Source organism: Moschus berezovskii, chromosome 5, assembly GCF_049115385.1.
Source record: "Moschus berezovskii isolate FMDL1 chromosome 5, NW_MosBer_1.0, whole genome shotgun sequence".
Taxonomy (NCBI): Eukaryota; Metazoa; Chordata; class Mammalia; order Artiodactyla; family Moschidae; genus Moschus; species Moschus berezovskii.
The window spans coordinates 105,220,435-105,508,792 of NC_142464.1; the positions used below are offsets into that span (position 1 = coordinate 105,220,435).

The following is a 288,358-nucleotide window of genomic DNA, read 5'->3' on the forward strand; positions in this document are numbered from 1 at the left end:
TTGTGCTAGGCACAGTTCACTACACTGGGGGATGCCAGAAAAGGAATTATACAGTACTAATGGTGAAACTGGGCTTCCCAGGTAAAGAATCTGCAGGCCAATGCAGGAGACACAGGTTCGATCCCTGAGTTGGGAAGATTCCCTGGAGAAGGAAATGGCAACCCTGACTGGAGAACTCTTCAGGAACTCTTGGCTGGAGAATTCCATGGACAGAGGAGCCTGTTGGGCTACAGTCCATGGGGTCACAGAAGAGTCTGACATGACTCAGAGACTCAACAGCAACAGTAATGAAATACAAGACAACATAGTATTGGGAGTACTTCCAGGGTAGACTGTAAAGCTCCCTTTGGCTGTGGAGAGTCTTCATGAAAAAAGTAAAATCTGAACTCTCAAGGGTTGAACAAGTATTTGCCACATGTACCCACTGTGGATGACATTCCTACTAGGAAGAATTGACTAGGAATCAGAAAACTAAAACTATTGTATTGACATTTAAATGTTATATTTTGAAACCAGTCTCATAAGTTTAAAACTTAGAAGATTTCCTTTCAGGAGAAACATATATTTTCTTTTGAGCAGAGGTTCATAGAATGTAAAGAAATTATCCTCTTTGAGAGGAATTAAGGAATTTTAAGATCAATCCTGGATGTTCATTGGAGGGACTGATGCTAAAGCTGAAACTGCAATACTTTGGCCACCTCATGCGACGAGTTGACTCACTGGAAAAGACTCTGATGCTGGGAAAGGTTGAGGGCAGGAGGAGAAGGGGACGACGGAGAATGAGATGGCTGGATGGCATCACCGACTCTGTGCACATGAGTTTGAGTGTACTCCGGGAGTTGGTGGTGGACAGGGAGGCCTGGTGTGCTGTGATTCATGGGGTCGCGGAGAGTCGGACACGACTGAGAGACTGAACTGAACTGAACTGAAAGTCTCAAAAACAGTTGAGCAAGATTAATATTCCCATATTATCTGACAAAGATAAAAATGTTTTAAAATAGTAACATTTATTCAATATGTTTACAACATTCGTGAGTTCTTACAGATATTTCTCTGTTTCACTTTTCTTTGTTCTATTGAAAAGAACTTAATGACCTTAGTAACAACAACAACAAAAAACATCCCACCAAGGATTCTGTTCAATTGTATAAGCATTTATAGAAGCTTCCTGATTTTTTAATCAATGTTTAATATTTATGACTAAGAAAATTGAGGCAATACGAATTTGTGTTTTGAAACAGTTATTCCATAATTCCCATGTATCCACACATGAAGAATCACAGTAGGTCTAACAGGAAACACTTTTTGCTTCTAACTGTAACATTCCAAAAATGTTTTCCCTTGTGTCTTTGAGATGTAGGTTATAATATGTATTTTTAAAGGTAATTTTTATAAATGATGCATTGGACAAACATAGCAACATTTTCATTAAATAATCTAGAATGAAGTGATATAGGATTTTGAAAGGGAAAAAAAATAATCTAGCTATAATTTACTGAGTTTCTACTTTGTGCCAACCACATTACATTCCCTTATTGTGCTCAGTCACTTCAGTCATGTCTGACTCTTTGCAACCTCATGGAACCCACCAGGCTCCTCTGTTCATGGGGATTCTCCAGGCAAGAATACTAGAGTGGGTTGCCATGCCTTCCTCCAGGGGATCGTCCCAACCCAGGGATCAAGTCTGCCTACATTGTCAGGCTGGCTCTTTACCTCTAGCACCACCTGGAAAGCCCACATTATCATAATCAATCCATATAACACCCTTGAGAAATAGAGTTAAGTCTTGTTATTCACAGTAGCAACTTCTACAAAGTCACCACGAACACTGCATTAATGGCTATGAAACCATTGTTCCTGGAGAAATAGCGGGTTATATTCCTGGGAGCCTCTGGTCATAATATTTTCATCAACAAATCAATACATAGCTTCTTTTTATGTGTATTTCTGTTTAAAGACAACTTATCTAATATATATTGTTGATTTATGAACACTGAACTCATGGCCAGCATTTAGCCATAACTCCTGCCTGAGTGAAGTTTATATAACTCACAGATTTTTCCCATAAAGCACATCACAGCCTTATGCTAAAGAACACTAGACACACTTGAACACTCTGCTTGGGGCCATACTGGAGGCAAAATCACCAACAAAAAGAACAAAAATGTGAGAAACATGGCGTCAGCTAGACTGTAAACAGGAGACCTTTTTAGTATGAGAGCTGAAATACGATGGTGGCATGTTGCCTTGTTCAGCTTCAGCTGGGCATGTGCGTAGTGGGCAGTTCACCTTTTTCACCGCCCTGCATATGTTCATGAATGCCTGCGAAAGTGCCAAACATTGATTTTGAGAATACAAATAAATATTAGCGAGTAGGTGAACTTGCAATGACAGAATCTGCAAATAATGAAGACTGACTGTAATTACTATTACTCCTAGGTAATAGAGAACTAAAAATTTAGAGAGCTTAAATAATTTGACCGAGGACATCCAGAAATAACTGACTATAAAAAATTACTCAAACAGTCTCATGTAGGGACTTCAATTTTTTCAAATAGTCAATGTGACAGAAAGTTTAGGAACATAGGTCCTGAAACTGAGTGGCTGGGTTCAAATCCTAGTTCCACCATTTACTATGCGTTTGGCCTTGGCAAATTGGAACCCCTCCAAGCCTGATTACTTCACTGGTAAAATGGGGATGATACTGATCAGTACAGAGTCAGGTGACTGTGAGGATTAAACAAAGAATTCCTGGGAAATAACCAGCATAGCTCTTAGCTTCTGAAAGTGCTCAGCAACTGTTAACGGCTTCAGTTCACTTCAGTTCAGTTCAGTCGCTCAGTTGTGTCCCACCCTTTGCAACCCCATGGACTGCAGCACGCCAGGCCTCCCTGTCCATCACCAACTCCCAGAGTTTACCCAAACTCATGTCCATTGAGTTGGTGATGCCATCCAACCATCTCATCCTCTGTCGTCCCCTTCTCCTCCCACCTTCAATCTTTCCTAGCATCAGGGTCTTTTCCAGTGAGTCAGTTCTTCTCATCAGGTGGCCAAAGTATTAGAGTTTCAGCTTCAGCATCAGTCCTTCCAATGAATATTTAGGACTGATTTCCTTTAGGATGGACTGGTTGGATCTCCTTGCTGTCCAAGGGACTTTCAAGAGTCTTCTCCAACACCACAGTTCAAAAGCATCAATTCTTCGGTGATCAGCGTTTTTCATAGTCCAACTCTCACATCCATACATGACTACTGGAAAACCCATAAGCACTGTATTACTCTTTCTATTGCTGCCATATACTGACCATCAACAGAGTCAAACACTGAAATAGGAACATAGTATTTGTGTACTCTTTCCAACAAACTTATGAAAAATTTTTTCAAGTCCCCTAAAAGTCATTAGTAGAGAAACCAAGATTTGATTTCAACTCTTTGACTCCAGCCGATGTACTCTTAACACATCCTCCCACTGCCTCTCGGTCCATCACTGCAGGATCTGTATTTGAAGAACAATTATTTCCTTGGTATGACATGCACCATAAAATAATGTACTATCCTCTTCCATCTGCTCTGTGCTTCTAGATACTATTTCAGATAAATTGGAAATTCTTTAATTGAAAATGAACCTATTTCAGCACCCTGAAATATTCTTTACAATTTTTAAAACGCTCATCTTTATGTTTTGTGTCCTATTAGTTGCTCAGTCAACACTCTGCTACCCCATGGACTATAATCTGCCAGGCTCCTCTGTCCATAGGGATTCTCTAGGCAAGAATACTAGAGTGGGTTGCCATGCTCTCCTCCAGGGGATCTTTCTAACCCAGGGATCTAACCCAGGCCTCCCGCATTGCAGGCAGATTCTTTACCATCTGAGCCACCAGGGAAGCCCAAGAATATTGGAGTGGGTAGCCTATTCCATACAGTCAATAGCCATATTTTTTCCTAGACTTCTTTTTTCATTTATTTATTTTAATTGGAGGATAATTACTTTACAATATTGTGATGGTTTTTGCCATACATCAACATGAATTGGCCACAGGTATACATGTGTCCTCCCCTTCTTGAACCCCACCCCCACCTCCCTCCCCACCCCATCCCTCTGGGTTGTCTCAGAGCACCAGTTTTGGGTGTCCTGCTTCATGCATCAAACTTGCACTGGTCATCTATTTTACATATAGTAATGTACATGTTGGAGAAGGCAATGGCAAGCCACTCCAGTACTCTTGCCTAGAAAATCCCATGGATGGAGGAACCTGGTAGGCTGCAGTCCATGGGGTCACACAGAGTCGGACACGACTGAAGTGACTTAGCAGCAGCAGCAGCAGCAGCAGCAGCAATGTACATGTTTCAGTGCTATTCTCTCAATCATCCTACTCTGGCCTTTTTCCACTGAGTCCAAAAGTCTGTTCGTTGTGTCTGTAATTCCTTTGCTGCCATGTATGTAGGATCATTGCTTTTGAAATATTTTAAAACCCATTGGTTTGAAATATTTCATTGCTTCCTCAACACCATAGTATTGTAGACATCAGATTTTTCAAGAGGCATTTAAAGTAATATGACGGCAATGACTGTTTGTATCCATTTGGCTAGGCTATGGTACCTGTTTCATCAAAGACTAGTCTAGATATGGCTGTGAAGATATTTGTGGATGTGATCAACATTTACAATCAGTTGAACTTAAGATTGTTTTCCAGAGTGGGGTGGGCTCATCCAATTATTTGAAGGTCCTATAAAGAAATGTATTTATTTGGCTATGCTGGGTCTTAGTTTTGGCATGTGGGTCCTTTTAGTTGTGGCATGTGGGATCTTTAGTTGTGGCATGTTGGATCTAGTTCCCTGATCAAAGATTAAGCATGGACCCCTTGCACTGGGAACATGGAGTCTTAGCCACTGGACCACCAGGAAAGTCCTCAATTGAAAGTCTTGAGAGCAGAAGAACCCTGAGTAATCCATTGACCAACTGCTTTTGTTTGCCCAGGATAGATTAAGTGGGACATGGACTTTTCCATCCTATGCCAGGACAGATTTGGACAAACCAAGACAAGTTGGTCACGCTACCTTAAAGTTTATCTTCCCTGCAGCAAATCACAGGATGAAAAGAAATATTAGTGTTACACAGATTTGCAGGATCTTTCCAATTATTGTTGACACAAGTTATCTAGCCAATCACAAGTCAGACTGTATTAACACTGCACTAACTTGCGTGGGTGTATGGCAAAGTACACATAACACAAAATTTACCTTGTAAACCATTATAAAGGTACACACCAATGTGCAATCATCACCACTAAGCTACTTGCAGAATTTTTGCATCACCCCAAACAGAATCTCATATCCATTAAACAGTCACTCTCCTCAACTCCTGGCAACTACCAATCTGTTTTGTCCCTCTATGGATTTGCTTACTCTGGCAAATATATCACAGTGAATTAAAATGCTGCCTGAAGGAACTCAACAACATGGATTATGAGAAAGAATGAGGACAAGTGTATTGAGCTTTAAATTATTTATTCATGCATTCGACAACTGTTTATGAAACAGCTACTATGAACCAGATGCTTTTCACGATAATGAGGCTCTAACTGTCCTCAGAGTCATGGGGTTGACACAGAATATCAGTCACTAGTGGCAAAATGATTGGATGTACTGAGTTTATGGGAAAATGAAAATGAAGCCACTGTAAGTCAGAGCCTTGTTTTTTCTTGTCCTGTTTCTATGTGGACAGAGATAGGTGACATCAGGAAGCAATTTTTCTCAACTGGCATGAAGACAAGGGTGGCCACAATGGAAGAGCAGGAGAATAAGACTCGACTATAGTCATGGAAAATAAAAACTTCTGCTTTTTCGTGGCATTAAAAAAAAATCTATCCAAACTGCTTTGAATGGTGCTTAGCTATGCATTCGGATATCACTCTCTGATAAATACTATAAAACACCTGTGTCAAGTAATAAAAGTCAACAACATCCCTTTCCTATCAGGACTTCATCTTTATTCATTAGTGGTTCGTAGGACTTCTACCACGGCCTGGCAGAGAGATCCAAACAGGTCCACCTCTCTACTGAGCTAGAGATAAGTACTTCCACAAAATCTTACCATTATGATGCTACATAGATCATGTTTACAGTCCTGTAATAAAGCCACTAATAACACTTTGTACTTAGGAACTGCCTCCCACTGAAAATCTCAAATGTTTTATAGACCATAAATTCTCCCAACACCCTTCATAAGATAAAGAATAATTACGCTCCCCTAATAACATAAATCTGAAACTGCAATACTTTGGCCATCTCATGCGACGAGTTGACTCACTGGAAAAGACTCTGATGCTGGGAAAGGTTGGGGGCGGGAGGAGAAGGGGACGACAGAGAATGAGATGGCTGGATGGCATCACCGACTCTGTGGACATGAGTTTGAGTGAACTCCGGGAGTTGGTGATGGACAGGGAGGCCTGGCGTGCTGTGATTCATGGGGTCGCGGAGAGTCGGACACGACTGAGCGACTGAACTGAACTGAATAACATAAAACCAGAAACTAGCTTAGCTGAATGACTTGCCCAAGGCCACTTATGCAAGACAGAAATCCTCTTGTTCTGGAGATTAAGTGGGGCCCATTTTGGACCAAAGGGTTGATACTTGATCCCAGAGACTGTTTCTATTTCCCCTTTCTTTTTCTACCAATTTCTGGCAACTCTCCTAAGTTTCCCTCAAGGTGTTAACTGATACCAGTTGATAATGCTGAAGGTGTTAGCCTTCCCAAGGATATCTACCTTTTATTAGGGAGCTCTTGAAGCCTGGCTGGATTTCAAGAACTAAGGAAAGGAGCTCTTTGAACCGCTGAAGGAAAGTTTGTTCCCTTCTCCACCCACCTACACTGTTGGTGGGAATGTAACTTGGTACAGCCACTATGAAGAATAGTATGGAGTTTCCTTAAAAAACCTCAAAATAGAGCTACCACTCCTGGGCATATATCCAGAGAAAAACATGATCCAAAAGGATCATGCACCCCGATGATCATTGCAGCACTGTTTACAATATCAACCTAAGTGGAAGCAGCCTAAATGTCCATCAACAGAGGAATGGATAAAGAGGATGTGGTACATATATACAATGGAATACTACTCAATCATGAAAAATGAAATAATGCCATTTGCAATACCATGGATGGACCTAGAGAGTGTCATACTGAGTGAAGTAAGTCAGATGGAGAAGAAATATCATATGACATCCCTTATATGTGGAATTTAAAAAGATGATACAAATGAACTTTCTTACAAAATAGAAACAGACTCACAGACTTGAACAAGCTTATGGTTGCCGGAGGGAAGGATGGGGGGAGGGGATAGTTAGGGTGGTTGGGATCAACATGTACACTCGGCTATATTTTAAATGAATAATCAACAAGGACCTACTGTACAGCACATGGAACTCTGCTCAGTGTAGTATGGCAACCTGGATGGGAGGGGCTTGGGGGAGAATGCAGACATGTATACATATGGCTGAGTCCTTTTGCTGTTCACCTGAAACTATCACAACATTGTTTGGTAATCAACTATATCTCAATACAAAATTAAAAGTTTGAAAAGCAAAAAAAGGAAGTTTGTTCCCTTCTCATCACTCACACAGTGTACAGCCCAGGGGACCATTCACCCCCACCACCCTGGAGACTATCTCCAGAGAGAAAGCTCTTATCCTACTACATCAGCCAGTGTACCTCCAGGTTGTGCTCTGGCTTAACCACAGAAATGGAAACAAAAGAATTATCTTTGTGGCAAGAACTTTCTGACATCAGGACCCATCTGGTTGTATTAGGCAGCAGGATCCCTGAGAATACTTTATCGCTCCATTCTTTATGCCCAAATATTGTTAGTGAGTGAATTCTTTCTTGACATGGGCTGGGAATACAATCCAAACACTGCCACCAGGTGGGATCTCTTTCAACTAGCAGGACAGACATTTCCCACAGAATTTCCAAGATCAACAGCATTTAAGATCTCCTTCTACCTAAATGGGAGGAAATTGAACAGTTTGAAACCACTAGAAAAATACTTGGTTGTCCATTGCCCTTTGTTGTTTAATTGCTAAGTTGTGTCTGACTCTTGCGACCCCGTGGACTGTAGCCTGCCATCGCCCCTTTGTTGAAACTTATATCTGATTCCCTAAAGTAATTTCGAATGGTCTGTTACACATTATTCAAAAGGAAAGTGAAACTTTAAGTTTAATAGGGACTAGGGGCTGAGGTTTACTGTATGATCATTGACACATCTTTTATGATACGCATCATTTAAAAGTATTGGAGAAGGCAGTTACACTTATATTATGTACAAGTACTGAACACACAGAGAAAAATATAGGGGGGAAAAAAAACATTTTTCTCCCCACCTTTTTAATCACTGGACGAGAAGTAGTACTGCTTTTCTTTAAAAAGGAAATTCTTTTCTGCTATCAACCTGAGTCTTGAGAGATAACACACTATCCCAAGTTGAAAAGCAGAAAGCTTCTCTTTTTCAGCTTCATGTCATCTTAGGTGGCAGAATTAGTATATCACTATTTGTGCCTCAGTGTTAGGGGCTTCCCTGGTGGCTCAGAGGTAAAGAATCTGCCCATAACGAAGGAAACCCAGGTTCGATCCCTGGGTTGGGAAGATCCCCTGGAGAATGAAATGGCAACCAGAATTCTTTCCTTGGAAATCCCAAGGACAGAGGAGCCTGGCAGGCTATAGTCCATGAGGTCTCAAAGAATCAGACCTGATTGAGCGATTGAGCAGGCATTCATGTTCTTATTTTAACTGCTTTTCTAAAGGGTATTTATGGATGCAAAGCCCTCACCCATGATTCTTGACCTCAGGAACTGCATTCTAAATAGAAAATGTATGGCAAAACCAACCAATATAATATTGTAAAATACTTAGCCTCCAATAAAAATAAATAAATAAATAGAAAGGCAAATGTACACAAATGAGCATTTTATATGGTCAGTTAGCTTCTCATATGCTTGTATATTAGACATAATAATGGCCTGGAGTCATCCAGACTTTATGGAAAAAAAAAATCAGAACTGTGCTGACCTGGAGAGGATTCACTTCTTGGTTTGTATTGGATTTCACAGTAGGAGGAAATTTGCACCAGAGTTTTAAAGCAAGAAAAGCTGCCACAGCAGCATGGATAGGAGAGGAGTTGGGGGTAGAATGGATAATATTCGGGGCTTCCGTAGTGTCTCAGTGGTAAAGAAACTGCCTTGTAATGCAGGAGCTGCAGGAGACAGGTTCAATCCCTGGGTTGGGAAGATCCCCTAGCAGAGGGCATGGCAATCCACTAAAGTGTTCTTGCCTAGAGAATCCCATGGACAGAGGAGCCTGGTGGACCACATCCATAGGTCGAAGAGAATCAGATGCAATCGAAACAACTTAGCATGCACGCACACATATACACAGATACATATATACGTATGGTTGAGTCCCTTTTTTGTTCACTTGAAACTATCACAGAATTGTTAATTGGCTATACTCCAATATGTGTGTGTGTGTTAGTCACTCAGTTGTGTCTAACTCTTTGTGACCCCATGGATTATAGCCTGCCAGACTCCACTGCCCATGGAATTCACCAGGGAAGAATACTGGAGTGGGTAGCCATTTCCTTTCTCCAAGGGATCTTCCCTACCCAGGGATCAAAACCAGGTCTCCTGCATTGCAGATAGATTCTTTACCATCTGAGCCACCAGGGAAGCCTATACTACAATATAAAGAAATTCATTTTTTAAAAATTACAGCTGCCACAGAACAGCATCAGATTGCTTGAGGGCATTCCTTGTCAACTCCTTAGAATTCAAAAATTTATGCTGAACTAGCTACAAAGATAATCATGAACCCCTTTTTAATTATTTACCCTCCCTTCAAAACATGGGTTTCAATAAAAAAAATGTGTTTTGTACTTAGTATAGATGGAGGATAATCAAAATGGAAAAAAAGCAGGCTTTGGTCTTGCTGAGCTCAGGATCTGTCAGTTTCCATTCAATGTTAATTCCAGCTCAGCCAAATCCTACTCAGCTTGCCCAGCGCTAGCCAGACACTCCTGCTCTGTTTACAGCTCAGCAATAGTTACCAGGATTGAGGACATGGATACCTGAAGTATTTATACAGCGTTTGTGCAATCACTCTTCATTGCCTAGTAAAAGACGGGTTTGCAGAGGCTGGCTCCTTGCCAGAGTTATCTAGATCTTCATTTTATAAGGTAAGAATTTACCCCAGAGTTCAAAAATTGAAAAACAGGGTGGAGGAGTTGGTGGTGGTAATCACTTGTGGTCAAAGAAAGCTGTTTGCTTTTCTGTGGGCAGATATCCAGGGGCAGTTTGAAATGACTTCCCTCAAGGAAGAAATGACAGAAAAACACCTGGAAATCCTGAAGTGAAAGTAGAGAATAAAATTAGTTCCCAGTGGTGATATTTATCACATCTACACACTCTATCTGTCTCTATTTTTCAAGGATTCTTCACCATAACTAAGGGGCTTCCCTGGTGGCTCAGCAGTAAAGAATCTCCCTGCAATGTAGGAGACACAGGTTCTATCCCTGGGTTGGGAAGATTCCCTGGAGAAAGGAATGGCAACCCACTCCAGTATTCTTGCCTGGGAATTCCCATGGGCAGTGAAGCCTGGCATGCTATAGTCCGTGGGGTCACAAGAGTTGGACACAACTTAGTGACTAAACCACCATCACCACACCATACCTAAGCAACTTTAATTGATCCTGTTAAGGTTTTTACATGGGTCATCTGAGCAGTTACACCTAGAAATTTATGTGCAGGGTGAAAAGGCAGATGGTTGCAGCCATGCCAATGATGTATCCCTGGGTTGCTGAAGTGAAAAATGAGATCACCTCCCTCCAGGGACTGGAGGGTCAGAAACCTCTTTAATTCACAGTCTTATTGCCAGCCATCTCATGGACTGCATGCAGGTAGGACCAATGGGAAAGAGGAAAGACAAAAGGAGGTAAAGTTAAGAGAGTGAGAGGATTTCCCTGATGATTCAGGTGTTAAGAACATACTTGCCAATGCAAGGAACACGAGTTTGATCTCTGGTCCAAGAAGATCCCACACACTGCAAGGCAACTAAGCCCATGCCCCACAGCTATTGAGACCATGCTCAAAAGCCCATGCTCCGCGAAAAGAGAAGCCACCATAATGAGAAGTCCACTCTGCACAACTAGAGAAAGCCCACATGCAGCAATGAAGACCCAGTGCAGACACAAATAAATAAAATAAAATAAGAAGGGGGTGGGAAGAGGTAGAGAGAGAGGAGCGGTGGTGAGCCTGAAGGCAGAAGAGGAATGAGGCAGCCACTTGTATTTCTGCATTGCCAGCTAATCCTCACTGTTGGGGGCTTAGAACCATAATTCCCTGGGAGAGTACTATGAAAATATGAATGGAAATGTTCACTGAATTGCATATGGAACCACTTCCAGGGCACAAAACACTTTAAGTATTATGCTTTTGGAAACTCAGTTTAAGAACCAGTCTCCAAAAGGATGAGTGAGAATCAAGAGATGAATTCTAGGAAGAGGAGATTGTTCATTTGTTTTAATGTAACAGCTTTTCCCCAAAGAATAAAACGAGCAAACTGCCATGTACAGGAACAGCTAAGTCCAAGAGACAGATATATGAAGTAAAAAGGTCTTTAAGAGACTGTAAAGATTGAAACACAAATTACAGCAGAAGGATGCCACCTGAACTGCCTGCAGGAAGAAACTGATCAGGATGGTGGAAAGAGTTCCACAAGCAAATCCCATAGACAACATGTAGAAAACAACGGGCTAGGCACCTGAGGAGACACTCCAACTGCCAAACCACAAAAGACTAAATGAACAGCCAGGGGAAGGAGGGCTTCAAGACGGGCTTGCAAAGTTTCTCATGCTGTCACTCAAGCATGACACTAAGCATTCTACCAAGGGGAGAATAGCCACTGTTACAAGTAAAATTCTTAAAAAGAACAAAATAAAGAAAGAAAAAAAAATACAAATTTTTTTTTTATTTTAAAAAATAGAGAAAATTATTTTCTTTTTCTTGGGGGAGGGGGCATATTTCTCAAAGCATCATTATCAGTTGAAATTATCAGTATAGGTGGAATTGAAAATACAAGAGAAATATGACCAGGCATGTCAATCAGTTATGAAACTTCAGTGAGCATGTTGTTCTGATATGTTCCTTACGAAGCAGAATCAACATAGTTAAGCATTAAAAAAGGATGCAATCCCCTCAGCGTATAATTTCTCTAATTTTTTATTAAGCAGAAAAAAGTCAAAATACTGTATGATTCTAAAGATACAATTAACACAGAGATATATTCTATGCCCTAGGCATAGAAAAAGGAAAATTTGAGAAGTTATACCCCAAGATTCTAATTTTGGTTTTGTTTGGGTCCTATGATGATGGGTGATGTGAAAATATATAAAATACTGTTTCTGCCCTCAAGGATCTGACTAATTCATTTTCCTTATTATATTGATTTAGTCATCTTTAATTTTCATATCATTCAAATTTTAAGGACTGTCTTAGTTGAAAAGCAGTTGAAATGAATTCAGGGGAAAAAAGGAAATAATCAAAAGCTAAAATCAAATTATTTTGTATTATAGGAAGAAAAACATCTTTTATTCTATATAGTTAGACAAGAAAACAAATGTGTTTGGGTGAAGATATCTGGTGTAACACCCTTTCAGCTTATCACTATTCAACTGGATTCTGTTCCACAAATATTATATTAAGCATGTAATGAAATGTAAGGAAATTGGAGGAAGGCAGTGGAGCTAAACGATGAACGACTCTCCCTGCCTTCAAGGCCTTTGTATCTAACAAGATGTCAGGTCACTGTAATGTCACTTCCATCTCTCTCCAACCCCAAGCCTATGCCTGGATTCTTACCTGATTTTCTTAGTTAGGACAGAAAATAGGACTGAGCCTTTGGGAGAAATCCTCTGAGTGACTGAATAGTCTCAACGTGGATCATTAAGAAAGTGTTAGATCCTCAGTCTCTGGAAAGCCCTCAGCAGATCCTCCTTCAATCGTTATGAATCAATTTCCCCTCACTCAGGTCTCAGTTCAAATGCTGGGTCCTCAGAGAGATGTCTCCTGACCACCTTACCATTCTGGAATGCCCCAACATCCCCATCACTTCCTTCCACATATACACACTATTCTGGAGCTTATTGCATTGTTTTATTATCTTCATGATGCTTCTATGAAATTGTTAAATCTTTGATTTTATTGTCCATTTCTCTTGAAATATAAACCCTGTGAAGATAGGATTTCAAAGGTCTTTTGTATGGCTATATCCTCAACTTTTAGAACAGCATATGACTCATAATGTATGCTCAATAAATATTTATGAACAAATGAGGAAGCACCTGCCTGTGTCTTTCTGGGTCTTGCTATCTTGACCCTAAATTAAAAAAAAAAGTAAGCAATCAGTTTATTCCCACTGCATCTGCAGCATTTAGAGGGATTTCTGATACATGGTGGGTGTTCAGTTAAATGTTGCTGTTGTTCAGTCACTAAGTCATATCCGACTCTTTGCAACCCCATGGATTGAAGCATGCCAGGCTTCCCTGTCCTTCACTATCTCCTGAAGTTGTTCAAATTCATGTCCATTGAGTTGGTGATGCTATCTAAGCACCTCATCCTCTGCTGCCCCCTTCTCCTTTTGCCTTCAGTCTTTCCCAGCATCAGGGTCTTTTCCATTGAGTCGGCTCTTTGCATCAGGTGGCCAAAGTACTGGAACTTCAGCTTCAGCATTGGTCCTTCCAATGAATGTGCAAGGTTGCTTTTCTTTAGGATTTATCTCCCTGCTGTCCAAGGGACTCTCAAGAATCTTCTCCAGCACCATAATTCTAAAGCATCAATTCTTTATCACTCAGCCATCTTTATGGCCCAACTCCCACATTCGTACATGGCTACTGGAAAACCTTAGCTTTGACTATATGGAACTTCATTGGCAAAGTGATGTCTCTGCCTTTTAATACACTGTCTAGGTTTGTCATAGCTTTTCTTTCAAGGAGCAAGGTCTTTTAATTTCATGGCTTCAGTTAAACAATTGTTAGCTAAAATGATGGTAGGACTGTAGCCAGGAAGAAAAAGATCCCCAAAACAGAAAATCAAAATGTAGTGTAAGTCAGATTATGGAGTTGTATATTGATCTCTGTGTGTTTATTTCCATGATCCTTTAGTCAATTGTTGTCTGCAAGTTCCAGGCTTGTTTCAATTGTGTGTCAAAAATCAAAATTAAATTAGTTGTGTGTTCAAGCTTAGCCAGAACGTGGCAGAAAGGTGTATCAGAATCCCTTAGTGCAGCACAGGAGTAAAAATAGGAATCAGTCAGAGAAAGATGGGGCAGATGGAAAATCTCTGGGAATGACGAGTCAGATGAGAGGTCCAGCCACTTCTTCCCCAGGTGGATATTCTCCCATTGCTGCCAACCGTGAGGGAGCTGGTTTTTATTAGAGAAGCAGCTATTCCTTTATAAAAGTAAACAAAAGCAGCATATGACAGACTCTCTTAAGTGTTATGAGAGGTACTAAATGCTATGAAGATTTAAAGGATTAAGAGCTTACAAGCCATTGGACTGATTAGGAATCACTGCACAGAAAAGGTAGAATCTTCAGATGGGTCCTGGGGAGCACAAACCAGGCAAAGGAAGGCTGCAAGTGAACAAACTGGAAAAGAACCATCTATTATGGCTGGAGCACAGGGTCTATGTGGGAGAGAACAGAGACATACCAGAAAATTAGGTTGAGGACAAATTGTGGAAAGCTTATGAGTACCAAACTGAGGATTTGTTTTGTTTGCATTTAGTTCGTAATGGGCAACTACTTATAGATTTTTGAGAAAGTTTATACTGTTACTGATGGGCTTCTCAGGTAGATTAGTGGTAAAGAATCTTCCTGTCAATACAGCAGATGCAGGAGATATGTGGGTTCAATCCCTGGGCTGGAAAGATCCCCTGGAGAAGGAAATGGCAACCCACTCCAGTATTCTTGCCTGGGAAATCCCAGGGAGAGAGAAGCCTGGTGGGTTACAGTCTATGGGATTACAAAGAGTCGAATAGGACTGAGCATACAAACATGCAATATTGTTACCGAACTAAGTTGTAGAAGGATAAATCTAGTAGCAGTGTTTAGATGGTTACGATAGTAAGCAGGATTCTAAACTGATTCCCAGTCATTTGTATAATTTCCATTGTCAGTTTAAGAGAAAGCTATGGATATGATGGGATATCACTTTGGTGATTTGCTTATGCTATATGGCAAAATTGAGTTTACGAAAAGGAGGTTATCTCTGGTGGGTCTGACCTCAGCAAGTCCTTTAAAAGGATAAGGACTCTTTCTGGAGAGATTAGAAGGTGTTTAACATGCAGGAAGTTCTCCTTTATTGGTTTGAAGATGGAGAGGACCACATGGCAGAAATGGCAGACGGCTTCTGGGAGCTGATAACAAAATCTGGTAATAGCCAACGAGATTAGACTCCTGTAAGGAACTAGATTCTGTCAACACATGAGTGAGCCTGGAAGAAGATTCTTACTCAGAACTTTCAGATAAGAACACCACACATTCAGTACTTTCAATCTGAGACCCTGAGCAGAAACCCAGATGTGCCCACCTGGATCTGACCTACAGAACTGTAACATAATAAATGGGTGCTGTCGCATGCCTCTGAGTTTGTATTTCTCATGCAGTAATAGAAATCAAATACAGTTGGAATAAAGAGGAAATCAAATACAGTTGGGAGGCTATGACTCTTCTAGATCAGAATAACTTAGCAACTAAATGAAAGAGATGGCAATAAAAATAAAAAGGACGGATGACAGAGGTATCAAAAAGATAGCTTCATGTGACTTAGCAATGATTAGATATGGTGGTCAGAAAGAGAGAGAGGCAAATGTGACTCTAAGACTTGGGACCTAAATGACTAGAAGGATAAGGATGCCATTCACGGGAGAATGTGGAAATCAACAAAAAGTAGGTGGGTTGGGGGTTCAGTTTCAATACAGAGGCACAGAATTTACGATGTCAGCAAAACTTATAAAAGATGGAGTCTTAAATTCTATAGGGAAGTTTAGGGTAGGAAAGTCATTTTGGGGACTTTCTGGTAAGTAAATAAAAGTACATAGCTAAAGTGAGTTAACTGAGGAAATAATTGGACAAAGGCTTCTCTTACCTCTGTGTTCTTGTTACTTCCTCTGCCTGGAAAATCCTATGTAAACTGGTCCTGGACAACCACCTATTTAACCTTCAAACCCCAACTGAAGTATCATCTCCTCTATGTAGCACTTGCTGCTGTATTCAGCCATTCAAAATTATTTTAAGGTTTCTTAAGTGATAGTATTCCTGCCTCCCCAGCAGACTAGGTTTCCAGAAGACAGGGCCCATTCCATTTCATCTCTGTATTATCAGTACCAAACGAACAACAGGAACACCGGGGACACCAAGCATCTGCTGAAAGAATGAGGCAAAGATATGTGCAATCAAAGCGATAGGAAGAAACCAGAATCGATAAGATAAAAAAGCAAGAGAGCTTCCAGGAGAGGGTGGTAAATCGTGTCAAACCCTTAAAGATAAATGAGAATGAAGCTTGAAGGGGCAGGGGGGTGGGGGGTGGGGAGGTAGGGATGGTGGCCATTGGATTGCTGATAGAAGTTTAGTGTCTAATACAAGGACAGTTTCAGTAGAGCACAAAGATCCTATTCCAGATGGTAAGAAATAAAATGAAGCGGTGTGATTATAGGTAATGAAAAAGTGAGATATTAGGTATAGACTGCTTTTTAAATAAGTTCAGAGATTAAAGAAAGGAATAGGATGATAGTTTCTGAAATAGATAAGAAAAAGAGTTTTGATGTTTGTTTTTCTTTTTTTCTCTTAGGTGTATTTTATTATGGGTTACAATAGAACCGTCCATAAATTTTCAAAGTCAAAAAATAAGAAAAAGTTCCCCTTAAAATCTTCTTGGAACTTAGCTTTAGAATTAGACAATGGTTTGTTTTTTTTTTTTTTTTTTCAGCTTCTGCTTCCCTCACTTTATTTTTTTTTTTATTTTACAATATTTTGTTTTTAGAATGTAGAAAAACTAAACAAGTTTACAGAAAGAGTAGAAAATAATAAATGGATTGAAGATTCATAGACTCTCAACATTGGGAGGGTCCTTATAACATTCCTTGTCAGTTACTTTACATTTTCCATTGTCCCTTCTTCCTTGATAACTGAATTCAGATCCACTTTAAAGTGGCAGTGTTCTCAGGCCAGACAAGATACTTAAATTCTCCAGTGCCCCTCATTCAGATATGGGCTTCCCTGGTGGCTCAGATGGTAGAGAGTCTGCCTGCAGTGTGGGAGACCCGGGTTCCATCCCTGGGTTGGGAAGATCCCCTGGAGAGGAAAATGGCAACCCATTCCAGTATTCTTGCCTGGAAAATCCCATGATTGGAGGAGCCTGGCAGGCTATAGTCCCTGAAGTCATAAAGAGTCAGACACAACTGAGTGACTTCACTTTCACTTTCACTTATTCAGATAATCTTGAATGCTAACAGGCAAGGAGTCCCTTAGAAGAAATGGAGTAGCCATCATGGTCAACAAAAGAGTCCGAAATGCAGTACTTGGATGCGATCTTAAAAACGACAGAATGATTTCTGTTCGTTTCCAAGGCAAACCATTCAATATTACAGTAATCCAGGCCTATGCCCCAACCAGTAATGCTGTAGAAGCCGAAGTTAATCGGTTCTATGAAGACCTACAAGACCTTTTAGAACTAACACCCAAAAAAGATGTCCTTTTCATTATAGGGGATTGGAATGCAAAAGTAGCAAGTCAAGAAACACCTGGAGTAACAGGCAAATTTGGCCTTGGAGCACGGAATGAAGCAGGGCAAAGGCTCATAGAGTTTCGTCAAGAGAATGCAGTGGTCATAGCAAACACCCTCTTCCAACAACACAAGAGAACACTCTACACATGGACATCACCAGATGGTCAACACCAAAATCAGATTGATTATATTCTTTGCAACCAAAGATGGAGAAGCTGTATACAGTTAGCGAAAACAAGACCAGGAGCTGACTGTGGCTCAGATCATGAACTCCTTATTGCCAAATTCAGACTGAAATTGAAGAAAGTAGGGAAAACCACTAGACCATTCAGATATGACCTAAATCAAATCCCTGATGATTATACAGTGGAAGTGAGAAATAGATTTAAGGGACTAGATCTGATTGATAGAGTGCCTGATGAACTCTGGACGGAGGTTCGTGACATTGTACAGGAGACAGGGACCAAGACCATCCCCATGGAAAAGAAATGCAAAAGAGCGAAATGGCTGTCTGAGGAGGCCTTACAAATAGCTGTGAAAAGACGAGAAGCAAAAAGCAAAGGAGAAAAGGAAAGATATAAGCATCTGAATGCAGAGTTCCAAAGAATATCAAGGAGAGATAAGAAAGACTTCCTCAGTGATCAATGCAAAGAAATAGAGGAAAACAACAGAATAGGAAAAACAAGAGACCTCTTCAAGAAAATTAGAGATTCCAAGGGAACATTTCATGCAAAGATGGGCTCGATAAAGGACAGAAATGGTATGGACCGAACAGAAGCAGAAGATATTAAGAAGAGGTGGCAGGAATACACAGAAGAACTGTACAAAAAAGATCTTCACGACCAAGATAGTCACAATAACGTGATCACTGACCTAGAGCCAGACATCTTGGAATGTGAAGTCAAGTGGGCCTTAGAAAGCATCACTACGAACAAAGCTAGTGGAGGTGATGGAATTCCAGTTGAGCTATTTCAAGTCTTGAAAGATGATGCTGTGAAAGTGTTGCACTCAATATGCCAGCAGATTTGGAAAACTCAGCAGTGGCCACAGGACTGGAAGAGGTCAGTCTTCATTCCAATCCCAAAGAAAGGCAATGCCAAAGAATGCTCAAATTACCGCACAATTGCACTCATCTCACACGCTAGTAAAGTCATGCTCAAAATTCTCCAAGCCAGACTTCAGCAGTATGTAAACCGTGAACTCCCAGATGTTCAAGCAGGTTTTAGAAAAGGCAGAGGCACCAGAGATCAAATTGCTAACATCCGCTGGATCATGGAGAAAGCAAGAGAGTTTCAGAAAAACATCTATTTCTGCTTCATTGACTATGCCAAAGCCTTTGACTGTGTGGATCACAATAAACTGTGGAACATTCTGAAAGAGATGGGAATCCCAGACCACCTGACCTGCCTCTTGAGAAACCTGTATGCAGGTCAGGAAGCAACAGTTAGAACTGGACATTGAACAACAGACTGGTTCCAAATAGGAAAAGGTGTACGTCAAGGTTGTATATTGTCACCTTGCTTATTTAACTTATATGCAGAGTACGTCATGAGGAACGCTGGGCTGGAAGAAGCACAAGCTGGAATCAAGATTGCCGGGAGAAATATCAATAACCTCAGATATGCAGATGACACTACCCTTATGGCAGAAAGTGAAGAGGAACTCAAAAGCCTCTTGATGAAAGTGAAAGAGGAGAGTGAAAATGTTGGCTTGAAGCTCAACATTCAGAAAACAAAGATCATGGCATCTGGTCCCATCACTTCATGGGAAATAGATGGAAAAACAGTGGAAACAGTGTCAGACTTTATTTTTGGGGGCTCCAAAATCACTGCAGATGCTGATTGTAGCCATGAAATTAAAAGACGCTTGCTCCTTGGAAGGAAAGTTATGACCAACCTTGATAGTATATTAAAAAGCAGAGACATTACTTTGCCAACCAAGGTCCGTCTAGTCAAGGCAATGGTTTTTCCCGTGGTCATGTATGGATGTGATTGTTGGACTGTGAAGAAAGCTGATCGCCGAAGAATCGATGCTTTTGAACTGTGGTGTTGGAGAAGACTCTTGAGAGTCCCTTATACTGCAAGGAGATCCAACCAGTCCATTCTAGAGGAGATCAATCCTGGATGTTCATTGGAGGGACTGATGCTAAAGCTGAAACTGCAATACTTTGGCCACCTCATGCGAAGAGTTGACTCACTGGAAAAGACTCTGATGCTGGGAAAGGTTGGGGGCGGGAGGAGAAGGGGACGACCGAGAATGAGATGGCTGGATGGCATCACCGACTCTGTGGACATGAGCTTTAGTGTACTCCGGGAGTTGGTGATAGACAGGGAGTCCTGGCATGCTGTGATTTGGGGTCGCGGAGAGTCGGACACGACTGAGCAACTGAACTGAACTGAACTGAACAGGCAAGGATGGCCATTAAAAATTGTTTAGACCAGTGAGATTTAATAGATAACAGTCAGAACTCTGAGAGAGATTTTGCCTCTCTTGATGAAACAGAAAAAGATATGAGTGGTGCTTTCCTTTCCTCCTCCTTTCTTCATTGAGCAAGGGTTCAGTGGCTGGAGTTGCAGGAGCCATGTGGTGACCCTGAGGAAGCAAGAAAGAGAGAAAAGATGAGTCTCAAAAACATTAGTAATGACATTGTCGAGTCACTGAACAAATACCAACAGCTCCTTAACTGCAGACTTCTTCAACAGGAGGAAAAATAAACCCCTATGTTTAAGCCACTGTGAATCAAGCCCATATATATGTATCCTTGCAGCCAAGTAAGTTTGCAATTAATAAGGCTTTAAATATCTTTAATCAATCTTTCAGCATTTGAGTTAGTTCTAAAATCTCTCCAAGTTGTTTACCTACTTCCAGAGGCAGGAGACTGATTAGTTATTAAAACTTTCCAGACCACTTTAGAGAGTTTGGACCATTAGAGAGTTAGACCATTGGCTTGCTCTTCTCAGAAACATTCTATAGTTCCCTACTTTCTCCTTGATCTGGCATTCAAGGTCCTCCATAAACTCATTCTAGCCTACAATCCATTTCTATTTCCTGTATTCTCCAGCATATACGCTCTCTTCAAATCAGATCAACCTTTGTCCCAACAGACACAGCCTTACTAACATGGCAAACTCATTCTTACTTTTTGCAACTTATCTGTTACAGATATTCTTTTCTAAATTGCAAGTCCTTTATGTTTGACTTGTCTAAGGTCCTACTCATTTTTCAAGGCTAAATAAAGCCTCTTCTTTTCCAGGAAATCTTCTCTGGCTACTCCATTTCCCGTTGATTTCCTCCTTTTGACTGACACAGCAAATTGTGACTTAAGTCTATGGTTGAACACTACTTCTCCCATTATTTGTTGATTGTCTCATGTGGGTTTTCTTGATTCACTTACTAGAAGGTTAAAATGCTCCAAGCCTAAGACACATTCTTCTTACATATTTTTCCCACAACTGCTACTGCAGCCTTCTGTAAGCATTCAATGATAAGTGCCAATGGGACATTTTAAGAAAATAAATGTACATATTGCTTCAGTTCAGTTCAGTTCAGTCGCTCAGTCGTGTCCGACTCTTTGCGACCCCATGAATCACAGCACACCAGGCCTGTCCATCACCAACTCCCGGAGTTCACTCAAACTCATGTCCTTCAAGTCGGTGATGCCATCCAGCCATCTCATTCTCGGTCGTCCCCTTCTCCTCCCGCCCCCCAATCCCTCCCAGCATCAGGGTCTTTTCCAGTGAGTCAACTGTTCGCATGAGGTGGCCAAAGTATTGGAGTTTCAGCTTTAGCATCAGTCCTTCCAATGAACACCCAGGATTGATCTCCTTTAGAATGGACTGGTTGGATCTCCTTGCAGTCCAAGGGACTCTCAAGAGTCTTCTCCAGCACCACAGTTCAAAAGCATCAATTCTTCGGCGATCAGCTTTCTTCCCAGTCCAACTCTCACATCCATACATGACCATGGGAAAAACCATTGCCTTGACTAGACGGACCTTTGTTAAGAGGGCTAATAAGAGAACATGTATACATGCATATGTATAGGCTTCCCTGCTGGCTTGGGCAGTAAAGAATCTGCCTGCAATGTGGGAGACCTGTGTTTGGTCCTTGGGTTGGGATCACTCACTCGCTCCCTCACTCATATATATACATACACATATACATATACATTTACACACAGACTTGATTTTGTGGTCAAAAGTAGAATTGAACTCAACAGAAGCCATTAAAATTCCAAATTTGTGTTTGCTGTTATTTTAAATTATAGAAATGTCTCTTCAACTCTCCTTGTATTTAGAAAAAGAGCCCGATAAGTGTCCTCTGTCTGATTCAGTGGTTGACTATAACAGTTACTCTTTAAGATAAAAATAGGAAACTCCTATTATTAAAATTTAAGACAAATTTTAACCAACCAGACCCAATAAGAAACCCAACCATGTACCACCACTGTATTCACCTCAGAAGTTCCTTGTTTGCATAGCTGCAAATCTTTCATACATCAAATAAACCAGAAGCTCAGCCAGAATCATGAATCCTATTATTTGTCTCATTTTGGGAGAAGGCATCTCAAGATGCCAGCACTCTGTGATAACTTCATCCATCCAGATCTGTGAACTTTGATAAAAGAAACATTGGCCTATAGTCTTAAAGTATCATAAGATGGCATCTCAAGGTATTCTGATGCTGTGCTGTGCCGCTCAGCAGTGTCCGATTCTTTGCGACCCCATGGACTCTGCCAGGCTCCTCTGGGATTCTGCAGGCAACAATACTGAAGGGGGTTGGCATGCCCTCTTCCAGGGGATCTTTTCAACCCAGGGATCGAACCCAGGTCTCCTGCATTGCAGGAAGATTCTTTACCATCTGAACCACCAGGGATAAGATGGTATCTCATGGTATTGTGATGGGGGAACTACTACTCCTAATTCAATTTGACTTTTTTAAATAAATGGATTGTATTTATTATGTGTGTGTGTGTGTGTGTTTTTGGCCACTTCACAAAGCACGTGAGATCTAGTTCCCTGACCAGGGATCGAACCTGTGCCCCCTACATTGGAAGTTCAGAGTCTTAACCACTAGACCACTAGGGAAGTCCCTCAGTTTGCTTTTAATTCAGTTCCCCAGGAAGTCACTCAGAGTGTCTGACATGTGTCGGTTTTTGTCATTGATGAACATGATGCTACTGACTTCATCTGTTTCATCCCTTGCTCCATCTTCTGGGGAGTAGTTTAGTTGCAAATGAGCCACTTTTGGCTCAGAATCTGGCTGCTACAAGTGTTCTTCAGCTTGCTAGATTCCATTCACATTTTTTCTCTTATCAACTCTTGTAATTACAGGTGAGAGTCCAGCTAGGGATCATTCTACCCGCTTAACATCATATCATCTCATTTACTCTGAATGTAATGGCTGGTCAACAAAATATAAAGATAGGTATGGCCTGACCTCTGTGTTAAACAAAAACACACAAGCAGTTCTCTTAGCTCATAGCTGACTCTTTTAAAACATTTGTTATATGCTAGGCACTGCACTTTCCTGGTGGCTCAGACGATAAAGTGTCTGCTTACAATTCAGGCAAGAAATTGCAACCCACTCCAGTATTCTTACCTGGAAAATCCCATGGACAGAGAAGCCTGGTAGGCTACAGTTCATGGGGTCACAAAGAGTCAGACACAACTGAGCAACTTCACTTTCTTCACTTTCAAGCACTGTACTAACTCTTGACATGGACTGTCACATGATTTTTTCTTATTTACAACAACCCTGTTGACAGGAACTATTAATTTATACTTATGACTCTAATAAGAAAATGGAAGCATGAAGAAGAGAAAGTACATCTAGGAAGAAGTAAGGATAGGCATTGAAGACATGTGGTCAACCCTAGCAGTCATAGCACAGCTTCGACGAATGAAAAATTGTGTCAAGCATAAAGCAGCAGAAGTAGCAATGGAGATATGCAGACTCCTTACCATCTGAGCCACCAGAGAAGTCCTATGGAGCTATGCACCAGAGCTAAAAGAAGGGAAGTCTTGGGGATGGTTTCAAAAGGCTGGAAGGTGAAATTTCAGCAATGCAGACTGGGGCTGCGAGAGACCCAGAACTATGTATTCAAAGCTCAGAGGAGATCACCAAAGCAGAAGATTTTTGGCTTCATTAGGTATCCTCCATGGGTAGGTTATAAAGATGTGAGAAACACTGAAGGCAGGCCAAGAAAGAGGAGACAGCTCACAGAACTGGGACAGCGCAAAACGCAGAGGGAAAGAACCAAAGATTCACAGGGAAAAACCAAAACGGGAGAGAATTTCCAGGGCCTATTGAATTTTGCAATTGGGCCTTCATTATTAATCACAAAGCTATTATGTTCTTGATGCCAGGCAAAGATCACACACATGATCTCACTTAATCCTCACAACCACCCTGAAAGTATGTGTTATTATCTGCAGAACAGTTCCAGGGGTGGCCAAGGGCAAAATCCAAACCGCAGTGGGTTGAGAAGTGACTGAATAGGGAGAATGTCGTCTGCATTTGGGATGAATTTGGGATAAAAAGAGATTGAGTCTCCACTGAAAGCTAGCCAGGGTGCCAGTCACTTTAACCCTGTCTTCTATTGTTATCCAAGCAAAACTCTAAAGGGGACGTGTCCTTATTCACCTTCAAAGAAGAAATGGAGATTTGGAAGCCCACTGTGATACTACAGCCTATATTCTTTTTCATAAACTCCACTCCGCTCCCATCGAGGGAACAGATAAGTTGCAACTGACATTTACTGAAGTCTTTACTGCACCAGGCCAGGCACTGTGCTAAAAATGTGCCAGCCTATTAAGTCGCTTCAATCAAGTACGATTCTCTGCAAGCCCATGGACTGTAGCCTGCCAGGCTCCATGGGATTCTCCATGGCATTCTCCAAACAAGAATACTGGAGTGGGTTTCCATCTCCTCTTCCAGAGGATCTTCCAGATTCCAGGGATTAAACCCAAGTCGTTTATGTCTCCTGCATTGGCAGCGGGTTCTCTTCAGCTAGCACCACCTGGGAAGCCTCTGCTAAGAATATTTACATAAATTGTCACACTGAAGCTTCACTTTAAATGCTAGCTTCATTACTGATAATGAGATGATTAAAGGCTTGAGCTCAGGAATCAGATTCCCTGAGTTAGGATCTCAGCTCTGCCATCTAGGAGAGTCTCTGCCTCAGTTTCCTCATCTGTAAAATGGGCTTTATTGTGAAAGTTGTTTCAAGATAGCACACTTGATATCAAAAGAACAGTGAGTAGCTAAGGCCTGATTAGCAACTCTGAAAGTCCGCTCTGGATTTCAGCCTCTCCCAGAAATCCTTCTGTTTCACCACTACCCACAACCCTGCAGAGAATCCTCTTGAGGGGGAATGTGGGGGTGGGTGGGTGTTTGCAGGTTGTTTGCTTGTTTATTTGTTTTAAGACGGGACTGGGTCGATTTGGCTCATATTTATTTCCTAGGAGCCGGGGGACTGGGTGGAGAGTGGAGGAGATGCAAAGGGAAGATGCAGAAGAGAAGGAGTTTTGAGGGGTAAGCTCTCGGGGAGACTGGGGAAGCAGGCATCCCGGCACAGGTGCAGGTGCGTGGTCCGCCACCTGATCCCCAGAGGCCCAGGAAGGGAACTGAGGTTGGTGCTCGCTGTTCACGTCTTGATTTTCATTGGAGTCAGAGGAGAAAGAATCCAGGAAGAAGTTTATTTTTCCTCTCCCTTCCTGCTGGCCAGGACATAGCCAATGTTCCTGAAGAGATTAAATAATAATAATACCCCGTGCCTCCCACCCTTTCTTTCTCCCTGGACCTTCTCCTTCCCCCGCTTACTCGCCTCTACCACCCCCACCTCTACTTCCTCCTCTCGCCCTCCCCCTGCTGGCTAGCTGGTTGCTTCCCCCTTCCCTTCTCTCGGGGGTAGAGCGCGGTCCCTGCTGCCTTCCAGGGCGAGGGAGAGAGGAGATTGGCCGCGGACAGTACAGATCGGCCAGGGAACCGAGTCAGTCTCTCTCCCCCTCTCTCTCTTTCCCCCTCTTCCCCCCGCCTTCTGTTGCACACCACACACACGCACACGCGCACACGTACACACACACACACACGCAAACACTCAAAACTCGGACCGGCCGCACCGCGGCTGCTCCAATCCTTGCAAAAGGCGAGCGAGCGCCCTCCGGTCCGCGCTCGGCTCACCCGGCTCCGGCTCCGCGCCCGACGCCGCGCTGAGCCCCGGCGCCCCGCGCGCCCGCCTCGGCCCGGTGTCCCCGAGAATAAAGCGGGGAGGGAGGGTCCAGACAGATCAGAAAACACGCCAGCCACACACGCCGCGCCTTCAGCTCTGGCTGGGAGTCCGAGGGGGGACGGCGCCGGCAGCGCCCTGCGCGGGTGAGGTCCGCGCGACCGCCGGGCAAGAGCCCACCTGCCGGGCCGCCGTCGGCCGGCGCCCAGAGTGGGGCCCATCGCGGTCCTGCTCGGGCAGCGTCCGGGCTCCGGGCGCCCTCGCCCCAGCTAGCTGCGAGTTTCTACCCTCGGCTCCGCCGCCGGAGGGACCTCGGAGGCACCCGGTCCGCGCCTCGGAGGGACCTCCCCCGCTCCTCCCAGGACGCAGCAGCGGAGCGGACCTCGCGATGGCCGGGGCGCGCGGGCTGCTCCGCCTGTGGCTGAGCTGCCTGTGTGTGAGCCTGGCGCAGGGACAGAGACCCAGGCAGCCCTTCCCGGAGCTCCGCCTGGCTGTGCCGGCAGGCCGCGCGGCAGGTGGCGGCCCCGAATCCCGGCTGCAGCCGCTCGACCAGCTGTCGGAGCACATGCTGCGGCTCTACGACAGGTACCGCGGCGGCCGAGCGGAGGAGGCGCGGACGCCCGGCAACTCGGCGCGGAGCTCGCCGTCTTTGCGCCCCCAGCCGCTGCGCGAGGGCAACACGGTTCGCAGCTTTCGAGCCAGAGCCGCAGGTGAGTGCCCGGGGCGCCCCCTTTCCGCGATCCCGTCCCACGGGTCTCCCGGGACACCCCCCACGGCTTCCTCGTCTGCCCCCCGCGTGACCTAGAGACCCTCCCTCGCCCTGCAGCTCACCCTCCCCGCAGCCCCTCGGTGCCGTCTCACCCCGCATTCCACCCGTGACCTAAGAATCAGCCCAATTCCAGAGTCCGAACGGAGAGGGAGAAGTAGGGGAGAAGGGCGCCGAGACCTGAACCGGGGCGGCTGGAAGAAGGAAGTGCAGAAAACAGGGAAAGGGGCTGCCCCCCACCCTATCCAGCGGGGTCCTCTGGCCCTGGGTGTCTGGAGCTCCCCTGGGGAGCAACCTGTGCCGATGTTTCTTAAGTCGGTCAGCGGAAATTCCCTTGGACAGGGCTATAGCCGTGTTTACCTAGAGGCAGATGTTCTTTTATGCCAACCCCGGGGCACCAGAGAGAAAAATCACACTTGAACTAGACGCCTTCCCCTTAGTCCTTTAGACAGGCGCTTCTCCAGACCTTCCACCTTCTCTTAACTGGCGTCCTGTGTGTTTAGATTTGACACTTTCTACTTGATGGCAAACAACGCAGACTAAACCAGGTGCTCGGGTGTTTCGATTATTTAAAACCCATCTGGGCAAACAGGGGACTGTACCACCCACCCTGGGAGGAGTTGGGACGGAGGGGAGCAGCCGGTGGATGTAAACACCTCTTGGAATCTGCCGATGAAAATTTGCTCATCCCATTTTTCAACACACAGATCACTGTGGACTGAAATTCATGGCTTAACAAGGTTTCTCCTGGCCCCTGTGGTGAAGCGAATAACTTATGCTAACAGCCTGCCTCCCCTGTGCTAACAGCTTGAGGGAAAGTTTCCTGGACGCTAACTTGGTTTATGTGCTTTGAGGATGCACCCGGCTTTTTGTTCACTGCACTCACGATGAAGGGAAACGTTAACTGCAAAGCCTGTCCTCAGTGAACCGTTGAAAAATAGCCAAGAATCTCCAAGTTAGGAGGCCATGCCTCATGCTCTATCAATTCTGTCAGAATCACTAGAAAGACATCTCCCAAAGCTTTGCTATGTAGGACTCCTGGAAAAGAGGAACACCACGAAAGCATCCATCAAGGAAAGCCCTAGGCTGACAGTGTAAATACACTCTAGAGCACCTAGGCTTGATGACATTTACAATAAATGTGAATTATGCTTTCTAATGCAGAAGTCTTTAGCTGGAGCCTGAGCTGAATCAGATTTCGCTTTCTTCTGAAAACCACGAGCATGATCTATAAGGAGGTGGCCTCTGCTAAGGCAGGAGAAGCCTGTTCTTGTTCATCCACAGTGTGTCCGCCACTTGAGAAGGCTGTCCTGACAGCTGAGCACACCAGGGACTGGCCTGTTTAGTGCAACTCCAAGGGCAGAGCTTCATGAAAAAGCAGTGTGGAAGAAACCAGAGAAGCTGGGTGGGCAAGGCAGGTGACAATAGTGAAGATAATCTAATCATTCTTACCTCTATATGCATTTTCTTGGTAATATTCCTAGGGAATCTCCAAGGCACCCAAGAGATGAATAGTATTTTTGGAATCACAAATTTTTAGTATGAATCACAAGGTTTGGAGGTGGCATGTATAGTCGTTTTGTATGTTTGTTTCAGACTGAGGGAACCATGAGTGAGAGATGGATAAGGATTTGAATATCTCAGGCCCCGTTTACTCTTTGGCTTCAGCTCACTCTCTGCATTATAATTTCAGAGTGTCCCTTATCAGCCTCTCTGTAGTCTTAGACCATCAAATGATAAACTCTGATACAGAGGCCAGAAGTTCCCTTGAAATGATGAATTGCAGCTGAAAGCATATATACAAGGCTGTGCGCCCTGATAAGAAAAGTAATTCCTTTAGCATCCTAGAGACTGTCTTAATGACTTATTTATCAAATGTAGACACTGGTTTTTGTGGAAGCTAAAGTGTCCTGTTACTACACTGGAGACTCCTGGAGAGGTGGCTCATGTTGGACTCCTTCCAAGAGTGTTTAGTTACTAACACACTAAAAAGACCTTATTAAAAGCAGTTCTGGCTTTAATAAGGCAGAACTCCAGGAAGGTGCTAAGGCTTTCATGTGTCTCCTTTATCTGTATCAGCATTTCCCTAACACCCTTCATCTTGTGACATGTGTTCTGATGTAGGTGAAAGATGCTGTCTGCTTTAATAAATTAGGTATGTTTCCAGTCCAGTGTTGAGGTTTCACAAACATATGGGCTTCTCTGGACCAACGATGTTACAGATTTTAATGGAAGGTCAGGTGTGTGCTGCTGTCTATGGAGTGGCTGCTGATTCGGCAGACTTTCCCCGTGCTTATTCAGGCTGAGTTATAGCCTTAGAGCCCTCTTTGCTCCTTGGAACATACCTGATTAAAATTATTTATTGTTCTAAACCTAGAATATCTTTGGTTGAAATTTAGCTGCTGTGGTCTCCCTCTGATTACCTTCTACTTAAACCATTACTTGATGGTGGGTGGCATTCATCCTAAATACACTTTCTGCTAACCCCTTTCTCCTCCCTCAATGCTATGCAGTTGGTGTGCCAAAACCGTAAGTTTGGAGCACTCATACGTCTTTTTGTGGTGTGTAAGTGTTTATATAAAGATAGGTTTTATCTTTCCCTTTGTAAAAGGTAATTTACAAAATTATTGATGACAAAGAAGTTCGGCTTTAGAAAAACACACCATCTCGAAGGAAGACAAGAGGGACATGAAATCAGCTTTTATTTTCGTCTTAGTTTAAGTTGTCCTTGGCTTCTATGTAATGAAAGAAGAATATTTTGCATGAGGTTTTCTCCTGGCTTGATCCTTGAAGATACATACTTTGTGTTCATTAGTTTCTCATCATTTCCATAGTCACTTAATCTTATTTTTCTTAATCATAAATTTAACCTCTTTAGGGAAAGCGATTAACGCACAGATGTTCTTATTAGGAAACTATCATTATTTTAAATGGCAACCCACTCCAGTGTTCTTGCCTGGAGAATCCCAAGGACGGGGGAGCCTGGTGGGCTTCCGTCTGTGGGGTCACACAGAGTCGGACACGACTGAAGTGACTTAGCAGCAGCAGCAACATATAACTACAAAAGATTGCATTTCAGTGGATTTATGTCACCTTTAAAGAAAAATGACACAGACTTTATAGACAGAAAGTTGAGAAAAGTCAGACCCTGAAGTGAGTATTTTCCTTCAGTGAGAAAGAGGAGAGTCTTTCCTACTGTAACCAAAAATCTTTAAAAATGAAGAATTATAATATGACATGTTTCTGAAGTGCAAGGCTAAAATATAAGGCTTTAGAAAGGATGTAATGAAGGACTGAACAATCATTCTAATAGGAGCCAGTTTTGTAAATAGCATGGGCTGGATGGTAGGAGCATCATTTTTGATGGGTTTGATGGCAAGGGGCTATAACAATATTATTAAAACGGAGTTACCTAGAAATTTCTGGCACCTAGAAAGTAAAGAATACATAGATTATCTGATGTTTTTATTCAGAGGACAATAGTACATCTGGAGAGGCTGTGCAGCTGCTTTGAATTACACTCTACTTTGAATACATGATAGCCCCTAATGAAGTTTTTATTGTAACAATCAAGACAGCTTTACAATCTCTGACATTTAAAAATCCATAATGCCATGAATTCTAGATTATCTATGCTAATGGAAAAGAAAAAGACTGTTACATTAAAAATAATTTAAATTTACCTCTTTAGTATGGTTAGACACAATCAGACCAGGAGAACATGAGGGTCAATGAAAAAAGTCCCCTAAGTAGATAATTCACTCAGGGAATATTTGTACATTAAAACTATATACATAATTGAGAATATATTAAAAGGGTTACAGACATTTTATCTAAGCGATGGAAGTTTATAAGCATTTGATTGACCCAGTTCGGGTTTTTCTAAAAATTAGCTAGAGACATGAATATCAGACCTGATTTTAAACATTCTGGAATTACACAATTTCATGTTTGGAAGAGGCTGTAAAGAAAGCAAGCCTGACCCTTTATTTAAATGCAAGAAGAAATGGACATCATGACATATTTGCCAGACAAGTTTTCAAACATACTGAGCTCATCTCAAAATTTCAAATGATCTTACCTGATTTTCTAGGAGAAGATTTTGTAAAAGAGGTATTTAAAAGTTGTTAAAAGATGTTACATAAAATTGCATTCCATGATCAAGTAAGTTTGGGAAAAGTTATCAGTTTACTTTGGGACCTTTCAGGGCCTTTAAATGCTCATGAACCCTCTTAGGAGTGGATCACTTTCTTCTCGGGAGATCACTTGAGAGAACTGTGGTTCTGAGACATCTATCTGGGGAAACATTGGTTCAGATTCTTCCTAACTTCTTAAGAAAGAAGATAGGCAAAGTTCAAGTGACTATTATGACTGAACACTGTCTCATTTCTCATTTGTTAACTCAGGATATTTACGAACACTGTTAGTTTTGGGACTTGAGTCCAGCTGGCATTGTACAGTTAGCCCTCCACATCCCTGAGTACCACGAATCCAACTACAGATGAAAAATATTCACAGGGAAAAATTTCAGAAATTTCCCCAAAGCAGAATTTGCTTTTGCTGAATAATAAATACACTAGAGATGACTTAAAGTATACAGGAGCATGTATGTAGATTATATGCAGATACAATGCCATTTAATTTTAGGGACTTAAACTTCTGTGGATTTTGGTATCAGCATGGGTCCTGCAACCAGTTCTCTGAGAATACCAAGGGCCAACTGGACCATCTTCCTGATTTCATGTTTTAAATTTCTCTGAATGTAATTTTAGAGCCTCTGTCATTAAATTTTATTTGCCTGTTTTTATGAATTCTCCTTCATTATTTTCTTCTATAGGATTAGTATTATTATTTTACATCAATCCAGTATTATTCTTTTAAAAGAAAGCCTTCTTTATTTGTGGAAAAATTCACTAGAGATAATACTCTTCACTTTGTTAATGTTTTATCATCATCAATCCCTTGGTTATAGATACCTGTCAAAGCCCTTATATAATCCCATTGTTTGCTGTATTTATTAGATATAATAAAACTCATACCTATCAAAAAGACTAATGAAAATTATTGAGCAATTTCATATATGCTATTCAGGATTTTTCTGCCCCAACATCAGAACTTTTCTCCTAAAATTTTGATGGTTCTCCCATCCATTAAATTTGTATATCCTTGGCTTCCCAGATGGCACTAGTGGTAAAGAAAGAAAAGAAAAGAAGAAAGTGAAGTCGCTCAGTCGTGTCTGACTCTTTGTGACCACATGGATTATAGCCTACCAGGCTCCTCAGTCCATGGGATTTTCCAGGCAAGAATACTGGAGTGGGTTGCCATTTCCTTCTCCAGGGGATCCACCCAACCCAGGGATCGAACCTGGGTCTCCCACATTGTAGGCAGATGCTTTACCGTCTGAGCTACCAGAGAAGCCACCTGCCAAATAGGAGACATGAGAGCCACAGGTTCAATCCTTGGGTCTGAAAGATCCCCTGGAGAAAGGCATGGCAACCCACTCCAGTATTGTTACCTGGAGAATCCCATGGGCACAGGAGCCTGTCAGGCTACAGTCCATGGGGTCACACAAAGTCTCGGACACGACTGAAGCAATTTAGCACAGCACAGCACAGTAATCAGTATCTTGATAACTTTATTTCATTGGTATGATGGAAAGAAGTTTGGCTTCATAAATAGTTTCTATTTGAACTTTCCTATGCCAAGTTTCAATTCAGAGTGAATTTTTATGATTATGTTCCTAACCCATGAAAATAGAGTTTTGTAATGGAAACAGTGACATAGTATTAATCAAGTGAGAAAAGTTTACCAAGGTAATATCTACTTTGGACCACAGTAAACCATGGCATTGTGACCGAAGAGCCCTCACCTACGGAATATACTTAGAAATCCATAAAGCTGCTAGTCTAGTAATATGTTAGTAGTGGTTGTGTCCTAAAATATTGGTACCTAAAGTACTCTTGGTAACACACATTTTCAGGGATGATATTATTAAAGACATGGATGTCTCTTTATTTGTCTAAAACGTCCACATGTAAGTCATAAAGCCAATTGACCGTGGTGTTTTATTGAATCCTTCAGTGATCTACCTTCCTTTACGATCTATTGTTTCTTGGCAGTAGAACCACAGTAATCTGATGCCCTGATTTTGCTTGGGCATTATGAATAAAGTGTTTGGGCAAACTGATCCTACTATATTTCCAACTTCAGTATGCTCTTACTTTCCTGAGGGAGTAAATATTAAATTTGACTTCAAATATTATAGTGAGTAAATTATGACTTTAAATATTATAGTGAGTAAATGTTAAATGTTCCTTTTATAATTGTATCCAGTAGCTTTGGTAATGAGAGAATCTCTGCCCAGTCCTCTGATTTAAAGTTAAAACTACTGAGGCCCGACATGATCATATTTGCTTTTTCTGTCAAGAAAATTTTAATTTAATTGCATGGAATTAATCTAAAGACTGAATGGAGTATAATTGCTGCTCTTAGGTGTGGGTTACGATAAATGGTTTTCAAGAAGAGAAGAGATTCCTAGAGAATCTAAGATTAAGAGCATTAAGAGATCTAAATGGTAATCTTGGCTGCATTGCTAATTAATAAAGTCATCTAATATTTCCAGGCCTAATTTCATCATCTATCAAATGGGTTAAGTCATACCTACTCTTGAGAGTCCCTTGGACTGCAAGGAGATCCAACCAGTCCATTCTAAAGGAGATCAATCCTGGGTGTTCATTGGAAGGACTGATGCTAAAGCTGAAACTCCAATACTTTGGCCACCTCATGCGATGCGTTGACTCACTGGAAAAAGAGTCTGATGCTGGGAGGGATTGGGGGTGGGAGGAGACGGGGACGATAGAGAATGAGATGGCTGGATGGCATCACCAACTCGATGGAGGTGAGTTTGAGTGAACTCTGGGAGTTGGTGATGGACAGGGAGGCCTGGTGTGCTGTGATTCATGGGGTCGCAAAGAGTTGGACACGAGTGAGCGACTGAACTGAACTGAACTATGCTAATCTCACAGAAAGATGGTGAAATGTAGTTGAAAAAATTGAATGCGAAAATGCATTTGAAAGTCCCATGTAAATGAGAGTCTTAATACTTTGAGATACTGTCTTTCTCTCGCTCCCCACAAAACCTTAAACATACCTAACGCAGTAATACCATGCAGTTGTTTGTGACACAAAGGCTGTATCTGGATGGCAGTGTAAGCATGAAGAAGTCGTAGTCCTCTTTTAATACAATCTATGCCAAATTTCCATTCAAGAAAGTACTGTTTCTGTCCTTACCTCGGTGGCTTCATGGAGCAGAGTTGTACCTCTCCATAATGATTTCTTGAAGTTAGTTTTTCTCAAAGTATGGTCCCTGAGTTAGCAGCATCAGGGAACTTGTTAGAAATCCTCCAGCCCACCCAAACCATCTGAATCACACTCTGAGGGTGGGCACAGAAAACTCGGTTTTTTTACAAGCTAGAAAGGTGATTCTGACACATGTCTGAGACACTGCTCTAAACTCAACATCCCTGGAGTTTTGAGTATCTGATAACCGGCGTCTGAAATTCAGGATTGATTAACCTCCTAGTTCTGGTCTCATCTGGCCGTTTTAGTGGGTCTTTCCCTGGACAAATGGTTTATTAATTTATATAAGGGTAAGTTTCTTTCACTTTGGATGGTATATTAATGTTTTTATGACAGCTTTACCCTGGGGAGGAGTTCAAAAGTAAGTTAAAAAAGACTTCTAACCCTTCTTTCCCAGCTGCAGAGTTTGGGGCCTAATAAGTTTGCTAGAAAATGGGTGATGGGGCAAGGATCAAGTTTCTGGAGGGAAAATAGCATATTTCATTTCAAGCTTGTATTTTGAGGGCCTGGCATAGGTGGCCATACAGTCGGTATTCGGGAAATAATTCAGTTGAGCTGAATTAGGTGTTCAGGGGACTAGGTAAGAGAAGATAGTAGAAAAACTATCAGCCAGGTAACATGCTTTAAAAATCATTGAAAGAAATTTCAGTTTAAGAGTTTACCATAAGACATTTTACCATGAGGATGTGGGACAAAGCCATTCTACTTTATACCCTGTTCTAGTAATGTTTTTCTCCTGATGAAATGAAATGCCATAGGATACTTATCCCCCAGAAGGCCTTTTGCTTTGGGAGCTTAAATATTTTTTCCCTTTGTTGTGAAGTAGGAAACACTCAAGAATCTGGCAAGTTTGCACAGTGGCTCATTCATTGTTAAATATTTTAAAATATTTTTCAGGATATCAATGTTCCAGACCACGCAAAGTGCTAGGAGTTCAAAGATTTATCTGGACATGGGTCTACCCTCTGAGAGCTCACAGTCTAGGAATGCCCTTGGGTGGAGGCTGAGAGTAGATAAACTTGATTAGTGAACATTTTGCTGTTCTAGAAAAACATACATTATATCATCTTTGGCCGTGTTGTACTCTGGACATAGAGGATGGTTGTTTTGAGATCCCATAAAACTCAGTCATTTGACTGGAACTCTGCAAGAAAAACAACATTCAGACTGTGTTCTATTTAGAATCTCTCCATCTCTTGATGCTGGGAAACTGAAGGTGGCATAGAGGAACTGTAGCCTTGGCGCCATAATCAGCAGAGAGTATTCAGCCCGTGACTATAAGCATATACGGCCCTGTCCTAGGCACCCCGGCATCTCTAGCAGCTGTGCTTTGTTTGGAGAAAGGGATGGAAAAAAAAGAGTTGTTCTTAGTTACATATTTTCTGTATGACTAAAATGTTTTTGCTGCTTCCTGGGGATTTAACTAATCATCAAGATTTCATTTAGTCTATTTGTTTTAAAATCAGACTTTACATAGAAAGCTTTCCATTGTACGTTCTATTTCCCTTTGAAAACGTTCTGTGTGGGCCAGCACGAAGGTGACCTCCCACTCCCCACTCCCCGGGCACCGCCTCGACTCCTCCCTGAGAGGAACTGAACTGTCACAATAGTACAGCTGGTCCCAGGTCTTAGTTTCTTTGCAGAGTCCTGGGTTTCTTGAGGAGCAGGTGCTTTCTTTTCAGATGAAAACAAATAGATGTTCTGCCTTTATCTGATAACCAGACACCCCCCCAAAAAATTTTTATATAGGTAATAGAAGACCTGGGTTCCTCTCCAAAATCAATGCTCACTGGCTGGCTGACTTTTATGGTCCTTCATTTTCATACTTCTACAATGAATGTGTATGCGTGCATGCTAAGTAGCTTCAGTTGTGTCCGACTCTGCGACCCTATGGATTGTAGCCCACCAGGCTCCTCTGTCCATGAGATTCTCCAGGCAAGAATACTGGAGTGGGTTTACTATACCCTCCTCCAGGAGATCCTCTCCATACAGGGATTGAACCCGAGTCTCCTGCATCTCCTACACTGCAGGCAGGTTCTTTACTGCTGAGCCTCGTGGGAAACCCTCTGCAATGAATGCTGCTGCTACTGCTGTCGCTTCAGTTATATCTGACTCTGTGCGACCCCATAGACGGCAGCCCACAAGGCTCTGCTGTCCCTGGGATTCTCCGAATAGGTTGGACTAAATCTGTTTATTCATATAAGAAGTATTTACTGAGCACTACTTAAAAGTTGGACAGAGGAGCCTGGTGGGCTGCATTCCATGGGGTCTCAAAGAGTCGGGCACAACTGAGCGACTAACACTTGAGTTAAGCCCCGTGCTTGGGGCTGAAGAGTCTGATGTAATTACTACAGAGCTTTGTCTTTAAGGAACTTAGGGTCTTAGGAACGAATAACAATATGATGAAAATAGTAATAGGGACAGGGTCTAAATGAAAGGAGTGGGTTGTAAAAAGCTTGCCTCTGCTTTGCCTTAAAAATGTAATCTGGATCATTAAGGAGAACTAGGCTGGATGAAGGCATTTCAGGGAGAAATGGCAAAGTCCTAACAGGTGTCCAAAAAAATGTATGGCTGCTTCCAAAACTCACCTGACTTCTAAGCCCCTTTCCAATTCACAGGTATGATGACTCTAGAAAATTCAGAAAATCATAATGCCAGTGGCACATCCTAAGCAGACCATGGGAGAAGTATGTTCAGCAAGGAAAAGCCAACCTCATGCTAGTACTTAGCAAACAGTAAGAAAACAGCACCACCTATTGGTAGTTACATTTTGACATCTAAAAACATTACCTTGAAAAGCGCTGAAATTAAAGCCTATTGTAGTTCTTGCAGGGGATCTGAGAGGTTATCTAGCTCACCTTTCACACCTTCCCTATAAAGGAAGATCCTATAAAGAGATCCTTCCCTATAAAGAGATCCTTCCCTATAAAGAGATCCTTCAGGAAGTCTTGAATTATGGTCGTCTCTCTTCTGTCTGCCTAGCCCCATAGAAGGGTCTCACCATCAGGCTACACACTTAGACAGTCATTATTTACCTTGGCCTGGATTCTGCCTCCATTCAGCTATCACCTTTAGACCTAATTCTCATCTTTGACACGGACAAGAAAAACCCTGATCTCTCTACAGCCCCTCAAGTATTTGTAAACAATTATTAAGTCATTGGTTAACGTTTTTTGGTGTTTTTTTTTCTTTCCTCCAGAGCAGGTATTCTGTAACTCAAATGTGTAAGAAATAACTTTAAGACCAACATCTAGGTTACTTTCCTAGCTACTTTCTTTTATTTTAATAAACTAGTTAAAGTTAGAGCACCTAGAATAAGCATGCAATTGTAGATATTATTGAGTTGTGTGGCACACAGTTAATGTTCTCTAGTACTTGAAGAGGGCTTCCCTGGTGCCTCAGACGGTAAAGAGTCTGCCTACAATGCGGGAGACCCGGGTTCGATCCCTGGGTCGGGATTATTTCCTGGAGAAGGAAATGGCAACCCACTCTAGCACTCATGCCTGGAAAATCCCATGGACGGAGGAGCCTATTAGGCTACAGCCCATGGGGTAGCAAAGAGTTGGACAAGACTGATCAACTTCACTTCACTTCAGCACCTGAAGACTACAAAGTGCATCCTGAAAATACATAAACCATTGTTTTGTAACCTGATAACATTTGCCATTGGTTTTAATAATATTATTATTATACTTTGCTCTTATTAATCAGAAAGTATGCCTCCATTTTCGGATTCATTGATTCCAAATAGGTGAATATCAGAATATTTCAGAAGAATGGAAAAAGTAAACAGGAAAGCATTTTCCATTCACTGATATGCCAACATAGATAGCTTTTTCACAGACAAATCTGTGCTTTGCACAGTGAAGAGACAGAAAGCTATTGAAAAACTCCTGCTCTTAAGTAGAGGAAAAGATACTTTTTTGAACAGTTAATATAAAATCAAAAAAGGCATGAGAGTAATAGAACAGATATTATTAGCATATATTTCAACCTGCAGGAAAGTATTTGTTGACTTGTTTTGGGGAAGAGAGCATTGACTTGTATGGAAATGAAATGCTTTAAATTCAGGGAAGACAAAAATAAAGTATGGGTTAAAGAAATCAACGAATGATTTATGAAATGGTAGAGACATTGTTTTAAAAAAGGTGGGGAGGAGGGAAATCTAGGACAGGGAGAGGTAATGTATTCCTTCACCTGGGTGGGAATGGCAAAGGCTTTGAGTGCCAGGGGTCATATAATGCTGTTAGGAGCTAAATGTCAATTGGCCATTCCTTTTCTTTTTTAAAAACATTTTTTTTTATTATTTTTAAATTTTTTTCTAGCTGTTCTGAGTCTTCGTTATGGCACACGGACTTTCTGTAACTGCACTGGAGGTCTCTAGCGGTGTGAAGCTTTAGTTGCCCTGCAGCATGTGGTAGTGCCCCTGCTGCTGCTAAGTCACTTCAGTCATGACCGACTCTGTGCAACCCCATAGACGGCAGCCCACCAGGCTCCCCCATCCCCGGGATTCTCCAGGCAAGAACACTGGATTGGGTTGCCATTTCCTTCTCCAATGGATGCATGTAGGCATGCTAAGTCACTTCAGTCATGTCTGACTCTGTGCCCCTACCAGGGATCAAACCCACGTCCCCTGCATTGAAAGGCAGAGTCTTCTTCTTTTTTTTTTTTTAAAGGAAAGCAAATTCTTAACCATTGGACCACCAGGGATGTCCCTGTCTATTCCTTTTCTGAATTTAGGCCGTTGAGATGTCTGTAAGCACTTCGAATGACTAGGGTAATTTGGGACTTTTTTTTTTTATAAATCTCCATTTAAGATATTGGAAATATTGTTTATGCAAAAGCATCCAGATATCCAGCACCACTGAGGACTACACTGTGCTCCTCTTATCGCCTCCCCAACAATCCCTTTTACCCTCATTTTTCCTTTTTCACTGAAGTATAGTTGATTTGGGCTTCCCTGTGCCTTAGCCGGAGAAGGCAATGGCAACCCACTCTTGCCTGGAAAATCCCATGGACGGAGGAGCCTGGTAGGCTGCAGTCCATGGGGTCGCAAAGAGTCAAACACAACTGAGAGACTTCACTTTCCCTTTTCACTTTCATACATTGGAGAAGGAAATGGCAACCCACTCCAGTGTTGTTACCTGGAGAATCCCAGGGACGGGGGAGCCTGGTGGGCTGTCGTCTATGGGGTCGCACAGAGTCGGACACGACTGAAGCAATTTAGCAGCAGCAGCAGCATGCCTTAGTGGTAAAGAATCCACCTGCCAACGCAAGAGAGGCAGTTTGATCTCTGGGTCAGGGAGATCCCTGGAGAAGAAAATGGCAACCCACCCCAGTGTTCTTGCCTGGAAATTCCCATAGACAGAGGAGCCTGCCAGGCTGCAGTCCATGGGGTCACAAAGAATGGGACAAGACTGAGCGACTAAGCACAGAAATATGTCCTTAATAAAGGAAGATGTGTTGCTTTCCAAGAAAATAATCTCTTGCCCAACTTACATTTTGGTTTGCATGTTCATGTTTAGCAAATTTCTAATTCTTCCCTGGGTTTGGAAAAAAAAAATGCCTTTTTTCTTTCCTTTTGGACTACATGACCACAAAAATGGTGGTCATTCCACTGTCCAGGAGAAAGTTACTTTGAACCACAAACGTGAGCCACGTATGCAATTTAAAAATTTTAGTTCAGTTCAGTTCAGTTCAGTCGCTCAGTCGTGTCCAACTCTTTGTGACCCCATGAATCACAGCACACCAGGCCTCCCTGTCCATCACCAACTCCCGGAGTTCGCTCAAATTCATGTCCATCGAGTCAGTGATGCCATCCAGCCATCTCATTCTCTGTCGTCCCCATCTCCTCCCGCCCCCAATCCTTCCCAGCATCAGAGTCTTTTCCAGTGAGTCAACTCGTTGCATGAGGTGGCCAAAGTATTGGAGTTTCCACTTTAGCATCAGTCTTTCCAAAGAACACCCAGGATCGATCTCCTTTAGAATGGACTGGTTGGATCAAAAATATGAAAAGCAAAGGGTGAGATTAATTTTAATAATGTATTTTAAATGTTCTGCACCCACACCAGCAAGCAATACTCAAACACCAATAGGGTGTCTGAGAATTCAACCAAATTCTGACACAAATATCTACCTAAATATCTAATATCTACCAAATGTCTACCTAAAGAGAGCATCCACATTCCATAGATAAAGGGCTCAGTTCTACAAGACTGTCCTCCACTTCAGACACCAGTCCCAAACCCAGATTGTTTCCTGTGCTTATGACCTACCTGTGCTTATGACCTACCTGTGCTTATGGCTACAGATTGAAGGTTCCCACAACCTCTTCCTTGGATTTGATTAATTTGCTGGAGTGGTTCACATAACTCAGGAAATGCAGTTACTCACTACATTCCTGCTTTAGGATACAACTCAGGAACAGCCAGGTGAAAGATGCATAGGGCGAGGTAGGGGAAGGGCTTGGGGATTCCATGCTGTCACCAGGAGCGTCACTTTCCCCAGTCTCCACATATTCACCAACCCTCAAGCTCTCCAAACCTTGTGTTGTTTTTTTTTAATTTGTATGGAGGCCTCATTATGTAGTCATGGCTGATTAAATCATTGGCCATTGGTGACTAATTTAATTTCCAGCTCCTCTCCCCACCCAGACATCTGGGCTTAAGGGTGAGACTGAAATGCCAAACCCCTAATCACAGGGTTAAGTTCCCAGGCAACCAGCTCCCATTCTCTGTGGGTGCTCAGTTGCTCAGTTGTATCTGATTCTTTGAGACCCCATGGACTGCAGCCCACCGGGCCTCTGTTCATGGGATTTCCCAGGCAAGAATACAAAGTGGGTTGCCATTTCCTTCTCCAGGGGATCGTCCCAACCCAGGAATCCCTGTCACCTGCATTGGCAAGCAGATTCTTTACCACTGAGTTACCTGGGAAGCCAAGGTTATTTGGCCTCCAAAATCACCCAATTAGAATAGAAAGGACATTTTATGGCTATCATCACTTAGACAATTCCAAAGGTTTTAGGAATTCTGACCCTGAAACAGAGATAAAGACCAAATATATATTTCTTGGTATAAATCACAATAATCATAATATTTAGCCCAGTGTTTTCAAATGGTATGATTTCAGCACATAATCAATATAAAATATTCATTTGATATTTTATACTCATTTTTGTGCTAAGGCTTCGAAACTGTGTGTTTTACACTTACAGCACATCTGAATTCAAACTTAAGTGCCTGCTTGGACACTGCTGTTCTAGTTCATTCATTGAATTTTGTCCTATGTGCTGTGTACATTACCTGCATTCTTTCAATTAATTCTCGGAGCAACTCTGCTGATACTATTGGGCTCATTTTACGGGTAAGTAAACTAAGACTTGAAGAGTTTAGATGATTTGCCTGAGAACAGCTATTGGGCATGGTGGTACTGGTGGTGGACTAATCACTAAGTCATGTCTAACTCTTATGACCCCATGAACTGTAACCCACCAGGCTCCTCTGTCCATGGGATTTTTCAGGCAAAAATACTGGAGTGGGTTGCCATTTCCTTCTCCCAAGAGATCTTCCCGATCCGGGGATCAAACCCTGGTCTCCTTCCTTGGCAGGCAGATTCTTTACCTACTGAACCACTGTGGTAGAGCTGAGCCTGAGCCATAGGGCTTTGACTTCAAAGGAAGACAATCAATTAAAATTAAAGCCATCAGAAGAGGTATATGGTAGATTATGAGACACTCATGAGATTATATCAAAGGTTAGACCCAAGGTGGAGACTGGTTAACAGCAGGATACAAAGTGTTTGTAAGAAGGAAATAGTTGGAAGCCAAATGTAGAGGAAAGAAGCAGGACTGGTTTCCCCAGTAAGACACCACCACCCACATCCCTCGGAGTTCATTTCCTCACTCCAGTGTGTTCCCTTGGCAACCATCCGATTGCCACATACTTTTCCTTCCATTTTAACTTCCATTTGGGCAAAAGTATATTCTCTGGTATCTGAACAAGGCTGATACTGTGGTTTTCTAATAAAAGTCTATAAAATATTATCCTGGTGTCACTGAAGAAGGAAATGGCAACCCTCTCCAATATTCTTGCCTGGAAAATCCCATGGACGGAGGAGCCTCGTAGGCTACAATCCATGGGGTCCCAAAGAGTCAGACACAACTGAACGACTTCACTTTCAACTTTCAACTTTTTCATGGATTATACAAACCTTCACAAATGGCAGTTCCCCCTTTTCCTTCACACAGTGTTAGAAAGGAGTAAGATATGTATCCCAAATGAACTTCCCCTGTACTTGGGGACTCAGTGAACTCATTTTAAGTTTCCCATCTTGCTAAAATGTTTTGTTTTTACTGAAATATGTTTCTGATCAATAACATAATTTCAAAATTGCATGTATGTTTCCAGAACAAATCTATATATGAAACAAGTATGTGGAAGAGGGTTCAAGCTCTGGTGCCCCATCCCAGGACTGGGGATTCTTGAGTGTAACTTCAGCCTTACTATTAGCTCATGAGATCATCTCAAGAGTAGGAACCAGCTTCTGCCCCTGCTAATCAGTCACCCATTCTGTTACTCCTCATTTCTGCATTTGAAAAATGGGAAATACAGTTGCCTAGCTTCATTGAGCTCTGCTGCTGCTGCTGCTAAGTCACTTCAGTCGTGTCCAACTCTGTGTGACCCCATAGACGGAAGCCCACTGGGCTCCCCCGTCCCTGGGATTCTCCAGGCAAGAACACTGGAGTGGGTTGCCATTTCCTTCTCCAATGTGTGAAAGTGAAAAGTGAAAGTGAAGTTGCTCAGTCGTGTCCGATCCTTAGCGACCCCACGGATTGCAGCCCACCGGGCTCCTCCATCCATGGGATTCTCCAGGCAAGAGTACTGGAGTGGCTTGCCATTGCCTTCTCTAGAGAAGCAAGTCCCCTCTTAAATTCAAGTGATGTCATAAGCTTTATTTTTTTATTGTATTAAAATTTATTTATGTATTTGGCTGCATCAGGTCTTAGTTGAGCTCGAAGGATCTTCATTGTATCATGTAGGATCTTTCCTTGCAGCACTAGGGCTCCAGAGCACAGGCTGCTCAGTAAACAGAGTGCAGGCTTAGTTGCTCCATGGCATGTGGGATCTTAGTTCCCTGACAAAGAATCAAACCCACCTCCCCTGCATTGCAAGGTGGATTCTTAACCACTGGACCACCAGGGAAGCCCCTAATCCCATCAACTTTAGATAAGCTCCACAAACAGCATTATCTTCATGACACTTTCAAATGCATGACTCAGTTTTTTTCAGATACATTATCTGAAGATAGAGCTGTATGGTCTTGCTTACCCACCCTCATCCTATACCCTTAATTTTGTAAGACAGATAGAAAGTATAATCCCCAGTTTATGGTTAATATCAGCACTTATAATAATAATAATTTATACTTAAGAAACAATTACTGGACCCTTTGCGATTTGATTTACACACATCTCACTTAATTCTGATTGAGTGCGTGCCAAGTTGATTCAGTTGCATGTGACTCTTTCGCAACCCTATGGACTGTAGCCCACCAGACTTCTCTGTCCAAGGAATTCTCCAGGCAAGGATATTAGAATGGGTTGCCATGCCCTCTTCCAGGGTATCTTCCCAACCCAGGTATTGAACCTACGTCTCTTATGTCTCCTGCTTTGGCAGGTGGGTTCTTTACCAGTCCTGCCACCTGGGAAGCCCTTAATTCTGATGACAGGATTGTTATTCCATTTGATGAATGAGAACACTAACTTTTCCAGTTACATAGTTAATAAGTGACTGAGCCGGAACTTGAATCAATGTGAATTTACTTCCACTGATGCTTGTGGAAGTGTCTACCAGGAGGCTAGACACTGCTTCAGATAAGACACGGCTTTTATGACACGGTACCAAATTTATAGGAATAGTTTTTGGTAGTCTCATTAAGAAAGGTCAGAGCTCTCAGCTCTCATACCACTACGTTTATGATTTGCATTTCAGTAAAGGAAAGAGAATATTAGTAAATATGGCTGATCCTTGCTTTCATCTTTATCCAGTTTGTAAAATTACTCCTGTTATCTTTTGTTTAGCTGAAGTGGAAATTACATAATTGAAACATAGCTCTTTTTAAGTAAACAGCTCAGGAACATTTGGTAGTTTCACAATGTTAGGCAATCACCAAGTTTATCTAGTTCTAAAATATTTCTATTATCCCAAAGAAAACCCCCCGACCCATCAAGCACCTTCTCCACATTACTGCCTCCCCTCAGCCCCTGGCAAACACCAGTCTGCATTCTGCCTCAGTGGACTCACCTTTTGGGGATATTTCACATAAATGGACTCATACAGCATGAGACCTTTATGTCTGACTTCTTTCATTTAGCACAAGGTTAATATTTTCAAGGTTCATCCACACTGTATGATCTATCAACCTCTTATTCCTCTTTATGGCTTAATAATATTCCATTATATGACTATATCACAATTCAGTTCAGTTTTTCAGTGGTGTCCAACTCTTTGCAACCCCATGGACTGCAACATACCAGGCCTGCCTGTCCATCACCAACTCCTGGAGTTTACTCAAATTCACACCCATTGAGTCGGTGATGCCATCCAACCATCTCATCCTCTGTCGTCCTCTTCTCCTCCTGCCTTCAATCGTTCCCAGCATCAGGGTTTTTTCAAATGAGTCGGCTCTTCACATCAGGAGGCCAAGTTATTGGAGTTTCAGTTTCAACATCAGTCCTTCCAATGAATATTCAGGACTGATTTCCTTTAGGATGGACTGGTTGGATCTCCTTGCAGATAATATCACATTTATTTATCCATTAATCCATTGATGGACATTGATTTTTTTCTGCCCTTTGGGCTATTATGGAGAGTAGTGCTATTATAAACATGTGTGTACATGTACTTATTTGAATACCTGTTTTCAATTCTTTGGGGTTTATACCTGGAGTACTGTGGGGTCATGTGCCATTTCTATGTTGAACTTTTTGAGGAATTGTCAAACTGTTTCCCACAACAGCTGAACCATTTTGCATTCCAACCAGCAATGTAAAAGTGTTCCAATTTCTCCACATCCTAACACTTGCTATTTTGTTGTTTATTATTATAAATGTCAAATGTGTGTCAAATGGTACCTCATGGAGGTTTTGATTTACATTTTTCTGATGACTAATGATATTGAGCATGTTTTCCTGTGCTTGTTGGCTGTTTGTATGTCTTCTTTGGAGAAATGTCTGTTTGAATCCTTTGGTCATTTTTTTATTCGTTTGTCTATTTGTTGTTGAGTTGTAAGAGTTATTTTTATATTCTGGATCCTGTGCTATGCTGTGCTTAGTTGCTCAGTCACATCCGACTCTGCAGCCCCATGGACTGTAGCCTGCCAGGTTTCTCTGTCCATAAGGATTCTCCAGGCAAGAATACAGGAGTGGGTTGCATGCCCTCCTCCAGGGGATCTTCCCAACCCAGGGATTAAACCCAGGTCTCCTGCATTACAGGCAGATTCTTTACCATCTGAGCCACCAGGGAAGCCCAAGAATACTGGAGTGGGTAGCCTAGTCCTTCTCCAGGGGATCTTCCCAACCCAGGAATCGAACTGGGGTCTCCTGCATTGCAGGCAGATTCTTTACCAGCTGACCTATCAGAAAACCCCATCCTGGATCCTAGGTTTTATTATATATTATATATGATTTGAAAATATTTTCTCCATTCTGAAGGTTGTACAGACTTTCTTGATAACATCTTTTGATGCACATAATTTGAGATTTTGATGAATTTTATCCAGTTTATCTATTTTATCAATTTATCTATTTTTTATTTCTCTTATTTTTTTACTTGAACTTGGAGTGTCATACGTAAGAACCAACTATCAAATCCAAAGCCATGAAGATTTTACTCCTATGTTTTCTTCTAAGAATTTTATGATTTTAGTGCTTATATTTAGGTCATTCATTCATTTTGAGTTAATCTTCGTATATGATGTGAAGTAGAGAGTCCGGTTTACTCCTGTTTACTTCCTTTTTTTTTTTTCTTCCTAGGAACGCTTGAAAACAAGGAACTGCATATTTTTAACCTGACTTCTCTAACTAAGTCAGAAAACATTTTATCTGCCACACTGTATTTCTATATCAGAGAGCTGATAAATATCAGCCTGAGTTGTCCTGTGTCCCAGGAATGCTCACATCATGCCCAGAGGAAACACATTCAGATTGACCTCTCTGCATGGATCCTCAAATCCAGTGGAAACCAAAGTCAACTCCTGGGTCATCTTTCGGTAGATGGAGGGAAACCTCATCGAGACTTTGTGTCCTGGCTGTCAAAAGACATCACCCAACTTTTGAGGAAAGCCAAGGAAAATGAGGAGTTTCTCATAGGATTTAACATTACTACCAAAGGACACCAGCTGCCAAAGAAGATGACACCCAGTCCTGAGCCTTATATCTTGGTGTATGCCAATGATGCTGCCATTTCTGAGCCAGAGAGTGTGGTGTCAAGCTTACAAGGACACAGGAATTTCCCCACTGGAGCTGTGCCCAAACTGGACAGCCACAGTAGGGCTGCCCTTCCTATTGAACGGAGGAGGAGGAAGCGCTCTACGGGGGTCCTTCTGCCTCTGCAGAACAATGAGCTTCCTGGGGCAGAATATCAGTACAAGGAGGATGGGGTATGGGAGGAGAGGAAGCCTTACAAGACTCTTCAGACTCAGCCCCCTGACAAGAGTAAGAACAAAAAGAAACAGAGGAAGGGACCTCAACAGAAGAGCCAGACGCTCCAGTTTGATGAACAGACCCTGAAGAAGGCAAGAAGAAAGCAATGGATTGAACCCCGGAATTGTGCCAGACGGTACCTTAAAGTGGACTTTGCAGATATTGGCTGGAGCGAATGGATTATCTCCCCTAAGTCCTTCGATGCCTATTACTGCTCTGGAGCATGCCAGTTCCCCATGCCAAAGGTAGCCATTGTTTTTCATCCTGTCCTTCCCATTTCCATAGTGTGGAAAGACCCAAATTGAATGTGTGTTTTCATTTACAAAATCCATATGGACCTTTATTGATTGCATTCTAAAGTGTAATAGGTAATATGGTTATGTTTGATTTTCCTTTACTGGTTGTTAAAGTAATATGAAGTCAATATTGGTATGAAGAAGGATATGAGAAAACAATGTATGCATAAAACATGGTTTTTGCACTGCTTCCAAACACAGTGCGTATTCAGCTACATAATCACATGTGAATTTATGCCTGTCTACAACAAGGAAGCCCCCAGTGGTAGGAGGCTGACCTTTGAGGGGGTATTTAGGGAATGAGTGAATGTCATGAGAGCAAAAGGAAGGACTAATTGGATTGATGCCCTGATACAGAACATTTCTGATGGTCTCTTGTGAAATGAATTGTCGTCATGGGTGTTAGGATCAGGGTTGGGCTAGGAAAACTTGCCTCGTGAAATCCACCAGATGCTTATTTCATTTGCTTCCCTGATAAATATCAAAATTGGAGTCAGAATAGGACACAATGACTCTGTCGACTTCTAAGACTCATTTTAACTGCTTAGAGCTGATCCATGTCTCTTCTAAAATCAACAGGGACTGAACCTTTAGCTTATCAGTACTCAGTATCCTGACAAATATATTCTCAGAAGCCTCCCCAACCCTACCTGTCGTGCACAGCAAGTGCAAGTGACTGTACTCCAAATTTAGAATTAATAAAACATATTGGTGCCCCCCTGGCCTTCATTTAAGCTTATTGCTGCACTTCCATTCTTAGCCCATAACAATTTGAGTCTGTTATACAGTGAAAAGTGATCCTGGCAATAGAATTCAGAGGATAAATAGGAGTGGGGTTTTTTTGTTTTGTTTTGTTTTTGTTTTTTGCAAAACTTGACATGGATCAACTTCTACTATTGTATGTTAATGGAGAAAAACGCTTTGCCTCGAAAAGTGACCAACTTCTGCTTATAGGTCTTTAAAGGAGCATGTTCATGTTACAGGCCTGTGATCATTGGAATGCTAAAGGTAGCACACACATAAAGCAAAAGGTCGACTAAGCAAGGCCAAATCAGCCTCAGGGCCAAGAACTTGATTGAAATCCCATTTTCCCGTTAGGATGTCTCAGAAGAATAAGCTTGCTACATTTTCTAGACCTTGTGGATTCCAGGTTTTGTCAACCCAAATACAAAGTAGGTATTGTAGACATTATAATGATATAAACAGCCTTATCTTGTCTAAAGATTATAAAGGACATTTTATTGATCAATAGAAACTTGATCAAACTGGGATAGCATTCAAAACACACAACAAAGATGCCAAGTATAACAGGCAGTAATGAATCTTTATTCTACAGTGTGGCTTGCTTTGTGGCACTGAGAGGCAGAAATGGATTCAAAATATCTCTAAACCTGTGAAGACTGATTTTAAGTGGATCTCTGAGTTTTCCAAATAATTCCCCTCTCTCTCCTAGACTGTTATTTTTTTTCTAGGTTGCCTGAGGAAGTTTTCCTCTTTCCTCTTGACTGCAGATTTTAGGACCTAGAAAGCTGTGATCACATGGAGATATTCAGTCAGTTAGCTGACCTGGGTTGGTCTCCATAATTGCCCCAATTTGCCTCTCCCATCCGTAATGGCTCTGCTTGTTTTTCCTGTTCAAAAACCTTGCTGTTGTTTCCATAGATCTTCATCATAGTCCTCAGTGATCTAAAGAATAACAATTAAAAACCACGTAAGAGGTAAGTTTAGAAGAGATAAATTTAAGGAAAGAAGTATGCTAGTGTAACAGGATGATTAAAGGGTACATGCTTGATCATAACTGGGTTTCTTAACCTTAAGGTACCTGCAAATTGCCTGCTGCTGCTGCTAAGTCACTTCAGACGTGTCCGACTCTGTGTGACCCCATAGATGGCAGCCCACCAGGCTCCTCCGTCCCTGGGATTCTCCAGGCAAGAACACTGGAGTGGGTTGCCATTTCCTTCTCCAATGCGTGAAAGTGAAAATTGAAGTCACTCAGTCGTGTCCGACCCTCAGTGACCCCATGGACTGCATCCTTCCAGGCTCCTCTGTCCATGGGATTTTCCAGGCAAGAGTACTGGAGTGGGGTGCCATTGCCTTCTTCGCAAATTGCCTGGGGATCTTCTTAATCTGTAGGTTCTGATCCAGTGGTTTCAGGGGCAAAGCCCAAGTTTCAGTGTATCTAACAAGCCTCTAGATGTTACTGATGCTGTTGGTCTGCAAACCATTCTTTGAGTCCTTGAATCCTTTTGGCTTAAAACTTGGCTCCACTTCTTACCCTCTGTGGTTTTGAGATGGGGAAGTTCCTCTAACTTTCTATGTTAGTTTTCTCATCTTTGAAACAGGTACTAAGGTAAATAAAAATATCACAGTATAAAATATCACATTATAAAAACGGTGGGGACGTGAGATAATCAAGCACCTTGTGCTGAGTAGGCACTCAATGAATTTTTGCCATTATTAATGGCCGTGGCTGCGACTGAGGAGAATAGAAAATCCAATGTGGAGAACTGGAAAAAAAACACAGGAGTAGGGATCAAAAGAATAAAAATTGTGGGACTTCCCTGGTGATCCAGTGGTTAAGACTCTGTGTTTCCAATGCAGGGGGCATGGGTTCAGTTCCTCCTCGGGGAACTAAGATCCCACATGCTATGCAGCATGATCAAGTAAATAACATGAAATAAAATTTTAAGAAAGAATAATAGATGTAAGACAAAGATAAGTTTCATAAATGTTTCTTATCCCTTTTTAAATGCCACAGGGCTTTAAATAGGATTCTCCCTTCAGCCCAATAGTTCATAAGCTCTTTGGTGGGTAATAGAATCAAGAGAGCATCTATTATAGCAACTGAACACATGCTGTGTTTAATCACTCTGTCGTGTCTGACTCTTTATGTGACCCCATGAACTGTAGCCCACCAGGCTGCTCTGTCCATGGGATTCTCCAGGCAAGAATACTGGAGTTGCCCTGCCCTCCTCCAGGAGATCTTCCCAACCCAGGGATCGAACCCAGGTCTCCCACATTGCAGGCAGATTCTTTACCATCTGAGCCACCAGGGAAGCCCATGATAGTGTTTGTCAAACCTTGGAATGGCATCCAAACTACAGGGAGATGTCATGTAATAGGGATAAGGGTAGAGTCTTCTCTCCAAGTGGAGATTTCCTTTTGCCGAGTTTTGTGTGGAAGTCTGGCTGTGACATGGACATCTCCATCTTTCATCACCTTGTGTGTACCTGCTTGACTTCTGAAGCTTTCCACTAATTCCCTGTAAGTTCTCCAGGCTTTGTGTCTTTCAAGTGGTACAGTCACCAAAATGATGAGAAGCTTGAAGTGGTATGAAGCCGTGACATCAGGGGTAATTAATCACTGTCGCTGTTATCAGCCCAGTGTCCAGCATGGTAACCAGAGTCAACTATTTAAACAAAAATATAGTTTTTGAACCACAGAGGAAAATAAGGCCTCTGAGCAGATCAGTACAAATGCATGTGAAATAAGTGAGGTGCCAAAGACCTTTCAGACTGTAGGTATACATTCTGCCCCAGAGAAAAGTTCTCCCAGGCCAGACTCCTCGGCAGGCCCTCCTTCCTTCTGGCCTCCCCAGTGAGAGCCTGCTCTCTAGAGCTGGGCTCTTCATCTGCAAAAGTCGACAACCTGTCTGTAATTCAGAACAGCTGTGTTCTGCCTTTCCCAAATTCCAGGCTTTGCCCTTTCCCTGATTCCAATTAGATAGTTTCTGGGCTATCACACCCATGTGGGTTGGACTGGGAGTGCATGGAGCAAAGCCCCGTGGCCTGAGTCAGGAATGAAGGCTCAGAGATGATGACATTTTCTCCCCTACTAATGCACTTGTAATCGAATTCAACTCGAGGACATCACCCGCAGCTTGGCAGGTGAGGGCCTGAGCACGGCAGATTTCATTCACAGACACGGCAACTTGGATTTTTCTGATTTCTAGCCCTTACAGCCAATCTGTTCCCCCAGGGAGAGACCCCTGGCATTCTGCCATGAGAAGAAAAATACCCATATAGCTGTAGCCAAGTCTTAGGCCTTGGCCTCCCCTCACCACCAAAGCAGAGATAGAAAACAGAGATTTCAAATGAAAATGATTGAGCCATTGTTGCTGACAAGAGGTCCAAGGGAACCAATCAAGGATTGGAGGAGTGAAGGTATTTTTGCATGGAGTGGTGCAAAGGTTGGGAACAGAAAAGACAAAGAATTATGGAGCAAAGAAGCTAAACACTTTGAACCAATCATCCTCTCTAAACAAGAAATTCACATGGAATGAGTTCAAAATGATGCAACCTCAATTAATGTCCTGAGGTTTCTAATTTCAATCTCTGATCATGAAGATGAACTCTAAAAATCCTAAATCTTGATGTATTGAGTTACCTAAGCAAAAAAAAAAAAAAAGACCTAAATAGATACTGATGTCCTGTTTCACCCACATTAAAAGGTGAGACTGGGGAGAAAGGGCTTCCCAGGTGGCTCAGTGGTAAAGAATCTGCCTGCTAATGCAAGAGACAGGGGAGACGTAGGTTCAGTCCCTCCGGTCAGGAGGATCCCCTGAAGGAGGAAATGGCAACCCACTCCAGTATTTTTGCCTGGAAAATCACATGGACAGAGCGGCCTGATGGACTACAGTTCATGGGTTGCAAAGAGTCGGACATGACTGAGCAACTGAGCGTGCACTGAGAATAAAAAAACACAGGTTTGCATTCGTCATCACTAGGTTTCTTAAGCCCCTGTGAAGAGAGACCCAAGAAAGGTAATCGGAACACAAAAACAAATGAAAATGATAGACTGGCAAGTGTTCCACACTGGCAAATGATCACATGGACCTTTTGTGTGTGGCTTAATTTATTCCTGGTCATGGCAGCTGGATTTCACAGTGAGAAAGAAAGGGGTAAACTCCCTAGAAAACTGAGAGGTTCCTGATAAAACACACGACAATCAAGGGCTTGCTGGATTCCAGTGAACCCACCAGAAACTGCTCATTTGTGAGTTAGAGCTTTTAAAAAGGACAGGAATTTTCCTAGGGAACACCCATGAATATTTTCCATATCTGTGCTGGGTCATTAGCTCAGAACCTTTTATTTTTGTTGATGGGAATTATTTCCACAGAAATAGGTGCAATGGAGGGTATGTTATTATTTATAAGTATTTCATCCATTTGGCAAGTATTTATTCAGTGCCTAGAGAGCCTGCTCTGCTCCAAGCACCGAGGACAAGCAGTGCACAGCCGGATTTATGGATCAAGTCCTTGTCTGCTTAAATATATGAAAATTAAATTGTATAGGAGTCAGTAAAACATTAACAGTAACAAAATATTGTCAGAAAATCTATGGCTTTTAAAAAATCCTCTGGGGTGTTATCATATGCTGTTTGAAAGATTGAATTTAAAAATAAATCGACAGAGAAAAGTGGATGGCTGCAAAAGTTTTCTTAAGAAATCACTTGATATTGATGAAATGGCAAACAGTGGCCATAGTACAATTGCAGTTTGTCAATTACATGCGTAGTGTTGATGCCACAGGACACAGGAGATGCAGAATAGAACAATAGAGACTTCTTATCCTTAAGGGGAGAAAATACCTTTCTTTGCAAAGTTAATTAATTGTAGGTTAACTACTCTTCCAGGAAAAAAGAGTAGATAAAGGAGCTGGCCATCATCAATACTAACTTTAAGGTAATTTGTACCTGTTAGGAATCATGTTGAAATCTAATGCATAGATAATTTTTTTTCACTAAAATTGAAAGATGAGATGAGACAAATCGGATTTGCTCTTTTCCTGCCCCCCCACAAATCCTATTATTTTTTAACAATGTGCCAACTTTCTACTTATTTGCTTCTCCTTTGGCTTATGTGTTCTCAACCTTTCAATATGTTTCAGTTTCCCATACTGGGAGTTTTAGGTGTAAAAAGTTAGAATACCGGTTCACTGGGGGCTGAGGGGCCTCTGAAACATGGCTCAAATTCTTGACATTAAAAAGCCAGCGTTTTGGCTTAAATTCCACTCCTGAATTGACATGTGATCTCTGGCAAGTTACCAAAGACCTGTTTCTGAATTCTTTCTAATGGATTTCATCTGCTTAAAAGAGACATCGGGGAGAACTGATGTTGAAAAGTGTGGCATTGCTCAGGAAGAAGGTCTTACCACTCTGGCAATACCTAAACATTCTGGGCTTGGAAAAGTGACTGTCAATGCTGAGTCGAGCTGGATAGGGCTCTCTAAATAAAACCAAACATCTCCCATGTATGGTAATGGTCCCTTTTGGCATTGCTTGGGAACAGATTTTACTCAGGCTTCTTTGGTCAAACTTCTGACAGCCATAAGATAACCTCAGGCCCCCTGGATTATTCCTAGAGGATATGCCCCAGGTTTAGAAGACTAAAATGCTACAGCATTGTCTGTACCCATGGAGCAACAGTGACCCCCAGTGGCCAACAGTGTGGTCCTCTTAATCAGAATCCATTCATCCAGGTGGTAACTATTAAATAAATCAATGCTTCTTGACATTGGGGACTTCCCAAGTGGTGCTAGTGGTAAAGAACCTGCATACCAATGCAGGAGACATAAAGAGAGATGGGTTTGGTCCCTGGGTGAGGAAGATCTTGCATGAAGAATCCCTTGGACAGAGGAGCCTGACGAGCTATAGTCCATAGGGTCGCAAAGAGCTGGACAAGACTGAAGTGACTTAGCATGCACTTGACATGTTATTTTCAAAACAAAGTATAAATGTCACTAAAGCAGTGGCAAAAATCAATGTTAAGTTGGTGCTTGTTAAGTGTTCTTTGTGACTAACTCACAATCAAATTGTTTCTTTTGCAATCCTATTATCAAAAACACCCTTCATTCAGTCACCCAGTCATGTCTGACTCTTTGCGACCCCATGAACTGCAGCATGCCAGGCTTCCCTGTCCATTACCAACTCCTGGAGCCTGTTCAAACTCATGTCCATTGAGTCGGTGGTGCCATCCACCTATCTCATCCTCTGTCGTTCCCTTCTCCTGCCTTCAATCTTTCCCAGCATCAGAGTCTCTTACAGTGAGTCAGTTCTTCACATCAGGTGGCCAAAGTATTGGAGCTTCAGCATCAGTCCTTCCAATGAATATTCAGGACTGATTTTATTTAGGTTTGACTGGTCTGAAAACACCCTGCTGCTGCTGCTGCTAAGTCGCACCAGTCATGTCCGACTCTGTGCGACCCCATATACAGCAGCCCACCAGGCTCCCCCGTCCCTGGGATTCTCCAAGCAAGAACACCGGAGTGGGTTGCCATTTCCTTCTCCAATGCATGAAAGTGAAAAGTGAAAGTGAAGTCGCTCAGTTATGTCCGACTCTTCGCGACCCCATGGACTGCAGCCTACCAGACTCCTCTGTCCATGGGATTTTCCAGGCAAGAGTACTGGAGTGGGGTGCCATTGCCTTCTCCAGAAAATACCCTGCTGCTGCTACTGCTGCTAAGTCAATTCAGTCTTGTCCGACTCTGTGCGACCCCATAGACGGCAGCCCACCAGGCTCCCCCGTCCCTGGGATTCTCCAGGCAAGAACACCGGAGTGGGTTCCCATTTCCTTCTCCAATGCATGAAAGTAAAAAGGGAAAGTGAAGTCGCTCAGCCGTGTCCGACTCTTAGTGACCACATGGACTGCAGCCTACCAGGCTCCTCCGTCCATGAAATTTTCCAGGCAAGAGTACTGGAGTGGGTTGCCATTTCCTTCTCTGGAGAAAATACCCTAGGATGTACTAATTCCCTGTTTGAGGACTAAATCATTTTTAATTAAATGATTCCTGCCTAGAAAACCGGATTCGAGTTCTCACTCTCCATGTCTGTATGACTTCAAATGTGTCATTTAAGCTTTTTGAGTCTATTTCTCTATCTATAAAATGTAAGAAATGGTGGTTATGTGGTAAGGATTAGAAATACTACACAGAACATGCCTTGCACCTGAAAAAAAGTGGAAGTGTTAGTCACTCAGTCCTGTCTGACTCTCTGCGACCCCATGAACTGTAGCCCACCATGCTCCTCTGTCCATGGAATTCTCCAGGCAAGAATACTGCAGTGGTTTGCCGTTCCCTTCTCCAGAGGATCTTCCCGACCTAGAGATTGAGCTCAGGTCTCCTGCATCACAGGCGAATTCTTTGCCAATCAATCTGAGTAGGCACTTAGTCAGTGACAACCGTTTTGGTGATGGCAATATTGGAGATTGGGCTGAATGTGTGATGATGCCAGGGCTTTATTAATTTGTTGAACCAAATCCATCATATCTATTTTTTAGTGGGAGCTGGAGAGGGGAAAAGCCATTCTACCTAACCGGTGTTCTCCCTTTTCTTTCCTAGTCTTTGAAGCCATCAAATCATGCTACCATCCAGAGTATAGTGAGAGCCGTGGGGGTTGTTCCTGGAATTCCCGAGCCTTGCTGTGTGCCAGAAAAGATGTCCTCACTCAGTATCTTATTCTTTGATGAAAATAAGAATGTGGTACTTAAAGTATATCCAAACATGACTGTAGAGTCTTGTGCTTGCAGATAACCTGGTGAAGAACTCATCTGGATGCTTAACTCAATCATTAGTTTATTTTTATGGACTGTTTCTGCACTGCCAATGCATTTCATTTCAAAAGTTTTTCAGTAGTCAAAGGCGAATGAGCAAATAGACTGATGATTTCCACCAAGGAGAACTGGACTGTATTTGTTTCTGAATGTGACTCAAAGCAAGATTTTAGTAAATATGGACATCTTTTTCTTGAAAAAAAATAATAATTACACAAGAAAAACAATCACTCAAACTGTTTTTAGAACTGTTAGAGAACACACTGATTTATTTTTGTAATGGGCTTTGAAAATAGATTGGAAACAAACAATAGCTTATCATTGATATCTGCTCACAGAAATAGAATAATTTCATATTTTAAAGCAGGCTTCTTGCCTTAGATTCCTGAGCAACTTAGCAAGTGCTAAATAATTCAATCAGCTTTGATGTTTATCTTAAATTTGTGGAGACTATTGTTTACCTGTGTTTTTCTTTACAGATCCTTGCTGAGTGGAGGATGTGTGCTGAGTGTCAGTGTGTATGGATGTGAACACATTCCCAGGGACGTGTGCCCTCTTTTGGAAGATTGGCTTAACATGATTTTATAATTCGGTCTGCATGGGATTCTTGTTTTTTTCATTTCATGTTCTGACAAGCGTCATTCAATTATGAGAAGTTTACCAAAATGGATAGAGTAACCCAAGAGGGTATGCAAGAGTTTCCACTTTCCTCAGCCATTTATTTGGAAATACTGATGTTTTCGTTTCATGGGCCTCACAAGAAAGGCAACCAGCAACCCAATTTTCAAAAACCCAGATCTAATTATTCTTCTGTATCTCTCTTCCACAAGTGCTTTCATTTGTTCTTTTAAATTGAACTTAAACATGCAATTAAGTGTTTAATTCTCTTGATATACCTTTGCTTCCTACAGAGTAATCAGTAGATACCGAGGCTCAGTGGATGGACTGTTGGAGATTTCTTTAAGTGACCAATCTAATCACAATCACAAAAACAAGAACCACATCCTTGTTCACCTACTATGTCCACGTCCAGACACTTTTTCACGTTGATCACGGATTTTGGTTGAGACAGGGAATCTATTCTTTAGCAAAGCTTACTATAAATTATCCAGCAAGAAAGAGAATTGAATCTATCCACTTATTGTTTTTTTTTTCTATTCCCATTTGTCATAAATATCTCCTCTCACACTTTTGCCCTTGAGAAATTGTTTCAAAAATCTTTTCCTCACTCTGTTTATGTGTGTGACAGAAATGTTTTCAGACCATGGATTGTTGTTGATGTTCTCTCTGTGGTTGATTCTTATCTAAGTTCAGTCTGACCTGATTAGAGTCAACTAAGCCATTTTAGAGGCTGTGAAGTTATCAGAAGGCACAGAAGACATGGAATTCTGCTCTGTCTCTGACTATAGTTATCTGTGGTAGTTCATAATGTAATGTTAACTGAGCAAGTACTTTGTAAAAGACATGTGTTAAGTGTCTTCACTGGTAAAAATAAAGAGGCAGACTAGTTAAGCTAGAAGGTCCTTCTGCCACCAAAAGTTTGGGTTTATAGTAGTTGTTATGTCACACATATCTTCCTTGAATGGATGGTAATGATAGAGCTAAAGACCTGCAAGTATGGCTGTTCATAAACCAAAGGCAGAAACATCCTGTTCTTCCGTGTTTGCCAATATGGCATTCCCTGCCATTTAAATAGTATTTCTGTCTTATTGGAAGCCCATTAAAAAGAGTACCATGAAAAGATGCTCTTTGACACTTTTGGAATGTGTGTGGACTCCATGAATGAGAAACACCTGTTCTAAATGATGAATGAAGTTCTGGTACCTGAGTTGCTATGGTTTCTTCTAGTTCATTTTTTGTTCTGGTAGCATTCAGATTCAAAATGAGATAAGGGATGAAATTATTTTCTACTAAATTTTATCAAAAATTTGAAACACAGTTATATAATAGAAGTGACCCCGTGTGTGGCTGCTCTATCCTGGTCATGATCTTTCGGTAAATATAACTTTTATTTCATTGGTAGATTGGGTGAAATTCTTAATTTAGTTTTTTCTAGAGATGTATCTACCAAAATCTGAACAATTCCCAGTTTTCTTTCTCAGCCTTCTTCTCTCCAGATGTCCGTCAGTTACCTTTAATTTAAATTTAAATTGATGCTCACTTGTTTTAAATTAAATTCTATAATGGCAAAAAAAAAAAAAACCCTCTAAATAATAACTATTTCCAATTTTGAAACAATTGATATGACAAAATTGGAACATAATGAAAGTCATTGGATTGACTCTTAGCAATCAAAATAGCTTTTGACTAGTAGTTATTTTTCAGCAAGCTTGTAACCATTGTTAATTATCTCCTGCATTGAAGCCATATTATGGTATAAATGGGAAGAGTTTAGCTCCACGTAATAAAGGAAAGTTACTTTTTAGGGGGTTGAAATGGAGTTTGAAGTAAATGAGTTAATATTTTAAGTAATAAAATTTTATATGAAATAGTTGGAAAACTAAGTCACTGTCACAATTTGTTAGGTACTAATGTCTGTATAATTACTATATAAACTTTTCATAAACCTCCTGTTTTAAAATGATATTAACGAGAAGAGAAATTGCATTTATGTTAATAATGCCATTTTCTAAATCATGCATCTTTCTTTTCTTCTCTCTTTCTCTTGCAACCACCCTACCACCCCCATTCCTACATATGAGACACATACACAGTTAGTTGAAAATAAAACTTTTTTTTTCAATAACTGTTCTGTTGAATTCAAATTCAGGGGCTGCTGATATAGTATTATCAAAGTATTTTGTTGTAACCTGTGTAAATAATACACCATTTACAGGATTTGGGGTTGTAGAATTTAAACTGGAAGATTGGACTCCCTAGATCTCAGGACTATAATATTCCCAATCTATTCTGACACTCACCTAGCTATATATTAACTGATGATCATTTATTCTTTAAGCTAGGATTTTTTTTACCTTAACATTTCAGAAAGAAAAATCCTTTTTGCCCATTTATTATTTTCATAGGCAATCGTATGTGTATAATGCTATTATCAATCTGGCTTACAAAGATTTTTTTATATATATAATTACATTATTCACTTTAGTCTTACTTTTTTCTGTGCTAACAAGTAAGTAATGTCTGGATATTGACTTGGTTGAATCAAGGTTGGGTCAAAAAAATAGTTCTGCACACCTTATTGTAAGATTGAATATGAGATTAAATAAGATATCTTGGATAAGTCTGAATTCTCTGTATATCTTTTTTTTTTCCCTTGGGAATTGTATTTTAATGTAGTTATAGTGCTTAAATGATCCTCTTTTCCCAAAATCCAAGCCTTTCCTTCAGCTTTCCACAACAGTGTCTGTAAATGTTCTAGTTGAGAACTGAATGCTTGTACAGTTGATGGCAATTTAAAAAATATATATTATATATGTATATGGAAAAACTTTAAAGATGCTTTTAATTTATTTAATGACTGTTGCCTTCCTATCTATAATGGTAATAATTTTCATATTTAGATGGTAAGAAAAAGTTCTTTTTACTATAGTTACTACAGGCAGAATGACAGCTGGTTCTCTAGTGCAGTTACTAAAGGAGCGTACTGCAGTGAAACTGTGAAGGACGCTTCACTACTGATGTGTGAGCTTTGCTGACTTTGTGTCACTTTCCTCCAGTAATGGAGAGCTTTTCTCTATACAGTATGGAAATAAAATTGCTGAATTGAACACTTCCCTGTTCTCTTCTACTTATCATTGGGAAAGACTGCATTTTCACAACTTGAGAAAGTTGAAAAATGGCTGCATCTGAAAAGAGATAACAAAACTTGGGCACAGAGTCGAACATTTTCAAACAGTATCATGAATGGAGCATCATAACCTATTAACAACATAACATGAAATATAACACTGTGAAACAATATATATACCTGTATATATACATGTGTATATACACACCCATATGGGGAATATCAGAAATTCATCTTGAATCGTTTCATTTTTTTTTCTCTCTCTCTCTCCCTCCCTCTCAGGCATTTCTTGTTTAACCACACACTCCACTTACAGATTCTTTGTGTGAATGCCCATATCACTGTTTTGACAGTAACTTTATCTGTCATTGTTAACATGTTCATGTACACATTTTAGGATGATAAGCACCTATTTAACTCTTCTGATCATTGAGATGTATTTCACCATTTTTGTTTAGGCTATACCTTTCTCTCTAAAAGAAAAATGACCTCAGGTTAAGAAATAAAATACGCTTTCTTATTATTCTCCCTCATTTACTCAATCTATTCAGACTGTGTCTATTTAAAAACCATAGCATTTTGGAACTACCAGGCCCTTTAAAGATCATGTTGAACAAATTCCTTAACCTCTCTGTGCTTCACTTATCTCATCTATGAAATGGGGCAATAAAGTTCTTGCCTCATAGGATTGTACAAGGTTTAATGAGACATACACATAAATGTTGGGCTTCCCTGATAACTCGGTAAGAATCTGCCTGCAATGCAGGAGATCCTGGCTTGATTCCTGGGTCAGGAAGATCCTCTAGAGAAGGGATTGGCTACCCACTCCAGTATTCTTGGGCTTCCCTTGTGGCTCAGCTGGTAAAGAATCTGTTTGCAATGTGGGAGACCTGGGTTCGATCCCTGGGTTGGGAAGATCCCCTGGAGAAGGGAAAGGCTACCCACTCCAGTATTCTGGCCTGGAAAATTCCATGGACTGTATAGACTATGGGGTCACAAACGGACTTGACTGAGCAACTTTTGCTTTTCACTTTCACACATTAACGACATTGCCAAGCACCTGGAACAGAATGAAGACTCAGTTATTATCAACTGCTATTATTATCTAAGCCAGTCTCCCCATTTTCCAAATGAGGAGCTGCAGACATGCTGTGGTTTGCATCTGTTTGGATGTCTACTTGGCATGCCATCCTCTGAAAACCAGCTTCTACCAACAGCGAGAGGTTCCTTGACACTAACAAAGACGAGTCCCTGACAGTTCAGGCTCAGGGTTATATCTTACCTCTTGCAAAGTAAGCAGATTAGTTGCCCTGTTCCTCAAGATATTCCAGTTTCTGCTCCTGTCTGAGAGGCACTGCACTTCCTGTCCTTGAATGACATAAGATTTCCCTGCAAACTCAATAATGTGCTCACTCTTCCTTAAGCACTGTTTAAGCACATGTCTGTAAATGGCGACCGAAAGAATTTTGACTCTGACATACTGAGTTATCGAGTGTGCCTGGCGCCATATGAGGGACTACTGAAAAAACGGATATTAGAATCTCTCATAACATCATGGAGACAGCAACGTCTTTGAGATTAAAGAGCCGTGTGTTAGAATCCCAGCACTGCCTGTTACCACCAGGATGACATGTGCCCTTGACGAGTCACAGCTGGGTCTTCATTCCATCAATGTGGTCAGTTCTGCCACTCTTCAGTCAGTTCAGTCGCTCAGTCGTGTCCGACTCTTTGCGACCCCATGGACTGCAGTGCACCAGGCCTCCCTGTCCATCACCAACTCCCGGAGTTCACTCAAACTTATGCCCATTGAGTCAGTGATGCCCTCCAACCATCTCATCCTCTGTCGTCCCGTCTCCTCCTGCCTTCAATCTTTCCCAGCATCCGGGTCTTTTCAAATGACTCAGCTCTTCACATCAGGTAGACAAAATATTGGAGTTTCAGCTTCAGCATCAGTCCTTCCAATGAATTTTCAGGACTGGTGTCCTTTAGGATGGACTGATTTGATCTCCTTGCAGTCCAAGGGACTCTCAAGAGTCTTCTCCAACACCACAGTTCAAAAGCATCAATTCTTCGGTGCTCAACTTTCCTTATAGTCCAACTCTCACGTCCATACGTGACTACTGGAAAAACCATAGCCTTCACTAGACGGACCTTTGTTGGCAAAGTAACATCTCTGCTTTTTAATATGCTATCTAGGTTGATCATAACTTTTCTCCCAAGAAGTAAACATCTTTTAATTTCATGGCTGCAGTCACCATCTTCAGTGATTTTGGAGCCTCCCCCCCAAAAATAAACTCAGCCATTGTTTCCACTGTTTCCCCTATTTGCCATGAAGTGATGGGACCAGATGCCATGATCTTAGTTTTCTGAATGTTGAGCTTTAAGCCAACTTTTTCACTGTCCTCTTTCACTTTCATCAAATCTGTGACTCTTGAGGACTTCCCAAACTGTTGCTGTTCTGGTTCATTGATTCAGTTCTCCTGTAAGAGGAATAGCCTTGAAAGATCTCTTAGGATAGGACTTCATAGCTATCAGAAAATATAATAGAGGTTAAGGTTGAGAAGAACAACTCAGGACAAATCCAAATAATCCTGTAAATCAGTTAGAACAGGCACACCTTGGAGATGTCATGGGGCTGTTTCCAGACCACCACAATAAAGCAAATATTGCAATAAAGTGAGTCACATAGTTTTTGGTTTTCAAGACTGTTTGAAAATTATGTTTACACTGTATCATAATCTATTAATACTCTTAAGAGTCCCTTGGACTTGGAGAGCAAACCAAGTCAATCCTAAAGGAAATCAACCCTGAATTTTCACTGAAAGGACTGTTAGATAGCAACACTGACTCAATGGACATAAATTTGAGCAAACTCAGGGAGATAATGAAGGACAGGGAAACCTGTACACTGCAGTCTATGGAGTCTCAGAGTCTGAAGAAATTAAGTGTGCACTACCATTATTATTTCTCACTGGAAAAGACTCTGATGCTGGGAAGGGTTGGGGCTGGGAGGAGAAGGGGACGACCGAGGATGAGATGGTTGGATGGCATCACCGACTCTGTGGACTTGAGTCTGAGAGAACTCTGGGAGTTGGTGATGGACAGGGAGGCCTGGCATGCTGTGATTCATGGGGTCACGGAGAGTCGGACACGACTGAGCGACTGAACTGAACTGAACTGAACCATTATTTCTAAAAAAAATACATATCTTAATTAAAGATACTTTATTGCTAAAAAATGCTAACCATCATCTGAGCCTTCAGTTAAGTGTGATCTTTTTGCAATAAAAATATCAAACTTGACTGATCACAGATCATCACAACAAATACAATAATAATGAAAAAATTTTAAATATTGTGAGAATTACTAAAATGTGACACTGAGACACAGAGTAAACAGATGCTGTTGGAAAACTGGTGCCAACAGTCTTTCTTGACACAGTTGTCACAAAATTTCAATTTGTAAAAATATAGTATCTATGAAGTGTGAAAACAAGGGATGCTTGTACTCAAGATACTTTGGCCACCTCATGCGACGAGTTGACTCACTGGAAAAGACTCTGATGCTGGGAAGGATTAGGGGAGGGAGGAGAAGGGGACGACAGAGAATGAGATGGCTGGATGGCATCACCAACTCAATGGACATGAATTTGAGTGAACTCCGGGAGTTGGTGATGGACAGGGAGGCCTGGCGTGCTGTGATTCATGGGGTCTCAAAGAGTCGGACACGACTGAGCGACTGAACTGAACTGAACTGAAGACCCTATCTTAGTTAGTGAAAATGTACTTGATGATTCAGAACATCAATATCTAAGTTTTCCACAGTCTCAGAATTGGACTAGGTATATGTAACTAATATGAAAAGGATGTGTATGTGCTAAATCACTTCAGTGTCCAACTCTATGTCACCCTGTGGACTGCAGCCCCTTGGGCTCCTCTGTCCATGGGATTATCCAGGCAAGAATATTGGAGTAGGTTGCCATGTCCTCCTCCAAGGGATCTTCCCCACCCAGGGATCGAACCCACATCTCTTATGTCTCCTGCATTGGCAAGCAGGTTATTTACCACTAGGGCCAACTGGGTAGCCCATTATAAAATGTATATCAGCAAGTAATACTAAAACATTATCACTGTGGGTGAAACCACAGTGGGAAACCACTGTGGGGAACCACAAGGCCCCAGTGCCCCAGGGTTGTATCTTTAGATCCACAACACACAAAATGTAAGAATCCACAAGTCTTTTCTTCATACACTTATGTTCACACACATACACACACACAAAAGGATGTTCTCGTGGTATGGGTTTTTTAATTTAATTTTAGTTATAACATTCATGAATTTGAGCAAACTCTGGGAGACAGTGAAGGACAGGAAAGCCTGGTGTGCTGCAGTCCATGGGGTCACAAAGAGTCAGATACAACTTAGCAACTGAACAATAGCAACAGTTCATTGTTTCAGCTGTATTTGATATTGTCTAGCCCTGGCATTGCTAAGCTCTGAGCTTGTGTGCTTTGCTATATGTTCCTTCAGCTCCTGGTGCCCTCAGTTTTCTCTTTCAATGATCTTTAACATCCTTTCCTTCTCAACTGTACCAGATTCTATGATCCAAACGTTCTCACTAAACCACAACTCATAGGTGTTTTTTGTCCTGTTCATGTCTTGGGGAGAAGCAACAAAAGTACTGATGAAAGGGAGCGTGAGCAGCAGGTGAGAAAGGACAAGGAGAATGGCTCAATCGACCCTCACCTTAGATGATCTGAGAGTCTCACTTCCCTCCTGTGATGGTGTTTTTGAGAATCCTCCACCTTTCATGCCTGTCACCTTTCCAGGTGACCCAGTGATAAAGAATCCACTTGCCAATGCAGGAAACACAGGCAGGTTCAATCCTGGGGTGGGAAGACGCCCTGAAGGAGGAAATGGCAATCCACTCCAGTATTCCTGCCTGGAAAATTCCATGGAAGGGGAGCCTGGCAGACTATAGTCCATGGGGTCACAAAAGTCCAACACAATTGAGCACACACACATTCATTGTCTCATTTTAACAGGAAAATAATTCTTTAAAACTAGATTCATCTGTCATTAATTAGGGAGCATAGAAAGGGAGTTAGAGGCTCAGACTTGGAGCCAGACTAGAATTAGAATCCCAACTCTGTCTCTTGTTAGCTGTGTGACCTGGGGCAAGTTATTAACCCTCTCTGAGGTTCCACGTCCTCATGTGTAAGACAAGAGTGAAATGCAGAGTCTATCTTACAGACTTTTGAGGATTATTTGCAACATTTAGAATTGTCTATAGCACAAAATAAATGTTCTAGAATGTCAGCATTTTGATGTATTAAGTGCATTTTATACATTTCCATGAATGAGTCTTCACTTGGTCCTGAGAGGGAGGGTCTCAGGGATTATCCTCATTTTACTGATCAGGGAGAATCACTGGTTTAAGTGAGGTTAGAGCCAAGATCCCCTGGAGAAGGGAAAGGCTACCCACTCCAGTATTCTGGCCTGGAGAATTCCATGGACTGTCTAGTCCTTGGGGTCACAAAGAGTCGGACACGACTGAGTGACTTTCACTTTCAGAGCCATGTTAGTTTCAGAACTGAGATTCAAGTCATGGGAGACTCACCCTAATTGTCCTTTTCTTTTCTACTCTGCTTCAGATGTCTGGAAAAGGTCGGTTTTCATTCCAATCCCAAAGAAAGGCAATGCCAAAGATGGCTCAAACTACCACACAATTGCACTCATCTCACACACTAGCAAAGTAATGCTCAAAATTCACCAAGCCAGGTTTCCACACTACATGAACAGTGAACTTCCAGATGTTCAAGCTGGATTTAGAAAAGGCAGAGGAACCAGAGATCAAATTGCCAACATCCGATGGATCATCAAAAACGCAAGAGAGTTCCAGAAAAACATCTATTTCTGCTTTACTGACTATGCCAAAGCCTTTGACTATGTGGATCATAATAAACTGTGGAAAATTCTGAAAAAGATGGGAAAACCAGACCACCTGACCTGTCTCTAGAGAAACCTGTATGCAGGTCAGGAAGCAACAGTTAGAACTAGACGTGGAACAACAGACTGGTTCCAAATAGGAAAAGGTGTACGTCAAGGTTGTATATTGTCACCTTGCTTATTTAACTTATATGCAGAGTATATCGTGAGAAACACTGGGCAGCATGAAGCACAAGCTGGAATCAAGATTGCCGGGAGAAGTATCAATAACCTCAGATATGCAGATGACACCACCCTTATGGTAGAAAGTAAAGAAGAACTAATGAGCCTCTTGATGAAAGTGAAAGAGGAGAGTGAAAAAGTTGATTTGAGCTCAACATTCAGAAAACAAAGATCATGGCATCTGGTCCCATCACTTCATGGCAAATAGATGGAGAAACAGTGGAAACAGTGGCTGAGTTTATTTTAGGGGGCTCCAAAATCACTGCAGATGGTGACTGCAGCCATTAAATTAAAAGACACTTATTCCTTGGGAGAAAAGTTATGAGCAACCTAGACAGCATTTTAAAAAGCAGAGCCATTGAAGGCTATGGTTTTTCCAGTAGTCATGTATGGATGTGAGAGTTGGACTATAAAGAAAGCTGAGCACCGAAGAATTGATGCCTTTGGACTGTAGCATTGGTGAAGATTCTTGAGAGTCCCTTGGACTGCAAGGAGATCCAAACAGTCCATCCTAAAGGAGATCAGTCCTGGGTGTTCACTGGAAGGACTGATGTTGAAACTGAAACTCCAATAGTTTGGCCACTTGATATGAAGAGTTGGCTTATCTGAAAAGACCCTGATGCTGATAAAGATAGAGGGCAGGAGGAGAAGGGGACAACAGAGGATGATATGGTTGGATGGCATCACTGACTCAACGGACATGATTTTGGGTAAACTCTAGAAGTTGGTGATGGACAGGGAGGCCTGTGTGCTACAGTCCATGGGGTCGCAAAAAGTCGGACACAACTGAGTGACTAAACTGAACTTAGAGAAAGCCATCAGAGATATGTAGTCTCTCAGAGTTCTGAAAAATTTGGAGGAGATAAACAAAGGCACCGCTTGATCAGTGTTTGGATCTTCAGCCTTTTCCCTGGAGCTGAACTTCCCTACCCAACTCCACATGGTGTAGAGACTGTCTTATGAGCTAAGGTCCTACAAGATGGCAAAATGGGTGTTTTGAATAGATAATTCTGAAAAGGGGAACGTCAGAGAGGGGCTGAATTTTGCCCTTTCAGTTTCCACTGATGCCTAAGAATTGATGTCTTTTGAACTGTGGTGCTGGAGAAGACTCTTGAGCATCTGTTGGAGAGCAAAGAGATCAAACCAGTCAATCCTAAAGGAAATCAACCCTGAATTCAAATCATTGGAAGGACTGATGCTGAAGCTATGATACTTTGGCCACCTGATATGAAGACCTGACTTATTGGAAAAGACTCTGATGCTGGGAAAGATTGAGGGCAGAAGGAGAAGGGGGCAACAGAGGATGAGATGGTTGGATGGCATCACTGACTCAGTGGACATGAGTCTGAGCAAACTCAGAGAGATAGTGAAGGACAGGGAAGCCTGGTGTGCTGTAGTCCATGGGGTTGCAAAGAGTCGGACACAACTGAGCAACTGGACAACACACATCATCAATCAGATCAGTTGCTCCCTTTAAAAAGAAAAGATGGAGACAGGAAATAAATACATTGCTCCCACACTGTTCCTTCATAGAGAAGACAAAGGACTGGTTGCTCCCTGTGTGGGAGACGTGAATTAGGGTGTAACTCAGAGACCCCTCCAATCCCTGCAATGCTGTCATGTGGGAAAATGAGGCACACATTCACTACCTCCCATTCAGCTCAGAAAAACAAAGAGAACAAGAGCACAAGTGACTGTAATCTTCAATCTTAACATGTCCCCACTGAGCACTAGGGAGCAATTGGTGAATGGCTGGTTCTGACTCTGTCACCACCGGGATCTTTGCTCCTCTTCCGCTGGCAAGGCCACTCCTCCCCCAGGACTTGTCTTCCATCATGTTCCCTTGTGGACTAAAAACAGATGCACAATGCAAGAGTTGCAAGTTGTTTCATTTGGGGACAAAAGGAGAACTGCAGCCTGGGAGACAGAACCTCAGATGGCTCTGAGACACTGCTCCAAAGAGGTAGTGGTGGTGGTGGTTGTTCAGTTGCTAAGTCACATCCAACACTTTGTGACCCCATGAACTGCAAGACATGCCAGGCTTCCCTGCCCTTCACTATCTCCTTGAGTTTTCTCAAACTCATGCCCATTGAGTCAGTGATGCCATCCAACCATCTCATCCTCTGTCACCCCACTCTCCCCCTGCCCTCAATCTTTCCCAGAATCAGGGTCTTTTCCAATGAGTCAGCTGTTCGCATCTGGTAGCCAAAGTACTGGAGCTTCAGTTTCCGGTCCAGTCTTTCCAATGAATATTCAGGGCTGATTTCCTTTAGGATTGACTGGTTCAATCTCCTTGCTGACCAAGGGACTCTCAAGAGTTTTCTTCAGCACCGCAGTTTGAAAGCATCAATGTGTCAGCACTCAACCTTCTCTATGGTCCAACTCTCAGATCCATACATGACTACCAGAAAAACCATAGCTTTGACTCTGTGGACCTAGAGGTAGTGGGGGAAGGTCAATATATGTGATTTTGGTGAAGGGGGAATGAAACGAAATCAAGCACTTATTTTACAAAAAAAAAATTTTTTTCTGCTAGTCTCGAGGAACAGATGTTACCACGAAGGGATTTAGTACTTTTCTAGATATGAGGAGATGCAAGTATCGGGATCATGAAATCAGTTCCTAAAAATATCTAACTATATAAAGACCTGTTCCACCAGTGTCTCTGGAGCACAGAGTGCCTCACTCTCCACCCTGAACTCCCTTCTGGCCATGTGGAAGGTCAACAGCTGCAGCAACACAGGATTCAATCTTCGCAGAGGCAGATGGCAGATCCCCTTGGCAAGTGCCAATCTGTAGCTGACACCCTTTTGGCAAATGGGGTAGCAGTAGAGCCCCATTCAAGAAAGGTGAGGAATAGGGTAAAGTGACTTCTGCAACATGAATTTTGATCTGAACTGCCTTCTATCACTTTTGAAATCATAGATAGCATTTATTATCAATCTAAAAGGGACAATACTTTGATACTTTGGCCACCTCATGCAACAAGTTGACTCACTGGAAAAGACTCTGATGCTGGGAGTGATTGGGGGAGGGAGGAAACGGGGACGACAGAGAATGAGATGGCTGGATGGCATCACCGACTCGATGGACATGAGTTTGAGTGAACTCCGGGAGTTGGTGATGGACAGGGAGGCCTGGTGTGCTGTGATTCATGGGGTCACAAAGAGTTGGACACGACTGAGCGACTGAACTGAACTGAACTGAACTGAAAAGGGACAAACACAATATGCAGTAATCATGGCAGGTAGCTGCTGGGATTTGCTTTGAAGAGTTCCCCTGCCCTGTTTACTATACCTATTTTGTCCAGACCCTGTGGACGATGTGGGGAGAAAAAATCATGTTGATTTGCCTCAAGGTAGTCTGGGTATTTGAGCAGGAGCCTGTAGGAAGGGTGGAGAAGGCAATGGCAAGCCACTCCAGTACTCTTGCCTAGAAAATCCCATGGACGGCGGAGCCTGGTAGGCTGCAGTCCATGGGGTCGCTATGAGTCAGACATGACTGAGCGACTTCACTTTCACTTTTCACTTTCACACATTGGAGGAGGAAATGGCAACCCACTCCAGTGTTCTTGCCTGGAGAATCCCAGGGACGGGGGAGCCTGGTAAGCTGCCGTCTATGGGGTCACACAGAGTCAGACATGACTGAAGTGACTTAGCAGCAGCAGCTGTAGGAAGGGAGCGTCCATCCCATGAAAAAATTGGAGGCTGCTGATAATTAACAAGGTTAGAATAGGAAGCTTACTTTTGGGTACTAATTTTGACTTGTGACAATTTGTTTTTGGCAACTTTGGTATTCATTTTATTTGCTTTTTTATCTGGGGCACCGAAACACTGCTGTGAGGGCAGTAAGAAATCCAGTCCTAAAGAAAGTTAGACTGCAGAGTAGCAGGTGTTTCCCCTCCCCCACCTTTCCTTCATTCCAGCTCCATACCCAATATCTCTTGTGTTCTCCCTGTTTCACACACACACACAGATGCTAGGTCCACTGCAGTGTCACTGAAGCAGGGAGGGAGTTATATGGCTATATTTCAACTTCTTGACTCAAAATATTAGCCAACTGCATTTTCAGATTCAAAACACAGGCAAACTGCCATCAGGTTCCAGTCAAAACCAACCCCCAGCTCACGGGGACTCAGGCCAGATGTGAGTGCAACAGTTCAGAGGTGAGGCAATTATGTGCAAGAACCATGTGACAGAGCTTTTCCCAAAATGGACTTATTTAAGAGAAACATTTTGGTGTTTATAGGACTTCAGCTCTGCTTTCTGGAGATTTTCCATCACTATAAACACTGACATACATACATATGAACAAGCACGGACTTTTAAAATTGGGTCCAGCATATGTAATTTCATTAAGTCATCTTATTTGTTAGAAATGGGAGAAATTAATGACACAATATCGAAATGTTGGCAGTCGAAGCAGTCACATTGACAAACACTCTATGGAAACTGGAGCCCATACTCTAGTGTCAATAACATAAGTTGGGGAAACTTGGAGCTGTTGGTCATGTTTGGGTAATTTTATAATGTAGAGGTGGATGGCCTGCCTGGCAGGGGAAGATGCCCCAAGAGATATCTGAGCCCTTTGGGGCTGTGCTATTTCCTTTGATCTGAAGCTCACTTTGTAACACTTCCAAGGGACAGCAACATATCACAAAGAGAAGATTAAGGGTGGATGGGTTAGGCTGAGAACACTTAGAAGTTGCCCGTTGCCTCTCAAGTCATCAGTAGTTATTTCCTCTAGCAGAGTGGTATAGGAGTTTTGGGGTTTTGTTTTGTTTTTATTAAAATATAGTTGATTTATTGGGTTGGCTAAAAAAACTTCGTTTGGTTTTTTCCATAAGATGTAACAGAAAAAGCCGCATGAAGTTTTTTTGCTAACCCAAAACAGTGTTGTGTTAATTTCTGCTGCACAGCAAAATGTATCAGTTGTACACATATATACATTCTTTTTTATATCCTTTCTATTATGGTTTATCACAAGATATTAAATATAGTTCCCTGTGCCACACAGTGCCTGAGTGCTCAGTTGTGTTCAACTCTTTGTGGACTACAGCCCGCCAGGCTCCACTGTTCATGAGATTTCTCTGACAAGAATGCTGGAGTGGGTTGCCATTTCCTCCTCCAGGGCTTCTTCCTGGCCCACAGATTGAACCTGCCTGTCCTGAATTGGCAGGTGGATTCTTTTACCACTGAGCCACCTGGGAAGCCCTGTGCTATACAGTAAGACCTTGCTTATCCACTCTATACTGGGAGTTTTGGATTAGCAGATGCAAACTATTATGTATAGGATTTATTTCCAAATTCTATTCCACTCCAACTAGTTACAGAATTAAGATCTAGAACTCATCATAAAGATGAGATATTTCTGTCTTGTAGAAGGCAGACTCCTCTACTGCATTCTGCCTTGAACTACTTATTAGAGACATAAGAAAATGACCCATGGTGTGAGAACAAGGGTCAAATCACCCAAACATGAGTTTGTTGATTTAAATTAAAATGTTATATTTTATTTATATTTTTAAAAATCTTAAAGAATATTGGAGTCTATTATTTTTTCTTAGATCTCTTTCAGCTTTCTGGAATAAATCTGAGTCTGTGAGAAGCCCAAGAATTGCTATCAAGCCCATATAGATGATGGTCTACAAACGTTAATTAGGATACAAAGAAAAAAATAAGTGTAAAATGGAATGACTGAAGTGAAGGGACCCTAAATAAGAGGCTCCTCAGTAGTTTGAATGACAGGCAACTTAAGTTTGAGTTTTGGCCCAAGTTTTAAAGGTCTAGCATCTGATACTAAACCATCAGAAAAATTCCCTCAGAGGCTCTTTCTCTGGACCAGATATCAAACCCTCATCTCCTGCATTGACAGGCAGATTCTTTACCTCTAAGTAACCAGGAAAGCTCTCTGAAGGACTTGTGTCCTTTTAAAACCCTTTTTAAAAATTGTTTTTAACTTTCCAGAGTACACACGCCTGTGTCAACTGACTGGAGGTGCTAATGTCTCTAAGAACGAGGTCGTGTGTGTGAAATATAGTCTCAGTTGTGTATTTGAAATGTGTAGGTAGCTCTAGGATTTTTTTATGCAGTATCCCATCTACACAGATGAATGGATAAATGAAAATGAGCACTTAAAACAATTATTTAAAAATAATTATGTCAGAAAAGCAGCTATTTCCAATGCTAAAACAGAAAGTTGTGGATGTTTTTTCATTCTTGCTTACAAGTCAGTTTAGAGAAGTTTATAACTGAAGTAAGATTTTTGAAGCACAAACTGAGCAATGATAAGTAATCAAGATGATAACGTGGACACATCCAGTGTTAAGGCTGAGAAGTGTTCATAAATTCTGATTGAGAAATCCATAAATCCGTAGACTTGTTTACTTAGAAAGCTTGTAGATTTAAACAAGAAACATATAAAGACTGGAGAGTGAAGAGCTGCAAGCACTTGGTTTGGAATCCTTCCGTGGCTCAGAACAAATGGTTATGCTTCTCCTCATCACAGTTTTACTCTCACTGGAAGCAGAAGAACTCTGTCCGTGCTGTTCTCTTTCTCATGTGTGGTGAATAGATAGAGATGCCTATGTGTCCATGCACACAGACACACCCACACAGACACAGTTTACGCAAAGTGCTTTTCCAAATACTCTCCCCCACCAAACAAATCTGCATTAAACTCCCTCCCGTCTCTGATGCACCTGCAATCTGGTTTTCTGGCTAGGAAAGAGAGAGTGGAAACTTTGGAAACTGTCAAACGCCTCTTAAATCAGCCAGGTAAATGAGTTACACATGGCTTTTAGTGTTCATGGGAACTCCCCAAAAATATTGTAAGGAATAAATGCAATCCACAGTAATGCATAGAAACCTACTGACAGCCCATAGTTAATTCCAGCATTGTGAATCTTCTTCTTGTGGAAATATTTTGTACACTGTAAAATACTATACACCTTTTACTTATTAATGCTATTGGTTTCTATGCATTGTATCTATCAATTCATTCTCAATTCCCAGTAATCCAAACCTAATAAATCTTCATGGCTTTCTAATTGTGAATAAGAATGTTAATGATAGTCTTATTTTACAGGTATTAAGTAGATAATAGAAACAAAAGTCATAAAATTCCAAGATCTTCAATATGAGTAATAATGCTAAAAATATATTTTATTTGCTAAGCAATGGACAATACTAATTTCTTTTTACAACAATTAGTTTAATCTTAACAACAGCAGAACCCAAGACTTGGAAAAGTTAAGTAAATGTTAAAGATCTAAAAGTTAATAAAAGGTAGATAGACTCCATCTGAATTCTAATTCAGATCTGAATTAGAACAGCATAACCATTATGACTGACAGATTCACTCTATAAATGGTGTTTACAACTTATGACAACTGACAAAAAGGATGCCATTCTGTGAGATTTTATTATTCCAATTCTATGAATATTGAAAATGAGACCCAAAGATGATAAGTATATTTTCTAAATTTAGATAGCAAATTAAAATATTCTTTCATTTTTTGATTCTTTTATTCCATAATTATTTCATTAGTGCTATTTTTATGTATCCATTCCACAATTACTTACGCAGCATTGTGCCAGGCATTCTCTCAAAGCTGGAAGTACAAGCTTAAACAAGATCATTTTGGCGCTTGCTCTCAAAGTGCTCACCGTCTTGTGGGCAGGTGATTCAGCAGTCAAGGTGAAGGGACAGACCAAGATGCCAAGAAGACCAGGTGGTGTCCTACCCTCTCAAAAAGTCCCAGCACATCATACAGAGAGTAGCAGTCAGCAACCTCTATTCTGGACCCAACAGGCAATAGAATTGATTGTTGCTGCCTCGGGCTGACCATCACAGTACAATTATCCAACTGCTAGAAAGCTGGGCTTACAGCCAGGAACCACCCAGAAAATGCAAGAGCCATTTCCTGGCAGCTGAGACTAATTGTTCCAAGGCATCTGGTCATAAATTCTATAATCATTTACTGAGCACGTACAATATGCTAGGCACCAAGGATGTAAAGCCACACAGCGCACGGAGGGGAAACTGATGTGTAAGCCGATGATCAGAATGCAGCATAGACTTGTCCTCAGGGCAACATCGCATTCTCCCAACCCACGTCCCATAAGGAAACCATCTAGATTCCGTGCTGATAATAAAACGCCAGCCATTGTGAATGCTGTACAGTTCGAGGAAATCAGATTAAGAAATTTATAACCAGAATGACCATCCATCTTAACTTGCCCTGGCCAGTTCCCAAATTAATCTTGCAAATTAATGAAGTACCTCCTTGTACCCTCAAAATCAATCTCATTTGTTTGATAAGTGATATGGTCACCCAGCTTCTAATGGAGGTTAATACTTGCTTCCCTTTAATATACAGTACATAGTTTAATTTCCATTTCTGGAACACATGACTCATGCAAGCTTAGGGCGAGGTGCTGTCACCACCACACCCTTCGTGAGAATTAGAGGCAGTGATATTACTCCTGCTCTTCAGATGAGGGAAATGAAATTTTAGGGAATTCAGTTACTTGCCCAAGCATCACATAGATATTAAACGGTAATGCTAGGATTTGGGATCTTCACAGCATCTAGTGGAGTACGTCTGACAACAATATTAAGGATTAAAGAAGACTATCCCTAGAGAAGTTCAAGGCTTCCCTGGTAACTCAGACAGTAAAGAATCTGCCTGCAGTGCGAGAGACCTGGGTTTGATCCCTGGGTCAAGAAGATCCCCTGGAAGAGGGCATGGCAACCAACTCCAGTATTCTTGCCTGGAGAATCCCCATGGATAGAGGAGCCTGGCAGGTTACACTCCGTGGGGTCGCAAAGAGTCGAACAAGGCTGAACTACTACGTACAGCACAGAGAAACAGGTGGGAGACAATCAGGGCCTGATCCATAAACGTAGACACGAAGCTCACCACTGTGGTCACCCTGAGCCCAGGAAAAGACTGTATCCTCAGCCATCCCTACCAACCCCTTGTCTACGCTCAGCTCTCACTGGCCATTTCTTCAGCTCTGACACCTGATTTGACCACAGCACACACACTACCACACGGCGGTTCTGGCTGCAGGTCAAGGGGATGTGCCCAGACCATGCAAACTCTGTTACCCAGTGCTCTTCAGAGACCTCCTTTGCATCTCTACAAGTTTCCTTTTTATCCCCTTGCATATTACCATGCCTAAGGGATATGAGAAGAGAATATTTTTTTACAGTGAAGTGGAATTTTTATGGTCTGTGAAAGATACATCTCTTTTGTTAGTTCCTTTATTTACCTCTATAGTGCAATAAACCGAAGCAGCAAATTACACGTTCAGATTAGGAAACATTGCGGAAGATGTAGTTAGGGATCTTTGTGGAAATTTGCCCCAGTTGCTCCAACTTTATTCCCATCTTCAATAAATGTTGCTTAATTGGCTTATCTGATAATAAAAGCAATTTATCATGATTGTGGGAAATACAGACAACCAAGAAAGATATAAAAACAAAGTGAAAATTGTAATTTCATCACCAAGAAACTACAGTAATTTACCTTTCTGGATATGTTTCCATGGTAATGAAATGAGATGAAATGTTAATCACTCAGTCATGTCCAACTCTTTGCAACCCCATGGACTAGGGCTCGCCAGGACCCTCTGTCCTTGGAATTCTCTTGGCAAGAGTACAGGAGTGGGTTGCCATTTCCTTCTCCAGGGGATCTTACCAACCCAGGGGTCGAACCGCGCTCTCCTGCATTGCAGGCAGACTCTTTACCATTTGAGCCACTGTAGAAGCTCTCATTAAACTTTCGTTAAAATACAGTTTTAATTTATATCTTTCTGGATATTTTTCTGTGGTAATTCATATGCATATACTATTCATAGTATTATTAAAAATAAAATTGTGACATGCTATATTATTTTCTAAGCTCAATTTCCTTAATGAACTGTAAATATTTTAGGTTATACATGTAAATCTAAAAAATTTTTTCGTTGTAGTATAATATTAGCCTAATATGTGGCTCTATCCCAATTACTTAACCATTCCTAAATAGTAAAATATTTAGAGTTGGTAGCCTATTGTTGGTTATTTGCTATTTCCTTTGCTACTGTACAAAATGCTACAACAAAGATTATCACAAATACATTTCTGTGTAGCTGTCCATCCAGTTGTTTATTTTAGATAGACTAAAAGTTGAATCTTTTCCATTTTGATTCATATGCTGCTGCTGCTGCTAAGTCACTTCAGTCGTGTCCGACTCTGTGCGACCCCATAGACGGCAGCCTACCAGGCTCCCCCGTCCCTGGGATTCTCCAGGCAAGAACACTGGAGTGGGTTGCCATTTCCTTCTCCAATGTGTGAAAGTGAAAAGCGAAGTGAAGTCGCTCAGTCATGTCCGACTCATAGCAATCCCATGGACTGCAGCCCACCAGGATCCATGGGATTTTCCAGGCAAGAGTGCTGGAGTGGCTTGCCATTGCCTTCTCCGTTTGATTCATATCGTCAGGCTTTATTTAGATAGGTCAGCCAATACACACTCCCATCACTTCTGTATGGAAGGACACCACAGTGCACTCAGTATTAATGCTTACTTTGCTCCTCTGACAAGAATTTTAAAATTTACTGTTACTAACAATTGACTTTAGATAGTTGCTTAAATAGTAATTAAAACTAATTTCTTAATTTAACATATCTCTTCGCTAGTAAGCTTAAATATGTGTTTAACAGACTCTTGATTCTCTGTAATTCTTTTCTGAGAATGACCTGTTTATGTCCTTTGCTCATTTTATCTCTAAGGAATCTTTTTTTTAATTATTCATTTGTAAGAATTCTTGATACATTAAAGATATAAAATTTTTATCTGTTACTCATGTTCCCAAGGTTTTCCCTGAGTGGTCATCTGTCTTTTGCGGATTGTGAATTTTTTAAATTGATTATGAGGTATGTGTGTATATAGTTATATGTATATATTTACATAAGTGTTCATACAGAAAGAATAGATGTGGAGAAAAATACAGCCATGGACAGTCACAGACATAGGGACAGTTTAATATTCTTGTCACCTCCTCATTCCTACACCTATGAGTAATTATCTAACCCTCAGATATCTCCAAGGAACTCTTGTGATGTTCGGGTGTGAAATTAGTAACTTTCAGAAAGTATTTTAGGTATTTACCCTTTAAACTTTCCTCTCTTTCTTGAACTTTAACATCCTTGAGTTTCACAAAGCACTCGACAGAGGACCTGGCAGTATTAAATAGACAAGTGGTGAAAACCTTTGCGTCTCACCTTCTCATCTTAGACACGCCGACTCGCTCCCTCAGAGGTTTAGCCCCAGGACCTGCCAGAAGTCACACAGCAGAGATGATGCTCCTGAGACCACTCAGTACTGCGCCCACCATCCTCTCTTGCTTCACGTGATAATAAAACACATCACACAAACCATCCCAGTGAGAAAAGTACCGTAGGACCAACAGGGTCTCAGCCACATAGGCTCCTACTTGCAAAAGGAGGGTAGCAGAGTGCCTGAGATTCTGTGTTTTGTTGTTGCTGTTGTTTTATTTGGTCCTTTCAGCCCCCTCTGACCCACAGCAGCAAGCTGAATCTCACAAATAGGACTGGTTGATTTGCTTTGGTGTGAGGTCTCTTTCTGGAAGCAGCTAGAGCCCAGTGTGTTATTATGACCACTAGATGGAGTCCAGTTATTAGTCTGAAGCACCAACACTGCTTGTTGAAGGGCATCCCAGCTTCCACGGTTACCCAGAGTGTGACTGGCCATTGTGCACAAGTTCTCAGACAGCCCTTGCTTCCAAAGGGGACAATTCTAAACAGCCTTGGAGACCAAAGGGTTTTGTCTTTCTCTTTGTTGTGAGCAAAGTATCCTTTTGTGAGGCTCTTCAGCGGAATTTCAAAGAGGCTGCATTTTAATGTTCCTAGACTCCTACTTCCTGTCCTCCTAACTGGGAATCCCAGTGCTCATCCCAGTGCGGAGTGGTAAAGAATCTGTCTGCCAGTGTAGGAGATGCTGGAGACAGGGGTTTGATCCCTGGGTTGGGATGATCCCCTGGAGGAGGAGGAAATGGCAACGCATTGCAGTATTCTTGCCTGGGAAATCTCATAGACAGAGGAGCCTGGCGGGCCACAATCCATGGGGTCACAAAAGAGTTAGACGCAACTGAGCACAGACAGACTCCTACTTTCTCTGCCTCTCTTACTTCCTCTCTCCTTTACCTTTATTGTTTTTAAAGAGAAAGAGTGTTCTGTGCATCCCTCAGTCAGATATCTGTTCTCAGTTAGATATTTCTGCCCCCAAAGCGTTCTGAGTTTCCATTCAGGTCACCACAGTGCATTAAGTAGAGCCCCCTGTATTAGATAGTCTGTTCTTATTTTTTAAGCTATTTTATTTCTAGTACCAACAGCATATATGTCTCAATCCCAGTCTCCCAATTCCTCCCATCCCCTCTTTCCCCTTAGTATCCATGCATTTGTTTTCTGTGTCTATGTTTCTATTTCACTTTGCTTTGTAAAGCAAATCTACACCAATAAAAATTAATCGCTAAAAAGTATTATGAGTTATTAGATTTGCCTGGTGAGAGAATATTGCTACACTGAAATAATAACAAAAAATCAAGAAATAGTTTCACCTCTTTATTTAAATGCCAGATGGATCTACAATGGAATTCCTCTTGATCACACATATTCAATTAAAACTTTTTCAGGAAATGATATTCAGGAGTGCCTTTTGTCACATTATTATCTGATCAGTTTTCACAGAGAATGTGGCAAATTTTGCAAATGCCATCTTTTTCTATGCTTTGAATACTTATTAAATTTGCGCAATTTTTAACTGTCATTACCATTATTTCCCTGACCTATCAAATACAGACACAAATCAGATGCATCTGAAAGTAGGGCAAACAAAACCCAGAATGGCAGTTCTTACTCTAAGCACTAATTTTTTAAAATTCAAAATCATTCCACTTCACTTGTATAAAAACAAATTGCCCCAGCTTCCCTGGGGACTAACCATCAGTTGAATTAACTTAATCCTTGGTTAAAAATACAGAAAATAGCATCTTATATATGTTAATATGCCTAATACTGTTCACCTCTAAATAGCTCAAGTTGGTAACAAATATGACAGAGTTCCCCTGAATCCACATTCACATTACTTAGCTTGAGAATGATGGAAACATTTAAAGGAGGCTTAGGAAAATAATCAACCATTTAACCAGATGGTAGTAGAGTCATACTATAAGTATGACTTACAAGACAGAGGAAGATTTTTAGGTCAAAACAAAATCTTTCTGATATATACATAGCTTCCCAGGTGGTGCAGTGGTAAAGAATCCACCTCCTGACGCAGGAGATGCCAGAGATACAGGTTCAATCCCTGGTCTGGGAAGATCCCCTGGAGAAGGAAATGGCAACCCACTCCAATATTCTTGCCTGGATAATTCCATGGATAGAGGAGTCTGGTAGGCTACAGTCTATGGCATCACAAAGAGTTGGACACAACTGAGCATAACTGTGTCTCTTGTATCCCCTGCATTGACAGGTAGATTCTTTACCACTGAGCTACCTGGCAAGCTCAATTGGAGTTAACTTATGTTAAATTCTTACAGTGTTTTAGCAAGCTCATATAAGAATAACCATTTTCCTCTGAGTACTATTTAACTATATCCAACAGGTTTTTGAAATATATTGTTCATTTTTTAAAATTAATTTCTACCTTGAAACTTAATGTTTTAAAGTCATCTTTAAAACTCAGAGTCATTTGGAAAAAAATGTAATTTCCTACTGAATAGTTGCTTGGTTCTATTATTGGTTCTAGTTTTATTGCAATCCGTACTTGCTTATTTTTTCCAATCTACATTTTAGTGAACTAAGTACCTCTTGATAAATCTAAAAACCCTTTCTCCAAAATTTAATTTAACATACAACAATTTTAATTTGGATGAAGTGCTTTTAAGCAAAATGAATTTGACAAGTTTCTGTCATTAAATTTGCGTTTTGGAAAAAAAAAAAGCTAACAGAAGTACAAGTGGTAATTGATAGAGATGTAGAGTGGAAACAGGGAGAACAATTCTAAAGAGCTCAAATAAACCCAACGAGAGATGATGCTATCCTGAACAGAGACAAGAGATGCAGAAGGAGGAGTTATGTTTTGAACTGAGTTTGTGGTCACTAGAAAATTTAGGTGGATGCAATCAGAAACCTGTTGGCCTGCAGCTTAACAGTAAGGTCTGGTATGGAGATAAGAACTTGGAGTTACAGTTACACAGGTAATATTAAAAAATAATAAGTATGAAGGAGGTGGAGTCATTTGTAAGGAGTGATGGGCCAAAGGAATTGAGAAAACTGGTGAAAGTTTGATTTGATAGAGAGCAGTTGTGAAGAATGAAGACACAGTGAATACCAGAGTCCTAAATAGAGGATTAAATCCAAAGTGTTGAACGGATAGTTGTATCTTTGTATAGGTTAGTTGGCCTGTTACGCCATGGAGGCCAAGTTTGGCACTCTTTGACCTTCTTGCTAGAGAACTGGTGAGAAGAGCAGGATTTGGGGGATGAAAGATGAGGAGTTGTCTTTCAGACATGCTTGCAACAAGTGCAAAAAATCTAACATAGTAGAAGTTGAAAATATAAAAGCCCAGAGTTTGAATAAGAGTAGAAGTAGCTGTGAGCTCTAATTCATGTAATAAAACAAATTAAAAGATGAATGCAATCTGGCAAGTGGAAGAGGAAGGTGTGAGTAGAATGATGACCCAGTATTTAGCAAGCAAGAATTTTACTCCAGGCCTGAAACCATTTACTTGGGTGGCTACACACTCCAAAAATATTGGCATTCCCCTAGTTTGGGTGGCACTAGTGGTAAAAAAAACCCACCTGCCAATGCAGGACGTCAGAGACACTGGTTTAATCCCTGTGTCGGGAAGATCCCCTAGAGTAGGAAATGGCAACCCACTCCAGTATTCTTGCTTGGAAAATCCCATGGACAGTGGAGCCTGGTGGGCTACAATCCATGGGGTTGCAAATAGTCAGACACGACTGAAAGGACTTAGCACGCACACAAGCACTAGTTTATAAGAAAGTACATTTTTTTCTCTTGATAGCAACACATTATTTTGAGCCCAAACAGTATTGCTTATCGTTTTTATTAGTCTATATTTTCACACTTGTCTTGAATGGATTTCTGATGTGTTTCCATATATCCTTAGGTTACCCTGTCCATCTAGAGAGAAGTTGGAGTAAAGGATAAATTGGTTCATAACATGATTCTATAGGTAACTTCCCTGAGTAGGCAACAACCTTTTGAATATATACTTCTTCCCACTAAAAATAACCTTGTTCACTTATCTTCATATTTGCATACTTGAAAGTATGCATTCATGTGCATGAATGCAAGTCATAGAAGCAAAAATAAACCAGTAAGACTTCTGTGAAAACCATAAGATAAATTTGATGGCACAACCCTGCTAGGAATAAGCAGAATTCAGTTTGAGTTGGGAAAAGAGTAAAGCAAACTAACCACAGAGGGCTAGGAAAGCTTCCCTGGGGTCTGTAGATTGGGTCTATTCCATAGAAGAAGGGAATGGAGAGTCTTGCAAAGGAAAGATGTGATATATCTAGGAAGTGAAGACGATTTTTAGAGCAGATGGTAACCCAACTCTGCTTCATTCCAAAAAAAAAAAAAAAAAGCCAAAACAGTAGCAGAAATTGAACTCAGCATGAAGAAGGATTAAAGCTGAAACACTCCACCATCTAAAACCACTACAACATTACTTTTATATGATGTACATATTTTGACTGACGCCTGGAGCAACATATGCTTGAGGATATTTTTGAGCGCTACTGTTATGTCTGGTTTAAATCAGTTCATGAAAGTCACGGTCTTTTAACTAGTTTTGGACCCAGAAAATACACCATACAATCTGTAGGATTTAGAACTGTTTTTTCCAGTTTTTTTAAATCCATGCTGACCTTCAACTATGAATATAATACACACCAAAAGTCCTTTAAAAATGTTGGCTGAATACATGTTTGAGTGTGTTATTTTCTTTTCCCTCCAGGGTAAATTTTCCTCATCTATTAAGTAATAAAATTGAGGCATAAAGTTCAACTGAGATAACAATGATTTTTTATTTGCTTTTTTATAATTTTATTTATCAATTTTCGGCTTTGCTGGGCCTTCATTACTGCTCAGGCTTTTCTCTAGTTGTGGCGAGCAGGGGCTACCCGCTAGCTGTGGTGCCTGGGCTTCTCAGCGTGGTAACTTCCCTTGTTGTGGAGCTCAGGCTCTAGAGCACAGGCTCAATAGTTGTGGCACCTGGGCTTAGCTGCTCCGCAGCATGTGGGATCTTCCCAGACCAGGGATAGAACCTGTGTCTCCTGCCTTAGCAGGCAGATTCTTTACCACTGAGCCACCAAAGAAGCCTTTAGATGACATTAATAATGTACTTAGCACACTGCCTGTCAGTAAATGCTTACGATGTTAATCCTTTTCCTTTTTTTTAATCTTGAACAATGTAATCACCAGTATCTGGCAATCTCATCTGAAAAATTACTGAGACCACATGCTGTTCTTAGAAGAGGAATATTTTAAAATTATATGTGTTAATACACACATATATATATACTTACAGGTACATATGTACACAACTATACATATACCTATATACATCTATTTACTCACCTAGAACCTTAAAAAATCTCAAGAATTGTTCTTATTTCTTCTTCTCTTTATCTCATTCTTCCCATCCAAGCCTGTCACCTGTTACTTTCCAAACACAGCCTCAATCTACCCATCACTCCTTTCATGTGACCCATCTGACATTCTAGTCTGAACCAGTTCCCATTAGTTTTCCCTTGAATTAAATAATTCAACATCCTGCTAACTGGTCTGTCTGCTTCCTTCACTCGCTATCTATGCTCCTTCAGAGCACAGTCACCAGTATGATCTTTTGAAAACATAAATCAGCTCAAGTCACTCTTCTGTTCTAAAGGAAAAAAAAAATCAAGTGGCTTCATATTTCTTTGGGGATAAACCCAAGCACTTTATGTGGTATAGGAAGTTTTCCTAATCTGGTCCTGCCTACCTCTCTGAGATCTCATTATTCTAGAAATTTACAAGACTTCTTCCTGTTTCCCCAATATGCCAAATTCATTAATACTCCCAACAGTTTTTGCTTTTCTGTGGCATGGAACACTTCTTCCTAGACTGTATCAAGGCTGTTTCCCTTTCAGCATTCATCTCATCTCAAATGTCACTTACTCAGGAAAGCATTTCCTTACCAGTTATTCAAAGCCATTCTCACCCCTCCTCAGGCTCAGTCTGTCACATTTAACTATATTAATATATATATTAATATATATTTATTATTTTATTTATATTATATATATTATATATAATATATATTACATATAATTAATATATATTTAACTATATTAATAGAGTTTATCACTGTGATGAAAAACAGTTTAGTTGTTTATTTTCACAGAGTAAATAATTCTTCTTTTGAATTACTAACATGACCTTGTTTTTGCCTTCCTGAGAATAAATCTTGGTTCTTTTCTAGAAGCATCCACCTGCCTATTAGGATGAGTTCCAGTAGAGTAGCAGAGGAAGTCTCAGCTGACGTTAAGCTTCTGGAAGTCAAAAGCCAAGCTTTGATCCTGAGAAAGTGAAGTGAAGTCACTCAGTCGTGTCTGACTCTTTGCGACCCCATGGACTGTAGCCCACCAGGCTCCTCCGTCCATGGGATTCTCCAGGCAAGAATACTGGAGTGGGTTGCCATTTCCTTCTCCAGGGGATCTTCCTGACCCAGGGATCGAACCTAGGTCTCCTGCATTGCAGGCAGACACTATAACCTCTGAGCCACCAGGAAAGCCTAAATTCCTCTATCTCCTTTAGCTTATAAAGGATCAGGCCTTGTTAAGAGACCAGAGAATTTTGTGTACGTAAGGAAAGTCCAGGGAGAAAAGAAAGAGGGAAAAGCCTACCCTTTTCTAGCCAGAGGGAACTGTGAAAGGAAGGAAGGAGGAGAGGATGCCCTTCCTCCCATGTTTGGGACTCAAGACAAGCTGCTCTATAATAAATGTCAGCATAGTAACTTTGGGGACACAGCGTGGCCTGCAGTACAAGTGCGTGTGTGCTCAGTTGTGTCTGACACTTTGCGAACCCATTGACTGTAGCTTGCCAGGCTCCTCTGTCCATGGGATTTCCAGGCAAAAACACTGGGAGTGGCATGCCATTTCCTACTCTAGGGGATCTTCCCAACCCAGGGATAGCAGCCGTGTCTCCTGAATTGGCAGGCAAATTCTTCACCACTCAGACACCTGGGAAGCCAAGACTCTGAGCTAGTTCGTCCTAGGTCCATATGGTTTCTGCATTGTGAAAACAAAACCTGTAATTCTGAAGGTCTGCTAGGTTGCTCCTCAGAGAGCGTCACCTTGGTAGGTGGCTTTGTAGTGAGCAAGTCAAGTAAAGCTGGAAGGGACCACAGTCAATCCCTAAAGGTCTTCAGTGCCAGCAGTAACCACAAGGAAGCGGAGTCATTGAGGGAGGGCTCGGGCCTTGTCTCAGCCTAGAGAGAACGAATGATGGGCTTCTCCAGCCACAGCAACCATGTAGGTACCTGAACTTAGAGCCTTGTCTCATTCTCCATCTTGGCCAGGGAAAAAATTAGAAGAGAGGCTAAATGAGAGTCTGAGCAATTTTGTCTAAGAGAGACTGAATGTTTTCTCAAACTCTGTGATTTATCCGAATTTCTTTGTTGTGTTGTGCTTAGTCACTGTGTCCAGCTCTTTACAACCCTTTGGACTGTAGCCCGCCAGGCTCCTCTGTCTATGGGATTTTTCAGGCAAGAATACTGGAGTGGGTTGCCATTTCCTACTCCAGGGGGTCTCCCCATCCCACGGATCAAACTCGTGTCTCCTGCATTGCAGGAAGATTCTTTACCCGCTGAGCCACAGGGAAGCCCCTAGAGCCTCCTGCTTGTCCACTGTGTCTGACTCTCTGCAACTCCATGGACTGAAGCCCCAACAAACTCTTCTGTCCATGGAATTCTCCAGGCAAGAGTACTGGACTGGATAGCCATTCCCTTCTCCACAGAATCTTCCCAACCCAGGGATTGAACCTAGGTCTCCTGCATTGCAGGTGGACTCTTCACTATCTGAGCCACCAGGGAAACCTCCTGGGGAACTAATAAATCCCACAGAGGCCCAGGCTCCTTCAAGTGGAATGGGGGCTAGGCCTTGATACTTGTATTAGTCCCCATCAAACGTTGATATCAATCAAAATTTGAGAACCATTGCCCTAAAATGACTGTTTAAATTATTTCATTGGATTAACTTTAAGCTAGATGAGACTTTTCATGTTTTCTCACTAATCAATATGTGGTAGCCCAAAGGGTATAAGCTACAGATATAGTTTTTTAATTTATATTTTTTCTATGAATACCCAGATTTTATGTTGAATTACATTTTGTAACGCCTTCCATCTGTTTAACAATTTACAGTCATCCTCTTACAATTAGAATATATGCTTCACGATGGAAGGAGTCTGGTCTATGTTGGTCACTGGTAATCCCCAGGTCTGGTACAGAGAAGACAGGCAAATATGTGTTGAGAGGATCCTTCAATCAGTTGGTTCATTAACTAGTTAAGTTATTTATGCATATGTAGTTAGTGGAGAGAATTTGGTGTCAGAAGACACTCTGCATGAGGATGATGGAGAAGGTTGGGGGGACAAGACTCAGAAAGTCTGGCAGACGCATGACTGGATATTATCTAAAAACAGCTAAAAACACCCAGTAAAGTAAATCACCTGCTGCTAACAAGCAAAAGCCTTAACTTGCATCTTTAAAAGCTTGAGGCAAACATTTAAGTAAAAGCTTAGTGCTGGACAAGCCTAATAGGGTATGTCAGTCACCTGCCTTTACAGTGATTTGATGGAGTAGACTTTGTATTTGATGTTCCCCAGTCCTTTCTTGTTTTCAGTGATTTTTCTAGTATCTAGCCTAGCTCTCCATTTCAAGTGTATGTTTCAAAGTAAACGTTATTGATCATAAAATAGAAGTTCAGTGTGTAAAATGTAGCAGTAGATAAAAATATCCATGATCACACTGCCTTGAGATCATCACTGTTCACCGACCAGGTCATCCAATAAATATGAATATAGATTAGGACTGTGAATTTGGTCCTTCTGCTGTATCCCCAGTGCCTAGTAGAGTACCTGGAACAGTGCTTAATTAATGTGTTGAATGAATCAATTAAGAAACACATTAAATATTTTTCTTCACATTCACTATGCCTGAGTATAAAAGGGTTCCTCTTAATCACTTTGATCAAGAAAATATATATATATATATTTATTTATTAGCCTTTCTTTACTTTCTTTGGCTTTGATTCATGGATCAAATTTTTAAGTATTTCTAGTTATAATATTTTCACTTTTCTTACCCTGTTCAGTCTACTTGGTTTCCAGGATTGATACATTGCCAATGTCTTCCTTGAGCTCATCATATTTTCTTCTGCTTCTTATTTTCTTTTCCTTTTCTTTTTTAAAATAAGTTCATTTATTTATTTCTGGCTGAACTGGGTCTTTGTTGCTGCACACAGGCTTTCTCTAGTTACTGTGAGTGGGGTCTACCCTCTAGTTGTGGTGTAAGGGCTTCTCATTTTGGTAGCTTCTCTTGTTGCAGGGCACAGGCTCTAGGCATGGTCTTCAGTAGTTTTGGCATGCAGGCCTAGTCATCCTGTGGCATGTGGAATCTTCCCAGACCAGGGATCAAACTCATGTCCCCTGCATTGGCAGGCGGATTCTTAACCACTGGACCACCAGGGAAGTCCTGCTTCTTATTTTCTTAATGCATGTCCTCCTGGTTTTTTCCTGAGGAAGTTAATATCAAAAACAAATTTCTTGTAATTTTTATTATACCATTTTAAATTCATAACAAACAATTAAATAAACAAAAATGTTTTGGTTTTATGCTTTCCAAAACTGAAAATGCTCCAGGTTGAACTCAGTGTAGAGCTTGTCTGTAAACCGCCTGAGACAAATTGCTCTTGCTGGTTTCAGGTGAGTCACGTGGCCTGTGCTCTGCATACACTGATAAGTGAAAATGGGTAGAAAGACAGGAAGCAAGTCTCATTAGTTAAAGATTCTAAATACGTTACATAAGAATAATGATATATATAGGTTTGAAATGGAGTGACTTTGTACTGTGTTGACTTAGCTAAGCCAGAAATATATTCCCCAGATTTCCCTTCTCTAAGCAATTCTGAGTCTGGCTTTGCCACAAGCGACATCTGCCTGTATCTGTGAGACACCTCAAATGTAGGTGAGTAGCAACCATATTTATATTCTAGAGGTCGGTGCAAGACCAAGCACAGTTGCATCTCGTGCACATTTCTGTTGATATACTGGCTTGCATTGGTGGTGAAGGGCAGTAGCCAGGCTTGTGGTTCCTCCAACTCCAGCCAGATTGCTCCTTTGGCATCTGCCAATGCTGAGCCAGGTCAGTGAATCTGCTTTCATAAAAGTGTCAGCTTATCCTACAAGCCACCCGTATGGCCAAAGTTGGCAACCTTGAAAGACAGACATTGATCCTCACTGGTCTTTATGGGTTCTGGTTTGCCAGTTTGTTTTCTCATGTTCATTTTATTCTTGTTTCTCCTACTTGATGTCTGTCTTTCCTTCCCAATCTAGTGGTTTAATTCCACACACACATTTTTTATCTCACCTTTTCTACAGTTCCCAAATCTGGGAATTGCTTATCTGGCTCCTTTGGCTCATGGACTCTCACTAGGCTTTGACCAAGTACTGGCTAAGGTTATATTTTCATCTGGAGGCTAAACCAAAGGAGGATCTACTTGCAGTTGTTGGCAGGATTCAGTTCATCACAGGTTGTGGGACTGGGGGCCTCATTTCCTCATTGGTTGTTGGCCAGTGGTTTCCTTAATTATTTGCCACGTGAGCTCCTCCATAGAGAAGTTTACATCATGGCAGCTGGCTTCCATCGGAGCAAGCAAATGAGAAAGCGAAGGCAGGCAAGACAGAAGCAGATTCACTTTGCAACATAATCTCAGAAGCAACTTCCCATCACTTTTATTCTATTTGTAGAAGGACGTAACTAGATTCAGTCAACACTCAAGGGAAGGTGATTATAAACCTTCCATATGGTGTTGCAGCATGAACACCATAAGCTGGACTCATTGAAAGGCATCTTTCTTTTCTATTGTTGTTTTAAAATATTTACTTATCCATTTGTGTCTTAGTTGTGGCACACAAGATATGTAATCTTCCCTATGATGTGTGATATCTGTTAGTTGCAGATGCGGGATCTAGTTCCCTGACCAGATATCAAACCTGGGAACATATCAAAACCGCCAGCATTGGGAGCACAGAGTCTCAGCCACTGGATCACCAGGAGGTTCCTGGAAAGCATCTTTGAGGCTGACTACCAAGCCTTTGGACTGTGTAGTCCATGGGGTCGCAAAGATTCGGATACAACTGAGCGACTTTCACTTCACTTCACCAAGCCTTTCAAATAGGCAAAAGGCTTTCTCAATATCTTAAGCGTGTGCTATACACATCTTCTATTTTTTAAAAAACAGAACTTCCAAGCATCGTTTTTCCCATAACGTCTTCACAGAAAAGATTTGTGCATGTAGCTTTTGCCTAATGGAGTTGATCATGAATTCATACATAGGAAACTCACCAAGTTTTTAAAGAAAATATATCAGCTTGGAGTAAAGAAAGAGAGACAAATTGAAAAAAGCATCCCTACCATCAAACATGTACAGTCAGGAAACAGGCTAAGAAGTCTGCTCAGTGGCAAATACTAGCCCTATCTTACAGAAAAAAGAAAGGGGGGTGGGTAACTCAGAGGCAAAACCAAGATTCGACAAGGTGGAGCCAAGAGCTATGGCGAACAGCTCACAGGGAGTGGGACTGAGCCCTAAGCAGTGAAATGGTAACATGCATCACACTAAATTTCAGAATTCTATGGACGGCTTTGTGCCTCTAATTTTCTCGCTCTTGGAATGCAAGAATCCCTTGTGGTTTTCCTCTGGTTGTTTCACCATTCAGTGCTGTGACTGTGAGAATAGATGTCTTGTTAACTTAGGTCACAGGTGTTTTGACCTAAAAGAATATATCCAAGGAATCACATCTGAGGTGTCTTCATCCACACCTGAGGTGTCTTCATCCACACCTGAATGGAACTTAGATGACAAGATCCTAGACCTTGAGTTTGAGTCTGATATCATGAGATTATCTTTTTACAGAGGCTCTTGAGAGGGAATGAATTTATTTTGCACAAGGTAGTAATATAAGTAGCCTGTGGCCAGACAGTAGGTTGTGGTGGTTTTAAAACTTTCTTGCAAATTCTCTGAAACTCTCATTAAGAAATGGAGCCTCTGTTCCCTCCCCACAAATCAGGTGGGCTTGGGCTTCCACCCGTAGAATATGGCAGAAGTGATGAGATGTGACTCCAATGCTGGTTCATAAAGTTTAGCGTTGCTTCTCCTTGTTGACTGGAACTCTTGCTCTCAAAGGCACACAAAAGGAGTCTGACTACTCTAATGACGTCATAATGTGAGGAATTCAAACCATGTTGAGGATGTGTGTAGGCATGCTGGACACCAATCCTAAGTCTTTGAGTAGTCCCATCCTGGGCTCCAGATACATGAGTGAACAAGGATTCAGGTGATTATAACTCTCAGCCACTGAGTCACCCCAGTCTTTGAATCTTCCCATCTGATGTCCCAGATACTGTGGTGCAGACAAGCCATCTTTGTCATGTGCTGTCCAAATTCCTGACCCACAGAATCTAGAAGAAGAATCTAGGCAACTAAGAGGTGAGTAAGTGGAAGTCACTCAGTCATGTCCAACTCTTTGAGGCTCCATAGACTGTAGCCTTCCAGTCTCCTCTGTCCATGGAATTCTCCAGACCAGAATTCTGGAGTGGGTGGCCATTCCCTTCTCCAGGGGATCTTCCCAACCCAGGGACTGAACACAGGTCTCCCACATTCCAGGTGGATTCTTTACTGTCTGAGCCACCAGGGAAGCTCAACTAAGAAGTTGTGGGTGAATTTGTTATATTGTTATAGCAACTAGAACTAAGCCATGAAAAACCATCACAGCTAAATTGAAAATGAAAGGCATATTTGAGGCCAATATTTAGCTTTCAAGGCAGTTAATAATCAGTGTTTGTATAATTATTTTATAATCTTGTGTGAATGAAATAATGATGTAAGTACTCCTAGTATAATACTTGGCAATAAAAAACAAGAGTTTATTATTATACCAAAAGATATATATGTATATATTTATTTCCAAATGATTATTATCAATGACCTACAAGTAATAATATTCTGGCCCAATGTTCCAAAACTTAACATGTACCACCTCTAAGTTATAGATGAATAAACATGTGGTTTGTTATTCAAGGTCACACATATCTAGGAAAAGCAGGAATTCAAACCCATAGTATTTTACTCAAAATCTTTTCCTTTTCATCACAACATTCTCCTCACCCCAGACATTTTAATATTTAGAAAAAATAGGAAATTACCATTGTGAAAAGCTGACCCCACAGAGAAGAGGCTCAAGAATGAAAAATCAATTTTGTACCCAGAAAAGACAGATTAGGAATGATTTAATGATTAGGAATATGAAGGATCTGTATAAAGGGGAATGATTTTCTGTATTTTCTAAGAATACCTATATATCTAAATTATAAAAAGTTAAAATTTAGAAACTTAGGTGAGCAGTGAGCTCTTAATAAGCACTTCATTTTGGTGAGGATTAACTCTTCATATGCAGTAAAGCTTAACTATCTTCATGATTTAAAAGAAAAAGAAAAGATTGACATTGTATTTAATTGATACGGTTGTGCATACAGATACCAATGATACACAAAGTATTAAGTATTATTAAGGCCCCTTTAAATCTAACAGCGATAGTAACAGTACTTTTCATCTATGCAGCATTGGTTATCTCATTGACATTGGTAAAGGATGCTCTATCTATCAACTTACTCCCCAAAACAGGCCCCTAAAGTAGGTATTATTTTACTGTGCCCTTTTCTACAGGTGAGAAAGCTAGTACTCAAAAAAGTGAAGTCATTTTCCCAAGGTCATCCAGCTACAAAATAGAATTGGGATTGTATTAAGGTTATGTCTCTCGTTTCTTCATCTTTATAAAGTACTCTAAAGGAAACCCAATAAAATCACATGTGGAGATTATATAATGACATGGCCAGTCATAGCCAAAGTAAACTCATAGTACTCTAAGTTGGTTTTTATTTGTATATATGTAAGTTGTTTTTGAATTACAACTACTGATCACCTTTGAGAATACCATTGCTAGTATAACTGTACAGTTCTAATATTAACCTAATACATAAATTTCCTACATTTATAGGTGGGTAATTGAAAAATATATACATGGAAAAACATACAGTGCTTACAAACCAAATGCAAATAAAACTCTTAAAAAATCTTAGAAATTCATCAAGCGGGTTACATAGATCCTATTAAAAATGCTTCATCTATGTACAATACAACTTTAAAAATACTACGCCAGGAAACAAAAATTCTTTGGTTCAGCAAAAAGATTCTAAATGTGGAAATATAATTTGTTAAGGATGCACCTTCTTGGTTGGTGCCTCACTCATCTGTTTTAACACTTCAGAAAGCAGATAACTGATTCTCCGAATGCTGAAAATACGGGTGGAGTGTGGGTAGAGGTTGCTTCACCTATAGAACATCAGCATATGGAAATATAACCAGGAGCTTGAACAATGCAGAAGCTTCATTAATGGAAATTTTTAATGCAGAAGAAACATTATTTTAACTCTGCTAGATCAGAAAGGTGGAAAGTTGGCTTCTTATCCATTTGGAAAGGAGGGTGAGAGAATAATCATAATTGATACATAAAAACACTCTACTAGCAAAGTTCTTAGGCACTGGCATCCAACGCTATTGAAACAAATCTACCCATCATTTGGAAGACTACAGAGGAGAGAGGAGGGGACTTGATGTCAGGTGTCCTTGTTATTGGGCCTGACTTCTCGAGCGGCTGGCCTGCCTTAAATATCTAAAATTATAAATTGTCCCATGACTCACACATCTTTATAAAAAAATTATTAATGCAGCAGTGATTTTGGTTTGCATCAATATTTGCCAATGGGATTTTCATTAAAAATTAACTGTGTTTATTCTATACTCTTGATTTATTAATAGCAACAGTCACAGAACTGGCCAAAGTATCTGAGAGTCTCAAAGAGTCAACATTTTGACCTTTTGGAAGTTTTTCTCCTCCACAGGTAAGGGAAAGGAAAAGCCTTCACAATATAGTTTCTGCATATTTTCTAAGTTGATTGTGAAAATATTTAATATGTAAGATAAAACTTTTCCAAAGGCCCCTCAATTAACCACATGTTATAACCACCTTTCACAAGACTTTTGCAAAGTCTCTGAGGTACCACAGCTGGTCACAGGAAAATAAAAAATATTTTTTGCTTTATTTTTTCTAAGTTTTCCAATACAATATAATTACCTGGAAGGAAGAATTAATTCATTTATGTTAGGAAGTGGTACCAAGGATTAATATTCAAATTTGCCTTTCCCCAGACTACTTTCAGAAGCATATTAATTTATTTCTAGGTTGAATGCAGGTGAAAATCAAGAATTTCTATTGAATTTCTATTTCTACCAAGTTTCCTGCAAACTGCAATTTCAAGATACCGTGATGCTTATGTGAGATTCTTGGGAAAGGGAAATTTTCCAAAATTAACCCTTGTTCTTCCTTCTATTTGAATGACTTAGTTGCTCAAGGACAAGACATTTTTTAAACCCTTCTAGGAGAGATGGGGGAGCCTGGTGGGCTTCCATCTATGGGGTCACACAGAGTCGGACACGACTGAAGTGACTTAGCAGCAGCAGCAGGACTTAAACGAGACAAGAATGGTAAGGACTGAGCAATAGATTTCAGAGAAGATAATGTCCCTTTAACAAAAATGGTTCTGACTTCGAAGAGGGGACTAAGACAGCCTTCAACATTTGAGAAAAGCAAAGAATGGAACACATGAATAATTCACAGCATCTAAATGACACGCTATAATTCAGAACCACCTCTGCACCCACTCTCTCCTACCCCCAGATTATGGGCAGGGATTTCGTTTCTCTAATGGTCTTCCAAAAGATAGTGTCAAACTCCAAAGAGAAATGATCAGTGTTGGATTGCTGGGACTTCTAGTCCTCTTGATTCTGTAGGCAGTGATCGTCTTTTCTTCTCTCAGAAGTCTTTATCCCAGCCTGACAGCTCATCTGGAGGCACCCCCCTTTCAGGAGGATACTTGTCAAAGTAGCTGTGATCTGTGGGTCCACTGAGCTAGTAGAAAAAAGATGAAACCAAAGGTGAGGATAATGTTGACAAAGCATGCTAGAACATATGGGAATGCTCCCTCTATCTGAACACTGATTTTATGCTGCAGCCACTTGTAAGGTACGCATAAGGAAAAGATGACCAGTTATCAGTTTTGAATCACACTCTCAACCTCATGAGATCTCCCCCTTTAGAACAAATGGATCGGATTCCAGAATTACCTTTGATAGGCGCTACCTGGCCTAAGTTATTTCTGAACGAAAAGGTGAAAAAAATGATATCTTTATTTTTCAAACTGGAAAACATTTTAAAAGGAAACATTTTTTTTCTTTAAAAATGGGTCAGAATCCTTCTTCTACTTTGTATGCTTCTCATCAATCGAAATGTTATATGGTTAAGTGACCCATATAAAGTCTCCAGACGTTCAAACAGTGGGAAAATTAAAAATGTTTGTTTTGAATTATTTTGTTGAAAGAATGAAATGACTCTGGTGTTCAATAACTCTGTAAATCAAGTGCTTTCCAATTTTTAGTCTTCAAACAATTTTCATTAGTATCTAACTGAATTATCAGCTGGTAGATAACTGAAAATACTATTTATAATCCATCATAATGAGTTTCGGGAGAGACAAGGAGACTACTCAGGTGTTTAAAGTGACATTTTTATTACAAAACCCTCCACTCTCATTTACTTATTTACGTGAACACAACTCTTAGCACGTTCATCTACTGGACTGGCCTAAAAGTTCGTTTGGGTTTTTCTGGAAGATGGCATGGAAAAACCTGAACAAACTTTTTGATCAACCCAACATATAAAAATAATTTTTAAGAGAAATAGAAGTGATGTGGAATCTGGTTCCACTTTTTAATAAACAATATTTATCCTCAAGTACATTAAATAATTTCTTTCCAAAGCATTTTGTTTAAAATTACTTTAAAATTTATAATGTATTTATGTTGTTTGATACTGCATCTTACAAAAATGTAATTATAACTGAATCCAGAAGAAATATCTGTGTTGCCAGCAAAATCTTTACTCTCACAAAAATTTTAAATTGAAAAAAAAATTAAAAGGATGAGCAATAGAAGGCTTTCCAGCATAAAAATCTTTTACATTAGGATAAAATTTTATAGGGAAAACCTAATGGAAATATGGAGATAGGCATTCAGAGAGAAAAAGGAATGATATAATATTTCTGCCTGTATTTTAAAATTATTTAAAAAATAATTATTTCTGTCCAAAAAGCAACACTTGGGGACTGAGCCCTGGAAATGTAGCTAGTCAGAATTAAGATGTGATGAGAAGTGAAAAATCCACTTGCAATTTTTGAAAATTTAGAAAGATCTCATTAATATTTTGTGTTGGTTACAATTTGAAATGTAACATGTTAGGGCGTCCCCGGTGCTACCAAGGGCTTCCCTGGTGGCTCAGCTGGTAAAGAATCTGTCTGCAATGTGGGAGACCTGGGTTCAATCCCTGAGTTGGGAAGATCCCCTGGATATGGGAATGGCTACCCACTCCAGTATTCTAGCCTGGAGAATTCCATGGACTGTATAGTCCATGGGGTCACAGAGAGTCAGACACTGAGAGATTTTCACTTTCATTTTCAAATGCTGAAATAATAATCCTTAATGTAGTACAATAATTAAAATTAATTTCACCTATTTCTTTTAACCCTTTTAAATATGGCAACTGCAAGATTTTAAATTGCATATAGGTTCGTATTACATTTCTAGAACCATCTTTCAACCTGAACGACACTGATGACCTTGGGACTTAGAAATCAAAGTGTCAGTCACTCAGTCATGTCCAACTCTTTTTGACTCCATGGACTATACAGCCCACCAGCCTCCTCTGTTCATGGGATTCTCCAGGCAAGAATATTAGAGTGAGTAGCCATTCCCTTCTCCAGGAGATCTTCCTGACCCAGGGATCCAACCTGGTCTCCTTAATTACTTAGATTCACATGTAATGCATTCCTAAGAGTTGAGCTAAGGTCCACTGGACAGGTAATAGAATCATATTTGCATAGAATCACAATTGCAATGACATTTTTACTTAAATTTAAAAACTTAAAAATTTTAAGATTATACACACACTCGAGTGTGCACATATGATCACACACTTAAAATCTGTTTACAAAAACACCTAGAAAAAAATCAAGAGAGTAATATCAGCTACCATACCTCTCTTTGTAAAGGTGATGGAAGATTTCGTGCTTTCAGTCCCTCCCAATTAAAACCATTTAACCACCTGAGAAATGAGAAAAGCACAGAGGAATATTACTGATCCGATACACTATTAGCAGGTCACGTTATCTGTCAACCCATTCTGTTGCCTGCTTCCTGCCTGCAACGGTGTAGCTGCAAGTGATCAGAAAGAAATACTCACTGTGCCCACACACACACACACACACACGTGTGTGTCTCACATTAAATCCATGCCCACTACCTTCCGGGGAGGGGGGCTTTAATGTCTCCAGCAGTCAGTCTAGACCTCCCTGTTTTCCCACTCATTGCCAACCCTCTTAGACTCATAGTTCATTCTCTGTCCTCTCTCCTCAAGCTTCCAGAACCTCCTCTCCATCCTCACTCCCAAATGATAGCCTGGCTTCCTATTTCACAAAGAAAATTGGAGCAGAAAAGGGAACTCCTACAATTTTTCACCAGCATAATGCTACATGCAAGTTCAGGAGCTAAGTTATGTCTGACTCTTTGCAACCCCAAGGACTGTAGCCTGCCAGGCTTCCTCTGTCCATGAGATGCTTCAGGCAAGAATACTGGAGTGGGTTGTCATTTCTGTCTCCTATGTACCTGCCTATGTACCCACATCTGTGTGTTTCCCTTCTCTCCTGTGCCATGAATGCATTGCCTTTGCTTCCAGTTTAGGTCAGCTCCTCTACTGTGTACTTGATCCTTAGACATTCTCTATTCAAATATGCTCCTTAAAATCTCAACTTTCCTGAATTCTCTGCTGGTGCATTCAGATCAGTGTGGAGACAATGAAATTCTTGCAACCACAAAGCACTCTCCCTTCACCTGAACTTTTCTCCAACTCTCACTCCAGTTCTCTCTTATTGGAAGAAAACTTGAAACAGTAACCTAATCACTGTATCGACTGCAGACAAAAAAAATGCTTCCTGCTAAGGCCAAAGAAAAATATCAATAACCTCAGATATGCAGATGACACCACCCTTATGGCAGAAAGTGAAGAGGAACTCAAAAGCCTCTTGATGAAAGTGAAAGAGGAGAGTGAAAAGGTTGGCTTGAAGCTCAACATTCAGAAAACAAAGATCATGGCATCTGGTCCCATCACTTCATGGGAAATAGATGGAAAAACAGTGGAAACAGTGTCAGACTTTATTTTTTTGGGCTCCAAGATCACTGCAGATGCTGATTGCAGCCATGAAATTAAAAGATGCTTACTCCTTGGAAGGAAAGTTATGACAAACCTATATAGCATATTAAAAAGCAGAGACATTACTTTGCCAACAAAGGTCTGTCTAGTCAAGGCTATGGTTTTTCCCGTGGTCACGTATGGATGTGAGAGTTGGACTGTGAAGAAAGCTGATCGCCGAAGAATTGATGCTTTTGAATTGTGGTGCTGGAGAAGACTCTTGAGAGTCCCTTGGACTGCAAGGAGATCCAACGAGTCCATTCTAAAGGAGATCAATCCTGGGTGTTCACTGGAAGGACTGATGCTAAAGCTGAAACTGCAATACTTTGGCCACCTCATGCGACGAGTTGACTCACTGGAAAAGAGTCTGATGCTGGGAAAGGTTGGGGGCGGGAGGAGAAGGGGACGACAGAGAATGAGATGGCTGGATGGCATCACCGAGTCTGTGGACATGAGTTTGAGTGAACTCCGGGAGTTGGTGATGGACAGGGAGGCCTGGCGTGCTATGATTCATGGGGTTGCAGAGAGTCGGACATGACTGAACGACTGAACTGAACTGAAGGCCAAAGAATGTTCAAACTACCGCACAATTGCACTCATCTCACATGCTAGTAATGCTCAAAATTCTCCAAGCCAGGCTTCAGCAATACATGAACCGTGAACTTCCGGATGTTCAAGCTGGTTTTAGAAAAGGCAGAGGAACCAGAGATCAAATTGCCAACATCCGCTGGATCATGGAGAAAGCAAGAGAGTTCCAGAAAAACATCTATTTCTGCTTTATTGACTATGCCAAAGCCTTTGACTGTGTGGATCACAATAAACTGTGGACAATTCTGAAAAAGATGGGAATACCAGACCACCTGACCTGCCTCTTGAGAAACATGTATGCAGATCAGGAAGCAACAGTTAGAACTGTACATGGAACACCAGACTGGTTCCAAATAGGAAAAGGAGTACGTCAAGGCTGTATATTGTCACCCTAATTATTTAACGCATATGCAGAGTACATCATGAGAAATACTGGGCAGGAAGAAGCACAGGCTGGAATCCAGATTTCCAGGAGAAATATCAATAACCTCAGATATGCAGATGACACCACCCTTATAGCAGAAAGTGAAGAACTAAAGAGCCTCTTGATGAAAGTGAGAGGAGAGTGAAAAAGTTAACTTAAAGCTCAACATTCAGGAAACTAAGATCATGGCATCCGGTCCCATCACTTCATGGGAAATAGATGGAGAAACAGTGGGAACAGTGACTGACTTTATTTTGGGGGGCTCCAAAATCACTGCAGATGGTGATTGCAGCCATGAAATTAAAAGACGCTTACTCCTTGGAAGGAAAGTTATGACCAACCTAGGTAGCATATTAAAAAGCAGAGACATTACTTTGCCAACAAAGGTCCGTCTAGTCAAGGCTATGGTTTTTCCAGTAGTCATGTATGGATGTGAGAGTTGGACTATAAAGAAAGCTGATTGTCAAAGAATTAATGCTTTTGAACTGTGGTGTTGGAGAAGACTCTTGAGAGTCCCTTGGACTGCAAGGAGATCCAACCAGTCCATCCTAAAGGAGATCAGTCCTGGGTGTTCATTGGAAGGACTGATGCTGAAGCTGAAACTCCAGTAATTTGGCCACCTGATGTGAAGAGCTGACTCAATTGAAAAGACCCTGTTGCTTGAAAAGATTGAGGGCTGGAGGAGAAGGGGACGACAGAAGATGAGATGGTTGCATGGCATCACCGACTTAATGGACATGGGTTTGGGTGGACTCCGGGAGTTGGTTTTGGACAGGGAGGCCTGGCATGCTGTGGTTCATGGGGTCTCAAAGAGTCAGACACGACTGAGCAACTGAATTGAACTGAACTGATTCCAGTAAACATTGAATGTTGCCTGCACTGAAGCCATCAGGTACTGAAGCCACTTGGCAAGGAATTTAGGGTGGAGGAAAACATAATAGTGGCACTAGATAGTTAAGATATATACCAAAATAATAATTTCAATAAGATGCGCAGACTCTTGCATCTTCTCATATATAGAAAAGCAGTAAAATTGTTGACTTGTGATGTCTTTTATTTGTGATTAGCAGGAAATGTTTTTTTTCTCTTTTTTAAATTGAAGTATAGTTGCTGTACAGTATTATATGTTACAGATGTACAAGACAGTGATTGACAATTTTGAAAAGTTAGACTTGGCAAGAGTGGAAAGCAGAAGAGAAGCCCAAGGCATTTACCCCCTTCTCTTTTGGCAGCATTGGGGGAGGAACAAGATGGTGGAGGAATAGGACGGCGAGACCACTCTCTCCCCCACAAATTCATCAAAAGAACATTTGAACGTGGAGTAAAGTCCACAAAACAACTTCTGAATGCTGGCAGAAGACATCAGGTACCCAGAAAAGCAGCCCATTGTCTTCAAAAGGAGGTAGGAAAAAACATAAAAGATAAAAAGAGAGACAAAAGAGGTAAGGACGGAGCTCCGTCCAGGGAAGGGAGGCTTTAAAAAGAGAGAAGTTTCCAAACACCAGGAAACACTCTCACTGATGAATCTGTGACAAGCCTTGGAACCTCAGAGGGCCACATAACCGGGAGGATTAAAAAAAGAAAGAAACAATTAAAACCCACAGATTACCAGCCAAATGGTAACTCCCAGCGGAGAAGCAGCACAGACGCCTGCATACGCCATTAGCAAGCGGGGGCTGGGCAGGGAGGAGCCGGCTGAACTGCTTAGAGAGAGGACTGGGCTTGAATGCCGCGAGAACTGGGGATAGCAAAGCAGACTGTGGGATAGCTTCCCCGCGAAAAGGTGGAAAGTTCTAACCCAAGACTCCACCAGCCCCGCTCACAGAACAAAGGGCTGAGCAGAGCAAGCCGGCTGCGGTCGGCCCATCTCCCATCCCCCGCCGAGACAGGCAGGGAGGTCAGCCAGAGCCGGAGGGGCAACCGCGGCCCCAGAAAGGCATCCGATACAAATTGCAGGCAGGCTTGTTGCCAATCAAGACTTCTTGGGCTCTGGTAGGTTGATATCTGCCCGAGAAGGTGCGCCGGTTGTACACCCAGAAAACCGAGTGGCAGGGACTGGGGAGGCGATAAGTCGCAGCAACCACGCTTGCCAAACACCTGGCCACCTGAGCTGCTTGGACTGGGGAAGGCACAAAACGCAGGCCCAACCAAGTCTGCGCCTTTGTGGAGTACCCGAGAAACTGAACTTGAGACTCTCAGACCTGGGAAGTGCATACAACCCAGCGCCGGCCTCGGACAGTTCCCGGCAGAGCAACCTACAGCCTGTGCAGTGTAGCCTGGGACAGCACACGCACTGTGAGTGGGGGCAAACCCAGTGTGGACGAGACGCTATAAGCACTCCCCACAGATGCCAGAGATATTTGTCTGCAGCGTTCCTCCCTTCCCAGAACAGGACTGAACAACTGAGCCTTAAAAAGTGTCCACCCACCCCCTAGCATCAGGGTGGAAATTAGACACTGAAGAGACCAGCAAACAGAAGCTAAAACAGAGGGAACCACCTTGGAAATGACAGATAGAGAAGTCTAGAGACTACTCGAAGAATAAGACCAAAAACCAGAGGCAAGAGGCTTAAGCCTGAATCCTGAGAACACCAGAGAACTCCTGACTCCAGGGAACATCAATCAATAGGAGCTCATCAAATGCCTCCATACCTACACTAAAACCAAGCACCACCCAAGGGTCAACAAGTTCCAGAGCAAGACATACCATGCAAATTCTCCAGCAACACAGGAAAATAGCCCTAAGCTTCAATATACAGGCTGCCCAAAGTCACTCCAAACCCACTGACATCTCATAACTCATTACTGGACACTTCATTGCACTCCAGAGAGAAGAAATCCAGCTCCACCCACCAGAACACCGACACAAGCTTCCCTAACCAGGGAACCTTGACAAGTCACCCGTCCAGTGCTAAGGGGGAAGTTCATAGCAATATAGGCACACCTCAAGAAACAAGAAAAAAAGTCAACTAAATAACCTAACTCTACATCTAAAGAAACTAGAAAAGGAAGAAATGAAGAACCCCAGGGTTAGTATAAGGAAAGAAATCGCAAAAATTAGGGCAGAGATAAATTCAAAAGAAACGAAAGAGACCATAGCAAAAATCAACAAAGCCAAAAGCTGGTTCTTTGAGAAGGTAAATAATATTGACAAACCACTAGCCAGACTCATCAAGAAACAAAGGGAGAAGAACCAAATCAATAAAATTAGAAATGAAAATGGACAGATCACAACTGACAACACAGAAATACAAAGGATTATTAGAGAATACTATCAGCAATTATATGGCAATAAAATGAATAACCTGGAAGAAATGGACAAATTCCTAGAAAAGTACAACTTTCCAAAACTGAACCAGGAAGAAATAGAAAATCTGAACAGACCCATCACAAGCACAGAACTAGAGGCTGAAATCAGAAATCTTCCAGGTCCAGATGGCTTCACAGTTGAATTCTACCAAAAATTTAGAGAAGAGCTAACACCTATTCTACTCAAACTCTTCCAGAAGATTGCTGAGGAAGGGAAACTTCCAAACTCATTCTATGAGGCCATCATCACCCTAATCCCAAAACCTGGTAAAGATCCCACAAAAAAAGAAAACTATAGGCCAATATCACTGACGAACATAGATGCAGAAATCCTTAACAAAATTCTAGCAATCAGAATCCAACAACACATTAAGAAGATCATACATCGTGACCAAGTGGGCTTTATCCCAGGAATGCAAGGATTCTTCAATATCCGCAAATCAATCAACGTAATACACCACATTAACAAACTGAAAAATAAAAATCATATGATTATCTCAATAGATGCAGAGAAAGCCTTCGACAAAATTCAGCATCCATTTATGATAAAAACCCTCCAGAAAGTGGGAATAGAAGGGACACATCTCAACATAATGAAAGCTATGTATGACAAACCCACAGCAAACATTATCCTCAACGGTGAAAAACTGAAAGCATTTCCCGTAAAGTCAGGAACAAGACAAGGGTGCCCACTCTCACCACTACTATTCAGCATAGTTCTGGATGTTTTGGCTACAGCAATCAGAGCAGAAAAAGACATAAAAGGAAAACAAATTGGAAAAGAAGAAGTAAAACTTTCACCATCCGCTGATGACATGATCCTCTACATAGAAAACCCTAGAGACTCTACCAGAAAACTACTAGAGCTAATCAACGATTACAGTAAAGTTGCAGGATATAAAATCAACACACAGAAATCCCTTGCATTCCTATACACTAATAATGAGAAAATAGAAAGAGAAATTAAGGAAACTATTCCATTCACTGTTGCAATGAAAAGAATTAAATACTTAGGAATATATCTACCTAAGGAAACAAAAGATTTGTACATAGAAAACTATAAAACACTAGTGAAAGATACCGTGTTCGTGGATTGGAAGAATAAATATTGTAAAAAATGAGTATACTACCCAAAGTAATTTATGCATTCAATGCAATCCTTATCAAGCTACCAACGATATTTTTCACAGAACTAGAACAAATAATCTCACAATTTGTATGGAAATACAAAAAACCTCGAATAACCAAAGCAATCTTGAGGAAGAAAAATGGAACTGGGGGAATCAACCTGCCGGACTTCAAGCTCTACTACAAAGACACAGTCATCAAGACAGTATGGTACTGGCATAAAGACAGAGATATAGATCAATGGAACAAAATAGAAAGCCCAGAGATAAATCCATGCACCAATAGACACCTTATCTTTGACAAAGGAGGCAAGAATATAAAATGGAGAAAAGACAGTCTCTTTAAAAACTGGTCAACCACTTGTAAAAGAATGAAACTAGAACACTTCCTAACACCATATACAAAAATAAACTCAAAATGGATTAGAGAGCTAAATGTAAGACCAGAAACTATAAAACTCCTAGAGGAGAACATAGGCAAAACACTCTACGACATAAATCACAGCAGGATCCTCCAAGATCCACCTCCTAGAATATTGGAAATAAAAGCAAAAATAAACAAATGGGACCTAATTGAAATCAAAAGCTTCTGCACAGCAAAGGAAACTATAAGCAAGGTGAAAAGACAGCCTTCAGAATGGGAGAAAATAATAGCAAATGAAGCAACTGATAAAGAATTAATCTCCAAAATATACAAGCAGCTCCTGCAGCTCAATTCCAGAAAAATAAATGACCCAATCAAAAAATGGGCCAAAGAACTAAATAGACATTTCTCCAAAGAAGACATAAAGATGGCTAACAAACACATGAAAAAATGCTCAACATCCCTCATTATCAGAGAAATGCAAATCAAAATCATAATGAGATACCATTTCACACCAGTCAGAATGGCTGCTATCCAAAAGTCTACATGCAATAAATGCTGGAGAGGGTGTGGAGAGAAGGGAACCCTCTTACACTGTTGGTGGGAATGCAAACTAGTACAGCCACTATGGAGAACAGTGTGGAAATTCCTCAAAAAACTGGAAATAGAACTGCCATATGATTCAGCAATTGCACTCCTGGGCATACACACCAAGGAAACCAGAATTGAAAGAGACACATGTACTCCAGTGTTCATTGGAGCACTGTTTATAATAGCCAGGACATGGAAGCAACCTAGATGTCCATCTGCAGACGAATGGATAAGAAAGCTTTGGTACATATACACAATGGAATGCATTTGAACCAGTTCTAATGAGGTGGATGAAACTAGAGCCTGTTATACAGAGTGAAGTAAGCCAGAAAGAAAAACACCAATACAATATACTAACGCATATATATGGAATTTAGAAAGATGCAAATGATAACCCTGTATACGAGACAGCAAAAGAGACACAGATGTATAGAACAGTCTTTGGGACTCTGCGGGAGATGGCGAGGGTGGGATGGTTTGGGAGAATGACATTGAAACATGTATATTATCATATGTGAAACGAATCGCCAGTTCAGGGTCGATGCATATTACAGGATGCTCGGGGCTGGTATGCAGGGATGACCCAGAGGGAGGATAAGGGGAGGAGGGAGGTGGGAGGGGGGTTCGGGAGGGGGAACTCATGGACACCCAGGGCGGATTCATGTCAATGTATGGCAAAACCAACCAATATAATATTGTAAAATAATAAGCCTCCAATAAAAATAAAAATTAAAAAAATAAAAAATAAAATAAAAATTTTGAAAGGTTATACTCCATTTATAGTTATTACAAAATTGGCTATATTTCCTGTGTTGTACAGTATATCTTTGTAGCTTGCTCTTTACCTAATACCTAATAGTTTGTAGGTGAACTCTTACTCCTCTACCCCTAGATTGCCCCCACCCTGTTTCAGCCGTAATCTTCTGATATCCTACTACATGCTTTTTTCTTAAGCAAAAACTCTTATGTATCCCAGCTCCCCCCTTACCTCTCTGGAGCAGTTTCTCAGAGATAGCTGAGCGGCTACCTCCCAGGCTATCGTCCTCAATAAGGTCTCTGAATAAAACCTAACTTGCAACTTTTAGTTTGTGTGTTTTGCTTCAGTCAATACTACCCATTTTTGCCTGGGCATACTTCAGTCAGATTTCACCCTTTCCACTCCATGAAATGGCCTCGATTCTCAGTTTTGACCACACTGCCAGCAGCATTCGCCACAGCTCATCACTCAAACTTACCCATCACTCACGATTATCCAAACACTTCCTTTGCTTGGCTCCAGAGACATACTCTGGTTCTGGCTTTCTTCCTACCTTCCTGAGTACTTTGTCTCATTTTCCCCTGCTCTTTCCATATGAAGCTGGTGTGCTCTGGAGCTCAGTCATTGGACCTGTTCATTTTTCAACTACCCTCACTTTGTAGGTAATCTCATTCAGTCTTATGGCTTTAAATAGCATGTATGAACTGATTACTCTCAAATTTCTATTTCCATTCAAGATCCCCCCACCCCATTGCTTTATAGGCTGATATCCATTGCCATTCACTATCACCCCAAAGAATGTCTAATGGGTATCTAGCAACAGTCTGGTCCACATTGACACTCCAAATTTTCCTCAATACATTTGTCTCAACTCTTCCACTTGTTCAAAGCAAAGACTTTGGAGTTTCCTTTGTCTCTCATCCTCTCTCAGTTCATGAGCAAATTTAGTCAGCATTACCTTTAAAATACATCAGTATTCAGAACCCTACAAATACTCAATACCTTTCGACCAGCATGCAACAAACCATTGGTATTTCTTGCCTGTATTATTACAATAATCTCCTAACAGGTCCTCTGGGCTTCCCAGGTCACTCAGGGGTAAAAGAATCCCCCTGCCAATGCAGGAGACTCAAGAGATGTGGGTTCAACCCCTGGATGAGGAAGATCCCCTGGAATAGGAAATGGTAATCCCCTCCAGTATTCTTGCCTGGAGAATCCCATGGACAGAGGAGCCTGGAGGGCTATAGTCCATGGGGTTACAAAGAGTTGGGCACAACTCAACGCACACATGCATGCAAACAGGTCCTTCTACTTTTGTCCATGGGAAACAACCCAGCAGAAAAGGCCATCGCTGAAAATGTAAGTCAGGTCACATCATGCCTTTGTTCAAAGCTGTCCAATGCTTTCAATTTCACTCACCGTAAAAGGCAAAGTCTTCACCATGTCTTTATTATAACCCATAGACTTACAAAATCATTCTTTCAACCACCACCCTTCCCCTACCTTACCACTGTCCTGCTTTTCTCTTTCTTTCTGTTTTGCTCCTTTGTCTCCTGAACGTTCTTCCAACAAGCGAGGGATGTTCCCAATTCAAGGCCTTTGCATGTAAGCCCCTGGAAGTGAATGAGTCTTTCCCCAGATTTCCACATGATTTGCTCCCTCAACAGTATCAGGTATTTTCTCAAAGGTCATTTCTTAGAGAGGCCTTCTTTGGAAGACCCGGGTTCAATCCCTGGGTTGGGAAGATCCCCTGGAGAAGGAAATGGCAATCCACTCCAGTACTCATGCCTGGAAAATTCCATGAATGGAGAAGCCTGGTGGGCTACAGTCCATGGGGTTGCAAAGAGTCAGACACTACTGAGCAACTTCACTTTCTTTCACTTTCTTTGGCCATCCAGTCTAATGTGGCAAACCTTCCCCATTCCCCACACCCCCCAACCCCCACCGCACATTACATCCCATCCTTTCTCTATTTTCTCTCCTTAGTACTTAACGCTGTCTAATATCTCTACTATACACTTTATGTAGTTATAATATCTTCTTTATCTTCTTTCTCCCCAACTAGAATGCAAGCTCCATGATGGCAGGGATGTAAGCTCATTTCCAAAGAAGTGTCACTAACACTTGGAACAGTGCATGCTAAGTTGCTTCAGTTGTGTCTGACTTTTTTTGCGACCCTGTGGATGACAGCCTGCCAGGCTCCTCTGTCCATGGGATTCTTCAGGCAAGAAAACTGGAGTGGATTGCCATTTCCTTCTCCAGGGGATCTTTCCAACCAAGGGATCAAACCTGAATCTCTTATGTCTCCTGCACTGGCATGTGGGTTCTTTACCACTAGGGCCACCTGGGAAGCCCACTTGGAACAAAACAGGTGCTCAAATAAATGTCTGTTGAATAACTTAATGAGTCTACAACAAGAGGACACGTTTCCACAGGATCTCTAACTATCATGTCTTACAACATCACATTGCCATACTGTGATGCTCTTGATGAAATGTATCTAAAAAGCTCCAAGAGAAAAAGTATCTTACAATTATCTGTAATGGGATGAGGCTGAAGGCCAGATGAAGTTCTTTCATTTATTGCTTCCAAATCATTAATCTAAAAGGACTGATACGGTCTTTAGGATACATATCAGGCTTGGTGAGCTGGAGATTCAACACCAGAAATGAGGAGACCTTGCTTCTCTGACTGAAAAAATGTACTCTGTCTCTTAGAATCTTATGAAGCACATGGAGTAACACTGTTTTATATAATACTGATCTTTTCTGTTGGGACACTGAAGTCACTTCAGTCAGTCAAGAAGAATGTACACCCTGCTATATACTTATTAATAAAATGGATAACCAACAAGGACCTACTGTATAGCACAGGGAACTCTGCTCAATGTTATGTGGCAGCCTGGATGGGAGGGGGTTTGGGGGGAGAATGGACACATGAATATGTATGGCTGAGTCCCTTCCCTGTCCACTGAAACTATCACATCATTGTTCATCGGCTATACCCCCAATACAAAATAAAAACTTCATAAAAAAGAAGAAAGAAAAGAAAAAGCACCAATTCAGGGCTTAAAAATAAAAGTTCAGTTCAGTTCAGTCGCTCAGTTGTGTCCGACTCTCTGCGACCCCATGAATTACAGCACGCCAGGCCTCCCCGTCCATCACCAACTCCCGGAGTACACTCAAACTCATGTCCACAGAGTCGGTGATGCCATCCAGCCATCTCATTCTCCATCGTCCCCTTCTCCTCCCGCCCCCAACCTTTCCCAGCATCAGACTCTTTTCCAGTGAGTCAACTCGTCGCATGAGGTGGCCAAAGTATTGCAGTTTCAGCTTTAGCAGAAAGTCAATTTGGCCCCAGGAGTCAAAAACAACAAAGACCCTGCTTTTTAAGATATTTTTATTTTGGTAGGAGGTGACAAGTAAACAAACAAGTAAGTACTACAAATACTTACAATAGTTTCACATACTAATAAGTAATAGAGAATAAAGAGAAGACATAAGAGAATAAAATGGTGGAAGTTGGCTGGGATGGGGATGAGTTGGGAGGTACTGCTTTTTAGCCAGAGTGATACCTGAAGAAGTGGTATCTGAATTAAAGCCATAATGAAGAGAATGGAGAAGCCATGGATAGATTTGTGTCAACAGCTTTCTAAATGGAAGAAAGTGATGAAAGGAGCAGAAGTGTAGTGAATGGAGGGAAAACTAGAAAAACATCTCATGTCTGAGAACGAGTCAGAGGCCAGATCCTGTAGGGTCTTATAGAACACAGAAAGGAATTAAGATTTTATGCTGAGGGGAAAACCAGTAGAAAGTTAGAAGGAAGTGATGCGATCTAAGCATGTTAAGATAATTATGGCCGCTATGTGAAGAATATCCACGGTGGGGTGCAATGGGAGGGTGGTGGGAGGTGTGAGAAGGCAGGCTGGGAGATTTTATGAGACCTTCACACATGTCTGTCAACTGGACCCACAGTTACATTTTTCTACCTTTTTCAATCTCTTCCCACTCGTGGAATTGGTTTGGGGTCACTCCTTGACTGGATCTCCCATCCTAAGTCTAAGCCTAGCAAGAGAAAAAGTATGAAAAACAGAGGGCCGGCTCTAGTACATTCCATTTCAGATGCCGTGTCATTCTTCACCCAAAGTGCCATTTTTATCTAAGCTGCTGCATCTTTAAGCAAAGAGTGAGAGTCAGACAGCAGAGCTAGCTGTTTGACTTCCCCTGTCCTTGCTGCAAAACCACAGAAGTCTTCTGCTTGATCCACCCATCAGCTTCTTTGGACAGACTGAGGCTCCATTTTTAGGGATTTCTGGGCACACAGTTCTGTGGATTCTTTTCTTTTACCACCAAAGTCTGCCACAATTACTTTTCACATATTTTACAATGCTCTCTACCCAGAAGCTACTCCATAAATATTAATAAAAATCATTACTGTTACTCCACTGAATCAAAGAGCCTATGCATTTCTTGTTGAGTACTTGTTACAATTTGACTTATGGCAATATTTACCTAACATGAGTGGTTATTCACTTAACACTTGGCCTTTTTGACACTAACCACATTTTAAGTAATCCAAGGGGCAGCATGCACTAGTGTGTGAAAAATATTCACTAAAGAAATATTAGCAGCAACTGCACATAAATTGCTTCTTCATTTTTAGAAGACTTGTAGCTATTCTTGAGACTAAAATTCTAGAGACTCGAAATATTAAAGGTAACATTATGACACTGGAAACAAATTACTCCTGGACCTAGTAGGAAAGATTTAATTGTACCCTACAAATATATTATCCCTCTTTTCAGACAGACATGACTGGTACCTAGTTAATAAGTTAACTCACAAAAAGGAGAGAGAGGAACTCTATTTTTAGGAAAGGTGATTTAACACAGACTGGACAAACATTTGACAATGGAGCATGTTTAACTGTCTTGTTTTTAAAAACAAAATTGAAGTAAATGGCTTTCTAAGAAAAAAAAATGTTTTACTTTAGAGAGGTGTTGGAAAATATGATAGCAAATTTTAGAAAAAATTTTGTTTCATTTATTTATTTAGGCAGAGATGTGTGACTTGTGGGGATCTTAGTTACCTGGCCAGGGATTGAACCTGTGCTCCCTGCATTGGAAGCATGGAGTCGTAACCACTGGACCTCCAGGGAAGCCCAGAAAGAATGTTTTCTAAAAAAAAAAAAAAATCCAAGAATATCCTGGGTAGAGAAGCTATATATGCCTTGGAGACTTACAGAAGGTTCTAGAAAACTCCTATTTGAAAGCAGAGAGAGATCTATTTTTCAGCCCCACATGCCCCAGCTTTGTATCTTAAGAAGCACTATGAAAATAAGATGAAATAATGGTTTTAAGCTCCCTGGGCTCACCAGAAGGCACTGTGTAAATTTGGTACATCTTAGTGAACTCTGCCCTACACACGGATGCTTCAGCTACTTGGCAAAGAACACCCTGTCTGTTAAAACACTTGGGCAAATTAATCCCTACGGGGAAGGAAATTCAAAATTCTTCATTACCACACTAAAGTGAGAAAATCCTTTAGCATCAATTTGCATGTGCATAAAATTCCAATTTGACAGTTACATTTAAATGAGCCTCAGGTAAATGAGAAACTCGAGATAAAACTGGAACCTGTTAACAATTATATCACTTCTATTTTCCAGCTACCGCAGAGCAACCATGAAGACACTTCTTTAATGAGACAAAAGAGGACAATACACTGAAGAGGGACTTTAATTGACGGGGACTTTTGTTTGTTCACTAAGAATGGTATATTTATGTGTCTTTTTATCATGAGAGAAGAAACTGTGATAATAGCATGTAGGAAGAGAGATAAATTGGAATCTAAGATAAATAATAAACTTTACACTGAAGACAATCCAAAGGCTCTAAGACTAAAGAACAGTAAAATACTCTAAGCATTTTGATGTCTCTGAAATCCACAGATGTGTCTGTCTGTCTCCATCTCGTCCCTGCTCCCCACTCTCTTCCTGATATATCCTGACTCCTTACGGAAGAGCCCAATATGAATTTACAATGTTGAATACATGGCTTTATTTCAAGAAAGCTCATGAATAGATAGAGCAGAGTTGGCAGCCCAGGGATATTTTTTGAGCTGCACCACTACTGTTCAGAAAAATGGACAGTGTTTCTATTCAGCAGCATCTCTCCCTTTATTTTCACCCCGTGGTGATTTGCCTCTAATTCTTCAGTAAAAACATCCAGAGAGAAATAAAATATTGAGAGGTGTTTTCTCTCTGAAAGTGAACACAGCAGTGTGCTCAAAGGTTTTCAAAAATGAAATTCTCAAATTTATTTTTTTTGTACTATCAAGAAGTGATAGTCTCTATTTGTAAATCAAGCACAAAAGCAAAACATCTTGAGGATGGCAGGATTTAGCCAGGCCAGATTAAAAACAAACAAACAAACAAAAACTCCAAGGCTTGAACTTCCACTTATGCAAACAAATCAGAGATTTTATGTTGTGGAGGTTATTGATGGTTTTAAAGGCCAGTTTTAGAAATTCACAGACCTGAAGAGGTGCATATTAGATTATTACATAAGGATAAAACATGGTTTGAGGTTTTGTGGAAATCAACGTACCTTACCCAAAAAAGTAAAGTACAATATGAGACTTTAAAATGTGGAGAGCTAACATCACTCATTATCAGAGAAACGCAAATCAAAACCACAATGAGGTACCATTTCACACCAGTCAGAATGGCTGCTATCCAAAAGTCTACAAGCAATAAATGCTGGAGAGGGTGTGGAGAAAAGGGAACCCTCTTACACTGTTGGTGGGAAAGCAAACTAGTACAGCCACTATGGAGAACAGTGTGGTGATTTCTTAAAAAACTGGAAATAGAACTGCCATATGACCCAGCAATCCCATGCTGGGCATACACACCAAAGAAACCAGAATTGAAAGAGACATGTGTATCCCAATGTTCATCGCAGCACTGTTTATAATAGCCAGGACATGGAAGCAACCTAGATGTCCATCTGCAGATGAATGGATAAGAAAGCTGTAGTACATATACACAATGGAATATTACTCAACCATTAAAAAAGAATACATTTGAATCAGTTCTAATGAGGTGGATGAAACTGGAGCCTATTATGTAGAGTGAAGTAAACCAGAAAGAAAACCACCAATACAGTATACTAATGCATAAATATGGAATTTAGAAAGATGGTAACAATAACCCTATATGTGAGACAGAAAAAGAGACACAGATGTATAGAACAGACTTTTGGACTCTGTGGGAGAGGGCGAGGGTGGGATGATTTGAGAGAATAGCATTGAAACATGTATATCATCATATGTGAAACAGATCGCCAATGGGTTCAATGCATGAGACAGGTGCTCCGGGTGGTGCACTGGGATGACCCAGAGGGATGGGATGGGGAGGGAGGTGGGAGGGGGGTTCAAGATGGGGAACACATGTAAACCCATGGCTGATTCATGTCAGTGTATGGCAAAAAACATTACAATATTGTAAAGTAATTAGCCTCCAACTAAAATAAATTTAAAAATAATAATAATAAAATAAAATGTGGAGAGCTAGTCAAAGGAAAATTATGTTTAAAATTAATGTATAATACCAATTAAACTGAAATAGAAGGCTATTTAATAGTTGGTTTAGTTAACCCATTCTCTTGAATATGGATAGCAATGATAATATCCTATTTTAAAGGCAAATCAAATATAAAAATCAGAACTTGATTCCTTTACAGAATCCAAGATAATATCAGAAAATAATAAAGATAGCAGCAGATAAAAAGCTAAGTTGCTATAACCTGCATATGTAATTTTGTGATTTGTTTTGTAACTTCATCCATACATGATAGGAATTTCCAGCACTGGCGAAATCACATTGAGATTGATCATTGTAACTGCAGCTAGTACAACACAGATGAGAAAGAAATAAAGCACCAAAAAGGATAAACAGTGTCTGGGGAGGGCTCTTTGCAGCATACTGAGAAAAGCTTCAAGATGACCACATTTTAAAAATATTTCTATATTTTCTGGGCAGAGAAATATGTACCTGTGTTTCTTAATGTCATTGATTCCATTCTTCAGATTTCCCAGTCTTTCTGTTGGATTTTGCCTACAAAAAAAATTTTAAGTCAGCTCATAATAGTTATGCTTGAGTGAATTTTACATTAAAATTTAATGCTTTTTCTTTATCCATTCATTCATTGTGTCAGTAATATGTATAAACCAGGCATATTTGTGTATAGGGAGACAGAAAACATATGCCCTCTCTGGAGAAGCCACAGTCCAATTACAGTCAGAAATATGAATATATGTATCTATATATCCCAGTATATAGCTATAGGCTATATATGGGCTTCCTTTGTGGTTCAGCTGGTGAAGAATCTGCCTGCAATGCGGGAGATCTGGGTTCAGTCCCTGGGTTGGGAAGATTCCTCTGGAGAAGGGAAAGGCTACCCATTCCAGTATTCTGGCCTAGAGAATTCCATGGACTGTATCATCCATGGGGTCACAAAGAGTCAGACATGACTGAGCGACTTTCACTTTCTCTATATATCTATAGATAGATACTTAGATATAGATATTTATATATAGACAGGTATATATCCCAGTGCTTTAAATGAGCTATGTATAAATGCTTAGGAGAATAGGAGGATGCTATTATATCTTACCAATTTTGCTAAGAAGACCAAGGAAAGCTTTAGAGAATCATTTACAATGGAGTTAAAATTTTAGAAACATGAAGAAATTTCTGTGGGCAGCCAGGAGCAAGGTTTCATGTCCTAAATTTACTAAATTTTCATGCACTTTTGAAAGTTCGTATGTGCAAAAAATGTTCAAAATGTTTTTAAAAACCAACAAAATTAAGTTTAAACAAAATTCTAGAAGTCTTCCATTCTCAAACAAATTACTTTTAATGTTAAATAGAAATCTGCAGTAATTTGCAATAAGGTCAGAGGAGTATTTTTTTAAAAAACTGAAGGCTGAAAGAGGGCATATAGCAACACTTTATCATCACCACTGATTTTCTCTCAAAATAACGGAGGCTATAAATTACTTCTTCATTACAGTAAGTTTTGTGGTTTTGTTTTTCTCTAAAACAGACAAAGATGATTCTCAAAGATAACCTGAACAATCTGGATAACTTTTAAACTATAAGAAGGTACTGTGGTTCTATCATATGAAGGAAATTCAAACTCCTAGTACAGACCATAAAATAGAAAATATGTAGGTGCATACTAAGTCACTTCAGTCATATCTGACTCTTTGCAATCCTATGAACTGCCAGGTTCCTCTGTCCATGGGATTCTCCAGGAATACTGGAGTGGGTTGCCATGCACTCCTCCAGGGGATCTTCCCAACCCAGGGATCAAACCTGTGTCTCTTACATCTCCTGCATTGGCAGGCGGATTCTTTACCACTATCCGCCTGGGAAGCCCAAAGTAGAAATTATTTTCTTTAAATATAATCTAGCTACATAGAAAAGTACTATAGGTAAATGCATATCTAACTTTAAAATGGCAGCAGAAATAAGAAGCCTTCACACTTTCCCTAAGAACAAAGGATTTTTAATAGTCATTCTCACCTGCAAAGCCTCCGAATCAGATCCTCAGGTCGTCTTGTTATCTTTCTGGGAAAATCCATTTTTTCAATGCCTTTGAGAATCAGATTGTAGGTCATCATTTGGTCAATCCCAGAAAAAGGAGGGCTAGAGAAAAGCCAAAATAGGACATTAGGACCCACATCTGAGACACATTTACAACCAATATTCCACCCTGCCTCTTTTCCTCCTTCCCTCTCTCTCATAGGTTGTTTTATAGAAAACCTGCACATATGATAGAAAATAATCTCATTACTTGAATACCACTTAAAATACACACATACACACATAGACATGGAGGCAATTGATCGAGTGGTGATAATCACTAAAAAGAAAAATAAAGGGGAAGACATAGAGTGAGAGAGGGGTGTGATGTTTTTAGACACAACGGATAGTAAAAGGGCTTCCCTGGTGGTGCAGTGGTAAAGAGCCCACATGCCAAGGCAGAAGAATGGATTTAATCCCTGGGTCGGGAAGATGCCCTGGAGAAGAAAATGGCAATCCACTAAGCCTCTCTCATATGCTGACATTTGAGCAGAGATGAGAATGAATCACACTGTTCTCTTGTAGACAAAGAATTCCAAGACAGCAAGGAGTCAGGAGTGGACATGGGTTATTCTTGGAACAGCGAGGGCAGTGTTGCTGGTGGAGTCAGTAAGCAGGACAAGAGGATAAGAGATGAGGGTCACATGACTGTATAGACCTAGTGGGCTATGGGAAGGACCTGGGAATATGTTCTAATTTACAAAACCCAAAGCAAGGTTTTAAAAATGTGTTGATGGACTTCCCTGGTGGTTCAGTAATTAAGATTCCATGCTTCCGCCGGAGGGGTCGTGGAGTCAATTAGTGGTCAGGAAACAAAGATCCTGCATGCCAGGTGGTATGACCAAAAGGTAGAAAAAAACAAAACAAAAATGTGTTGAAAATAAACTGTGATGGTTCTAGTGGTGGGGGAAGGCAGGGCTGGTAGCCCGGACTAGAACAGTAGTGATGAAGGTGGAGATGTGATTGGATTCCAGATTATTTCGAAGGTGAAGTCAACATGATTTGCAATAGGATTTGCTAATGTGTATGCAGGAGAAAGCAAGGATTCAAGAATGATGCTAAAGTGTTTTGGGGCTTCCCTGGTAGCTCAGCTGGTAAAGAATCCACCTGCAATGCAGGAGACCTGGGTTTGATCCATGGGTTGGGAAGATTCCTTGGAGAAGGGCATGGCAACCCACTCCAGTATTCTGGCCTGGAGAATCCCTATTGACAGAAGAGCCTGGCGGGCTACAGTCCATGGGATCGTAAAGAGTCGGACATGACTGAGTGACTGAGTGACTAAGCACAAAGCGTTTTGATCTATGGAACTGAGCTATTTTTACTAAGACTGGAGTGGGCTGGGAGTACCAGATGCAGAGCAGGTTATAAAGAAGAGAATCAAGAGTTATGTCTTGAACATCCAAATAGAGATGCTAAGCAAACAGTTGAACTTAGGAGTCTGGCATTCAGGGAAGAGCCTAGGGCTGGAGGTGTAGTTCTGAGGAGTCCTTAGACGGCATTTATGGCCAGGGGACTTGATGTTATCACCCAAGGAGTGAATAGGTAGAAAACAGGTCACGGACTGAAGTGACCTGAGGTCAGGACGACAAGAAAGATCCAGCAACAGACACTGAACTGGAGACTCTAGCATGGGGACAGAAAAGAGAGTATTTCAAGGTACTGTTGCAACAATGAGTAAGAAAGTTTACAATAGCTAGGAGATGGAAGCAACCTAGATGTCCATTGGAAGACGAATGGATAAGAAAGTTGTGGTACATATACACAATGGAATATTATTCAGGTATTAAAAATGCATTTGAGTCAGTTCTAATGAGGTGGATGAAACTGGAGCCTATCATACAGAGTGAAGTAAGTCTGAAAGAAAAACACCAATACAGTATACTAAGGCATATATATAGAATTTAGAAAGATGGTAATGACGATCCTGTATGCGAGACAGCCAAAGAGACACAGATATAAAGAACAGACTTTTGAACTCTGTGGGAGAAGGTGAGGGTGGGATGATTTGAAAGAATAGCATTGAAACACGTTTATTACCATATGTGAAACAGATGACCAGTCCAAGTTCGATGCATGAAACAGGGCACTCAAAGCTGGTGCACTGGGACAACCCAGAGTGATAGGATGGGGAGGGAGGAAGGAGGGGGTGAGACACGAGGGGACACATGTACACCCGTGTCTGATTCATGGCAATGCATGGCAAAAACCGCTACAATATTATAAAGTATCTCTAACTATAAAAAATAAATTAATTTTTTAAAAAAGAAAGCATTGGGAATGAACCACTGAATTTGGGTAACATGGTAATGCATAGACTCTGCTTTTAAAATCACTTTCATACCTACGCTGTTGTGTCATTTAATTTTTGAAAATTAAAGATGATTTTCACAAACAACTCTGCCGTATTTTAGTCACGCCTGAGACGGTAGGATACTGAGAGCTCCCCCTCTTTGTAATAAACTTGAAACAAGCTTGGTACACTGACTTTTCAATAATCTATGTTTCACTCGTAAATAAAAAGATGTAGGAAACAAAAAACATTGCTTTAACATCTTCAACTTATTTATATATTTACAAGTAGGTAGTGTTTTGTTTTGGTTTGGTTTTTCAGTTCTTTGCTTATCTTCATTTACCTCCTGACTTTCAGTTCAGTTCAGTTCAGTCGCTCAGTCGTGTCCGACTCTCCGCGACCCCATGAATCACAGCACGCCAGGCCTCCCTGTCCATCACCAACTCCCGGAGTACACTCAAACTCATGTCCACAGAGTCGGTGATGCCATCCAGCCATCTCATTCTCCATCGTCCCCTTCTCCTCCCGCCCCCAACCTTTCCCAGCATCAGAGTCTTTTCCAGTGAGTCAACTCGTCTCATGAGGTGGCCAAAGTATTGGAGTTTCAGCTTTAGCATCAGTCCCTCCAACTTTAGGGCATTTAAAATGAACTGCCCCCATACCCTATCCCAGAAAAGCTTTATAAAAATGATTTCTCAACTTTTTTCATATTTTATTTTATTTTTAATTGGAGGATACTTGCTTTACAATGTTGTGTTCGTTGTACAAGCTGTACAACAACTTGAATCAGCTGTAAGTATACTTATATCCCCCTCCCTCTTGAATCTCCCTCCCACCCATCCCCCACTCTCAACTTCTTTAGGACAACTCAAGACCATTTTGGCAATTCCAAATTATTGAGAATCATTCCCCATTTCTTATTCCCTCACTTTATTTCCACACTTCTTGTAACAATGTATTCCAGCTGATGAAGACTGAAATGTATATTCTCCAGGTACCTACAAGAGCTGTCATGTATCTGTTAGAAATGCAGCTGACTTATTTTCCAGAGACAAGAAAACCAATTCTTGAAACAGAAATCCTTGTGTCCTGAGACCATAAGCAATTTTCCCTCTGAATTACTACCAGGACATTTTTCTCTTCTTCCCTTCAAAATCTTAAGCAATGAATATTTGAAAATATTTGATATTACAGATAATATCAAATAATCTTTCATGCAGACAAGGATAAAGAACAGAGCCACACATAATCCAACGCTGAAATTTGCAGTGTATAAAGTTCAAGAAGATTCCAGGAAACTCTCCTTTGGTAAAGTATGTGTTGAGCCTTGAATCCCCTGAACTGGGCTCATTCCACCATTTCTGATGCCATTCCATATGCAAATCCTCCCTGAAATCAAGACTGAGGATATTTGGTTGTAAAGGCTTAAAAGGATGACCAAATCAGTTAATGATAAATGGAGGTAGAAAACTGACCTGAGTGCTGTGGGTACATCCATGCATTATACTAAAAACTCATTTGTATAAGGCACATGTGTTTGCTAAAAAACATTTCTCATTTGGAGTCAGAAGACCTGAGATTAAATCCCAGGTCTTAGTGAGTAGATCTCTGACCCAGTCTTCTAATCCATAACATTTAAATCATAAAATAATCATAATACAAATTTAAACCTTAAGAGAACAAAAATTCCTGCTTTAACTTTCATATAAGTTTGTGAAAACAAAACTAGACAAAACAGATGTAAGTGCTTTGTAAGCTGTCAAAGGCTTTACAAATGTGAGGTAATATGTGTCTGTGCACACATGTGCATAAGTTTGTGTGTGCGGGCATGGCTATTTGGGACCCTGAATTCATTAATATACAGCTCTTTATCACTTCAGGAATGACAATCCAATTTTAACTTGTGAAACTCCTGCTAAGTCTTCTCTGTTCATCAGCACCTCCAGAAAGCAGTTGACAAGGTCATTAAAATTTAAATCCAGCAACGTTTCCTTCTCTTAGCATTTCTGGTTAATGATTTATTGGGAAGATGGAAGAATATGATTAAATTTAATTGATCAATGGATTTAATGGAAATACATCTGATATTTTCTCAACTGAAAAAATATATGAGGAAATAATAACAGCCCACAACTTCAATTATCTTTTTTATTTTGATAATGAAGTCCTCAAACCTTCACTTAATATAGTGAAGTTATAGTTAAGTATTAATTATACTTAATATAAAAGTATATAGTTATATATATATCTCCAACCAGTCCATTCTAAAGGAGATCAATCCTGGGTGTTCATTGGAAGAACTGATGCCAAAGCTGAAACTCTAATACTTTGGCCACCTCATGCGAAGAGTTGACTCACTGGAAAAGACTCTGATGCTGGGAAGGATTGGGGGCGGGAGGACAAGGGGACGACAGAGAATGAGATGGTTGGATGGCATCACCGACTCGATGGACATGAGTTTGAATGAACTCTGGGAGTTGGTGATGGACAGGGAGGCCAGGTGTGCTGTGATTCATGGGGTCGCAAAGAGTCAGACATGACTGAGTGACTGAACTGAACTATATAAAAGTATATATTAAGTAAAATTATACTTAATATAAAAGTATATAAAGTATTAATTATACTTTATAGAGTATCTATAATAACAACTTGCCCCTCTAGGTGCATTCATGAGTGCTCAGTCATTTCAGTTGTGTCCTACTCTTTGCAACCCTATAGATTGTAACCTCCCAGGCTCTGTTGTCCATGGGATTCTCCAGGCAAGAATACTGGAGTGGGTTGCCATGCCCTCTTCCAGGGGATCCTTCTAATCCAGGGATCGAACCCGTATCTCTTTGTCTCCTGGATTGGCAAGAGGGTTCTTTACCACAAGTGCCACCTGGGGAGCCCTTCCAGGTAAACTATAGCAGTTTTGTACTCCTTTGCTGTACCTTCCTGAATATTTTCACCATGTTATAACCTAGAAAGCATGCTATATAGGACATAATGTGAAGAGGAAAAGGCATCATGCTTAACCAAAAACACTTCCAAAATGCTAAATTCTTACATACATTATATATATATATATATATATATATATATATATATATATATATATATATATATAAAACCATGAGTAAGTTATTTTTGCAGTTCTCTGAAGAAGAGGCTGAACACAACTTGAAGGTACTTACTTGCCCGTTAGGAGCTCATATACTAGAATTCCCAGGGACCAAAAATCCACACTGAAGTCATGTCCTTTGTTGAGAATGACTTCTGGAGCTACATACTCTGGAGTTCCACAGAAAGTCCATGTTTTCTGTCCAGATCCTATTTTCTTAGCAAATCCAAAGTCAACCTGGAAAAGATCAAAGAAATCTTCAGAGACCATAAAACTCACATTCTTCTTTAAGTCTCCCTTTAACTTCTTAAGGGTTTCCCTGATAGCTCAGCTGGTAAAGAATCTGCCTGCAAGGCAGGAGACCCTTGTTCGATTCCTGCATCAAGAAGATCCACTGGAGAAGGGATAGGCTACCCACTCCAGTATTCTTGGGCTTCCCTTGTGGCTCAGCTGGTAAAGAATCTGCCTGCAATGTGGGAGATCTGGGTCCGATCTCTGGGTTGGAAAGATGCCCTGGTGAAGGGAAAGGCTACCCACTCCAGTATTCTGGCCTGGAGAATTCCATGGACTGTACAGTCCAGGGGGTCGCAAAGAGTTGGACACAACTGAGCAACTTTCACTTTAACTTCTTCAGTCTTCTTTCTTTGCCTCCACCCTCCCCTTCACACCACACACACATACACACAAACACTGACCCTCTCATTCAGGGCCAAGGGTAAACCTCATTACACTGGAGAAAGTCCCATGCACACATCTCTACACCCAGGACTCCTAGAGGACAAGAGGGTTGGTTTAGGAAGGGGCTGTGTGCTGTGCTCAGTCACTCAGTCGTGTCCAACTCTTTGAGACCCCATGGATTTTATGTGGCCCACCAAGCTCCTCTGTCCATGGGATTTCTCAGGCAAGAAAACTGCAGTGGGTTGCCATTTCCTTCTCCAGGGGATTTTCCCGACCCATAGATGGAAGCTGCGTCTCTTATTGGCAGGTGGATTCTTTACCACTAGTGCCACCTGGGAAGCCCTTTAGGAAGGGGAGATCCTTGCAACCAAGGTGATGTTCAGGGCAAGCAGACCAGTCATTTTCAGTATCAACAGTGGTATTCATTAGGAAAAGAAGAGAAGGGGAAAGTGACTGACCCTTGTGCACTTCATATCATAAAAGGAAATTGAGGATTTGGAAAAGGAACCATTGTTGAGGGCTTAAAATTCTAGACAGTCTTAAAAACCTTTGTGCACAATGCCTGCACCTTCTAAATGCTGGGAGTCGGAAGTAAAAGCCAGGATCATCCCATCTCAACTTTGGCTGGACTCTGACACCCTCAGTCCCTCTCAGGGTGGTGGGCGATGGGTAGCACTTGGATTGACTTATTTATTCTGAAAAAAATACAGTCAGCACTTACAATCGGCCAAGCTCTGTGCTATAGATACAAAGTGGACTAGAAGAACTTCGGAGTACTGGGATTGCTTAAACAGACATGTAAGAATAATAAAACGCCACGTGAGACAAGATACAGAAGATGATGCGAAGTATAAACTCAGAGAGCCCAAAGACATGGACTTCCAGAACGTCAGGGAGAGGATGGCTGGGGAAGATGCCATTAGGAGCTGACATCTGAGCTCAGTGCCGACTGAGCACTGGGAACTCTCCCAGGGTGATGCATGGGCACGGCCCTCATCTGTCTTTTCAGAATAGGTCCCTCCACTTCTCTGAGACTCTATTCAATGAATTCTGTGCACAGAATAGAGACTGGAAATAAGACTGGAGCACAGAAGACCCACTCTTTGAATCGAGGCTGTGTATATGACTGAAGTCCTGCCCTGCAAAACAAACAGTTGGTTTCCTTCCACAGGGGTGACTTCGCATGTACCTTTCATCTCCAAATACATACAGACATTATTTTAGTAAAACCACCCTCCACCACCCTCAAGTAAACACACACAAATTATGGGCTTCAGCATGCATATTTTAATAGCTTCATTACACATGGACTATCTCAATAATGTGGCAGTAATCTTGACTAAAAAAATTAAATAAATCAAGTTAACATCAAAATAGGCCCTCATTTAAAAAAAACATGAATCTGTCAACTATAAAATCCAGCCCTCATTTCTTTATTCAAGTATTAATATTTAAAATATTTGTCTTACTTTTAAAAATCTCTTAGAAATTGATTTTTTTACTAATGCTTTTTTTTATGTATTAGAAATTTTCCCTAATATTGCCTTATTAGAAAGAGGGAATTTAAACAACCTAATTTGAAGCAGGTTTTAACTGTTTTCTTTCATCTATCCAAAAGGACTCACAATGATTATACCTAACAGATGGCTGGGAATATTATGAAATTAAAATTTGCAACTTGTTGAGACTAGCATATCTACTTACTCCTGAGAGGAAGAACCAATATGAAAATCCTAGCTAATTTTTTAAAAGACAAATTTAGGAGACAAGAAAACAATGCTTATAACTGCATTTTCACGAATGCATATGGAAATATTATATTTTGTTGTTTTATAACAGCCTTTCAACTCATTTTTTAAATTGCAAGTAAGTTTTCCTTTTAATGATGACTGAAAGTTCATTAGATACTGAAGATACATTTTTAAAAGTGATACATTTTAATTTGAGTATCTGGTTTTGCTTTTGTACTTACATACTAATTGAAAGAGATGGAAGTAATTACATTAAAATTTAAGATTTATGAAAATTTCCCACTTTGTTTATCTCCTTTGATCTTAGTAGCTTTAGTCTAAACCATCTGGTTGGAGAAAATAGACACTCAGACCTCTCTAAAGTGAGGTGACAAATAGAAGTTTCCAGATCTTCTGATGTGAAGCTCTGTGTATTTTCTATAAAAATCCATACTACCTCTCTCTTGAACCAGCATGGACACCACCATAAAGCCTCAAACTTTTATTTAACCCTTTCTCTTCTAGGCAACAGAAATGTAAGTTCTTTCCTTTATTCAATGAATATTTATAGAAAACCACTATGTACCAAACACTAGGGTACAGACAAAACCCCCAATCTTCTTAGAGTTTACATTTAAGAGAAAGAAAGAAAACATAAATAAAAATATATTATCATATAACCAATAAGGATCTCCTTATTGTTCCCGACAAGTTCCCTATAAGTTCTCTACTGTGTAGCCCTCTACTCAGTATTTTATAATAACCTACAAGGAAAAAGAATCTGAAAAAATCAAAATGACCTTACTGTACACCTGAAACTAACACAACATTGTAAATCAACTATACTTCAATTAAAATTTTGACAATATATAATAGCATACATAATATTACCAGATAGTAACATATGCTATGGAGAAACATATAAATAGGTACTGAGATCAATATAAATTACACTCTAAACAGGGTGATCAGAAAAGCCTCTCTGGGGAGGGCATTTATGCAGATTTGAGCAGAAATCTGCATGAAATAAAAATGAGAGCTCTGTTAAAAATCTGAGCAAGAGTGATCCTGACAGATAAAGAGCTAGCACCAAGGCCCTAGCCTTCGGGAACATGCGTGGTGAAGATCAAGGATTGGCAAGAAGGCCACTGTGGCTGGGCCATAGTGTGTGACGAGAAGAGGCAGGAAGTGAGGGCAAAATTGTGGAGTGGCTCAGTAAACCACAGAAAGAACTTCAGACTTTTTTTCTAGGAGGCCATTGGAGGATTAACAGACTTAGAGGTGAGCATGACATGACTAATGTTTCAAAAGGATCATTCTAGAGGAAAAGAAAATAGAGACCTCCTCTTTTTAAAAAAGCTTTTTTCCCCTAAAGAACTGAGCTTTTAAGAAGAATCTCTGGAGAAGCTACACTCAGGTTTTCCCTTGTCACTATTAAATTCTCATTATGAAAGGCAACTTAACATTACACTGAAAGCTTAAAAACATTGCCTCTGAAGGTTTTAATAAACCAGAAGGTTCTAGGATGTTTCTATACCTACAGCAATGATTGGTTCTTTCAGAAAGAAAAAAGGAAAAAAATTAGCACTGTGGCTTGTTGGAGCTGGTATCCAGTAAGTGCTAGCTTTTTCCCAGAAGTTTCTCTCTGGGACAGAAAATTTGTCAGATATTGGTTCTCTTGGTCACATAAATAAAAAAAGGATACAAAATGACCAGTCTAATTAAGCCAGATGATTCATGGGACACAACATTCCAAAAACAATATTTATGTGGCGTTTTCAGGGCACTTTCTTTGCCCAAGTCTAGACAAGGGTAAAATAGAATCTGTTTATTCTGTCCACCAATAACCAAAGAGGATTTCGTGTTCCTGTGATACCAAGGTCCATCCACTGAAACGGACAGGAGTGGACGGCTTCCACTGAGGCAACAGAGGATGAGAGAGGCAAAAGTATGGGATGCATGAGTCTTTCACAGCAACATCCCATTCTTTCTGGAGCTCTGGTGACTCCCCTGAAAGAGTTTGAGTGCTTAATCAAAAGTAGAAAGGATAATGGGGTGGTTTGCATACATGAGAGCAAACAAAAAAATCAAACTGCGGACTTCCTTGGTGGTCCAGTGATAAAGAACCCACCTTGCAATGCAGGGCACGCAGGTTCAATCTCTAGTCGAGGAACGAAGAGCCCCCATGCCTCGAAGCAACGAAGCCCCAGTGCTCTGGAGCCTGCATGCCACAACTAGACGGTCCATGGGCCGCAACGAATGATCCTGCATGATGCGACTAAGATCCCCTGTGTCACAACTGAGACCTGACTCAGCCAAATAAAATCACCGGAGGTTCATCTCACATAACACTGCCTCTTTGAAACCTTCCTTGAATTTACAGAACCAATTCCTTTCTCTTACGCAGTTCTTTAACAGATTCTGTTCCACAGTGACCTCCCCTTTGGCAACATCTTCTAGTTGCCTTGGAATAAATCTAGCTCCCTGGGGAGAGGCATCGCATCCTAATAATTGTTTACCCCCTACAGCATTTGTAGCACAACAGATGTTCAACATGTGTTTGGTGAAAGAATTTGAATAAAGCGATAACCCTTTAAATGTTTCAATATGATGTTTTTGTATAATCTTCACCAAAAATGAATTAGTGACTATATGCCGATGTTAAAGATGACAAAATGAAAGTCTAGGGAGGTTATGGAAACTTGAGATGAGACTGTAATCAGGGTCCAAAGTAACCTTCCCATTACATGTAAATTCATGAGTAAGTAGATCTTTACGGGAAAAGGAGCAACATATGTTAAGCACATTGGTGGGATAAGCTTCACTGTCACTTAATAAGTACAGCTAAAAATGATCTGGCAAAAAGTACACAGTTAAAGTCAATGATTACTTTTAGTTTCCAAGTTAGGAAATATTTTACACATATAAAACAATGTGACATATATGCAAATTTTAATGCATGAAAATAAAAACAACCCTGTGTCCACCACCAGTTTAGTAATTAGAACAGAACTGATACAGAAGCACTCTTTGTTCCTGCCACACTGTTCTCCTATCACACTGTCTTCCTACCCCTTGCCAAGAGGTCACCATTACCCTGATTTTTGTGTTTATCAGTTGCTTGCCTTCACTTCTAATTTTCCCACATATTTAATTATCCTTACATGATCCAGTCTATACTTCTAGAAGCTGCTTCAGTCATGTCCAACTCTTTGCAACCCTATGGACTGTAGCCTGCTAGGCTCCTCTGTTCATGGGATTCTCCAGGCTAGAATACTGGAGAATGATATATAGTTATTATTTTTAAAATTTTTAGGTAAATCATCAGTTCTTGGACAAATTGCCTTTTTTCACTTAAAACTATATTTTTTAATTTAGCCCATATTGTACTACGTTTATACTGCTGTATCATACACCATTGAAAGAACATGCTATGAATGTTCTAAATTTTTTTGAAAAATGATTTCCATTATGATGCCATAGATGGAAATTTGTCTTATATCTATTAGTGTGTTATCACAAAAAAAAGTTTCTATTAGCATCATTTCCCATCTTGCTTACTGGACATGTGTAAGGTAGAACTTCTGGGTCAACGATACAGTATGTTCAACTTCACTACACATTTTCAAGTTAATTTCCTTAGGTACTATAAAAATAACTCCTTCACCAGCAGCAATGTTTAGGAGTTCCTTTAGCCCTATATCCTCACCATCCTTTAGTGACATCAACTTTTATTTTTTGCCACCTATAAGCTTTTCTGGTGGTAAAGAATATGCCGGCAATGCGGGAGACCTGGGTTCAACGCAGAGTTTGGGAAGATCCCCTGGCAGAGGTCATGGCAACGCACTCCAGTATTCTTTCCTGGAGAATCCCCATGGACAGAGAAGCCTAACAGGCTGTTGTCCCAAGGGGTTACAGTCGGACATGAGTGAATAAGCTACTAAGGATTATATCAGTCAGTTCAGTCGCTGAGTCGTGTCCAACTCTTTATGACCCCATGATCTGCAGCACTCCAAGCCTCCCTGTCCATCACCAACTCCTGGAGTCCATCCAAACCCATGTCCATTGAGTTGGTGATGCCATCCAACCATGCCATCCTCTGTCATCTGCTTCTCCTTCTGCCCTCAATCTTTCCCAGCATCAGGGTCTTTTCCAATGAGTATCAGATGGCCAAAAGTATTTGTTTCAGATGGCCAAAGTATTGGAGTTTCAGCTTCAACATCAGTCCTTCCAATGAACACCCAGGACTGATCTCTGCTAGGATGGACTGGTTGGATCTCCTTGCAGTCCAAGGGACTCTCAAGAGTCTTCAACACCACAGTTCTAAAGCATCAATTCTACGGTGCTCAGATTTCTTTATAGTCCAACTCTCACATCCATACATGACTACTGGAAAAACCATAGCTTGACTAAACGGACTTTGTTGGCAAAATAATGTCTCTACTTTTTAATATGCTATCTAGGTTGGTCATAACTTGCCTTCCAAGGAGCAAGCATCTTTTAATTTCATGGCTGCAGTCACCATCTGCAGTGATTTTGGAGCCCAAGAAGATAAAGTCAGCCACCATTTCCACTGTTTCCCCATCTATTTGCCATGAAATATTGGGACCAGATGCCATGATCTTAGTTTCCTTAATGTTGAGCTTGAAGCCAACTTTTTCACTCTCCTCTTTCACTTTCTTCAAGAGGCTCTTTAGTTCTTCACTTTCTGCCATAAGGGTGGTGTCATCTGCATATCTGAGGTTATTGGTATTTCTCCCAGCAATCTTGATTGCAGTTTGTGTTTCTTTTAGCCCAGCATTTCTCATGAGGTACTCAACACAGAAGTTAAATAAGCAAGGTGACAATATACAGCCTTGACATACTCTTTTTTCTATTTGGAACCTGTCAGTTGTTCCATGTCCAGTTCTAACTGTTGTTTCCTGACCTGCATACAGGTTTCTCAATAGGCAGGTAAGGTGGTCTGGTATTCCCATCTCTTTCAGAATTTTCCACAGTTCATTGTGATCCACACCATCAAAGGCTTTGGCATAGTCAATAAAGCAGAAATAGATGTCTTTCTGTAACTCTCTTGCTTTTTCGATGATCCAGCGGATGTTGGCAATTTGATCTCTGGTTCCTCTGCCTTTTCTAAAACCAGCTTGAACATCTGGAAGTTCATGGTTCATGTATTACTGAAGCCTGGCTTGGAAAATTTTGAGCATTACTGTTCTATCATGTGAGATGGAAGCAATTGTGCAGTAGTTTGAGCATTCTTTGTTTGGCATTGCCTTTCTTTGGGACTGGGATGAAAACTGACCTTTTCCAGTCCTATGGCCACTGCTGAGTTTTCCAAATTTGCTGTCATATTGAGTGAAGCACTTTCACAGCATCATCTTTTAGGATTTGAAATAGTGGTCACACGAGGTGTATTGCTCCCATGAGTTAATAGCGTAATCATACAGAACATCTATTGATCAAAGACAGCTGAGATTTATTGGATTACAACAAAGTTTTTCCTGCAGAAGGCTAGCTACTATATACAAGTTTTTTTTTTTTCCTGCAAAAAGCTAGCTACTATATAAATTTTGCTTTGATTGAGAACAAAGTCATTTTTTAATTCTTTAAATGCTGTCCTACATCTTGTAACACCTCTGATTCAATCATGATAACCAGAAGGAGCACTTGATCACCATCACCTTCAACAGCTCTCCTTTGGCCTTGAAAGAAAAATTTAGGAAACTAATAGATGGGCAGATAAGAGACAGTGATGTAAGAATCTCCTTAGTCCATTAGTAGTATCTGCTCATCCTTAATCTCTACCTAGTATTTTTCCTGATGGAGACAGCTTTGACCACATGGGCTCCTTGTGGGACTGAACCAGGGTGGCATTCTCAATCATGAATCGGGGAAGAAGAGTAGAGCTAAGTCTTAATGCCTCATAAAAACACATTCTCTGTAATTAAAATAAAAAAGCAAGCTTCTGTAGTCTCTAGAGAGACACTTTGAGAATCCAGACCTTTTTCTACTTAGGTCTGTTTTCCAGGCTTTAGCTGGTTAGTCTTTGCTGGGGGTGGGAGGAAGCCTTTCTTTATTATAGTCCTAAGATATCTGACCTCTCACTGATATTGCTAAGAAATGATAAAAGGAGATGAAAATGCCACTTATTAAAATTTGAAGAATAAGGCCAAGGTCACCCTTTAAGGAGTCTTTCATCCTCAAGTTCATTAATGTCCAAGTCTGGGCTGCCCAGTCCACCCAGATGTGCATTCCTGACATGCTGGACACTAGACCACTAGACTGCACTGCCCTCATCTCTAGTGCGACCCCCTCAGGAACCTTTCAGCAGAAGAAGCGCTGCTAGACTGCCAGCCCAATTTCTATTTTTTTTTAATTTGCTGAAACTTGCTTGATGATCCAGTATATGATCAAATGTGGTAAATGGCATCCTGTAAATATTGGGAACAATATTCTACAAATCAATTATATCAAGTTGATTAATTGTGTTGTACACATCTTCTAAAGTTTTAGTGATATTCAGTCTGAATGTTCTTTCAATTTCTGTGAGAGGTATAGTCATATTTTCCTACAGTTGTTCATTTCTCCTTAAGGGTTCTGTCAAATTCAGCTTCTTACTTTTGAAGCATTTTCATAGGTAACTGAAAGATCAGGATTTTTACATCATCATGGTAAAATGAACCCTTCATCATCATATGGTATCCCTCTTTATCTCTAGAAATACTTCTTCCCTGATACCAACATAATGAAACCTGTTTTTCAATTTGTTGAATATTTCCCAGACAGATTCTTTTCTATCCTTTTCATTTCAACCTGTCTGCACCCTCATGTTCTGGTCTGTCTCTTGTAAACCTCATGTAGGTGATTTTTATTTTTGAAATCTATTTGGCAGTGTTTGGTTTTTATCTGAAAAGTGAAGTCTATTTACATATATTAGATTTCCTTCTCCTTTCAGATAGTGTTTTCTCTTTGATTTTTTTTCGAGGCTTCCTGTTCTCCTTTGTTGCCTTCTTTTAAAATGATTGACATCTTCTTCCACTTTGATTCCAATTACACCTACTCTCAGTTTACACGCTCATGTTTTTCAGTTATTTAGCATTTTCTCACTTTAAATACTACATAGTAGTGATAATTGTTACATTATAGCATAATTTGGAAAAATCTAACCACATGTTTACCATTTTTCTATAGTCACCAATCCCTACTACATCTCAAACCTTTCATCAGGGATTTTCTGTCTCCCTTAAGCACATGCTTTGGATGTAGGTGGTTAACTCTTTATCTTTGTTTAAAAATGCTTTTATTTCACCCGTCTTGAAAGATAATTTCTCTGGATTTGTAAGTCAAGTTTGTTAGCTATTTTCTCTCCAAATTTTAAGATATTATTCCATTGCATCCTGGTTGCTATGGTTGCTGTTGAGATGTCAACTGAAAGTATAATTTTTACTTCTTTATGTGCAAACTGTCATTTCTCTTCAATAGCTTTTAAAACTTTCTCTTAGTTTTGGTTCTGCACCTTATTATAATAGCCAACACCCAACACAGTCTCAATGATCCCCTTCTCCTGGTATTCAGAGGTGACCTCTCTCACAGTGAATCAGGCTGGCCCCATGTGGCCAACGGAAGACACAGGGAAGTGCCAGTGTGACTTCCAGTCTTGGAAGGCAGTGTAGCTATTCCTAGGTCTCTCAAATGACTCATCCTGGGGAAAGCCAGCTACCGTGCCTCGAGGATGTTCAATCCAGAAAGAGAAAGATTCATATGGAAAACAACTAAGGTCCCCAAATAACAGCCAACACTAGTTTGCCAGCCAGAGGATTGAGTCACCTTGAATGTGGATACTCTAGCCTGAGTTAAGCCTCCAGGTGACTGTGGCCCCAGCCAACACTTGACAGAAACTTCCTGAGAGATGCTAAGTCAGAACCATCCAGCTGAACCACTCCCAAACTCTGATCCACAGAAACCATGAGAGATCAACCAGGATTCTTGTTGTTTTAAGCCATTAAATTTTGGAGTGATCTGTTATGCAAAAGCAGAACCTACAGTAAATACAATTTGTCTCAGTTGGTATTTGTTGGACTTCCTTTACCTGAAAGGCCTTTTTTATTTTAAATGTTTTCTGGAAAATTCTCAGCCATTATTTCTTTAAGTACTTTTATCTCATTCTCTATATTTTTATCTTGGACTCCACCTGAACATTTTAAGAACTTCTCACACTATTCTCTTCATTTCTTATTTTCAATCTTTTTGGAGCCTCTATGCTTTATTCTGAAATTTTATCCTTCAATTCACTGATTTTTCTCTTTACTTGTGAATCATCTACTATTGAACCTTTCCATTTTTCAAATTGATGTATAATTTATAAGCAATAAAATGCACAGATTTGGGGAGTACAATTCATTGAATTTTGATGCAGATTATAGTCTTGTAACCACAAACACCATATGGTCAAGAGACAGACATTCCCATTATCTCAGAAAGTTCCCTCCTGCCCTTCTGCAGTCAAATGATCCTCCCAGAGGCTACACTGTATTAATTTCTACCATCTATTCTACAACTTCAATAAATGCAATCATAAAGAGGTTAGTCTTCTGTATCTGTCTTCTTTTTGCTCAACGTGCTTTTTAAAATTTATTCATGTTACCTATACTAATTCACTGTTGAAAAGTTGAAAGTGAAAGTCACTCAGTTGTGTCCACCTCTTTGCGACCTCATGGACTATGCAGTCCATGGAATTCTCCAGGCCAGAATATGGAGTGGGTAGCCTTTCCCTTCTCCAGGGGATCTTTCCAACCCAGGGACTGAACCCAGGTCTTCTGCATTGCAGGTGGATTCTTTACCAGCTGAGCCACAAGGGAAGTCCATACTAATTCATTGCTTTATACTATTGAGAAGAGTTTGGTTTCAATGAATGCACTACTATACATTTATACCTTCAATTAATGATGATTATTTTGGCTCTTTCTGATTTGGGACTTTCAGGAAAAAGCTGTTATGAAGATTCTTGTCCAAAATTTTTGAAACATTATTTCAATTTTTTTGGATAAATACCAAGGAGTGAAATTCCTTCCAAGGAATAGAATTTCTTGTCATAGAATAGGTGTATGTTTGAGAAACTGACAAACTGTCAGTCAGTGAGAAACTGACAAACTATTCTTCAAACAGTTTTCTAATTTTGTTTTCCTACTAGAAATTTAGGAAAATTTCCTCACCAACACTTGGTATTGTCAATCTTTAAAATTATATTCATTCTAGTGGGTGTGAAATGGCACATCCTTATAGTTTTAATTTGATTTTCCCAATGACTATTGATATTATTTATTGACCATTCTTATGTCTTCCCTTGTAATTATTTAAGATCTTTGATCATTTTTTTACAAATTGGATTGTCTTTTATTATCAAGTTTTTATATATTTCTGGATACAAGTCCTTTGTCATGTAATGACAAGTATTTTCTACCAGCTTGTGGCATGACTATTCATTTTCTTTACAATGTATTTTGATTTTGAGAATGTTTTAAATTTAATTTTAATTATTAAGGACTACATGATAGTGCCCCTCCCCCCAAATTTGTATGTTGAAACCCTAATCCTCAGTGTGATAGTATCTGAGGGTAAAGCCCTTGGGAGCTAATTAGGTCATAAGGTGAAAACCTCATGAAGAAATTAGTAGCTCTGTAAGAAGAGACAGAAGAGAGCACTCTCTCTCTCACTCTCCTCCTTGCAAAGGAGAGAGCGGACAGTTATCTACAAGCCAGGAAGTTGGACTTGACCACACATCAGATCAGCCAACACTTTGACTTTGAACTTCACAGCCTCCAGAACTAAATAGTTGTCTAAGCCACCCACTCTATGGTATTTTTGTTGTAATAACCTGAACTTTTTATGCTTTTACTATTTGTGTTCTAAGAAATCTCTACCCCATGTTGTAAAGATACTATCTTATGTTTACATTTACTTCTGGGTGCTTTATGGGTCCATGATCCAGCTTGATTTAATTTTTTTATATAATGTAAAGTTCAAATCATGTTCCTTTTCTGTTGCCATGTATATCCAACTGTTTCCGCAATACTTGTTGAAAAAACTAGCCTTTCATCCTTTTCCAAAAATCATTTAACTATATATGTCTATTTCTGGACTTTATTCTGTTAGATTAAGCCATTTATCATACTGCCTTGATTACTATAGCTTTATAGTGAGCTTTATAATATCATCAGTTATTATAAATTCCTCTTTTATTCTTCTTTTTTCAAAGTGGTTATTGACTTTCCTCAACTGCATTTCTTTGTAAATTTTAGAATAAATATCTCTGTTTCTAAAAATGGCTGTTCCACTTTTTATTGCAATAGCCTTAAATATGTAAATCAATTGGAGAAGACTGAACATCTTATCCACTGTGGAGTTACGCAATTTATGAACATAGTATATTTTACCATTAGCTAGTTTTCTGTCAACAAAATTTGTATTTTTCAAAGTAGGGGTCTTATTTTATAATTTTTGATATTACACATTGCATTTTAACTTCATTCTTGAATATTTACTGCTAGCACATAAAAATTATTTAATAAATTTTTATTTGAATATTGACTTTGTACCTGTAATTCTGCTTATTTTTCCTTTCCTGAATTTGTTGGTAGATTCTTCATGCTTTTCTACCTAAACAATTGTGTTGTCTTCAAATAAAGACAAGTAGCCTCTTCCTTTCTAATTTTTGGCCTTTCACTTCTGTTTTGTGTTTCATTTATTTTGCTAAGATCTCTGTTACAATGCTGAAAAAACTGGTGAAAGAAAATAATCTTGTTCTGTTCACAATCTACATAGAAAATTTTCAATATTTCACTGTTAGATACAATGTTAACTAAAGGTTTATCCTCCATATCTTATACAATAAGGAGTGCTTTGAAATGAACAGCTATATTAATGTGGATTTCACCTAGTGTTGTTCCTTTTTTTCAAAGTTTGAATGTCTATTTCTTGTTGCTTTCTAATGTTTTCACACATTTTTATACATGTATCATAATTAACCTCAGCAAGATTAGTCCAAAGCAAGCTATTCCACCATTAATGAAAATTCCATTTAATATTTAATTTCAATTTTGATATTCTGAATTTCTTAATAGAAGTTTTATTTATGATTTTTTTTCCTAAACAGGTTAGACTTTTTTGAGAGGTTCTGTTACTTACTCATTTGTTAGTTCCTCTCTTACTTTTAAAAGCCTTAAACACATTTGTTTTACATTTTGTATCTGATTACCCCAATTTATGAGACTCTTACATTCTTACCAAATAATGCTCCTGGCACCTTATTGCCTCACACATATTTTTATTTTATTTTATTGGCATGAGTTTATATTCCCTGGAAGTTCATCTCTGGGAATTCTCTGTATCTTGAACTGAGAGAACATTCTTCCAGAGAGAATTTACTTTGATTCCTGGAAACTTGGTCATGCTACCAACATGGCTCCCTTTTCATTTAAATTTTTGCTTGGGCATTTCCAGCCTGAAAGACTGCGCACCCAAAACTCCATGAAAGCCGGCCTATGGCCAAGTATTCTTAGAGGAAACTCTTTGGTTCCTCTACCAAGAGCCCAACAATGAGAAAAGCATGTCTCCTTGCATGTACTCTGCCTTTAGAAATTTGATATCCCCCCGCCACCCCGTTTTCTGTTTCTCTGAGAGCACAATCTGTATGATCCTGTCTCTGGACAATGTTCTCTGATTCAACTTCCCACATTGCCCAGGTCCAAAACTTGGTCTCCTGTTCCCGGAGAGTACAGCAACTAAAATAAGACCTCTCTAGGCCACCTAGGATCGCTGGGTGACCGCAAGACAGGAGGTTCAGTGTTTGAGTTCCACCATTCATTACTGCCCAAGCTTGGTTCTCAGCCTCAGGGGAATCCAAATGTTGTCTTATAAACTCAGCCACGCATATAATACTGCTTTTCATGTTTCTTCCAGTACTTGAGACTTTTTGTAGTAAGAGAATTTCAGCATATTATATCTAGCTTGATATATAGGTAGAAATGGAAATATTCAACACTTTTTAATCTCTAAAAGCTTTAGTTATTACTCTTCATTTGGCTGGTTGGCAAATGAGTTAGCTGGATGGATTACAATGGCTACAGAAGAGATGCTTATAGACCTCTATACCTACAAAGACAGAATACGATACCTGATTTCTTAAAAACAGCTATTAAAAAAGAATGAATTTAATGGATAATCTGCATCCCTCATGATGATTTTACTTCTAGAATATTCCAAAAGGTTCTTCTAAAGAGTTGTAAGAGGTATAGCCGATGAAGGAATTGTGAAGAAGACAAGTGATCAAGGCCTTGAGTTAGTACCTCACCAGTTCTCAAAGCTGTCTTTCATAGATAAAGTAAAGCTTGAACAGATCAAAACATTTCTTGGAAATTAGCCAGATTTCACAGGAAAGAACTTACTTTACTCCTTTTCTATGGAGAGAAATCACTTAGCATCTACACATAATAAATTTAATTCCTAAAGCTAAACTGCACACTATAACATGTGGATAATAAAACCTATCTCATCAATTGTTAAACATATTAACTGCAAAATGTTCAGCCCAGTAGCTTTATACATTAAGTGGTAGCTATTATTAATGTTTTGATATAAGAAACTTTTAATATCTTTAATATCTTTGTAAATGTTAAGTTCAGGCATGGTTTAATGTCCTTGAGCTCCTGACAAGATGGACTCATTTAAAATCAGCCTGGGTTCCCCCTCCTAATGGGGTTCCCTCCTGAGGTCCAAAATGCCTGGTTTCTCCTCAATTATGACCACCCAATTCTCTTATCTGGAAGAGGAAATGGCTACCCACTCCAGTATTCTTGCCTAAAAAATTTCCATGGACAGAAGAACCTGGTTGGCTATAGCTCCTGGGGTTGCAAAGAGCCAGACATGACTAAGCAACTGAGCATGCAGTTCTCTTATAGTTTTGTACCTAAAGCAGTTTACATGAATGGTAGCGTTTTTTTCTGTCTTGTGACATGCAAGGGGCTTCATGTTAGGCATTGTATCCATTACAAAGATGCATAACAAGGAAAGTCTCTATACCTAAGGGACCTATAGAATCAGACCTTGTGTTCTGATTCTCAACCCTGCTTAACCTTAGAATCATTTTAAAGTATATTTTTTTAAACTACCAACATTCACATGTGCATCTTTTCTCCTTCTTCAGACAGTAGCTATCTTGAGACAGAAGCCATGCTATCTTTTTTTCTTATTCGTCACAGCCAACCCCTCTATGTAGCAGAAATTTATTAAAGCCTATTTAAAATCATTATATAAAAATGCTAATGACATACAGATGGCCAAGAGGCACATGAAAAGATGTGCAACACCACTAATCATTAGTGAAATCACACTATAATGAAGCATCGTCTCACACTAAATGGTCATCGTCAAAGAATCTACAAACAATAAATGCGGGGAAGGGTGTGGAGAAAAGGGAACCCTCTTACACTATCGGTGGGAGTGTATATTGGTACAGCCACTATGGAGAACAGTATGAAGATGCCTTAAAAAACTAAAACAGACCTATTATATGATCAAACAATCCCATTCCTGGGCATGTATCTGAAGAAAACCATAATTCAAAAAGATACATGTACCCCAATGTTCACTGCAGCAGTGCTGGCAGTGTTCAGGACATGGAAGCAGCCTAAACGGCCATCAACAGAGGAATGAACAAAGAAGGTGTGGCACATATACACAATGGAATATAACTTAGCCATATAAAAGAACAAAATAATGCCATCGGCAGTGATGCGGATGGACCTACTGATTGCCATGCTGAGTGAAGTAAGTCAGAGAAAGACAAATATCACATTATATTGCTTGTATGTTGACTCTAAAGAAGCAGTACAAATAAACCTATTTACAAAACAGAAGCTTAGTCAAAGATGTAGAAAACAAACATGATTACCAGGGCAGGCAGCAGGGGAGGGATAAAATGGGAGCCTGGGATTGACAGATGAAAAAAAAAAAACTGAAAGCTTTATTTGCTCAGTCATGTTTGCCCATGGAATTCTCCAGGCAAGAATACTGGAGTGGGTAGCCATTCCCTTCTCCAGGGGATCTTCCTGACCTAGGGATCAAACTCAGGTCTCCTACATTGCAGGCAGATTCTTTACTGTCTGAGCTACCAGGGAAGCCCATACAAACTACTATATGTGGAATAGGTAACTAATAAGAACCTACTGAATAGCACAGGGAACTTTATTCAATACTCTGTAATGACTTATATGGGAACAGAATCTAAAAAGAGTAGATATATGTGTGTGTATAACTGACTCACAACAGAAATTAATACAACATTGTAAATCAACTATATTCCAATAAAAAATTAAGAATGCTAACAAACATTAAAATGGTAACATTTTACGCTAACATTAATATGCTAACAAAATCCAATTTTAAAGCAATTCTATTATCTGGATCCTATTGGGGGGGGCAGGTTGAAACATTCAATTCCTAGGCTAGAAAGAATGTACTTGCAACATCATTCCCTGTGTTAAGTATGCTGATTTAAAAGGCCATATCTCCCAAAGTAAAAATAACAAGTGAACCAAAATTAAAAGATAATTGCTTTGCAAAAATGGTACTGAGGTACCTACTTGCAGTGCAGGAAGAAAACCAACTGGTAGACACAGCGGGGGAAGAAAAGGGTGGGACAAACTGAGAAACAAGCATTTGAAACAAACACATTACCATGTGCCAAACAGAGAGCTAGTGGGAAGTTGCTGTATAACACAGGTAGCTCAGCTTGATGCTCTGTGTCAACTTAGAGGAGTGGGAACAGCAGGGGGTGCGGGGGGTGGAGTGGGAAAGTGACTCCAGAGGGAGGGGATATATGTATACTTATGACTGATTCACATTGTTGTATGGCAGAAACCAACAAAACATTGCAAACAATTACCCACCAATTAAACATATACATTTTTTCAATTTAAAATAAAAGTTTAAAAAAAGAGAGAACTGCAACTACAGCACAACTTTATGTTTAGAAATATCTCACAGGATAAGAATTTGTCTTACCAATTTAAGATAGCCCTCAGCATCTAGAATTAAGTTTTCTGGTTTCAGGTCTCTGTAGATAATACCCAGTCGATGTAGGTAGTCAAATGCTTCTGTCACACAAGCAACACAGAACTTGGAGGTGGGTTCATCAAAGCTGCCTCTGCAATGAAACCATTTTCCTTCTTAAACGGTTGAATTTAAGACATCCTTGTTGCAGATTCTAGGTGTCAATTATCATGTTATATATTTATGCAACATAAATGTTTTATAAGGCATTCACACTAAAAAGTACTTCATAGAGCCAATGAATCAGATCACAAAGAAATTTAGGTGAATGCTTGATGTCAACAAGAACCACTTTACTAAAATTTACTAAAATTAAAATGTCTACATTCAAACAATTGTTTCTGGTAATCACATCCAAACATACAAAATGGAAAGGATAAGAAAATAAGACATTTTAAAGACATCTCTGGAAAACTCTGGAGAAAATGCAACTATTTCAATGGAGAGGTTGAACCAGACTACTGTACTTGATTGCTTGACTAAAATGACTCCAGTGTTCATTTCCATTTCCTGTTTGTATACTTTGTAATATAACCCATGTAGAAACAGGGTCATAACTCTTTCCTCTTTGGTGCACCTTGAGGATGCCAGAGTTGCCCTGTGCCAGCACTGTGTGTAGGTTTACATGCTAAATTATTAAATTGTGGTGGTGATTTGCTGCATGGTATAATAGAAAGCTATTACACTTTAGCTTCCTTTGTGGCTCAGAGATTTATTTTTCTTTTTTAAGATATTTTTTAAGGTTGTTTATACAGACCATTTTTTTTTAAAGTCTTTATTGAATCTGTTACAATATTGCTCTGTTTCACGCTTCGGTTTTTTTGACCATGAGGCATCTGGGATCTTAGTTTCACAACCAGGAATTGAACATATGCCTCCTGCATTGGAAGACAATGTCTTAACCACTGGAGAGCCAAGGAAGTCCCTTAGACTCATTTCTTAATGACTTTCTTCATGTCTCTTTAAATGGTCATGAATACAGCATCCTTTAGGCCAGGCAGGAATAGACAAAAGTTATTGCATATAATTCTTTTTCATTACCTGTCTCTTAATATACTCCACAGCTCCCCACCTAAGCAGGCCTCCAGAAGCATGTATACATACTTATTGTCCTTGAAGGTACGATATAATCTGTGAAAATAAAAGAAAAACATGATTATTATTAGAAATCCCATTTTAAAATGTCCTCAAGTTACTTAAAAGCATCATCAATAACTTTTTGAAGGATGGTCCTCATCTCCTTCCAAACATCTTACAAAGACACTGGATGCACACTGAACACTCTGATCCTTACTGCTTCCCTGGTTTTTCATCTGCTGATCCCTTTACTTGGACTCCCCTTCACGCTACCCACAGTTCAGTTCAGTTCAGTCGCTCAGTCATGTCCGACTCTTTGCGACCCCATGAATCACAGCACGCCAGGCCTCCCTGTCCATCACCAACTCTCGGAGTTCACTCAAACTCATGTCCACTGAGTCGGTGATGCCATCCAGCCATCTCATTCTCTGTCGTCCCCTTCTCCTCCCGCCCCCAATCCCTCCCAGCATCAGAGTCTTTTCCAGTGAGTCAACTCATCGCATGAGGTGGCCAAAGTATTGGAATTTCAGTTTTAGCATCAGTCCTTCCGATGAACACCCAGGACTGATCTCCTTTAGAATGGACTGGTTGGATCTCTTTGCAGTCCAAGGGACTCTCAAGAGTCTTCTCCACAGACTCTTAATCTCAGTTCCATGGTAATAAAAATGTTATCCACACCTCAAGATCAAGCTCTGGGGCCACCTTCCTGATTAAGTAGCTCATTAATCCCCCTACTAAATACAGCCTTCCCTTCTTCCCCAAATCCTGAGATCTCTGCATGGTCTCCTTTAAGATCTGCCTTGCATATCAGGGCTTCCCTGATGGCTCAGTTGGTAAAGAATCAGCCTGCAATGCAAGAGACCCTGGTTCAATTCCTGGGTCAGGAAGATTCGCTGGAGAAGGGCTAGGCTACCCACTCCAGTATTCTTGGACTTCCTTTGTGGCTCAGCTGGTAAAGAATCCACCTGCAATGCAGGAGACCTGGGTTCGATCTCTGGGTTGGAAAAATTCCCTGGAGAAGGGAAAGGCTACCCACTCCAATATTCTGGCCTGAAGAATTCCATGTAATATGCAGTCCATAGGGTCACAAAGAGTCAGACATGACTGAGCGACTTTCACTTTCACTTTGCATTAACAGTTACTCATGCCTATGTTTTATGTCTTCTAGTTGGTATTAGGAAACAAACACTAAGACAGAAATTTGTAAGCAGTCAGTTTAGTGGGGAATGCTCTTGGGACCAACACCCATGGGGGAGGAAGGAAGCAAACTTGGGCACAGGGAGAGCTGGCCTCTAACTTTACAAAAGCCTCAGCTTCAAGGACCTGTACCATCGCTGGATGCAGGATGTACCTGGAGAAAGAGTATGGGGCCAGGTAGTTCTCTTAACCTTAGAGCAATGGCTGGAGAGAGAATCAGTCAGAGTCCCCAGCTGGGAAGACTCCCAGAAGCTGGAGGAATGACAGTCTCAATCCGGATGTGGGATATGGGCAGGGTACCATATTACAATGCTGGGGGAAAGCAGTTTCTGGGTCTTACTCAAGAGATGCCCATGTCTCCCTAGCACCAGGCTAATGCAGACAGCAGGACAGCCGTACCACATACAGACAGCAGAAGTAATCTAGTAAGTGTTTCGGTACGGGCTCTAGATCCAAGCTGCCTAGGCTTCAGTCCCTGACTGGCCATTCATTAGCTAAGTGACATCAGTTTTCTCACTGCTGTTGTTAAACAAGGAAATGCGTAATATTTATGTTTTATTATGAGGATCATAACAAATATATATATTCATTTGATTACATATTGATTATATGCAATTATATTATTTATTTTATATAAACAATATAAATAAATTATAAGATACATATAAATTATATAATATAATGTAAATATGGCCTTCCTAGGTAGCTCAGCTGGTAAAGAATCTGCCAGCAATGCAGGAGACTTGGGTTCAATCCCTGGGTTGGGAAAAATCCCTGGAGAAGGGAATGGCTACCCACTCCAGTATTTTTGCCTGAAGAACTCCATGGACAGAGGAGCCTGGAGGGCTACAGTCCATGGGATCACAGAGTCGGACACGACTGAGCAACGTTCACGTTTACCTTCAATATAAATATAATAATAATATAATATACACTTTAAATATATTATATAAGATATATATTTCAAAATTTTGCTTAGAAGACTGCCTGGCACATGTTACTTTCTCAATAATAAATGTTGTCATTAACATTTATTCTTAATATGATTATTGCCCTACTCTACACCAGCTACTTTGCAAAGGGCAGGAAATGAAAAAATGAATAAAATCTAATTCATGCCCTGAAGCTATTCATGACACTTTTTAATGAATTATTGATTGAAAGAGGGACACATAGTTTATATAAAAATAATTGGATGACTTTATTGCCAGTATTGCCTGAGTTCAGACTTTTTTTAATTCTGAAAAAATATGGGTCTGAAAATATGGATAGGCAGGAAGACTCTCTCAAGGCATTTGATCAAAAAGCATACATTATCCTCATTACAGAGGCACTTTACCTCACCCAGAAATCTCTAAAGCTGCACTCTAGGGGCATGAAAATAGGTGTGAAAATATGTGCCTTAACTGGCTTACACCACTAACCCATGAATTCACAAAAGAGCCATGGCTTGGAATATGTTTCTGTTCCAAACTCTGGTGATAGCTACAGAAAGAACAGTAACTGTAGGAAGTGTTTCTTGTGGCATCTGGCATTGCAGGGACCAGGCTTCCCTGCTGGCTCAGATGGTAAAGAATCTGCCTTCAACGCAGGAGACCCAGGTTTGATCCCTGGGTCAGGAAGATCCCCTGGAGAAGCGAATGGGAACCCACTCCAGTATTCTTGCCTGGAGAATTCCATGGACAGAGGAGCCTGGCAGGCTGCAGTCCATGGGCTTGCAAAGAGTCAGACACCACTAAGCAGCAAACAACTGCAGAGACCAGCTCCCTGGCAACCTAAATGTGTCCAAATGCCACTTTTTGCAGAAATTCAACTCAGTAGGTCCTCTGAGGGGTTCTGAATGAATGCTTGCTTCCCAAATTCTGCATTAGGTCTGAATTAAATAAGCAATTCAATTTATTAAAGCAATAATTTTATATATATACACACACACACATACACACCGGCACACACTTTCCTGAGGTTTACTCAAGAATAAAAATCTGGATTCTGACTTCAGTTCTCAAACTTCCAATATTTTATGTATTGTCACTGTGACTAGGCTGGAGAATTCAGAGAAGGGCCTCTTCTTCCTCCTCTGTCTGCTTGCATAGAAGCACTCCAAAGAAGAACCTAAGATGCTAAAATTCTGGGAGTGAAACGCTCACTTACTTCACAATGAAGGGTGAGCATAGCTCTTCCAGGATCTTCTTTTCTGAGTAGACATGCTCCTGCTGCTTCGTGTCAACGATGTGCTTCTTCCTTATACACTTCATAGCAAAAGCAACATTCTCATTTTTCACCTTAACCTAGGGGAGAAGAGAACGAGCCCTCAAAATGAACTTACTAGGAAAGATCTGCAATATCTATGTAAAACATGTGAACCAGCAGGAGTTCAAATTCTTTCACAGTTAAATAGCATGGAAGCTTTTCACCACTTTATCCCTCTAGGAGCTGAATTTTATCCAGGTGTACACACTTCCTTTTCATTGTAATTTCCAAAAGAATTCACATAGTTGGAACGTGGTTCTAGAATGTTTGTATTGAAACAAGAAAAACATTCTAGTTAGAAGTCTGAGTGTATAGAAATCTCTTTGGTTTTGAGTATATGACATGAAAAGCTTGGTTCAGAATTGCCAAGAACTGCTCTTTTGTAATAGTCACTTCTTTTGAGTTTCAAAATAAAACCTATTTAATCCAAGATTCATATCTGTATGAGCCAATATGCTAGCCACTTAGTCACATAAAGCTATTTAATTTTTTTTTTATTGAAATATTATTTTCCATCAATTCTTTTTTCATATAATTGTAATCATTTTATTTATTTTTTTTTACTTTACAATATTATATTGGTTGGTTTTGCCATACATGACATGAGTCCGCCCCAGGTGTACATGTGTTATTGATTAAAATTAAAAATTCCGTTTCTTCATTTGCACTGTCCACATTTCAAAAGCTCTCTAGTCACATCTAGCCAGCAGCTATGCTATTGGACACGTGGATACAGAACACTGCCATCAGCGCAGAAAGTTCTATTGGAGACCATGCTTTCAATGGACAAATAGGATTTTCCTTTCAAGGAAATTTTAGAAATTTAATAAGCATTTATTCAGATAGGCTTAAAACTCCATAAGCAGACTATCTTCGATAAATAATGAAATTGTGCAGAGTTGGTTGCTCACTCAGTTTCACTCACAGTTTGCCACTAGTTGATGCCTGGACTTTCAAATCAATGGTGGGATTATTGTTTCAATTATTATTATCTAACCATATTAAAACAAACCTCAGCATTGTTAATTCAATCGTTTGCCACAATTTTGATGAAAAGTACAGCACATGGCTCTCTTATCCCTCCATATGGCATAAGAAACACTACAAACTCTGGCCTATTAAGAAATCATTTCTGTCCCCCTTTGCCCAAAAGAGATGAAGTATTGACTTGGTATAAAGTGTACTATTTGGAGTCTCCTGGCAGCATTTCAGATCTGCTCACACCCAGGCCACCCAGCAGATGGAGGTGTCATCATAGTTCCCAAGGTTAATGGACAGTGAATGGTTACAGATCTGCTGGGCAAGGAAGGGCTCAGCAGTCACCAAGGGTTCAGCATCATCTCTACCTAGTAAGTCACAGGTCACCATTCCATAGTTTCCTCAGAGCATCTGACCGCATGGCTCTGCTACTCTTTGAAAGCTGATTATAAAGCTCAGAGGGGTGTGATATGGAAGATGCAGCTGAAATCAGACTATAAATTCCCAGCTGTCTGATCAGCACTACAGAAGGCTGCTCTTCAAACATCTTGCATTCAACTTCTTTTTTTTTTTAATTTGGATAGAAAATTTTGAGCAACCCAAAAATAGGATCATGAAAGCCAAATACAGACATGGCAGAGGAATTGTTTAAGAAGTGAAACTATGGTATTAAAGATTTCATCTCTGTGACCCTTTCACTGGACACATTTTCGTTTGCTTTACACAGAGTTAATGCATCATGAGTATATGTATACATAAATGTTGTTGCTAATAAATACACCTTTTATGTTTTATAGCCTATGGGAAAAGTTACTTGGCATATTCTCTAATAGCTGCCCTCAAGAAAAAAAAAATCACAAAAGGATGTGGCATAAGTAGACTGAAATAGCAGCTATATTATTACAAGTTATTTAGTAGCATACACTCACTATTATAAAATAGAGAGAAAACTGTCCTCTCAATTTTAGCTCAAAGTAACATTTGGATAGCAATAACAATGCATATATTCCTCCAAGATACACTGGAATACAAAACAAAACAAAAGTCAAAGGCTTCTCGCAGATGCTTGAAACGTAAACCCCTTACAAGCTCAACTCTTCCGAACCCACCAACGCCCAGTGTTGCGATAATCTCAAGGTTCTGGAAGGGGGATGATGAGGAAAATCTGGCCACTTTCTCCTTCAGTTGAATCATCTCCAAAGAGACTGCTTTGGACAGCTTCCAGCTAGACATGGATCTCCTGTATGAGAAAAGAGAGACTTTACACACGCTCCCTTAGGCAAAGCAGGGGCCACAGCACACATAAATCCCACCCTTACGACAGTCTTATTTCTGCCAGTAATTACTGCCCATAGTTGCCACAGAGCTTATCTCAGCTTTTATAGGATCAGATTCAGTTACATCTGGGGAGAAAATCAACAGAAAATACAAATAAAAAACAGATACACTCACACACAAGAAAAAAGACAAATGTCAGATTGAGTCAGTGAGTGGCAAAAGTAGGTGAATTGTGTGGTATTTGAGATACATCTCAATAAAGCTGTTTAAAAAACAGAGAGAAGAGAAAACCAGAAAAGAGAGCCATTTCCTTTGCTGCACCTACAGGACGATACTGCACTGAGAATCTTTGTCATATTTTGCTATTTTTTTTAGATTTTGAAGATTTCTCTGACTGAACCAGAATAACTGCTTTGTGAAACATGAAAAATACATTTCTTACTTTATGCTTAAGTATTGTTATTTGGAAATTCTCATTTTCCCCTCTTAATTAAAGTTTACTGCTCTGGGTTATATATTCATGAGCCATTCTTACTACAAAAGACCTTTTGGCAGAAAAACTGCAAACATATTCCCTTCAAGAAAAAAAAAATATGCAGTCTGTCTGAATGCTTTAATTTAACTCAAATATCAGTCTTCCAGAACTTTTGACTCTTCAACTTTAATGGTACTGTCTGGTGAATACATGCTTAAGTATTCATTCTGCAAAATGGTTTAGCAAAGGATTTTCAAATAATTTTAATTTTACAAAGAATTTTTTTCCTATGAACCAAGAAGCATTTTCATCAGTATTTCTACATTTAGAACCCAACACAAAACCACTTGGGCAATAGCTCCCTTAAATTTTTTAAAATATTTTTTTGATATGGACCATTTTTAAGGTCTTTATTGAATTTTCTAGAATATTGTTTCTGTTTTATGTTTTGGTTTTCCAGCCGCAAGGCATATGGGATCCTAGGTCACTGGCCAGGGATTGAACCTGCACCCCTTGCATTGGAAGGTAGTCTTAACCACCGGACTGCCAGGGAAATCCCACTCTCTTATATTCTGAAGTAAGCCATCCTCTGAATGGGCTATGAATTCTTTGGAATTCCTGTTTGATTTCCACAGGCAAGAGAGACTTCCTTTCTGAATTAATATCCTTTTGAACCAAGTCACCAGTCAATGTAAAGAACTCTTTCCCAATGCCTCCTATCAGGAAATTTCTCCCAAACATTACTACTCATCACCAAAAATAAGAAAATACTCATATACTAAAATAAATAATATCTACACTAGAGGTAATTGCTATCCTTTTTGTGGAAGAATAATTTAAAACAACTCCCCCAAATTTTCTAGTGACCACACACTAAAAGTTACCAATCACACCCTTCAGTCCCCTTCTTCATCAATTGCCAGAAGTCACATCCAGCTTAGAAAAATACGTCCACTTACTTCGCATGTCTTTTTTCATCATCCCGGTTCAGGTTTGCCACATACCCTTCAAGATATTTTTGGAGTTCTTCAAAAGTCCCCACTGTTTGGTTGAATGTTCTAAATGAATAAAATGAATAAAACAAAAATGTCAGGGCTAAGAGTTAACCACTGCAACTTGCCATTCTTCTTAAGCTCATGAAAGCCCATTTGTATAGTCATTCAAAACTTTGCAAACTGCTTTTCAATAACTTATTTTCATTCAAGTTGCCATTGCATGTAGATAGAATAGTTATTTGAAGTTACATAATTGATACCATGAGTTTCTGAAAGCAAAGAGGCTATCAGTGAGAAAAGACAACATTTCTGTAATTTTCTGCCTTGTGGTTCAGGTTTATCAATATTGTTCTTTTCTTTTAAGAAGACTGTGGAAAGGAAATAGGCTACATGATTTGTTTACTGGGAGGAGAGTTTGGGGGAAAATGGACACATGTATATATGGCTGAGTCCCTTAATTGTTAATACAAAATAAAAAGTTAAAAACAAACAAAAAAAAAACCCAAAACAATGATTGACTTGTTACTGTAAACAAAAACAGTATATCATGAGCTTATGAATTAATAAACATTTAAAAAATACTTTCTAAAAAAGAGAATGGAAAGGAAATAGGCTACATGATTCGATTACTGCATCAACAGGTTACATGCATTACAGATTTTTATGACTTGCTTAATCAAATTAAGCTATTTATTTTTAAAATCAAAAATAAAATTTACCTCTTCTTTGGCCCTAGATAATAAATATTTTACATTCCTAAATGATTAAGTCCAAATATTTTACCTTAATGGTTCTCCGAGGCTCAGCCAACATCTTTCCCTTGACTTCCCTCCCGTCAGGGATCAGAGGCTTGTTACTGGTCCCATCTAATCACCCTGTCCCCAGTTCCCCATCCCTGGGAATTCTTACATAGGGAACTGCCCATAAGAAAAAAATAATCCCCTTCTTCACCTAACAAATTTATTCTCTGGATTATCCTTCCAGTGCGTCCGGCACTCCACACAATCTACCTTGATTCGTCATTGCCAGGGTGGTGTTCTTCCCCACGAAAAACAGTATCCTTCTAAAAACGACGCTTTACACACCCCAGTAAATCTTAATCTCTTGGACATAACAAAATGACAGGAATGAAAATTTACCTCAAACTACCTAAAACTAATAAACCTTATTAATGTACTGGTGCCACATACTGACTGCCTAGCCCTGAAGACTATCCACATTTAACTGATCACCAACCTATACTTACATTATTAAGTATATCTCTTTTTTTTCAAGATTTTTTTGATGGGGCCATTTTTAAAGTTTTTATTGAATTTGTTACAATACTGTTTCTGTTTTATGTTTTGGATTTGTGGCCATGAGGCACATGGGCTCTTGGTTCCCCAGTCAGGGAGCTAACCCACACCTCCAGTAATGGAAAGTGAAGTCTAAATCACTAGACTACTATGGAAGTCTGGATATTTTTCATTCCCCATTCAAATCTACTCTCTTCTCTACCCTCTGTGAACTGTCCTTTGCTGACTAGAGAAGTGAGAAACAAAACAATATTACTTCAAATTTCCAAGAGTTGAAATTTTCAAGTAAAAGTAAATGCTTCTTGTATATATCACCATTACCTTGCTAAGAAACTAATTGAAGTATTGTAAACAAATTTTATTTTTTAACTGTAAGTGACATCGGTGTCAGAGTTCTCTAGAAAATTTCTGCAAACTAAAGTCAAGTTTAAATAGCTACAACATTCCAGTTGTAGCCTTCAAATATGTATTTTTAAAAATGATGAATTAGAAAAGAAGAAATAAAGAGCCATAGGCTTTCAGCCACTACATTGCATTGCAAGGATGGTGCCCTTTATTCAGATAACATCTGGATCATTTCCTGTATGCCAAGGACTCTGTCAAATGCTGGCACAGCAACAGCAGTGAACAAAGTAAATGTTTCTGTTCTCATGAAGGAACTAAAGTGTGGGAAGACAGATGCTAAACAAAGCCATCACATCAAGTGTGAACAACGGTGTGAGGGTACCATGGGAACATTATCATGGGATCTGAATCTAGACTTATAAGTGATAACTGCAATGATCATACAATTTACCATCCAAAATGAATGCTTTTCAGAGTGAACGGGACGGCCAAAATATTAGAATAACCAGAACAGTCCCAGGAAATTCAGGATGTAGGTCAACTCAGTCATACCTGACGTCCAGTTTCTCTCACACACAGAATAAATTCATGTAACTTTTAATGTCTCACTGTGTCTAACAGGTCAGTACCTTGTATAAGAATCTCAACTATGCATATGTAAATTATGTATTTAAAAAGTATAAGTTTCCAAATAATTTATAAAATCTATAAAATCCTTTATATGGATTATGAATACATGAGATATTGCACAAACATTTGATTAAGTGATTACAATAAATTTTTAATCCTAGCATTTCAGAGCCATTAATAAGATCTTACCACATACACACAGCTAAAGCTCTTTAGCGCATGCATGTATTTTTAAGGAAATCATATGGAAAACAATGCATCGTCGGGGCAATACCATATCAATATATTTGAGAGCTGCCACCAAAGATTACCTTCATCTGAACATACTTGCACTTTCTAACCCCATGCTGTTTTTTTTTTTTTTTTTAGTTTTACTTCACCTGGAAAGACTTCTACATTTCCTCTTTGCCTAGAAAGCTCCTATGAAATTTAAGCCCCAGTTCTACACTTACAAAATAAAGTAAAACTTTTCCCACTTCACTACACTGTGACTGCTTCTGTTTCTGAACACATGTTGTGGGAACCTAATGGCATGGTGGAAAGACTTTTAAAAGGAACTGGAAGACCTGGGCAGGAGCCTTTGCTCCATTTCAGATGACACTGTTGGGGCAGTTCTTGAACTGACCTGAACTCACTTTTCTTATCTGTAAGGGAAAGATTAAAGAAACTCAAAGTGATACTAAGAATTGTTATTCTATGTGTAATGATGGATGTTACCTAGACTTACTGTAGTGATCATTTTGCAACATATACATATATTGGATGATTATGTTGTACCCCTGAAACTAGCATAATGTTATATGTCAATTATACCTCAATTAAAATATGATTAAATAAATAAAACTTGTTAATTTTTTAGGCATGTTATGTTATTGTAGTCATGTATTGGCCACCTCATGCGACGAGTTAATTTACTGGAAAAGACTCTGATGCTGGGAAAGGTTGGGGGCGGGAGGAGAAGGGGACGACAGAGAATGAGATGGCTGGATGGCATCACCGACTCTGTGGACATGAGTTTGAGTGTACTCCAGGAGTTGGTGATGGACAGGGAGGCCTGGCGTGCTGTGATTCATGGGGTCGCAGAGAGTCGGACACGACTGAGCAACTGAACTGAACTGAACTGAACTGAATCATCAGTAACACTTAGCTTTTAGAGATGCTACTAAAATTCACAGATGAAATAATTTTATGTTTCTGATTTGCTTGAAAATAGTATGAAGATAGGACGGAGATGGCAAAGTGGTACAGATAAGGTTTTAAATGATAATTGCTGTACTTGCATGACACAATATCATCCTGTCTATTTTTTAATATGCTTGAAACTTTTCATAATAAAAAGATTTTATAAAATAATCCAAAGTTCTTTCCAGCTCTAAATCTCTATGATGCTATGTTCAATAAATATTTTACTTAATTAGCAATCAATTACACACTCATGTAACACTCATCATTATACTATTTCATATCAGCATTTCATAAGAGTATGCCCTGTTTCTTTGACCACACAAAGCTCTTGTATACTTGAATTTCCTTTTTCATATCTAGATAGTTAACAAATATTCAACTGATTAATGACAGATTGAAGGAGTCAGATTAAAATATGATTCGAAGTGAGTTAAGGACACAAACTGAGATATTCTAAAAAACAACCTCAGACACTTAGAGATTAATGTTGACACACATCTCTTCCAGATTACTACAAATGTTAAATTAAAACTTCTCTGGAAATACATCTAGCTAATAAGCATTTTATATTTTGAGAGAGATAGGTTTTGTTAAATTTTTGACTGCTTAGAGCATTTTACAAATAAATTATGAAATTCTTCAGTGTGTGGTGTGTGGAAAAATCCATGAGTCCTAACAAGCTTGTTTCTCTGGAAGATGCAGAATTTAAATCAGTCTATTGCTGATATTTATGTACAAACTCTGCTCACAAAATATTTAGCCCATCAGCATCTGCCGTTGCCACAGACAGATTCAGATCAGAAGGCCTGGTTCCTTCCCATGAATTTTAATAGAATGTCCTCGCAGCTGAGGATTGGCCAGCGTTTCCAAATGGTGATGAATGGGAAGACAGATGTGCCCTTGGAGTAACAGAAGGCCGAGTCTTCAAAGGTGGCAATTGCCGGCATTCTCTAACAACATCGGTATACTCACTCTCGATCTATAACCAGGCATGCGACATCATTTTCTTCAGCGATAATGTTAGCTGATCTGACATCTTCACTGCAGACAAAAACAGGAAAAGTCAATTTTCTAGTGAGAAATTAGACATCTATTTTTATTAGGGAATCTGCAACTGATATGAAACACCATCACTTAAACCTTCCAAAGATGATGCGTTTTTGTAACATCATAATTTACACTCCACCCCTTACCCCCCCAAAAAAGGATTTGAAATCTGTCCTAAAAATATGATGTGCACAAGGAATCCAGAGGAGAATAAGATAAATGCACTGGGAACGTCAAGGAGTCAGTGAGCGCAAGGGTGGATGGAATTTCATTCTGTGTTCTGTGCCAGCGCAACTAAAATAGCTCTCCTCTGATCAAACAGGAACTGCTAACTAATAAGCAGCCAAAACTGAAATGAACTGATTAAAGAAATTTATAAGAAAAACCTTGAGTGAGTAACTTATAATGAACCAAACAAGAAGAAAACCCAAAGAAAGTACCATATGACCCAGTGAATTAAAGAAATATTAAAACCTTTCATTTTATAGTCTAAGATGTACAGTTTCCATGAAAATCCCTGAAATCAAAACATGTCTTACGACTGAAAGTGAGTCATAGTGTAATTAATAGCACTTTCTTTTTTTTCTCAGGGGTACACAATATATTAGTGACTCTTAATAGTTGTTCCCTAAAATACAATGAGCTATGGTATATGATCTAATGATGGTAAATTTAATTACCAAGGGTCAAGCATCAGGGAAAGTATTTCTATAGGTACCTTTATTTATATTATTTTTATTCCTCTATTAGTCACAAACGGCAACCCACTCCAGTTTTCTTGCCTGGAGAATCCCAGGGATGGGAGAGCCTGGTGCACTGCCATCTATGGGGTCCCACAGAGTTGGACACGACTGAAGTGACTTAGCAGCAGCAGCAGCAGCAGAGACCCCAAGGAAAGGTACATCCATATGATACCCAGTGCTCTGAAAGTTATTGCATTTAAGGTAGCCTATAGCAGCAAGGAAGATCCCCTGGAGAAGGAAATGGTAACCCACTCCAGTATTCTTGCCTGGAAAATCCCATGGACAGAGAAGCCTGGTAGGCTACAGTCCACGGGGTCGCAAAGAGTCGGACACGACTGAGCGACTGAACGGAACGGATAGCAGCAAGGAGAAGGGGATGACAGAGAATGAGATGGCTGGATGGCATCGCCGACTCGATGGACATGAGTGTGAGTGAACTCCAGGAGTTGGTGATGGACAGGGAGGCCTGGCGTGCTGTGATTCATGGGGTCACAAAAGTCGGACACAACTGAGTGACTGAAGTGAACTGAATAGCAGCAAGCATGACAACCCACTCCAGTATTCTTGCCCGGAGAATCCCATGGACAAAGGAGCCTGGCGGGCTACAGTCCACAGGGTCGCAAAGAGTTGGACACAACTGAGCGGCTTCACTTCACTTCACTTATAGCAGCAAGCATATTAAAACTGCTTTTACAGTGGAAGTAAGAAATAGATTTAAGGGACTAGATCTGATAGAGTGCCTGATGAACTCGGGACGGAGGTTCGTGACAATGTACAGGAGACAGGGACCAAGACCATCCCCGTGGAAAAGAAATGTAAAAAAGCAAAATGGCTGTCTGAGGAGGCCTTACAAATAGCTGTGAAAAGAAGAGAGGCGAAAAGCAAAGGAGAAAAGGAAAGATATAAGCATCTGAATGCAGAGTTCCAAAGAATAGCAAGGAGAGATAAGAAAGCCTTCCTCAGTGATCAATGCAAAGAAATAGAGGAAAACAACAGAATAGGAAAAACAAGAGATCTTTCCAAGAAAATTAGAGATATCAAGGGAACATTTCATGCAAAGATGGGCTCGATAAAGGACAGAAATGGTATGGACCTAACAGAAGCAGAAGATATTAAGAAGAGGTGGCAAGAATACACAGAAGAACTGTACAAAAAAGATCTTCACGATGAAGATAATCACGATGGCGTGATCACCCACCTGGAGCCAGACATCTTGGAATGTGAAGTCAAGTGGGCCTTAGAGAGCATCACTACGAACAAAGCTAGTGGAAGTGACCGAATTCCAATTGAGCTATTTCAAATCCTGAAAGATGATGCTGTGAAAGTGCTGCACTCAGTATGCCAGGAAATTTGGAAAACTCAGCAGTGGCCACAGGACTGAAAAGGTCAGTCTTCATTCCAATCCCAAAGAAAGGCAATGCCAAAGAATGCTCAAACTACCGCACAATTGCACTCATCTCACACGCTAGTAAAGTCCTGCTCAAATTTCTCCAAGCCAGGCTTCAGCAATATGTGAACCATGAACTTCCAGATGTTCAAGCAGGTTTTAGAAAAGGCAGAGGCACCAGAGATCAAATTGCCAACATCCGCTGGATCATGGAGAAAGCAAGAAAGTTCCAGAAGAGCATCTATTTCTGCTTCATTGACTATGCCAAAGCCTTTGACTGTGTGGATCACAATAAACTGTGGAAAATTCTGAAAGTGATGGGAATCCCAGACCACCTGACCTGTCTCTTGAGAAACCTGTATGCAGGTCAGGAAGCAACTGTTAGAACTGGACATGGAACAACAGACTGGTTCCAAATAGGAAAAGGAGTACGTCAAGGTTGTATATTGTCACCCTGCTTATTTAACTTCTATGCAGAGTACATCATGAGGAACGCTGGGCTGGAAGAAGCACAAGCTGGAATCAAGATTGCCGGGAGAAATATCAATAACCTCACATATGCAGATGACACCACCCTTATGTCAGAAAGTGAAGAGGAACTCAAAAGCCTCTTGATGAAAGTGAAAGAGGAGAGTGAAAAGGTTGGTTTGAAGCTCAACATTCAGAAAACTAAGATCATGGCATCTGGTCCCATCACTTCATGGGAAATAGATGGGGAAACAGTGGAAACAGTGTCAGACTTTATTTTTTTGGGCTCCCAAATCACTGCAGTTGCTGATTGCAGCCATGAAATTAAAAGATGCTTACTCCTTGGAAGGAAAGTTATGACCAATCTAGATGTTGTCATATGTGAAACGAATCACCAGTTCAGGGTTGATGCGTGTTATAGGATGCTGGGGGCTGGCGTGTGGGGATGACCCAGAGGGAGGATAAAGGGAGGAGGGAGGTGGGAGGGGGGTTCAGGAGGGGGAACTTATGTAAACCCGGGGCGAATTCATGTCAATGTATGGCAAAACCAACGAATATAATATTGTAAAATAATTTGCCTCCAATAAAAAAGAAATTAATTACTTTTAAAAAAATAAAAAGCAGAGACGTTACTTTGCCAACCAAGGTCCGTCTAGTCAAGGCTATGGTTTTTCCTGTGGTCATGTATGGATCTGAGAGTTGGACTGTGAAGAAAGCTGATCACCGAAGAATTGATGCTTTTGAACTGTGGTGCTAGAGAAGACTCTTGAGAGTCCCTTGGACTGCAAGGACATTCAACCAGTCCATCCTAAAGGAGATCAATCCTGGGTGTTCATTGGAAGGACTGATGCTAAAGCTGAAACTGCAATACTTTGGCCACCTCATGGGACGAGTTGACTCACTGGAAAAGAGTCTGATACTGGGAAGGATTGGGGGCGGGAGGAGAAGGGGACGACAGAGAATGAGATGGCTAGATGGCATCACCGACTCAATGGACATGAGTTTGAGTGAACTCCGGGAGTTGGTGATGGAATGGGAGGCCTGGCGTGCTGTGATTCATGGGGTCGCAAAGAGTCAGACACGACTGAGTAACTGAACTGAACTGAACAACTTCACCAAAAATGACATCACACAAAGTAGAGTTCCCTCATCTTCCATTAGTGACAGGACAGGGAAAACTTTGACAGCCTATATCTCATTCCAGAGAAATCCCCTATCCACATCACTGGCTTCCAGAGACCTTCAGACATAACCCACAGCCCCTCCCAAGTTTACAGGGTCCTTGCTAGAAAACATTGGTGAAAACATTTCAGCTTAATGTACTTTTGAGTTGGCAACTTGGTAGTTTATTATCAACTTGTATGTGTGTAGATATCTATACAGATATGATCCTGGATATGGGTCAATTGTTTGATTTGTAATTCAAAAAAAAAAGAGGTATGGTATCCTTTTCATTTGTCAGTGTCATGATTTTGACTAGGAATATCCTCTACAAAAAGTTTATAAGTATTAGATATTTACAAATACACATATGTTTCTTTCACAATAACTGTTTAACTGTCATAGATTTATTTTTGCACATAAAATGCTGAAGGATCTCCTGGGGCTATTTAACATCAAATCATGTAAATATACAGAATATAAGGAATACTGAATCAGTTAGTGGCCCTAAAGAGTGACAGCATAAAAATACACAAAAATGAAAAAATATATGTATCCAACTCTCCTCCTCATTGATTCTAGCTTTATGTTTTAAATACTTTGGGGAGCAGAGTGTCTTTATTAAATATAAATTCCCATGTTTCTCATGGGAAAATACTATAATTGGCTGGCTGCAACAGAGAGCATAAATTATTTCAGATCCAGCATAACCAGACAGCACTTTTCCTTTCAAAGAGTTATTTTGAGTTTATGGTGTATTTATAAAGTTCTCTGCACTTTTGGACTTCAGTAATTTTGCTTGGGGGTATGAGAAAAGTAATGTGCTAATGTTAAGAACAAACACATTGAAGTCTTAAATAATGATATTACATGAGTGTATTACATGAGTGTATTCATATTCTGTCATAAAAAAGCAAACCAAAAAAAAAAAAAAGGATTATTTCCCTGTTATTGAAACAAGTTCATTACATAATGGAAAACAAAAATTCAACTTGTCTTTAAATTCAATTTTTAAATTATTTACAAAATAACCATACCTTAGCTTACTAAGTTTTTAAGTAGTTTAATTTTCTTTAAAAACTAAGAGCTTTATGATTTTTAAAGAACCAAATTTGTTTTCAGGTAATTTATGAAGATGTTTTCATTGCTCTGTACTTAATGTAATCCTAACATATGAATCAGCAGAACTTGTAGGCTTCACAGACAAAAATTAAAAAGGAGGAAATACAAGCAGAAACCCTACTCATTTTTATAAGTATAAAGATGAAATAAAAAGTATTTAGTAATAAGATAATTTAAGTGTTTTCTTAACTAATTTCAAGCATTCATTTAAAAACATGTAATTCAAAAAAAAAGTGTGTTGCTCAAAATTCTAACTTGATCTTTTATAAAGTTATATTATTTAAGAAAAAATTCTTTTAGACTTAAGGTTGTTTTCTGAATTCCAGGAAGCACATAATGCCTCCTGAGACGTTTGATTAATCTTTACAAATGTTTTTCCATAAGTTAGGTCAACAGTAAATAAACTCATATCTCAAAAGGCCAAAGGTTCAGGTAGAAACGTCAGATACACTATTTTGAGCTGTTTTTAAAACTTGCAAAATGAGCCTATAAAATTCCTTAAGAAAATACTACTTTTGACATAATGATTTAAAATCACAAAAATATGGGAAGTCATTACTTGATCATTTTTAAAGGGTAAAACAGGAATATATAAAAACACGTTCTTACAGGAAAATTTAAATTTTCCATTTCTTTCTCTCGTTTAAACTAAAAATTCTAATAGAACACCAATTTTATTTTCACTAGCAAACTTAGAAGACTTCATGAATTTCTTCCTCTGGAAAATCAGTACACTTATTTCCTGCTTAACAATGAAATTTTTAGAAGTCAGTAAAATTGGCGTTTATTTCCTGGATAAATGGTAGATCTATTTGACAACTCTACAAGGGTAAGAAGTACACATGTGAAACAACCAAAGAATTATTTAAGTGTGGTATACAAATTCATGAACTCACCTAATAAGAGCTTTTTCTCCAAAATATTCTCCTTTCTGCAGTGTTTTTATTAGCTGCGGTTGATCATGGCCTTCAGTACTTTGGGTGACTTTTACCTAAATGATGTCAAACAATATAAGAAAAGAGAGAGAAGAGAAAAAAAGGGAGAATCTGAGCACATACCCATTTAACCAGACTCTCCTGATCTATATAAACTTGACTCAACAAGGAAAAAAGACAAGTCTTTGCTTTATACTTGCACTAGTGAAACAATCATCTAACTATAGTCATTTCATTTAGGTGAACTGAAAAATCCTGTGATTCAACACGATCAAATGACACCACCTTTTGAGAGAGGAAGCTTTCATTCAAATCTCACTGCTCAAAGTATTTTATATGAATCCAGTTGTTTCTTCCTAGGGATGCTCAAGGAAAATAATAATGGCCCTATGGGAAATTTATTTTTTCAAAAAACCAAACAGGGATGACAAATCAATCAAGAATAAGACTGAATATCAGGAATTCTGAATCTCAGGTTCCTGACTAACATGTTGATTTCTGTGTATCCTCTAAAACTGAAAGAAAAATGAGTATATGGAGGAGAATCCACAACTTTCATGAGAGTCTCAGTGTGATCCACCGTCCAGGAAGCCAGAGTCAAACAAAAACATCAATATTCCTTTTTGTGGCTAGAATTATTCCAGTTCAACATGCTAAGAAGTGTTGCTTTGTGCTGGTTTGAAATTCGGATGAACATTTATTAATACATTTCAAAAAGTTTAAATGATAAATGCAATTTATTCATTAACCAGAATTCTTTCAAACCATGAGGTCCAGGTTGGGGAGAAATGATGAAAAGTGGTGCAGAGTGTTCAAGAGTTTCTGAAACTATTTTGTTAATTTTTTTCCATTGCTGGGGGCTCCATCCAAAGTTCAACCACAAAGCAGTTTACAAAGGGCAGTGTCTAACTCTCTGATGATAAACTCTTCTGGGGAAGAAACAGTGTCAGTAAAAAGCTGACACTTCAGAGACAAAGATGCTTAAGATTTTATCCTTTTCTTCAGTATTTCACAAATGCTTTTTGTCTCTGAGGAACACTGCAAAGAGTCAACCTAGAGACAACTGGCAACATGTTATCCACTCAATATCTAGGTAAAGGAATATATTGCATATATTAGTGTAAATATGTTGCATATATTAGTGCAAATTTTTCATCAGCATCTAAATCAACTTGAGCTACTGTGTATGAATTCAAGTTCTCAATCATATTGTTCTACTGCATGATGCCTGATTGTTCTGTCAGTTATCTAGTTCATGCTCTACCTGTTGTTTGTCTACCTGTGGAATGGGAAAATATTACAGCCCTTGATCTAGAACCCTTGGGTTGAGAATCACACAATCATAGCTGGAAGAGACCTTTAGAAATAATCCAGTCATTTTACACACAATGAAATGGGGTCCAAAGAAAGTCAAGTGACCTGACTAAGGTCACTAAGAAATTACTATTGCAGCCGGAACCCATGATAAGTCTCCTGTGGCCCCGAACCCAGTACTCAGACCAACCCCCTTCCCTCCAACCCTCACTTCCCCAGGGGTCTTCTGAGCAGAAGCTCCGTTACCTGCTCAACGCAGACAGACGACTTAGGCTGCAATGCACAACACTGCTGCTTTAATGGCAAACAGATTTGAAATGCTTCTTTAGATTTACTTCAAGTAAGCTTTAATTAATATTTACCTTTCCTTTTGCTAAAATGAAAAACGTACTTCCTTCCTCTCCCTCTCTAATAATGTAATCTCCTTTGTCATAGTATTCCTATTGGGATGAAAGAAAAAGAAAGGGTTAAATACAGCAGAGATATACAGAGGAAGACATAAATGAGACAGAACTTGTGCTTTTGAAATGAACATTCCACACCCATTTCTGCTATTTTTTGCTTATTGTAACTGTGATTTTCTTAAAGTCAGAAGCCATGGAAAAGTAAGAAGACTTTTGCTTGTTCACCTGAATTTATGTTTATCTTTAACATACACACACAAAAATATTCACCTGGAATACTGTCAGGCATGGACATGGAAGACATGAAGAGAAATGAAAGCAAGGTGATTATCAGAGATACGCAAGTGAGCTTCACCCAAATAATCTAAATATAAACTGTTTAGGGAGCTTCAACAATCTGAAATGGTCCAGAGTTTAGAAAAAGGGCAAACGTTATCTTCTAAATTGAAAACACTATCCCCAGTGGGTATGGAGGAATATCAGTCTCAATTCTTATGCCTTGCAGAGCAATGGTTGGGAACATTGTACACAATCTCTATGAGAGGAGCTCTTTCATATGGATTCTCTCCAAAGATTTATATCATGAAAAGTTGACATTAGAATTTTTTACATGTAAATTCTGTTCTTCAACAAAGTTTAAACTTGCAAAATCTCAAATTATCACTCATTTCTTTGTTTCCCTCGTATAAGTGTGTATAATCAGAGAATTTTTAGACAGGGAAAAGTAATTCATCCACCTGTCAGACCAAAAGAGTAATTCAGTCTCAGAAAATACAAGATGGATTAAACTGTCCATCCCTACTTTCCTTTAATTTGATATTGCCTCAGAGTCATAGAACTAAGATGGATATCTTAATTTATACAAGCAAAAATGGACTTATTTAATTTTTGTAGAAGGCATAAAGAACAACATAATAGCTCCCTTATTTTTCTTTTAGAGTTGAAAATAAAATCCAAACAACACTACTTTTGTGTCTGCCATATTTCAGTACCCTTTTTGGTCATTTACACTTAAAACAGATTTACACATGTGGAATAAGTATTACTCCTGATACTAATAAACATGCCTTTTATTTACATAGTACAGTGTACGTTCTGCAAGACATTTCAATGTCTTGTGCTAGGAAGCACAGTGTCTTCGGGGGAAAAGTACTTTCAAGCCATAGAAATATAGATTCAAATCTCAGTTCTGCTTTGAATTTCACTTTCATCAATCCATAAAATTCAAATAACATTTTTTTCAAAGATTGAGAGAATATAAGCACATTATTTTCCTACTGCATTTGTTAAGAAAATAACCACACATACTTAGTGGCTTGGAACAACCTCCACTTACTATCTCAGAGATAGTAAGATCAGAGAGTTGAGGCATGATGTGGCTGAACAGAATTTCTGTGTTCCAGGTCTCTCAAGATTGAACTCAAGGTGTGTCAGTAGGGCTGTGTTCCTTTCTGGAGGCTCCAGGAAAAAACTTGCTCTCAAGTTTAATCATATTGTTGGCAGAATGTAGTTCATGGAGGTTGTAGAACATGGTTCCATTTCCCTGTAGTCTGTGAGCTGGGGGCTGCCTCTTAGCTCCCAGAGACTTCTTTCCTATCCTTTCATGGAGCCTGCTAGGTTTCAGAACTTATGCACATGGCATTTTTCATACACTTGGAATCTCTCTGACTTCCACTTCTGCTGCATCTCTCTGACTCCAGCCAGAGAAAATTCTCTGCTCATAAGGGTTCATGTAATAATATTTGACCCACCTAGACAGTCCAAGATAATCTCCCTATTTTAAGAGCCTAAACCTTAATTGGGCTTCCCAGGTGGTACTAGTGGTAAAGAACCTGCCTGCCAATGCAGGAGCCGTTAAGAGATGCAGGTTCGATCCCTGGGTTGGGAAGATCCCCTGGAGGAGGGCATGGTAACTACTCCAGTATTCTTGGTGGTACTCAGAGCTTCCCTGATAGCTCAGTTGGTAAAGAATCTGCCTGCAAGGCAGGAGATCCAAGTTCAATTCCTGAGTTGGGAATATCCGCTGAAGAAGGGGAAAAGCTACCCACTCCAGTGTTCTGGCCTGGAGAACTCCATGGACTGTATAGTCCATGGGGTCATAAAGGGTCAGACAGGACTGAGCGACTTTCACTTTCATTGGGCTTCCCTTGTATCTCAGTCAGTAAGAGTCTGCTTGCAATGCAGGAGACTTGGGTTCAATCCCTGGGTCAAGAAGATCCCTGGAGAAGGAAATGGCAATTCACTCCAGTATTCTTGCCTGGAGAATTCCATGGACAGAGGAGCCTAGCAGGCTTTATTCCATGGGGTCACAAAGAGTCAGACACAACTGAGTGACCTTCACTTCACTTCACTTCACTAGAAACCTGAATTACATATTTAAAGTTGCTTATGCCATGTAACATAACACATTCATGTTCCAGGCTTTAGGGTCTAGACACTTACTTTGGAGGGAGTCCATTTTTGCCTACCACCAGAAGTCAATTAAAGACAATAATTTTTGATGAATTAAAAGCACCTGAAACATAGCAAATGATTAATGACTGCTACGTTAAGGAGGAGGATGAGAATGGTTTGCTTAGCTGTTACTTGAATCTGACCTGTTTCCTATTCTGTTGAATTGAGATGGTATGACCACTCCTAACAACGTGTGAGGACTAGGCGGGACAGTCAAGTTGGTGACTTAATTCCTGTGAAAGAGGCTGTGAGCTGGTCATCAATGTTTTCCACAGGTAAACCACATTCCCCAGCCTCCCTGCTATTAGCTGTGGCCACGGGATTAACTTCTAGCTGTAAGAGTCTGAACAGAAGTGACACATGCCATTTCCATGCCAAGCCCATGATCCGTTGCAGACATGTGCCTTCATACTTGTGCCCCAGTGGCAATGGCATGACCAGGAGAGATCTTGGGAGAGGGCCCAGGTTAAAGATGGTAGAGTAGCCACCAGCTGGAGTTCTTGAAGGATTCTGTATAGCCACCCAGGACCAATCTCCCTGGACTGCTATGTGGGCAAGAAACAAACTTCTATTTTACTTGGAAAACAATATTTTGAGTTTTTTACATCACAGGCTGCTTACTCAACTTTCTCATTTTAGCTCTATCACAAATGTTCACTCCATTCAAGCATGATTTTACTGTTGCGATGACTGTGATCCGGGAAGGTTAAGTGACCGTGATACCTCAGTCCAGGCATCTTCATGACAGAGCTAAGGTTCAGTTCTCTTTGCTGAAACTGCTGGTTTGAGGAGGGACATGTGACACGCTCCCGTTTCAGTCAGTCTGCTCTCAGCCTCTCCTGTCCCCTTCTCAATCCCAGCCCCCATTACCCACAAGGAATCAAAGGAATCTGGAGAGTTTCTGAACTGCTAATAGGCTGTTCCTTCAGTTATTATATAGCCTCTGGTCTGCGTGGATGTGCAGCTTTAATTTCTATCTGTCAGATAAGCTAAGAGGGAGAAGCTGGAAAGGGAACACTGAGAAAGAGCTTTGTTGTTTCCTCAGCGGCAAGATTCCTAACAGTGTTTTTCCTAGTGATGGGTCTTTGTCACCCAAAACCATGGGAGGAAGATAAATAATACCTCCCAGTGTGTTGACAGTAACTTCATAGATCAGAAAAGGCTGGGGATGTAGGTCAGACCAAAAATATATAGTGGTAAGTACTGGCTATGATGCCAGACTGGCCAGTGTTTGTCAATTGGGGAGTGTAGCCAGTCTAGCCAGGGTGGTCACCAAGACCAAAAAGAGAACTGCAAACAGTGTGGTTTATTGTCCTGTGGTTACACTGCAAAGGGGACCCTTAGAGAAGCAAGAAACCATAGACCCTACCCTGTGAAGCAATGGTTTTCGGACATTTTTTACTCTGGCCTACAGTAATTAAATACATTTTACATGTATGCCCACATACACACATGTGAGCATGGACACACACATTTGTATAAAACAAACATATTTGAACAGTACCTATGCTTACTACTCTGATTTTTTTAATTGTTCCTCTAAATTGATTTCATGACCTACTAATGAGTTGTGCCCCACAGTCTAAAAAAGATGTTTTAAAAGAAGATGTCTAAAAACCCTGAGAGTAGTTATTTAGTATTATGACAAGACAGGAAAAAAAGGGAATCAATTCCAGGGCAGACTGAGAGGCAGAGGTCAGAAGAAAACCATAAACAGCAACAGTTGAAGATGAAAGAGTTTTTATGTAAAAAAAAACGCTCATTCTGTGATAGCAAAATGCTAGAGCATGAGTGTCTGTAAATAGAAAATATGAAACTAGACTTAAAATCCAAGTTGATAGAAGGCAAAGACAAAGAAGAAAGCCTATGACTGCCTTAGCTTCTTCAGTGTGTAGTTAGAAATCTTCATTACAAGTACATATTGATGATACACAGAAGTATGATTACACACACATACACTTACCCACACACATACCCTGCATCATGTGACCGCGCACCTAAGCTGATTGTTTAAAAAACTATACAGAATAGCAAAACCCATCACACTACTGTAAAGTAATTATCCTCTAATTAAAATAGATAAATTAAAACACACACACTGTATTCAGTTATTTGGGTTTGTTACCAGCTGTTTTTGCTTGTCCAAGTTATTTATCTCAGAAATTTTAAATCAAACACATCTGGATCAGGTGAACCCTGTCAACCATTCAGGCATAATTTAGTATCTGATGCCTTATCAGAGCCTACAAAATGAAAACCAACAGAAATTCCTCCATTTGGGTGAACCCACAGTATGGAATTTTGTAACTGGAACACTGAGAAAGCCCTTAGAGATGTGGCCTACCATGCCTTTATTTGATAGATGAGGAGACCTTGATCCCCACCACAATTGACATCTGCAATGCACAGACACTTGACCACAAACTTTAATCTCCAGACTTTGGTCTAGTTAACTTTCTCAATGAGCAGCCCAGACTTTAACTAACAGGTCCATAAAATGGCAAAATCCACAATTATCTCAACTTTCTTATGGTGCTGGGTGTAATCATTAAATTGAGAAAAAACTCACTGGCTTATGCAAGTGCTAGCAGGAAATATAAGAAAGGAAGATTAGACTTTCCAAAAATGATAAAAAATGGAAATCTTGTGAATGAAGAGACAGACTGTGGCAAACCCAAAATACATGTATTCTTTTCATAACTTTAAACTTTAATAAACCTAAAAATTGTATGGCTAAAGTATGGATATCTGTGTCCTTACCCCAGAGTTTTTGATTCAGTAAGTGTTGAGGTAATATGTGGGAACCTGCCTTTTTTTATTGGAGGATAATTGCTTTACAATGTTGAGTTAGTTGCTGCTGTACAAGAGCGTGAATCAGCTATATGTATACATATATTCCCTCCCTCTTGAGCCTCCCTCTCACCCGCTTATCCCCAATCCCACCCCTCTGGATCATCAGAGAGCACCAAGTTGAGGTCTCTTTGTAATACAGCAGGTTCCCGCTAGCTATGTATTTTATACATGGTAGTGTATATTTCAATGCTACTCTCTCAGTTCGTCCCATCCTCTCCTTCCTCTGCTGTGTCCACAAGTCTATTTCTGTGTCCCTATTCCTGTTCTGCCAATTGGTTCATCAGTACCATATTTCTAGAGGGAATCTGCCTTTTAAGCAGCACCACTGGTGATCTGATTAAGGACAAGGACATTCCCCCTACCCCGACCCCACTCTTACGACACCTCATTTCATGAAAGAGGCATGTCAGAGTCGCAGTGCCAGGGCCACCGGGTCAAATTACCAAATCTCCATAACAAAAAGTTAGGTGACTTTTCCATCCACCGCACAATCAAATCCCACACTTCCTGGATCAATTGCCACCAGAGGAAACAGAAACTGTTCCCTCTCCTGGCTTTTATACTACACAACTGCCAGGTGCAGAAGTCACATTGTCATTTTCATCATCATTAACAGTAACACTGCATTCAGAATCTGTGACGCGTTTTAGGATGTACATCAGTTAACTCTTAAAACATACCAGTGAATATGCTGCTACTCTTTCCACCCTCCTTTTCTCATTAGAACGCGAGAAGAGGTTTAAAGGCGATGTCTGCCTCTAGAATTGAATGCTCTGGATGACTCATGCTAAAACAAGAAATGCTTTTGGAATACCGCACATTCAGCCCATTTGGTCCAGGAGTTTCACAGACAAAGTCTTAAGATCATCAGATCTACTGGTTGGTGATGGGAAATTCCGATGCTCCCCCTGCAACCTCTGCACAAAAACTTAAAACCACCCAAATCAACTCCTAAATAGTACACACAGATTCAGCCTGTTTTTCTCAACAGGCCAGTTTGTGGGACAGCTGGCCCTGGAGTTCAGCGGGGGCTCTGTCATAACTCCAATGCATTAGTGATTGGCTGCTGTCAGGACCCTGCTGATGGGTTATTAGTCCAAGCTATGCTGGTAAATTATGTACTTTTCTTAGCGCTAAATAGATCCCATGACTCCCTTGTTAATCACTTTCGAATTTGAGAATTTTCACACATTACAGAGACACATTTGTTTGCCAGGTATGAATAAAGAGCCCTTTATAAACTGTGCTGCTGTCTGCAAAGGCGAATACATAATAAAGCCTTTCTAGGGTGTTTTAAATGATGAGACTTTCAAACTCGAACTGTGTGTTAATTAATATTAGGTTGGAGCCCCCCTGCCCCCTATATATTCTGTATCTATTGCCTGTGGCTGCTATAAATATGTCTAATTTACCATTTATTTTTAATAATACTAAATTTTAATATTTGCTGTCAGCATGGAATTCCCCTCTGGTGAATCTACTCTATTAGTATTATATTAAAAACAGATTTCCTCGGTTCACAAAAAAAAATACATGGCCTCTCCAGCTTTAAAAAAAAAAAACACTAAGAAATTAGGATGAATTATTAATTTGTAACATCTGTGATTGGGTTATGTTACACTGAGAAAATCCCATGAGATGCAGGCAAGCAGTCCTCTTGAAAATGACTTCATATCTGAGCGCTCTGGGGACACAAGGCCAGGCACTGTGTCACCATGGCCTGTCCTTGAGAAATGGCTGGATGGGTTCCATGAATTGTAAATAGAAACATTACTGGTGTCACTTACACTTAAGGATGAAATGGTTGGTGCTCCCTTCTCAACAGATATTAGTTTACATTGTATATTGTGATTGACAGAGGCATGAATCTGTCAACAATCAATCTGGAGGGTTTTTTTTTTCCTGTCTCCCACCGAGAACAGCTTTCTAAAAGCTTAAAGTCAACATGTGATTCCTTTCCTATTCCATACTACCTTTAAATTCCCTAAAAGCCATCTGGGTTTCAATGAAATTAACCCCCCTCCCAAAAATAAAGTTAGAAGTTATTTACTTTGAATATTAATCTCTGAAGAGGTTTTCATATAACTCATATTATTAAAATCCAAGGGACATGTCAGAAAAGCATTATTCACGAAAAGACTTGACTAGACTTGGACTAGAACCAACCATCTGTGTGATCCCTAATATGAGTTTTTGAACATGTTCCAATATGCCTCTTTTCCCTAGATGTTAAAATAGGTAAAGTGCTTGTTAAGGGCAAGGTTTGTCTGGTTTTTTTTTCAAATGTCTTTTCATAGCCTAGAGTTTTCAAGTATGGGGTATTTCATAGCTTGATTCAGAAGCTTGTCAGGAAAGTTCCAATAATATCCTTTCTCTATTCCATCACCTACTTATGCATCACTGACTCCTTCATACTAGGAATACTCTGTAAAGGACTGTGATGTTAATTGGTGAAAATGAAATGCCTCTTGAGTAAGGCAGATTAGTTTTATAACATACACTAAAAAAGATTAAAATATGTAAATCTTTACACATGCTAATCCAATTTTCTTTTATATATTTCAGAAGAGTCCTTGAATTCCAATCCAGGCCCTTAATTCTGTGTGAGTGAGCCTAAAGTTTTTCTACTGTGAAAATGTTTCCTGGTTTCTGTAGACTAGTGATCACCATCTTTTCCTTTTTTATTCATTTACAAGGCTAATAATGATGAGATTATACAATCTTTTAATGAAATATATTTTTTTTACTTTAAAATTTCTTACCACTTCCAAGCAGTCAATGATCTTGGTTAGTTTATCTTCAGGTAAATTCTTCAGCAAGGATACACTTCAAAACGAAAAATAAACCTTTATTTAATTATCTTCCTGAATTAAACTACAAATACACACCTCTACATAATTTATACATGCATTTAAACAAATACTTTAATTTTTCCAAAGTAAACCTCCGTATATATCATACATAAATAACTGAATTTCAAAAACATATTTCAAATACACTAAAATTATATGATCACATAAAACAGCAGACATTTATCCTAGGCAAATAAATAAAAATTGTAAGATGCCATGAAAGGAGAATGACCAAATTTTGTTTTGAGAAAAAAAAAAAAAGTTTACATTTATTGTTGGCTTTCAAAGTGAATCACATCCAGAAATGTGTTCCACATCTCAATATCTCTTTTATTAGCATGAATGAGGTCCTCCACTTCCAGAGGAGGATCAGATTTTCTTCTAAATCCTGTAATTAAGTTAAGACTGAATCCAGGGGGAATATAGGAATTAGCATGGAAATGATCTTTGATTATTAGTCATATTGTACAATCTTTTAAAATTAATGGTAGCCAAAGGCATGTAATAATAACATTTTTACAGATAATAATAATGAATAGAGAAGGAAAAGAACATTGACATTATTTGAAAAAACAAAAACAAAAATTCCACTCAGTATTATTAACTAATCAATATGATTAAATTGTACTTTTAAAGAAATTTATACTTTACCCATTTTCACTCAGGACTGTTGATAGAATTTCTGTAAAGTAAGTACTTTTTTTTTTACCATCTAGAATTTGACACCGCTAAGGAAAAAAATGATGCTCCTCCATAAATACACGATTGGGTCTGATTTTCAAAAAGAGAGCTCTAAACTGATTCTTGCACAGTGCTTCAGGAGGCATGTAGCCAGGAGCTGTGTCTAAGAACTTTTGCATCTGAATCATTTGTAATTGCAAAACACTAGAATACCCCCAATGGTAGAGCAGTAAATGCACTGTGGTTGAGTCAGATGACAGAACTCTACAATAGAACAAATGACTGCACTAACCAAGTATATGAACCTTAATAAAAGGAACTGAGTAAAAAAAACTGACTTGTAAAAATAATGCCAATTTTGTCAAATTCAAAACTAGGCTAAACCAAGCTACGGGCAAAATAATAAGGAATACCAAGTAGATGAACCTTAATAAAAGGTATTGAGTAAAAAGATTGACTTGCAAAAATAATACCGATTTTGTAAAATTCAAAAGTAGGCTAAACCAAGCTAGAGGCAAAATAATAAGAAATACCAAGGTTATGATTTCCAAATTTCAGAATATAGACTTATCCAAGGAGAGGAGATACCCCAAGAAAGGCTAGAAAATGACCATAGGAGAGCATATGAGAACCCCAACAGCACTGCTAACTTTCTACTTATATTGGTCAGTAGCCAGATGGCACTCATTCTGTTATATCTTATAACTTACATATGTACTGTGCATAATTTGATATATGTCAAATGTTTCATAACATGCTCAGTCACTCAGTAGGGTCTGACTCTTTGGAACCTATGGACTGTAGCTAACCAGGCTCCTTCAGTCCATGGGATTTTTCAGGCAAGAATACTGGAGTGGGTTGCCATTTCCTTCTCCAGGCAATCTTCCCAACCCAGGGATCGAACCCGCATCTCCTATACTGCAGGTGGATTCTTCACCACTGAGCCATCGGGAAGGAAGATGTAAATGGAAAAAGAGCTTGTTGTATATTATGAAGCAAAGACAAATGTATTTCTCTAATATGTCTTCTTACAGATGAAGAGGTAAAAGGGTTAACCAGAACCTTTTTGTCTGTATAGTGACATTTACTGCAAGGGAATATTTTTTATTCCTTTGGTTTAATTGATTAACACATGCCAATCATGAAAGTTCTAATTCTGGTCCAAACTGGAATCTATAATGTTAGTGAAAAATATCTCCTATAAGCTTATCACTCTTGAGGGTTGGTAAGGAAATTAATATGAGAAAAAATCTTTAATCTGTCTCCCATCTGTGAAGGCATAGATTAGGTTTATCTTGTTCACCACTGAATTCACAATGTTTAGGCCTGGAATACATATTGGTTGAAAAAATGTATGAATGAGGTAACAAAATGAAAAAAGAAAAGTAAAAAGGAAGGAACGTGTACTAGTAAATTCTCTTGAGTTCCTTCCACTGAGGCAGAACACAGCAGATTTCAAGGGAATGAACCACTAATGCCTAGTGGCTCAGGTTTTATCTCAGACATGATGCAACCCATAGACACTGGTTTATTTATGTATCCCGTTTGGTCCTTGCATTAGTTTTAAATACAGATCTGTGTTGCTCAGTTGCTGGATTTTGAGATAACCTGGGGCTCAGACAGTAAAGAATCTGCCTGCAGTGCAGGAGACCCAGGTTCAATCCCTGGGCTGGAAAGATCCCCTGGAGAAGAGAACAGCAACCCACTCCAGTATTCTTGCTTGGAGAATTCCATGAACAGAAGAACCTGGTGGGCTACAGTCCATGGAGTGGCAAAGAGTTGGAAACAACTGAGCAACTAACACAAACACTCAGGTAGATCCTACAACCTGATGGCTAAAGCGCTGATTGGCATATAGGTAAGGCACCTGCTTGTCATTACTGCAGCTGTCTTCCAGGGGTCATTACTGTGTCTGGGAAAGAACATCAAAGGGAGTCCACATAAAAAACCTCAATGCCTGCAATGTTCTACTGATTAACAATGCCTCCATTCAGTATTCAGAGTCCTCACTATGGGCTAGGCACTGCACATTCCTAAAATCATTGACTCTGCAGGATAGTTATGCAAGATAAACTTAATTATACTTAAAAAGAACTCAATTTATTTTCGGAAACTGCAGGATATTTTATTGTTATTATCACTTATCATGAGTTCCATATCATTACAGTACACATTGCAGCTTCAGAGACTGTCAAATCTCCCCCAAAACACACGGAAAGATTTTAAATAAGGAACTTATACTTTCAAAAAAATGTTTTTAATGTGTTGCTGACTTTTTTTATTTTTTAGCTAAATAGGTACTTGTTTCTCTATAATTTAATGTGTCCAAGTAGTTGGGGGTTCAGAACAGTTTACAAAATGCATATGTTTCAAGGATCCATGTCATGATGGCAAGCATAATAACATTTTTGGCAAGTTAATTTGCTACAAATAACAGTAATTTGGAAGATAGTGTGGCTATGCCAATGAGAAAATATCTCAGGTAAAGCAAATAAGGACAGTAAAATAATTTAATATTATTTTAAGCAAAGCATTATTACCTTTTGTTATCAGCTTTCAAATTATAGGATATCTTTAAAAGTCAACTGAGCAACCCAAATGAATATTTTAGGAATTTTTTGGACATTATTCTATACTATGTGAAATGACGCCATCAACACAAGGGCAAAATTAGCAAGAGAAATAAATCAGTGAAAAGGCTAATGGGAATGAAACACAAATTTTCATATCTAGTGGCATTTACTGCAAGAAAATACTTGTGTTCCTTTGGCTTAATCATGTGGAAAATGCTTAAATAAGAAAAGCTATAGTAAAATAATTACTCTGATAAAACCAACAAACCCACAGTATGGCTAGACCACCTTCTCTTTCTGCCATCAATGCGTTACTCTTACCTTCGGAGGAAGTTTCTGTACTGTTCATCTCTAGCTTGAGCTGTCCTTCTCATTATATTCTGGAATACCTCTCGATCTAGTGCCCATGTTTTAACATTGGTAATAGCTTTAGAAAAATCAAGAAAAAAAAAAAAAACTGTTGAGCTCTTACATTAAGAAAACATTCCAAAATGTTGATCAATAAATTTTTCATGTACTGTCATAAAATTCTCTTTCTTGGAAAACGCATTATTTAAACATGCAAAATGGAAGGAGGTAGTGATGTAAAGAGTAGGTAATTTTATAAAATCATTTTTGGCTTTGAAATGAACCATGATTTGGAAGTGAGCAGCAAAAGATTTCCATTCTAATTATGTTTTGCTTAGGATGATATTAAAATTAGTTTGCAATTCTTAATTACACACTGCATCATCAGAATGTATTTTAGATTTGGGCTGTGATACAAAAGAAAGCCAGCCAGCCTGCATCTATTCCAGAAAGTGAAGAATTCACAAGCAGATAATTGAAAGTTAAAGGTCTCTGCTTGTAAGTCTGTTTTTATGTCTTTTTATGTTGTTTAGACACCGTTGCTAACGAGAGCCAATATATTTTAAGAATCTCTATGGTTACTTTTACATAAAATATATAATATCACTTTCAAAGAGATTATGCAAGACAATTTTTGAGACAGCCTTTTCATAGGAAAAACAATTAAGGCAAGAATATAATCTAAAAAGGAAGAGAAGCAGAAGTAGTCACTCCAAAAAATCTAAATGAAATTATGACAGTGAGATTTTTTATTTTATAGCAGTGATGAGAGCCTACAGAATAAACCAAAATCAAAATCTCTTACTAAACTTCAGAGTGAATTAGAATTATTTTGACATTCTTGTTAAAAATAAAGATCCCTGGGCCCCATTGCCAGAGATTGTTTGGAATGGAGCCTGAGAATCTGCATTTTTATCAAATACTGCAACAATGCTCACACAGATAACCTATCCCCAAACACTGAGAAACACTAGATCTAAGTTAATTCAGAAGAAAACATGATATGACCATGAATAAAGTCAATAAAAACAAGAACCCTAAGGAGAAGCAATTGAACTAATCTCAAAAATCACTTAATTAATTCATATCCTTTTTGATATTTACACATTTTATTGATATAATTACTTTTTCTGATTTATAACATGGTCATCACCTCATGGAGAATAGAAAGTAAACAATCTGGATGAGACAAAGACAAATATCTACATAGTAAAAAGTTGACATTGGCAACTAAAGCAAATACAAGAATCAATTATGTATAAAGCCATATTCATATTTTAAATACAGGACTCCAATGGAAAGGTTTCTTTAAGCTTGAATCATTCAGACAAGTGCTTCAATATAAATCCTTTTATGAGCATTGCCTTTCTATTAATAAGAGCATAAGGGGCACAGCAGGAGACAAAAAGACTCAGGATGCAACAGTGACTTAGATTGTCTTTAACATTGTGCAGCAATTGAAAACTAGAGCATTTCTTCTTCTGTTACCTTTCACAGAGGCAGTTCTTGTACAGTTGTATAAAATGGCTAGCTCCCCAAACGTGGTCCACATAGGGATGGATGACAGCAATTTCTCCCCTTGGAACACCTCTAGTCGACCCTCTATCAAGTAGAATGTAAGAAAACACAAATAATCAAAATCCACTGAGATCCCATAAATTAAAATAAAACAGCAGAAGGTACACAAAGCAACCAGGTGAGATATCTTACAATTCTCATTGTAATAAAGTGGTTAGGAACGCAGACTGAAGCCCACTCTCTATTAGTTGATAAGCATTAAGAGGTACCCACTCTGCATGGGTTCCTTGTCAATTACAGAGATAAAATTAATAACATTTACTTCATTTGGTGGTGATAAGTAAATAAGTCACTATAAGTAGGATCACAGAACCACAGATGGCACACGAGTGTCATATAAGTGTTCAGTTCAGTTCAGTTGCTCAGTCGTGTCCGACTCTTTGCGACCCCGTGAATTGCAACACGCCAGACCTCCCTGTCCATCACCAACTCCTGGAGTTCACCCAAACTCATATGCATCGAGTCGGTGATGCCATCCAGCCATCTCATCCTCTGTTGTCCCCTTCTCCTCCTGCCCCCAATCCCTCCCAGCATCAGAGTCTTTTCCAATGAGTCAACTCATTGCATGAGGTGGCCAAAGTATTGCAGTTTCAGCTTTAGCATCAGTCCTTCCAATAAACACCCAGGACTGATCTCCTCTAGGATGGACTGTCTGGATCTCCTTGCAGTCCAAGGGACTCTCAAGAGTTTTCTCCAACACCACAGTTCAAAAGCATCAATTCTTCAGTGCTCAGCTTTCTTCACAGTCCAACTCTCCCATCCATACATGACCACTGGAAAAACCATAGCCTTGACTAGACGGACCTTTGTTGGCAAAGTAATGTCTCTGCTTTTTAACATGCTATCTGGTTGGTCATAACTTTCCTTCCAAGGAGTAAGCATCTTTTAATTTCATGGCTGCAATCAGCATCTGCAGTGATTCTGCAGTGATATAAGTGTTAGCTCTTAGGAATTTCCTGGTGGTCCAGTGGTGAGGACTCTGCACTTCCACTACAGTGGGCATGGGTTCAATCCCTGGTTGGGGAACCAAGATCCTGCAAACTGTGCAGAGTAGCCAAAGTAAATACATATATTGTCAGTGTTATTATCGATACAAAGCTCTTTCCCTGAAGCAGCAGATGGCAAGTGTTTCATTTAAATTCATTCTACTCCCTGAAAAATGCAGCATATGAAACTACTTCTTTTGTACAAGAAACTCAACAATCACTGCATGTCCTGAAAACACAACAAAGGTGTTTACACTGGTGGAAAGACTAACTAGTCACAACTGGGAAGTGTGCTGGCCCTGGAGTCAGCCTGCCTGGCTCTGACTAGTCACTGGCTGTGTGACCTTGGGTAAGTTACCTCATCATGCCTTGTTCACTGCTTATGCCCTCATTCGTTGAAGTGAATTAATGAATGAAGTCACTAAGAAGAGTGCTTGAGAAAAATAATAGCAAGAGAATGAAAAGACAAGCCACGGACTGAGAGAAAATATCTTTTTTCAGAAGATACATCTGATAAAGAACTGTTTTACAAAATACATTAATGCAAAGAACTCTTAAAGTTCTTCAATAAGAACACAGCCCAATTAAAACACAGGCCAAAGACTTTAACAGACACTCACCAAAGAAGACATACAGATGGCAAATAAGCTTATGAAAAGATGCTCCACATCACACTTATCAGGGAAAAACAAATTAAAATAACAATGAGATATCACTCTATCCCTAATAGAATGGCCAAAATTGGGAACGCTGACAATACCACGTGTTGGAGAGGATGTGGAGCAATGGGAACTATCATACACTGCCGGTGGGAATGCAGAATGGTACACCCAATTTGGAACAGTTTGGTGGATTCTTACAAAATAAAATGCACTCTCACCATACAATCCAGAAACTGCGTTCCTTACTATTTATTCAAAAGAGCTGAAAACTTAGGTCTACACAAAAACCTACACACAGATGTTTACAGCAGCTTTATTCATAATGGTCAAAACCTAGAAATGACCAAGATGTCCTTCAGTAGGCAAATGGATAAATAAACTGTGGTGTGTGTGTTAGTCACTCAGCTCTGTCTACCCGGTCATTCTCAATGCACCTGATCTGAATACCTATGTTGTGCCAGGAGCTAGTCCAGATGCCAGACAGACAGGGCAGGCAAAACAGGGAAGATATTTATTCTGTTAGAATTTACACTCTAGAAAGAAATAAACTCCGTTTTGGCTCCAAATCTTATAAGTTAGATATGCAATTTAATAATTTCTCATTATAACCAAATTCTATTCCATCAAAACCACTTAGCTGTCCTGCTGAGTTGCTATCATGGATCTTTATGCATTTCAAGTGTTTTCCTAGTTGGTTATGGCTCATGGGATTTGAACCACACCAAACATAATACGGAACACCAAAAGTTTAAGCTAAGTGTGCTTTTACTATTTGCTATTCTTGCTATATTTTATAAAGGGGAGATTTTGAATTAATGAACTAATTTGCTCAATCAGTTCAATCACACAATCCAACTCTTAGATAACACTAATTAATTCAAATATGAAATCACCCAATTTTCATTTCCATGTGTGCTATATAGCCCTGAAAAGATACTGACATCTATCTTTTCAACACTTCTCTCCCCAAACCTTTCATCAGAGTCACTAGCAAAGAACAAGACAAGCTGACATGAGTTTCTAATCCTTCCTAGCAGGTTTCATAAATATTGGTTGACTTAAGCACCTATCTACTCTTGCCTGAGTGTTCTAGCATTGCTAAAGCAGAAGTGAAATATCCAAGAGAAAAGCTAAAAGAGGGGGAAATTGCTCAAGGTCACCTATTCTTAAAACTTGAAGACTGGCTAAATTAAGAATACGATTCACTTCTTGGGTAGAATAATTACTTGGGGATGACTATAATTTTAAGGGTATCTACAAACATGTATGAGGAATTCCCCAGGTCAGTAGGTGCCCAGTATGCTACTGGAGTTCAGTGGAGAAATAACTATAGAAGGAATAAAGGGATGGAGCAAAAGCAAAACCAATACCCAGTTGTGGATGTGACCAGTGATAGAAGCAAGGTCCGGTGCTGTAAAGAGCAGTATTGCATAGGAACCTGGAATGTTAGGTCCATGAATCAAGGCAAATTGGAAGTGGTCAAACAGGAGATGGCAAGAGTGAACGTTGACATTCTAGGAATCAGTGAATTAAAATGGACTGGAATGGGTGAATTTAACTCAGACGACCATTATATCTACTACTGTGGGCAGGAATCCCTTAGAAGAAATGGAGTAGCCATCATGGTCAACAAAAGAGTCCGAAATGCAGTACTTGGATGCAATCTTAAAAATGACAGGATGATTTCTGTTCGTTTCCAAGGCAAACCATTCAGTATTACAGTAATCCAGGCCTATGCCCCAACGAGTAATGCTGAAGAAGCCGAAGTTAATCGGTTCTATGAAGACCTACATGACCTTTTAGAACTAACACCCAAAAAAGATGTCCTTTTCATTATAGGGGACTGGAATGCAAAAGTAGGAAGTCAAGAAACACCTGGAGTAACTGGCAAATTTGGCCTTGGAGCACGGAATGAAGCAGGGCAAAGGCTAATAGAGTTTTGTCAAGAGAATGCACTGGTCATAGCAAACACCCTCTTCCAACAACACAAGAGAAGACTCTACACATGGACATCACCAGATGGTCAACACCGAAATCAGATTGATTATATTCTTTGCAACCAAAGATGGAGAAGCTGTATACAGTTAGCGAAAACAAGACCAGGAGCTGACTGTGGCTCAGATCATGAACTCCTTATTGCGAAGTTCAGACTTAAATTGAAGAAAGTAGGGAAAACCACTAGACCATTCAGATATGACCTAAATCAAATCCCTTATGATTATACAGTGGAAGTGAGAAATAGATTTAAGGGACTAGATCTGATTGATAGAGTGCCTGATGAACTCTGGACGGAGGTTCGTGACATTGTACAGGAGACAGGAACCAAGACCATCCCCATGGAAAAGAAATGCAAAAGAGCGAAATGGCTGTCTGAGGAGGCCTTACAAATAGCTGTGAAAAGAAGAGAGGCGAAAAGCAAAGGAGAAAAGGAAAGATATAAGCATCTGAATGCAGAGTTCCAAAGAATAGCAAGGAGAGATAAGAAAGCCTTCCTCAGTGATCAATGCAAAGAAATAGAGGAAAACAACAGAATAGGAAAAACAAGAGAGCTCTTCAAGAAAATTAGAGATTCCAAGGGAACATTTCATGAAAAGATGGGCTCGATAAAGGACAGAAATGGTATGGACCTAACAGAAGCAGAAGATATTAAAAAGAGGTGGCAGGAATACACAGAAGAACTGTACAAAAAAGATCTTCACGACCAAGATAGTCACGATAACGTGATCACTGACCTAGAGCCAGACATCTTGGAATGTGAAGTCAAGTGGGCCTTAGAAAGCATCACTACGAACAATACTAGTGGAGGTGATGGAATTCCAGTTGAGCTATTTCAAGTCTTGAAAGATGATGCTGTGAAAGTGCTGCACTCAATATGCCAGCAGATTTGGAAAACTCAGCAGTGGCCACAGGACTGGAAGAGGTCAGTCTTCATTCCAATCCCAAAGAAAGGCAATGCCAAAGAATGCTCAAGCTACCGCACAATTGCACTCATCTCACACGCTAGTAAAGTCATGCTCAAAATTCTCCAAGCCAGGCTTCAGCAGTATATAAACCGTGAACTCCCAGATGTTCAAGCAGGTTTTAGAAAAGGCAGAGGCACCAGAGATCAAATTGCCAACATCCGCTGGATCATGGAGAAAGCAAGAGAGTTTCAGAAAAACTTCTATTTCTGCTTCATTGACTATGCCAAAGCCTTTGACTGTGTGGATCACAATAAACTGTGGAACATTCTGAAAGAGATGGGAATCCCAGACCACCTGACCTGCCTCTTGAGAAACCTGTATGCAGGTCAGGAAGCAATAGTTAGAACTGGACATGGAACAACAGACTGGTTCCAAATAGGAAAAGGTGTACGTCAAGGTTGTATATTGTCACCTTGCTTATTTAACTTCTATGCAGAGTACATCATGAGGAACGCTGGGCTGGAAGAAGCACAAGCTGGAATCAAGATTGCTGGGAGAAATATCAATAATCTCAGATATGCAGATGACACTACCCTTATGGCAGAAAGTGAAGAGGAACTCAAAAGCCTCTTGATGAAAGTGAAAGAGGAGAGTGAAAAGGTTGGTTTGAAGCTCAACATTCAGAAAACAAAGATCATGGCATCTGGTCCCATCACTTCATGGGAAATAGATGGAAAAACAGTGGAAACAGTGTCAGACTTTGTTTTTTTGGGCTCCAAAATCACTGCAGATGCTGATTGCAGCCATGAAATTAAAAGACGCTTGCTCCTTGGAAGGAAAGTTATGACCAACCTTGATAGTATATTAAAAAGCAGAGACATTACTTTGCCAACCAAGGTCCGTCTAGTCAAGGCAATGGTTTTTCCCGTGGTCATGTATGGATGTGAGAGTTGGACTGTGAAGAAGGCTGACCGCCGAAGAATCGATGCTTTTGAACTGTGGTGTTGGAGAAGACTCTTGAGAGTCCCTTATACTGCAAGGAGATCCAACCAGTCCATTCTAGAGGAGATCAGTCCTGGATGTTCATTGGAGGGACTGATGCTAAAGCTGAAACTGCAATACTTTGGCCACCTCATGCGACGAGTTGACTCACTGGAAAAGACTCTGATGCTGGGAAAGGTTGGGGGCGGGAGGAGAAGGGGACGACGGAGAATGAGATGGCTGGATGGCATCACCGATTCTGTGGACATGAGTTTGAGTGAACTCCGGGAGTTGGTGATGGACAGGGAGGCCTGGCGTGCTGTGATTCATGGGGTCACGGAGAGTCGGACACGACTGAGCGACTGAACTGAACTGAACTGAACAAACATGTATATGGCAAATAATACACTAATAACTATGAAACTGTCAAGTTTAAAGAATCAAAATATAGAAAACAACCTTTTGCAGACTACCAATAGAATAAAATGTGTGAGTGCATGCTAAGTCGCTTCAGTCATGTCCGACTCTTTGCAACCCCATGGACTGTAACACACCAGCTCCTCTGTCCATGGGGATTCTCTCGGCAAGAATACTGGAGTGGGTTGCCATGCCCTCTTCCAGGGGATCTTCCCGACCCAGGGATCGAACCCACATCTCTGACATCTCTTGCATTGGCAGGCGGGTTCTTTACCCACTAGCACCACCCAGGAAATCTGATAGAATAATACATGCATATTAATTTGTTTGGATAGGCAATTTTTGCTCCACACCTAAGGCCTCAAGGAAACAAGAATCATAAAAGCACTGCTGCTCTTTGTTTCTTAATTTCTGTGATTCTTTTCACCCCTCCTTGCTAAACACAGATCTGTCTAAACTTGTACCGCTTACCTGAATGTAACCTCCCATAGAAATCATGTCTTATTCACATATGTCTCCCTCAGAACTCCCAAAGCCAAAATATGGGCTTTGATCATATTTGACCATAAATAAAAATTTATAAATTTGAAAAAGCATTGTTTAGATGGCCAGGAAGCAAAATAAAAGGCCACAGCACATTCCAGGCTAGCAGTCCATCTGGGCAAGCTAGTTAACTTTTTTTAAAACTCAAAAAGTTGAGGCAATTCAGAATTTGACAGGTATTCAATAACGACAAGTCCTGTTCAAATAATTTCTTGCTTCTGTAGCTAAAAAAAATTGTTGAATTCCACTGCAAGATTTGATATGCATTTGATATGCATCTGAGAAATAAATTCTTTTCCTTCTAACTATTATGATCTTCCTAGCATGAAACATGTTCAAGTGATTGGGTATGGAGGAATTCCTTTAAATGGTTCTAAATAAACCAGCCTTAATCTTAAGGCATTTCATTTGACTTCTCTATTGTGTGCGCCACCTAGGAAGTCAAGCTGTTGGTTAAATGCAACTAAATGATCTTTTGAAATCATTGGTATATAACCAAACTATTTAACAGAGCCACAAAAATAACTGTTTTCTTTTTCATGGTACAACAGTGTAAAAGGTCAGCACAAGCACTGGTATTCTGAATATTCTAAAACACCTTTCTGAAGTTAAGTGTCACTGTGATTAATAAGTATGAACTTTCAAATCAGATTTTTAAATTTGCATTCTGCCTCCACCACTAATGAGCTGTGTGGCCTTGGGTAAGTTACTTAACCTCTCTATGACATAGTCCACATTAGTAACATGAAGATATTAGCACTTGCCTAACAGAATTAGTGAGCTGAAATTAGATCTGTCTATTAAATACTCAGCAGGATGCTGGACATACAGAAAGCATTCTATAAATATTAATTACTAACATCAGGATGATTTGACCAACAAATATTACTATTTCATGAACTCAATCGGTTATGTTTTCTACAAATAGAACAACCAATTTTGCATTTTTATAAATATGTGCAAAAAATCATTAAACAATAGGCAAATAGTTGTTATATGATAACTGTGAAAATCTGTGAAACCCACCTGCCAGTACAAAGATATGGTTTCCTGGTTCTCCTTGCTTAATAATGTAACTCCCTTGCTGGTAGTTTCTCCCATACATGCATTCCACCATGTCTTTGATCTGTTGCGGATCCAGTCTCTTCAGAAACTGATTTTTATTAAGGGCATCTGTAATGAGCTTCTTCTCACTGATGTAATGGAAAGGAAATGTTGAGTTACAATTAGTGGAAAACATCTTTATTCTTACTATTACTACCCATGTGTTTACAACTTTAACCAGTCAGTCCTAAAGGATTTCAACCCTGAATATTCATTGGAAGGACTAATGCTGAAGCTGAAGCACCAATACTTTGGCAACCTGATGTGAAGAGCAATCTCACTGGAAAAGACCCCGATGCTGGCAAAGACTGAAGGCAGGAGGAGAAGGGGGTGACAGAGGATGAGATGGTTGGATGGCATCACCGACTCAATGAACATGAGTTCCAGCCAACCCTAGGACAGTGAAGGACAGGGAAGCCTGGTGTACTGCAGTCCACAGGGTACCAGAGTCAGACACGACTTAGCAACTGAATAACAAAAACAATTTACAACTTTTCCAGCAAGGACAAAAATTCTTTTCTAGCTCCACCAACACTTGACCCTTATAACTACCATTCATTATGTGGAAATCCTTTGAAAATTTTTTGAATATTTTTCTGTTAATCAGGATGAAATCAATTTTATCATCACTCTTAATTGTCATCATCACAAATGTAGCAACCTTCAAGATCTCTAGGTGCAATACTAATGAACATACGATTTTTAAATGGAAAAGGGGCAGGTCTATTTGATAGAAGGTTATGGAAGAGACTATAACACAGTACTCATTCATTAGTGTATGCTGCTGCTGCTAAGTCGCTTCAGTCATGTCCGACTCTGTGCGACCCCATAGACGGAAGCCCACAAGGCTCCGCAATCCCTGGGATTCTCCAGGCAAGAACACTGGAGTGGGTTGCCATTTCCTTCTCCAATGCGTGAAAGTGAAAAGTGAAAGTGAACTCGCTCAGTCATGTCCAACTAGTAGCGACCCCATGGACTGTAGCCCACCAGGCTCCTCCGTCCATGGGATTTTCTAGTCAAGAGTACTGGAGTGGCTTGCCATTGCCTTCTCATTAAGGTATACACATACCTAATTCCTATGGTGCTAGTCATTTTTATCTTATTCAACCCTCACTACTATTCTGTGAGATAGTGACTATTTCTACTTTTAGACAAGTAGACTAAAAGCTGGGCTTCCCAGGTGGCACTAGCAGTAAAGAACCTGCCTGTCAAATGCAGGAGACTTAAGAGATGGTGGTTCGATCCCTGGGTCAGGAAGCTCACTTGGAGGAGGACATGGCAATCCATTCCAGTATTCTTGCCTGGAGAATCCCATGGACAGAGGAGCCTGGCGGGCTACAGTCCATAGGGTCGCAAAGAGTCAGACACGACTAAAGGTCTGAGCATGCACACACAGACTAAAAGTTGAAAAGTAACTATTCCCCGCTCCCAGGATTTAAATTTAAGTCTATGAGTCTGAAATCTGTGCTGCTTCCATTCCATATCTTTCTTCTTCTGAGCTGAAGAAGTTGCCTCCCCTGGGACTCATAAGGTTTGATAGAGGGTGATGGTGATAGTTTAGTTTTGCTTATGTTTTGACTCTTAGTATGCCTAGACTAGACAGAACCTACATTTACAATCTCACAGCATATTTAGTCCCCAAATCAGATGTCCATTTGTTGATAATCCTAGAACACTTCAGTTTCTTTTGGAAAAGAAGTACCTCAAAGCAATTACCTAATCATCGTCACCATAAATTTAAAATGTTCTAATTAGCATATTTTATTGGTAGTTATCTTAGAATTATGTGCTGGAAGAAAAGTTGCCTTGTGGACTAAGTCAGAAACTTTACACAATATATTTGCTTTCACTCAAATACAGTGTTTTGTGTGTTTTTTGAATCAGAGTTTTTTCCTGTATTTTTCATTCAAACTCTCTCCCATCCCTAGCTTGGCGTTTAAAAATTGTGATCTTTTCTACACAGCAAGTTCTCAAGGGATTTCTCTGGGAGTCCAGTGGTTAGAATTCAGCACTTTTACTGTCAGGACCCAGGGTTCAATCCCTGGTTGGGGAACTAAGACCTCACATGCCTCATGGCGCAGCCAAATTTAAAATGAAAGAAAGAAGGTTCTCCAACCCAAAATAAAAGTTCATAGAATTAGTATTTTATGGTTCTCTTCATCAAGTCACAGGCTCCATGAAGGAAATAGAACAGTCTTATATAGAAATTCCTTCTTCCCTATAGTGACTCCATCAGCCTCAGAGTCATCCAGACTCTCGGAGTACCTTGAAAACTTCCTTCCTCTTTCATTTAATCTATCACCGAATCTTGTAAGTTCTCTTTACAAAATATCACTGTTATCCATTTTAGTTTCTGCTTCCAAGGATGTCACCACATCCAAGAAAAAAATTCTTAGGTCTGGATAATTCTAACAGTTTCCTTTGGTTTTTCAGCTTCTAATCCCTTACCTGGGTCAGTCAGTTCAGTCACTCTGACGTGTCTGACTCTTTGAGACCCCATGGACTGCAGCACACCAGGCTTCCCTGTTCATCACCAACTCCGGAGCTTAATCAAACTCATGTCCATCGAGTCGGTGATGCCATTCAACCATCTTATCTTCTGTCATCCCCTTCTTCCTGCCTTCAATCTTTCCCAGCATCAGAGTCTTTTCCAGTGACTCACCTCTTCACATCAGGTGGCCAAAGGATTGGAGTTTCAGCTTCAGCATAAGTCTTTCCAATGAATATTCAGGACTGATTTCCTTTAGGATGGACTGGTTTGATCTCCTTGCCATCCAAGGGACTCTCAAGAGTCTTCTCCAACACCACAGTTCAAAAGCATCAATTTTTCAGCACTCAGCTTTCTTTATGGTCTGACTCTCACATCCATACATGACTACTAGAAAAACCATAGCTTTGGCTGCGGCTGCTGCTAAGTCACTTCAGTCGTGTCCGACTCTGTGTGACCCCATAGACGGAAGCCCACCAGGCTCCCCCTTCCCTGGGATTCTCCAGGCAAGAACACTGGAGTGGGTTGCCGTTTCCTTCTCCAATGTGTGAAAGTGAAAAGTGAAAGTGAAGTCGCTCAGTCGTGTCCGACCCTTAGCAACCCCACGGACTGCAGCCTACCAGGCTCCTCCATCCATGGGATTTTCTAGGCAAGAGTACTGGAGTGGCTTGCCATTGCCTTCTCCGTGTCTTCTCCTAGACAGACCTTTATCAGCAAAGTAATGTCTCCGCTTTTTAATATGCTGTCTAGGTTAGTCATAGCTTTTCTTCCAAGGAGCAAGCATCTTTTAATTTCATGGTAATTACTTACCCCTGTATTCCATCCTATACCACACTATCAGATTAATTTTGGTAAAAAACTGGTTAAAAAAAAAAACACAAACAAACACATCCTATACCACACTATCAGATTCAGTTCAGTCGGTTCAGTCACTCAGTCGTGTCCGACTCTTTGCGACCCCATGGACTGCAGCATGCCGGGCCTCCCTTTCCATCACCAATTCCCGGAGTTTACTCAAACTCATGTCCGTTGAGTCAGGGATGCCATCCAACCATCTCATCCTCTGTTGTCCCCTTCCCTTCCCGCCCTCAATCTTTTCCACCATTCGGGTCTTTTCTTTGCATCAGGTGGCCAAAGGATTGGAGTTTCAGCTTCAGCATCAGTCCTTCCAATGAATGTTCAGGACTGATTTCCTTTAGGATGGACTAGTTGGATCTCCTTGCAGCCCAAGGGACTCTCAAGAGTCTTCTCCAACACCATAGTTCAAAAGTGTCAATTCTTTGGCGCTCCACTTTCTTTATAGTCCAACTATATCAGATTAATTTTGGTAAAAAACTAACTTCACTCTGATCTCATTCTTCCTTTATCCACTAAACCCATTAATTCACTCAATTCATATAAAGTGAAAAAAGACTTTTGCAAGATGTTCTTCTTGGGGGAAATCCGTGAACAATACCATAAAAGCTCCAGCTTTCACAAGCCTTTCATGCTAGTGTCATATTCCAGCAAGTATTTCCTCAATGCCCACATATCCCAATTTCCCAAAACATGTACCCAGAAGCACTGTTCCTTTACAAACAAAAGTTTGTTGAGTTTAGACAATTTGGGGAATTCACCATACACACTTTGAAGATTCAAAGAAATCTTGCAGTAAACAAATCTGTTTAAATCAATGTTTTCCAAACCTCAACGTCTTCTTTATTTCTTTGTTTGGCTGAGCTTCTATTAACATTGCATGAAAGTATTATGAAAAGACTTTTGCCCATAGCAAAAAATCAACATCCCACAATGTGGTATTCCCACATTTCTCATCACATGCATCCACTCTATACATCCAGTACTTACTCCCTAAAACAAATCCTTTGTTACAGATAGACTGGTAACCTCATTGTCTCCTATGCCTGCCAGCTTCATCTTCAGACTTGGCACATGTTTTCTCCTTGAACTTAACTTATTTTCCCCTCGACCTACCAAATATTATACATCAAACAAGAAATCCTTTATGACCAATGCTGCCTGCATACAGTAGCTCACACACCCTTTTATTCTATCCCAAACTCCTAAAATACATGTTTTCATGCCCATTCACCTCAACAAATTTACTAAGCATTTACTAAAGACATAAAAAGTAACTAAGCATGGTCCAGAGCCTCACAGAGTTTCTAGATCCTTTTAACTTAGTTTATTACATAAACACATGGTAATATTCTTTTAGAAAAGAGTTCTATGAGTTTTTCTCCAAAGTAATTCATAAATTCTTGGACAAGTGAGTCTTGTCTTGAATTTTCCATTTACAAAGCTACATACAGTAGTGATTAAGTGTATGAACTTTGCCACTCCTTCTCTATGATATAGGCCAGCCATTATAAGCACAACTGTCCCTGCTCACATAAAACAAGTATAAAAGCTGATTGAAATACAACCTGCTTGATAGCACTGGAGACCTATCCTTCATCCTGATGAAGGAAGATCAACAAAAGAACATGAACTTGACATTCACCTCTTCTTTTCCCGCTAAGGCATTTACTAATCCCATGGACGGACAAGCCTGGTAGGCCATAGTCCATGGGGTCACAAAAAGTCGGACATGACTGAGCGACGGAACGGAACGGAACAGGCAGCACTGAGCAGAGTTTTGGCAGTCTCAAAGAGTTTGGAAGACACAAATCAGTGTTTAAGTCACACCAAGATAGATCCTAGTAAACCTAGGATTACAGATGGGACATCAAAAGAGCTGTAATCTAGAAGTAAAGACTAACCCAAACAGGAATAAAAAACCAAAACACTAACTTTAAAACTACAAATCCTATTTTGGCTAAAATTATTTGCTCCTGCTTAACTGCCTGTGAGAAGCAAAGGTAAATCTTTCTGTAAGATATTCACAAAATCTAGGGCTCAAATTTTCTCTACATTTTTTCTATATGGAATACCTGGCATGAAATTAAAAATTACCAGGCATACCAAGAGAAAAGATCAAATGGATGAAGATGAAGTGGAAAAAGACAACAGAAACAGATCCACAGTAGATTAAAAAATTGTATGTATCAGGTAAAAACTTTACGATAACTATGTTTAAGACAATCAAGGACAAAATGGAAAATGTCAACTGAGAAAATGATTTTTTTTTATGAATCATATAGAGATTCTAGAATTTATACATACAATACCTGAAGTTTAGAACACAATAGATGGGTTTAAAGTCTAAAAAATCACAGCTGATAAAGATTAGAAAATGAATATGGGCAGGCAGAATATATCCAGATAGAAGACTGGATAGAATCTAGGATAGCAAGAAGAACAATAAAAACAAAAGCAAAATATTGGAGACATATAAGGCATGATAGAGAAGTTGAGCATATATGTAACTGGGCCCAAAAGAAAGGGAAAAAACTAGTCTGAAACAATCTATGAAAGCATCATATGTAAGAATGTTCTTAAATTAGTGAAAATGTATCAAGCTATGGACAAGATGCACAACATATGCCAAATAAAGTATATACATAAAAAAGCATGTTTAGTCCCATCATAGCCAAATTATTGAAAACCAAAACAAAAGAAAAATCTATAAAGCAGCTGGAGAAAACAGGCGTCATTACCTTCAAATGACCAATAATAGGACTGACTTACTCGTCAACATAAATTATAGAGACGAAAAGACAATGGAATATCTTCAAAGTGCTTCAGAGTGCCTAGTTCAATATTTTACCCAGTGAAAAGAGCCTTTAAAAAGTAAAGGAAAATGAATACATATTCCAAATACAATTCCATCGGCAACAAACTTAACAGAGAACAAAAATGATCCCAGATGTTAGAAGAAAGAAACAATGGGAAAAGTAAAATGTGGGTGACTAAAAGAAGTTCATCTTCATAAAAGAGTAATAATAATACCTTGGAGCGGGGGCTTCCCTGGTAGTCAAGGGGCTAAGACTCTGTCCTCCCAGTGCAGGGAGCCTGGGTTGAATTCTTGGTCAGTGAACTAGAGCCTACATGCTGCAGTTAAGAGTTTGCATGCCACAGCTAAAAGATCTCACATGCCACAACTATTCATAAGACCTGGTGCAGCCAAATAAATAAAAATAAATATTTAAAAAATAAGAATAACACCTTGTAGAGTTTGCAATACATGATAAACGTATGAAAACAAGAGCCAAAATTGCATGATCAGTAAATGGAGTTAATATAAATTTACGGTCTCGGTTTGATAAAAGTACTAATCTATATTGGAAATTGAATAAATTAAGGATGTATGTTACAATTTGGGTAACTCCTACAAGATTAGTCTAAGAATGTTTAACTAGAAAGTTAACAGACGAGAAAATGGAATAGTAAATATACTTAATTAATTCAAGAAAATGGGAGGTAGAGAAAAAAGAAATCAAAGTGAAACAAATAGTAAGATGCTAAAGTTAAACCCAAACATTTTTTGTTTACATTGAATATCTCAATTAAAAGACCAGATTGTCAGATTGATAAAAACAAAGAAATACAATACCAAGTATATGTTGTTCATAAGAGGTATACCTTAAAGATAATGATATAGAAAACTTCAAAATCGAAAGGCAGAAAATGATATACTATGTAAACCCCAACTATAGGCATGGGTGTGTTTTAGTCACTCACTTGTGTCCAACTCTTTGCAACCCTATGGACTGTACCCACCAAGCCCCTCTGTCCATGGAATTCTCCAGGTAAGAATACTGGAGTACGTAGCCATTCCCTTCTCCAGGAGATCTTCCTGACCCAAGGATCAAATCCTAGTCTTTTGCATTACTGGCAGATTCTTTATAGTCTGAGCCACCAGGGAAGCCCAATTATAGGCATACCACAGAGATATCACAGGTTCAGTTCCAGACCGCCACAATAAAACAAATATTGTAACAAAGTGAGTCACGTAAATTTTTTGGTTTATCAGAGCATATAAAAGTTATCTTTACACTATATTGTAGACTATTAAGTGTGCAATAGCATTATGTCTAAAAAAAATGTACACACATTAATTAAAAAATACTTTCATGCGAAACCATGCTAACCGTCATCTGAGCCTTCAGCAACTCACAGTAGTAATATCAAAGATCACTGATCACAGATCACCATAACAAACACAGTCATAAAAAGTTTGAAATACTGTGAGAATTATCAAACTGTGATGCAAAGATAGGAAGTGAGCAAACTGTTGGGAAAATGGGGCACCTATAGACTTGACGGACACGGGGTCGTCACAAATTTTCAATCTGCAAAAAATGCAGCATCTTAAAGTGCAATAAAGTGAATGCACAATGAAACAAGTTCTGCCTATGTAAAGAAAATTTTCCTTGATACAGGAAAGTAGGCTTTAATGAAAGATATTTCTAGAAACAAAGAGCAATATTTTATACTGATAGCATCAAGAAGATACATATATTTTAAATCTTTATCCATCTAATTAGATGTCATGAAATTAACAAAAAAACAACTGACAAAATTAAAAGAAGAAATAGATAAACACAACCATTTTGGGAGATGGAAACAGTGGCTGACTTTATTTTTCTGGGCTCCAAAATCACCGCAGATGGTGACTGCAGCCATGAAATTAAAAGACGCTTACTCCTTGGAAGGAAAGTTATGACCAACCTGGACAGCACATTAAAAAGCAGAGACATTACTTTGCCAACCAAGGTCCACCTAGTCAAGGCTATGGTTTTTCCAGGGGTTATGTATGGATGTGAGAGTTGGGCTATAAAGAAAGGTGAGTGCTGAAGAATTGATGCTTTTGAACTGTGGTGTTGGAGAAGACTCTTGAGAGTCCCTTCAACTGCAAGGAGATCCAACCAGTCCATTATAAAGGAGATCAGTCCTGCGTATTCATTGGAAGGACTGATATTGAAGCTGAAAATCCAATACTTTGGCCACCTGAAGTGAAGAGCTGACTCATTTGAAAAAACCCTGATACTGGGAAAGGTTGAGGGCAGGAGGAGAAGGGGACAGCAGAGGATGAGATGGCATCACTGACTTGATGGACGTGGGTTTGGGTGGACTCTGGCAGTTGGTGATGGACAGAGAGGCCTGGTGTGCTGCGGTTCATGGGTCACAAAGAGTCGGACATGACTGAGTGACTGAACTAAACTGAACTGGACATATCCCTCTAAGTAACTAATAGAATAAGAAGGCAAAAATTAGTTAGAAAACAGAAGATCTGAACACTTGACTATCAAACTTTACTTAATCTCTTGACCTAATTGACATTTTAAAAAACTGTATTCCAACAAGTTCAGAATACACATTATTTTCAATTACATGTGGAACCTTCATGAGAACTGACCATATGAGGATCATAAAACAAATCTAACAAATTTCACAAGATTGAAAGAGGCAAGCATATTCTTTGAAAACAATAGAAGTTAAAAATTTAAGCTAGAGATCAGAAACAAAATCAACAAAAAAAATCATAAAAACCTTTAAGAAAGATTAAATCATAAAGAAGTCAGATAAAATTTTGAAATAAATGATAAAAATGTGATTTTTCAAAACTTGTGGGATTCAGTTCATTCAAAACTAAGAGGAAAACTTACATTATTAAATATATTACAAAAGAAAACATTAAAAATGAACAACTTAAGTGAAAGTGATTTAAAGAGCTAGAAAAAGAAAAGCAACTGAGTTTAAAAAAGGGAAAGGAAATAACAATGAATGAAGCAGAAAATAACATAGAAGGAAAAAGTGCAATGAAGAGAATCAAAACAGCTCAAAATACTTTATTTAAAAGTCTAATAGAATTGATACATTCACGGAGAAAGGAGCAGTGGGGGGAAGGTTAAGAGGGTGGGGAGAAAGAATTGCCAGTGTTGGAAATGAGAAAAGAGACATCACCGTAAATATTAGTTCAGTTCAGTTCAGTTCAGTCGCTCAGTCGTGTCCGACTCTCCGCGACCCCATGAATCACAGCACGCCAGGCCTCCCTGTCCATCACCAACTCCCGGAGTTCACTCAAACTCATGTCCACAGAGTCCGTGATGCCATCCAGCCATCTCATTCTCCGTCGTCCCCTTCTCCTCCCGCCCCCAACCTTTCCCAGCATCAGAGTCTTTTCCAGTGAGTCAACTCGTCGCATGAGGTGGCCAAAGGATTGCAGTTTCAGCTTTAGCATCAGTCCCTCCAATGAACATCCAGGATTGATCTCCTCCAGAATGGACTGGTTGGATCTCCTTGCAGTATAAGGGACTCTCAAGAGTCTTCTCCAACACCACAGTTCAAAAGCATCGATTCTTCGGCGGTCAGCCTTCTTCACAGTCCAACTCTCACATCCATACATGACCACGGGAAAAACCATTGCCTTGACTAGACGGACCTTGGTTGGCAAAGTAATGTCTCTGCTTTTTAATATACTATCAAGGTTGGTCATAACTTTCCTTCCAAGGAGCAAGCGTCTTTTAATTTCATGGCTGCAATCAGCATCTGTAGTGATTTTGGAGCCCAAAAAAATAAAGTCTGACACTGTTTCCACTGTTTTTCCATCTATTTCCCATGAAGTGATGGGACCAGATGCCATGATCTTTGTTTTCTGAATGTTGAGCTTCAAGCCAACCTTTTCACTCTCCTCTTTCACTTTCATCAAGGACTGGAATGGGTGAATTTAACTCAGACGACCATTATATCTACTACTGTGGGCAGGAATCCCTTAGAAGAAATGGAGTAGCCATCATGGTCAACAAAAGAATCCGAAATGCAGTACTTGGATGCAATCTTAAAAATGACAGGATGATTTCTGTTCGTTTCCAAGGCAAACCATTCAATATTACAGTAATCCAGGCCTATGCCCCAACGAGTAATGCTGAAGAAGCCGAAGTTAATCGGTTCTATGAAGACCTACAAGACCTTTTAGAACTAACACCCAAAAAAGATGTCCTTTTCATTATAGGGGACTGGAATGCAAAAGTAGGAAGTCAAGAAACACCTGGAGTAACTGGCAAATTTGGCCTTGGAGCACGGAATGAAGCAGGGCAAAGGCTAATAGAGTTTTGTCAAGAGAATGCACTGGTCATAGCAAACACCCTCTTCCAACAACACAAGAGAAGACTCTACACATGGACATCACCAGATGGTCAACACCGAAATCAGATTGATTATATTCTTTGCAACCAAAGATGGAGAAGCTGTATACAGTTAGCGAAAACAAGACCAGGAGCTGACTGTGGCTCAGATCATGAACTCCTTATTGCGAAGTTCAGACTTAAATTGAAGAAAGTAGGGAAAACCACTAGACCATTCAGATATGACCGTAAATATTACAGATATAAAAATGAGGGGATAATATAAATAACTATTTTTAAAATTTAGATTAAAAGAAAATTTCCCAGAGAAATACAGTATACCAACACTGAAATTTAAAAAAAAAAGAGAGAGAAAATCTGATTAGCAATAAATAGATAAAAACTATTCCACAAAGAAAATTCTAGACCTAGGTGACATTATCTTTAAGTTTTCCAGACATTTAAGGAAAAAACATTATTAAACTTATATAATCCTATCCAGAAAATAGAAAAAAAAAAATTCCAACTGATTTTTTAATGCAAGAATGGCCTAATAACAAAAACCCATATTATAAGAAAAATTAACGGTTAATATCCCTAATAAAGATAGGTACAAAGTTCAAAAACAAATACATCTAGATCAGACTAAAAATCAACATAATTAACCACATGAAAAGGGTAAAGAAGTAAAATACATAGCAAAATCTTATTGAATGAAGAAAAAATATTTGATAAAATTAAACACCCATATATGTTTTAATTTTTTTTTTTTAAAAAGAAATCACTTAGTAAATTAGGAATAGAAGGGAATTTTCTTAATCTGATTTTTTAAAAAATCTGTAAAACAAAATAAAAGCAGAAAGTATCATATCATTTTCTGGAAATGCCTTCCTTCAGATTTTAGAAATGGGACACTTCAATTTCACCCTGAATAAAGAGTCTGAGCAAATTTAATACAAAGAGAATAAAAGAATAAAAAAGGAAAAAAGTGTATTAAAGATATAAACACAGGAAAAGAAGTAATAAAACTGCCATTCTTTCCGAAACACATGGTTATATAAATGGAAAATTCAAAAGAATGTACAGGTAAAACTATCAAATTTAATAACTGATTTCAATAATCTTGCTGGATTCAAGGTCAATGAGCAAATTCAGTTATATTTCTATATCCCAGTAGCAAAGTAAAAATGCAAATTTTTAAATGACATTATTTTTAAAAGACCAAAAATATCAACCACATAAGATTATAAATAACAAAAATGTGTAAGCCTTCTACAAAGTACAAAATAACAAGAGAAATGAAAGAATATCTAAATAAATGGAGGCGTATAAACAGATCATGAATGAGAAGACAATTTTTTAATGATATCAGGTTAATCAGGTTCAATGAAATCTCAATAAACATCCTAAAAATTTTTTATGAAAATTGACAAGCAATTTCTAAAATTCTTAGTCATAAGAAAGCCCAAGAATAGCCATCACAACACTGAAGAACAATAACAAAACTAAAAGACTTAAAGTAATGGATATCAAGAATTATTAATCAAAATAATTGAGAGACTTTGGACCTGCACAGAGAGACCTAAAAGCCATCCAAACATACAGAGATACTTGATTTATGACAACAGTTGTACTACAAAGCTACAGAGGGAAAGCAGACATCTACAGAGAATACATAAATTAAAGAGCATTCACCCTTGCTAAATATCAAGAAAAAGCAAGTCAAAGCCACAATGAGACAGCACAACATAAACATACCATAAACATACCCACCAGAACAGCTAAAATGAAGACTGACAATGCTAAATGCCAGTGATGATGGAGAGTCACAACACTCATACAATGCTGGTAGGGGTGTATATTTGTTCAAGCATTTTGGAAAACTACTCACAGTATTTGGCAATCTATATTAAATGTGAACTTAGATAAAATGTACCACCCAGCAATTCCACTCCTAAGTATTTGCATTGTTGTTTAGTTGTTAAATCGTATCTGAATCTTGGCTACCCTATGAATTGATTATAGCCCACCAGGCTCCTCTGTTCATGAGATTTCCCAGGCAAGAATAGTGGAGTGGGTTGCCATTTTCTTCTCCAGGAAATCTTCTTGACCCGGGAATCAAACCCACATCTCCTGCTTGGCAGGTGGATTCTTTACCACTTAGCCACCTGGGAAGCCCACTCCTAGGTATACACATATCATAAATCATATATAAATAAAAAGATATGTGCAAAACTGTTCATGGCAGCATTATTTAAATTTGCTAAACACCAGAATCAACCAAATGTCTATCAATAAGTAGAACTGATAAACTGGCACAGTCATGCAACAAGCACTATAGAGCAATGATAATAGCGAACCATTGCTACACACAACATCATAAATGACGCTCAGCATAGAAACTAAAGAAGGCAGACTCCATAAAGTCCATACGCTATAATTCCATTAACATAACATTAAAAAATAGGCATAGTAATCTTTGATAATACCAGTGCTACCTTTGAAGTGGGCTTCCCAGGTGGTGGTAGGGGTAAAGAATCTGCCTGCCAATGCAGGAGATATAAGAGATGCAGGTTCGATCCCTGGGCCAGGAAGATCCCCTGCAGGAGAGCATGGCAACCCACTCTAGTATTCTTGCCTGGAGAATCCCATGGCTAGAGGAGCCTGGGGGCTACAATCTATAAGGTCACAAAGAGTGGGGCATGACACATGCACATTTGAAATAGATAATGTTTAGGGATTTCAAGGGAGCAAAAGGACTTCTGAGGTACTGGTAAGGAAGATTCTATTCCCTGATCTGTTTGGAAGTTACACGAGTGTGTTCATTTTACAATTTGAGCACATCAATTAAAAATTCATTTAAAAGCTAAAATGCGTATATGGCTTTGGAGGCAAAAGATCCTAAGTTCAAATTCCAGCTCTGCCACTTCCTAGCTGTGTGACCTTGGTCAAGTCACTTAACCTTTCTGAACCTCAGATTTCTCCCCTGCAAACAGAGCTGAGTAATCATAAGCCATGTCATATAGATACTATGCACATTAACTAAGATAAGATGCCAATATATTCCTAATAAATGGCAGTGATAGTTGTAGTTGGCAATAGTAGTAGCATGCTTTTGTGTGGGGAAGGGTGGGATGGGAAACGTTCTGGAAACTGCAAAGAAGCACTGCAAAGACCTATGCTCGGTTCAAAGTTCCTCCAATAGGGCTGGATCTCGAATTTATGCCCATCAGTGGCAGTGTCCATTGGTAATCCTTTTGTAATCCTTTTATACCCCCAATTTATATAATCAACATTCTTTGAAGCAATAAATTCCTGTCCTCTCTGTTGCTTCAGGAAGTTTAATTTGTCAAGGTCCACTGACAGTTCCTGTTAAGCTAGGCTCTCAATCTTCCTTCACTGGTCCTGTTTACTACAGGCCTGTGTTCTCACTGTTTTTGTCAGGCCATAGAATGTGTCTTGCAAACTTCTTTGCACAAAGCTCAGTGCCCAGCAGGGACCAGGGGCCTCCACCTACTTTCTTATCTGTCAAGTATTTCTTGTGAGCACAAAGGCCAAGGCAAATTTACCTGTGTGGCATTTCATAGCTTAATCGTATATACAAATAGAAAGCATATGATAAGGCATATTTGTCAAGGGCCCAAGATCTAAAGCTGTAATACCAGGGCTTGATTCCTAATTCTGTCCCTTATGAGTTGTGCAACCCTGGGCAAGTCACTTAATCTCAAGTTTTCTCAGCTGTAAAATGACAATAAACACAGTCCACAGGTCATAGGATTTCTATGAAAATTAAGTTAGTTAATCAGACAGAGCACTAAGAATAAGGCCAGGCACATAAAACATATTATAGAAGCGACAGTGGTACTATTGTAGGTCTGCAAGTTACCAGCAACTTAAAAATCTTTGAGTTAAAACAGCTCTAAAAGCACTATACTTGAGATCTACTGCTATTTATTAAAGGAGACTCTTCACAATGTGAGTAAAAATTCTGACAGTCCAGACCCCTCGCCTGTTCGACCTCCCTATGCTCAGGGTACCCCAGGCTCACAGATCCCTAGATGTGACAGGCCACTTTGTCTCCCAGCCATCCACTCCTCCCCCTCCTTCATACACCCATCTCTTAGGACATCAATCACACAAGACTGCAATACATTTTAATTTCTCCAAAGAGACTGTGATCTTCAAGGATGTGACTACACTTTCCTCATCCTCTACCTAAAATCGAGAATGGCACAAGGTAGGGACTCAACAGAACTAATACTAAAGCACATTTAATTTCCAGCTTAAAAAAATCCGCGTACAGAGAGAAGAGTAGATGTGGGAAATGACAGTCACCCACAAAACAGGCACAGAAAATAAGCAAGAAAAGATTTCTCTGGTGGCTCAGATGGTAAAGAATCTGCCTACATCGCAGGAGACCTGGCTTCGATCTCCGGCTTGGGAAGATCCCCCAGAGGAGGACATGGCAACCCATTCCAGTATTCCTGACTGGAGAATCCCCGTGGACAGAGGAGCCTGGTGGGCTACAGTCCATGGGGTCACAAAGAGTCAGACACGACTGAGTGACTAACACTTTCACTTTCCAAACTTTTTGAGTAATAAACCAAGAAATAATAGCTAAAAAATGCACACGTTTATAATTTGAGAAGTTAGCGTGAAAAGATGAGGTCATTCCATGAGTAATCAGAAAATGAGCATGACTTCCTCCTGTCAACCCTCTTGCTCTATATGGCCCATGTAATTAAGTACAGTTGTAATTTAATTATGTGTACTGTTACTTCATGCTTACAACATGTCTCTCTCCCTTTCTTAAATGGGTGCAGATGATCCAGTTCCTGGGAGCATCCAAGCATAGAGTTGAACAATGAAATGTTGAAAACAACCACAGCTTCTAAGGCTGTGTTAATCTGACACACACAATGATGGGCATTATCATCACTGTGCTGCGTGGTAATTAGGTAGAAATGGTAAATAGTTCTCTTAGACGTCGGTAATGAGCATTGCTCTTAAAGTGTCAAATTGAATATTTCTGGGGTCAGCTGCAGGAAGGCCTGTTCCTCTAACAAAATGGTTCTCAATTGTCACTGCACATTAGAATCATCAAGGGACCGTCTGTAAATCCTGATACCTAGGGTCCTCACCTCAAACTGATTTAATCAGATTCGTTCGGGGTTGCACCAGGACATCAGTATTTTTTACTACTCCCCTGGTGATTACAGTGTGCATTTGCACTTAAGAATTACAGCTGCAAACAAGAAAACACAAGGGAGTTGGAAGCTGCTTTTTTCCCTCTATTTTCCCACAGTGCTGGGAACAAGCCTCCATTGAAGGCTCAACAAGCAATCAATCAGTTACTATTAAGAAATTAGCAGCTGATTAATTAATAATCAATTGATGTTCATTTTTCACAAGACTTTGCTATATCTGATTGTCCTTTACAAGATAACCAATAAATATAGGAAAGTGACAATCATTGCTCTTATCTCTTTCTTCCCAGCATCCTATATGGAATCTGAAAAGCCTGGCACTTAGGGACATGCTGTCAAATCAGCCTCAGGCATTTACTTTTTTCAACTGTGGTAAAATACACAACACAAACTGTACCATCTCAACTATTTTTAAGTGCACAGGTCAGTGGCAATAAATGCATTCCCAATATTTTGCAAGTGTCGCCACTGTCCATCTCTAGAACTTTTCTCATCTTCCCAAACTAAAACTCTGTACCCATTAAACAATAACTAAAACTCTGTACCCATTAAAAAATAACTTTAACAATAACTCCTCCCAGGCCCTGGAAACACATTCTACTTTATGTATCTAGGAATCTGACTCTCTAGATACCGAAAATAAAGTGGAATAATAATATTTACTATTTTGAGGCTGACTTATTTCACTTAGCATAATCACTTCAAGATTCATTCATATTGTAGCATGAAAAAGAAGGGTTTCTCCACTCTCTCTTAAGGCTGAATAATAACTCATCGTATGCATACACTCCATTCTGTTTATCTATTCATCCATCAATAGATGAATTGGGCATTTGGATCATGTGAATATGCTGCTATGAATACGCATGTACAAGACTCTGGGCTTTTTATATATGGCTTTACATATCCAGCATGGCCAACATTCTTTGCCAGAGAATCTCACACCAGAGATGCAAAGGAGTTGGTATGGTGCGCTGAACTCCAAGATGGCCCCACTATCTCTATCCATCTGGTGTCATGCTCTTATGTAATCTGCTCCCCTTGAGTGGAGAGGGAATCTGGGACTTGCTTCTTACCAACAGAATATGGCAACTGTGATGGTAGGGTTGGCCAATGTATATTATATGAGACTTCATTTTTTTAGCCAATAGTAATAAGAGATTCTCCAGGGGGCCCAAAGCAGTTAGTGGCCTTGTTGGGAGATGGCCTCTGTGTAGGACATATGTGACCAGGAACTGTGGGCAGACCTCACACCAGGAATTGAGAGCAGCCCTTGGCTGACAGCCAGCAAGAAAATGGGCACCTCAGTCCTACCACCACAAGGCACTGAAGTCTGTCAACAATCACTGGAGCTTAGAGAAGGACATCCTCCTTTTAGAGAAAGCTCTAAAAAGGAACACAGCTAGTGAATACCTTGACTGCAGCCTTGTGAAACTCTGAGCAGATGACCTCATAGCCTTGACTCCTGACCCACAGAAATGCTAAGATAACAAATACGCATTGCTTTAAGTTGCTAAATCTGTGATAACTTGTTATCCAACAATAGAAAATGAACACACCGGAGTTTCTCTGAGTTTCAAGTTCCAAGAAATATCGAGTAGTATCTTTCCCTGCTCACTTTTTACTTCTCTTTTTCTCACCTCACCTAGGGAGAAGAGATTAGAAGCTACCGATCTTTTCCTCCATATTTCTCAGAGCTTGATAAAAATTGGTGCCTGAAATTTACTAATTATAATGAATGTGTCATGACAAACAAATACGCCTAGAAGAATTAAAAGGAAATCGGGAGTTCCTGATCATTCACACTTTAATATGAATTACATACAAATTATCTCCTGGCTATTCCTGACCATAGATCTTGAAAAACAGAAACAAAAAACACTGTCAAGCAAGACTATGCTGAAAAATCTACAACTCAGCAATGTTTCTAAGGAAAGTTGGCATGGAGGGGAGCAGACAAATTATCTTAAAATAAGACTTTAAAAAAGAAAAAGGTACAGAAAACAAACTTATGGTTACCAGGGGGAAAGGTGGGGAAGGAGAGAGAAATTGGGAGGTTGGAACTGACATATACCTACTGTTAGATATAAAAGGATACGAATAAGGACCTGCTGTATAGCCCAGGAATTCTGCTTAATACTCTGTAATGGCTATGGTCTTCCCTGGTGGCTCAAACAGTAAAGACTCCATCTCCATGTAGGAGACCTTAGTTTGATGCCTGGGTCAGGAAGATCCCCTAGAGAAAGAAATGGTTACCCACTCCAGTATTCTTGCCTGGAAAACTCCATGGACAGAGGAGTCTGTCAGGTTACAGTCCATGGAGCTGCAGAATCAGACACAACTGAGCAACTAACACTTTCACTTTTTCAGTGATTTATATGGGAAACGAATCTAAAAAAGAGTGGATATATGTATAACTGATTCACTTTGCTGTACAGCAGAAACTAACACATTTTAAATCAACTATACACCAATAAAAATTAAAACAAGAAATCCAGCCCTGCTATATTCACCTGGAGTAACTTATTTAGAGGCAAGCAGATCCACAAACTGCTATAAATATCCTATAAATTAAAAACACAGCAGGCAAAGTATAATAAGTGCAGGTTTCAGAGTTGTTCTGATTAAGTGGCAGCTGTCTCGGCACCTAGGTGAGGGTTACCCAGCTTCAGGAACTACTGAAGACCAACATGGGCTAGTTACTTATGCTTGGAAAGCCTCATAGAATAACACTCACCCAGCAGGCTTGCCTGGCCTATATTAGGTACTAGAAAATGGTACTTATGGCCACTGATACTAGTCTAATGCTGATAGTTGAAGAAAATTAGGAGCAAGCAAAATAAACATGTAAGTGAAAGAAATGAGGGAGAGAAGACAAAAAGAACTACGAAAGAAAAGAAAAAAATTAAAGAATTCAATACTCAGTAAACATTTGTTGAACTGAATGTATTCATCTGAAGATGTAAAGGGAATTATCCAGCCAAGGATATTGGGTCAAAAATGGCTGTGGATTTTGCGTAATATAAAAATATCACAGAACATGCTACAACTCAGGAATATCAAACACCAGGCGAGGGCAAGGGGACTCTGAGTGAGCTCGGTACTTACAAAAAGCGCTTAGATTTTTGATTCTTCACAATGATTAGTCCTCGAGTCCTAAATGTTTCCGAAGGCTTAATTAAACATTTTCTCTAACACCTAGGGACTGATAGACTGGGAGATGTGAGGATAAAGCGAGAAGGAACAGAGAGAGACTATAAACCAAGCTGAAGGTAATTTGAGAGGTTGACAGAAGACTCAGTAGGGTGCAGGGGGAGAAGAGCCCATGCCCTTTGGCTTCTGGAGAGAAGGAAGAAAAGGCAGGGTAGGAAGTGACAGGGGCTGGGTGCTGAAGTTGAAAAGCACCGCCCATCCCCTCCCCCACCGCTGCCCAAACCCAAGGGGAACCATTCACTTTGCAGCCTGCACACAGTGATAGAGAACATACCTCTCCCCACCAGGCAGACTCGCACTGGCAACTTGGTTCAGCAGATGACTTTGATCAAGCTGTTGAATGCCTCTGACCTCTCATGTCACCTTCGGTCTAAGGTTAAAGTTAACACCCACCTCCAGTCTCCATGAGATAGTGAACAGAAAACCGCAGACCTCTAGCAGTTAGCCAAACACTTGGTCTTCTCACCCCATTCCTGAGTTGCCAGCTCCGACCTGGATGTCTAAATGCACGTTATTGCTATTAAACATAACCTTCTGATTTCAAGCATTCTGACCATACTTAGCAGACACAGAATCCAGATCCCTGCACCCACAGCTTCAAGGCCATCATATCACCTCACAACTGGACCTTTCTCTCTTTCCTTCCCTTGTATTTAGAGAGAGCTTCATTTTTTTTTTTTTTTTTGCTTGTCTGAAGACATAGGTTAAGACAATAGTCACAGGCATATGCAGGAATATTGTTAACTATCCAACTAATAATTAAGAGTCTGTACATACACTCTTAAAAATCCTCAATAAGCTACCTATGTAAAATGTAAATAAAGACCCTCTCAAAACAATGTCTAAGTCACTACCTTCTGGAAGAAAAAAAGATTTGTTTCCCTTCCACACTCAGCAAAAATTTCCTCCACTGCAAACTGACAACAGGCCATCACTTTCTCGAAGCACAGTTTTCAGGAAGAAATAACAATAACAGGGAGCTTTTTGCAACCATACCAAAAAAAAATTGGAAATGTATCTATTTGGTGGCTCAGAGGGTATGTAAAGCATCTGCCTGCAATGTGGGAGACCCGAGTTCAATCCCTGGGTCAGGAAGATCACCTGGAGAAGGAAATGCAACCCACTCCAGTATTCTTGCCTGGAGAATCCCATGGATGGAGGATCCTGGTAGGCTACAGTCCATGGGGTCACTAAGAGTCAGACACGACTGAACAACCTCACTTTCTTTCTTTCTAAATATATATCTAATTTTTATAAGGCCAACCAACTAAAATACAAAGAACCCTCCTCTAATTTTGATTTTGGTATATTTGAGTTGTTACAATGGACTTTTTTTTTTTTTGAGTATACTTGACTTGAATACCAGACCACCTGACCTGCCTCTTGAGAAACCTATATGCAGGTCAGGAAGCAACAGTTAGAACTGGACATGGAACAACAGACTGGTTCCAAACAGGAAAGGGAGTACGTCAAGGTTGTATATTGTCACCCTGCTTATTTAACTTATATGCAGAGTACATCATGAGAAACGCTGGGCTGGAATCAAAATTGCTGGGAGAAATATCAATAGCCTCAGATATGGAGACAACACCACCCTTATGGCAGAAAGTAAAGAAGAACTAAAGAGCCTTTTGATGAAAGTGAAAGAGGAGAGTAAAAAAGTTGGCTTAAAGTTCAACATTCAGAAAACTAAGATCATGGCATGTGGTCCCATCACTTCATGGGAAATAGATGGGGAAACAGAGGAAACAGTGGCTGACTTTATTTTTTGGGGCTCCAAAATCACTGCAGATGGTGATTGCACCCAGGAAATTAAAAGACACTTACTCCTTGGAAGGAAAGTTATGACCTACCTAGACAGCATATTAAAAAGCAGAGACATTACTTTGCCAACAAAGGTCCATCTAGTCAAGGCTATGGTCTTTCCAGTGGTCATGTATGGATGTGAGAGTTGGACTATAAAGAAAGCTGAGTGCCAAAGAATTAATGCTTTTGAACTGTGGTGTTTGAGAAGACTCTTGGGAGTCCCTTGGACTGCAAGGAGATCCAACCAGTCCATCCTAAAGGAGATCAGTCCTGGATGTTCATTGGAAGGACTGATATTGAAGCTGAAACTCCAATACTTCAGCCACCTGATACGAAGAGCTGACTCATTTGAAAAGACCCTGATGCTGGGAAAGATTGAGGGCAGGAGGAGAAGGGGATGGCAAAGGATGAGATGGTTGGATGGCATCACTGACTCAATGGACATGAGTTTGGGTAAACTCCAGGAGTTGGTGATGGACAGGGAGGCCTGGCGTGCTGCAGTTCATGGGGTCGCAAAGAATTGGACACAACTGAGTGACTGAACTGAACTGAACTGATACAGCAAAAGGGATTCAGCATGTGTGTGTGTATATATATAGATGCTGCTGCTGCTGCTGCTAAGTCACTTCAGTCGTGTCTGACTCTGTGTGACCCCATAGACGGAAGCCCACCAGGCTGCCCCGTCCCTGGGATTCTCCAGGCAAGAACACTGGAGTGGGTTGCCATTTCCTTCTCCATATATATAGATAGATAGATATATAATATATAAATATGTATATAAAATGTTCTTTTCAGATTATTTTCCAGTTGAGGTTATTATGAGATATTGAATATAGTTCTGTGATGTATAGTCTTTGCTCTGAACAGACTTTTTTTTTTAAATATTTATTTATTTGGCTACATCAGGTCTTAGCTGCAGCATGTGGGTCCTAGTTTCCTGACCAGGGATCAAACCTGGGCCCCGTGCATTGGGAGCACAGAGTCTTAGCCACTAGATCAGCAAGGAAGTCCCGCGAATAGATAGCACATTTCTTGGTTTTGAATCCCACTTCCAATAGTAAAGCTGTGTAACCTCAGGCAATTATTTAATTTTGTATGCCCTAGTTTCCTCATATGTAAAATGGTATATAATAATATCTATTATGACTGTGATAATACTAATATACATCTCATATGTTTACTATGAGGATTAAATAATTCCATATTTGTGAAGCACTCAGAGTGGTGTCTGGCATATCATTCAGTTCAGTTCAGTTCAGTTCAGTCGCTCAGTGGTGTCCTACTCTCCGCGACCCCATGAATCACAGCACGCCAGGCCTCCCTGTCCATCACCAACTCCCGGAGTTCACTCAAACTCATGTCCACAGAGTAGGTGATGCCATCCAGCCATCTCATTCTCAGTCGTCCCCTTCTCCTCCCACCCCCAGTGATGTATAAATGTTGTTATTACTATAATCATGATCATCCCATGGAAATACTTTTGCTCAGTAGAAGAGCTGCATTTTTATAAGGCAGATTGAAATGTTCAGCACTGCTTTAGAAACGAAGAACAAATGATAACAAACTCTTGATACTCTTCCTTGCTGTTTTTCTAAGTCTTGTTTAAAAGGATGACTCACGAGCATGTTCCACTTTTACCTATTCTGCTCCTGGGGTGAGAGTGACAAATGAGACTAATTGTCCTTCCGAACACTAGAGTCAACATCTGAAGTCGAACAACAAGTCTTTGTTTTATCTTTCCTTTTCAAAGAAGAACAATAGTTTCAAATGATAGTTTAAGCGTTCTTAGTGAAAGGCAGTCATACCAGCAACTTGCCAGATGTCTCTGATTAATCTGCCTGTGTTCCACCAGACATTCTGCATGAGCTTGTAATTTTGTTCTGCTGGTGCTAAAGTTTGCTAAACAACGTCTACATAGACAGAAAATTTAATTTCAGTAGAAGGTCTGACCTCTGGAGACACCGTTGTCTTGGTGTTCGAGGCAGGTCAAACACAGACAGAAATGTGATCTGAGCTCTTTCTTGCCCACCTTTGCCCTTGATATTCAGTTCTCAGCCTTGAGAAGCACTGTGCTCATTTTGGAACCCATCCGTGCCCCTCCAGATATATCACAGTCTGTATCACCAGATCAAAACCATTCTGTGTCCTTTTCACAAAGGTCTGAGCTCTGAGGATCCAGCACTTGGTGAATATTAATGAAATGGATAAGCTCCCCTCAACTCTGCTTGGAAGAAACCAGGAAGCACCATTGTTCTTCCTACCAGTGAATGGGGCATATCAAAATAGAGCAGACTGGTGCCCAAACTAACCTGACTGGAGGCCTTTAATCTTTGTGGGCTGCTTTAAAAACACTTGTGTAAGCAGATAGGGTCATGGACCCCCAGGAGAAGAGAACCAGCTATCACTTTGTTGACATAAGAGAAGCCATTTTAAGCCTTAAACCATTTCGTGATCTAAGCCTGGTCCCAATCCTTGCTCTCCATCAGGCCAGAATATAACTTAACCATATCAGAGACAATAAATCAGTTGTAAAGATTCCCAGGTTCTATTTCAAAAATAAAGATCAGACTGAAACACATTCTTGAACTATTTTGCAGGATCCAAAACTCCCTTGAGTCTCAACCACCAGACTAACTGGAACCTAAGGAATGATGATGTTGACCTTTGCTGACCTTTGTTGATTTTAATCAGCTAGAGCCAGGACTCTCTCAGTCTTTGCTCCAACTCTATGCTGAATTTGCCTCTGCTCCAGGCCCTCCATGAACAGGCACACACTGCTCAAGTCTGTTCATAAATACGCATGCACCCTTAGCTTAAACCTTGCCCAGTTTTGCTGTTAAGGACCTACTGCTTTGAGAAATATCTCCGGTGTTCTCTTTACTGCTGCAAGTAATAAATCCTTCCCTCTCCCACTCTTTGGCTTGGTAGTGTCTTTGAGCTTGACATCCACCAAGAGGCAAATCCAGTTTTCAAGTAACACCGGACTTTTGGGGAGAAAAAACTGATTTCAAAGTCAAAAATCTTGGGTTCTAATCTCAGCTCTGTCACTTATCATGGCCTATTCTGCAACTTTCCTGCACCTGTTTCCTGACTTCTCCAGTAGGGGAGAAGCATGAAACAACCTCTAAGGTTCTTCCAGCTCTAAATCTAATAGTTATCGTAATAAATTTAAGTCAGAGATCAGAGTATTTGATATACTGTAATGCTCTGACTCATCATGATTTATGATAGTTCAGTAAGGCTGAGGACCTATAAAACGGGCTACGTGCCCACACGGCTGTATGCTTCTGATGATCTCAGATGGTCAGTGGACACACAGCCACATCCCTATGAAAGATCGTGATCAATTACAGATTTATGCAGTTGAAAATGACATGGTATTCACCCCAATTCAACTGGCTCATTCTCATTTTCTATGACTCTGTCATGATACTGAACACAAGTCTTATCTTGTCTATAAAGTTCTCCCAAACATCACTAGGTCATTATTCCAGTCTCAGGAGATAGCGGTTACAGTTGAAACCACATCACCCAGAACTGCAGTATCCAATACAGTGGTCATCAGACCCATGTGGCTATCAAATTTTAAAATAAGTTGAAGTTAAAAATTCAATTCCTTAGAGCACTGGCCACATGTCTAGGGCTCAACAGCTACATACATAGTATTGGCTACTGTATCAGGCAACACAGGTTATAGAACGTTTCCATCATTGCAGAAAATTCTCTGGGACAGCACTGGGTTATTTTAGAACCTGATCTTAAAAAGTAGCCCTTTGAATTTTGCAAAAGACAAATTTCAAGAGTTCTCCAAAGCCACTAGAGCATACCAGTTCCTCCAAATAAAGCAGGGAGGTGTAAACTATACCATGTAAGCTACCCCTTCAGGTCCTACAAGTACACAGAGATGGCATGAGTGGGCTGCCTGGCAATTGCTTAGGTTCACTTGCCATTTACAGTACATTTGAGCCCAGGGGCCTCAGCAAACTCACAGACTGCAGTGACATGGGTTTGAGAGTCTCTCATGAATCCCTGAATCTGAACCTTCAAGCTCCTCACGTGTCATTTCCCTCAGATGTTGTTCCCTGGTTTCTCTCAGTGCTACCTATCTCCCTCACGCTGTTGATTGCAGGAGAGCTCGGAGTCTCCCCTCCCTTTCTTGCTCACTGTTAAGTACTCATCAGAGACCGCCTTTTTGACAAAAAGACAAAATAGACACCCAATGGCTTTCAGATTGAGGGTGTAGAGGGGGACCTGATCCAAAATGTAGTTGGCACATATTAGCAGAAACAAGTTTAGCCATGAACTCAGCCAGAAAACTTTATAAAGTTCAACAAATAAACCATGAGAACCTAAAAATACTGGGTTGGCCAAAAAGTTAGTTTGGGTTTTTCTAAACTGGAAAAGACTCTGATGCTGGGAAGGACTGGGGGTGGGAGGAGAAGGGAACAACAGAGAATGAGATGGCTGGATGGCATCACCAACTCTATGGAGATGAGTTTGAGTGAACCAGGAGTTGGTGATGGGAGGGAGGCCTGGCGTGCTGTGATTCATGGTGTCGCAAAGAGTCAGACACGACTGAGCGGCTGAAGTGAACTGAACTGAACCACCTTACAGAAAAACTCTAATGAACTTTTTGGCCAACCCAATAAATGAAGGCACCATTTTGACTGATGTCTGAAAATTCTCTAATGTCTAATAGGAGTTGCTTGGAAAAGTAGCCAAACCAATGGATACTATCCATAATTATTGTATCAGTGAATGGCAATCTCATCTGTTCTAACTTCTAGAAAGTTATTTCTTACAAAATTTATGAATTAAAATATTCAAACTTTACTTAAAACCTTTCTCTCAAGCTGGAACTACTGGAAAATGGGAAGTGAATTGTAATACTGAGAACTTTCAAAAAACTGGAACACTTTAAAACTCTGAATTGGTGATGTTAGCCATTTGTGTTTAGCCCATTATTCCAGACTTAAGGGGAAACACTTTATGGAAGGGAAAATTGAGGCATAAATGTCTGCGAGGGGAAATAAAACAAAAACCAGTCCATGAAAAAGAGTAGCTCCCATATTCTAATTAATTTTTCAATTCAGAACCAAAAGGCTCTATGAAAGCATAAAGGGATTGTGAAGACATGAAGGATTTACTCTGGTCTCTTTAGGACTTAATCATTTCAGAATCAATTATCCTGCTTCTTCACCGTGTCCCTAATGCAAACTTGTACTCCTTGGGCTTGCCTTTAAGATGTTTGAGGGGAATCATTGCTCATGCTTACTCAAGGGCTACAAGGTCTTTCCTCTTCTGTGTCCCACTCACTACAGAGGTGGTTTGACCCAACAGTGAACTATGCCTAGCTGCTGATTTCCTTTATCTTGTTATAATAGAGCTTATAAAAATCAAGCAGAATGCATTTATCTTGAATGGTTTTGTTACCTAACACCAGAAATATTTCTGGTGTATATACTCAAATGGATATAAATACTGATATAAATACACAAATGGACATAAATCTTTGGAACAAAGTAATCGAAAATAATCTTCCTTCATGAGGTGAAATCTGGTGGGATATGTAGGAAGATGGGCAAAGAAGATGAATTGCTATTACATTCTCTCACACTTCTAGATATACAAGCCCATCGCTATCTGAAAGAATTTTTGTGGGTAAATAATATATTGTGCTTATGTATAGTATACATGTATGATATATTGTGCTTATGTAAGGTATATATTATACATGTATGTATACCTTACATAAGCACAATATATCATTTACCAACAAAAATTATTACCTGCAAAAATTATGTATTCTATACATAAGCACAACATATTAATTACCCACAGAAATTTTTCCAGATAGCAATGGGCTTGTATATACAGTAAAGTTTGCCGGGAGAAATATCAACAACCTCAGATATGCAGATGATACCACCCTAATGACAGAAAGCGAGGAGGAACTAAAGAGACTCTTGAAAGAGGATAGTGAAAAGCTGGCTTAAAACTCAACGTTCAAAAAACTAAGATCATGGAATCCAGTCCCAACACTCCATGGCAAATAGAATGGGAAATGTGGAAGCAGGGACAGATTTTATTTTCTTGGGCTCCAAAATCAATGCAGACTATGTCTGTAGCCATGAAATTAAAAGATGCTTGCTCCTTAAAAGGAAAGCTATGAGAAACCTAGACAGCATATTAAAAAGTAGAGACATCACTTTGCCGACAAAGGTTCACATAGTCAAAGCTATGGTTTTTCCAGTAGTCAGGTGCAGATGTGAGAGTTGGACCCTAAAGGTTGAGTGCTGAAGAACTGATGCTTTCAAATTGTAGTGCTGGAGAAGACTCTCGGCAGTCTCCTGGACAGCAAGGAGATCAAACCAATCAATCCTAAAGGAAATCAACTCTGAATATTCACTAGAAGGACTGATGCTGAAGCTGAAGCCCCAATACTTTATCCACCTGATGCAAAGAGCCAATTAATTAGAAAAGACCCTGATACTGGGAAAGACTGAGGGCTGGAGAAGTGGACGACAGAGGATGCAGATGGTTAGATAGCATCACTGACTCAATGGACATGAGTTTAAGCCAATTCTAGGAGACTGTGAAGGACAGGAAGCCTGGTGTGCTGCAGTCCATAGGGTCACAAAGAGTTGGACACAACTTAGTGATTCAACAACAACAAACACTATACAGTAATATAATGTATGTGTGCAGGTGTGCATGCTCAATCTCAGTCGGACTCTTTGCAACCCCATGGACTGCAGCCCACCAGGCTCCTCTGAACACGGGATTTCTGAGGCAAGAATACTGGAGTAGGTTTCCATTTCCTCCTCCAGGGAATCTTCCCAGCCCAGGGATTGAACTCGAGTCTCTTGTGTCTCCTACATTGGCAGGCAGATTCTTTACCACAAAGCCACATGGGAAGCCCCAATATAATGCATAATATATGATAATTATTATGTACATATACACCTTATACATCAAAAGAGAATACTATGATGTTCAATTGAAAAACAACTATAAGTTTGTAAGCAGCATTTATAATTTCTGAATTCATATCATTAAAAATAAGTAATTACTATGTTTGCCATGGGAATAGATAAGACTTTTCTAAACCAACTAATAAATAAACTCTCGGCTTCAAAAAAAACTCTTCTAAACTCCAATATTAAACAGATTCTTTCAGCCACACAGAATCATGATTAATACTCCAGAATGACTTGTTTCCTTAACAAATATTTATTTATCATTCACTATGTGCCAAGCACTGTCAACAAACTGATGAATTAAACCTCCCTTTATAATCCTGTTGTCAAAATTAATCACTTACTTGTTTAAGTCAGATGTTTTATCTTCATTTACATTACTTACATGTTAATAAATTAAAAGTTGTTCTCATTTCACAAATCTTGCATTTTGAAAGAGGGATCCAGGCTCAGACAAGACAATCAAGGCAAAATATCTAATTTCAACTAAGAAATTTTACACACTCAAAAACAGTGCAGAAAGGAGACCCTAATTCATGATGTTTCTAATCAATCTTTCCTGATTAGGAAATTCAATCTTTAGCCAGAAAAAGATACACACACACATACATACACACATGCACACGTGAGAAGCTTGTGGTAAATAATTACATTTCTTTTAAAGAGCCTTAATTTAAAATTACTCCTAGTTTGTAACTGCTGCCCATGCCTGAAATGCTCCACCTGGTCTATGGTCCTTTTTCTCCTTTGGGTCTCAGTTCAAGGTCACCGCCTCTGCCTGGCCTCTGTGACAATCCTAATTCTGTTGCCTCCCTGCCCTTCTCACCCCAAACCCCAGATACCACCCACTATGCTGTCTGTTTCATCATATAATTTGTCTGAATTAACAATTACACAGTGTTAACTTGTTTCTATGTATACCATCCCCTCAAGAGAGAGGCTCTGTGTCTATTTATTCACTAATGTATACTTAGCATCTAACACAGAGGCTGGCAGAGGGCAGTGCTCAAGTGAAACTGTGGGATGAATGAATGAATTCATCCCCCTTAGAAGTACCAGCTTATCCCTTTTTCACGATACTTACAGACTAAAGTGCTAAGAAGTGACTTTTGCTATACATATTCTTAATACTGCATGATTTGTGTACACCGTTAAGTTCACTTCTATAGGAAGAGAGAAGGGTAGTCCTCCTAAAACTACCTTTACACTCCCCTAGGGTTTTCAAGATCACAGAAATGACTTTTGTAAGCTCAGCTCCTTGGTTATACAAATCACGAATCAAAGTCGAGGTACAGCACAAGTTCTGCTTTCAAGAGAAGTCCTGATTCAAGGGGAACTCTGTTGCAAAGCAAACCACTTCCCTCAGCCCCTCTATCCGAAATCTGAAAAGGTTCATACACTCTTGTTCACTGAGGAGACTCAGTAAATAGCACTCTAACGTTTCATTATATGAACGCCATCGGAGCCAAAAAGCAGGGGGAACGTCTTACCTGGAGTCCTTTCTGACTCTTGCTTTCTCAAAGGAAAATTCGGGGGGTTTGTTGAGGTCATAGGTTCGGGTGGTCGGCTCGGCTGACACTCCAGCCTTCGCTCCCCTCCTGCTGTGGGGGGAGACCAATCCCGAGGTCTTCCGCTGAACCTCAAGAGGCACTTTGTCCGGGGACGCCCGGGGCAGGCTTCCTCCCTGAAGGTGCACCACATCCTGAAGCTTGTTCAGCTGGATGCACTTGTTCTGGAGCTCCTCCGTGAGCTCCGCGATGGCCACAGTCTGTTTGGACAGCTGCTCCCGCAGCTCCTTCAGGTGGTACTCCCGCTCCTGGATCTCAGCATCCTTCCTTCTCAGCTCTCTTTCCAGCTCTGTCACCCTGCTCCGGAGGGCGCTGGCGGTGAGGTTCCCGGGGTGCCCATCTGGATTCTTGGAGTGTTTGGGTTTCACCGAACCATTTCCCATTTTGCTCAAGGACCTGAGAGAGGGCACAGAATCGGAGGTTACCCAGTGGAGTTTCCGGCTTCCCAGGTGGCGCTAGTGGTAAAGAACACGCCTGCCAATGCAGGAAATGTAAGAGATGACGGTTCGATCCCTGGGTCGGGAAGATCTCCCGGAGGACAGCATGACAACCCACTCCAGAATTCTTGCCTGGAGACAGAGGAGCCTGGCAGGCTATGGTCCATAGGGTCACAAAGAGTCAGATATGACTGAAGCAACTTAGCACACACACATGCCCTGGAGTTTCACTTTCCAGCGGCCCCCACTGCTCCTCTCCTTCTACTCTGTTTCATAAATGGAAACACAGGACTCACGGCTGTCCAGTAAGCAATAAATTCCCCATCCTTCCAGAAGGAAAGCCATGGATTGATTTCACTGGTTCCTCCCTGAGGAGGGGCTGGCGCTTGGGTTCCTTCTCTCCCATCCCATTGCTGGCAAAAGCATCACACCTGAGCTTTCTGCACAAACAGCCTGCGTTACCTGCTGTTCTCTTTGGTTGCTCTCTCTGGACAGCTGTCAAAAGCATCACAACAGAAGCGCCATTCGGATGTCAGCATGGCCAAGACAGAATGCCAAGGAGAAACTGCTGCAGCAGAGGCTTATTAATGTCACAATGCTCACAGCTCCCTGAGCAGCTCCACTGAGAAAGCTTCCCCTGATTTAGACAACAACACATCTGCATTCCTCGGGGTGGGAGGAGGCAGAGCTGGGGTTGCCTCATTAGCACTTTTTCTCCAGCCATAGGTGCCTATTAAGTTTGGCTTTTCTTTTTTTTATACGTATTTTTTTAATTTATTTTAATTGGAGACTTTACAATATTGTCGTGGTTTTTGCCATACATTCACATGAGTCAGCCATGTGTTCCCCATCCTGACCCTCCCTCCCACTTCCCTCTCCATCCAATCCCTCAGGGTCATCCCAGTGCATCAGCCCTGAGCACCCTGTCTCATGCATCAAACCTAAGTTTGGCTTTTCTGACAGTGCTCGCCATTACAAACATGTGGATGGCAGTTTGTGCATGAGTGCCTACATGCTAAGCCGCTTCAGTCGGGTCCGACTCTACAACCCCATGGACTATAGTCCTCTCTCCATAGGATTCTCCGGCAAGAATATTGGAGTTGGTTGCAATGCCCTCCTCCAGGGGATCTTCCTTACCCAGGGATCGAACCTTTGTCTCTTACATCTCCTGGATTAGCAGCTGGGCTCTTTACCAGTAAGGCCACCCGGGAAGATGCTGGATGGCAGTTACCGGAAGGTGAAAACCAAGATTGTCCCAAAACATGACAACCTATGGTCCGATGCTCGATTATTTTCCTGAAAAGAATATCCTCAGTGTACGCCCCAAAGCAGTTAGTTACTCCTCCAGTAAGTCTCAGGAGGTAAAATGCAGATTGGGGAATGTAAGGCATGATTTTAGTTGATTCAAAAATGTTTCTTTTTGGTTCAATACTTATGTATTTGTTTTAACATCCATTACAAATTATAAATAATTAGCACCAGAAAAATTTGAGGTTTAGTTAGGTATTTAGCTTTTCTGAGTCAATTCAATGAAAACAGAAAAAAAATCATCTGTGGTTAATAAACACATATGAGCAAAATCAAAAAAGAGAACTCAAAAGGCTAAAGACTGGAAAATACTGCTTTGATTAAGTATCATAAGGTTTAAGTCTTTTTAGGCTAGCTATTGAAATTCCGTACTTTTGTGTGAGTGATTTTTGACAGCAGTCACCCAAGAAATTGTAAACTAAGTTTGAATGATGCTCATTATCTAATATATGAAGAGAACAATGGAACTTTGAAGTTATAAATCCCACATATTCTTTCCTCACTCTCTTTCTCTCCAAGTTTCAAGCTCAGAGAGAAATGAAGTGCTTGGACAGATTTCACTGGCTCTACCAGAATCACTGTGACCTCTAAAACAAAGAAAACAAAGACACAAACAGCCTCTAAGTTTCAAACAGATGCATCCCAGTAGCTAATGCAGGTCACCTAAGATAGATGGTAGAAACGAAAATAAATATACTTATAAAAGCAATCTTGCAATACCCAGACATTCTTCATAGAACTCAGGCTCAAAGTAGGCATTAATAAACATCAGCCTCCAGAGAACTGCCTTAATATGTTGCAGAGATGTGGCAGGTTTAACCTTTAAGCTTCTGTTGACTTGGTAGCATTTACTGTTCTTATATATTCAGTTCAGTTCAGTTCAGTTCAGTCGCTCAAAAAGGTTAAGGAGACTAGAATTCAAAAGATGTGGCCCTGGACACCAAGGTAACCTGAATAAGCAATTAAGAAGACGTTAGATTGGGACTTGAGAATAAACTTGAATGAGATTCTGAATGACAAGCATAAGAAGGGTACCCCCAAAGGGACCTTAAATTAATGTGTGCACAAGTTTTTAACATGCATCAGTGAAATATTTTCTAGACGTGCTTTTCTGATTCATGGGCAAGCATTTCTAATCCAAGGCAGGATAAAGGAAGAAGAATGGGTGGGGGGAAAGAAATTGTCTTATAAAGAACAAAAAGTAAGCACAAAAACTTTTAAATCTAATATTAAACTAAACTAACAACTCATTCTTTATTTATAGGAACAATTGCTTCCTAAGACCTAACTAAGTGTCACGTACTACACCAGGGGCACAGTTCCAAGAATTTAAAATCAAATTTGACACAGAGAAGAGTTCTAGCATTCTAAATATGAAAAGGCTTAGGATCATTTTTGGTCTAGGTATGGTAGTCAAAACATTCTGTACCAATTCAATAATTTTGCAAACTCGAACCACAATTAGGTATAGGTGGTTAAATCCTCCCAAAACACCAGCTATTCTCTGGTTTTTGTTTGCTTGTTTTTAAACTTTTTATTTTGCATTGGGGTGTAGTGGATTAACAAACAATGCTGTAATAGTTTCAGGTGAACAGCAAAGGGACTCAGCCATACATATATTAATACATGTATCCATCCTCCCCAAACTCCCCTCTCATCCAGACTGCCACATAACACTGAGCAGAGTTCCATATGCTATACAGTAGGTCCTTGTTGGTTATCCATTTTAAACATCCAGCTATTCTATGATTTTAAAAGCATCAGTTTGCAAACTGAATAAATCTTTGGAACGGTTTAGAATTCCAAAGAGGGATGAAATGAAGTGAAATAACTAACCCATCTTCCAGGTCACTAATTTAAGATATTTAAGGAAGCTACCAAAGGACTCAATAAATACTAAGTCTGATTTCTTAGTTCACCTATTTCAATTTTGGTGTCTCTCAATCCAAAGCTTCGAGTGTCTGGCTTCATAAAATCTAATTAGACTCACTTTGTTTCCTGTCTGTATCAGTCATTAAGAGAGAAAAGCCATTTCTCAAATATGTATTACTAGTCACAATTGAAATACACGATGTTATTCTATCTTTCTAGCAACTATAGGTTCTTAGATCATTCTTATAATCAGAGAATAGCGTTTAAAGTAAGAAGAAATGACCTTGGAGATAAAGATCAGGAGTTTTTTCCTTCCGGCTTTATTGAAATACAATTGACATACAGCGCTATATAAATGTAAGGTTTACAGCATAATCATTTGACTTATGCATATCACAAAATGATTAGCACAAGAATTTTAATGAACATCCATCATCTCACACAGATACAAAATTAAAGAAACAGAAAACTTTTCCTTGTGATGAGAATTCTTGGGATTTCTTCTCTTAATGGCTTTTCATATATAACATATATAACACAGCAGTGTTAATTATATTTATCATATTGTGTATGACACCCCTAATACTTAATTATCTTACAACTGGATGCCTGTACTTTTTGATTGCCTGCATCCTACCCGCTCCCCACCTCTGGTAACCACAAATCTGATCTCTTTTTCTATGAGTTTGTTTGTTTGTTTTCAAAGTATAAGAAATAAGCCTGGAGACAAAGATCAGGATTTAACATAAGCAATGGAATCAAGCCAGCCAGGGTAAGAAAACAACCTGCCTTTTCCCAGCTGTGTAACCTTCTATAAATTACGTCAATTTCTCGATTTTCTAATCTAGAAAGTGGATATATTCATTATAGATTTATTATGAAGATTATGCTTGTAAGGTATCCTGTGCATTACCTGGCATGTGGTGGTTCAGTCGCTAAGTCATGTCAGATTCTTAAAACCCCATGAACTGTAGCCCACCTGGCTCCTCTGTCCATGGAATTTCCCAGGCAAGAATACTGGAGTGGGTTGCCATTTCCTTCTCCAGGGGATCTTCCTCACCCAGGAATCAAACCCAGATCTCCAGTACTGCAGGCTGATTCTTTACCAACTGAGCTATGAGGGAACCCCTAACTGGTGTGTAATAGGCACCAAGTAGCTTTCATAGGTGGAGAAGGAAATGGCAACCCACTCCAGTGTTCTTGCCTGGAGAATCCCAGGGACGGGGGAGCCTGGTGGGCTTCTGTCTATGGGGTCACACAGAGTCGGACACGACTGAAGTGACTCAGCAGCAGCAGCAGCAGCTTTCATAGGATGTGACTAGCAAGGCACTTGGTGACTTGGTGTGAGGAAATGTCCAGAGGGCATCATTACTGCATGGGAAAGAACTCTAGCAGACTGGATGTCTTCCAGACAAGAGGGTTTTAAAGATGAAAATTATTGGGGTGAAAGATAGGGGTGTGCTTACTCTGTCTGGATTAAGGGAAAAAGTCATTCTGGAACAAACATCCTGGGATACCCTCCCAGTGAAGAGAAGCCCCACGAAAAGATGGAGAATTGAAAGCTTCATGAATGTCCCAGTCCAGGTTCTAGGACTGCAAAGACGCCTCCGCTGCAGTTCCTTCATGTAGCCTCTATCTATTTACACAGGTTGCACTGAAAACCTTAAACCAAAAGGGCCCACCTAAATATCTTTGAAGGCAACAACAGCAACAATGATAACAAAAAAACGTAGTTCACTTTGAAGAAGATAGTCTTCTGCAGCCAGGGACAGGAATGAGGAATATAATGAGCAGTGGCATTTAGGGAAAGAGAGGAAAACTATATAAAGTTATAAACTATTATTACATTAATTTAATCGTGATGTAGGAAATGCCATGCAGCAGAGGTAATTAGAAGAGACACAGGAAAAGGAAAACCAACTGTGGAGGCTCCTGCAGGCAGATTAACACCTGACAGCCAATGTGGTAGGAATTAGCCTTTGTTGTCTGTTTTCCTTCCAGCTCTAAAGTAGTCTGAAAACAAAATCTCAGCTCTGATCAAGATAGTATCTATGTTTCTCTATACCCATCTGGATTCTGAGATATATATCTGTAAATACAGGAGATGGTACAGTGCTCGCTAATGTTAGTCAGAGTCCCAGTGTAAGCACTTTCAATTAGTATTCATATGCCCTTGGCCATGATATTGGGCATGAGTGTGAATGACGGAAGAGACAGACAGACACATAGACAAATGGACAGATAAAATAATGCTGCATATCATTTACAGCCCTGAGATGGTTAAATGAGATAAACTATGATAAGAATTTAGCACAGTGCTTGATATATAGTATTGCTATTACTGTTAACATTATTCACCCAATAAAATAACTCATTTTAGTGGGAAAACTTATCGATCAACAAATATATACTAAAGCAACAAGACATTATAGGAGAACAAAGTCAGAGAGCTGGTACTACCAGACTTTAAGACTTACATAAGGCTGCAATAATCAAGAAAATGTATTGGTGAAAACATAAACAAATAGATCAATGGTACAGAATAGAGAGCCCAGAAACAGACTGACAAAAATTTAGTCAACTGATCTTTTATAAAGGAGCAAAGATAATTCAATGGGGAAAGAATAGTCTCTTTAAATAAATTGTATTGGAACAACCGGAAATCCATATGCCAAAACAATGAATCTAGAAAAAGATTTATCTTCCACAAAAATTAGTTCAAAATGGATCAAAATCCTCAAAATTTGTGAAACACAAACTACAAAACTCCTAGTAGACAACAGGAAAAAATGGAAGTGATCTTGAGTTTAGTGATGACTTTTGAGATAAAACACCAAAAGCACAATTTATGATGAGGAAAATTGATAAGTTTGACTTGATTAAAATTAATAACTTCTGCTCTGCAAAAAAAAAAAGAAACAAAAAGCCACAAACTAGGAGAAAGAATTTAGAAAACACGTATCTAATAAAGAACTACTATCCAAAATACATGAGGAATTCTTAATATTCAACAACAGGAAAGCAAACCATCCAGCTGGAAAATGGGCAAAAGATTTAAAGAAACACACATCACCAAAGAAGATACACATGTAGCATATAAGGATATGAAATGATGCTCAATACCAAATATCATTAGAGAATCTCAAATTAAAACAATGAGATACCCATGCTCCCTGGTATTTATCCAACCAATATGAAAATGCAAGCCCTCACCAAAACCAGTACACAGATGTTTACAGCAGTTTTACTCATAGTTGCCAAAGCTTGCAAGCAATTCAATGTCCTTCAGTGGATGGATGAACAAACTATGATGTATACAGTGAACAAACTATGATGTATACAGTCCATGGACTATTATTCTGTGGTGAAAAGTAATAACTATCAAGCCCTGAAAAGTCATAGAGGAATTTTAAAGGCACATTGCAAAGTGAAAGAAGTCCATCTGTAAAACCTATATGATGTTAACTCTTGTATGACATTCTAGGAAAAGATGAAATCCGGAGATAGTAAAAAGAAGAGTGGTGTCCAGGAGACTGGAGGGAGGGAGACAGGAATGAACAGATGGAGTTCAGGGGAATTACTGGACACTGAAGCTATTCTGAATGATATTGTTATGGTGGGTACATGTCATTATATATTTGTCCAAGCCTACAGAACTGAACAACAAAAAGAGTGAACTCTAATGTAAACTATGGACTTCAGTTAATAATTCTCCATATTTGCTCATCAGTTGAAAAAAAATTTTTTATCACACTGATTCAAGATGTTAAGAATAGGGAAGGGGAGGGAAGACCGTGGAAGCTCTTCATGTTTTTTACCTTATTTTTCTGTAAACCTAAAACTACTCTAAAAAAAGAAATTCTACTAATTAAAAAAACAAAACATGTGCTAGGAGTGAATGCAAGGAAGTTGATAGCATATTCAGCGACCAGGCTGAAATGTATGATGGTGAAGGAGAGTGAAGAGAAGTAAAGTTGAAAAAGTAAGAAACCAGAATAAAATACTGAAATTTTTCATATACCATTTATGGTATCTGGATTTTAGTGTAGGTTTAGCCTTTTTCAAGTGGTATGGTCAGGTTTGTTCTTTAGAAAAATAAACAGATTTTCTGGCAATTGATATGAAACAGAGTGAAAAGAGCTTAGAGGAAAAAAGACAAAATCAGGCTACTGCATCAATCCAAGTAAAAGCGGATGACAAAACATCAGAAAGAATGTCAACCCTATCCTAATGTCTTGAACTCAAGAAAAAATGGACCATTGCCATGGTAGCCAAAAGAGAAAAACACTATCATAGAGTATTTGGCCAAAGATGTGGCTAAAGGCAAAAACTCTGCAATTGCCTTCCTTTCAATAAATCACGAAAAGTAGAAAAGGTTCTTTTTCATGAAATGGGCAGGTTAGCCTGAAGTCACATGAATTATGCAGGCTTCTCCAGATAGTTTTTTAAGTAGATATGAAACCGATGCATCTGGTGTTACTCTTAACTTGTCTCACCAAATGTCTTTTAGAAAATAATTGAACACCACTGAGTATATAAACCCTGCTGCTCCTGCCTGAAGCAAACACAAAGAGTTGCCCTTGTGAGAAACAGCTCGATTTCATATCAATTACACAATTAAAAGCATCTGACCTTGTGACTATTAAGCCTGGGCTCAGTTTTGAATCTACTGCTTGTTTTCTTTGGCCATGGCATCTTAAATTGGGGAGTTATTTTCTCTTGTCAGGCAGTCACATGAGCTTCTTGTGCCAAAGCTTCAGCTACTCCTGAGGCTATATCTTGCAGTGCCCCAAACCACCTCACCCACCATGTAAACACCCCTCAGAATGTTTGCAGTGAATTGTATAAATATGACATATCCTATATGTTGTGGCATTCTATTCAGCTATTTTCAGGGTGCCACAGACTCAGGTAAGTAGGTAAATACACAGAAATGCAATTTTATAGATGTAGATCCAGAGATGGTAGCTGATGGAATTTGAGCAATGATAAGAAGAATGGGCTTCCCAGGTGGCGCTAGTGATAAAGAACCTGCCTGCCAATGCAGGAGACATAAGAGACACAAGTTCGATCCCTTGGTCAGAAAGATCCCCTGGAGGAGGGCCTCTAAGCCCACTCCAGTATTTCTTGCCTGGAGAATCCCATGGACAGAGGACCATGGCGGGCTACAATCCATAGGGTCGCAAAAAGTCAGACACAACTGAAGCGACTTACTATACACGCACAAGAAGAAGAAGAAAGATTTAGAAGTTTCCATTGCAGTAACTGGGTAAGAGAGGATGATATTAAACAAAATGAGTGGCAGATTTGAAGGATATGACAGTGAATGTGATTTTGGATAGTTTGTGGAACCTGTGGAAACTTTAAGGTCAAGAAGTTCAGTAGGTGGTAAGAAATGAGGAACCAGCAGAGGAGATGAAAATATTTAGCAATCATAAGTAGAAGCTGAAGGTGAAGATTCTGAAAGAGACAGGAATACCAGACCACCTGACCTGCCTCTTGAGAAACCTGTATGCAGGTCAGGAAACAACAGTTAGAACTGGACATGGAACAACAGATTGGTTCCAAATAGGAAAAGGAGTACGTTAAGGTTTTATATTGTCACCCTGCTTATTTAACTTCTATGCAGAGTACATCATGAGGAACGCTGGACTGGAAGAAGCACAAGCTGGAATCAAGATTGCCGGGAGAAATATCAATAACCTCACATAAGCAGATGACACCACCCTTATGGCAGAAAGTGAAGAGGAACTCAAAAGCCTCTTGATGAAAGTGAAAGAGGAGAGTGAAAAGGTTGGCTTGAAGCTCAACATTCAGAAAACAAAGATCATGGCATCTGGTCCCATCACTTCATGGGAAACAGATGGGGAAACAGTGGAAGCAGTGTCAGACTTTATTTTTAGGGGCTCCAAAATCACTGCAGATGCTGATTGCAGCCATGAAATTAAAAGACGCTTACTCCTTGGAAGGAAAGTTATGACCAACCTAGATAGTATATTAAAAAGCAGAGACATTACTTTGCCAACCAAGGTCCATCTAGTCAAGGCTATGATTTTTCCAGTGGTCATGTATGAATGTGAGAGTTGGACTGTGAAGAAAGCTGAGCGCCGTAGAATTGATGCTTTTGAACTGTGGTGCTGGAGAAGACTCTTGAGAGTCCCTTGGACTGCAAGGAGATCCAACCAGTCCATCCTAAAGGAGATCAGTCCTGGGTGTTTATTGGAAGGACTGATGCTAAAGCTGAAACTCCAATACTTTGGCCACCTCATGCGAAGAGTTGACTCACTGAAAAAGACTCTGATGTTGGGAAGGATTGGGGGTGGGAGGAGAAGGGGACGACAGAGAATGAGATGGCTGGATGGCATCACCGACTCGATGGACATGAGTTTGAGTGAACTCGGGGAGTTGGTGATGGACAGGGAGGCCTGGCGTGCTGTGATTCATGGGGTCGCAAAGAGTCGGACACGACTGAGCGACTGAACTGAACTGAACTGAAGGTGAAGAAGTAAATAAAGGTGCCAAAGAGATGGGCAATGAAAAGAGGAAGAATGTCTAGGTCTATATGCAGTATGAGAGGAAAACTAGACATGGTAAGAAGAAGCTGTTGTGTTAGGGAGAGGATACAGAGGGGTTAACTGTAAAAGATGGTCGAAGTAATACTACAGGGACAGAATTTCTAAAATAAAAGTAGTATAAAGTATTGGTTGCTCAGTCTTGTCTAACTCTTTGGGATTCATGAACCGCAGCCCACCAGGCTTCTCTGTCCATGGGATTCTCTAGGCACGAACACCGGAGTAGGTAGCCATTCCCTTCTCCAGGGGGTCTTCCCAACCCAGGGATCGAGTCCAGGTCCTATATTGCAAGCAGACTTTTTACAGTCTGAGCCACCAGGGAAGCATGTAGTAATTAAGTGGGTGCACCCAAGACGGGAGTCAAAAAAAGATTCCAATGTTTTGATCTTGGCAGGCTGGAAGGAAGGCAGTACTATGAACTCATTCATTCATTAAAAACGAGTAGAGCACCATCTATGGGCTAGGCACGGTGACACTGACCACAGTCAAGAGAACAACCATGCTAAAGGGGAAGGAGATGAGTCCATATATACATTTGTTGAGTTTGTTGAAGTGCCGGTAGGTCATCAAGGTGGAAATGTCTAGCAGAGGGCAGAAAAGAAGAAAGATCAAGGCAAAAGAATATTTGGTAGAAGTAAGAACTGAAGTCCCACGAGTATTAATAAATGAGATCACTAAGGGAAAAAGGGAAAAATGCCTCTGTTGTTATGTACGTACATTTAGGTGGTACTTGTGAATAATATTTATAGGAGAAGAGGAGAAGGAGATGCAAATAAAGACAGAGAAGGCACAGTTGTACAATAAGCAGATCCAGAAAGATAAGATAAAGCCATAAAGATAAGATTTCCAAGAGATGAGCAGGCTGCAGTTGACAACCCACAGACCTATCATAGCAAATGAGATCAGAAGGAAATTTACTGAATTTAGTCTTTCACAAAAGACCTGGGATAGAAACCAGATTACCAAGAACCCTGGAAAGAGCTGACACTGAGAGTAGGGACTTCAAGATGGTACCATGGTTCATGCAGTGGAGTTTTAGAAAGGTGAAAACTTGAGAGTACCTGTAAGCCTGAAATAATGAACCAGTGAATACAGAGAAAATGAAAACAGAGGAGATGAGGAGATAATTGATAGGGAAATAGCCGACAGGAAGCAAGACAATATGGGATGAAAAGACTTGGGCAGCATCCAGGCAACACATGCCTGCACTGGGAGGTGGATTAGCCCTCACTTGCAAGGATTTCAGAGGACTGAAATGCAGCATTTCAGGTGAAAGAGAAAGATCTCTCTGTACCATCTTTTTATGTCCCTTATTTTAGTTGCGCAGTGTTCCGATGGGGAAGGTAGTCTCTATCTAATTCTACAAAGAGAATTCTCTACCATATGATCTCCTACCCTCCTGGGTAAAAACTAAGCAGTAGTACTGACAACAGCCGCTGTATGTTATGTGGGATGCTCGCCTTCTCCAAGAGTTAAATAGAAACTTACAAAGAGATGATTTCTGAGGAACTGTTGAGGGAAGGGGAGGGCAGGTAGGTAAATGTCTGCCGCTGGCTTCCTTCATAAAGAGGCCCCTGGGAACTTAGGCGACGAGATGAACAGAGTCATCCTTTCTACCTATTCATTCTGCCTGCGTGGTGTCTTTGTATTTTCAGCCAGGATCAACTGCTATGCATCTGTACCCTAGTTCTTCTCAAACTTGAGCCCCTTGCTTTCTCTCTCATCTCCAAAGTGACAGATTCGTTTTTGTTCGCTCTTGTTTCTTCACCAGGAAAAACAGAGCAAAAAAAAAAAAAAATGTGAAAGCGCCTCAAGGTGCCGAGAGTGGCACAGGACACCCACACAAGTTTACAAGTCCTCGCCTCCCAGCCGCTCCTCGGAGCTTGGAGAAGCGGAGCCGGGAGCGCACGCCCTGACGGCCTCGCCAAGCCCCCAGCCCCTAGCAGCAGTCTCGCCGGCCGCCCCGGGCTAAAGGCGTGAGAACCGAAGACTCCCCACCCGGGCTGAGCGCGCCCCTCCCTTCCCCAGTCGAGCTTCTGGAAATCCAGTAGCCTCCCTCTGCCTCCGGGAGCTCCCGGCCGGCTGCCACCCCGGAGCCAACGCACCGCGTGCACACGTCCACACGCCAGCAGCCCAGGCGCCGGAGCCGCTGGGTGTGGAACCCGGGCGCACCGCGCGCCCGGCCGGCACCCGCGCGCACCGGGACCCTTGCCCCTCTCCCGGCGCCCCCCGGCGGCCCGAGCCCCCCGGCCGCCAGCCTCACCAGACAGCCGGTAACTTTCCAGGTGCGCAGCTGGGCCCCTCGGCGCCGCCGCCGCCCCTGCGTCTCGGCGTCCGCTCCCTCGCCGCCCTGCCTCCCCAGCCGGGCGCGGGTCGGTGTGGCCAGCCCCGGCCGGGCGCGGGGCGCGGGGCGCGGGCCCGGGGCTGCGGGCGCCGCCACTCGGGCTGCGTGGGAGCCGGGTGGCCGGCGAGCGCTCTGCGGGCAGGAGCTGCGGCGGCTCGGGTGCTGCCGCCTGGCTCCACCGCGGGGGCCGGTGCCGAGGAGACGCGCGGGGAGGGAGAGAGAGGGAGGGAAGGAGGGAGGAGAGGCGAGGAGGAGAAGGAGGCGGTGGGGGTCAGTCGGGGCGGTGGCGGGCAGGAGCAGGGAGCCGGCTTCCCTGGAGGTGGGGTCACCCGCGCGCGCACCCGCACCGGCCCCAACCTTTACTCTCGAGACACGCCAGCAGCGACAGCCGCAGTCTGCACTTTATACCCATCCCCTCCAGAGTGGGGCAACTTAAGGAGGGAGATAACATCGCGGCTGTAAGCAAAAAAAAAAATAATAATAATAATGTTGTTATTATTATTTCTATTTCAAGTGTGTGGGACGAGGGGAGAGGAAAGTTCAGGGAAGTGTTCATCTTTTCCTTCTCCTCCCTCTCTCCTCCCCACCCCCAGCCCCATACCAGCCTCCCCAGCGGCATCCCCAGGTCTGTTTTCTCTGCAAGCTGTTGCCCACCTCGCCTTTGCTCCCAGAGCACAAACAGGCGCACGTACCCTGGACGTGCTCTTCTCCACTGTCACACGAGTGCCCTTCTAGAAGACATGTGACCCCGGAGCAGACTGGCCACGAGCTCTTTCCGGACTCTGGAGCCATATAACTTGCCTGTAGTTTGCCCGTTCACATGATGCGGGGCAGGGGCAGCGGTTTGCACCGAGTTTCCAGGGACCTTCGGAATAGGTAGGTCTCCTGGCAGGGAGCTCTCTTGATCACCCAAGCTGGTAATGCTCTCCCCGTCGCCTTTTGATTACATGTTTTGTTTTGTTTTTTTCCCCCTGAGGCTCACATTATGGTTTTCTAAATATATATATAACCCCCACCGCATTATTTGCTGTGCCCTGGCTTCCCTGGTGGCTCAGAGGTTAAAGCATCTGCCCCCAATGCGGGAGACCCGGGTTCGATCCCTGGGTCGGGAAGATCCCCTGGAGAAGGAAACGGTAACCCACTCCAGTATTCTTGCCTGGAGAATCCCATGGACGGAGAAGCCTGGTAGGCTACAGTCCACGGGGTAGCAAAGAGTCGGACACGACTGAGCAACGGAACGGAACGGACGGAGTTGTGAGATCTCCGTGTAGCTTATGCCCTTTGCTCCTGCTTCCAGAGGAATTTCACTGGTAAAATCCGTGGAAGACAAGGGCAGTTTCTGTACGCAGGAAAGGGAAGTACAGTGAGGGTCTATTCACTGCACCTCTAGAGAATGTTGGAACCCAGCTACCTTGGGTTTTAAACCACAGTGGGGGCAGTGGGACTCATGGAACACAGGTCTGCACTAGGACGTACATAAACTTATAGAGAAATTGGGCTCACGTAAAATATGTTGAATAGGGCCATTACATTTCAAAGAAGGGAAGATGTAGTCCTGGTTTTTGTACGTGTGTATGTGCCGCTAACTTGGGGGAAGTGGGGGAATAATCAGCCAAAGTACAGAGTAGTTTTTCAGGAACATATGCCAGAGTCTTTCCATTTCACGCTGGTCCTCGAAATAGCCCAACTGGAGGACATGGGGATGGAAAAGAATTCCACAGGAAAAAAAGAAAATAATGAAGGCATTAAGTCACTGTAATAATGGCCATTTAAGTCAATGGCCTGGATTTTTATGAACAGTTAAAAAAAGAGAAAATCAGAGATTTTCAAAGTCCTTGCATTTAATTTAGTTCTTGGGGGAGGTTGGGAGGGTGCACTGTGTAGCTAGTTAATGGGTATAAAAATTGGTGTTTGGGGCCAGAACTTGCATTTTCTTAATGAACTAGAATAGGATAAAAATATCAGGGACATTATACATAGTGCAAGTAAATATGCTCTATAAACCTTTCTGAACTGTTCAGTTCAGTCACTCAGTCATGTCCGACTCTTTGCGACCCCATGAATCACAGCACGCCAGGCCTCCCTGTCCATCACCAACTCCCGGAGTTCACTCAAACTCATGTCCATCGAGTTGGTGATGCCATCCAGCCATCTCATTCTCTGTCGTCCCCGTCTCCTCCCACCCCCAATCCCTCCCAGCATCAGACTCTTTTCCAGTGAGTCAAATATGTAAATGTATGTGTGTGCTGGCTCAGCCCTGTAATATGTATTTTATTACTGTTCCTTGAGATAAAACTTGAAAGGCACTGATGGAGTGCAGGCTGCTGCCCAGGGTCTGAGTCTGAGGGAGAACTTAGGTTCCTTCCTGGTGTTCCTGGGTTCTGTCAACAATGCTGAATTGTAGAGAACAAGGTGGAGGGTGAGAGAGGAGGAGAAAAGGGACCGTGTTTGAGCTCTTCATTCACTCTTCCCCCAGCTGTGCTTGAGCAGTTTCTATGACTCCGGTCCAGTGCAAAAATCTGAGACTTCAATGATGAACAAAGTCCACACACAATCTCAGCACTTGAGAATCCAGAGAGGGAACCAGACGTCAAACAAATAAACACAGCATTAACTATAAATGTGATACATGCTAGGTAGGAAAATACGAGAGTAAAAATGATGAGGTCATAAATTAGACATGGGAGGGAGGTTACAATTAATAATTAAACCAATTTAAAAGGTCTTCAACGATAAGGAAATTTGTTTCATATGGCAAGAAGTCCCAAGGTCAAGAGGCTCCGTGGTGAGTTCAGCTCAGTGCTGTCAGGAAAGCCCCAGGCCCTCTTGGGTTATTCCCCGCTGCCATCTCCAACTTGGCAGCCTGGTACTTGGGGCTGCCCCACCTATGGTCCCAGGAAGGCGGAACAGCTCTTGCTAAGACAGACAGTCCTCACAGTGCCCCATGGTAACAGTATTATTTTTTCAAGAGTGGGAAAATCTTTCTTAGAAGCTTCTAACTGACTTCTCACTCATCATCAGTCCAAACTAAATCACATACCCACGTCTGAATGCTGGGAAGGGGACCAGGGGTGGAGGGGGCATCACTGTGATTGGTTGAGGCTCTTCAGGATGTGCCCTTGAACTTTTCAGGACTGCCTTCTTTGAGGAGTGGATACCTAAATAAAAAGGAGAAAGTGGCAATGGATGTTGGGGAGCCAATCTAGAGTCGGCTACAGGAACTCAGGGATGATGCCTCAGAAAAAAAAAAGACATTTAAAACTGAAGATGAGTAAGAGTCAGCCAGGATTGAGGAGGACGCAGCTTCAGGCAGACGGAAATCCTGTGTACAGTCTCGGTCTGACTGTGCCACGTGTTAAAGGCATACAGGCAATTTTTCATTTGCTACGTGAACCCCAAAAGTTAAGTGTACCTGTGGAAGCCAGCTCAAACAGCTAAATAACATGGTCAAGTTTACAGAGTTTAGAAATCTCAGAGCCAATTGATCTGATTCAAGAGCCTAAAATCTTGATTTCTGCCTCTATGGAGACAATGAAATGCCAGAATCCACTTGCCTTTTCCCTGCCATTGACTGAGGAGCAGTACCTGCTCCAGATTGCCTCTGCCAACTTTCCTCTGGACCCACTGGTTAGTGCAGAACACGTGTGCACAAATAAATCCTCCAGTCCTGGGTGTACCTCTGCTCCGCGGGGTGTCATGGTCCATGCCCAGCTCTGTCACCAGAGCACTAGGGTGTCAAAGCTTGGAGCTGGCTTGAGATGTGGAAGGGTAAAATGCCCATCTTTGTGTTACATGCAGAGAAGCTCTTCACCAGCTTCAGTGTTTTAGAGAAATCAGTTTCTCCTACTTTCTTTTTCTTGCATGGACTTGCATCCAAGGGACTGAGCTGGGAACAGGTTACTTCTCCTGAACTCAGACTCCCAAGGCTCTGCACACAGGTTCATCTGGCCAGTGTCCTATTCTCACTGGAGACTCTATAGTTGCCCTGGCAGTTGACCACCCCATCAGATCACAGTATTTGAGCTCAATTCAGAGCATCCCTCGATACAAGCTGAGCTCTCTCGTATGTGCCACCAGGTGAAGCCCTTCTGAGGACATAGAGGAATACAGCCACCATCTTGGTTCCCACTCACTTCTCCCTGTCTCTTTGGTTCTGCTCCCTTCGTCTTCTTTCAATCATCTGTATGCTTGCATGTCTCACCTCACTGACCTCGTGAGCAATCATTTCAGTTACAGAAGCCAGAACCTTAGGGCACTGTGCCCTTCTTTCACTGCAGCGTTGCCAAAGCTTAACCCAAGAGAATTTGCCATTGACGTTCTTGCTTTCCAGGGGCCAGCATCCTTGATATGTTTACGAAACGGGGCCAGTTGATTCCAACATCATGTTTCTGCTAACCTCCCTGCAGCTCACAATCCCTTTCTTCACCTCGAAACTGTTTATTCCTTCCAAGTGAAAGTGAAAGTCGCTCAGTTGTGTCCCATGGACAGAAACGACCCCGTGAATGATAAGCTCCATGGAATTCTTCAGGCCAGAATACTGGAGTGGCTACCCACTCCAGTATTGTTTCTCCAGGGGATCTTCCCAACCTAGGGATCGAACCCAGGCCTCCTGCATTGCAGGTGGATTCTTTACCAGCCGAGCCACCAGGGAAGCCCTTCCTTCTGAGAATTTGCTCTAATTCTGCCGAATAGTGGTTTATGACCACAGCAGTGTGTTGCCCCAAGTGGTAAAGACTTGTCCGCTTGTCTCTCTCGTTTCTTGGACATCAGAGCAGGGACTTTCTATGTTAACTCTTGTATCTTTGGGATATACATAGCTCAAGTCTTTTCATAAAGCAAAAAGCAACACCCACCTACCCCCCACCTCGCAAATTCTACTCTTTAATCTACTATCTCAATTTTCTTAAAAAGGAACAAAAGTCTTCCCTGGTGGTCCAGTGGTTAAGAATTTGGCTTGCAACCCAAGAGTCACTGGTTCAATCCCTGGTCCAGGAAGATCCCATATGCCACGGAGCTCCACAACTACTGAGCCTGCACTCCAGAGCCCTGGAGCCGCAACTATCCAGGCCAAGCTCTAGAGCCCATGGTCTGCAACGAAAGAAGCCACCACAGTGAGAAGCCCGAGCACTGCAGTAAAGAATAGTCTCCACCATCTGCAACTAGAGAAAGCCTGAGCAGCCACAAAGAGCCACCACAGCCAGTAAATAAATAAGTCTTTATTTAAAAAAACAACAAAAATTAAAATAAAACACAAAAACTAGTTGGAGAAGGAAATGGCAACCCACTCCAGTATCCTTGCCTGGAAAATCCCATGGATGGAGTAGACTGGTGGCTTGCAGTCCATGGGGTTGCAAAGAGTCAGGCATGACTAAGCAACTAACACACACACACAGAGAGAGACTTGAGAAAGAACCCTGTGGGAACCTATTACTCACATCACACAATCAGGCCTGGTGCACCTCTGCGAGAGGACCATGGCTTCAAATCTGCCAGATGCCTCCCTGCTGATCACCAGTGGGGAGGAAGATGAACCTTGTGCCTATTGACTCACGTGCATTAGGGCAGTTTCCAGGCAGGAGCCAGAGCCTACACGTGTTCCCCTTTTTGAACTGACCAGTCTCTTGCTCATGCCTTCCTTAAAAGCCCTTCCTCCTTTACCTAGTCCCACTCATCCTGAACTTTCCCACGCCAGGCTTCCTTGTCCTTCACTATCTCCCAGAGTTTGCTCAAACTCATGTCCAGTGAGTCAGTGATGCCATACAGCCCTCTTATCTATCACCCCCTTCTCTTCCTACCTTCAATCTTTCCCAGGGTCTTTTCCAGTGAGTTGGCTCTTCACATCAGGTGGCCAAAGTATCTCTTTCTACTTTCCATTGTAGTTGTCTATCTGCATTTCTTATCTCCCCTCAGTTCAGTTCAGTTCAGTCATGACTGACTCTTTGCGACCCCATGAATCACAGCACGCCAGGCCTCCCTGTCCATCACCAGCTCCCGGAGTTCACTCAGACTCATGTCCATCAAGTCAGTGATGCCATCCAGCCATCTCATTCTCTGTCGTCCCCTTCTCCTCCTGCCCCCAATCCTTCCCAGCATCAGAGTCTTTTCCAGTGAGTCAACTCGTCGCATAAGGTGGCCAAAGTATTGCAGTTTCAGCTTTAGCATCAGTCCTTCCAATAAACACCCAGGACTGATCTCCTTTAGGATGGACTGGTTGGATCTCCTTGCAGTCCAAGGGACTCTCAAGAGTCTTCTCCAGCACCACAGTTCAAAAGCATCAATTCTTCAGCAATCAGCTTTCTTCACAGTCCAACTCTCACATCCATACATGACCACTGGAAAAGACTTGACTAGACGGACCTTAGTTGGCAAAGTAATGTCTCTGCTTTTTAATATACTATCTAGGTTGGTCATAACTTTCCTTCCAAGGAGTAAGCGTCTTTTAATTTCATGGCTGCAATCAGCATCTGCAGTGATTTTGGAGCCCAAACAAATAAAGTCTGACACTGCTTTCACTTTTTCCCCATCTGTTTCCCATGAAGTGATGGGACCAGAAGCCATGATCTTTGTTTTCTGAATGTTGAGCTTCAAGCCAACCTTTTCACTCTCCTCTTTCACTTTCATCAAGAGGCTTTTCAGTTCCTCTTCACTTTCTGCCATAAGGGTGGTGTCATCTGCATATATGAGGTTATTGATATTTCTCCTGGCAGTCTTGATTCCAGCTTGTGCTTCTTCCAGCCCAGCGTTCCTCATTTGTACTCTGCATAGAAGTTAAATAAGCAGGGTGACAATATACAACCTTGAAGTACTCCTTTTTCTATTTGGAACCAATCTGTTGTTCCATGTCCAGTTCTAACTGTTGCTTTCTGACCTGCATACAGGTTTCTCAAGAGGCAGGTCAAGTGGTCTGGTATTCCCATCTCTTTCAGAATTTTCCACAGTTTATTGTGATCCACACAGTCAAAGGCTTTGGCATAGTCAATGAAGCAGAAATAGATGTTTTTCTGGAACTTTCTTGCTTTCTCCATGATCCAGCGGATGTTGGCAATTTGATCGCCAGTGCCTCTGCCTTTTCCAAAACCTGCTTGAACATCTGGAAGTTCACGGTTCACATATTGCTGAAGCCTGGCTTGGAGGATTTTAAGCATGACTTTACTAGCATGTGAGATGAGTGCAATTGTGCAGTAGTTTGAGCATTCTTTGGCATTGCCGTTCTTTGGGATTAGAATGAAGACTGACCTTTTCCAGTCCTGTGGCCACTGCTGAGTTTTCCAAATTTGCTGCCATATTGAGTGTAGCACTTTCACAGCATCATCTTTCAGGATTTGAAATAGCTCAACTGGAATTCCATCACCTCCACTAGCTTTGTTCGTAGTGATGCTTTTTAAGGCCCACTTGACTTCACATTCCAAGATGTCTGGTTCTAGGTCAGTGATCACGCCATCATGATTATCTTGGTCGTGAAGATCTTTTTTGTACAGTTCTTCTGTGTATTCTTGCCACCTCTTCTTAGTATCTTCTGCTCCTGTTAGGTCCATACCATTTCTGTCCTTTATCGAGCCCATCTTTGCATGAAATGTTCCCTTGGAATCTCTAATTTTCTTGAAGAGATCTCTTGTTTTTCCTATTCTGTTGTTTTCCTCTATTTCTTTGCATTGATCACTGAGGAAGGCTTATCTCCCCTACTTGACCGTAAACACCTGGAGGGCATGGTTCACATCTGATTGTCTCTGCTAAGTCTCTCTCAGCACTCACTGACCAAATCCTAGGGATAGAGAGAGTTATGACTTATTACCTAGCAGGATTGTACTTAAGGTTCTGAAATTCTATTGAAAGAATTCGAAATGTGTTCTTGATTTTCCTTCTGGAATAAAGATAGTTGTTTGGAAAAATAGCACAATTTAGAAATCAATAACCTGCCTAATTAAGAAACAGGTAATGATGAATTTTACTACAAAAGACCAACATATAAATACATTTAATGTTCTGTTTTTATCTGCATGTACTGGGCTTCAGTCCCAGGTGCACTTACATTCCTCAGTAGAGATTTTTTTTTTTCTAGCTATGAGTGTAGCCAGTGCACTAACTAGACACCAGGCTCAGAGTGTTTGGCATCCCACGTCCTGTGCTATTTCAAAATCCATGGGGAACCTTTCTCTAACACATTTTTTTCTCTAATAACCTTTGAGTCCACTCAACTTCAGGCATTCACTGCCACAGTTAGAATCTCCTGGAATCTCCTCTAAAATCATGGAGGCACAATATGCACCTCAGATCAGCTGGGCCCTCTCTGGCCCCAAGGCTTTAGCTCTTCGCCTTTCTTCTCAGACACAGTAGCTTCAGCAGTGTCTAGTGCCATTCCTCTGGTTGTAAGGCCCCAGTGAACACTGCCGTGGACCTCAGCCTCCTCTGGAGGGAAGACCAGACCAGCATGGCCACCCTGACACCCACCTCAGTGTGCCTCAGTGTTTCTAGCTCCCAGGCCTGAGCTGACTTATCACGGGCAGGGGAACCCCTTCCAGGGCTCTAAAGTGGGCTCTTGTCTAACACTCAGGAATGAATTGTCCGAAAAGACACACATGTAGACGAAGCAAGAGACTTTACTGGGAAGGGGCACCGGGCGGGGAACAGGAGGGTAGCGGAACCCAGGAGAACTGCTCTACCACACGGCTTGAAGTCTCAGGTTTAATGGTGATAGGATTAATTTCCAGGTTGTCTTTGGCCAGTCGTTCTCTCAGGGTCCTTCCCTGTGCTCAGCCAAGATGGATGCCAGCAAGAAGGATTCTGGGAGGTGGTCGGACATGGCATCTCCTTTTGACCTTTTCTGAAGTCTCCCAATTGGGGGGTGGTTTATTAGTTTCATGTTCCTCACCAGGATCTCCTGTCATAAAATAACTCATGCAAATGGTTAGTGTGGTGCCTGGCCAGGGGGCGTGGTTTCCCTGTGTGCTTCCCCTAACAACTGGACCCACAGAAGTTCTGGCTGCCCTGGCAGCTGCCTGGAGGGGCCCCAAACACACCCTAGAGATACAGTAGGATGAATGTCCCATGGAGCCGATTCTGACCACTGACAGACAGGAGCCAGGAAGAAGCCCGCAGGTAATTGCTCGCCCTTCCTGCCCGCCCAGGAGCTGTTCAGAGATGCAGTGGATCTGTACTTCTGGCTTCTCAAGCATGACTCAGCAACCAGCTTCATTTTCTAGAGAGGCTGTGGACAGACTGGTAATACATCACCTTGAATCTGCTTTTTCTCCTTCTTTCCCTGATTTCTCTTTCTCACTTCTGTGCCCTTAGGATTGCACCCCATTATTACGAATTAGCACGTGAGCATCACCTCAGACTCTGTTTCCTAGAGAACCCGGGCTGAGATAAGCCCTTACACTCCGTGACCTCAGCTTTCCACTCTTCAGGCTTCTTTGCTCAGTTATTTTATCTTCATGTGCATTTAACCTTAAAGTGACCTCTAGTTCTCAGACTCTCTATTTCCTTTCCCTTGTCTTACCCTGCTTCTCACTCAATTAACGCGCAGTCCGTTATTTCACACTCTTGGTACTTCTACCCAAGGCGGTACCCTGAAACGGCCAGATGAAGCCCCCTTCTGGAGGAAGCCCTCTTCTCACCTCCTCTTTCTTGTACTTGGACAATGAACACCCACCATGAAGCAAGGTATATGTAAGCCCTGCTCTCATGGAACTTAAATTCTGGGGCAATGGTAGGATATTAGACTGGTAAAACCATTCTAGAGGGCTGTCTTTCACAATTTCCTCAAATTACGATTATGTACAGCCCACTTGCAATTCTACTTCTGTTGTTCAGTTGCTAAGTCACATCCAGCTCTTTTCAACCCCATGGACTGCAGACGCCGGGCTTCCCTGTCCTCCACTGTCTCCCTAAGTTTACACAAACTCGTGTTCATTGAGTTGGTGATGCTATCTAACCGTTTCATGCTCTGCTGCCCTTTTCTCCTTTTGCTTTCAGTCTTTCCCAGCATCAGGGTCTTTTCCAGTTGGTTCTTCTAATTAAGTGGCCAAAGTATCAGAGCTTCAGCTTCAGCATCTGTCCTTCCAATGAATATTCAGGGTTGATTTCCTTTAGGATTGACTGGTTTGATCTCCTTGCAGTCCAAGGGACTCTCAAGAGTCTTCTCCAGCACCACAATTTGAAAGCATAATTTCTTTGGTGCTAGGAACTAAAGTCTCTCTCACCTTATAGCTAATAATTTTTGTCATCTTAAGCAAGGACTTCTTCCATTATATCATATACTGTGTCTGACTCTCTGCAACTCCATGGACTGTGGCCCACCAGACTCCTCTGTCTATGGAATTCTCCAGGCAAAAATACTAGAGTGGGCAGCCATTCCCTTTTCCAGGGATCCCCACCCAGGGATCGAACCCGGGTCTCCTGTACTGTAGGCAGAGTCTTTATAGTCTCAGCCACCAGGGAAGCCCTATATTATATATAGCTCCTCCTTAAATTTCCTCAGTTATTTCTTTGACCCTCAGTATATCAGTTTCTTGAAACAAAGCTGCTGTAACAAATTATCACAAAGCTAGTGGTTTAAACCAAGTAATAACACACACTTATTTTCTTACAGTTCTTGAGGTCAGAACTCTGAAATGGGTCTCACTAAGCCAAAATCAGATGTTATCAAGATTGTGTTCTTTCTGAACTTTGTGGGGAAGAATCTGTTGTCTTACTCTCTTGAGGCTTTTGGAAGTTTCCACATTTCTTGGCTCATGGTCCCCTCCATCTTCAAAGCCAGCAGCTTAGCATCTTCAAAATTGTCTCTGACTCTGACCCTCCTGACTCCCTCTTTCACTTATAAGGGCGCTTGTCATTACATTCAGTTCACCCAGATAATCCAGAATAACCTCCTCATCTCGAGATCCTTACCTCAGTCACATCTGCAAAGTCCTCTTGAGCATGTATAATATCTTCCCAGGTTCTAGAACATGAACTTTTGGGAGAACTGTTCTTTCGTCTACCACGCTCAGTAATCTTGCTTCCCACAACCCTTCTGAATGTACTTTTCCTGAAATCACCAGTTTCTATTTTCCTTAGAAATATGTATATCTTAGTTGACCTCTCAGCAGCATTGGATGCAGGTACTTCTCACAGCAGTGGCCTCAGGGAAGACATTTTCCCTGGAGTTTCTCTCCTTCACAAGTGAAGACTCTCCTCCCCTGTCTCCCTTGCCAACAACTCCGTCTCAAACCATAAATATTGAAAGTCCTTGCTGCCCTAAGCAAGGTTGTCTTTCCTCTTTGTGAGTGACTGATTTCTTCAAAATAGTGCCCCCGTTCAGTTCTGTAGTGAAGATGGAGAGAGGTGAACAGACTCCCTCATTTCCATCCCCTTCTGCCTGCTGGTGACTCCCAAATCCACATTTCCGGTTCCCACTTCTCTTCTGTGAGCCAGAGCAGATTGTTTAGCTGCCTTTATGATACTTCCACCCAGATACTAGTCACCCAATATCAGCATGCCCAAAAGTAAAGGAACATCTCGTCCCCAAGAACTAATGACTCCTTTAGTGTCTTTTTTATGAATAATCCATTTTCCAGTTAGATTTCTTAGTTTGAAATTCAGGGAGTCATCCCTGTCTCTGTGTCTCTCTCACTCTCCATAAAAGATTTATCACGAGGTCCTGACAGTTCTGCCACACACATCTCTCTGAGGTCAGGAGGCTCGCTCCATCACCACCATCAGCATCTTCTCTTCCCTAAGTTGCCGAGGGAGGCACCTCGTCATCTCTGAGTGGCCATTCCTGCTCCCACACCAGCCCCCAGCCCATCCCCTGCACTGCTATCAAAGGGATCTTCTTAGAACATAAAGCAGATTTTGTCACTTCTCTGCTCAAAGCCCATTAATCTAATAGGCATGCAGCCACAGTGCTTAGGGCCATATGTGAGCAAGGACCTGCGGAATTGTATGGGACCTGAAAAAAAAACTCATCGCCCACGCCCCCACTCCGCCTTGCTACAAAAGAGGAAAATACAGAATGTTGAATTAAATATCTACAAAGCATGACATTATGCTAACTAGCAACTCAAGTGTATGTGTGAATATGTGTATATTTGTGTGTATATGCATATAAATATATAATCAATTTTAAGTGAGAAAACAAAAGGAATAATTTAGCCATATAAAAGCTCAACTTAATTTTTAATATATAATTATATTTATTTGTCTATTTATTTGTCTGTTTGTTTATTTACTTTTGACTGTGCTGGGTCTTCCTTACTGTGTGGGCTTTTCTCTAGTTGCGGAGAGCAGAGGCTACTCTTCATTATGTTGCTCTAGGGACCTCAGTTCAGTTCAGTTCAGTTCAGTCGCTCAGTCGTGTCCGACTCTCCGCGACCCCATGAATCACAGCACGCCAGGCCTCCCTGTCCATCACCAACTCCCGGAGTTCACTCAAACTCATGTCCACAGAGTCGGTGATGCCATCCAGCCATCTCATTCTCTGTCGTCCCCTTCTCCTCCCGCCCCCAACCTTTCCCAGCATCAGAGTCTTTTCCAGTGAGTCAACTCGTCGCATGAGGTGGCCAAAGTATTGCAGTTTCAGCTTTAGCATCAGTCCCTCCAATGAACATCCAGGATTGATCTCCTCCAGAATGGACTGGTTGGATCTCCTTGCAATATAAGGGACTCTCAAGAGTCTTCTCCAACACCACAGTTCAAAAGCATCGATTCTTCGGCGGTCAGCCTTCTTCACAGTCCAACTCTCACATCCATACATGACCACGGGAAAAACCATTGCCTTGACTAGACGGACCTTGGTTGGCAAGGTAATGTCTCTGCTTTTTAATATACTATCAAGGTTGGTCATAACTTTCCTTCCAAGGAGCAAGCGTCTTTTAATTTCATGGCTGCAATCAGCATCTGCAGTGATTTTGGAGCCCAAAAAAATAAAGTCTGACACTGTTTCCACTGTTTTTCCATCTATTTCCCATGAAGTGATGGGACCAGATGCCATGATCTTTGTTTTCTGAATGTTGAGCTTCAAGCCAACCTTTTCACTCTCCTCTTTCACTTTCATCAAGAGGCTTTTGAGTTCCTCTTCACTTTCTGCCATAAGGGTAGTGTCATCTGCATATCTGAGGTTATTGATATTTCTCCCGGCAATCTTGATTCCAGCTTGTGCTTCTTCCAGCCCAGCGTTCCTCATGATGTACTCTGCATATAAGTTAAATAAGCAAGGTGACAATATACAACCTTGACGTACACCTTTTCCTATTTGGAACCAGTCTGTTGTTCCATGTCCAGTTCTAACAGTTGCTTCCTGACCTGCATACAGGTTTCTCAAGAGGCAGGTCAGGTGGTCTGGGATTCCCATCTCTTTCAGAATGTTCCACAGTTTATTGTGATCCACACAGTCAAAGGCTTTGGCATAGTCAATAAAGCAGCAATAGAAGTTTTTCTGAAACTCTCTTGCTTTCTCCATGATCCAGCGGATGTTGGCAATTTGATCTCTGGTGCCTCTGCCTTTTCTAAAACCTGCTTGAACATCTGGGAGTTCACGGTTTATATACTGCTGAAGCCTGGCTTGGAGAATTTTGAGCATGACTTTACTAGCGTGTGAGATGAGTGCAATTGTGCGGTAGTTTGAGCATTCTTTGGCATTGCCTTTCTTTGGGATTGGAATGAAGACTGACCTCTTCCAGTCCTGTGGCCACTGCTGAGTTTTCCAAATCTGCTGGCATATTGAGTGCAGCACTTTCACAGCATCATCTTTCAAGACTTGAAATAGCTCAACTGGAATTCCATCACCTCCACTAGCTTTGTTCGTAGTGATGCTTTCTAAGGCCCACTTGACTTCACATTCCAAGATGTCTGGCTCTAGGTCAGTGATCACTTTATCGTGACTATCTTGGTCGTGAAGATCTTTTTTGTACAGTTCTTCTGTGTATTCCTGCCACCTCTTTTTAATATCTTCTGCTTCTGTTAGGTCCATACCGTTTCTGTCCTTTATCGAGCCCATCTTTGCATGAAATGTTCCCTTGGAAGCTTTCATTAATTGTGGCACATGGGTTTAGTTGCCCCAAGGTGTGTGTAATCTTCTCAGACCAGGGACTGAACCTGTAACTCTGCGATGGCAGGCAGATTCTTTAAAAAAAGAAAAAAATATGTATTTATTTTTGGCTGAGCTGGGTCTTTGTTGCTGTTCTCAGGCTTCTCTCTAGTTGCAGCAAGCAGGGGGGCACTCTCTAGTTGCGTTGTGAGGGTTTCCTCATTGCAGTGGCTTCTCTTATTGTGGAGCATGGGTTCTAGGGTACATGGGCTTCAGGGGTGGCAGCTCTCAGGCTCTAGAGCACAGGCTCAATAGTTATGGCATACAGGCTTAGATATTCTGCGTCATGAGGGATCTTCTCGGATCAGGGATCAAACTCACATCTCCTGCATTGACAGGCAGATTCTTTACCACTGAACAAGCCCCAAAGCTCAACTTTAAAAATCACTAAATTTTTAATATTTTTTTAAAAAAAAAAATCTGCCTTTTGAATCAGATGCCAATATATTTACTTAATATGCTTTGAAAGTGGAGCATCTAAAAGTCAGAGTGAATAGGGCCTATAAAAATCCGAAAACATTATCCCCAAGTCCTTCCCCCTGCTCTTACCTTAAAGTCCCAAATCTTTAACATGGCTTTGCAACAGGTCAGGCTGTATTTTGTAGCTTGCCTTGGGAGATATCCATACTGGAGGAATACACTGGCTTCGTTCTGACTCAGTAGTTCTGGGAGGGGCCTGAGATGCTGCATGGCATTTTTCATAAACTCCTAGGTGATACCACTGCTGCTGGTCCATGAATCCCACTTAGGGTGGCAAGACCCCTGAGAGCAGCCCTGCCCTCTTTCTGTGGCCACTCTAAGGGTTAAGTGTTAGTCGCTCAGTCGTGCCCGACTCTTTGCAGTCCCATGGACTGCAGCCCACCAGGCTCCTCTGTCCATGGAATTTCTCCAGGCAAGAATGCTGGAGTGGGTTGCCAATGGCCACTCTAGTAATGCTATTATTACTCTTACTCAGACCTCTGAAGGGTAATTGGTTTGGAGATTCAAGGGCTAAGACATGCTTGTAGCCTGATGGAAAATTTTTGTGGAAGAAGATGATTTTAAAGATTCAAAGATGAGAGACCATGATGCTTTCCTATATGCGACGTTGGAGCTGAGTGCAAGGGGAGGAATACAGGAGAAGCAAATACACTTACCTTGGTCTTGTCCTCTGGACACCCACACAGCCCTGGGTTTGCCCCTAAGCTTGTTTCCCTAACATTAGAATCTCATTGAGGCTTTGCCTCTGTCATCTTATGTTTATATACCTGTTTTAAGATTAAACTATAAACTTCTATGTGGCCCAGATGAGTTCTTCATGTAATCATTCGGTGGAAGTCCACTCATAAAAGAGTAACATTAAATACCCTTTTAGGTATTACTAGCCAGAAGGCAACACTGTTCTGGATTCTTGGGAAATAATTCAATCCCATAGGACAACCTTGGGTACAGTAACTAGAGATGGGCTAGCTGTTTTGAACTCAGATGCCATACACCCAACAAATGGAAATAGCACATAGGAACAATTCTATAAATGACAGCCCTAGCTATAAATTAAAAAACACCCATGCTAATCTAGCAATAGCCAGGATAGCATAAGCTGTTTGTTAATAGTACCCGAGTTTTGTTTTGGTTTGTTTCATTTGTTGTTTACTAGGTTGTTATACACTAACTGTATTAGAAGTAGTGACTACTTTGCTTCCAAAGTAATGAAAGATAGATGAAGATAATTTGAGTGTTATTATTGCTTTTCGCTTGGCTCTTTTAGAATATTGTGCCATTGGATATGGGCTATTATTTGCTCACCCTGTCATTTAAACAGCAAAAACCTGGCTTGAACTGTATTTATCTTTCCACGTAACCATTCATGAGGAACCAAATCCATTAGGACTTCAGCAGAGATATAAAGTTGTCCTTTTTCCCAAAATCAGACTGTCTGTCTGTAACAGATCCTTCCTCTCAGAAAGTCCTCCAGACACGAAAGGTTTCATTTAATCAGTCAGCAATAATACTTCTCTGAAATAAGGGGAATTGAGACTCCTGTTTCAGTACCTCAGTGGGTCAAATTGTTTTTCAGGTCTGTGTAAACAGTGTACCACTAAGTGAGCTCAGTTGACGCCACCATGCCAGGGAGAACCATCTGCTCAAAGACGGCAAATAATAAATCATCTTCAGGCCTGTATTAAGCAGTGTGTTGCATGAAGAAGCCAGTAAAATAAGACCACATAGTCTTCTGTCTTAGCACATTGTCAGATGTCACTGTTGATTATGATCTGGCCAGTTGGGATCACCACAGATAAACCTAAGCTATGTCACCCTCTCCTTTTCTCTGCCCATGCTATTTGTTTCTGACTTGGCAATCTACATATGTAGTTCTCCTTCAGAGACTCGAATTGGGAGTAAACCACCAATTTAATGGTCGCTGTGATCCATTTAAAACAGGGTCTTATATTTGTTCTTATTTCTGCTTCATTTTATAAAGGTCAAGAGTCTGTTAACTATTTATCAGAGGATGCACAATATCTCCTAAACCAGGTACTCACAAACATTCCCAGTGTCCCTAACACAGAGTGGGTGGTCAATAGTAAGTCCCTTTTTTTTTTTTTTTAATGTTGATGTGGACCATTTTAAAACCTTTACTGAATTTGCTACAACATTGCTTCTGTTTTATGTTTTGGTTTTTTGGCCCCAAGGCATATGGAATCTTAGTTTCCCAACTAAGAATCAAACCCACACCCCACTGCACTGGAAGGTGAAGTCTTAACCAGTGGACCAGCAGGGAAGTCCTGATAATTAGTTCTTGACTGGATGTACACATGTTGCTAGGCTACTTACACATAAGACCAGAGGTGAACGCGACTTTGGTTTTGGCAATTTAATAAAAGTAAAAATGTTTGGGGATCAATTTCTTTTTTAACTATAGATTTTTATTAGAAATTCTGCAACTGTGATGAAGAGTTATTTTCTTTTTCTCCATCACTGAATGGCTCCTTTATTGAGGGAACATTTCAGAAAGTACATAATTAGCACACTCTCCAGGAGATGATCGTAATGACTCGCCCTTGAACAGATTTTCCGTAGGAGTTGAGGCTCCCTGGTGCTGGGAGAAGAAGGCTTTGAGGGACTCACAGGAGGGAGAATGGACGTCAGAGTTTGGGCTCAGGCCAGAAAGTCAATATCCAGTTCCAGTTGCAGATTCCTGGCAAAGCAGAAGTAGTGTTGCCCTTGTGGAGAGAAGAGGTTTAGAGGAATGAAGTAGAGAAGGGGGCTGATGTCCAGATTCGTATAAATGGTTCACCTTCTGCCTCTGCACCCAGCCTACACACTAGCCAGAGGGAAGTTCTCTAAGCAGTGAGAAGGCAGTGGGTCTGAAACTTCTTGTGAGTCCACGTTTATCTAAGTCAGTGGTTTTCACATTTTTGGTCTCAGAAGACTTTAACAGTCTTAAATTTATTGAGGCTCCCAGCATATTTTTATGTGGATTATATCTATCAATATTTGTCACATTCAAAATTAAAACTGAGAAATGGTTATAAGCATTTATCTTGAAATGCTCTTGGGTCTCCAAAATAACTACAATGCAGTCATTAAATATTAACACAAGTGACATCATTTTATGAGAAATAACTACTTCTATAAGAATAGTGAAGAGAAGCATTGTTTTATGGTTTTGTTAATCTTTTCCATGTTTGGTTTAATAGAAGATAGCTGGATTTGCATATCCACCTCTGCATTCAACCTGTTGTTAAAGCATACTGTGCAGTGCCTGGGGAAGTGCACTGGACGGGAATGAAAAAGGCAAATAAGGGCTCCATATTTCAAAATAATAATTCTGCTCTGTGACTCCCTGAAAAGCTCTTGGGAACTCCCATGGGTCTCCAGGCCACACTTTGAGAACCACGATTCTAATTTCCAATCCCAGTGCTCTTTTATATGTCATGGATAGTTTTAAAGGCATTTTACCACAGTGGTTGCCTTTGACTTCCCAAGCACAGGCTTAAAATAACTGGGTAGGGAAAAAAACAAAAAACCCAGACCTGTGAATTTCTCAGCTCTGGGGTGTTATCTCGGTGTCCAAGGATAAGTAAGTGAATGAATGAATACATGAATGAAATAATGAAACTCTTCCTCTATTTTAGTGCTTTCATTTTCTTGATCTTGAAATTAGATTGTAGTCCCCATCATGAAGCTGGATTGCTATTGTTATTGTTTCGTCACTAAGTCGTGTCCAACTCTTTGTGACCCCATGAACTGTAGCCCACCTGGCTCCTCTGTCCATGGAATTTCCCAGGCAAGAATACTGGAGTGGGTTGCCATTTCCTTCTCCAGGAGATCTTCCCATCCCAGGGATCAAACCCCATATCTCCTGCGTTGTCAGGCAGATTCTTTACCTTGGAGCCATTGGAGAAGCCCAAAGCTGGATTCAGTTCAGTTCAGTTCAGTTCAGTCGCTCAGTCGTGTCCGACTCTCCGCGACCCCATGAATCACAGCACGCCTGCACTCAATCTAAGTTTAATAGAGATTAGAGAGATTTTTCCCTTTTTGTATGATCTTTTATCACTTGCTCCTAAATCTTATAAAATATGGAGGGAAAACTGCCACATTCTGGACTTCCAGGCAGCTCTAATCATTCATTCAGCCAAATCATTCCCTGACTAAATCATTAAGCCAACAGACTTTCATTCAACTCCAGAGATTCAAAATTTTAAAAAGACCAGGTCTCTATTATCTAGAAGTTCACAGTCAAATAGGAAATTCTGTGACTTTATAATTCATGTGTACTTTTATTCAGCATGCTCTAATCCATTCAACAACTATTTGGGGGGCACTTACTAGGTGTCATAATTAAAGCAGGTTGGAAAAAGAACCATTTTCTGTCTTGGAAATTCAATCAACTGGGACTGCAAACCCACATAAGTAATTAAAATATAAAATGTTGTGACTTATCATAATAAAAATCAGTGTAAGACTCTATAGGAACTTGGAGGAGAAAAGTGAATATTTGACTAGGGAAGTTAAGGAGGATTTCTGACTTGACAAAAGGCCAAGAAACAGGATCATTGATTCTGTGATATGAAAGAACCAGGTTCCAGTGCTATTTCCATGTCATTCTAACCTCTCTCAGCCTTAATCACAAGGTTGTGAATACTAAGGGGATCATGTCTGTGTTATACCCAGGACATTGTTGATTATCATAGTTAGGGAAGTGAAGGCTTTGTTTAGGTGGAAATGAATCAGAAACACCTTCTGGGTAAGGAAAAATACACATGCAAAAGCTAGTGTGTCCTGGAAACAAATGAAATAAAATTGATAAAGTTGGTCAAGTAAAAGGACCACAGGTTCTTATTAAAGTAAGATCAGGATTTTCATTTCTTTCATTTGTTCATAAATATCATCCCTTGCACCAACTACAAAGACAAATATAAAAGCCTTTGGTAAAGTAAATCAAGATGATGAAAAAAGATAGATAGGGGCAGTTTTCTGAGAATAAGTATAGGTAACATTTCACAGTTTTTATCAAAAAGTAAGTCTGCATGGAAGTGGGCTTTCCAGTGAGCTGGAGGTAAAGATGTGACTCAGAGATCTCTGACCCTGTCATCTCTCCCCATGAAGGAGGTCGTGGCTTTGTCGATGTTGAATTTGGATCAAGAACCAGAAGAGGGCTTCCCTGGAGATCCAGTGGTGAAGACTCTGCACTTCCAGTGCAGGGAACATGGGTCCCATCCCTGTACTGGGAACTAAGATTGCACATGCCTTGTGGCTGGGAAAAAGAAAAAAAAAAAGAACCGGAAAAAAGAAAAAAAACAGGACCAGAAAAAAGCCTGAACGTCAGATTTGTAAACATTCTCTTGAACAGAAGACCAGAGATTGTAAATTCTTCAGGGTTGGTGCTATAAGTTTACACATGGAAGTGCAGTAGTGGCACTTTTTCTAGATCCAAGGCACCTTTGCCAAGCAGGAACAGAGCCACTAGAGCAGCTGTCCCCACCAGAAATGCTAGTGGCTGGGAGAAGCTAGGCTGTGTGGCCACTTTGCTTCCCATGAAATCTGGTATCTATATTAGCTCCCCAGGCCTGCCTTTAAAAACTCCACAGACCAGAGTCTTCTCTTAAAAGAAGAGAATTATATTATCCCACAAAATCAGTCCTGAATATTCATTGGAAGAACTGATGCCAAAGTTGAAGCTCCAATACTTTGGCCGCCTGATGCAAAGAACTGACTCATTGGGAAAGATCCTGATGCTGGGAAAGATTGAAGGCAGGATGAGAAAGGAATGACAAAGGATGAGATGGTTGGATGGCATCACCGACTCGATGGACATGAGTTGGAGCAGGTTCCAGGAGTTGGTGATGGACAAGGAAGCCTGACATGCTGCAGTCCATGGGGTTGCAAAGAGTCGGACACGACTGAGTGACTGAACTGACTTGTCCCGTCCTTCTTTACCTCTTGGGTTGTGTTGATCCTTGGCATTCCTTATCTTGGAGCTACAGTGCCTCCATCATCGGGTAGCATGCTCCCTTTGTGACTCTTGTCCAAATTCCCCCTTTTGATAAGGACTTAAGTTATATTGGACTAGAACCCACCCTAATGGCCTCATCTTAATTTGATCCCAGTGGCAAAGACCAATTTCCATGTACAGTCACATTCCCAGGTACCAGGGATTAGGACTTCAATATATATTTTTGGTGGGATACAATTCAACCCATAATTAACTAATTATGGATTAATTGGGGAACCAAATCTAACAGTGTGTGTTGGTGGTGGTGGTAGGAGAAGTGAGACAGAGTCCCTTTCTTTTTTTTTAAACACTTTTTATTGTGGTAAAAGTTAAATAATATAAAACATACTATTTTAACTACATTTAACCATATAGCTCAATGACACGAAGTACATTCACACTGCTATGCAACCTCACCATCATCCATCTCCCAAATTTGTCACCTTGCTAAACTGAAACTCTGTCCCCATTAAACACTAACTTTCCAAGCCTTCTCCCTACCCCTGGTCCCTGGCATCTTCCAAGGTACCTTCTGACTCTATGAATTTGACTATTCTAGGTATGTCATGTAAGTGCAGAGTCCCTCTTTCACCTAGCCAACACCTACCTAAAATAATGCAGAGTCATAAAACCCATATATCAGAGTACCTTTTACTCACAATGTTTAAAGTCAATTTAGATATCATTTGTGAAGTGAGGACTACTTTTCTCTGTCTAGAAAACAATTTTGAGCCAAACTCTGAGCTATCAAGGTATTTGCACATAACCATTTAGGAATTGAGCAGCTACTGATGCTTCTAAGTAACAAAGTGATAAGATTTGTGTTATAAAAAGATTGCTCTGGTGATAGTATGAGTAGTGAATGGTCCAGGGCAAAAATTAAAGGCAGAAATAGTAATTAGAAAATCACTATAAGAGTCTGGAGAAAGAAGCTGACTAGGGATATGGTGTCTATGGCAGTGGACAGATATGCTGGATCAAGCGTGACCAGAAAGAGATGAAGAGGCAGTGATCAGGACATTCTGAGTGACCTGTTGGATGTGACTAGTGAGAAAGAAGACTTGAGATCGACTCTGAGATGATGAGCTTGGCTATGTGGGGAGACCATGTCACCATTAACGGGCGTGGAAAGCACAGGAGAAAATGTAGATATTCTCAGAGGTGACGTGAATAACAGTGCACTATAGAGGATGCGAGACAGGGATAACAAAGGCATGAATGTGATGAAGTATGTTTAGAAAAACTGCCCTTGGTCTGGACAGTTATACACGGACACTGAGGTGCAACGTCTTCTACTTACCCCACACTCAAAATGTCCCAAAGAGGGACTTCCCTGGAGGTCCACTGGTTAAGACTCTGCGTTTCCAATACAAGGGGCACAAGTTTGATCCTTGGCAGAGGAACTAAGATCCCACGTGCTGCTGCAAGGTGTGGCCAAAAACAAATAAATTAGTAAATAAACATAAATTAACAAAAAAGAAAAAATGAGAAGATTCTGAATGGAAAAATATTCCTATCTTTTCTAAAAGGCCCAAAGGATCAATTGGTTTCCTCTACTATCAGCTTGCTCATCCTCCCACAACCAGTCCTGTATTCCCTACCTGGGTGGGCAGGACCATCTTCACCTGTCTTTTAAGCCATGAATCTTTCCCTTTTTCCATGAGTCCTTCTCTCCAGATCCTCATATCTAGTCATCAGATCTTGCCAACTCCATCTTATAAATCTCTTGAATCAACCTGGCCTCTTCATTTGTATGGCCTCTGCTTTGCTGAAAATCCTAGACTTCTCCCATCTACTTTATTATCATAGCACCTTCCTAAGCCAATCCACCAGTGCACTTGAACTCACTCCAGCGATAACTGCCAAAGTGCTCTTGGCAGAATGCAAGTCTGATCGTATTGCTCTGAGACTTAGCAGGCTCATATTACTGAGAATTAGCTTATCCACACTAAGAGCTTTCCCTGCCCCCTGCCTCACAGCCTGCCAGACAAAGTCCAAACTCTGTCATGTGACCTACAAAGTGTTGGATGTTTTTGCTCCTGCATATCAACTTTGTCTCCTCCTATAGCTCCTTCTCAGTACATTTTAGCCTATTCAAGAATTGTGGAATTAAAATCTCTGAACACTTCTTGCTTCTTCTTTGGATGGTGTTTCCTCCACCCGGGAGTCCTTCCCCACTGGCTCCCCTGGAATCACCTCCTTTTCCATACTCTCCCTGACACTTCCAAACATAAAGCATCTTCCTTTCTTTCTCTCTCCTACTTCTATATCATCACATACTTCCCCTGTTCCTCTTACAACAACACTGTGTGTTGTTTGTTTATTTGTTTTGGCCTCCTAGCATGTAGGATCTTAATTGCCCCATCAGGGATCGAACCTGAGCCCCTTGCATTGGAAGCTTGGCGTCTTAACCACTGGACCAACAAGGAAGTCCCATGTATGTAATTTTCAATGCAGATGATTCCCCAAGTCACCCAAAATCTCCCTGTGGGCAGGACTGTCCAAATTACACTCCATAAGCAGACTGGGCATCTGTTTTGTTACATGCATTGTGCTTTAGCTCAAGCTACAAAGACAAATGGGTTCCTCACTCCAAGTTTCTGAAACCTGTGGCCCAAAGAAGTGGATAATTCAAATATTGAAAAGGAGCTTATAGCCTCATAGGAGAGTCACAGAAAATAAAAATGTAAAAAAAAAAAAAAGTTGGTATGATCAAAAATGAATCATTATAGGTAGGAATTTTAACAGGTTTGGTTAAAAGCCACAGCAAACCATACAAGCCAGAGTAGCTACAGTATTATCTTTAAAGCAAACCATACAGATCAAAACCGAACAAAGTGAGGAATGAATTTCCAAATATAAAAATGATGACATTTTTCAGTTCTTTTGAAGAAGTCACTAGACCGATACATTGCCTCTGACATTTTATTCACACCAGCTAAAGTAACTCACACCTCTACTTTGCTCCAGACAAAATAGAGAAATGGTAGAAAAATAAATGTATTTTCAAAAATAGTAGAGTAGGTAGGGTATTCATTTTCTCATCAGAACTGGCCTTCAGAATCCTCTAACCCGGCTTCCAACTGATGGAAAACTTGTTCTACTATCATCAGCCCCTGTAATCCAGCCACACCCATGCCCCCCGACCAGGGATCAGAGATCAGAGCAGCCATGTCCAGGCTGAACTCCTGCTCCTCTCTTGCTGTCTAGTAGCTGTCTTTGTTCTTATGGCCCCTTCTCTTGTGCATTGTGTGTTGGGGCTTCCCATGTGGTATAGTGGTAAAGAATCTGCCTGCCAATGCAAGAGACATGGGTTCGACCTCTGGGTCAGAAAGATCGCCTGGAGAAAGAAATAGCAACCCACTCCAATGTTCTTGCCCGGAAATTCCCATGAACAGAGGAGCCTGGTGGGCTATAGACCATGGACTCACTAACCAAATATATTAAACATAACAAAATTCTCTTTACAACATGACCTGAACCTTCAAAACATGACCTTTTCTTAACTAATATTTTGATAAGTCAATCCACAGTCAAAAAACAGGTTACTCTAAAATTAATGGAAAAGTGTCAAATGCACATTCCATGATTAGCCCAACTGCTGGAACTCTTAATAGTTCTATAAGATAAATAACACAAGGTATGATTGGGTCCCTATGACAGGCTGCTGGGAAACAGATAAGTGATGTCAATAGGGCATTTTGTGCAGTGTCACCATATTGCCGTTGTGTTCTGCATCACAGTGTTCCCTGATTCTCACATACCACCGGAATACCAGTGAGATCTGAGGTTAGTTTGGCTGCTTGCTGGGCTAGAACAGGTATCACTTGGCATGCTCAGGGTCCCAGGCAGCCCAGACTGAGTCCCTGTGCACCTGTTCACAGGACTTCAGCACCTGATGGTTTCTTCATTTTGTCCTCCGGGTGCTGCTCCAAGGTCATCTCCATTCTGCTGTTAGCCCGGTTCAGGACCCCACAGTGAGTCACCTCCTCCTTTTTTGTTCTTAAATTTCTAGTATCCAATTTAACCTGCAGGTCATTGCATGGTCTACCCTAGGCTGATATCCCTCCATCAGGAAGAGGCAGCCTCAGCTCAGTTCAGTTCAGTCACTCAGTCATGTCCTACTCTGCGATCCCATGGACTGCAGCACGTCAGGCCTCCCTGTCCATCACCAACTCCCGGAGCCTACTCAAACTCGTGTTCATAGAATCGGTGATGCCATCCAACCATCTCATCCTCTGTCATCTCCTTCTCCTCCTGCCTTCAATCTTTCCCAGCATCAGGGTCTTTTCCAGTGACTCAGTTCTTCGCATCAGGTGGCCAAAGGATTGGAGTTTCAGCTTCAGCATCAGTCCTTCCAATGAATAGTCAGGACTGATTTCCTTTAGGATCTCACTGCAGTCCAAGGGACTCTCAAGAGTCTTCTCCAACACCACAGTTCAAAAGCATCAATTCTTCGGCACTCAGCTTTCTTCACAGTCCAACTCTCACATCCATACATGACCACTGCAAAAGCCATAGCCTTGACTAGACAGACCTTTGTTGGCAAAGTAATGTCTCTGCTTTTTAATATGCTGTCTAGGTTGGTCATAGCTTTTCTTCCAAGGAGCAAGCATCTTTTAATTTCATGGCCGCAGTCACCATCTGCAGTGATTATGGAGCCTCCCAAAATAGTCTGTCACTGTTTCCACTGTCTCCCCATCTATTTCCCATGAAGTGATGGGACCAGATGCCATGATCTTAGTTTTCTGAATGTTGAGCTTTAAGCCAACTTTTTGACTCTCCTCTTTACTTTCATCAAGAGGCTCTTTAGTTCTTTGCTTTCTGCCATAAGGTTGGTGTTATCTGCATATCTGAGGTTATTGATATTTCTCCCTGCAGTCTTGATTCCAGCTTGTGCCTCATCCAGTCCAGCATTTTTCATGATGTACTCTGCCTATAAGTTAAATCAGCAGGGTGACAATATACAGCCTTGACATACTCCTTTCCATATTTGGAACCAGCCTGTTGTTCCACGTCCAGTTCTAACTGCTGCTTCTTGACCTGCATACAGCTTTCTCAGGAGGGAGGTCAGGTGGTCTGGTATTTCCATCTGTTGAAGAATTTTCCACAGTTTGTTGTGATCCACACAGTCAAAGGCTTTGCCATAGTTAATAAAGCAGAAATTTTTCTGGAACTCTCTCACTTTTTCAATGATCCAGTGGATGCTGGCCATTTGATCTCTGGTTCCTCTGCCTTTTCTAAACCCAGCTTGAACATTCGGATGTTCACAGTTCACATAATGTTAAAGCCTGGTTTGGAGAATTTTGAGAATTACTCTGCTAGCATGTGAGATGAGTGCAATTGTGTGGTATTTTTTGGCCTTCTTTGGCATTCCCTTTCTCTGGAGACAGCCTACTTTCAGTCAAAAACACTCCAAATACTTGCCCTTCCAAGGTCTTTTTTTTTAATTTAATTAATTAATTAATTTTAATTAGAGGCTAATTATTTAAAATATTGTAGTGGTTTTTTGCCATACATTGATATGAATCAGCCATGGGTATACATGTGTTCCCCATCCTGAACCCCCATCCCACCTCCCTCCCCATCCCATCCCTCAGGGTCATCCCAGTGCACCAGCCCTGAGCACCCTGTCTCATGCAACGAACCTGGACTGGCGATCTGTTTCACATATGATAATATACATATTTCAATGCTATTCTCTTAAATCATCCCACCCTCGCCTTCTCCCACATAGTCCAAAAGACTGTTCTTCCCAAGGTCTTTATTAAAAGATAGATTAAACAAAAAGGTACAGCAGATCTCAATCAACAAAGCTACCTTGAAATTAGTTGATATTTGAAATTTTAAAAGTGAAATCACCAACATAATCATGCGTGTGTTAAGTCACTTCAGTTGTGTCTGACTCTTTGAGATCCTATGGATTGTAGCCTGCCAGGTTCCTCTGTCCTTTGGAATCTCCAGGCAAGAATACTGGGGTGAGTTGCCATGCTCTCCTCCAAGGGGTCTTACAGACCCAGGGATCAAAGCCACATCTCTTATGTCTCCTATATTGGCGGGTGGGTTTTTTACCACTGGCACACCTGGAAAGCCCGTAGTCATGGTGGGAAATCATTGAGTCTGGTAGAATTACTTCCACCTATTTTGTGGTTTAGTTCTGTTTTGCTTTTGAATTATATCAGCATTACATGCTTCTTAGCGGAGAGGATAACAGTAGCCTTTTCAGAATTTAAGTCTTCCTTAGGTCTTAATTTAATCTTGCCTTCACTGTGTGAATGAAGGTGTATCCTAACCTTTCACCTGTGTGTTTCCTCTTCCGTTTACCTTCCTTAGGGATGACTTCTTGACTCTCCTACTCTATATCACTCCTTCCTGTTAATGTCCCACTTGCTCCTCTATTCCTCCATTCCATGGCCCAGTTCTGGGCTCCATCATCCTTTACCTAGACGACTGCAGCAGCTTCATCACTGGTACCACTCCTCCTACTTCAAGACTTTTCAGTCCATCCTCCACACAGCAGCAGACAATTCTCAGAATAGGTCAGATCACTCTCTACTCAAAAATCCTCAGTGGCTTTCCACTTCTTTAGAATAAAATCCACACTTCTCTCGCTGTCCCATGAAAGCCCCATGACCCAGCTCCTGCCCTGCCCTCAACACCACTTGTCATTAGATTTCCACTAAGGTTCCTGTTTCATCCTGTCATGATCTTTCACCCTGGGGACTTTGCACTTCCTGTTTTCTCTGCTTGGACATTTTCTACCTCTTTCTAAAATGACAACTTCCTTCATCTTCAGATCTCGGCTTAAATATCACCTTCTCTTGGAAATCTTATCAGCTCACAGCCTCTAAAGATGTCCTCACTTTTTTCCCCTTCTTTGATTTCCTACAACATGCATCACAAGTTACTGTTAAGTCTTTGCTCATTTGTAATTAATTAAATAATTGGTCCTTGGGGCTATCTCTCATACTAGAAAGTGAGCTCCATAAAAAAAAGGGGGCATCTCTTTCCTTAAAAAACTAGGAATAAATCAACCATAGGAACTAGCAATCCCACTACTCAGTACGTACCCTGAGAAAACTATAACTATTAAAATACACAGGTACCTCAATGTTCACTGAAGCAATATTTACAACAGCCAGGGCATGGGAGCTACCTAGATGTCCATTGATAGATGAATGGGTAAAGACGTTGTGGCACATTTATACAATGGAATATTACTCAGCCACTAAAAGGAATGAATTTGAGTCAGTTATAATGAGCTGGATGAACCTAGAGCCTCTTATACAAAGTGAAGTAAGTCAGAAAGAGAAAATCAAGTATCATATATTAATGCACGTATATGGAATCTAGAAAAATGGTAAAACTTAGTTAAGAATGAACTTCGATAGAGAAGTCTGCTGGGCTATAGTCCATAGGGTGTCAAAGAGTTGAACACAACTGAGCAAACATGCATAAATGACTGATTTGCATTGTTGTACAGCAGAAACCAACACAAAACTGTAAAGCAATTTTCCACCAATTAAAAAACTAAATAATTTTTTAAAAAAAGATTTAAAAAAGAGGCATCTCTGACTCATTCACTTTGGTATTCCCTGTGCCTGGCACATTAACTGGCGAATAAGCCACTAGACATATATTTATTGAATGAGTAATCCTTTATTGTACACCTTATGTAATATTCATATAAAATTTTACAAGTTTAATTATATTTGTATGTGTTCTTTTATTGACTTGATTTCTTCTTCTTTACTAAAGTTCTACAAGAGCAAAGATCAAGGTCATTTTGTTCACTGATGTATTACTGGGAGCCTGCAAGTAATAAGACCCTTACTGTTATTTATATAATAAGTAAATGCATTAAAGAATTAGCGATCAGTGGAGGACACTTTAAGAAGGCAATGTTAAGGGGTCTAGACAGTCTGTTGTGTTAAAACAAAGCAGATAAACTCTGCTTTCAATAATCTGAACTTGGGAAAGGCAAGTTTCAACAAGTAATGACTTACCACCTGCACGCTGTCACTTCAGACATGTCTGACTCTTTGCGACCCCATGGACTATAGTCCGCCAAGCTCCTCTGTCCATGGAATCCTTCAGGCAAGAATACTGGAGTGGGTCACCGTGCCTTCCTCTAGATCTTCCCATCCCAGGATCAAACCTACGTTTCTTGTGTCTCCTGTATTGGAAGGCAGATTCTTTACCACTAGTATCACCTGGGAAATTCAATGACTTACTATAACTCTTCAATTGCTTCTTTTATTTTTATTGGAATATAATTGTTTTACAATATTGTGTTAGTTTCTGCTGTTCAACAGCGTGAATTAGCAGGACTGATGCTAAAGCTGAAACTCCAATACTTTGGCCACCTCATGAGAAGAGTTGACTCACTGGAAAAGACTCTGATGCTGGGAAGGATTGGGGGAAGGAGGAGAAGGGGACGACAGAGAATGAGATGGCTGGATGGCATCACCGACTCGATGGACATGAGTCTGACTGAACTCCGGGAGTTGGTGATGGACAGGGAGGCCTGGCCTGCTGTGATTCATGGGGTCGCAAAGAGTCGGACACGACTGAGCAACTGAACTGAACTGAACTGAACCGATGCATATATTCGGGTTCCCCTTGTAGCTCAGACGGTAAGGAATCTGCCTGCAGTGAAGGAGACCGGGGTTCGAGCCCTGGGTTGGGAAGATCCCCTGGAGAAGGAAATGGCAACCCACTCCAGTATCCTTGCCTGGAAAATCTCACGGACACAGGAGCCTGGTGGGCTGCAGTCCATGGGTTGGCAAAGTCGGGCACGACGGAGCGACTAACACTTACTTACTTATGCATATATTCACTGCCCTCTTGAGCTTCCCTCCAACGCGTCCATCCCACCCATCTAGGCCACCACAGAGCACAGAACTGAGCTACCTGTGCTATACAGCAGCTCCCAATAGCTATCTAGTTTACACAAGGTAGTGCATATATTGTCAGTGCTACTCTCATTGCTTAATTGTATCTGTAAAAAGTAAGATATAACCAGACTGTTGAACAGAGATTTCATTTTCTTTGTTTTTTCAATCAGGGAATCCAGCCTTGTACATTAGCATTTACTTGAAACAAATTTTGTTTATAGGGATAGAATGTACTTAAAAGCATCTATGATGTTTAAAAACCTAGTCCTTATTTTTTGGACATTGGTCTCAATATAATTTTGATGGAGAATTCTGTTCAAGAGGTTTCCAGAATTGATATTGGAACATAATGTTGACCCACATATCTGATCTGTGGGAAGCTTTGGTGCCATCATGTCAGATGGCTATGGTGATAGATGGCAAACATGACCACAATACCCTGTATCTCCTTCCACGAAGAAGTGGAGTCTATTTTCTTAACTGTTGAATCTGCACTGGCTCTGTTTTGCTCAATAGAATATGGCAAGCATGATAGCGTGCCACAACTACCACAACCTTTTAACTTTTTCTTTCAGGTTTTTCCTTTGGGAGCTCCAATATCAGTGATCACTTCAAACCCAGATTTAGTGGTTTCCAATCAATATCCCTGCCAAAAGTACGTTCTTCAAGGTGTGTTCTTATCCAAGTTTGACGGGCCCTATTTTCTTTAAAATCACATCAAGCACATCTCACAGCAACCTTACAGAGGTGGAAACACGGTTTATTTAATTTTATGTGTTATGTTCATCTCTAAATACCAATATTTTCACCAGCGGAAACTCAGTCTTGTGAAGTTAATTTTCATGCATGTCAGAAATGTTTCCCCAACTGAGTAAATATTGAAATGAGCAATTCTACTTTTTGACAGAGAGTGTTAAATGTTTTTGGGCATCAAATTTGACTTCGTATTCTCCAGGGTATCCTAATGTTTTTGGCAATATCTCAAAGCTCTTGTGGATCTCCCAGCCAACTGTTGCTTTGAAGGGCAGTTTCTTCACTAGGAGGAAGTTTTTCTAGTTAATTTGCCTTTACTTAGAGTTCCATATTTTCCTGTTTTAATATTTCCTACATATTTAAGCATAGCTAAAAATGTGACCAAGAAATGTTTTAAAAGTTTTACTTGGTTAAGAAACCTTACTACTCTCATGCTGGAAACTGATCATTTGTGATTCTGATTTAAACTGGATTAATCTCACTCACATATGTGGGAAATGTTGAGACTTGAGATGTTTTTGCTGTCAAAGGAGCATTACTCATGCCCTAACGCAATTTAAACTGAGTCAATGATATATGCCACTTAGTTTTTATTTTTGCAAAAATTTAGTTTCTTGGGGATTCTTTACCAAAATATCATAGACTTTCCTGCTCTCAAAGGTACTATTATATTCCCACCACCACAATTTCTCACTCTGTTGAGAGCTAGCAACTGTTCAGCTTCAAGAAAGTGAAAGTATTAGTCCCTCAGTCCTGTCCAACTCTTTGCAACCCCATGACCTGTAGCTGGCCAGGCTCCTCTGTCCATGGAATTCTCAAGGCGAAAATACTGGAGTGGGTTGCCATGCCCTTCTCCAAGGGATCTTCCCGACCTAGGAATCGAACCCCAGTCTTCTGAATTGTAGATGGATTCTCTACTATCTGAGCCACCAGGAAAGCCTGTGCAGATTCAAAGGATCAACATTTTCCCACTGTGGCTGTCTGGGGACTTGGCTAGGTTTTGCTGCTCCTTGAGGCTTTCCTTCCTGCATTGGCTTTCACTGGGTGTCTGCTATTTCCTATGTTCCAGGAAGCCCGCTGCTTTCTACCTGCCTCTAATTCAGTTTGTTAATATACAATGTTTATCTGGTTTATGGACGTAGAGTAACCTTAGATAATTTCATCTATGCTCGCCAATTGACTATACCAGATAAGAGCCTTACCGTCAGCATCAGGCTGCCCAGAAATTCTCTTGTGCTTTGACCTTTAGTCTTAATAGTCTGTAGCTGAGGAATGTTGCTTTGGCATATAACCATCACTTTGACTGGGACCATTTCTGTCTTTCATCCCTGGTAGTGTAATAACTGCTCTATCTTTTTCTTCTTCTTCTTCTCTTTTAAGTTTCTTTTTATCTTTCCGCACTGGAGGACTTGAGAGTTTCTCTAGCTTCATTTTACTTTCATCCTTATTCTGGAAATGCTCTCGTTCCCTCAGGTCTCTTTCTTATCTAGTTTCCTTGATTTTTGCCAAAACCAACAAGGAAGCATTTCTTGATGCCATCCTTCCTGAGCAGAAAGTCTACGTGCCAGACCATATTAGATAATTTTTTTCTCCAGAGCTTTCTAGTTTGAAGAGACTTTGATGCCTATATTCTTACAAAAATCACCCCCTCTTTAAAGAGTCCCAGCAGTCTTTCCTGTTCAGAAAATACTTGTTTCCCACTTGGCAGATTTTCCAGAAATCTGGAGAGACATGTTTCTCTGTCCAGAAATATCAGTTTGTCTAAAAACAAACAAATAAAATGTACCTTCAGTAACAGCAGCCAGAATTGTACTTTTACCTTTCCCTGGTTTGTTATTTGGAAAATAGCTTTCTCAGTCTGTGAACACTAGGATTCCAGGGGCCGAGACATAGAACATTAATTGAAATGAATGATTTTGACAGTTATAATGATAAACGTAACGTATGTCAGCTAAAGTAATCAGTCATTGTGAGGGTCAGAATAATCTTAAGATAGGTTTTGTCCTGAGGCCACTCTTTGGGGCATCAAATGCCATCTGTGACTGCCTGTATCACTAGAAACTTGAAGATCACTGATATTTGAAAATGGCTTGAAAATCTGTTTAGGCTTCAGATATCCTCAGAAATTTACATAAATTTGGTGTGTGTGTGTGTGTGTGTGTCGGTGTGTGTTTTAAGTATAAGGTAAAAAATGCTTTCACCCTCAGAATCTGCTGTCTCTGTCCATGGGATTCTCCAGGCAAGAATACTGGAGTGGGTTGCCATTTCCTTCTCCAGGGGATCTTCCCGACCCAGGGATAGAACCCACGTCTCTGGCGTCATCTGGCATTAGGAGGCAGATTCTTTACCACTGAGCCACCTGGGAAGCTCAGCCCTTAGTAAAGTACAGATAGACTTAAAAAACAGTTTACCTTGTTGGGTTAAAAGAATTAAATGAGCAATATGTAAATGTTATTTAGAGCTGTATCTGGCTTACAGTAAGTACTCAAATGCCCCCTAATTATCTTCTGCTCTGAATCTCAAAAATCCTATGAACATCTGTCACAAGCATGAGCCATCAGAATCTATGGTAGTATCATTAGACTGTTTCTGGAGTTTTCTTAAAATATTTCATAGAGTTGTTGGGAACACAGACTGTATCATAACGTAGCTGGTAGAAAGCCCTAGGCAGCAGACCATCAAGACCAGTGGTTGAATCCTCATTCTACCACTGATTAGAGATAGAGGAACTTCCCTGGTGGTCCAGTGGTTAAGAATCAACACTTCCAGGGCCCTTGTTCCTGTGGTGAGCAACATGGATGGACCTAGAGAGTGTTATTCTGAGCATAGTAAGTCAGAGAAGGAGAAATATCACATGACATCCCTTATATGGGAAAGTTAAAAATAAATGATACAAATTAATTTATTTACGAAACAGACTCACAGACTAAAGAGAAAAAAGCTATGGTTGCCAGAGTAGAAGAAATAGTTAGGGAGTTTGAGATAGACATGTACACACTGCCATAGTTAAAATGGATAACCAGCAAAGACATACTGTATAACACAAGGAGCTCTGCTCAGTGTTATTTGCAGCCTGAAGAAGAGGGGAATTTGTGGGGAGAACAGATACATGTATATGTATGGTTCAGTCCCTTTGCTGTCCACCTGAAACCATCACAACATTGTTAATTGGCTGTATTCCAATGCAAAATAAAAAGTTTTAAAAAGAATAATAATCTGTGCTTCCGCCCCTGTGTGGCAGCTCGGATTCGATCCCTGGTCAGGGATCCATCCTGCCTGCTGTGCTGTGCGGCCAAAATATAAAAGAAAAGAAATACAACCAAGGTAACCCAGTCAAGCATTTTTCCATATCTTTATAATAGGATAATAGTGACTACCTTGCAGGATTATAGAGGAGATTAATCAAGTCATAATTTGAATAGTATCTAGTCAAGAAATTATATGTGTGTGTATATTTGTGTATATATGTGTGTATTTTCATCATTTCAGTGCAGTACTTTCTAAGGCAAGAATATGAATTCTTTGGCTTGGTGTCCTTTGAGCCTGCCTACCCAGATCTTGGAGAAGGAAATGGCAACCCACTCCACTATTCTTGCCTGGAGAATCCCATGGAGAGAGGAGCCTGATGGGCTACAGTCCACGGGGTCACAAAGAGTTGTACTCAACTGAGTGACTAACACACACAAAAAAACCCAGAACTTTTATTGATAATGTCTTACATTTGCATGGTATATTTCAGCTTACTTAGTGCTTCACGTCTACCATCTCACTTAATCCAGAAAATAACTTTGTGAGGCAGGTATTTTTATTCTCAGAATACAGACTCAAAATCACAGGGCTGCTGAGTAATTGAGCTAGAATTTGAATCCAGATCTTCTGAGTACAGGCATCTACGATAGTTTTTCATATTCCCTCTACTTTCTTCTGAATGTTCTCAGGGGAAAAAAATTTAAGAAGTTGTAGACCCAGATCTGCACATGCACCTACCCTGTATGTTACACTGGCCAAAGTGAAGGGAAGAAAGTCTTTCCTAAAAGCACGTAGATGGCTTCAGAGTAGAGAAAAGAAGAAAGGAGTACAATGACATGCTTCATCTTTTGCAAATATCTTTCCTTTGCAGTTTGCAAGTCAGTAAGAATCATGTGTCTAATTAGTCTACAGAGTTCCCATTGAGATTTGTGAACCCCAAAAAAAGTAGGCAGGAAAATAAACTGGACAGTCAACCAAACATTTTATATTTTATGTTTTCACTTATTTTTTAAAATACATTCTGTTTTCATACACACACAAATGTGAACATTGAGAAACCATTTAAAAACCCAGTGGAAATATTATTAAATTACAAAAAAGACATAGTTGATAGGGATGTGTAGATAATTACTATGATTTTTTCCCCTTAATCCTCTGTCAATAACTTATTCCAGTGGTATAAGCTGACATTTACTTTCTTACCTTTTTTAAACTCCTGGGTTTCAGCTAAAGTTCAGTTTCCAGGAAATCCCTCCCCATGTGGGGTCACTGTGTACCACAGCCTCAAATTCCTCCCAAGGCCCTTGCCCATGTACACAGTTGTACAACTCACCGTCTGTTCAGGCTGGTTTAGTGGACAGTGCCCATGTGACAAAATTACATCCCTTGGAAAGGAACTGGAATGAAAGAGAACAGATTTTACCCACTTAGAGATGGGTTTAGTAGGAAATCATGGACGCTTGCTGGCCATGAGCACAATCTTCGCCAGCAGGCTCCAATTTTTGCATCTTGGTCCCTTGTATCTGTCATGCCTCTTTTTAAAGAGTGCTGAGATACAGAAAATATAAAATCAAGTCTTTTACATCCAGGAAGGCAGCCCTGCTGATTCTCACACTGAGATGTTTAAACAGAGAAGTAAAAGATCAGGATATGATAATAAGCACTTACTCCTTGATGGAGAAAAATTTACGGGGGCTTTACAGGTCGAATATAAATACCTTGACAAGCCAAAAACGACTGAAAAAATAAGATTGTGAATCAAGCTGTACTGTGATTCACTTTTGTTCAATGAAACTAATGGATGGACTAAATTTTTTTCCCCTAAATTATGCATTTACATGCCTGGATATTTTCTGTTTCATTCACTATCAAACATTTCTTCATCCACGCCGAAGAGAACACTGTCATTTAGAAAGTCAGGGCTTTCTGTTGTCCCCTGTGACTGTGCCATGAGCTTGTTTATCAGCTACACAGATGCACTGCAAGGCCTTTGGTTGGCTTGGGACCACAAGTGAGTGTGTGGTGCAAAAAAGACCTTGCCATGCTATTTCACAGAGGCCAAAAAAAGGAACAAAAATCCTGAGAGAAGGCATTCATAACAGTAAAAATTACGGTTGGTGAAACTTGGCTGAATTGGCTGAGGAACTCTTCATCTTTCTAAAAAGATTCACCCCCTGTATTAAGTTCAGTCCTGAAAGGACCTATTTGAAATCATGTTGTTCTTGCATGTGGCTGAGGACATAATTAACCACACTCAAATGCCATTTTTAGTCTTTCAACATTTGATTAAAACAGGGTTCACATCCTTTGAAGCACAAGTCTTCACGGTTGCAGTATTGTCAATAAGCATTGGCACACTCACTATGTTCTGATTAAGTGAATATTCTGGTAAGACAAAATGTTACCCATAATCAATTTTTATTTAAATGCTTATTTCTTGAGACTCACACTAACATGTTAAACTAGTGTTCTCTGCTTTGGAACTCATAGTGTACTGAACATAATTTCATTATTTCTTTAAAAATGGTAACCAAAAACAGAGTAAGCTATTAAATATCTTAAAAATAGCCTTTTGAATTTGTAATCACTATGAATGTGGGGCCTTGGAAATTTAACACAAAAACAGAAATATCTGAATAAGGAATCTGACCTCCAAGACAATGCTGTAAATAGCTTTAAATATCTTGGCCAGCTTTTATGTTACCATTATGACTGTGTGCTTAGTCACCCAGTCATGTCTGACTCTGCAACCCCATGGACCATAACCCACCAGGCTCCTCCATCCCTGGGGTTTTTCAGGCAAGAATACTGGAGTGGGTTGCCATTTTCCTCCTCCATGTTATCTCCCTGATCCAGGGATCGAACCTGAATCTCCTGAGTATCCTGCATTGCAAGTGGATTCTTTACCCTCTGAGCCATCAGGGAAGCCCAACCATCATGATTATTAGTATATATATTTTGAGTGATGTTAAAGAAGATGGTTACTGGTATCAAGTGAAAAGTGAAAGTGAAAGTCTCTCAGTTGTGTCCGATTCTTTGTGACCCCATGGACTATATAGTTCATGGAATTCTCCAGGCCAGAATACTGGAGTGGGTAGCCTTTCCCTTCTCCAGGGGATCTTCCCAACCCAGGGATCAAACCCAGATTCCTGCATTGCAGGCAGATTCTTTACCAACTGAGCTCTAAAGGAAGCCCCACTGGTAACAAGCTAAGGTTATATTCTAAAAGATCTATTTGTAAAAAAAAGCCATGATTTAGGATATAGAAGTTTAATTTATAATAGCCGGAATATGGATGCAAACCATGTATTAATAGCTATTGACAGATAATTGGATAAACAAAATGTGATATATACATACAATGAAATATTACTCAGCTTATTCATCCAGTGGAATTTTATCTAGCCTTAAAAAGGAAGGAAATTCTGTCACAGGCTACAATATGGATGAACTGTGAAGACACTAATCTAAGTGAAATAAGCCAGTCACAGAGAGACAAATACTATGTGCTTCTACTTGCGTGAGATACTGATAGTACACAATTTTACTGAAAGAGAAAGAGTAATTTCCAGGAGTAGGGGCGGGGTTTGATTGGAAATCACTGTTTACTTGGTACAGAGTTTCCATTTTGCCAGATGAAAAATTATGCACAACAATGTAACTGACATATCAAACCCAGGTCTCCCACATTGCAGGCAGACGCTTTACCGTCTGAGCCACCAGGGAAGTCATATTGAACCATAGGCACACCTAAAAATGGTCAAGACTGTACATTTTGCTACATGCATATTACCACAGTTAAGTTTTTAAAGATAAAATATTCCATGTTTGGAACTTGCTGTCTTGTCATTTTCTCTCTTATAAATTCACATGTAGAAAAAAAAATGTAGGTTGAGGAAAGCATGGAGTTAAGATTTTACTCTACAGGAAGCATATGGAGCAACAAGGACTTAGTAATACAGTAGCCTTGGTCTCCTTTTGTGAGATAGTATTGAGAGGAAATAAATCTACTAGAAATTAAGGAAGAGATTATTTTCTCTGAAGTTTTCTTTTTCCATTAATTATCTCCTATCTGATTTGTTTCTTTCATTTCTCCATCCCCACTGATTCATGTTTTACATTTTGTTGAGATATAGTTGATTTGCAATACTGTTTAATTTCTGCTGTACAGCTAAGTGACTCAGTTATATATATTCTTTTTTATATTCTTTTTCACTTTCATTTATCACAGGATATTGAAAGTAGTTGCCTATACTATACAGTAGAACCTTGTTGTTTACCCATTATATATATAATGGTTTGCATCTACTAATTCTAAAATCCCAATCCATCCCTCCCTCACTCCCCTACCCACCCTTGGCAATTACAAGTCTGTTCCCTTTGTCCATGAGATTGTTTATGTCTCATAGATAAGTTCATTTGTGTCATATTTTAGATTTTACATATAAGTGATATCTTATGATATTTGTCTTTTCCTTCCTCATTTAACTTAGTATGATAATCTCTAGGTTCATCCATGTTGCTGCAAATGGCGTTATTTCATTCTTTTTTGTGGCTGAGTAATATTCTGTCGTGTGTGTGTGTGTGTGTGTGTGTGTGTGTGTGTGTGTGTGCACGTGCACGCATATACCACATTGTCATCCATTCATCTGCTGGGCTGTGCTCAGTCATGTCTGACTCTTTGCACCCTCATGGACTGAAGCCTTCCAGGTTTCTCTGTCCACTGAATTTTCCAGGCAAGAATGCTGGAGTGGGTTGCCATTTTTCCTCAGGGGATCTTCCCCACCCAGAGATTGAAAGTGCATCTCTTGTGTGTCTCCTGCATTACAGGCAGATTCTTTACCACTGTGTCATCTATTGATAGACATTTAGGTTGTTTCCATGTCTTACTTATTGACTTCCCCGATGGCTCAGTGGTAAAGAATCCACCTGCAATGCAGGAGATACAGGAGATGCCAGATTGATCCCTGAGTCGGGAAGATCCCCTGGAAAAGGAAATGCAACCCACCCCAGTATTCTTGCCTGAAAAATCTCGTGGACAGAGGAGCCTGGCGGTGTGCAGTCCATGTGGTCACAAAGATTCAGACACGACTGAACAACTGAGCATAGGTTGTTTCCATGTCTTGGTTGTTGTAAACAGTGCTGCTATGAATGTTGGGGTGCATGTATCTTTTCAAATTATAGTTTTATTTGGGTATATGTTAAGGAGTGGGATTGCTGGGTCATATGGAAGCTCTATTTTTAGTTTTTGAGGAACCTCCACACTGTTTTCCAAGTGGCTGCACCAGTTTACATTTCCATCAACAAGAGTAAGAGTGTTTCTCCACATCCTCTCCATCACTTACTATTTGTAGACTTTTTAATGATGATTATTCTGACAGGTATGAGGTAGTACTTCATTGTTGTTTTGATTTGCATTCCTCTAATGGTTAGCAAAGCAACAGTCAGAACTGGACATGGAACAACAGACTGGTTCCAAATAGGAAAAGGTGTACGTCAAGGTTGTATATTGTCACCTTGCTTATTTAACTTATATGCAGAGTACATCATGAGGAACGCTGGGCTGGAAGAAGCACAAGTTGGAATCAAGATTGCTGAGAGAAATATCAATAATCTCAGATATGCAGATGACACTACCCTTATGGCAGAAAGTGAAGAGGAACTCAAAAGTCTCTTGATGAAAGTGAAAGAGGAGAGTGAAAAGGTTGGCTTGAAGCTCAACATTCAGAAAACAAAGATCATGGCATCTGGTCCCATCACTTCATGGGAAATAGATAGAGAAACAGTGGAAACAGTGTCAGACTTTATTTTTTGGGGCTCCAAAATCACTGCAGATGCTGATTGCAGCCATGAAATTAAAAGACGCTTGCTCCTTGGAAGGAAAGTTATGACCAACCTTGATAGTATATTAAAAAGCAGAGACATTACTTTGCCAACCAAGGTCCGTCTAGTCAAGGCAATGGTTTTTCCCGTGGTCATGTATGGATGTGAGAGTTGGACTGTGAAGAAAGCTGATCGCCAAAGAATTGATGCTTTTGAACTGTGGTGTTGGAGAAGACTCTTGAGAGTCCATTATACTGCAAGGAGATCCAACCAGTCCATTCTGGAGGAGATCAATCCTGGATGTTCATTGGAGGGACTGATGCTAAAGCTGAAACTGCAATACTTTGGCCACCTCATGCGACGAGTTGAAAAGACTCTGATGCTGGGAAAGGTTGGGGGCGGGAGGAGAAGGGGACGACGGAGAATGAGATGGCTGGATGGCATCACCGACTCTGTGGACATGAGTTTGAGTGTACTCCGGGAGTTGGTGATGGACAGGGAGGCCTGGCGTGCTGTAATTCATGGGGTCGCGGAGAGTCGGACACGACTGAGCGACTGAACTGAACTGAACGGTTAGCAATGATGAGCATCTTTTCGTGTGCCTATTGACCTTCTGTATGTCTCCTTTGGAAAATGTGTACTTAGGATTGCTACCCATTTTTCAGTTTGGTTGTTTTTGTTCTGTTTTGTTTGTTATTGAGTTGTAGGAGCTGTTTGTATATTGTGAAAATAAATCCCTTGTCAGTCACATTATTTGCAAATATTTTCTCCCATTCCATATATCGTCTTTTCATTTTCTTTATGGTTTACATTGCTGTGCAAAAGCTTATAAGTTTGGTTAGGTCCCATTTGCTTATTTTTGCTTTTACATGCATTGCCTTGGGAGATTGACCTCAGAAAATGTTGGTATGATTTATGTCAGAGAATTGTTTCTTCTAGTTTTATGGTGTCATGTCTTATATTTCAGTCTTCAAGCCATTTTGAGTTTATTTTTTTATATGATGTGAGGATGTGTCCTAGCTTCATTGATTTACATGCAGAGGTCCAACTTTCCTAACATCACTTGCTAAAGAGACTGTCTTTTCCCAATTGTATATATTCTCTCCTCATTTATCAAAGATTAATTTTCCATAGGTGTGTGGGTTAATTTCTGAGTTTTCTATTCTATTGATTTATATGCCAGTTTTCATGCCAATACTATGCTATTTTGATTCCTGTAGCTTTGTAGTATTGTCTGGAGTCTAGGAGGGTAAACCTACTCCGCTCTTTTTCCTCAGGATTGCTTTGGCAATTCTGGGTCTTTTATTAGCTTCATATAAATTTTAGGATTATTTGTTCTATTTCTGTGAAAAATGTCATGGATATTTTGAAAAGTATTGCATTAAATCTATAGATTGCTTTAGGGAGTATGGCCACTTTAACAATACTAATTCTTCCAATTCAAGAGTATCTTTCACATAGTCTATCCAGCATGCTTGGGACTCCTGAATCCTTTCACCTGATTTGATTCAGTCTACATCCTATTTTTGTGACTGCATGGATGACTGAGTGACTGAGCACACACACATACCTCCTATCTTTCCTAGTTAGATATATGTATAGATACATAGATATGCAGTTTTATATACAAACTGGCTGGCTTTATATACAAATTGGAGCTAACTAGGAAGTAGTTGATAGGAGAGGGAAGGAAATTTAAAATGCTAGATAGAACATCTAAACCATTGAATCAGGATTTAAGATTCAAGCCTGGAGCTGAAAGGAGGTAGTAGCACAAGTGATGATGGATAAATGTTTGGAGAAGGAGCCAAAGGAAAAGAGAGACAAAATTAGAGACCAAATTTTCAGCTAGGGGCACAAAGAGATCTAGCGTAATGCCAGGTATGGAGGTGATATAGGATCAACGTTTCCAAAGCTTTTTAAAATTTGACCACAGCCTGTATTCCAGTCATCTGTCTTCATTATGACCCTGTTAAACTAGTTGCTTATGTATGTTTCCATGATTTTATTCATACTATTCTCATTCTAGATATAGTATAGTCCAATAGAACTTTTTCTGTTGGTAAAAATACTCTGTATGTACATGAACCAGTACAGTAGCCACTAGCCACATGTGACTAAAGGCTGATATTTAGAACAGCCCAGATCTAGAATGTTGTTCCCTACTTCCAAATCTGTTGAAACTTTACATCTTTCTTTTGGATGTCTAACACTATAGTGAATACCATCAATATTCCACCCAGAGCCTCTCAGGCCCCTTTTACTGCTTCTGTGTGCCTCTCAGCTTTTGCTTCTAATTACCAGCCTGTACCCATGACTTCAGAGGACTTTCCTGAAACTACTGGAGCCGTTGTGCTTAAAGGGGAAAAGGTCAGAGAGCTTGGGAGTTTTTGCCCTGCCTCCCCTCCCCACCCCCATCCTCAGGGCATCTCTCTGACTCTCACTGACCAGTGCATGAGCATGAAAACCCAGCTCTTCGACTCAGGCCATCTCTGAGGTCAAACACACTCCTGAGTCCCCTGCAGTAGCAAGCTGAAGCTACCTTTTGTCAGATTTTGCCCGAATTCCTGCTTGGCTTCTTGCTCTTCCTTGTCCTGCTCCCCTTGATCCTTATTAGTTGTTCAGCCACTCAGTTGTGTCCAGCTCTTTGCAACCCCATAGACTGCAGTATGCCAGGCTTCCCTGTCCTTCACTATATCCGGGAGTTTGCTCAAACTCATGTCCACTGAGTCAGTGACGTTTAACTGTCTCATCTTCTACAGCCCTTTTCTCCTTTTGCTTTCAGTCTTTCCCAGCAGCAGGGTCTTTTCCAGTGAAGCTGGCTCTTCGCATCAGGTGGCCAGAATATTGGAGCTTCAGCATCAGTCCTTCTAATGTTGAGATCAGCATCAGTCCTTCTAATATTCAGGGTTGATTTCCTTTAGGATTGACTGGTAAATATTGTTTAATGACAACAGGTCACAAAGTAGTACATATTTTAAAATGCAAAAATGTATTTATACAAGGAAATAAAAAGAAAAAAATTATACCAGAATGTTAGAAATGGTTGGCTCTGAATAGTACTATTTTGGCTGATTTCTACTTCCTTGATAATGTTTTGCTGAATTTTTTTTACTTTTTCTATAGTAAATATACACACTTTTTGAAATTAAAAAACAAATATGTTTTTAAAAATCTCTAACAACATCCACTTCTTTTCAGGACTCCCTACTCCAAAAATCAGCAACAATAATCAAATAAAAGCTTGGGTTTACAAAGAGGGCAATGAAAGCAAAAATATCAGAGTTGTTTTACTCACTGAGAAATCATTTACGATTCAATTAATTGTAGAGTAAAGCTTGATGCTGAGTCTGGCAAACCTAAGAGATGACTTGTTATGATAGAGATGTAACCCAACACAAACACAAGGAGCCAGTTCAATTGCACAATATGACTCTTTCTTTACACAGTCTCATGCATGTATGTATTTTACACACAAAGCCCATGTAATTATGCCAGAATGCATTATTTCAACCATTTGAACATTTAGTTAACAATTCACATTCATCATTCTTTCTTTGATTATGTTAGAAGCTAACAGGTAAATCTGGCTAAGAAAACTAAACTATGTTTCATACCATCATGTAAAGACTTTTTTAATGAACTAAAAGTATTAAATTAGTCACTCAGAGAATTCCTGTTGACCAAACTGTTCAGATTCTTCAAGGAAATATTCTGGGACTTCCCTGGTAGTCCAGGGGCTAGGACTCTTTGCTTCCACTGCAGGGGTCACGGGTTCTATCCCTGGTCAAGGAACTAAGATTCTGTAAACCTTGTGATGCAGCAGAGAAAGAAAAAAAGGAGACAATATCCAAATATCCTAACTTCTTTCCCTTTTACCTTTGGCAATTACATTGTTAAAAAAGAAAAAAAATTAAGAAACCTGATCTCAACCTTATTGTATGGAAAAGGAAGTGATCTTTAAGACACAAAGTTCTTAGGTAATCTTCAAATTAGATCCCTGTTCAAGGAAAACTTTTGTGAAGTGTATAGAAGCATTTCTTGTAGAAATGTATTCACCACATTTGCAGAGCACGAATAGAGACACAGACAAAGATGTGTCTTTGGGGACTCAGTGGGGGAATGAGGGGGTGGGACGAACTGAGAGGGTAGCACTGATGTGTATACAGTGCCATGTGTAAAATAGGTAGCCGGTGGGAAGCTGCTGTATAAGACAGGGAGCCCAGCCCCACACTCTGTGATGACTTAGCGGGGTTGGATGGGGTAGGGGTGGGGCGAGGAGGAACTGAGGTTCAAGAGGCAGGGGATATATAAATATTCTCAAGGCTGATTCATGTTGTTGTACTGCAGAAACCAACACATTATAAAGCAATTATCCTCCAATTAAAAATGGTAGGTTGGTTTAGTCGCTGAGTCATGTCTCACTCTTGCGACCCCTTGGACTGTAGCCTGCCAGGCTTCTCTGTCCATGGGATTCTCCGGGCAAGAAAACTGGAGTGGGTTGCCATTTCCTTCTCCAGGGGATCTTACCGGCTCAGGAATCGAACCCAGGTCTCTTGCATTGAAGGGAGATTCTTAACCAACTGAGCTATGAGGAAAGCTCATAAAAATATATAAATAAAGTGTTGGCCCTCAAAAAACTGAATTAATTTAAAAGATAAAAATGTGTTCACCTTTATGTCTTAAATATACAATAGCACTGAGAATCAGAGGGGCAATTATCATTATCCTTAATTTTCTGATACAGACTCAGAAGCCACAGTTCAGTCCTCTTAAGCCAAGTTGGATTCGAGCATAGCTCTGTGGACCTTGTGTTACAAGCACGCTGCAACAGGTCAAGGCTTGAACGCTTGAGGGATGGCGGGCACCTTAGAAGCAGAGAGGAAATAATATTCCTTCACCATCATCTCCTGACACTGCTGAGTATCCCATCTTCCTGAGTACCTCTCCAGAGTGCTTGGCAGAACTGCTACACTCCTTGGTACCAGACAGGGCAACTTGGCACTGCTCACACTGCAGCCTAGCACAGTGCACCGTCTGGGTGGTCTTGTGGGGAAGGGCTCAGAGGAATACTGATTAGTACCAGAATTGCCTTGCCACCCACACCGTACCTAGTGTCAGAACCCAGCCAGCTAACCCGTATTAGCTATCCTAAAATAATAAAAACATATTAATAAAATTGCCTCAAGGGAAATCAAATTCCACTTGGAAGTCTAGTGGCAGAACAGCTGTTAAAATTCATTAAATTGGAAGTTCCTGTAGTAGCTTCTTGAGGATGTTTTTCAAAGTCTTTAGGCCACTACTATAAAAAACCTGGTTAAACATTTTTCATCCAAAAGTATTTTTGCAGGGAAGACATAGAGCCTGTTTTGCAATCTTCATGGGATGTAAGATTGTGGCTGGACCATTTGCAAAGTTTATATTACAGTAGGTTTTGACAGATGGGCTCCTTGTAGTTTTCAAATTTAAGAATAGGAGATCAATGGCTGCATTAAAAACCCCAAAAGCCTTTCCACTGAGGATTAAAAACCCCAAAAGCTTTCCACTGAGCATGGTTTTCTTTGTCAAAGAACCTTCTGTAAGATGTTTATAGATTTTCACAAGTCTGGCTACAAATCCTATAATAAAATTATTAGCTAATGACAAGAACAAACCAAAGCCTATGTTACTTTAAATTTTGTTAAAAGTGTTGTTTATCTACCTTTTTCTTCCAAGGATATTTCTATGTTATTAAAATTAGGACTGTGTTGTTATAGAGATAAAATATTTCAGGAAGAATCCTTATAATGTTAATATTAAGGAATGTGTCTGTTAAGCTGCTCTCTGTACTTCAAATTCATCTCTTAACAAAAAAAGTTTGAATAAACTTATCACTGAGGACTTCTTTGGCTTTTGAGTTCTAGGACACTAGAATTCCTAGAGACAGAACTAAATGCAGAGTTTAACACATGCATTCAGCAAGAATTTGGGGATTGTTGACACTGCAAAACAATGTCCAATCACGTATCAGTTAAGGTCTTTGCTTATAAATTTTTGTTGCTGTTGTTCAGTTGTTCAGTCATGTCTGACTTTGCAAACCCATGGACTATAGCACACCAGGCTTCCCTGTCCTTCACTATCTCCCAGAGTTTGCTCAAACTTATATGCACTGAATCAATAGTGCCATCCAACCATATCATCATCTGCCGCCGCCTTCTCCTTTTGCCTTCAATCTTTCCAGAATCAGGGTCTTTTCCAACGAGTCAGCTCTTTGAATCAGGTAGCCAAGGTATTGGAGCTTCACTTTCAGCATCAATCCTTCCAATGAATATCCAGGGTTGATTTCCTTTAGGACTGACTAGTTTGAACCCTTTGCTTTCCAGGGGACTCTCGAGAGTCTTGTCCAGCACCATAGTTCGAAAGCATCAAATTCTTTGGGGCTCAGCCTTGAAAATATAAATACCAGAACTCATGTTTGGCTCACTGCAGGTAAAAGGAAAATGATAATGAGGTCAGGGTGGGGCTCCCAAGGGGAAACCTAAAGAAGCGGAAGCCTGGAAAGACAAGAACCTGAGTCTTGGAGGGATCTAAGTGGCAGATCTCCAGGACACTGCACTGGCACTAATTGGCTCCAAGCAATTTTCTTCTGTCCTTTAGTCACTAGGCTCCAGAGTCCAAGTGTGAAGGAGGGGAACATTGCTCACATGATGGATCGATGTTCGCTATTCATTCTGCCCCATTTCAAGGTCCCTTCATTCATAGCAGAGGCTAGAATGCTAAAAACTCTATTCTGCAATCTCTCTTGCAGCCAGTGTTCCAGACGATAATTATTACTCAGCCAGTCACATACACTTGTGTGTGCCTGGAAAGGCAGAAGTGAGGTGGAGCCCACATTTGTGCAGCTTCTGCAATTTCTACTCCAGAGAGTGAATATCAAGGGGTTTGATTTTTCTGCAATAGCCCTGGCCAGGGTCCCAATATCCAACCACAGCTTATTAAGTGTTGAGAGGCATGGTCCCTCTGTATTGTTGGTGCAATCCCAGCAGGTGTCATGGCTCTGGAACCAACAACTCTGGCAGTGGCTTCTATTCTGGCAGGTCACAGCTAAGCAGGCGTGTTCCTGGAGCTCACAGTGCAGTGGGCACCAGAAGTTGGCATGGTGGCTTCCTAATTCTTCAGCTTCCTGATGGGAGACATTCTTTCTGCATTCCAGTCTTATACTGGCAGTATTTCCTGGAAGGCTGGTTCTCCATAATAAATCTCCTTCTGCTTCAATAGCTAGAGAGCATTCCATTAGTGTCTACTTGGCCATCGTGGTTCACACACCCACCTCACGACTAGAAAGTAGCAGGACAAGTTGATTGGCATCCCCAAATGATAGCATACACAAAGGAAGAGAGAGAATTCTCTCCAAATTAAATAAGGCATCGCTATAAACAAAAAAAAGAGAGAGAGTGGATTGTGAGTGGCAGAAAACAACAAACTATTCAGCAAATGAATACAAAGAAAATTGATTCAAATTATTTCAAAAGTATGCTGCAGGTCTATTATGCAAACCAGTTTTCTGAAGTTAAAATGTTTCAGTGCATGATGAAAGTTTAACTATCCTATGGGCAAGAGTCAGAGAAGTCTTCATAAAGTGACATCTGATCAAGCAGGTATGAAGGATTTTCAAGGCAGTGGGAAATTAAGAACTTCATTTGTTGTTCAGTCGCTCAGCTCTTTGCGACCCCATGGACTGCAGCGCACCAGGCTCCCTTGTCTCCACTATCTCCTGGATTTGCTCAAGTTCCTGTCCATTGAGTCCATGGTGCTATCTAACCATCTCATCCTCCACCACCCTCTTCTTTTGCTTCAGTCTTTCCCAGCATCAGGATTTGGGGGGTGTGTGTGTGTGTGTGTGTGTATCTAAATATCTAAATATAGATTGAGTGAGTGGTTAAATAGTAAAGAGGAAAGTTTCATTTTAAGCTTTTTTTCTCAGGTAGGTGTAAATTTCATAATAGGAAAGAACCCTAAAAAAGGCAACACAGACAACTGAGACACTGTAGACCCCATGGCACCCCACTCCAGTACTCTTGCCTGGAAAATCCCATGGAGGGAGGAGCCTGGTAGGCTGCAGTCCATGGGGTCACTACGAGTCGGACACGACTGCGTGACTTCACTTTCACTTTTCACTTTCATGCATTGGAGAAGGAAATGGCAACCCACTCCAGTGTTCTTGCCTGGAGAATCCCAAGGATGGCGGAGCCTGGTGGGCTGCCGTTTATGGGGTCGCACAAAGTCAGACACGACTGAAGCGACTTAGCAGCAGCAGCAGCAGACCCCATGAGGTAGCAGAAGATTCCAAGAGCCCAACCTCAGTACTTATAAACCCTACTCAGAGGGCACCTAGAAGCAGGCAGCTTCCTATCTCTGCCCCTTTCATTGCCCTGTGAATCCTCGCCTCCTTAGCTAGAAACTGGATTTAATTTCTGAATGTCTTCAAATGCTAAGATTCCTTATCTGTGGACTCCCACATCACCTGATTTTTTTATGGCTTCCCAACATTCTTCCTCAGGCTTGACGTGCCTCTCAGAGTCATGGTGATGCGCTCATGTGTGCCCCTAGGGATATTAGATCGTCCCACTTCCCCCAAGGGAAACTAGACCCCTATTACTTCTTTCTCAGCTCCAGCTGAGGCTGTGGTTTTATTTCTCTCCTGACACACGACTGCTATTTTTCTCACTCGGCATTTCACACATTGAGTTCAACTTTTACCCGCATTAGAAATGCTGCTGAGACAATATTGTCACAGTGATGCCTTGACCCAAACTCACATAATGTGTTTTCTGTGCCACCTGGTAGCATCATCAAGAGCAGGAAGGGAAGGAAAACTAATACTAGTTGAATTTCCATTATGCATCAGGTATGCGTCTAAGACCTTTCCCATGTGTTATTCATTGAATATAATTTATGCAGTGGTTTGCCTCCCCAAGCCAATCATTTTGTAGTCTGGGTCAGCACTTCCCAGGGGCTGGCTATGGCAGAACTCAGTTTAATTAGATATATTCCTCCCAACAGTGCCCTTTCTCCCACTCACCCTGCCTTTTAATCCAGGTCAGCCTGAAGTGCATCTCTCCTGCCCTTGCTTTCACCACTGCCATCCTCTGGAGTTCTGTCTCCCTTATTTCCCAGTCTTTCCTGACTCTAGTCTTCCTACATGAAACTCTGATCTCATCCCTCAATTCAAGCCAGTTCTAAGTAAAATGCTTCTGGCACCTCAGATGCTGACACTGACCCCACGGAGACAGGGAAATTGTGATAAGAACCAAATTTCTAACATTCCTACCATTTTTCTAAAACTGTGTCCATCTGTTTTGGATCAGTGGCAGCCATTATACGAACGTGATTCTCCCAACAGGATAAAAATGAGTCGATGTTCCTTACCACACAGTTTCTCAAAGCTTTTCTTCTCTTCTCGACCTTCCACACTTACTTTCCAAGTGCCAGAGGACTATTGAGAAGGGTGTAAAATATGATAGAGATTAGGGAGCAGATCAAATCAGAGATTAAACATATTCAATAAAACATAGTAGACAAAATCATAGATCTCCCTCAAAAGATTAGGGAGTAGATGATAAAATCCTAGATCAAACAATGAATGAACAGTAACACAAGCAGCCCTGAGGAGACTTCTGAGAGCTGCTGAAAAGAGAAAAGTCCTGATTCCTCTATGTGCAAGCTTGTGCATACACACACACACACACACATACACACACACACAAACACACACCCCCTGCCTCACCACTTACTCTTCTGTCGTAGCATTTAAAAATCTAATGTGTTGCATTGCTTCCATTTCTTTCACACACTGGATTTCCAAGCATAAAAGCTGTAAAAACAGGAAAAAAAAAAAAAAAACTATCTTTGCAACGGGATTCTTGGTATTAGGTGCTTGAAGGGACTCTGTTTTTGTTTTGTTTTTTAACAGTTCTGGCCCTGGCTGAGAAAAGAAGTGCTAAGTTCCTAAGAGAACTGTGAGAAGCCGATGCAATTACCTCTCCAAGACCTGAGGTGTTAAGACAAGGCATTTCTACCCGCCCTCTCCTCACCCCTCAATAGTGGAAGAGGAGAAATAGGAGCCAGAAAGACTTCATCTCTTAGGGGAGCACAGAGTATCAGGAAAAGAAACCATGTGTTCCCTTCAGCGCCCCCTACTGGGCAGAGAGGACTTCTCCTCCCTGGATCCCGTGAAGGGCAGCCCTACAGGAATTTTGATGAGGTTTTGGGAGACTGCTGCAAGTGGAGACGGATGATTCATTTTTTGGTTACGTATATGATTGGGAACCGAGCTGGCTCATCTTCCCAATGCCACTCAAGCGAGGTTAATGGAACGTTGGCAGTCTTGCTGGGAACCCCAGCATTATAGGAACCGAGGAGTTCATGGAGGAATGCCAGCTGATGTCACCAGCCACATGTCAGAGTGTGGTGAGGACTGAGATACTTTAGCATTTTGCATCTTACGTATGTCTCAGACTATGAAATAGTAAAATGTGTACGTGCTTCGTAAACATTTATCTGAAACTGATTTCAAGAAGAGGCTTCAGGACTAATCTGAGTGGTGACAACTAAGCGCAAAAATGCGTCATTTTTCACTGTAGTAATTTTGCAAAGAAACCCAGTTAGATCTGCCCGTTTTGTTGTGCTTGTTCAAAAGCACTGCTCAGCCCGTATACCTCAGCTTCCATGGGTTGTGGCATCTCTGATGCAGCTGTTGCATCATGTTGCATCAAATGCAAAAAGTTGCATCACTTTTACCATCATGAAGGCTTCCGGTGGTGGATTTTCACAATTCACCTTTGTCCTCCTGCTTTCATCTATGAACCAGAAACGGAGATATGCTGAGAAATGTTTAACCACTGGGCCTCTTGTGGTGGGGGAAGGGGAGAGGTACTACTTGTTCCCAGGTGACTCAGTGCTAAAGAACCCGCCTGCCAATGCAGGAGACACAAGAGTTGTGGGTTTGATCCCTGGGTCAGGAAGATCCCCGGAAGAGGAAATGGCAACCTACTCCAGTATTCTTGCCTGGAGAACCCCATGAACAGAGGAACCTGGTGGGCTACAGTCCATGGGTTTGCAAAGAGTCAGACATGACTCAGCAACTGAGAACTACCACAGTCACACCTGACTCACCACTGTGGTTAATTTCAAGCTCCCAACATGACACCACTGAATGTAGGGTTGGGAAGAGCCAATTAGCTCTCAGAAGGCAGTATAAGTCATCTCCAGGTCACTACTGAAGTGGTACAATGGTAAGAGCCATGCAATCTGTACCACTGGTCCAATTAAAATGCTGCTGTGCTGTTACATTCCACTTTATATCAAATGCCCTTCCTCCAACAATTTCAAATCACATAGAAAGAATAATTGTAGTACTCCAGTACAATCAAGAATGACATGAAAACTATCAGCTTTTCAAAGAAGTCTTCCTAGATAGAGGAGCTAATTGTTTGTAGCATGGTAGGTAACAATCCCATTTCTCTTTTTATTTTCTCTAGCCGTTCCCAGTGTCATGTGGGATCTTCGTTCCATGACCAGGGATAGAACCCAAGTCACCTACCTTGGAAGTGCTGAGAGTCTTAACCACTGAACCACCAGGGAAGTCCCAACAATCCCATTTTTAAGAACACAGTATAATAGTCCCACTGGTTTTAGATTCTTGCCGTAGTGGCCCCTACTGCAGCACATCTTAAAGCACAGGTCTTCTGATGAATAAGCTACAGTGGTGTATACCTTGACACTGTGGGGTATCAGCTCCTCAGCTACACTTGGAGGCACAGCTCTTTGCTCTCTGAAAAGAAGAAAAGATCAGAGTCAAAAAGTTAGTAGAGTTCATTTTCTAAAACAGAAGTTGTTTCCCCCAGGCTGATGAAGGGGTACACTAGCAGTAAACCACAGAAACCCAGGTATCCTTTATAGCCAGTAATTTCACACACAAGATTTCTACCAGGAACTCTGAAGTTATGGGCTTCCCAGGTGGTGCTAGTGGTAAAGAATCTGGCTGCCAATGCAGAAGATGCAAGAGACACAGGTTCGATCCCTGGGTCAGGAAGATCCCCTGCAGGAGGAAATGACAACCCATTCAGTATTCTTGCCTGGAGAATCCCATGAACAGAGGAGCCTGATGGGCTATGGTCCATGGGGTCCCAAAAAAGTCAGATGTGGTGAAGTTATACTCTACATCCATTCAGATTCTCAGCTGTAGCCCAAGTGGAGTTGAAAATAACCATGACCATGGCTCCAGTTAAGGTGCTCTCTGAGAAAAGGAAATCAAAGGATTATGGCTCATATTGCTTTTTCTTAGAAAGAAATACCCAAAAGCCATATTGTTTTCAATCAAAAACAAAGAGAGAATTAACGGCTTGACCTCAATTTCACATCTGCATTAACAATTCAAGAAGAACAATTTGGCAATTTTCTATGAGTAGAAGAGTCTATCATTGGCCTGATTCAATTATAGTTAAACCAAGGCCAAGCCAAGTCAATAAAAATAAAAGCATAGTGAAGAGTTTTTGAATGTTTACATAGAACTTTTATAGAAGACTCATTTTGATTTTGAAATGCTGCATTTACACATTCCAGTTATACTCTTATAAAGTTCAGTGAGCATCATGAGGTCAGCCCAATTAAATGGCAACATGAAGATCTTTGTTTACTTCCTGGTCCATCCTTGCCATTTTATACTAACTGGAAAATCAGCATGGAGCTAAAGTTTAAACGTCTTACTATTTTCCTGCTGTTTTTTTAATTCAAAGAGGAAACTGTTGAGATGGTTTCATTTAAAATCCATTCTGTTGCTGCTAAGATGCTTCAGTCCGACTTTGCAACACCATTGACTGTAGCCTGCCAGGCTCTTCTACCCATGGGATTTTCCAGGCAAGAATACTGGAGTGGGTTGCCATTTCCTTATCCATAAATCCTCATCACCTAAAGAATAGGTCAGAGTTACTAGACCATATTTACTTATATTTTGCACTTGTCATAATCCATTCTCCTTTTCTTCAGAGAAATAAAGAGGGAAGAGAGAAAAAAAGAGATAAATAGAGCAGATCAAGATAGGCTAAACTGCCTCAGACTGCAAGGACTCTTGGACTGCAAGATCCAACCAGTCCATCCTAAAGGAAATCAGTCCTGAATATTCACTGGAAGGACTGATGCTGAAGCCGAAATGCCAATACTTTGGCCACTTAGTGTGAAGAAGTGACTCATTGGAAAAGACCCTGATGCTGGGAAAGATTGAAGACAGGAAGAGAAGGGATGACAGAGGATGAAATGGTTGGATAGCACCACCAACTCAATGGACATGAGTTTGAGTAAACTCCAGGAGTTGGCAATGGACAGGGAGGCCTGGCGTGGTGTATTCCATGGGGTCGCAAAGAGTTGGACATGACTGAGCAACTGAACTGAACTGAAACTGCCTCAGAAGACTATATTCATATTTTAAAGAGTTTCTTCAACCATGCAGAGGGAAAATCAATCTCCAGGATGTGTCAGCAAGTTGTCAGTCCAATATTGCACAGACTGATGAAGAAGCCTGAACAAAGAAGGCTAAGTCCTTTGAGATGCCAGCAGACAGTGTGACTTCAAGACTTAAAGCCCAACTCTGAACTTGTTGGGAGGTATACCAACCTCAGAAGTCTCTTCTTGCATGAGCATTTCCAATGGAATTCCCTGTGAGCCTATTAAACAGGAAATGGCCTGCCAGGGACTCCAGCAGTAAAGTGACATGCATCTTGGCACAGCTTTATGGAACTGACCCCATTTGGGAAACAGATGACCACCAGACACTCAAGGAACTTTCATAATTGTGAGTTAAAGTAGGGCAGCCACCAGCAGGATGGGGCAAGAGGACTATTTTAGGGATTCCCTGAAGCACAGCTTCAAATGATGAGGCCCAGCTTTGTCACATTGGTCAGATGGGGAAGTAATTTTAAAGACCTCAGGCTCACTCACGAAACTCCTACTGAGTAAAAGGCTCTGATTCTGCAAATAGCAGCTGTAACCGCCCTTCCAAGAACAGGATGCGCCCTTTCAGCCATTTTGATTTGAACTATCAGTCTCTGTCACTGTCATCTTGGAATTGAAAAATCAATGCCTGCAAGTGATCTGACCTGCCTAGAGAAATTAATTTTGAACAATTTTCCCTGGCAAGATAAATGGCAGGCAAAGAGTCAAAATATAAAGAAATGGAAAAGAATCAATTGGAAAAGATCAATAGAAAATGAAACAATGCCTCCATGTTTTGAGAAAAGACTATGAAAAAACAATTTTTAAAATTAGAAATACAGTCATCAGTCAACGTATTTATCAAAGACATAAAAGATACTATCAGCAAGATATCAGTTTCTACTTTTTTGAAGATTTTTTCTTAACGATAGTGATAAACAGATGGCAAGAAAACAAGAAACACATGCGTTAATTTAAGCATCAGAAATTTATTGAACAGATTACATATGCCAAGTACTATCCTGAATGCCAGAAATACAGTAAAGTAACCGTTGAATCAAGCAAAGTCTTTACTCTCATGGAGCTTACATTTCATCAGAAGAAATTTATAAATGATTAAAATACTTTGAGACAAAAATAAACTTATAGAACATAAAATAGAAGAATTGAATGAAGAGTGACAGCAGAGCGGTCTACTTGAGACTGGTTGCAGTAGGCATCTCAGAGGAGATGAGATTTGGCTCATGATGACAGTGTGAACACAATTCTACTTCTAAAACTATATGTTAAAGAAACTATGAATGTCTAAAATATATAATTGTATAGATGTTCATCACAGTCTATTTTATAACTGCTGAAATGGAAACAACATAAAAGCTACCACAGAGGTTTCTGCTTTTTCTTTGTCCCTCTTGGATGACTGCTCATGGAGGAAGCCATAAGCAGTTATGAGCCAGCCAATGGAAAGGCCCAAGTGGCAAGAAACTGAGACCTCCATCCAAGAGTCATATGACTAGGCTTAGAAGGGATCCTATAGCCCCAGTCAAGCCTTCAGATGACAGCAGCCTTGTGACTGCAATCTTAGGAGAGACCCTGAGAGTCCCTTGGACAGCACGGAGATCAAACCAGTCAATCCTAAAGGAAATCAACCCTGAATATTCATTGGAAGGACTGATGCTGAAGCTGAAACACCAATATTTTGGCCACCTGATACAAAGAGCCACCTCTTTGGAACAGACTTTGATGCTGGGAAAGATTGAGGGCAGGAGGAGAAGGGAATGACAGAAGATGAGATGTTTGGATGGCATCACCGATTCAATGGACATGAGTTTGAGCAAGCTTTGGGAGATACTGAAGGACAGGGAAGCCTGGTATGCTGCAGTTCATGGGGTCACAAAGAGTCAGACACTACTTAGTGGCTGAACAAAAACAGTCTGTATCCATAGGCATCCTTTGTGGAGAGAAAGAAGGAAATGTATAAATATTGCCATTTTCCTTCTTCTGACAAGAAGCATCCTCCTCTTCTCCAAGAACTTTGCTGGGCTGAGTTGCCTTAGTTTGGGTTCCTCCTGAGGCCAACCCTGAGACAAGAGTTCAGTGCAAGTAGTTTAGCTAGGAGATGGTGCCAGGAAACCCTGCAGAGTGCAGAGAAGAGAAAAACCAGGAGAAGGAAGTCAGGGATCCTAGCCTGTTATCCCTGCAAGCAAGAGGCTCTTACCCCACTGGGAGGTCTAGGACACAGTGCAGGCTGTTCCTCAAGTTATTCTTGTAGGGAGCTGGGTGTTTTGTCCACAAACTTCCATTAGTGATTGGTTGAGGGCAATAACTCCCCTTTCTTAGGGACAATTAATTCCCCTTGACTTCCAGCCTCACCTGGCACTCAGAAAGCCCATAGGGGAGGCTGGTGCCAACAGTTAGAAGTTAGGACTGGGCACGTGGAAATGGTAACATGTTTACTACAAAAGTCAATTTCTGTCTTTCCTGACAGCTTCCTTTTTCACCTTCCTTTTATGTGGGCTCTTTTCCAGATCCCTCTGGAGAGAGGGAACAAGATGGCGGAGGAATAGGATGGGGATACCACTTTCTCTCCCACAAATTCATCAAAAGAACATTTGAACGCTGAGTAAATTCCACAAAACAACTTCTGAATGCCAGCAGAGGACATCAGGCACCCAGAAAAGTAGCCCATTGTCTTCGAAAGGAGGTTAAAAAAAAACATAAAAGATAAAAAGAGAGACAAAAGAGGTAGGGATGGAGCTCTGTCCCGGGAAGGGAGGCTTTAAAAAGAGAGAAGTTTCCAAGCACCAGGAAACACTCTCACTGGCAAGTCTATGGCGAGCCTTGGAACCTCAGAGGGCAACATAACCTGGAGGAAAAAGAAATAAATAATTAAAACCCACAGATTACGCACCCAATGGTAACACCCAGCGGAGAAGCAGCACAGATGCCGGCATCTGCCATTAGGAAGCTGGGGCTGGGCAGGGAGGTGCGGGCTGCATTGCTTAGAGAGAGGACCCGGCCTGAATGCCCTGAGAGCAATCTGAGAGAGCTAACTGGAGATAGCAAGCAGACTGTGGGATAGCTAACCTGCGAAAAGGTGAAAAGTCCTAACCTAAGACTCCGCCAGACCTGCTCAGAGAACAAAGGACTGAGCAGAGCTAGCAGGCTGTGGACAGCCCATCCCCCACTAAGACGGCAGGGAAGAGCAGCCAGAGCCGGAAGGGGGCAATCACGGCCCCAGCGAGGCATCCAATACTAAACTGCAAGCAGGCTTCGTTGCTAACCAAGACTTCTTTCTGGCCGGTCGATATCCGCCTGAGAAGGTGTGCCACTTGTACACCCGAAAAACCGAGTGGCAGGGACCGGGGAGGCAATAAGTCGTAGCAACCACACTCGCCAAACAACTGGTCACCTGAGCTGCTCAGACCAGGGAAGGGCACAAAACTCAGGCCCAGCCAATTCTGCTCCTTTGTGGAGTACCCGAGTACCTGAACCTGAGCGGCTGAGACCTGGGATGTGCATGCAACCCAGCACTGGCCTCGGACGGTTCCCGGCAGAGCAACCTAGAGCCTGTGCAGTGTAGACTGGGACAGCACATGCACTGTGAGTGGGGGCAAACCCATTGTGGCCAAGACACTGCGAGCACTCCCCACAGGCGCCAGAAATATTTGTGTGCAGAGCTCCTCCCTTCCCAGAACAGGACTGAACAAGTGAGCCTTAAAAAGTGTCCACCACCGCCCCCTAGTGTCAGGGTAGAAATTAGACACTGAAGAGACCAGCAAACAGAAGTTAAAACAGAGGGAACTACCTTGGAGATGACAGATAGAGAAGTCTAGAGGCTACTCCAAGAATAAGACTGAAAACCAGAGGCAGGAGGCTTAAGTCCAAATCCTGAGAACACCAGAGAACTCCTGACTCCAGGGAACATTAATCGATAGGAGCTCATCAAACGCCTCCATACATACACTGAAACCAAGTACCACCCAAGGGTCAACAAGTTCCAGAGCAAGACATGCCATGCAAATTCTCCAGCAACACAGGAAAATAGCCCTGAGCTTCAATATGTAGGCTGCCCAAAGTCACTCCAAACCCATTGACATCTCATAACTCATTACTGGGCACTTCATTGCACTCCAGAGAGAAGAAATCCAGCTCCACCCACCAGAACACCATCACAAACTTCCCTAACCAGGGAAACTTGACAAGCCACCCATCCAACCTCACCCACAGCAAGGAAACTCCACAAGCTGCCAGAAGACGGAAAGTCCACCCCAAACACAGCAATATAAGCAAGATGAAAAGACAGAGAAATACCCAGCAAATAAAGGAACAGGGTAAATGCCCACCAACCCAAACAAAAGAGGAAGAGATAGGGAACCTACCTGATAAAGAATTTCGAATAATGATAGTGAAAATGATCCAAAATCTTGAAAACAAATCAGAGTTACTGATCCCTCTAGTTCTTCTAGTTCACTGAGTGTCTCTTTCCAGAAGCGCTGAAGCTCACTTGTCTACCTGATCGTTCAGGCAAACTTACCTGCACTGTTGCATAGGTCTGGTCAATCTCTTCCGTGTACTTTTCTACCCCTGTTGGATGCTGTTAGGAGTTTGGGATGCAGTTAGATATCACATGGAGGTCGGCTAATAGAAATGTAATTTCTTCATAAGCATACGTATTTTAATAAATTTTGGCAGCAATCAACCACTTTGAGGGACTTCCCTTGTGGCTCCTGGTGAAAAATCCACCTGCAATGCGGGAGACCTGGTTCGATTCCTGGGTTGGAAAGATCCCCTGGAGAAGGGAAAGGCTACCCACTACAGTATTCTGGCCTGGAGAATTCCATGGACAGTCCACGGGGTCACAAAGAATTGGACACACCTGAACGACTTTCTCTTTCACTTTCAACCACTTTGAAGGGCTTCCCTGGTGGCTCAGTGGTAAAGAACCCGCCTGCAATGCAGAAGACATGTGTTTGATCCCTGGGTCAGGAAGATACCGTGAAGGAGGAAATGGCAACTCACTCCAGTATTCTTGCCAGGAAAATCCCATGGACTGAAGAATCTGGCAGGCTACAGTCTATGGGGTCACAAAGAGTTGGACATGACTTACTGACTGAGCACACATCCACACAACCACTTTGAAAACTTGACTGTTGCTGTTTCCCTGATAAGTTATTCAATTTAACTCACTTAGTTGTAGTAACCATTTGGTAATCAATCAAAGAGGCAAAGTATTTGAACCACTTAAGTACATACAAATATTTTTCTCTTCCTATCGATTTTAATCACAAAGCACTTTAGTCCTCTTAAACATCAAGTAATCGGATTTTCTAAGTCTGATATGTAAAACCTCTGAATTCCTATTTCTTCATAACTTAGATTGTTGCTTCTAACAATCTAAGTTATGAAGACATTTTGCTTTTTTTGTTGTTGTTGATGGAATAAATGATTTTATGTGTCCTATGACTTTAGAAAGATAGCACTTTTGAGTCACATCAACTATTACATTCCGGCCAATAGTTAAAGTACAAATGTCCACCTAACCTTGCCTCCCTCCAAGACTTTATTGGCACTTTGGGCAGGTCACCCCAAAATGTGCCACAATGGCATATTGATTATTTTAAATTAAAGTAGGTTAAGAAATGGCCAAAGCAAAAGGCACACTTTAACCTTCCTTTCTGTCTTCCTGAAACAGGAAGTAAATCTCTCACATGAAAGGGGCACCCTCCACATCTGGAGGTAGAAGGACACTCTTTTTTTATTTTTTTTGGCCATGCTTCATGGCATGTGGAGATCAGACTTGTGCCCCTTGCAGTGGAGACACGGAGTCTCAACCACTGGGCTGCCAGGGAATTCTTGAAGGTCACCCTTAATTGCCAGAGATGGGGAATTAGGTCTAAGAAGTCTAGATAAATAAACATTGTTACTTTTTTAACTTTTTAAATAATAGCTTCATTGAGATATACTTCACATACCACAAAGTTCACCTTTTAAAATTGTATAGTTCAGTGACTTTTCATATTCAGTTGATCCTTAAACAAGGCAATGGTTAGGGAAATCAACCCACTGCCACTGAAAATACAGATATAACTTCACAGTTAGCCCTTTGTGTCCACAGCCCTGCATCTGTGGATTCAACTAATTATGGATCATGTAGTTCTTCCATATCACCAAAAAACATCCATGTGTAAGTGCATGTGTGGTAAGTCACTTCAGTCGGGTAGAACTCTTTGAAATCCCATGGGCTGTAGTCTGCTGGGTTTCCCTGTCCATGGGATTCTCCAGGCAAGAATACCGGAGTGGGTTGCCATGCTCTTCTCCAGGGGATCTTCCCAACTCAGGACCCATGAAATTGGAATCCATATTGTTCTACGGCCAACTGTACTTACAAATGTGTGCAACCATCACCTCTATTTTGAAACATTTCTACCACCCCCAAAATAAGCACTGTACCCTCTCTCCCTTCTTCTAAGCCTCTGGTGACTACTAATCTGTTTTCTGTCTCAATGAATTTGCCTGTTAACATTTATGTTAACATTTAATATGAATTGTATCATACAATATCTGGTATTTTAGGACTGGCTTCTTTTGCATAGCATACTGCTTTCAAGAATTATCCATATTTAGCATGTATCATTACTCATTCCTTTTTATTTATGAGTAATATGTTTCAATGAATAATGGCTTATCTATTCATCAATTGATGAATATTTTGGATTTTTTACTCTTTAGACATTACAGATAATGCATAAAGCATTATAATTCAATTTAAAAAAATAGAAAGACAAATAATACAATTGAAAATGGACATACCATGTAAGAAGACATTTCTTGCAAAGAAAGTATACAAAAGACCAAAGGAAGCTCAATCTCATTTGTTGTTCAATGGACACAAATCAAAACTAAAATTTGATACACATCACACTCAGTACAAAGGCTAACATATTTAAAAGACAAAATTTGGAATGAATTTAGAGAAATTATAAAGCCTCATTCATAGTTGGTACTATTATATTTTACTTTTTTATTTTGGAAGGACTGATGTTGAAGCTGAAACTCCAATATTTTTGCCAACTGATGTGAAGGGTTGACTCATTTCAAAAGACCCTGATGCTGGGAAAAATTGAGGGCAGGAGGAGAAGGGGATGACAGAGGATGAGATGGTTGGATGGCATCACCGACTCAATAGACTATATGAGTTTGGGTAAACTCTAGGAGTTGGTGATGAACAGGGAGATCTGGTGTGCTGCAGTTCATGGGGTTGCAAAGAGTCAGACATCACTGAGCAACTAAACTGAACTGACTGAAATTATATTTATTCATTTTTTTTTTCATCAAGGCTGTATATTGTTACCCTGCTTATCTAACTTAAAAAACTAAAATCATGGCATCTAGTCCTATCAATTCATGGCAAACAGATGGGGAACAAATGGAAGCAGTAGCAGATTTTTTATTTTTCTTGGGTTCCAAAATCATTGCAGAAGGTGACTGTAGTCATGAAATTAAAAGGCGCTTGTTCCTTGGAAGAAAAACTATGACAAACCTAGACAGCATATTCAAAAACAGAGACATCACTTTGCTGACAAATGTCCATCCAGTCAAAGCTATGTTTTTTTTCCGTAGACATGTACCAATATAAGAGTTGGACCACAAAGAAGGCTAGTGCCAAAAAACTGATGCTTTCAAACTGTGGTGCCAGACAAGACTCTTGAGAGTCCCTTGGACAACAGGGAGATCCAACCAGTCAATCCTAAAGGAAATTAATCCAGAATATTCATTGGCAAATTTTTAAAGAGATGGGAATAACAGACCATCTGACCTGTCTCTTGAGAAACCTATATGTAGGTCAGGAAGCAACAGTTAGACCTGGACATAGAAGAACAGACTGGTTCCAAATAGGAAAAGGAGTACGTCAAGGCTGTATATTGTCACCCTGCTTATTTAACTTATATGCAGAGTACATCATGAGGAACACTGGGCTGGAAGAAGCACAAGCTGGAATCAAGATTGTGGGGAGAAAGATCAATAACCTCAGATATGCAGATGACACCACCCTTATGGTAGTAAGTGAAGAAGAACTTAAAAGCCTCTTGATGAAAGTGAAAGAGGAGAGTGAAAAGGTTGGATTGAAGCTCAACATTCAGAAAACAAAGATCATGGCATCTGGTCCCATCACTTCATGGGAAATAGATGGGGAAACAGTGGAAACAATGTCAGACTTTATTTTGGGGGGCTCCAAAATCACTGCAGATGCTGATTGCAGCCATGAAATTCAAAGACTCTTACTCCCTGGAAGGAAAGTTATGACCAACCTAGGTAGCATATCTAAAAGCAGAGACATTACTTTGCCAACAAAGGTCCATCTAGTCAAGGCTATGGTTTTTCCAGTGGTCATGTATGGATGTGAGAGTTGGACTGTGAAGAAAGCTGATCACCAAAGAATTGATGTTTTGAACTGTAGTGTTGGAGAAGACTCCTGAGAGTCCCTTGGGCTGCAAGAAGATCCAACCAGTCCATCCTAAAGGAGATCAGTAGATCAGTCCTGGGTATCCATTGGAAAGACTGATGTTAAAGCTGAAACTCTAATACTTTGGCCACCTCATGTGAAGAGTTGACTTATTGGAAAAGACCCTAATGCTGGGAAGGATTGGGGGCAGGAGGAAAAGGGGATGACAGAGGATGAGATGGCTGGATGGCATCACCAACTAAATGGACATGAGTTTGGGTAGACTCCAGGAGTTGATGATGGACAGGGAGGCCTGGTGTGCTGTGATTCATGGGGGTCGCAAAGAGTTGGACATGACTGAGCGACTGAACTGAACTGAACTGAATTCATTGGAAGGATTGATGTTGAAGTTGAAGCTCCATTACTTTGGCCACCTAGTACAAAGAGCTGACTCACTGGAAAAGACTCTGATGCTAGGAAAGATTGAGAGCCGGAGGAGAAGCAGGTGACAGTGGATGAGATGGATGAGTGGAATCATCGACTCAATGAACATGAATTTGAGCAAATTCCAGGGGATAGTAAAAGACAGAGAAGCTTGACAGGCTGCAATCTATTGGGTCGCAAAGAGTTGGACACAATGGAACATCAACTATTGAAGTCAGTTTAATTGGTAGTATTTTAAAATAGCGCAGTGGCACTGACTTTTGAAACTATTTGTCAGTTCAGTTCAGTTCAGTTCAGTTCAGTCACTCAGTCGTGTCCGACTCTGTGACCCCATGAATCACTGCACGCCAGGCCTCCCTGTCCATCACCAACTCCCCGAGTTCACTCAAACTCATGTCCATCGAGTCGGTGATGCCATCCAGCCATCTCATTCTCTGTCGTCCCCGTCTCCTCCTACCCCCAATCCTTCCCAGCATCAGAGTCTTTTCCAGTGAGTCAACTCGTCGCATGAGGTGGCCAAAGTATTGCAGTTTCAGCTTTAGCATAAGTCCTTCGAATGAACACCCAGGATTGATCTCCTCTAGAATGGACTGGTTGGATCTCCTTGCAGTCCAAGGGACTCTCAAGAGTCTTCTCCAGCACCACAGTTCAAAAGCATCAATTCTTCGGCGATCAGCTTTCTTCACAGTCCAACTCTCACATCCATACATGACCACAGGAAAAATCATAGCCTTGACTACACGGACCTTGGTTGGCAAAGTAATGTCTCTGCTTTTTAATATGCTATCTAGGCTGGTCATAACTTTCCTTCCAAGGAGTAAGCGTCTTTTAATTTCATGGCTGTAATCAGCATCCACAGTGATTTTGGAGCCCAAAAAAATAAAGTCTGACACGGTTTCCACTGTTTCCCCATCTATTTCCCAAGAAGTGATGGGACCAGATGCCATGATCTCCGTTTTCTGAATGTTGAGCTTCAAGCCAACCTTTTCACTCTCCTCTTTCACTTTCATCAAGAGTCCTTTGAGTTCCTCTTCACTTTCTGCCATAAGGGTGGTGTCATCTGCATATCTGAGGTTATTGATCTTTCTCCCCACAATCTTGATTCCAGCTTGTGCTTCTTCCAGCCCAGCTTTCCTCATGATGTACTCTACATAGAAGTTAAATAAGCAGGGTGACAATATACAACCTTGACGTACTCCTTTTCCTATTTGGAACCAGTCTGTTGTTCCATGTCCAGTTCTAACTGTTGCTTCCTGACCTGCATACAGGTTTCTCAAGAGGCAGGTCAGGTGGTCTGGGATTCCCATCTCTTTCAGAATGTTCCACAGTTTATTGTGATCCACACAGTCAAAGGCTTTGGCATAGTCAATGAAGCAGAAATAGATAGTTTTCTGGAACTCTCTTGCTTTCTCCATGATCCAGCGGATGTTGGCAATTTGATCTCTGGTGCCTCTGCCTTTTCTAAAACCTGCTTGAACATCTGGAAGTTCACGATTCACATATTGCTGAAGCCTAGCTTGGAGAATTTTGAGCATGACTTTACTAGCGTGTGAGATGAGTGCAATTGTGCAGTAGTTTGAGCATTCTTTGGCATTGCCTTTCTTTGGGATTGGAATGAAGACTGACCTTTTCCAGTCCTGTGGCCATTGCTGAGTTTTCCAAATTTGCTGGCATATTGAGTGCAGCACTTTCACAGCATCATCTTTCAGGATTTGAAATAGCTCAATTGGAATTCCATCACCTCCACTAGCTTTGTTCGTCGTGATGCTCTCTAAGGCCCAATTGACTTCACATTCCAAGATGTCTGGTTCCAGGTGAGTGATCACGCCATTGTGATTATCTTCATCGTGAAGATCTTTTTTGTACAGTTCTTCTGTGTATTCTTGCCACCTCTTCTCAATATCTTCTGCTTCTGTTACATTCATACCATTTCTGTCCTTTATCGAGCCCATCTTTGCATGAAATGTTCCCTTGATATCTCTAATTTTCTTGAAAACATCTCTTGTATTTCCTATTCTGTTGTTTTCCTCTATTTCTTTGCATTGATCACTGAGGAAGGCTTTCTTATTTCTCCTTGCTATTCTTTGGAACTCTGCATTCAGATGCTTATATTTTTCCTTTCCTCCTTTACTTTTCACTTCTCTTCTTTTCACAGCTATTTGTAAGGCCTCCTCAGACAGCCATTTTGCTTTTTTGCATTTCTTTTCCATGGGGATGGACTTGGTCTCTGTCTCCTGTACAATGTCACGAACCTCTGTCCAGAGTTCATCAGGCACTCTATCCATCAGATCTAGTCCCTTAAATCTATTCCTCACTTCCACTGTATAATCATAAGGGATTTGATTTAGATCATATCTGAATGGTCTAGTGGTTTTCCCTACTTTCTTCAATTTCAGTCTGAATTTGGCAATGAGGAGTTCATGATCTGAGCCACAGTCAGCTCCTGGTCTTGTTTTTGCTAACTGTATAGAGCTTCTCCATCTTTGGCTGCAAAGAATATAATCAATCTGATTTCGGTGTTGACCATCTAGTGATGTCCTTGTGTAGAGTCTTCTCTTGTGTTGTTGGAAGAGGGTGTTTGCTATGATCAGTGCGTTTTCTTGGCAAAACTCTATTAGCCTTTGCCCTGCTTCATTCCGTGCTCCAAGGCCAAATTTGCCTATTACTCCAGGTGTTTCTTGATTTTCTACTTTTGCATTCCAGTCCCCTATAATGAAAAGGCCATCTTTTTTGGGTGTTAGTTCTAAAAGGTCTTGTAGGTCTTCATAGAACTGTTCAACTTCGGCTTCTTCAGCATTACTGGTTGGGGCATAGACTTGGATTACTGTAATATTGAATGGTTTGCCTTGGAAACGAACAGAAATGTTCCCCCTAAATTTAAACATAACCTTACCATATGACATAATAATTCAAGGACCCGCTTCTACTTCATGTGTACACGTGTATTAAAAACATTTGTTGTTATTGATTAGTGGCTAAGTCGTGTCTGACTCCTGCAATCCCGATATAAAACACATAACCACGTTAAAGGCTATACATAAATGTTTATATAAGCATTGTTACTTTTAAAATTTATCTCGTGCCTTTGTTGGTTTTCTGTGAGCTGTAGTTTCTGGGAAATGAGCAGCTCTCATTCCTGTAACTCTTGTAACCCAGTCATTCGTGCGCCTCCTTTATGAGGATTCAGTGCGGCTGTGGTGCTGTTATCCCTCTGATAGGAACTCTAACTCAGTGTAAAGCCCCAAAGATCTGTTATTTGTTTTTATTTTATATTGTACTATATTTTATTTATAGTGTTGTGTTTGTTTCAGGTGTATAGCAAAGTGATACAGTCATATATATATATATACATATATATATATATGAATTAACAAAAGCAGTTCCCATCTTTTGATGGGGAGTTCATGGTTTATAATATAAATGGCATTATTTTGAGAGAGGGATAACTTAGGTAAGGCATTGGGTTTTTTTTTCTTTTTGCAGCTTGAGGCAGTTGTAAAATAACTTAATGTAGCTTTTTGCAATTGTGTATTCTATAGTTTTTTTTTCATTTGGTGATATTTTAACTGTTAATATTTATGGCATTGTGCTTTGTATCATTTATTAAATTTTTTATTTTAAAAAGAAAAAAAAAAGAAAATTTATTACCTCAAGCACAAACTCTGTTTAGATTTTTCATTAATTAAGCACTCAAAACCTACAATTTTTTGTCTTGTCAGTTTCTTACATCATTTTTTATTATTATTTTTTGCTTTGTCGAAAAGTATAAAAGCTGCTTACTTTGGCCACTTCTTGGTGGTGATTGTTTAGTCACTAAGTCATGTCAGACTCTTTACCACCCCATGGACTGTAGCCCACCAGGCTCCTCTGTCCATGAGATTTCCCAGGCAAGGATACTGGGATGGGTTGCCATTTACACTCCAGGGGATTTTCCTGACCCTGGCATCGAAATGGAGTCTCATTTGTTGCAGAAGGTCTCTTGCACTTCAGGCAGATTCTTTACCTCTGAGCCACCAGGGAAGCCCCTGCCAATTTTTAGGTGCCATTTTTTTTGAGATTTCCACTCCCATGAATTAAAATTTGTTTATTTTTTTCCTATTAGTCTGTCTTGGGTCAATTTTATCATTACTCAAGAGGTAAATTTTCTCCTTCCCAACAACTTCTTCCAGGGAAATGTTAATCAATAAAAACAAAATGTGTCTTCCTAGGGAAAGAAACAATATATGTCTTTTGAATACCTAAAGGGTATCTCTTGCTTCACTCTGAAATGGTAAGGTTGGGAGTGGGAGGAAGAGATCAGAGAGAGTCGGAAAGAGAGACAGAGAAATAAAACCCTAGCATATTTGAAGGAGAAGTGTTGCCAGTTTAATAACATAGTCTGAAAGGCCTAAACACACACTTTATTGGAGGCATTTATCTGGAAATTACTGAGAGGGTTTTGAGTTGTTTTTGTTGTATCTTTCAAAGTACTCTATAGAAAAGTCTTGAAAACAGTCCAAGATGTCTAATTTACATCTTAAAAAGAAAGTAATTTTTTGACAGCTGCTTATAAAGCACATCCATTTGTTGTTGTTTTTTTTTAAGTCTCATTGTGTTTTGCTATAATAACCTAAATGCTGTTTCAAAAAGTACCCAATAGCCCAGGGAGCAGTTTGCACATTCTGAAATCCCTACTGACTCAAGAAGGAATATTGTGGTTCTCAGATAAAAGGGAGAAAATAACATATAAAGTAGAGGCTGGGTGTTTTCTCCTTTCTGACTCAAATGTCAGAATGTCAAATGTCCATAAAACAATGTTAACTCATCTGTTCCTCTGCAATTTGATTCGGAAAATGAATTTTCATCCTCAGTAAAGTCAGCTTGGAGTCTCTGTGATGTGACTGTGACAATCACACTCATGTTTCTTGGGCCTATTACTGTTGAAACTGCAAGCCTGATGTTTTACTAACGTAATATCACCCACTCAATTTTTTTAAGATTTTATTTATTTATTTATTGGCTGTGCTATGCAGCATGTGGGATCTTAGTTCCCCAACCTGGGATTGAACTCGTCCTCCCTGCATTGGGAGTGCAGTTTTAACAACTGGGCCACCAGGGAAATCCCTCTATTTTTTTAAAGCTGGATTACATACTATCCTTTGGGAGAATCAAAAGAAAGTCCTTTCTGTTCCTCTCCTCACCCCCACTTCTCCCCAACATCTGTATTTAGGACATCTACCATCTGAATTATGTCACTTACCTGTTTCTGAATATTTTACTATCGGGGACCAGCCTCAATATGGCCCAGGGTATCCTCGGGATGAACAGCATCGGCGTCAGAGAGAGAGAGAGAGAGAAAGAGAGAGACAGGGGCTGATGATTCCTTGGTTTACGCTGGAAACCAATAAAACCCCAGCACGGGGCTTGCTCTGTTTACGTAGGCCGCAGGCGCCCTCTCAAATCACTGGAGGCACCCCACCAGGGCACCCCCTCGAGTGGGTCTTAGAAGCCCAGGCAGATAAGTAAACTCAGAGGGCCCAGCGCTCCAAGGATCTCAACCAGAAAAAGGAGAATAGAGAAAAGGATGGAAAAAGAGAAAGAACGACACAGGGAGACCAAGCTTCAGTGAGCAAGGCCCAAAACTTTATTTTCTAGTGCTGCTTTTATACCCTAAGTTGTGTACATAAAAAACAGAGAAAGGGAGGTATAGAGTCATGCCAAAATCACGCAGGGTCAGCAGTCTTGACCCTTATCAGGATCAGGGCTTATTTTTGTGTGTCTTGTGATAAAAGTTTTAGGTGGTTTACATCATCTTCTGGCCAGGAGGCCTGCTAACAGTTTATGGCCCTCTCTCCTAACAATAGGTTAGTTAGCTAGGAAAAGGCTTATATTCTTTTAAGGTGACTTTCCTAAAGTCAGATGCTAGACACATGACAAAGTTACATTCCTATAAGGCACAGGTGTAGTGAGCTACAAGAAAGGAATTTATTAACTTAAGATCTGATGTGGTTAAATCAAAGGCTACTACTTATATTCTCTATATGTGGTTAATATATTTCCAAGGATACAATAGATAGGGGAAACTTTGCAGCAAGCATTGATTCAACAATGAAATCTTTTTTAGTACTATTCTAATGAATTTAACTTCTTCAACAGATTCCTGTATTTTAGAATATTAGGCTTTCTGTCCTTGCATGGCTGGGAGGCTATAAACAGTCACACTCATAGTTGTAAGAGCCCGGACAAACTTGTCATGCAAGTTAGAAAGCTATCAGAGGGGCTTGGATTGGAACGCTCCTATTAAGCCAAGGAGAACTTTTAAACTACAGCTCTGAATTAATGTTTTCAGAGAAAGGTGGTTGGGGGGAAGCCCCCGTAAGTATTAGAGGACTTGGTAAGAGGCGTAAGATAGTAAAGCAGTCAGATTCCAGTTTTCTTTGGGGTAGATGCTCAGGTAAGTCCAGGGGGCTCCTCGAGTCCTGATTAGCCTTTGCCCGTCAGGCCTCTTCCCCAGTTGACCTTTACCACGGGTAGGATTTCCCTCGCTGGCTCCCGGCATTTTACATATATTTACTCCCTTAATCCTCATGACATTCCATGAGGTATACGCTATCATCATCTCCAATTTATAGAAGTAGAAACAAAGACACAGAGAAGGTAAGTCATTTCTCCAGGCAGCACAATAAGGAAGAGATGGAGCAGGGATTTGAACCCATGCAAATTAGAAGATGCTTACTCCTTGGAAGGAAAGCTATGACCAACCTAGATAGCATATTAAAAAGCAGAGACATTACTTTGCCAACCAAGGTCTACTTAGTCAAGGCTATGGTTTTTCCCATGGTCATGTATGGATGTGAGATTTGGACTGTGAAGAAAGCTGATCATGGAAGAATTGATGCTTTTGAACTGTGGTGCTAGACAAGACTCTTGAGAGTCCCTTGGACTGCAAGGAGATCCAACCAGTCCATTCTAAAGGAGATCAATCCTGGGTGTTCATTGGAAGGACTGATGTTGAAGCTGAAACTCCAATACTTTGGCCACCTCATGCGACGAGTTGACTCACTGGAAAAGACTCTGATGCTGGGAAGGATTGGGGGTGGGAGGAGAAGGGGACGACAGAGAATGAGATGGCTGGATGGCATCACCAGTTCGATTGAGGTGAATTTGAGTGAACTCCGGGAATTGGTGAAGGACAGGGAGGCCTGGCGTGCTGTTATTCATGGGGCCGCAAAGAGTCAGACACGACTGAGTGACTGAACCGAACTGAACCTAACTGAACTGAACTTTGTTCTGGAATTTAAGACTCCTAGGAGGCGTCCTTCTCTAGGCTCATCAAGGGCCCTAGAAACAACTGTGAAAGAAGCAAAGTGGATTCGTTTTTGCTTTGCTGTGTTTTGTTCAGAGTATTTGTTGGTTGTTTTGGAAACATGGATCTCAGTGTCTCTTTACCTTTTCAGGACTTCCTTAACTAGAATCTAAAGTCTCCTGATTCTTTGTAAGAATCCTGGTCATTTTCTAATCAGTGTTATTAAAGTATTCACCTGCTTCCCTCCCCCAGCACACTCTCTTATTCATCTTTGTAGTTCTCACAGAACTGAGCACCCC

The 288,358-nt window shown here is 40.7% G+C and overlaps 2 protein-coding genes across 3 annotated transcripts; one reads left to right on the forward strand and one right to left on the reverse strand.

Moving 5' to 3' along the window:
- Window positions 1-26,444: 26,444 nt before the first annotated feature.
- BMP3 (bone morphogenetic protein 3) lies at window positions 26,445-59,449 on the forward strand. The gene is made up of 3 exons (XM_055434911.2): window positions 26,445-26,766; window positions 46,213-47,126; window positions 55,514-59,449. The coding sequence occupies exons 1-3, from the start codon at window positions 26,445-26,447 to the stop codon at window positions 55,703-55,705; spliced, it is 1,428 nt and encodes a 475-aa protein (XP_055290886.2). The 3' UTR covers window positions 55,706-59,449.
- Window positions 59,450-92,800: 33,351 nt separating this feature from the next.
- PRKG2 (protein kinase cGMP-dependent 2) lies at window positions 92,801-207,592 on the reverse strand. Of its 2 annotated transcripts, XM_055434525.2 has the most exons (19): window positions 207,516-207,592; window positions 206,539-207,012; window positions 177,271-177,437; window positions 169,663-169,776; window positions 168,148-168,253; window positions 164,483-164,546; window positions 156,372-156,449; window positions 154,657-154,751; window positions 148,805-148,873; window positions 144,342-144,440; window positions 142,716-142,869; window positions 140,553-140,689; window positions 137,169-137,258; window positions 136,080-136,221; window positions 118,688-118,851; window positions 113,165-113,287; window positions 111,629-111,691; window positions 95,208-95,274; window positions 92,801-93,027 (listed from the first exon to the last, which is right to left on the reverse strand). In XM_055434525.2, the coding sequence occupies exons 1-19, from the start codon at window positions 207,590-207,592 to the stop codon at window positions 92,932-92,934; spliced, it is 2,379 nt and encodes a 792-aa protein (XP_055290500.2). In that variant the 3' UTR covers window positions 92,801-92,931. The 2 variants fall into 2 exon arrangements, with proteins under 2 accessions (XP_055290500.2, XP_088692224.1); XM_088836098.1 differs by lacking the exon at window positions 207,516-207,592 and having other exon boundaries at window positions 142,803-142,869; window positions 206,539-206,999.
- Window positions 207,593-288,358: the final 80,766 nt, after the last annotated feature.

Bases quoted from the DNA above. Each gene is read 5' to 3' on its own strand.
- BMP3 (XM_055434911.2), top strand. From the start codon at position 26,445: ATGGCCGGGGCGCGCGGGCTGCTCCGCCTGTGGCTGAGCTGCCTGTGT. The intron at 26,767-46,212 runs GTGAGTGCCCGG...TTTTCTTCCTAG, and splicing joins CTTTCGAGCCAGAGCCGCAG to GAACGCTTGAAAACAAGGAA. The intron at 47,127-55,513 runs GTAGCCATTGTT...TTTCTTTCCTAG, and splicing joins GCCAGTTCCCCATGCCAAAG to TCTTTGAAGCCATCAAATCA.
- PRKG2 (XM_055434525.2), bottom strand. From the start codon at position 207,592: ATGCTGACATCCGAATGGCGCTTCTGTTGTGATGCTTTTGACAGCTGT. The intron at 207,013-207,515 runs GTAACGCAGGCT...GCCCTCTCTCAG, and splicing joins GCAACCAAAGAGAACAGCAG to GTCCTTGAGCAAAATGGGAA. The intron at 169,777-177,270 runs GTGGGTTTCACA...TCTACTTGATAG, and splicing joins CCATATCTTTGTACTGGCAG to AGGGTCGACTAGAGGTGTTC.